This window comes from Ostrea edulis, chromosome 4, assembly GCF_947568905.1.
Source record: "Ostrea edulis chromosome 4, xbOstEdul1.1, whole genome shotgun sequence".
NCBI lineage: Eukaryota > Metazoa > Mollusca > Bivalvia > Ostreida > Ostreidae > Ostrea > Ostrea edulis.
Window position 1 is genome coordinate 6,343,525 of NC_079167.1, and position 244,794 is coordinate 6,588,318.

Sequence of the window (244,794 nt, forward strand, 5' to 3'; positions counted from 1 at the left end):
ACTACTGGCACACCAGATGCCATCACTTACATTTTCTTTAACATTACTCACACCACTTCCTATATAGGTCCTAAGTTTTGCATTTCTTATCATGATAATATTAATGAAAGAGATTGATCTACCGTTTTTAGTTTGCATGTGTCACCATACTATTACTGGCATTTCCATTAACACCACATACCATCAGCCATACACCACATACCACCACCTATACACCACATACCACCACTCAAACACCACATACCACCACATGTACACCACTACTGGCATACCAGATGTCAGCACTTGCATTTTCTTTAACATTACTCACACCACTTCCTATATAGGTCCTAAGTTTTGCATTTCTTAGCATGATAATATTAATGAAAGAGATTGATCTACCGTTTTTAGTTTGCATGTGTCACCACCATACTACCACCCACATTTTATTAACACAACATATCACCACTTATACACCCCATACCGCCACTTGTACACCACACACTACCACCTATACGCTACATAACACCTACTCACCACTATTGATAAACCAGTTTCCATGACTTAGGGTTTCTTTAACATAACTCACTCTATTAACTATATAGGTCCTTAATATTGCATTTCTTTCCTTAATATTAATGAAAGAGATTGATCTAGCGTTATTAGTTTGCATGTTTCACCATACTACCAACCACATTTTATTAACACCACTTACACACCACATATCACCACCTTACACCCCCATACCACCACTTGTACACCACACACACTACCACCTATGTTGTCTATCTTCCAGATGAAATGTACAAGGAACCACTCTTGATAACTTCAGGGTATTGGATCCTACCACCTGAGGATTCGTTACATTTCTTATTTGAGTTTGCTTCGTAATACCCATGTCATAAAAAATAACACATTTTTGTAGGTTTACAACTTTTATTTATTGCATATTTCAGATGAAAAATGTCATTTGATGTAGCTTTTTCCTTCAAGTAGATGCAGGTCAAATTTTGAATGAATTCAGTTTTTAAAGACAGTGTTTCTCGTTATACAGAGGTGTGATTATGTCGCATCGGTTAGTCTTCCTCCTCCTCTTCGTCTTCCTCCTCCTCGTCTTCATCATTGTCAGACTTATCTAGGTAAGATTCAAGTAAATATTTGTGTTTGCGAAGAGCCATTTTAATGGATTTCTTTAATCCATGATTGTCGGACACAAATTCATCGATGGCGTCCGTCACCTGTTCATGCGTTGTGTCTCCTTTCAACTGATACTGATCGTAAAGGAACCGCTCATACAGTTTTCTAAACTGTTGGTAAGTTTCTCCTTTGGTCTTTTCGTCTGCTTTCTTACTAGCTTTCTTTTCTGGCATATTTTGGTTCAAGTATTTCTCGTATCTCTTCTGACACTCTCCGGCAATATGTTTTCGCGCTTTATGTGCCATTTGGCGAAAGACGATATTGTCTTCCTCTGCGTCACTGTCAGTATCACTCTGTGTTGGAGAGACATCACTCATGTCAATATCCTCTTCCTTATCGCTTTCCCCGTGTTTTAGTCTTTTATGACGCATCATGGCATCTTTGCGGGAAAATAAAGCATGACACTCTGAGCACTCAATCATGTTATCTGCGCGAATGCATAAAAGTGAATGAATAATTTCTGGCTCTAGGTTCTTTATATACTTCCACCACCACCACCACCACCACTCTACCCATGATGATAGGTTACAATGAAATGAAATGGTTACTCACGAGGAGTCATTATTTATACTCTCGGAGCCATGTACACGGCTAACGTGGTAAAGAGTTGACTTCTTAATTTCAATTCCTCGGGGGTCTGAGGACTTAAATCGACCAGTAAATACCCGTGAGGAATACGGGTGGCTTCATCATAGGCCGATAGTAAATGAGGCATTTGTAATTGCCGACTTAACACCCCGATCTGAGATTTATCTCTAGGATTTTTAAACAATACGAGATAATGGGCATTCAGACTGATGGTCCGATGTTGCACAGCTCGATCGAAGAGATTTTGCGTGATGTAAATGACACTGGTATTGCGATGATGCGCTTTGCGCGTAAACCAATCCACAATGGATTCTATGCCCCCCCCCCCCCCCCCCCCCCCCCCCCCCCCCCCCCCCCCCCCCCCCCCCATCATATCATCAAAAATCAGTAAATGACGAGTGTCGAAATCGGCGACTAATTGCTCGTCGTCTGAGGGAATATTGTGAATGAATGTCACCGACTCTTGTAATGATTCGTAAGCCGGCTGCCATTCTCGGTAACACCAGACTATTTTTTCAGGTGGGGGTGAAATCCATTACGTATTTTGTACCAATTGTTTCACAAATTCCGTTTTACCCGATTTGGAAGGACCTGCTACTACCATAGTAAATTCGTGTTTCAATTGAAACGACCCTAGTGTCTCGTAGGTATACATCTTGATTAATGACACGAGTTCTAGAGTATCATACATATTTATTTACAAGTAAAAAATTTATTTACAAAATCAAAAATACAGTTTATTCAACAAGTAAAAAATTTATTTACAAAATCAAAAATACAGTTTATTCAACAAGTAAAAATGCGTGCAGTCTCGTCCACGGAATGTCTACAAACAGGACAGTTTTTTGGTTGTTGTTTTTTAATACCCGTAAGGGAGAGTGTTGTAATGGTGAACCCGCTGTCGCTTGTCGTACACTACGCGGTATTTCTTTACCAAGGGGCTGGTGCGAACATCGTGCTGTCGTGTTCTTTGAATAAAGTGGGGGTAACGCATATGGACTTCTTCTTCCTCCCCTTTCAACATTTTTTCTAAGGTGGTGAGGGAAACGATCCTGGAAGCTCGATAATTGAGCGTCAGTCCTTTGACTTTACACATTGATTTTCCGCCCTGGGTCTCGTACGCGTAATTTTTAGGGCCTCCCGACATGTATTTGACGATGCGGTCACCACTCAATTCATCGGTCCAGCCTCCTAAACTGTTGATGATGGTGGGGTTGAACCGACTCTCATCGTGTTGGTAAATGATGCTGTCGGTATCGAAGTAGAGGACGCGATCCCCCAAAGGCTCTAGAGTCTCGTAGAGATGTAAACGAGCGTGTGCGGTGGTAAAACACGCTAACACCACATTGCCAAAAGGACAGTCTTCTAAAAATTCTTCTTTTTCCTGATAATTGATCAGCATCATGTCGGCTTCGGGGTGATCTCGATTTTCCAGCAGCTCGACTCCTTTGATTTCTAGAGTGGCATCTTGTAATTTTTTCTGTAATTCTTCTTCCTCGGTTAAATACTGTGTTTGTGGTAGCTGTAATCGTTGTGCAAATTTCCCCCAGAGACAATTTAAAAAGAGTTTGGCAATGGTTCTACGGACGGGGTTTTTCTCAATGTCTATTAGGTTCATGAAGATGCCTTCCCGGCGCCGGATCTCACTGATATATTTTTGTTTCTGTTCGGGCGTCTGACATTCATCGGGAAATCCGGAAGCTTCTTGTTTGATCTTCAGGAAAGTGTCGATGTAAGATCGAAACAAATCCTGGCTGGTCTTTTCGAAATGCCAGACTTCGTGGATGCGCTCGAGCCGATAGCCGAGATCTAGAGCTTTGTGTACTTCTACGGTCACCCAGGTTCCGGTCAGACTGCGTTCTGAATCGGTGTGACTGCATCGATCGTCGGGTCCTAAATTGCGATGTTCGGCGCAGGTTCGGCATAAGGGGAAGAGTAATTTTCCGCCTGTCTTGTAAGGTAGTACGGGATGATACAGACCTCGGGGTGGGAGGACGCGGCAACGAATGAGTCCAAAGTACTCTCTCACATCGGCGAAATCGCTGGTGATGACTTGAGGATGGTCGATGGGAAACGCTCTGTATTTCAACACGTAAGGATACAGGGAACACACATCGACGTATCGCATGTCACCCTCCTCGCAATACAGGCGCGTGGCATTGGTACGACCTCCGTATAAGGCATCGCGGGGATTTAAGGGGTCCTGAATATCGAGGTCTCGTAGGAATGTTTGTAACTCCGGATTGTTTTTGACTTGACGATCAAACACGTGTTCCCAGATGCTCACTACCGTATATCCTTGTTGCTCTAAGGCGGCGGCTCGTTTCAAGGTCTGCTCGTACAGGGATTGATACGTCTGTTGGACTCGATGGGGGTGGGTTTCCGTCAACAGATTCGGATAACAGGTGGGGCACCCGTGCCAGTAGCAGCCGTAAAATTCGTACACGGTGCGGGATTCCTCGTCGTAGCCGTCCACCGTATAGGGTCCTATGGTAATTTCGCCCCCGTTCTTAGCATGACGTATGTTGCGGTCTAGGGAGGTGAGCCAGCGACAGGCCTTGGCCGAATAGCGGCGCGACGGTTGGTAACCCATATTGGGGATGATGGCTATGGTGTCCTGTGTCATGAAGCCTCGTCGATAAGCTAAATTAGCCGTGCTGGCAAAAGTTATTGATTCCTGAAACGGGTCGACGCGGACGAGTCCGTAGAGTGTCGCCTTAAATTGCGCACAACAACGGCGTAAAATATCCACATCCGAGATACAGTAAGCCAAGAATTCCTTCTGGAAATCGAACACTTTCTCGGCATGTTGATTGTACCAGGTATAGAAGGCTGCACGATTGGCGATCGACATGTCGTCAGGATTGTAGTAGTGGGCATCTGGATAAGGCCCCACGTAATTCTGGTTCTGTTCCTTGTTGAAAAAGTGAGGGAAATAACCTTTTTTCAGTTCTGTTAATCCAAACGCAGAGGGCATCTTGGCGAGGGCAAAGGGGAGGAAATTGTACGAATCGATGAATCTCAAGCCGAACACTCCCATGCACAAGATTTTACTGCCGTTGAGAATGACTGCAGGTTTGATACAGGCCGTGTGCACCAGATAGTTCAAGATGAACTGCCCATCGTATCCCTTGAAATTGTGCGCAATGGCGGTCGTTTCATCGTGTTTGAAGCTCACATTACCCTTCTCGTCCGTCTCGGATTGTAACAGCCAGTCCATAAACTGTTTTAAGGTGTCGGGGCCTTGAAATACGAAGCGGCGTTGCGATCCAAACGCATGACAGTAATCACAGCGCGTGTCAATGTCTAAACTGTCGCAATGTTGACACACGCGTTCGGCCACACAGAGATTAGGGGTGTGAATTCCGTTTTCCTGTGTACATTCAAAATCGAAATAAATGTACATTTTCAATTCCTTGTTGCGTTTGGGCTTGGGTTTCTTTTGAACGAAGCAGAAATGTGGGGTGGTGACGAGTTTCTTGCAGATGCGGCATTGTGTTTTTCCCCCGCACGAGTGTCCCTTTAATAATTGCTTCGACATCCATTTCTGGCACTGGTCACAACGTCCCATTAAATTACACACGGTTGTCGCGGTATTGCTACTGTAAGGTTTCAAGTGGGTCTGGTAACACGCAGCATTTCTAAAAAATCCCTTACAATGAGAGCATTCCGTGCGGGTGCCGTCCGGGGAACAGGGGGTGTCGGCCAAACAAAACGAACAGCGGTGAGGACAGACTGTACGGTGCTCTTCGATGTGGCTATATCCAATATCACAGTAATCACAATAATATGGATTTTCCGTCACTCCCGGCATCGATGTTATGGTATCGTAATGTTCGTTATCCAGCAGGATGTTCAAACACTTTCCGCTCCCTTGGCCTCTGTAGATGGGGTTTAATCGTAATCGCTGTGTGTTTGTCTTAAATTGAAATATTTTCAAGCGATACTCGGGAGCTAAGACCTGATGTAATTTCTCCCATTCCTGAGGCCCACACGGTTGGTCGTTTGCACACCCGGCGAGTTCCATGAGAGCTAAGGCCTGTCGTTTCTGGTCAAGCGATTGTGTATCCCCTTTTCTCATCCTTAACCACATCTTCTCCCATTCGGGGTCGGAATGCTCGGGTTTTTGACTGTGAAGTCGCGCCACAACGATAGCTCGAGGGAGACACAATGAATCGTCGGGGTTGTTAATACGAACGATGGCTCTCTTGGAGGTCTTGGATTTCTCCTTATCCACGTGCAGATGTTTTCTCTTCACGCCGCCGCCACTCCCCTGGGGGTATTTCACGTGGAAAAAATCCAGCTGTATAGATCCGTCTGTGATGACAAATTCCTTCTTAGATTGCTGCACGGCTTCTATTTTGTTTAAAATTTTCTCCTCGTTGAGGTTTTTGGACTGGGTAAATTCGACCCAGATGTCTGAATCCAAAGCGGGGTGTCGAATGTTGAGCCGTACATAATCGTTCGGGTTACACTGCATCCGTAATTTCACTTTTTGAAGTAAATCCCGAAATAAACGCCGAATAATTGAAGAATCTGGAATGGGCCTAAAAGTTACGTTGTAGACATTTTGTTTCACTTTGAATTTCCGGGAATGACGATCTCTATCCAGCTGAATATGGTAGTATTCCGACACTAACCTTCTAGGTTGTTGCTGATTTCGTAATCCGCGACCTTGTTGTAAAATTCCCAGTTGCTCTCTATTCCGTCTGCGGAGTTGTAATTCACGCGCTCGTTGTAAGTGAAGATGTTGTTCTAAATATCTTAATCGCTGCTCCCTTCTATCTCTCTCTCTATCCTGGATTCGCTCAGACATGCTGATGAAAGTGACAACGCGAATTGTGTATTGCGTTTATATACTTATTGTGACGTCATCGAAAAGCAGGTTTTTCCACAACGTCATATAGAATGTTCCAGGCCTAGCTCGGCCACAGCGTCATATAGAATGTTCCACAATTAATTAGATTATAACATTTAATAAATAGAGTCATTTAATCATGCGTTTTTTATTAATAACACTGTGGGTTTTAAAGGATTCAAACACTGAGGAATAAAACAAAGTTTAAACCATGCGGGTTTTTTTTTTTTATTAATAACACTGTGAATTTAAAGGAATTAAACACTGAGGATTAAAACACGGTTTAAATCATGCGGTTTTTTTTGTTTTTTTTATTTATTAATAACACTGTGAATTTAAAGGAATCAAACACTGAGGATTAAAACACCGATAAAACACGGCTCAGACCTCGTCATAGCGATCTCGACTTTAGTTAGTGTTATCGATTTTTTCTCCCCTTTGTTGTGTCATAGCTCCGCACGCCCTCCAAAACATATTAATTTCTTAATTTGAAAAGTGATGAGAGCAAGTTTATCGTGACTTGTAACATGTCTAATTTTTGCATTGAATATGTAAGATGCGGCAATTTTTGCATATACGAAGTTGAATCTAGCCTGAAAAATATGTTTTCTGTTGAAGCCACAACTTACTCCCCTAACTTTCATTTTGCACTGAAGTTCACATGTTACATAAATCAAACATCTTTCACTCAAAAACCTCGGAGTGTTGTACCAATGATGAAATTTGTATGTACGGAATTTCACAAATGAGTTCATTGTGAAAGTCTCTATACGTGTAGATTAGGGGCAATATCAAGATCACAATATAATATGGCTATTACTTTAGCATGTTTGTTATATAAAGAAGAAATTGAAAATATTTCAATATCAAAGAGAATTAATATAACCCATTTGACATAAACTTTTACACGAATGCGGTTTATCGTTTGGCAGCGGTGGTAAATAACGAAAAAATATTTTGACATTTCTAATCGTAAAGGAATGTAGAGATGTACGTCATGACCTTCATCATGATGTATTTTTCATTGTGACGTCATGTAATGCGGCAGTGGGGTAAAGTACATTTTTTTTTTCTCACAGCTGTTCTGCATTGTTTTACAATGTTAATCGAATTCTGTTTTATAAAACTACCAAATAGCCGAGTTCATTGTTTACGAAATAGCCGCGTTTCCGAGAATTGAAACCTAACCCTATATATTTTCTGTCAGCTGTTAGACGAGGTCAGTAAATTGTTATTCATATTGTTGATTTAATAAATGTGTAAACTATTTACATTGTTAATCGAATTCCGTTTTATAAAACTACCAAATAGCCGAGTTCATTGTTTACGAAATAGCCGCGTTTCCGAGAAATGAAACCTAACCCTATATATTTTCTGTCAGCTGTTAGACGAGGTCAGTAAATTGTGTGCAAATTGTTCATTTAATAAATGTGTAAACTTTAAATCATGCGTTTTTTATTAATAACACAGTGAATTTAAAAGGAATCAAACACTGAGGATTAAAACACCGATAAAACACGGCTCGGGCCTCGTCATAGCGATCTCGACATAAGTGTTATCGATTTTTTTTCTTCCCATTATTGCGTCATAGCTCCGCACGCGCTCCTATCTCATAGCGCTCTCCCAAGTTCATACCGTCCTAGCCCGGCACACACAGTCCTAGCACGCGCTACCTCGGCACGCGCAGTCCTAGCACGCGCTACCTCGGCACGCGAAACCCTAGCTCGGCGAACCCTACGCCCGCTCTCGAATGCACTCTAAAACTTGACCTTTTGACCTCAAAAGTGCACTCAGTTGAACCACCCATCTAGTCGGGTTATACTACTAAGGTAGGTTTTGTAAGGAAGTCTACTAAAGCCTTAAATACTAACCGAAAACTGACTGTAAGAAGATTTCTATAATTGTTAATTTTGCAATATAAAACAAAGTACAATTTTTGTTGTCCTGTCAAAAGGTATCAAAATTATTTTTATCAAAGTTGCAAATGATAGCTCTATTTTGAATAGTCGATTTGTTGGCGACTCTGTAGGTAATTTTACTTAATTGTAAAGCATTAAAAGTCCGAAACTCTAAGTATAACAAGAGATGTTTGTAAAACACATATGCCCCCCATGGTGCAAAATTGAAAAGGGTTATACACACACATTATTTAATTGATAGTAGTATCATCAATTCAAAATATTGAGCAGACAATTTCTTCCTATGTCAAGAGTGAATTGACCATGTGACCTAAATATCAATAGGGGTCATCTACTCCTTATGCTGTACCAGTGTACCAAGTTTGGTGTCAATCAAGTAAATAATTCATAAAATATAGGAGACAATATATTACTATGTCCAGTTCAACAATTGACTTTTGACCTCAAAATCAATATGGGTCATCTTCTCCTGAAGATGTACCAATGTACTAAGTTTGATGTCCGTTAAGCAAAAGGGTTATCAAGATATTGAGTGGACAGTATATTACTATGTTCAGTTTGACCTTTGACCATGTGACCTCAAAATCAATAGGAGTCATCTTCTCCTGAAGATATACCAGTGTACTAAGTTTGATGTCCGTCAAGCAAAAGGGTTATCAAGATATTGAGTGGACAGTATATTACTATGTTCAGTTTGACCTTTGACCATGTGACCTCAAAATCAATAGGAGTCATCTTCTCCTGAAGATATACCAGTGTACTAAGTTTGATGTCTGTCAAGCAAGGGGTTCTCAAGATATTGAGCGGACAGTATATTCTAATATCCTGTTTGACCCTTGACCTTTGACCACGTGACCTCAAAATCAATAGGGGTCATCTTCTCCTGAAGATGTACTGGTGTACCAAGTTTGATGTCTGTCAAGCAAAGGGTTCTCTAGAAATTGAATGGTCAGTATATTCCTATGCCCAGTTTGACCCTTGACCATATGACCTCAAAATCAATAGGAGTCATCTACTCCTTAGGATGTACCAGTGTGCTAAGTTTGATGTTTTTCAAGCAAAGGGTTCTCAAGATATTGAGCGGACATTATATTCCTATGTCCAGAGTAGATTGACCCTTGACCTTTTGACCTGAAAAACAATAGGGGTCCTCTTCTACTCATAACCAACCCACATATGAAATATCATTATCATCAAGTGAAAGGTTCTCAAGATATTGAGTAGACAACATGTGGTCTACAGACCGACCGACCTACCGACAGACCGACCGACAGTTGCAAAACAATATGCCCCCTCTTTTTCAAAAGGGGGCATAAAAATTCATTCGATACACATGTACGTAGCATCGTTCTTTTAAGGTAGGGAAGGGGATAGCCTGGATTCACTTGACAATTGGATTAAGATTCTCGACATGTAAGAAAAAATGGATTTGGGGTACTTCTGTCCAAACATCAAAATCCTAAATCGTATGAAGGGAGGGTGCATTTAAGGTTGATTCACTGCACATATTTTAAATTCTGCACTTCATAAATCAACTACTTTTCACTACTACTTTAAAAATGGGGGTCAGGGGTAGCCAATCAATCGAACTTTGCATGAAGGGAATTATGGAATTTATATGTTAATATGACAGAAAACGTAAATGTAAAAAAGGAACAGACCAGCCCCTCTGCCAACCCCGTTTCTACACGTGTCTGATATAACATTTACATAGTTAATATATTTAGATAGTTTAAGAAAGTAGAATATAAATATATGAACATCAAAATTTCAATAATATTATTTTCTATACGCGAAAACCTTGTTTTATATTCAATAATGAAGATTTACTGAATAAAAATAAAGATTTATTGAATATACATCAAGATTTATCGAATATAACTAGATTATCGCATATAAATCAATGCACTGTATTTCCGAATAAAAACCAATATTTATAGGATAAGATAAGATAAGTTAAGTTTATTCTAATTTTGGGCCCAGAGGGCATAACAGTAAGACATTTTATAAAGAAGGAAATTCAAAAAAGAAAGAAAGTTTACAACATTAACTACAGGTTACAGAGACTGCAAACTGCATGTGGATGCAGCATGTTGGGGAAACAAGTACATACATATATGAATTGCTAATCATGTATACAAGTAAATGGACAGTATCAGTATTATACCAATATATGAATAATAAACTATAATGATTTTTGCAGTTTTAAAGCATCACTTCTTTTTCTAAAAGTTTGCACTAAATATTCACTCAATTTGACAATTACTGGTTTGTCTTCATTAATCATCAACCAAGTAAATTTGTCCTTATTTGTTAGATAGATAAATTTTTTGTTGAGCTTGTATATACCATTAAAAAACACATTTCTCTCTTCAACATAGAATGGACAATCAGTAAGGAAATGAAATTCATCTTCAACACAATTAAGGTTACATGATTCACATATTCTTTTGTTTCTTTCTAAAGAAATCTTCCGGCCAGAATTGGTTTTTGTAAATTCATATCTTCCTCTTTCAATTCGAAGGTCATGTGCACTAATTCGAAATCTACATAGAGTTTTTTCTTAATTCTAGGGATTCTAAAAATATATAACTTTCCATAGTAAAGTTTTCTTTATACGAAAAATATGTTGTGAGTTTTCCTGATTTCTGACCCTCTTCACGTCGTTTTGACCAGTAAAGTAAAAATTGTTTCTGTACCCGATTCTTCATTTGTTTTTTGAAAAATGAGAATTTGAGATTTTTACAATTGGGTACCAAAATGCCCATTTTTCCCTTAAAATAATTAATGTTTTTGTACCAACAATTTATATTATATGAATTCAGATTGATATTCTCTGTATAAGCACTGTATAACAGGGATGATTCTGGGCAATTCTCAAGTCTATGCCAATATAGTAAAATACTTTGGATTATAGAGCAGGACATAGGATATCTACCCAATTCAGAGATTATTGCAATATTAGTACTTCTTTTACCGGCACCCAGTAGATGTCTACAAAACCTCTACTATCTAAAGTCTTATATCTACTGTGTCTTTCCCCAACTGCTACATCCACATCATAGGCATCGTCATTAACTGGAATGTGTGAGGCAGAGTCCCCTTCTATATAGTCTAACTCCACCCCTGTTCTTGCATTAAGATCACCTGTTAATATTATATCACCTAAGTTTCCATATTTGTTTATTATGTCTTGTTCTATCTGCTCAAGTATATCAGTGTTTTGTTTTTTATTGAAACTTGAAGTTTTGTGGGATATATATGCTAAACATAAATAAATATCCTTATTAAAATGAAAAAAACCTCCTTTTTTAGTTTTAACCATTGATATTCTGTGCTCGTATTTGGTAATATTGCAATGCCTTTTCTAACACCTCTCTTCACTAAGATTCCTAATCCACCAAAAAATCTATGGTTTAATGATTTTCCCCTACAAATTGGGTAATACAAAAAATCTGTGATTTCAATACGAGTATCATATCCGATATGGGTTTCAGTTAGTAAGACTACGTCGTGATTGTTCACTTGATCAATGAATAGTTTCTCTGTTGATTTATTTATATAGTCTGAGATCATGCCTCCCACATTCCAGGTACAAATGTTCAAGCACGTTTCTATTCTACTCATTATAGAGTTTTGTGCAATTGTTGTTCAAAACGTTAGGATATAAGAAAAAATGAAAAACGATATGAAAAAATATTGATAACAATAATCAGACGTAAGTTTAAATGGAAATTTAAATCTTATTGACTAGATAAAGTTGTGTATTTGCTCTGCTAACGCCAAGTTCCACCGTGGCCAGTTCTTTGGTAGGCACCTCTCCTTTCATGAGAACTTCCTGCGTATCCTTTCACATAGCGACTCCTGTAACCTTCATCCGAGTTCTTGTAATATCCTTCGTGGCGCGTGGCGATTTCTATAATCATCCTGGAAGCGATTCCTATAATCTTTGTGTCTTGGTCTGCGACTTGTTTTGTTTTGAACATATTTTATTGATGAAATCAAAAGGATTGGGAACAAGTTCTGACAACTTACAAGTCCCTCTCCTAAAATATTACAATATGTCATGCAAGGTAATAATTAACAGGTATAATGTACAATGATTAAACAAATCTACAAGTTTCTTCTATAAATTTATGAACAACTGAAAAAAATAGTTATATTAGTTTGCAGAGGTAAATTGACATCACCGCATAATAACAATTTTGTTTCAATATTAACCAAGTCAAGCATGAAAAGGCGATTAAAAAGATCATTTCTAGCTGCGACTAGACGTTTGTTTCCGTCTTCTGTGAGAAACGTTACAAATATTGTCTACTAGTCTCGTCATATTCGCTGCCAGGACAGCTGCTCCTTCTGCTGATAGATGAATGCCATCTGGTTCCATTAGTCTTGGTATGGGCCTACCCTGATCTGCTAAATTGCTGTTGTCACATGGATGTTTTTTACTTTTCTATTTTACAAGTTATACTACACTACTATTTTCTCACAAACCCAAGGTTTCAGAATGGTAACGTATCGAGGTTTGTGGGGAGAGTAGCGAAGCCTATAAACGTAGGCTTGTCCACACTGAGAGGTGACCTAAACCCTCTATCCCCCCCCCTTTTTTTTGGTGGAAAAAAATCATTAGCTGGATTCTTGAGAGAGCTTTAGTGGCTTCGTCCCCCATCAGTTATAGCGCTCTTTGATTGATTGATTAATGTTTAACGTCCCTCTCGAGAATATTTCACTCATATGGAGACCACTGCCAGCGCTCTTTGAAAAGTGATACCGAATATGTCACTCTTTCACCTATTCTATACCCTCGTTTGGCCGTGAATGGAATTAAAGAAACGGCTTCAACAACCCTTACAATTATCAGAGGCGGATCTAGGACTTGTTGCAATTGGGGTGAGGGACCAAACTAGGAGGTACTTTACATCGTCATAAGGCCAAGTAAAATTAAGTAGTAGATTATCATTCAAACTTCACAAAAAAAAGGGGCGGGTGGGAGGATTTTATTTTTTATTTTTCGCCATGGTATTCTTGACCTCAAAAATGCCTTCTCTCATTGAGAAAAGGCTTTATAAATTCTAAAAGGCAAAGTGAAACAAAGTACGTTTACGATACCGAACCGGACATAAAAATATCCGGAAATCGTAATTTTGAAAAATAAAAAAAAATCGGGGCGGGGCGATTTTCGAGGGGCGGGCGGGAATGATAATCTACTAATTAATTTTACTTGGCCAAATGGCAGACAAATATTTTTATTAAAAGCAACCAGGCCATGATCATGCAGTCATCAATAATCATTAGGAAATGCAGATTCGAATTTGCTCAGTTTCAATTTTGGTAGAATGATAACTCATATTTATTTTAATCACGTAAATGTTTGTTTGTTAAATGTCCATGAGTAAAACAGATTTTCAAAGATGAAATGTATTTTCAATGAATGACCAACATAACCACTCTGGGGCTAGATCTCAAATATGGTAAAGGGTCAAGTACTTATCTATGTATTCATGTAAACAGTTTGCCTGCCTGATTTCCACAAGTATTATAGAGAAATTTTCAAAGGTGTAATGTATATTCAATGACGGGCTTCGCCCTGTCCTTGAGCCTGATCCATGTACCCAGGAGCCATCATTTTCAAAATATTGGTAGAGGGCCAGGTGTTCATTATAGTGGTAATCATGGAAACAATTTGCTTGCCATGAGTAGAGATTTTAAATATTGTAATGTATTTTCAATACATTACCAACTAATCCCCACCTGGCCTGAACTCTGAACTCATGGAGTCACAGATTCACAACACTAGGTCCTTATGCTCTTCCTCACCATGCATTCAGTTTTATTTTCCAAGATTAAGTACATTTTCACTATTCGGCCATTTTGACTCCACATTTGAGGTAGAACACCTGCCCTTGGGGTCATGAAAAACACAATTTTTGTAGAGGGCCCCATGCTCATTCTAACCATGCATTCAGTTTATCTTCAAGATGTGCAGGAGATTTTCAAAGATCATGTTTCACTTTATGTCTATTTTGGCCCACCCTTGAGGTAGAACCCCTGCCCTGGGGGTCATCAAAAAAATAAGTTTGGTAGAGGGCTTCTTGCTCTTCCTGACCATGCATCCATTGTATCTTCAAGATTTGCAGGAGTAGAGAAGAAAAGTTTCTAAGATTAAGTACATTTTCACTCTTCAACCATTTAGGCCCCACTCTTGAATTAAGTAGAACCCCCTCCCCTGCCGGGGAGGGGGGAATGAAAAACATGAAGGCCCTACGCTATTCTTAACCATACATTTGTTTATCTCCAAGAGTAAAGAAGATTTTTGACAATTTTGTTATTTCTAGCAGTTTTTGCCCAGCCCCTGGTATCCAGTGATTAGAAAATCAGTTTCTGTTCATCTCATTCCCGTCATGCTTCATATCAAATTTGATGACAACTGGCCTTGTAGGATTCAAGAAGTGTAAAATATTGTCAACGGACAACGCATAAAGATCAATGGCAATAGGTCACCCAAATCACCCACAACCTAAAAATAAATCTCATGCTTGAAAATACATGAGGAACTCTTAACTGTGAACACAACTGTTCCAAGAATATACCAATGACTACCCCATCTAGTGATTTTCTCTGTGCTTTATATTATGTTAAGACTCTGTAGGTGTACTATGTTAGAGGTACTGCTTCCACATTTAAAGTCAAAGCGAGTAGTGCTACAAAATAAAACTTTACAGCAATGTTTTCATAATCTGTGGGTTAACATCACAAAGCCCTCAGATGTGGCAGTGTTAGAATTTGATAATGTAGTATCATGCGGATTACACCTACTTAATATCAAAGCCCCCCAATGTAAAGTTTTCAATGTGAAGATGGAGGGGCAAACACTACATGCCCCCCCCCCCCCCCCCCCCCCCCCCCCCCCCCCCCCCCCCGAATCCAACGAGTGAATAGAGAGTAATACACACATGATAACAGATTATACTGCAGTTGTTTCCAGATTAATACTTTTCTCTCTGTAACAAGAAGCTGGAACAGTAATCTAGTGCTACTACAGATTATAATGAAGTCTATGAAACACTTGTTTCCAGATTAATACTTTTCTCTCTGTAACAAGAAGCTGGAACAGTAACCTAACGCTACTACAGATTATAATGAAGTCTATGAAACACTTGTTTCCAGATTAATACTTTTCTCTCTGTAACAAGAAGCTGGAACAGTAACCTAACGCTACTACAGATTATAATGAAGTCTATGAAACACTATTCATGTCAAGTAATCAACACAGCCATTTTTAAAACTGATTTTATTCCTATTAAAATTGCATAGAATCATGAATAAAAAAAAACCATTATACATGTATAAATAAAAAAAGGAATTGCATTAATATCCTGAAAAATGCTTATAAATTGAAAGCAATGTATATCCTGGTATGGCCTTTATAGTGTTAAGATTTTAAAATGTGGAGTTGGCCCCCTGCTCAAAGCATTTATTACACTAAACACTTGGGAAATTGCATAAAAATGAGTGACACAATAAAATATCAGTAAAATGTAATACAGCATCTAACCTATAAATAAATATGGCAGGATTTCTGGCAAAAGATCAATATTTTGGCACTCATAGCAGGCTGCTTCAAGCATATGAGCTCTCTGTGAATCAACCTAGATAGCTTCTAAATTGAAGTGGCACTTGTTGAATTGGAAATACAATGTATTGCTAATCCACTAGTTATTTGCTGTGCGGCATGATGGCTTCGCTCACAAACTCTGTCATGGCATTGCCGATGGTGGAGGCTGCCTGTAGCATCTCATCCTGTTCCATGTTACACTTTGATAAGGAGTACACTGTGTCATTGAATAAAAGGAACAAACATGTACATTAGCCAGAAACAAGCTACATATATATATGGTCTTTCTAAATAATATAAATATAAATAACATTCTATAAGTAAACAGCATGACTGGTATGCTCTTTTACTGTTCAGTTGTTTACATTCTATACGTTGTTTACATTCTAAACGTTGTTTACATTCTATACGTTGTTTACATTCTATACGTTGTTTACATTCTATACGTTGTTTACATTCTATACGTTGTTTACATTCTATACGTTGTTTACATTCTTTATGTTGTTTACATTCTATATGTTGTTTACATTCTATACGTTGTTTACATTCTATATGTTGTTTACATTCTTTATGTTGTTTACATTCTATACGTTGTTTACATTCTATACGTTGTTTACATTCTTTACGTTGTTTACATTCTATACGTTGTTTACATTCTTTTTGTTGTTTACATTCTATACATTGTTTACATTCTATACATTGTTTACATTCTATACATTGTTTACATTCTATACATTGTTTACATTCTATACGTTGTTTACATTCTATATGTTGTTTACATTCTATATGTTGTTTACATTCTTTTTGTTGTTTACATTCTATATGTTGTTTACATTCTTTATGTTGTTTACATTCTATATGTTGTTTACATTCTATATGTTGTTTACATTCTTTACATTGTTTACATTCTATATGTTGTTTACATTCTATACATTGTTTACATTCTTTATGTTGTTTACATTCTTTTTGTTGTTTACATTCTTTATGTTGTTTACATTCTATATGTTGTTTACATTCTATATGTTGTTTACATTCTTTTTGTTGTTTACATTCTATATATTGTTTACATTCTATATGTTGTTTACATTCTATATGTTGTTTACATTCTAATACGTTGTTTACATTCTATACGTTGTTTACATTCTATACGTTGTTTACATTCTTTATGTTGTTTACATTCTTTTTGTTGTTTACATTCTATACATTGTTTACATTCTATACATTGTTTACATTCTATATGTTGTTTACATTCTTTTTGTTGTTTACATTCTTTATGTTGTTTACATTCTATACGTTGTTTACATTCTTTACATTGTTTACATTCTATATGTTGTTTACATTCTATATGTTGTTTACATTCTATATGTTGTTTACATTCTATACGTTGTTTACATTCTATACATTGTTTACATTCTTTATGTTGTTTACATTCTTTTTGTTGTTTACATTCTATATGTTGTTTACATTCTTTATGTTGTTTACATTCTATATGTTGTTTACATTCTATATGTTGTTTACATTCTTTACATTGTTTACATTCTATATGTTGTTTACATTCTATACATTGTTTACATTCTTTTTGTTGTTTACATTCTTTATGTTGTTTACATTCTATATGTTGTTTACATTCTATATGTTGTTTACATTCTTTTTGTTGTTTACATTCTATATATTGTTTACATTCTATACGTTGTTTACATTCTATATGTTGTTTACATTCTTTTTGTTGTTTACATTTTATATATTGTTTACATTCTATATGTTGTTTACATTCTATATGTTGTTTACACAAAATTTGTCTGCATAATGCATCTGTTGAGCATATGCTAAACGAAAGAAAAAGTGGGGAAGCTCACATACCCCATGCCCCCACAAACAAGAAGCCCATGGGCCACATCGCTCACTAGAGTCACCTTGGCAAATATTTAAAGATTTTCTTTATATATTCGCATGTAAAACTTTGATCCCTATTGTGGCCCAAACCTACCCTCAGGGGCCATGATTTTTACAAACTTGAATCTGCACTATGTCAGAAGGCTTTCATGTAAATGTAAACTTCTATGACCCAATGGTTCTTGTGAAGAAGATTTTTAAAGATTTTCTCCATATACTTGTATGTAAAACTTTGACCCCTATTGTGGCCCCATCCTATGCCCCAGGGGGCCATGATTTAAACAAACTAGAACCTGCACTATGTCAGAAAGCTTTCATGTAAATTTGCACTTACCTAGCCCAGTGGTTCTTGAGAAGAAGATTTTTAAAGATTTTCCCTATATATCTGTATGTAAAACTTTGAGAAGATTTTTAAATGACCCCACCCTATTTTTATCTCCCCTTTGAAGGGGACATTCATTTGAACAAACTTGAAAGCCCTTCACCCAAGGATGCTTTGTGCCAAGTTTGGTTGAAATTGGCTCAGTGGTTCTGGAGAAGAAGTCAAAAATGTGAAAAGTTTATAGACGGACGGACAGACGACGGACAACAATCGATCAGAAAAGTTCACTTGAGCTTTCAGCCCAGGTGAGCTAAAAATGGGAAGGCTACACATATGACAATGGCCATGCTACACATACTGAATGGCAATACAAATTCCTCTCTGTATAATACCATGTTATCTGACAAGAACAAGACTGTTTCTTGTGAATATGCACATCTACAAGCCAGTCCTTATTAAGTACATATGTGGTGTTTCTCAATAAAATGAATAATATATAATTTTTCATGACATTTCATATATAATTCACCTGCATTCTATCTCGTTTTTACAACAACAAAAAACACTCTAGATCTCAGACTGGTATACTTTATTTGAGATATTTTATATGAATAAATGAGATCATTAGTATGTTTTACATACAAATTATTTATAACAAATGAAACATAACAAACCAAGTAATCACTTTCAATCAGTTTTACTGCGCTTGCTGAAAATAGTCGATACGTAAAAACCAATATGGTGGGTGATAAACAGTAAACAATCTGAATGCACAATGCATAACCTTTCGCCCTATACTACACATCTACCCTATTTCCGAAAATTATGGTAAATAAAAATGTAATGTGTGTAATGATAAAACTTGGTAAGTTTGAAAACACATGCAAGTACTAACAAAATTTCAGACATACGACACCTGGCCTTTTACCTGAATATGACATGTTGCTGGGGAAGACAAGTTTCATTTTGTTGACAAGGTCATCCATAGCTTCCTCTTCATCCAGACACCCCCTGCTGTTGATTAGAGTGGGGAGAGTAAAATGTGAAGGGCTGACCTCCAGAAAATCCAGACTGTCATAGTGGGGACCTCTGCTGTTGGGGGAGTCAGGACTTTGTACAGGGACTATTGGGCTCAGAGGCTGACTAGAGTTCTCAGAGTTTGACATGTGTATCTAGAATGAAAGATAACATTAATGTCACAGCAATGTTAAATAGTGCAACAAAGATGGATTTCCTATCATGTTTAAATGTATTTTATTTCAATCTTTACAAACTTGATAGCCTCCCTTGCTCTTTAGAACATCTTACCTTATAATGAGAAGTATCTTCTGGTGACACACATGTCAAAAGCCTGGATCCACCACTCATGTTGCTCTCGGTGTCAGAAGATTCCTTCATTGTCTGTATCTTCTCCTGCAGTCTCCTAAATATTATTTACATGTAGTTCGTGATTTTATTACAATAGCAAACAACTTTAAATATAAATCTATTGCTTGAAACTTATTTTCATTTAAATCAACATTTCACTGTCTGTTAAAACACTTTTATGAAGTTAATATGAGAAAAATCAATATATGCACCCAGGGGTGCATAAGCCGAGTTGCATGGGATACATTGTAAAGTCAGGAATGATGTGGCATATCTATAATTGTGAAGAACTAATTTCCGTTTTGAACTTTTCAAGTTACTGTCCAGAAACCATATTTGTCTGAAGTTTTCAATCTATTTTTGGTCACTGTGACCTTGACCTTTGACCTTTTTTCTCCAAAATCAATAGGGGCCTTGCTTTGCTGGTATCCAACAATATAACAAAGTTTCATTTGATTCAAATTAAAAAAATTCAAGTTATTCTCCGGAAACTAAATTTTTTTTTTGGAATTTGAAATCTATTTTCGGTCACTGTGACCTTGACCCATTTTCTCCAAAATCAATAGGGGTCTTCCTTACTTGGTACATAACAATATCTTTAAGTATCATTTGATTCGGATTTAAACTTTCTGAGTTATCATCCGGAAACCAAATTTTTCTGAAATTTTCATTTTATTTTTGTCACTGTGACCTTGACCTTTGACAAATTTTCTCCAAAATCTATAGGGGTCTTCCTTACCTAGTACCCAACAATATATCAAAGTTTCATTTGATTAGATTGTAAACTTTTCGAGTTATCATCCGGAAACCAATCGTTGACGCCCAACCGCCCGCCCGCCAACACGCCCGCCCACCTGCATCACCAAACCAATAGCCGAGTTCAACTTCGTTGCAACTCAGCTAACAAAGAATCTTTCTTTGAAGTTACATGTCATTTTCAGACTTATGACAAGTGCATCAAATCTCACAGATCAAATTGTGCAATCTCATACTATCATCCTACCTATTTTCCTCCCTAAGTTGTTCAATGATTTTTTCTAAATTCCTCTGTCGACTAAGTGCATCCGAGTGTTCTTCTGTCTTCGACAATTGTTCGATTTTTTGAGTCAGTGTGTTATGAATATCTGGAGCAGGGGGCTCTCTCCTCATACCCCTACAATAAATTCACTTCTCTGAATACTAAGCTGGAAAGTGGACTTCTAAAATGAGGCCATCTTATCCAGCTGATTCAGAATTATCTAAATTTTCAAAAAAATACTCAAATTCCACTGCTAATCTCTAAATGTTACAAACTGAAAATCATTTTACATTTGTGAAAACTTAATTTTTGTGTAAATTTGCAAGGTTATCATGACACAAAGTAATGGACTTTGTGACTATAACAAACTGAAAATTTGCAAATTTTATGTTTTGTTGATAAATTCAATAAAACAAGTTCAAACAAATAAAGTCTCACAAAATCTAAGTGATCTACAGTAAAAAAGGAAATGCATGTTGAATTTAACTGGTTCATGTAACTGTATAGGACACTCATTAGAGTCAGTCCAATACATAATGCAAAGCAGGCTGTGATGAGCGACATACATTTAATTAGGAATACGTACATAGAACAAAAATGCCTCACCATGGAAGACACAGTTGTCCCACAACAGAGAACAAACATACTAGTATACTGTTACATATGTAAATGAATTAATTTTTAAAAATTGGAAAATTAGTTGAAAAGGGAACAGAAATCTTTCAATCTCAGTTAGTTTTAAATCAAGTAGAAATAACATTTAAAAAGAATAACAACAACTATCAAAATTATCATGAATGAAAACTATAAAACATATTACACTGTATATAATGTTGTGGTACATATATGTATTGGAAATTGAAATTATGCCTAATGTAGCAAAACTTTTTTGAAATTATTTAGTGTAACATCATTCAGTCTCACAAACTACAAATTGTCAGCATAATGACTTCATCCACTGAGCTTACAAGGCAGTTGAACGAATTAAAAAATATAAAAAGAACATATTTCTGATTTCATTTTTGTGTTTATGGCATACTTTGGTTTGACAAATTTGAGATGATGTGTCATTAAGAAATATAGAGATCTGTGTCTATTTTGTGTATTATGGTAAATGAAAACAGAAGCAAATAACTGATTATGCAGAAATTAACCCATGTTACCATTGTTTTCCATAATACAAACTAGTTACACAATCATTCCTTTAATTCATATATTGTAATTCATTTCTTTTTTTAATATAGATTTTGATGAGTTGAAAGTTCTCTTGCATGTCACAGTGTATATCAAAAATAATAAACAAAGAAATTTTATCACTGACAAAAACTGGCAAATACTGTATATATATTGTAGCATACACACAACTCATCATCACCATGTAGCTTTCCATCTTGGACTTTAAAATACCAAAATTCCTATCAAAAGTCAATCAGTTAGAAAATAGAGACCACACTCTGAATCCACAAAATGCTTAGAATTTGACAGAATAAGATGCAACACTGATGTAAGTTCTGTCTATATCAAGCAGAAAATGTTGGTCACACTAAACATCTGGGGCATGTATAGATTTTGTTATCCCAAGATGCATTGTAGTAGCACTTCTACTTTATCTACAACTGATTACAAACATCATCACATCAATCAAGAGGAAAGTAACATACAAAGGGATTAGACAAAGTTTAACAACCACTGAGTGACATGCAGTGCCTCTCCCTATGATGTTTAATGAATATACCAATCGTACCTTTGAAAATGAGCTAAATGCAACACAAACCAAACCAATGGAAGACAACCACTTCCAACATTAAATTCTATGGATATATATACTGTAAAAATCATTATTTCTAAGGAGGTTTAATTTCAATTCAACTTCATAATTGATTTGCATTATGAATATACCAATGAATTTAAACCTTACATGATCAAGAGAAACTTGACTCAATGAAGAATGATACATTCCAAAACCATGAAATTTTGTCCCTTTGAAGATGATTATTTTTATCACACCTAGAAAATTTGACCCCACAAAAATAAGTGATTGTACAGTATACAGTGAAACAATTGTATTATCTACAAAATGCAATGACAGAATCGACATACGTTGAGTGAGAGAACAAGTGACTCTCAGCTACAATAGGAAGGTACTTTCTTCTGGACTTCTGTCTGTGTTTCTTGCTAATATTATTGCGTAGAATCTTCAGAAATGCTTTGGTGTCCACTTTTGCTGTTGACTATAATAATCACTGAACTTTATGCATTGTTAACCAGATCACTGCTATGAAAAACAAGATGAGTTTGTGAAATACTGATGCCCCGGATTACAACATTTTAGTGAATAATTTTCAAAGTAAGTCAGAGGTCAATTTCAAGGTCACAAGGTCAACAAATTTAGTACCAATGGAAAGGTCTTCTTACAAGAAATGCATATGCTAAATATGAAAGCAGTGCCTAAAAGGGGCATGGACATGATTTGAGCTGAAAATTTTAAAATTTTAATTTTCCATTTTTATTGTTTACTAAAGTATTTCTAATGGTCAACCAAAATCCAAATATTAGTTGTTGAGTTACAAGTGATATACAGCACTTACAATTCTTTGTTATGGAAACAAGGCTTGTGCCATGTTTTTGTTTACATTAGACTGTTTAATAGAAAATAGCATGTTTAAAACAAAATAAGATATGCCAAACGCTAGAAAACATTTGTGTTAAAAATTCACTTACAAATTGAAAAAATCTGCTTTAAACGAAACTTTTAGTAGTTTATTTAACTTATGCAAACAAAAACATGGCACGGGCCTTGCTTACATAACAAGGACTTGTGACCTCTGTATCTCCCATGTACCTTGAATACTGACATTCAAATTTTTGCTGTTCATTAAGCATTCTAAGCATTAAAAATCAAAAAGTAAAATTGGAAAATTTTCAGCTCAAATCGTGTCCATGTCCCTTTAAGGTTCAAGGATGTATGCTACACCAGAGAAATTTGATGTAGATGAAAAGTGGAGGATATGTACAACAATATTTTGAAGTTGAAATTTTCCAAATTTACTTTATTTTGTCAAAAAATACAGTTTTAGTAGAAGGTAATCTGAAAAACATTTAAAACCCCTGCTGGACTTGAACTTGCGACCTACAGTACAGCAGTCGATATGGTAACCTACTGAGCTACTCGGCTAGGTATTTAAATTGAAAAGGAAAAGTCAAATATTGCTGATATTGATTTTTTCCTCCATGTTTTTAAAGGAAGTCAGCCATTATGACGATGTAGAATAACTCCTTAAAGATACGGCTTACATTAGAATTTCCTAAACGTAGGTCAATGTAAAAGGATTTTGGTACCAATAGAAAGGTTTTGCCACAAAAAAATACACATGCCAAATATGAAAGTTGTACCTCTTATGTTGTAAAAGAAAAGACCATGGTTCAAGTTTTAAATTTTTTTTTCCAAAAACTAGACCAATGTCAAGGTCAACAAATCTGGTATCATTTGAAAGGTCTTCTCACAAAAAATGCACATGCTTAATATAAAAACAGTATCTCTTACAATTTGAAAGATATGGCTTATATTCGAATATTCTAAAAGTAGGTTAAAACTCAATGTTAAGGTCACGAGGTAAAAAATTTCGATGTCAATGGAAAAGTCTTGCCACAAGGAATACACATACCAAATATGAAAGATCTACCTCTTATGGTGTAAAAGATATGACAAAGGTTAAAATTTTCTGCCACAGACAGACAGACAGGCCAAAAACTACATGCCCCCAAATCTTCGATTCAAGGGGCTTAACTAGACATCACAAGGGCAATCTCATTTACACAAACAGCATATCAATTGGATCAATTGTACAGATCCCATATCATAAACAGTAGACACTTACAGATAGACAGTATTCCTGTATTGGATGTTTCAACTTGTGCTTCTTTCTGGTGCATCCCATGTAAAAACACTGCTGACACATGTCAAAGTTAAAGCACTGCAGACAGCGGTACCTAAATAGTATCATTACATACTTAATATTAAACCAGAATGAAATAAAGTTCCTACCTTAAGAGTCTGTCATTCAATCTCACCTGAATCCTATTATAGGGTAGGTCTTGCAAATGTTGCATTTTGTCTCGTGTTTAACTGTAAAGAAATGAACACTGAAATCACAATGACACTATATCTCTAAGAAATATCTTTAATAATTGTTCGCTTGATAAGGTAACAACCATTAGAAGGAAAACTTCAAACAGATAGCCTGTTCAGTATTTTCCATTCAAATTTTTGGTTTATATTTTGATTAACCAAAAAAGCTATAGTCATTTTCAAAACCATTATATACAAATGTTGTGCTGTCAAAATGATGTTATGAACCAGTGTGACACCAAAGTACATTTTGTGGTTCATCTAGGTATCAATAAAAGTTTCTATCCGACCAAAATTACTATAATAATAATGATTGGTTTTATATAGCACTTTTTCCAGTGTATGCTGCTCAAAGCGCTTTACAATACGTTATTACCCCGGCAGACCTTATATCAATCTAGAACTTTCTCAACTTCCTGGGAAGCATACAGTGCAAGCTGCCGTTACAGGCGCTAGAGCACTAACAATATCTTTCAGCCAGGTACCCCTTTTACACTTGGGTGGAGTGAGGAAATTCATGTAAAGTGCCTTTCCCAAGGACACAACGTCGGCCCTGCCATGGCCAGGACTTGAACCCACAACCTTTCGGTCAAAAGTCTGACTGCCTAACCACTAGGCCACCGACACCAATGTTGATCTAATAAATATCAAATGATACACCTATTTATCTATTCCCAGGACAAGTAAGATATTTCCTTTTTTTCATAATTATACATGTACTCCGTCTCAAAACATAAACCATACCTACCTCTATCAATGTACTAGGTAGTTGCTTACCTGTTTCAGATGCTGCCAGCCTGTGAAAGGTAGGCAGCCAAACCAGAGTCTGTGGTTCTCTCAGCAGCCAGGAGTAAAACTGGTCTTCAGAAATCCCCACACTTCTGTCTGCCTGTCAACAAATCAAGAGTTCACACACACATTACCTTATCATGTACAGTGAAACTTGTCTAATCTGGAAAGCATATATCATAGTACAGAATTTTTTTTGTTTGATGAAACAACATTTTGAGTTACGCAACATCCATATTACACAAGTTATACTGTATATATATATCTTAAGTAATTTTAGCAGTCATGCATGTGCTAATTCATGATCAACACTAAAATACATATCCTACAGTATTAATACATTATTCAATTACCTAGAAAATGCTAAAAATAAAAGAATAAATATGTTATTCCCTTTCAAAGTCTCAAAGTTTTTCTAAAGGTATTTCCTTTTGCCACAATTAACCAAATGAATGGGTAGTCAATTGGTTTAATAGTTTCTTCCACTATCTGTAACTTACCATGTTGATACAACTATTGACTGCTGTTGTGACATCACCACTGAATACTGCTCCTTCCTGTAGCAGATCTGGCAACTGATGAAAAAACGTATAAACTTAATATTTACAATCCACTCAATTTTCATCATTAACCACCCCATTTAAAAAAAAACCCAGAAGACAATGCACATATAACTGGAAAACAGATTTTCTTCCTTTTTGAGATTGGTATGAAGCAGACAGAGCCAGCTGTATCTGTTCGGCCATTATCACATATATGTGTATGGTGTGTGGTAAATTTCACACAAAAAGTAAATGATTATTCCTTAACATCTATTGTGCAAATAACATGAAACAGTGTGCAAAGAAAAATTACCATTATGCATATTATTTAATTTATCAGTTTATCCACAGGGCTTGCTCCCATTTAAGAAAACATGAGGGTCACAGGCCTTATCAGTCATCTGATTATCAGTTAACAGTATCACTAGTCCCAAGGGCTATGAAATCTAGAAAAAAATTCCTGTTCTGAATATCTAAGCTAAATTCTAACATATAGCAACAGTATAAAACAAGATGTACTCTTAAAACTTAAATGCCCTTGAAAGTGCATACACTGATGAAAGGTTTTACATAATAGGTGTAATAACATTAAAACATCAAAAGATATGACTAATTTGGATTCATCCTAAAGTCAAAACCCTGAAAATGCCTATACTGATGAAAGAATTTACATCATACAAGAGGTCCACAGGCCTTATCATCACCTGAGTATTAGTTAAAGTATCACTAGTCCTAAAGTCTAAAAAATCTAGAAAAAATTCTTGTTCTGAATTCTAATATTCAGCTAAAGTATCAAACAAGATGTGTTCTTTAAATGTAAATGCCCTTAAAAGTGCCTACACTGATGAATGGATTTACATGATACATTATAATGTAACATTGACACAATATGACTAATTTGGACCCATCCTAAAGTCAAACCCTTGGCCCCACCCTGGAGTCAGAACCTCTACCCTGGAGATCATGAAATTTACAATTTTGGTAGAGGCTTCCCTGCTCTACATCACTATGCATTTAGTTTTTCTTAAACATGTGCAGTTATAGAGAAGATTTTTTGAAAATTGCCTTGCCCCTAAAGCCCCAGGGGTGCAAGAGTCCTGAAATTTACAATTTAGGTCACCCTTGTTTTAAACATGCTTCATACCAAATTTGAAAAGAATTGGAATGATAGTTATCAAGAAGTTAACAAGAGGCCCACAGACCTTATCTGTCACCTGAGTATTGGTTAAAAGTATCACTACTCCAAACAGTTACAAAATCTAAACAAAAAAATTTCATGTTCTGAATATCTAAGCAAAATTCTAATATTCAGCAAAAGTACACATATAAAACAAGACATGTTTTTAAAACTTAAATGCCCTCATAAGTGCCTATACTGATGAAAGGCTTTACATAATATATGTAATATTAACATGATATAACTAATTTTGACCTATCATAGAGTCAAAACCCTAGGATGCGAAATGCACAATTTTGGTACATCCTTTTCTGCTTTTCCTTAGCATGCATTTAGTTCTTATTCCAACTTCAAGAAGTTTTTCAAATGATAAAGACAATAATCACCGTAATAATTTTGGCACCACCCTGGAACCAAATCCATACTCCTTAGGATCATGAAATTTACAATTTTGGTAAAGGACTCTCCTTTTAAATCTCTATTTAGTTTCAATTTAGTATCATAGTATTAAAGAACATATTATTTACATGCATATGTTTTACAAATATACACTATATATACCAACTTTGGCCCTGCCCTGAATAAAGAACCTCTACTCTCTGGGGATCATGAAATTTAAGAATTCCGTAGAGTTTTTCCAGCTCTACATCACTATGTATTTAGTTTTTCTTACACATGTGCAGTTGTAGAAAACATTTTGAAAAATTGGTAACTTTTTGGCAGTTTCTGTCCCACCCCTAAGGCCCCTGGGGTGCAGGAGTAATAAAATTTACAATTTATGTCCCCCTTGTCCCAAAGATGCTTCATACCAAATCTGAAAAAAAAATGAAATTAAAGTTATCAAGAAGAAGTTAAAAGTGTTCAATTGTTAACACTTTAAATCACTGACCGCTATGCCCCACCCTTACACCAAAATTCCTACCCCTGGGATCATCAAACTTATGATTTCGGTAAAGAGTTACCTTCTCATTCTAAATATCCATTTAGTGTTAATTTAGTATTAATAGCACTAAAGAAGATGTTATTTAAATGTTTTACACATAAATACTATATATACCAAGTTTGTCCCCGCCCTGGAGTCAGAAACTCTACCACGGGGATCATGAAATGTACAATTTTTGTAGAGTTCTTATATTTCTTCACTTAGGGTAGTCATGTTTATTTAAGAGTTCATTGCAATCTTTCGATGTGTATCTTGTATGATCCTCTTAAATTTACGTAAAATGACTGCATACCATTTCCATTCTCAATGACAGTTAGCAAGTGACAGCGTGGCGAGTATTCCATTGTCAACGAAAGCAAGTTTTTGACTTGCCTAGATGGTTGAGCAGTCTAGCTGGTCGCATGCTGCAAGGAGATTTAGCTCCACAGGTCGTGAATTCAACTCCGGGCAGGGGCGGAAATGGTTATCCATATAATAGTGAATTTCTTTCTGCTTTATATATACAATGTATATGCCAATGCATGTGTTACATTGATAAACAATGTACTTTCGTTTCATGGCACAGCAGTTGTCCTTTCTGTGGGTCATGGTAAATAAAGCGTGCGGGGAGCAACTTTGTGAGGTACATTGGGGATAATTTTACATGACTCAGTAGAATAGGGACTGTTCCAAAGATCTGAGGAGGTGATTGGGTGAAATACGGGAAATTACACAGAAAACGAGTTCAACACGAGGGAGGTATCTGACATCATGTCCACCCTTGTTAAAATGTAGTAGTTTCTGCAATTTCATTTTAAATGGGAGCAATCCCCTGTGGATCACAGACTCATTTAAAGACGTGCCACAAATAATCATTCAATGCTTAAGCAGATGTGCACTTGTTACCTGACTGATGTCCTGTAGAAATGTGGTTAGAATTTTGTTACCTGACTGATGTCCTGTAGAAATGTGGTTAGAATTTTAGAGCTGATGTAAGTGCTGGGGTCTGCTAATTCCTGGTACAGAGCTAAAATAAGGGGAAAACATATCAAGACAACACCAAGAGGCATGAAATCTTAAAAATTGCATTTCAATTTTCAGAGAATGTCATTTTTCTCATATTACACATTTCAGTTTAATAATATTTATATATTAGCCTCTACAACTGTACCTCTGTACTTGTCAGCCAGACGAGCTGATGTTAACACAATAAGGACCTGCTTCACTGAACAAATTCTCACACAACCTGTTCTGTCTCTGTAATGTTAAGGAAGAGGCCGACAGGCCTTATCAGTCACCTGAGTATTAGTCCCAAGGGCAGCGAAATCTATAACTTTCCTGTTCTGCATATCTAAGCTAAATTATAATCTTCAGCAGAAGTATAAAACAAGATGTCTTATGTATAAAACACAAATGCCTACCAAAGTGCCCATATTGATGAAAGACTTTAAATAATGTAATACATGTATATGTAAAACTTATACGGTACCAATTTTGATGCACCAGATGCACATTTCGACAAATAATGTCTCTTCAGTGATGCTCGACCGAAATGTTTGAAATCCGAAATAACAATGAAGTTTTAGAGCTATTATAGCCAAAAACAGCGTGCCAAAAAAATGGAGTCAAATTCATCTAAGGATAAGAGCTGTGCATGAGGGAGATAATCCTTAATTTTGATATCATTTTCACACTATATGACTATTTTGACCTGCCTTAAACTCAGAACCCTGGGGTTGCGAAATTCACAAATTTGGTTCATCCCTTTTTGCTTTTAGTTTTTATAAACAGGTGACTCTCGATGGCTTGAACTTTTTTATCTCTCAAAGTTCTTGCTCTGTTGAAGTGAAATCATGGTCCTGATTTTTCTCTATATATAACTAAGCAAAGAACAAGGTACGATTGTGTACATAAAAAGGCCCCAAAAAATTATTCGATTTAAATGTGTCTTGAATCAAGCTTGATCTGTGTTTTGAATAAGTTAAATACATGCCAAGTATACTATCTCAGCATAAAACAAAGTTATTTCTTATTTGATAGCATTATTACGTCATGAATAAGAGTTCTTCCTGCCTTTTTTCAAAAAGAGCTTGATAACTGTTAAATTTCATCCAGATTATTGCTTAGGAAAAGGTGTGCCCATCCGTCGAGCAAAATGAAATTAATATATATTGTGTATTAAGAGAAGGTGAAAAAGGTGAAAAATGTGTTTGAATATAAATTTGCTCGACGCATGGGCTGTATGTTTTCTGAAAGGAAAATCCCCTGAATTTATGAAAATTTTCATTGATTTTTGCATTTTTTGGCAATTCTATGCTAACTTCACGCCCCTGTCATACAACACAAAGCAATTTTGGATCAAAGTAAATGTAGTTTGGATTTGCTAATATATTCCTTATTTGAATGCCAGATTTTGGGACTCCAACTGAAATCATCTATTTTCTGGGCCAGATGACTATAGAAAATGTCTCTACTTCTTTTACGATCTCTCAAGAAGTGAAATTTGGATTTCATAAAACGTATTTCATTGTTTTTTACTTTCGATCTCTTGAAGTGGTGGAAGCATATGAACACAGCTTCACTCAAGCATTTGATTATTTCTGCTTGGACCTTACCTGGATAAGGGTGAATGCCTAGGGCTAACTAAGTTGTGTTAATTAGATGTTCATTTAGGCAACACATCACCTGTGCTCCTTGTGGGGTGGATAGTTAATTGTTTAATTGGTCAATTTAACCCTTTCTCCTGTGCTTTGTTTTCCTTTTATAATTTGATTATTGTAAAATTTACAACTTGTTTGGACAGTAATTTTGAGAATATAATTTAAAGACGTGGCAAGGAAACATTGCTATTTATTAGAATGTGTGCTTTGCGTAAAGTGATTGAAAACTGTGGCGATTGTGCTCTGTGTAGTTAATGACTGCGAAACTTCATTTATATGTAAGAGAAATCTGCTAGCTGTCTTGCAGGAGAAAAGAACAAATAAATACCTAAACTTAAAAAAATCTTTTTATCCATGTAAGATAAGTTCCATGTTGTTGAAATCGAGTCAATATTATCTAAAAATATGAAGAACAAAAAATTAAATATTCACTCCAGTTGATATTAAATCAGATTGACTAAACCTTCCATCTCTTGAAGATTGGAACACTCGAAGTTTTATCAAGGTCCTTTGAAGTTTCAAGTTATTGAGAGGCACCTGTAGTGTCATCAAAATTAAAGAAGTCTTTCAAATGAAATATTTCATCACTATGACCATTTTGACCTTGGAACCAAAACCCCTACCCCTGGGATCATGAAATTTACAATTTTAGTGAATGGCTACCTGCTTCTTCTAAATATCCATGCAGATTGAATCTAGCATCAATAGCATTAAAGAAGATATTATTGAAATGTTTCGCACATAAACGCTATAAATTCTTACAAATGTGCAGTTGTAGAGAAGATTTTTGAAAATTGATCCATTTTTTACCCTACTCCTAAAGCTCCGGGGTGCAGGAATCCCAAAATTTTGAATTTATGTCCCCCTTGTCCCAAAGATATTTCATACCAAACTGGAAAGATCTAGAAGGGCAGTTATCAAGAAGTTGAATATGTTCCAATTGTTAAGACACGATGGAAGACAATGGACACAGACCAATAGCAATAGGTCACTCGAGTAACTCCAGTGACCTAAAAATCACAAAATCTAAAACCAAGAGCTCCAATTCACATTCATACATGTATTTCATACTAAGATATTGTATTACTAACATGTCAAATAAATTGAGGACTAGATTTTGAAGCAGCTGAGCAAACACTTCAGCCTGTTGTATGGTTATGTTGGCCGACTGGTCAGCTATCTGATACACACTGGTCAGTAATTCCTGTAACTCCTCACAACCAATCACCATGTCACAACTCTCAGGGTAACCATGGCAATCAAACATTTCCTTCATTGCTGTTAGTTTCACATGGTGCACTGGAAAGTCCACAGAGAAAATGTCAATCACATGAATATAGAGTAAATGTACTTTTTGTTACGCAAGCATTTATTTCCATTAACTCCGCGGTCACATAAATCAACATAATTTCATACCAGCAGGCTTAAAGTATGCATGCTATTTACATGTAAGCTGTATGCAACTCAGCGGAATTCCATACCCGTGGACCAAACCAAAACTGATAATGCGCGAAATCATGATTCAGTAGAATAAAATACATCTACAGTATTAAAAGCATAATGTTATATATAGGTATTCAGAAAGTCTACTAACATAACAAAGCAACCACTCCACACTAGCACCTGTATCAATCTAATTTACACATACAATACTTATATCACAAATTACATACCGTGTATATCATAATAAATTTTGTACTCGGACTTACGTCTTAAATGTTTCTGCATGCGTCGTATCTTGAAAGCAGTTCTGTATGCTGCATATTTGATGTCTCTGTATTCATCTATAACATATCAAGTTAAGGGACTATATTCTCCTATAACATATCAAGTTAAGATACTATATTCTCTATTTTCATCTATAACATATCAAGTTAAGATAATATATTCTCCTATAACATATCAAGTTAGGGGACTATATTCTCCTATAACATATCAAGTTAGGGGACTATATTCTCTATTTTCATCTATAACATATCAAGTTAAGGGACTATATTCTCCTATAACATATCAAGTTAAGGGACTATATTCTCCTATAACATATCAAGTTAAGGGACTATATTCTCCTATAACATATCAAGTTAAGATACTATATTCTCTATTTTCATCTATAACATATCAAGTTAAGATACTATATTCTCCTATAACATATCAAGTTAGGGGACTATATTCTCCTATAACATATCAAGTTAGGGGACTATATTCTCTATTTTCATCTATAACATATCAAGTTAAGGGACTATATTCTCCTATAACATATCAAGTTAGGGGACTATATTCTCCTATAACATATCAAGTTAGGGGACTATATTCTCTATTTTCATCTATAACATATCAAGTTAAGGGACTATATTCTCCTATAACATATCAAGTTAAGGGACTATATTCTCCTATAACATATCAAGTTAAGGGACTATATTCTCCTATAACATATCAAGTTAAGGGACTATATTCTCCTATAACATATCAAGTTAGGGGAATATATTCTCCTATAACATATCAAGTTAAGAGACTATATTCTCTATTTTCATCTATAACATATCAAGTTAAGGGATTACATTTTCTGAATTCATCTATAATATATCACATATCAAGTTAAGGGACTACATTCTCTGTATTCATCTATAACATATCACATATCAAGTTAAGGGACTACATTCTCTGTATTCATCTATAACATATCACATATCAAGTTAAGGGACTACATTTTCTGAATTCATCTATAACATATCACATATCAAGTTAAGGGGCTACACTTTCTGTATTCTTTCTTTTTCTTTGAAACAAAGAAAATGCTTTTACCACTCCAATCACTTATATTTTGAGAGATTTTATTTCTGTGATTTTGCCTTCTCAATATTTTAGTGACACATAATATTTGTGAATGTTCTATTTTTTCTTCACTACATACCTGCTACATAACGTACAAATAAAATATACATAGACATGTACGTACCTAACTCCTCCATTATTTTCTCGTAGTATGGGTGATTCCATGACGTGCTCTCAGTTTTGTGACTGATAATAGAGAGGATATCATTAGTTTTTGATAAGATCACAAGTTAAAACTAGTGGTGTAAGAGCAACATAAATGCTTACAGTCAAGGGCCATAATTCTGCCAAAAATCATTCAACTAGAAAAGAAATACGAACTTAACCTGCATATTCTCCTATTAATATATCTACATTCCAAATTTCAATTCAAAATGTTCTTTAAAGACTGAGATAATGAGTGGAAATTGTGAATTGTTGGAAGTTTTCTACATCCAAGGGGCATAACTCTGCAAAATATTCTTTGACCTGCCCCCCAAACAAACTTGACCTGTGTATTCTTGTGACATATCTACATCCTCAATTTTTCAATTCAAATGTCAATGTATGGCAGATAATGAGTAGAAACTACGAAGTGTGGAAACCAAGAATTGTTTGAAATTTTCTAAGTCAAAGGGGCACAACTCTGTCAAAAATACAATTACAATTATTCGACCAGAACCAATGAACAACTTGACCTGGATATTTTCATGATGTATCTATATAACAAACTTCAGTTGAATATGTGCATCCATAGCAGAGATAATGAATAAAAACTGAATTATGACAGAATGACAGAAAAGAGTAACACTATATGCCCCTGTCATTTTCATGGCAGGAGCATAAAAATTACATTCTAATGTTTATTTTGTTGTTACAAACATTAATGATGCCAAATCATATAAATGATGTATAAAATCAGCTTATGATTACCACAAAAAACTTCAAACTAAAGAATCATGTTAACCAGTACAACTAGCTCAAGAGACACAAACATTTCCACACACTGGATTGTTATAATCTGATGATCTCAAAGACATTATTTATGCAATTCTTTTTCCAGAATCAATTTGATTGTTTCTGTATTTACCATGTGTAGTATGGGACTCCTTTGTCTATTTATTTCTGTATTTACCATGTGTAGTATGGGACTCCTTTGTCTATTTGTCTCTGCATTTACCATGTGTAGTATGGGACTCATTCATCCATTCATTTTTCTACTTACCATATGTAGTATGGGACTCCTTTGTCTATTTGTCTCTGTATTTATCACATGTAGTATGGGACTCATTCATTTTTCTACTTACCATATGTAGTATGGGACTCCTTTGTCTGTCTCTGTTCTTTCCCAGCCCTCCACTATCTTATCTGCAACAAGAAATGATATACACTGTATCCCGGTTATTATCCTACCACTACTGGATCTACATGGATTCTAGGAGATGGAAACGGTTAATGTATACAGTCTTATTTTCAATGCAGTTTAATTTTTATTAGAAACCAAAACCCGTGCCATAACATTACCGTATTTTGCCGAATATAATACGCAGTGGTGTTTAATACGCACCCCCCACTTTGAGCCTAAAAGTTGGTGAAAAAACGCACTTCGGGTGTATAATACGCAGCAAAAATTTCGACCAAGCGGTAATCTTTATTTTATACTTGGTGTTAATTTTCACTTCATATTTTTGCAGAAATAATGAATTCTAAACAACGCACAATAATTTGCAAACTTTTTGAGATGAGGTCTACATCGCGGTAATCTTCAATGAGAATCTTCAAGGAAATATCAACCCGTACAAGCCTGTTCATTTCAGCAAAGCACGAGATTTTGTAGCATTAAACTCTTAACTGACTCGATATTTCCTTCCTTGAAACTTAAAATCAATCAAATAGCCGATGTTATAAAAATAAAATTAAACAATTAAACTATCGCTTATTTTACTGTAATCAACACACCATGGTAGGTACAAAGATGCAAATTATCAACTCCTCGTTAACTACGATGACTATTAAAATGTGTGAAAAAAATTTTTGTTAGGTATTTCTTTACCCGGAGGGGGTATCTAACAAAAGCAGTGTACACAACAATGGCTTCGTAAAACACACGCTTTTACGCAAGAATAGTTATTTCAAAGATTCAAATAAGTATTTCATTAAAAATTAGGCCTATTCATAAAACTTACAGTAAACAAACTTTTAGCAAGTGACAAAATTATTTTCCAACAATTTTAGCACGTGTCAAGGCATTATTGTGTACACATGCTTTCAATAATGGCGGCATGCGATGTAATGAATAGTCAGATCCAATGCAATTTGATTGGCTGTTTGTTTCATGATAATTGAATTATTTAGATATTGTAAGTATATATATCACATTTTCTGCAATTTTACGTTTCTGTAGTAATTTTCTTGAGGTCGAATTTTCTACTTAATAAATAGGTGAACGTGAAAAGGCGTAGTATCCGAAGCCTTGGTCTTTGAGTGAAATATTACACTACTTAATCGCCGAGTTTCATCTGGCAAAAAAGGTCAAAAACCTATTGTGGTATATAATACGCACCCCTTTCTGGCACAAAAATATTCTCTAAAAAAAGTGCGTATTATATTCGGCAAAATACGGTAATAGAAAATTGATATAATCAAAGTACTGATCTTACACCACCATGATTTGTAGAACTTGCCTTCAAGTAGCATTAGGGTGACATACTTTCTTTGCATCGAAAAAACAAGACAAATGATGTACTCTCTATGTAATATTTTCACTTGGCATAAGATGTATGTGTATCAAGTGTAATGGTCTTTGTCCCAACGAATCGGTCTGCATCCTGCTACTACGACCTTGACCTTAAGAATCAATATGCATCCTCCACTTAGCATAAAGTGTATGTGTACAAAGTTTGACGGTTCTAGTCCCAACAGTTCGGTTCGGTTTATATCCTGCCTACAAGGTTTTCCAACTAAGTGATACTGCGACCTTGACCTTTGACCTATAACTTTGAAAAACAATAGGCATCTTCCTCTCATCATGGTGATTGAATGTACCAAGTTGCAATATCCTGGACTTATGGTTCGGTTGGTATCCTGCCTACAAGGTTTCCAACTAAGTGATACTGCGACCTTGACCTTTGACCTATAACCTTGAAAAACAATAGGTATCTTCCTCTCATCATGGTGATCAAATGTACCTAGTTGCAATATTCTGGAGCTTACGGTTCGGTTTGTATCCTGCCTACAAGGTTTTCCTAGAAAGTAATTTAACAAGAACTACCAATTGTTTCAAATCTTTATTTTAACACTGTTAAATAAACATTTGAGGGAGTGGATTGGTGATATTTTTATAACAATAACATGCACACTGGTCATCTCTGGTCCCAGAGTATGCCAATTAACACAGGACTGCTGACTCTGCTTCCTGTATTCAGATAATGTCCAGCTACCTGTTATTCTTAATCTGTTAAGGATGTATGCTACACCAGAGAAATTTGATGTAGATGAAAAGTGGAAGATATGTACAACAATATTTTGAAGTTGAAAATTTTCAAATTTATTTTACTTTGTCAAAAAATACAGTTTAAGTAGAAGGTAATCTAAAAAAAATTTAAAACCCCTGCTGGACTCGAACATGCGACCTACAGTTCATCAGTCGGTATGCTAACCTACTGAGCTACTCGGTTAGGTATTTAAATGGAAAAGGAAAAGTCAAATATTGCTGATATCGATTTTTTCATCCATGTTTTTAAAGGAAGTCAGCCATTATGACGATGTAGAGTACTACCTTATGGTACATGTATAAACAGGTCTGTCTCCAATTGTCATGCTACGCTATCTGTGACCCTCTAGTATAGTAATGAAGATATTTCAGTCACACTTTCAGCAAACCAAATGTATTAAACTTATGAAATTACATTTAATTATCTAATGAAAAATATTAATCAACAATTGATCCATACAATGAAAAGACTTAATTTATCTTTATCTCTGAAAGAAATGTACAAAAATCAATATATGCACCCAGGGGTGCATAAGCCGAGTTGCATGGGATACATTGTAAAGTCAGGAATGATGTGGCATATCTATAATTGTGAAGAACTAATTTCAGTTTTAAACTTTTCAATTTACTGTCCAGAAACCATATTTGTCTGAAGTTTTCAATCTATTTTTGGTCACTGTGACCTTGACCTTTGACCTTTTTTCTCCAAAATCAATAGGGGCCTTGCTTTTCTGGTATCCAACAATATAACCAAGTTTCATTTGATTCAAATTAAAAAATTTCAAGTTATTCTCCGGAAACTAATTTTTTTTAAAATTTTTAATCTATTTTCGGTCACTGTGACCTTGACCGTTGTCCTTTTCTCTCCAAAATCAATAGGGGTCTTCCTTACCTGGTACCCAACAATATGTCAAAGTTTCATTTGATTCGGATTTAAACTTTCTGAGTTATCATCTGGAAACCAAATTTTTCTGAAATTTTCATTCTATATTCGGTCACTGTGACCTTGACCTTTGACCTTTTTTCTCCAAAATCAATAGGGGTCTTTCTTACCTAGTACCCAACAATATATCAAAGTTTCATTTGATTCAGATTTAAACTTTCTGAGTTATCATCCAGAAACCAAATTTTTCTGAAATTTTCATTTTATTTTAAGTCACTGTGACCTTGACCTTTGACAATTTTTCTCCAAAATCAATAGGGGTCTTCCTTACCTGGTACCCAACAATATATCAAAGTTTCATTTGATTAGATTGTAAACTTTTCGAGTTATCATCCGGAAACCAATTGTTGACGTCCAACTGCCCGCCCGCCAACACGCCCGCCCTCATCACCAAACCAATAGCCGAGTTCAACTTCGTTGCAACTCGGCTAAAAATAGGAAAACAAAGTTTAAATCACAATTGACCAGTAATGACCACTTGGGGAGTATTAACTGGGATGGTTAAAACCACTGGTTAAAATCGGGGGCGGTTTTAACCGCCCAACCCTGATTATAGCCGGCTCAATATGTACACCAATTTAGAGGGATAAGTTAACTCATATCATAAACTACCTATGATAAAAAAGAATATGTGATTGTACTTTGTCAAGTGTTACAATAATTGCGTTGATACCATTGCGTATCCATATATCAAATATAAAATGAGTAAAATTGGAAAGCCGGCTCAATATGTACACCAATTTAGATGGATAAGTTAACTCATATCATAAATTATCTATGATAAAAAAGAATATGTGATTGTACTTTGTCAAGTGTTACAATAATTGCGTTGATACCATTGCGTATCCATATATCAAATATAAAATGAGTAAAATTGGAAAGCCGGCTCAATATGTACACCAATTTAGATGGATAAGTTAACTCATATCATAAATTATCTATGATAAAAAAGAATATGTGATTGTACTTTGTCAAGTATTACAATAATTGCATTGATACCATTGCGTATCCATATATCAAATATAAAATGAGTAAAATTGGAAAGCCGGCTCAATATGTACACCAATTTAGATGGATAAGTTAACTCATATCATAAATTATCTATGATAAAAAAGAATATGTGATTGTACTTTGTCAAGTGTTACAATAATTGCGTTGATACCATTGCGTATCCATATATCAAATATAAAATGAGTAAAATTGGAAAGCCGGCTCAATATGTACACCAATTTAGATGGATAAGTTAACTCATATCATAAATTATCTATGATAAAAAAGAATATGTGATTGTACTTTGTCAAGTATTACAATAATTGCATTGATACCATTGCGTATCCATATATCAAATATAAAATGAGTAAAATTGGAAAGCCGGCTCAATATGTACACCAATTTAGATGGATAAGTTAACTCATATCATAAACTATCTATGATAAAAAAGAATATGTGATTGTACTTTGTCAAGTGTTACAATAATTCCGTTGATACCATTGCGTATCCATATATCAAATATAAAATGAGTAAAATTGGAAAGCCGGCTCAATATGTACACCAATTTAGATGGATAAGTTAACTCATATCATAAATTATCTATGATAAAAAAGAATATGTGATTGTACTTTGTCAAGTGTTACAATAATTGCATTGATACCATTGCGTATCCATATATCAAATATAAAATGAGTAAAATTGGAATTGGAAATAACCAAGTTGAAGATTCCAGATCTCTGTGTACGCAATATCAACCAGTGATGGTTAACACTTCGATCGAAGCTGAAAGTAAATTTCCAGACATGAATTATGAAGGACTGCTCCAAGATTCGGTGAAGGCGTCAGTCAAATTTTCAGCCAAGCTGAATCTCAGCTGAGATTACCGTAGGAGTTGCTTATCTTTGTTATATATATATTTATTTTATTTATTTATATTTATTCACCAATCAAGGACCCTCAGGGGGCATATGTAGAAACCCTTAACGTGTATATGGTATATACGTGTAAATTGTATCATGTAGTTATAATGTTTAATTGTTAATTTGTATATGCCCCCCTGAGGGCCCTTGATTGGTGAATAAATAAATAAATATAATATACAAATTAACAATTAAACATTATAACTACATGATACAATTTACACATGTGTACCATAAACACATGATAAGGGTTTCTACATTGACATAGGTATTGAATTCTCATCACAATACTGATTGGAAATGTACTGTACAACTAGAGCAAAGCTCGTTGCAAAGCAACAAGAGGTCTTCCATCGGAGCTGTGTGACATAAAAACCTTGAACTTGACCATATGTCCTTGGGTCAGGTCCTAATGCAGCCTCAGTTAACATGAAAATCTGTTGTAAGTATGAAATCTAAATGTTTCTTCATTACTTGATATGGTTAGGACAGGGTTTGTATTTTCTAAAAAGTGAACTTGACAATGTGACCATGATTCAGTTAAAGTAGTGTGAAATCACAGATTGCTAGTCCAGCAGCGATGAATCTCCGATATTAAACACACATTCAATTAGACATGATTGAGAAACGAACTGTATATTAAATTGCAGATTTTAAAATTGATGCCTGACTCAATGCTCTAGAGTTTTGAATTTAAAACAAATCAAACGTAAGACCAGGGACGTATAAACAAGTATATACATCCCCGGAAAGACTGAAGTATTCGAAAAATCCAATATGATCAAAAATATAACATTCTGTGTTATATTTAGGATGACAATGTTTACTTTGTGTACATGCCCTGGTTCACACGCGATGGTTCCTCGAGGCGGTTACGTAATTGTAAACAAAAACAAACCCTGCGGTGTATGTAAGATGCGTGTTACACAGGGTTTGACACTAAGGCACGTCCGACCGACCGAGTCTACTAAATGATAGGTCCGGTCGGGTAAAATGTTGATTTACTAGTCCGACTGGTCGTGTTAAAAAAATAAACAAAAAACTTTACTTTAAACCGTAAGTTATTTTATTCTTAACTAAAAGAAAATAACTGTAAAGAGTTTGCAAGCAATCTTGAACCGTGTGATGGAATAATCTCTATTTTAGTTCTAATAAATAAGTCGTGGTCGGAAGTGATGTTTTACGACATCTACTCGATGTTAATTTTAAACGGTTTATTTGAATTGACTATAATAAAGTGTTTATCAAGTCAATAAATTACGTCGTAAACAGCTATTTATCGGTTTTGACATATGTGCGTGAATGTCTCTATATCTAAATACGACTTCTCGTCCTCAAGGAAAGACGTCCCAGGAGAAAAAAGAAAAGGTTAGGAAGAAACAAAGCAGGGAGTATGAAATATAAATTAAATAAAAAGCCGGTTGAGGTCATTTTATACTAAATAGACTAAAGAATATCCGAGCCGGGTAGAATTTAAAGAAACAGAAAACGTGTTTGAAAATCAAATGGAATGACAAACGTAATTAAATGTCTCAAAGATATCTTAAAGGACTTGTCCCGTAATTTTGAAGTATTTAAATATGGAGAACTATCAGCTTTTTTTTCTGGAAAGTTGGTCAGGGCTAGTGGATATAAAGTTAGGTCTAGTAAAAATCATTTGAAGTAGCCCGACTGGTCTAGTGCTCAAAAAAGTAAATGTCAAACCCTGGTGTAGTTAATGACTAAGTTATTCTATGCTTGAAGGTTTGTTTCTTCAATTAAATATATCGTTGTTTTAATAACAAACGTAGAAGAGATAACCTTTTCCTCTTTTTTTCTTTGGAACGATTGTTTATATTAAAGCTACTAAATAATAAAAACAGAAAGTTGTCAATAGATGATTTTTAAAGGAACCATAGATCACGTTAAAACCTTATTTTAAAAGAATATTAGCATTTCATGAAGTCAGATTTATCAATTAAAGCAAGTTTATCTAAGTTATACGCATATTTTTCCCCCTTCACCTACCTAATGATACGGTTACCTGTTTGCGGGTCAAGCTTTTTACTCATATATAACACAATACTCGAGCAAAATATTATGTTTATGAGATCAATAAGATGTTAAAGAACAACTTTTCCAGCGAAAGCCATATCGAAATATTTACCGTTTTTGAGTTATAAAGCGAAAACTTTGAAGATCCCCAGATCCCTAATTTAAGGGGCCAGCCCCTTTTTAGGGATATCAAAAGAACGCTCTTAACATTTTGCACAACTTTTGTTCTACACGTCTTAACAAAATATTTTTAGTTTAAAAGATACAAAGGAAAATATGTGTAATTTTTTTGCTCCTTTAGGCGTCCTAATTTGTTAACCCTGTCAACCACCATTTCGAACGCTGTAATCAAAAAATAAAAAACGATGTGCACAACTACAATGCTCCTACTTTTCATTTTCAATGCATTTTCTGCTCAAGCTTATACAGTCTCGGAGCCTTTGTCTAGAAACCAAAGCCCCTAAAATTTCATTCAAAGGGGAATAACTCGTGAACAGAAGGGAATTTCTGAAATGTAGTACATGATTTTAAAATTGTTTTGTAAAGTTTATAAACCCTGAAAATTTGAGCAAAATCATGCAGAAATGAGCGAGATATGAAGCTTCAAAGTTAGCGTCTAGGAAAAAGAAAGAAAAAAGAATAATAAGAATAATCTTAACCAGCACAATCAGTAGAAGGTCTTCCGTTGTTACGGAAGACCTTAAGTGTGCTATATGGGAAGTAAAGTAAAACAATATTATAAAATGTTGTCACAAACACAGAGGGTACCAAGGGACGGTGCCTGAGCCAAGTCGATCAGACTGGCAGCCTTGTACCCTAAGTGTTTGAGACAGCTTATTTATAGTATTCACAAAAATACATGATACCACAATATGTACACATGCATACCATATACAAATGTTATATATTCAAGACAGCTTACTTGAGTATTGTATACAATTAAATAGAACTACACAATACGATATACAGATGTATACCATATATACATGTTAAGGGTTTCTACATTGATGTTGGTCTTGAGTTGGCCTTTCTAGTATAGTAATTCCAGTCATATTTGAGTTTAAACTTCAATCGAAGTGTAAACCATCCCTGGTTCTGGCATTTACACATTTGTTTAAAATCAGAACTTGAAGGTTTGTCAAGAGAAATGGATGTAGACTATGCCTGTCCGCTTCTCTATGGAGATTATGGTGGAATCCACTTCCCCAGGGGAAAATTTCTGGATCCGCTCATATACATGAAGTATTCCCTTTAGACAGGTGGACAGGCATAGTCTGGGTGTAGCTGTAGGTTATGCCTGTCCACTTCACTAAAGAGAATAATAAATGTAGCTGCATGCACTCTTTCTAACACCGACAATATTAGGCTAGTCTAACTCTAAGCCAACGTTATCTGATGCTGACATGTTGCAAAGAGTTGGAAAACGAGCCAAATTGACTATATATAAACTACAAATGCAGCGTACTGCAACACGTGGTCGAATAATTGACTGATACAAATGTAGTCATGCCTTACCATAATACGTATCATTGTCTTCGAATTCCATCTCACAAGTTCCAATATAAACTGGTACTTCGTTTTGCTAACAAAAATACCAGCTAAATTGAAGACACTCGGCTGTTTCCGTAAACTCCAACGCCAATCCGAACATCGCTCGCCCTTTTCCGTTTAGTCGAGAAACCTTGAGAATCAAAGTACTAAAAGTACTGAGACTAGTTGACGCCACGGGTATCTGAATTTTGATCAATAGATAGATACAAAAAGAAAAGAGAAAAAAATAATACCCTATTTATATACATAATGTATTATTTTTCCTCTTTTCTTTTTGTATGTAAAACTTATACGGTACCAATTTTGATGCACCAGATGCGCATTTCGACAAATAATGTCTCTTCAGTGATGCTCAAGCCGAAATTTTGGAAATTCGAAATAACAATAAACTTGTAGGAGCTAAAAGGAAAACTAGAGTGCCAAAACCTGGAGCCAAATTCGTCCAAGGATCAGAGCTATGCATGAGGGAGATATAATCCTTAATTTTGAAATGAATTTCAAAATTTTACGACAGGAATTAAATATACATCCGTATTTTCAAGCTAGTAACGAAGTACTTAGCTACTGGGCTGTAGAGACCCTCGGCGACTAACAGTCCACCAGCAGAGGCCTCGACCCAGAGGTCATAATGTAAAACTTATACGGTACCAATTTTGATGCACCAGATGCGCAAATAATGTCTCTTCAGTGATGCTGAAGCCGAAATTTTGGAAATTCGAAATAACAATAAACTTGTAGGAGCTAAAAGGAAATCTAGAGTGCCAAAAAAAAAAACTGGAGCCAAATTCGTCCAAGGATCAGAGCTATGCATGAGGGAGATATAATCCTTAATTTTGAAATGTATCTATTTATTGATCAAAATTCAGGTACTTGTAGTGACGCAAATGAAGTGTGGATAGGGTGTATATATCGTTCGCCCTAAAACGCGTTCACCCATAGTCCGTTCGCCCTCAAACTTGTTCGCCCAAGGTCCGTTTGCACTATTTTTATGTTGAATATATACAACATTCATTTTTTTCAAAAAAAATTCAGTGCATTGCATTTGTATACAGTATAGAATAGAAATAGGTTCATACTAAAGACCTGTTCTGCTAAAGACCTGACTGACCTGACCGACATAAAGATCAAAAGTCACATTTTAAACTTTTTATATTATATTTTAAAAAATAAACTCTTGATTATAATAAAAATACTTTAGAATAGAGGCTTATAGAAACCATTTCCCGAATTAATAATCATTTATACATCAATGAGTGTTATAAATACACGAAACTAAAGCTTATTTTATTGCATTTTATTCTGACCTCAGCCATGGTGTATAGTACTTTGATACAGTTTTATGTTTCATCTCCTTATATATCATTGTTGAGATTAAAGGATTGGTTTGTAGTTGAGTATAAAATATTCTTCTAAGATAAAACCGGTGTTCGTCCCCTGCTCATCTCCGTAATGGGCCTATCAACGTCTCAGTTTCTTTAACTGTTTTCAAAACATAGTGCGAATCGTTAAAAAAAAACAAAAAAACAAAGAAGGTATTACCTAATATTGACAGTATTAAAATCAGTAAAATTTAATCAATTACGTGGGCATGGACACGATTTGAGCTGGAAATTTTCAAATTCGATTTTCCATTTTTATTGTTTACAATGCTTAACTAAAGTATTTTTAATGGTCAACCAAACTTTGAATATCAGTCGTTGAGTTACAAGTGAGATACAACACTCACAATTCTTTGTTATGTAAACAAGGCTCGTGCCATGTTTTTGTTTACATATAGATTGCTTAATAAAAAATGACATGTCTAAAACAAAATGAGATGTACCAAACACTATAAACTATTCAATTATGTTCAGAATTAACTTGTAAATTGAAAAAATCTGCTTTAAACGAAACTTTTACTAGTATATTTAACCTATGTAATTGCCTACTTTCAAACCTACAATATCATCGTCGTTTTTCTCATCATTTTCTGCTTCAAACTCGTTCTTTTCACAAATCAATCTTTGAGACCGCTTTAGTCTTATCCTGTCCACATGTATGACCTAAACCGCAATTAGCCATATATGTAACATCAGACAATTTGATGATTTTGAAAGGGCCACGCCAATAGCTTGTAAATGTTGGCGACTGCCCGGACTTTATTCTTGGAAAATACACATACACTTCACACATACACTTCATCATTGCCTCGAAACTGACCCCAGTTTAACTTTTTATCACGATAGTGTTTCTGGCGGACCATGGATTGATTTTGACAAATTTTCTGTAGTAACTACAGACACCAAGAAATGACCTTACTTCCGTTTATGTTATCAGGTACACCCCAAAACTCTACTGCCTTTGTCTTATCTGGGTTTGTTGAAATACCTTCGGATGACACAATCTGACCTAATAATTCAACTTGTCGAGCAAAAAGAACACATTTCTTGGGTTTCAATTTCAAGCCAGCTGTCTTAAGACGATCAAAAACTTTGGAACGATTGTCAAGCATTTCCTCAAAGGTTTTTCCAAACACAATGATGTCATCAAGAAAAATTATACATGTTTCCAATTTCAATCCTCTGAGTACCGTTTCAATTTTGCGTTGAATAATATTTGTCCTTTCTGAATTTCTGTCTGATTTTGAAAAGGGTGCATGATAACGCAAAAGTAACATCCCAACAGCCCTCTTTTGTTCAGGGGGGAAATGTGCAATGTTTCTCTCAAATAAATCTTGCAAATGGTCTTGAAATTCTGCAATGCTAACTCTCTGGTTACCATTACGCGTATTATCTTCGCTTATTCTTTCTTTAATAGTAATTTTCCTCAATCACTGATTGGATTGGATTATTGTTAGCCCTACCTTGGGTGAAATCAAACAATGAATGGGCAAAATATAAAGAGCTTCACTAATAAATAAACAGTATTAGGGACAGGTTGCCTCCATCCCCAGTACCATCTATTTTCCCTGACAATGTCAGTTCTGTAGTCTCTGGTTAAGGGACACATCTCATATGTTTTCAAAGCAAACAAATCCCGTGGGGATCCGGGTTACACAGGCAAATGTGCCTCACGTGAATTTCACGTGAAATTCACATGAATTTCACGTTCAAAATTTCACGTGAATTTCACATAAAAAGAGCATCAAATGTGAATTCACATGAAAAATTTCATGTGAAATTCACGTGAATTTCACATGAATTTCACATGAAAATATTTCACATGAATTTCATGTGAAAATTGATTCACGTGAAATTCATGTGAAAATTTTCATGTGAATTTCACGTAAAAAGTGATTCACGTGAATTTCATGTGAGCATATTAACGTGAATTTCACGTGAATCACTTTTCACTTGAAATTCACGTGAAATTTACATGAATTTCACGTGAACGGTTCACTTGAATTTCACGTGAAGAGCAATTCACGTGAAATTCACGTGAGGCACATTTGCCTGTGTAGAATAGGTCCTCAGTACCCCTTGCTTGTCGTAAGAAGCGACTAAATGTGGCGGTCCTTCAGATGAGACCGCAAAAACCGAAGTCCCGTGTCACAGCAGGTGTGACACGACAAAGATCTCTCCCTGCTCAATGGCCATAAGCGCCGAGCATAGGCCTAAATATTGCAGCCCTTCACTGGCAATGGTGACGTCTCAATATGAGTGAAAGATTCTCGAGAGGAACGTTAAACAATATACAATCCATCAATCATATCTTCATCCACATGATTTGCCTAATCATTTCTTCTTTCGATCAAGATCAATTAAAACATATATCAATATCGAATATTTACACGGGTTTGATGGGTTTGAAGGCAAGTCCTTTCCTTTCTCTTGCTTCTACCCAAAATCAATGTTTTCTGGTCACATTCAGATCGCAGCACTTATTTTGCAAAAATAAAGATTAAGCTGTTGTATTGACATTTTAAAACAGGTATACTTGTTTTCCTCACAACTGTGCATATATTTACCATGTCTATTTTAGACATAAATTCTTATGAAGTTTTCATTTTGGCTTCAAAAATTTTAAGCTGGATTGAATTTGTATTTCAGACTAGAGATTGGCAGTTTGTGGGTGTGATTACCGTGTGATTATCTTTTGTTGTTGTTTAGACCGGATGTTGACTCACATATTGCACGGTCATGCTTGCCTAGTTCTAAATAAGAGGGATTGTAAAGGAAACATATAATCAAATCACTGTCAAATGTGAAGAAGAAGAAAATACGTACTCACTTATATAAATCCAGATTTTAGTTTTAATCATAACCTTAAAAAAAAAAGAGAAACCTGGTTAACTTTATGAAAATTATCGACGCTTCATTAGGACTGTTCTGTCCAATCACTGTTTTAGTGTTCTGAAGGATTAGCTTTTTCTCGAATAATGTCTAATTGAGCAAACATCTCCATGGTAAGTTGTGTAATTCCCATTGTCTCTTACCAATAATGAAAATTGTCGAATTGATCAACCATCACTCTAAAATCACTTGCAATCTGGACTCTATGTGTAAACATTACAATGTCAGAAGATACAATAGAAGATAGGTCTCCAAACATCATAATGGACAGTGTTTCTTAATAATCCTTCAATGCACATGTCCTCCATTTCACAGCTACCCCCCCCCCCCCCCCCCACAACCCTTCTCACAATTGAAAGGTACCAAGAGGAAAATCATAAGTACCAGTATATCATATACATGTATACCAGTATTAGTGTATATTATCTAAAAACGACATATCTTAAGAAATTAAAACAATGATGGATTCATGTCGTAGTTCCTAGGGTGATGTTTTGTCAAATTCTAAACACATCCCTTAAGTGCCTCACCGATGAAGCGGAGTGGTTGAAAAATGTGGGAAAACTTAGTCATTCATTTGATTTTGATTTTGATATAACCCTCCCCCCCCCACCCCACCCCCCACCCCCGTCCCTCTTCAAAACATTGTCTGCTACACTAGCGCACGTGTAAAGACAAATATCAGGCTGCTGCTTCTTCTGATAACGCTGCTAAGCCCTGTCCCTCTTGACATACAAGCTTAATTGCTGTAGGTCAATCCCGTATTTGATCCTAAATCATTTGACAGCAAAGATAAATGCTAATCTAAGCAATGACAGTATGTGTATTTCCAAACTTAAGACTTAGATCTGCTTCCTCTCCCCCTTCCTTTTTTTTTTTACTTCTTTCCTAGCAGCATGGGTTGATTGATGGATTGTTTGAGATTAAACGCCGTATTGGCAATGTTTTTGCCATTTTACGGCGGTTAACTGAATAAAATATGATAGGTTTTGAAGAAGATTGGAACAGCATAGGAATTAAATAGATCGAATAAATGTACAGTATATATAGTATTGGCATATAGCATATGTCCGGAGGTCCATGTTTGCCCAACTATCTATTTTGTATTGCTTATAAGAGTTATGAGCTCCACCTTTCATTAATATCTTTATGACGTTTTGCATCGTTCGTCACCTCTTTTCTGTACTTTCAGTACTTCGATTATTTAAGTTTCGGTCTTGTTATTTGAAGTGTTTATACCGGGTAGGTATTATAGTTTTTCAAAGAAGGGGGGGGGGGGGTCGAAAGAGAAATAAAATAACATATAGCGGTTTTACACGATCCACTAAATCCTATTCGGAAGGGGTGGTGGTGTTGCACTATGATTGATTTACTCTGCTAGGTTATCCCCCCCCCCCAACTTCTTTGTCTTAAACCGTAGGATAATGGGGGTTCTGCTATGACTGACTAACAAAAATGTTTTCAATAATATCTTTCAAACTCACATTCCTAGAACTCATTTGCCCACTACTAAATAAGTAGGGGGAGGAGGCAGTCACCCCAGTGTCATCAGTGTCCACTCCACTCCCTTAGCTAACAAAGATGCCCCAGTGTATCTTTTTGTGTATTACCAAACAAATACGCTGATGATTGAAGTGCCATTGTATGTAAATGAAAACAAGAGGCCCATAGGCCACATCGCTCACCTGAGTCACCTTGGCCCTTATCTGAAGACTTTCCATATATATTTGCATGTAAAACCTTAGTCCCTATTGTGGCCCCAACCTACCCCTGGAGGCCATGATTTTTACAATCTTGAATCTGCACTATGTCAGAAAGCTTTCATGTAAATGTCAACTTCTTTGGCCCAATGGTTTTTGAGAAAAAGATCATTAAAGATTTTCTCTATAATATTTCTATTTAAAACTTTGATCCCCTATTGTGGCCTCAACCTATTCCCGGAGGCTATGATTTGAATAAACTTGAATATGCACTATGTCAGGAAGGTTTTATATAAATCTCAGCTCTTCTGGCTCAGTGGTCCTTGAGAAGAAGATTTATAACGATTTTCTCTATATATTTCTAAGGATGCGTTTGGCTAAGTTTGATTGAAATTGACCCTGTGGTTCTGGAGAAGAAGATGAAAATGTGAAAAGTCTACAATTACGACGCCGACGACGACGACGACACCGACAAACAACGGCCTTTGGCTCATGTGAGCTAAAAATAGCAAACAATCTAATCAAAATCAGATCAGATATTATTTCTACGGTGGCTGGTTTAGGACAGGTAGAAGAGTTGGGTTTTTTTTTTTTAATTCGTCCTCACGAAATAAATTTCGTTTCCATGAAATAAAAATTCTTTCCTACGAAATAAATTTCGTTCCACGAAATTAAATTCGTTCCCACGAATTTAAAAAAAAAATTAAGATTACGTACGTTAACTTTCATTACCTATGAATAAATCGATACATTACACCAAAGACTTTATATTTCCATATTCTCCTCATGTCGAGAAACACGTGTACGTAGAAATGCGGGTATCATTTATAAAGAGTTTTATAAAACACCCAGTCACGTATTAAGAACGCGTTTGAGAGATAAACTTGTTTTGCGGACAGAGTGAACAGCGGCGGATAATCAGACTTGTCGTGTTTCTTTTATGGTTTCGCGCCTTACAATTCTTAATTATTATTTTTTCACTTATATTTCCCCGATTTTTTAAATCTATTGTATATTCATGTTTTCAGCCAATTTAGTCAAAATATGTATAACAATGAAAGATATCAAATAGGATTGTTAAAAGAGTAACCACCATCATCAATTGAATACGTTGCTAAATTTTTAAACAGAAAAATGCACAAATATGTGTTCTTAGAATTTTAATTGTATTTAATTTCAATTCTTTAAATCAAATACATGTACTGGTACTAGAAGTCGGAGAATGAGTAAATGTGAAATAAAGATATCAAAACCAACAGTCCAAACATTTATATGCATTTTAAAAACGGCTTTTAAAAAACAATTAATGTTCATACATTTTTTTCGGTGATAGAAAGTCATTTTGATGGAAATATATGGTGTATATGAGGACCGTATTTTCCTTAGTAACGTCGTCCGCAATCCGCCATCCTCTTTGCACATCCTTCATATTCGAACGTTTCCGCATGATTTTACTTTTCGCATCCACACTTTTCATTTTCACCAAAATTGGTTGGGGTTGGTTCTTTTGACCAGGTATTCTATGTATGGCAACTACTTCGGTGGGGTCAATTAGTACATCCGTTTTCTGACGCAAGGCTTTGTTAACAGTTTCCATAACGTTCTCTCCTTGTTTCTCAGGTAGACCGTAGAACTTGATGTTGAACTTTCGAAAATATTGTTCATTGCGATTTCCCATTGCCACTTCTTTTTCAATTTTCCAAATTTTCAGGACTTAAACCAAACATCACAAAAACAAAAGCTTCATGGATTGGTTCCAAAATTAACTCAACAGACACATTATGTAGTGATACAGGACTTCAGTGGAGAGGAACCATTTACAGTACTTGGTTCTTATTTCTATCAAAAATCAGAGATGATAATTCATGTTCTCTGTGTCGAATTGAAGCTGAAACAATTCTGCATGTTTTCTTTTATTGCCCAAATGTTTGTCCATTATGGTCCCTTTTAGAAAAATGGATATTTGAAAAATGTAGAAAAAGACTAAAATTTGATGCAATTACAGTAATACAAGGTCTTCTTAGAGAAGATGAAGCCATCAATCTAATAATATTGCTTGTCAAAAGGTATATATATTCCAAAAGAAAAATGAAAAATTACTATTTCAGAATGTAGTCAAGTACTTCAAAACATATTATAGATTTGAAGAAAAATATATATAAAACAAAGAACGAAGTTGAGGTGTTCAAAACTAGATGGTTGAACTGGAAATGTTTATTTGAAGACGCATGTATGATGTAATAAAATATCAATAGTTTGTTGCCATATCTTCCAGCCATGATGTACATGTGTGTATGTAAGTGATTGTTTGTTTGTCTGCAATTGCAATAAAAAATATATACATATAGCATAGAATATAGGTTACTCTCTGTTGATAAGAGCAGAGTACATGATCATACTGCATACTAATGATTATTTTACTGATATAGAGGTGATATGTCCTATATGATGCTTCAAAGGTTGATTAATATAGGCCTATAATAAAGCAAAATAAAACTTCATTTTTAAGCGCTGCTAAGCGTAGCTTAAGCGCTTATTGCCGCCAGTTGGATTTTGCTTTCGTCATCATGTTTCCGGTTTATCGCCACCTATAGGCGAATTTATGCATCGCTGTAGTCAAGTAGTGTTTAAAGTAGTCGTAATTTTGCAACTGGTCTAGCACGGGGATAACATTCATATCTGCAGTTGCATTTTTTCCCCCGGAAATACAGTTCGTTGAACAGTGAATAAATTATGTATAAAAAGGGTGATATTTTTGTCCTCATTCTTGGGGAAAGTGAGACACAGATGCATGTCATTCTTCAGTTAAAATTCCCATTTGAACCTGCGTCTGTAATAATTAAAGTGATTCAAAATCTAAAATTGAATAAGAATATGTATATGAAACCGTTTTAGCTAGGGTGCCTTTGCATTGTTACCTTCGCATGGCGCTTAGAGGCCAGGAAAATCAATTTGCATGGTGCAATCTATAATTAGAAGCCACGTCATTAAGCTATACACGAATCAGGAGGGTTTTCCACGTGCGTTTTGGCTGCTGTTCCGACTCAGTAAAAATTTTTGTCCGACGCAGTAAAAATGTGTGCAACACAGTAAAAAATTAACTGATCCGCGTCCATTGTGAACGAGAAAGAATTTGTGCACGATTATGCTTTGACAGTGAAGGACAGAGATCGGTGTCTCAGAAGGATGATATTGCGTAACTGCTTACACCTTCCCCGATCATATAATTATGTAAGTCGGTCATGCAGAAATTTAGAGAATGCAACGGTGTAACTTAAGCTTACTTTATTATTTCTAAACGACCAAGATATTCTTCAGAATCATCGTCAACACAATCAAATTTGATTTCGTGATTTAGTTTCAAAAATGAGACTAAAAATAATAGTCTTGGGGCAAGGAAAAGATAAAAGGTACAACATTATATTATATTATGGAAGACAATACCCCGGTTTCAAGTATTTAAAACACCGCGTGGAATTTTACGAGGGCTGTATACTGAAATACATATGTTTAGAACAAGTGTTAGATAAACATTGCCATTGTGTCAAGCATGAATGTGAAATGGTTTGCGGTCCACAGCACGCTACATACAACGAAAAGTAATCGTGTTTTCAATTTCTTTGTACTTCAAACAAACAATTGACAATGACATGCATATGCTACATGTATTTCCGAACGTACAAATGATGAAGAAGGGGAAGGGGCATGGATGTACTGTCGTTGTTCCCTGTCCCCACATTTTGTTTTCGCTGAACGATCTTTTCATATAAAAAAGATGCATTTAGTTTTTTGGTGATATGCCTCTTCATTATTTCTAACAGCGGTTTGAACATTACCGTTTGAAAATTACTTTTTTAACTTTTCAGTGCCTAGTTTGGGATTCTTATTTAGCTACATTTGCATATTTATTGCGAGTCACTTCTGTTACGTGTTTTTTTTTTCATATTAGAACTCCTACACAAGCTTCGAATCTTATGGTTTTTTGCTAAGGTTATTAGCATTTTCATATAAAGAACTGTTTTATAAAATTAAAACAATAGCAATGTGTATTATGTCTCATTCAGACAAACGGATGAGTCTCCTTTGCAATATGAATATGAGCTTTTACACAAGAAGTGTAATATACACAAGTTGATGAGTACAGCGTTTAATGTACCTGTGTACAAACTCGGTTTTTTGTTTTTTTTTTAGATTTACAACAGGGGATGCTTACTCTTCCTAGGCACCTGATCCCACCTCTGGTGTGTCCAGGGGTCCGTGTTTGCCCAACTATCTATTTTGTATTGCTTATAGGAGTTATGAGATTGATCACTGTTCGTTATCTTCACCTTGCATTTACGTATAACAAACAATCACTACAATTGCTAAATGCAAATCCATGCTTATATGTTAGTCTAATTCATCATCATATTTGAATTAGTATATCCTCTTGCACTAACTTTCATGTTAAAAATGAGCTATCTCCACTCTTGTTGATGACACAGTATTCAGTTTCAAAGTAATATTGCACATGTATGATGAACATCTTTTCTAAATAACTTCCTAAATTTTGTTTTCAGTTATACATGTATTTATCGGACTTATTTGGATTCAGATTCTCTCCAACCTGATTTTGAATTGAAAATAACTTCATTATTGATTACAAAAAATAATTCCACTTTCATGGTTTGATTGCTATTTACAGATAATTATGCACTGGATTCTGTAGTACAAGTCATACAGATGCATGTTTATGTGTGTATTTAAATGATTTCTGGTAAGGTAATGAAATGGATGTAAAGCGTTTCATAATCCTGCATTATTGGTGTGTTTTGACATGTGGCATTTGTTAGTGTATGTGGTTATGTGTAATTTTCTTTTTTGTCCAGTTTGTTTGTTCCTTTCTATTATAAGTGACTTACATATATGTATCAAACTATTGATTTGTTTCATTTCAGTTGTATTCTAAAAATATTTCATACACTATTTAACTGGAACACAACAGTAAGTTAGTTGCGTAATAACAATTGAACACTTTATACCGAAAACTACCATTACAACTGTTTTCACATTTTCTACCAAAAATGTTCTTCTCTATAACATCACATCTGTAAGAGAAAAAAATGCATAGTCATGTAGAGCATTTAATGATCCAGGGACCGGAGCAGAGCGGATCAGAAACCCTTGCCTTGGGAAGATGGGTGGGAGCTAAACAGGGTATAAAGTGTTCATTTGTCAAATATTTGAATAACATGGCCTTAAATGCTATTGATTGATTGTATCTTGTTTAACGTTCTTCTCAATGATTTTAATTCATATGGAGACGTCACCAAGACCGGTGAAGGGCTTACGGCCATTGAGCAGTGAGGGTTCTTTAGCGTGCCACACCTACTGTGACACGGGACATCTGTTTTAAAGGCCATCTCCGAGGACCCGTGACATTCACACCTGATGCCGAGAGTTTGGTGATGGAACTGCCACTACCTGTTGAACGAACTAGGTCTGTCGCGGCCGGGATTCGAACCCCGACCGCCCGCATACAGAGCGAACACTTTACCTCTGGACCACCGCAGCGGTGGTAATGCTATTGATACTAAATTCTGATTATAGATATTTAATAAGAACAGGTGTCCTTTACCAAAATTGTAAATTTCATGATCCAAGGACAGGGTTTTAGTTTAGTGTGGGATCAAAATTATCATAGTGACCATTGTTTTAACAATATTATATAAAATTTATATTTCAACGTGTTGAAAAGTTTCAGGACATTGTTTCCAATCCACATTTGTTATTTTCTTACAGAAAATGTACTACTTAGTTATGCGAAAATAAAGAATAATGCATAAACCCTTTTTTAATGTTGTTCCTGCTTATTAACATTACATACAGAATTCATGAAGTCAGCTTAGCGCTTTTCAGTACTTTCAGTACTTTGATTTACTTTTTCTTTCCACTAGTGATTATATGTTATGGACTTATCCTCAAGCTTAGTAGTCCTTTGACAAGTGAATATTGAGAATACATGTATCTTATTTCATGGGAACGAAATTAATTTCGTACGAATTTTTATTTCGTGGAAACGAATTTCATCTCGTGGGAACGAAATAATTTTCGTGGGAACGAATTGTATTTCGTGGGAACGAATTTTATTTCGTGGGAAAGAACTTAATTTCGTGGGAACGAATTTAATTTCGTGGGAACGAAAAAAAACCTCTCTTCCATCGTATATTTCAATTAGATTGACAGCAAATGTGAATATGATTAGATATTCTTTTTAAAGTTTCAATGAACTGCAAAACCGAAAACATGCTTCGGAAATGTGTGGATAATGTGCTATATAAACGAAACAACGAGAAAACAAACAGGGTGTGTATTGTCTTAATCTCGTCTGAGATTCGGCTTGGCTGAATATTTGGACTGACGCCTTCACCGGTGAAGGCATCAGTCCAAATATACAGCCAAACCGATTCTCAACCGAGATTACCCGGATCTGTGTCACGATGCCGATCTTTATAAATTCATTAAATTCAATTAATACCCGAAAATTCATAACGAGTTGCGTTTATACCTCATACACTGTCATGAATAAAATGAAACATATCAATAAAAGCAATAAAGACTTATATTAAATACTTTTCAAAATCATTGATACAGAACTTTTTTTTATACATGTCATAAATAAGGATAAGTTTGTTATTCAATAGAAACAATATTAAAAAATAAATTATTGCTCATTTTCTAACTCAACCACAAATACAATGCAGACAGCCACTCTTGCAAGCTCACACTTGATCTGAAAGTCTCGTTAAACTGAAGATAGATAACAGTTATTTTTCATCACTCATATCAATTATTCACAAAACAGGTACCGAGCTAATATAGGTGCCGAGTTCACCAGGTGCCACTACAGGGGCGGATCCAGGAATTGTGGTTAGGGGGCGCAATTTTATGAGGTAGGGGGTTTGGGCGAAGCCCTGGTGGGGGGCCCAGGGGGCGAAGCCCCCGGAAGCTCCTGGATTTTACAGATTTTATAGGGCTTCAAATATGTCTCCTAAGTAGTAATTTTAACAATTTTCTGTCATTTTTGATAGAGGGAAATCAATAAAATGACGCAAATTTTAAGGGTTTTTTGAAAAATTCAATAAATCAAAAGATTTTGTCATTTATTGCTCTGAGAGTGGAAGAAATTCTTGCTTCTTTTATCGTTTACATTTCTCTAAACAAGAGACCACGATTTACCTTAAATTTGAAAATTTTACAGGGGGGGGGGGGTTGAAAATTTTACAGGGGGATGTAAATGAATTTTTGTTCATCATTGAGTTTGGTAAAATTTTTAACTGTTTTTTCTATAGCACCACAAAAAGATTTTCTTTCATCAGCAAACCGAAATATCTACCAACTTCAATCATTAATTTATGAGCTGATATCCGTAACTTACAAATAGATCGTCTAATATCAAAATTTTATTTTTAACAAAAATTTTATTTAACAACTGGTGACGTCTTGGTAAAAGTGAAGGGACTTAAAACAAACAACAAAAGCTTTAGTCATATATACGAAAAATATTACGAACGAGTTCATTGATTATGTGTACTTCCGGTTAAAAATTTGGGATGAAATCTTCGAAAATAACAAAATCATGTAAGTTAACTTTCTTCAACATCTGGCATAAGTTTAACCATAATGACATAAACCAACTTGAGTAACATCGAAGTTTAGTGTATTTTCACTTTCATAGAGAGTTCTCTGTGTTGTACAATCTCTATATTTACTGTAAAATAATATATCTATGACATTTGGACTGCAGACCGGTGAAGGGGAAGACGTCAGTCCAAATATTCAACCGAGCCGAATCTCAGCCGAGATTATGATACAGTTTTGTGAAATAGCTTGATAAGCTAGTTTAGACTGAGTGGTATGTCAATGAATAATAATTGGCATAATAATTTTTAAACAGGTAAACTGTTTATACTTTGAACTAATCATGACACTATTCTTATTGGACTTCGTAACAATGCTACATCGTTTTAAGATTTTTCATGAAAAGATGATTTCTTTTGTGTTGTTAACTGTCCACTACCTAATCTCGGCTGAGATTCAACTCGGTCTGATATTTGATTTGACGCCTTCGCCAAATCTTGGAACAGTCCTTCATAATTCATGTATGAAAATTTGCATTCAGCTTCAGTCGGTTCTAGTAATTTTAAAATGTGCACTTAGGTGACAATGCTGTTCACTTCAAATAAGTGATTTGACTGTTAATCTAACTCTGTCACTATTAAATTTAAAATATTGCTGCATTACCTACTTTATAGGTATATGCCAGTTCCATAATAAAAACTAATATTAAATTTTCCATTTAAATTATGACTTCCATGTTACAATATTTTATCTCTTGAAATTGAAGAGTTCCTATAGTCTGATTTTTTTAAATTATTGATATATAGTATCTCCACATACCTACTTGTATATCGCTAATTTATAAAACAGGCTTTTCAATTTCGGGAGATAAAATATTACACCATGGAAGTAATCATTTACTATATTTTTATTATGGAATTTACATACCTAGACGTTAAGTAATGCTGCAGCATTAATAGTGATGCAGAGTTGGATTAATAGTCAAATAACTTACATGAAGTGAGTGGAAATGTCACCTAGTTACACATTTATTGCTAGAACCAACCGAAGCTGAATATAAATTTCCAAACACGAGATATGAAGGACTGTTCCGAGATTCGGTCCAAATATCCAGCCGAGCTGAATCTCAGCTGAGATTATCCACTGCCTTGTTTGTGTTGAAGTATAGATATTAAAGTAAGTCAGATGGCTTTACATTGTGGAATCTGATTGTCTATCCATTATTCTGTTGATCCTCTGACACTGACTTTTATTCTTTGCTGCAAATAGGATATAAACTGGTGCTTAACAACTTACTAATCTTACAAAATCAAAAATCAAAATTCTTCCAAAGGAACATAGTTCAAGAAGCATTTTTTGTTTGTTTACAATGTGTTGTATAAAGCACATGAATGAAAAAAATTTTACTCAATGAAATTCGATTTTTACGCCTATAGTAATTAATTTGATAACAGATTTGAAACAGCTAAATCAAGCTATTTTATATATATAAATATAGAGACTATACTGTAAGTATCTTGTTTATCAGATATTTTTTACTTTTGTTTATCTGATAGACCAATATGTCAACAGTTGAATTTTCAGAACTTAAAGGTTTAGAAAGTGTTGAAGTGGCTGGAAATAAAACTGTAGGACAGCCTATAGTGCAGTGGAAATGGAGGCAAACCTTTTAGTAACTAAGTCTCCTGGAAGTGTCTATCTGTATGACTGTCGTACCGATAATTTTCACCATGCACACGACGGTCATGCTAAGTAGAACTCTTATCCACATGAATTCAGTTGTTTCCCAGTCCAGGGAGAGACATTAACTTTTCTTCTTACTTGCCCGAATTTTCTTACTTGCCCTTCGGGCAAGTAAACTGGAAGTTTTACTTGTCCGAATGAAAAACTTAGTTGTCTGAAATATTTAAGACTCTAATAAGTCTGTCAACCAGTAACTCTAATTATCTCTCTTTGTCAATTGGTGATATAGTACGGTCTACTAGAATGGGCCTTTGCTATAATCTGACAATTTGGTAAAGAAAACAGCAATATAGGGAGTTGGACATTACGTTCTAATATTTTATATTCATCAAGCTTAACACAATTATTATAATAATCACATTTTCTACTGAAATAATCACTTGCCCCATTGGGCAAGTGTGTATTGAGTTTCACTTGTCCGAACTGGGTTTTCACTTGCCTCGGGCAATCGGGCAACCGTTAATGTTGATCCCTGCAGTCACAATTTTTCCCCACTTGTCCATGAGTTCAATATATATATTCAATTTGTATGATTATAAATCATATTATTACTTTTGAATTTATTTTTTTTTAAATCAAATGAGATGTTTAGTATACCTTTATTTAATAAAAATCTCTTTGCTTTCAATTTCAACAAATGATCAGGAGTTCAAAGTTCAGAGTTCTAGCATATGCACATGTAAGCTAGACTCTAGGCTCTTTTTAGCAAATGATATTTTAAAAAACAATAATCGTAAATCGGCCAATTTAGGTCCCCCCCCCCCCCTCAAACTATGCCACTGTTTATCACTCAGTAGTCAATGGTCCATTTTCAGCAATTAAAAAAAGCCCGGCATTGCTCTAGAATTATTGCTGACATTCGTAATCAGAGATCTTATCCACATACATTGGTGAAACCGAAACTGTCAGTCAGTCTGCATTACTTGGGTTTCCACTCTTGTTATAATGTCTCTCCTTCCCTGAAGGGGGACATATTGTTTTAATGTGAATTCTTCTTCTTTTTGCACTTCTTCTTCTTCCGCTTCTCATATAAAGTTTGTCCGGGCCATAAGTTTTTTGGCTTTTGACCATGACCGTTTACGTAAAGGTCAATTAATAGAAATCTTTTGGCATTTTTTTGTTTGTTCGGACCATAACATTTTTGTCTTTTGACATAAGCCTTTGATATTTGATTTGTGGGTATACCATGATAAGACAGTGTGTCGCATACCATTTTTGATGACCTTTCACCTTTATAGTGTTTATGTGTAAAACATTTAAATGACATCTTTAGTGCTATTGATATTAGATTGAACCAGAGTGGGGCAAAAATGGTCATAGTGATTAAATGTCTTTATCATGATTTGAACATGTTGAAAGACTTCTTTAATTTTGCTGATACTATTATAAAGACTAAATGCATAGTAAGGAGAAGCAGAAAGGGATTCAGATGTACCAAAATTTTTAATTTTTAAAGCAATATGAATTATTTTAAAAAATGTTTCGTCCAATTGCCCTAATAGGATATTATTTCCAAAATGGGATATTATCGACCAATGGGGATATATGAAAATACCTAATTAGAATGCTCAAATTTTTAAAGCATTTTTATGCTATAATTTTTCTATTCCATTGTGTAAGACGAATTAATTACGTTTTTGCACTTTATCAAGGTGTTATGATTTATTATTGAAAATCATTCTCAAAATCTAATTAATTGTAGTAAGGGATTGCCAGAAGTGGAATTTTATGGTATGGTGCAGTGTGTTTTTCCATCGGTCAGCACCTTGTGGATTACATAAAAACAATATTCATAACACTAGGATCATCAAACTTGGTATGCATAATCCCCAAAATTAGAGAAAAAAGCCCATATTTTTTCAAGGTCAGGGTCAGACTTTATGACGGGTAATTTTATAGGCACAAAACAAGAAAAAATATATGTACTAATAAGGGTGGTATGATAAATTTAGCTATCATAGATGGGATATATAATCGTATGGTGCAGTGTTTCTGTGAGTCTGTTTATTCATCCATCAGCACCTTGTGGGAAGGATAAAAGAGTACTCCAGAGTTTTTGAAGTCCACCTGTCCCACCGGCAACACTGGTAAATATTTTTAACGGGGGAGGGGCTGAGAAACTATTGGTTAATTTTTTTGGCCTAAATTAAAGTGCTTTTATGATTTGGGATTGAGTACCAAGTTCAAAACAAATGAATAGACATTGACATTGCATTGCAAATGCAAAATTAGATGATATCCCTTTATATTTTTCTGGATCATATTTAGCAGATATGGAAGGAAGCCGCTAATGATACAACTTTTGTTACGTGAATTTGACAAAATATTATGTGGACAGATACATCAATGAGAGTAAGGCCCAATGGAAATCAGCATGCAAGTGAAGTCATTCCAGGTTGGGGCTCTATGGCTATTCGTATAATGCATGTGCACCTTTGCAGCAAATGCAGCCCTTGGAGAACAAGTCTTATTCAATAAAAGACACTTGAAGCCATATAGATTGCTTTCATATGGTCCGAATTTACTCTTACCCCAATCACGAGGCAGGGAATATTGTACGCATTACAGTAAATATCAATTTGTTTGTTTGTTTCTTCTTCATTCAAGTAACTAAAATACTGACCAGTAAATATTTGTTCAGACCAGTAAATTTCATTACCCGGTAATTCACTGGTCTACTTAACTGGTGAAATTTTGTTTATTTCAAAAACTCTGGTACTTATTAAATAAGGGTAGGATAATAAAACTTGGTATACATGTTCCCCATGGTGAAAGGAAGATGCTTGATATTCTCAGAGTCAAGGTCATAGTTTTTATATGTAATCAAGTTGATGAAGGAAAAACAATTCTAATAAAGAGAGGATTATCAAATTAGGTGTCCATGTTTCCCACGGTGTTGGTATCAAGTAGACAGTCAGACAGACATTCTTTATTTCTTCTGCAGCAGAGATTAAGCAATGCATCAATACAAGCATAAACTGTGCAAATATTTAAACGTACAAAAATTTCTAAAAATACATGTTTTGGACGGGCGTATTTTGCAATGTGAGCGTAACACTTGTTTTAGTTATTTACACTATCGAATTTTCAATTTTGGTGCCATGTTGGATAGCAGAAGAGCTTTAAAACTTAGTATTCTATAAATTATCATGTACGGTAACAATGTGAACAAGTCTATTTGATTAATAGTCACAAAATGTACTGCTTTACTTGAGGCAGTAGAATATATTTTGTGCAAACTAACATAAATGCTTTATTGAAGTACATGTATTCTGCTATAAATTATTTTGCTGGTCAGATGTTTCTGTGGTGAAGCATTGTTACGTTATAAACGTCTTACATCTCTAATTTCATTTCAATCAATTCCACATACAGCCAAGATAGAGAAGGGCAGCATGATCATTACTCCCGGTATGCATTCCTATAAAAAAAAAACCCACTATATAGGGATTCAGCTGATAAAGTTATAAAACATAACACAATAAATTTTATACAAACACAAAAGTTCATTTTTCTATACTCTACAGCCTTGTGTATTGCTGTGTAAAATTATTTTACATATTGGTAAATACTTTCAGTACCAATAACAAAAGCCATTTTCATACTTTTTTAATGACACTTGCTAAAAACAAACTTTTTTATCAAAAATGATGAAAATGAAAACTAAATTTATGTTTTTATAAGTATTAAATGAATACCATAGGGAATGTAATTTTCAATTCAGTCCTAAACAGTGGGGGAAATTTGTCTAAAGTTATATATTGAGAGGTAATATATTTCAACATTTGAACATCATAAAAAATTTACTAGTCCCTTATCTTTTAAGGAATTTTATATTTGTACTTACTACAACCAAACTAAGCCAAAAACTTTGTAAGTTTAGTGTATCTGTTATTAACCACTGGCAACAAACATTTAAGGTATTAAGTATAGAATGTCTTTTAGAATTACTGAAAAGGGAGTTTTTAAAAGTCTGAATTTAAATGTCATTTCTATTTTTTAAAGTTATTATATTAATGAGTAAATTTGATAATTGAAATTCAATGAATTTTATTTTTTTCTTATCTAAGAAAATTGTCTTTTTTTTTTTCTTTTTTTTTTTGCCCTCTAAAAATGTCCTAGTCGGAGTTTATTTAAAACTAGGGAATACTTAGAGGCGTTTTTTAATCTAAACATTGTATCCTGTCAAAGCAGTATTTGCAAGTGAATAGTGCATATAGGTAATAAATTTTATATGGAGGACTATTGCATAGATTTCGGTAAGTTGAATTGAGTACAGAGAAATATGTATTTGTGCCCATAGTAAATTCCTGGAAATCAGTATTAATTTAATTAAAAGGATAGAATATTATGAATTGAAATTATATTTACTAGTAGATGGTTTTTCATTTGTATCGATTGTTAAAAGATTTTCTTTGCTTAATTTCTGAATGGAGTCTGTTGTCAATAATTGTACTTGATGAACATGGCTATGACAAGTCATGTAAATGTTTTATTTCAGAGGGAATTCTGTTAATTAGATAAGATAATGTGCTAAACAACAAAAGGCTTGGGATCGCCAATGACTAGGCAGTTTTTCATTCTTCCCTTACATACATGAATGCATTTTGATGAATTCAAATGAGTTATGTAAAGAAGAAAGCGATTAGTATATAGTGCTAAGGTGTCCATGTTACTGATTTCTTGAACAAAATGTCAGCGGTCTCTTACCCTTACACGATATCATTAAAAGCACACTTGTAGTATAATCACTGCCTGGATTTAGAAATTTCCAGGAAGAAATACAGAAAATATAAATTTACGCAAACCAGTGTGTTTTCCATATTTTCAAATGCATAGAGATGTGCGATCAAGGGCTGCATCTTTTTAGTTTTTTATGAAACATGTTTAAACATTTTACATCATAATTGTTAAGGTTTAGGAGCTTTACTTTCTTTGAGAAAAGTGATTTAGTCAAGCTCCATAACTGAGAAAATTAAATTTTTTTTACTTTTCCTTTACTTGTTAAAATCATATGAATACTTTATTGATGTTTTGATCATATTTAGATCTAATCCCATCATGAATTTTATTGACCAAAGTATATCTATTTCACGGATTAAATCAATTTAGAAAATTTGGCATGTATTTCTCCTTACTCGACAGTCATGGAGCAGCTGGTAACATCTCTATCTTAAACATGCGTGTAAAACAACATACAAACAAAAACGGAGCCTGAAAATCAAGTTTTTAAATTAATTAAACTTTGACTAGAATTTATTGTACCAGTACTTGATTTTCTGCAAAGTCCAATCATTTGCACTGAATGGCATTTTTTTTAAAGGAACAAAACAATCCATGAGAGATAATGCATGTATGCAGCCAGGTCAGCATGTGTTAAATAGTAATGACAGTCAGTTTTCAGAGCAAAAACTAAATCATATACGTATATGTCTATAGAGAAAGGGTCATTCTGTTTTCAATCATTGCAAAAGGCAGATGTACTACTAGCAGAATCGATCCGCAGGTAAACTGCTTAGTCATGTTTCCATTAACACGTTAAATACCTATGTCACTTCTCAATAGATCCAGAGCTAAACACAGTGGTTTTCATTTTAAATATATATACTCAACTGTTTGTGTGCTGTTATTGTGGTAAGTGATTACTTTTTGTTTGTTTGTTTGTTTGTAAATTGATGCTGATACTGACAGCTTCATTAGGGCAGGTTGGATTAGAATAAAACTTCACTGTCTTTCCTGAGCACAAAACTGAAAAAAGTAAGGTCTTTTTAAAAACATTTTTTAAAAATGGCTTAATAATGTAGAACAAATGTTTAAACCTGGTAAAAGGTAAATAACTAAATATACAATTGTTTGAAACTTTTAAATATTATAACATTTTTAGTATCATATTTATCATTTATATCTTCAATTAGATTTAGATTTCCACTTTTATGACAAGTTTTTAATGTCAAGATTTCAAGTTCTATGAGGTTTTGTGTATTTTTGTTCATATGATTTTTAAAAGAAGTGGAATATGAAAACCATATTTGATATATTCATTTCTCTCTATAGGTTGTATAGATAGTAATTATAATAAAATTCTTGTCATTGTTATCGTCTTTCAGTAGGTGATCTATTTTGCTGAAAATAAGTAAAAACTAGAAAATGGTGGGTGTAAAAGATATATAATCTGTAGGTTTATGACATATGCCCTTATCTATTTCCAATATCCTGACAGATAAAATTCTGCTGAGTCACTGTCAGCTAATCATCTGCATACAATAAACCTGTGGATATGGTTTAAATGAAATCATCTGCCTTGTTATTACCTCTACACGGGTGTAATGGTTGTTTCATGAATTCTAGAAGGATATTTCCTCTATGAAGAATTTTAAGAGCTGATCAGACTGGCTTAGGAGATGGTAAATCAATTTCTCATTAATTTTTTAAGGAATTGTTAAAGTCTTTAGGTAAAATTTTATTTTTTAGTACTTTGAATGAATGTTTTACTCTTTATGAACACTTTTTTACTATTTTATACCACAATGTGATTTTTATTATGGGGTAATTTAAAAAAACCCAACAAATTTCCATTGTAAAGCAAGTTCTCTTTCTGCCTAAAATGGCCCTGTTTATTTTTTGTTCAAGCAAAATGCTTGCTTATCCCAAATTTAAAGCATAAATACATGCATAAGGTAGAAATTTCATGCTTTTATTTATTTATAAAGCATTTTCAAAAGGAATTCAATTGTGGAAGAACAGGGCATGCAAATTTGTAACATTCTTGATTTTTATGGGGAAATGCAGTATTTAGACATACATGTTTATTACAATGTATTTAAATTGAATAAGAGAAGTGGGAAGGGAGTCATCAGAAAACCCCAAAAGAGGGCTAAAATGATGTACTTTTTTACTATTTGTATAAAATATATTAGGAAAAATAAAACCATATGAATCATTATGCTCTCTCTTAAAATTTTATGTGCTGAAAAGTGAAAATTCACAGAGGCAAAATCCCTCTGTGAACCTTTTTCCTTCCCAGAGATTTTCTATTATCTATTTGAAATGAAATTAGAAATGTTTAAATTCAAATAGTGAAAATTTAATAAATGATAAATGCACAATATCAGTTTATAATTTTATGAATACATGTAGTTTCTTTTTTTCTTCTATTTTGATTCGCCAAGAAATAGTATGTTTACAATGAATTATGATATTAAATGTTTCATACCTGCAGATATTAGTTTATGCTTCACATTCTATGCATTATATATTGAATGTATTAGGTCAAAAAGAAGAAAAAAGTATCATATGAGATACTAAGAATAAAGTGTTATGAATAGTCTCAAAACTTTTGGCTTATGATAATCCTAGTTTAGTTCTTTTTGTAAATTGGTAGCAATATTTTTGTGGTATGACAAAAGAAAAACAATAAATCTAGAAGAATTATATTTCAAATCTAAAAATCCATTTCTAAGGCTGAGAAAATTGCAGTGGATGAAAACTATTGAAAACATTTTTGGAAGTGGAAACTTTTGAAATTTACCTCATTTATTTTGTAAAATTGTTGAGGAAAAAATGAAACCCTGCAGTACTGAAACTTGTTATCTATAGAGTGGCGTTCTCTTACTTAGTAGTATTTTAATCCATTGAGCTCTACCAGATAGGATTTTGTATTTTTGGGTTTTTGTGTGTGATTTTATTATTCTTAATATAATATTAAAGATTTTTTTTAATGCAAGGAATATATTGTTTTTACATACACAACAATTTTTTTTCATTATTCACGATGTTTATGTTTTATACCAGAGGAAATAAATTTTGAGTCATGTACACAATGGAATATGTTCAAATCAAGTTAATTATGCATGTATATATATCTAAGAACTTTCTGAGATTCTGGTTTTTCATAGTTTAATCAATAGTTATTTCCAATTCTTTTGTTGTTTTCAAATCCTAACCCTCTAGACCTACCATAGGATTTACACAGAAATCTGTTGCAGACACAGGGGCTAAGCCCGTTTTGGGCCCGAACTCTGTGATACCATAAATAAAGTATATATATTTATGGTATCACAGAGTTCAGGCCCAAAACGGGCTTAGCCCCTGTGGTTGCAGACAAGGATGCAGTTAGTTGATTCTTGAGTATTTTTGAAACTAGATCTGGTTGTAGAAATATTTTGGTGCTGTTGGGTTATTTTTTTTATTTCTTAATTCATAAAATGATTTAGTTTTCTACAACCATAATTTAATGCATTTTTTCCCCTCAAAATTCTAAAGGTAGTTGCAGAAATAATCTGTGGGTTTTTTCTCTCATCTTCTTCTACTGTGAAATAGTCCAGTTCTGCACTATCAAAATTATTAAAAGTGTTTCTAGTAATTCTCAAAATTCTGATGTCTTGGTACCACACACATTGTGCTGTAATTGCCACATTCCCCTGGGCTTATACCATTTCAGAACTCGGATAATGAAATTAGGTTGACTCTATATGGGAAAATGATGAATTTATCCATTTTATGCAAAATAAGTAATTTACTAAAGGTAATGTAACATTGGCATTATAAAGTTTAATTAATTTGTCGGTCTAATCCGGATCTAAAAAGTTAATGTATGTGTTTATAAGCAAATGTATTAAAATGAATTCAATGTTTCTTGTGCACAGTCCTGCAGATATGTGCTAACCATCAGTGAAAGCTACATGTATTTTATGCTGGTTTTTTGATTTTAAACAGTCTAAACATTTTGTGACAGGAAATGTGAAGCCTGGATATTCTTGTTAATGTGTATCACACCTGGTTAGACTGCGAGATTCTTGTGTTTTAAACATGGTTTATCAATCTATAAAAAGGACCGGTTGGTATTTGGACTCAACAAATTGTTAAAGGATACTGATGTGGAGATCTGATCATGATTTCAATTCACAAATTTGAAATGCATCAGATGAAATATGCTTCATTTAATTCTGTGAGTGACAAATTTCAACAGAAAACAAAGTTTTGCAGTGGTGTAACTTGACTTTAGAGGGCTATGACCCCTATCAGCTGATTTGGAACTGGTAAGGTAGAAATACTTATTCATAGTTTAGTGTGTTAAATACTGTCGAAGCATTTGTCTTCACCATGGACTGTGTAAATAATTACACAAAAGGTTATTGTTGAAAAAAAAAATTAAGGAAGGAACTTATTTTTCTTTCATGTAAGCATTTCTTAACTGGAAAATTAGTTTGAACAATTCTTATTCAACAAATATTTTTGAAGGAGGAAAACTAAGCTTTGTTGAAGAAGTTTGTGGATAATTAGGATTAATGGCATTTAGGATGTCCTTTCTGGAGAGACTGTTTATATGATGGAATACAACATGTCTAATATAGGCATGATAAAAAGACTGAAACTTCTGTTTTAGTATTCATAGAAATCCTGTATGTGATCGTCAATAATTTTTAATGTAATGTTAGCTTTGAAGCCAATGATGCTTGGAAAAAATTATTGAGATGAATTAAATGATGCAAAGTAAATGGGCATTTGGTGCATCTAATCTCTGTATTTGGGAAAGTCTTTGAGAAAACTATGCAAAGTGCAATGTTCCATTGGTTGACAATCTTGCAAAATGCTGCTGAGTCACACTCTCCATAAGAAGTCTATATATTCTTGTTGTCATAGAGGAAGCTTGGTTATAAATATGCATTTGCTTTTGTCAATAGATATTTTCCTTCATCGTATTGATGCTGAGTAATTGAAGATGGTTTCAGAGTCCTAAGAGTTAAATGCTTTCATTGTATTGTTAAACACCCTGTGTTATCTTCTCATCAAATTCTATATTGTAATCCACTCACGTTCACAAGAATGAGGTAGCAAAATCAAGTAAAAGTCCCAAGTCATGCGAACGTGAATGTACAAGGCTTTGGAATTCTATTTTTCCATGCAAGAATGATTAAGAAATAAAACACTCGTATCTACACAGCTGTACGTAATAATTATTGAGGAGAAATAGGTGTATAGGGCAATGATTTCCTAGTAGTATTAAGAATAATGTAAGTAATCACTCAAGCAAAGAACATTCCCAAGGGCGCCTTATTATTAAAATGACCGAATAACTCAGGTAAAATACTTTCCATTGATCAAAAACTTTGGTTGATCTTTGCGTTCACTCTAGCAGAACACTGCCTTCACGTTTCAGTCCAACTGGGCATGCGCTAGAGTAATTGACACAGTTTTCTATTTCCCACCTATTGTCCTTCATAAGTCTTATGTCATTATTCCATATATGGAAATCACGTCTGCATGTGTTTATATAGCAATATTTAATAGCAATGAAACATCACTTTTTTAAACCGTTTCACGTTCACGTAGGCAAAATTGGTTTGTAGCATTGACCATAAAGGCTGCTATTATATGAAGTGGATTTGATTTCTTTGCATTTGCAATGACTAAAGTACCATGAAATATCACACTTTGGTTCACGGTCCTTTTCATGACGAGCATAGTTAACATTGCGCGATATAAGTAAAGTTGCATGTAATTGGTTGTCAATGAAACAGTTAGGCCCAGAAAAATTATTGCTGTGGAATTATGATAGAGTTGTCATGAAATGTCAATCCTTTAAATAGGTATTGGTACTGGTATTTGGAAGTAATGAAAATCCTGATTAAGGGATAAGTTTCATAGAAAATTGATGACCAATGAGTTCCATGCAAGAATACTCCTAAGGTATTCAAGAAACAAAGACTCCAGATGGATTCATGTAAAAGATTAATTTATAGGCTTAGCAATGACAATGGCCATTATGCAAATGGCTTTAATATTGCTTTTTTGTCTGCATTCTGTTCTGACATTAGAGGCAAGAAAGGACAAGATTGCACAACTAATAGGCAGTTATTTTTGTTTAAGGGGTTGATAATTAGACACCTTTAACATTCGTGAGCGATGTGAAAGCGCAAATGAAATGTTTTACCTTGCCATGACTTGCACATTTCATATATTTGATATCATATCTGTCTGTAGGATATTCATTGATTTACCATAAAGCAAAATAGAAATAGTTGTGTAATATCCTAGAGATCTGAAGTGCTGAGTCATTGAACAGAACGTGAAGTTTGTGTGTTGGCACAGCCTGGGTTCAGGTGTGACCTCTCCAAACAAGGTCAGCACTAATGATTACACACTCACAGATTTGTGTAATTAGGTTTAAACTTGTGTACTTATGTATTGGACCATGGATCTTTACTTATCTGCCGGTCAGTTACTTTGCTTTGTCATAGGTTAAAAATCTTTTTGTTAGCATTTTGTTTTGGTCAGTTAAAGGTAGTTTATCTTTAATTGGAAAAAAATATAATTTTCCATGAGGCACTGATTTAGAAATTGTAAGTAATTAAAACAAAATGCCTGAATGAATATATGTCATTTTTTAAAATTCCATCTTTTGTTTTTTTTAATATGAAAGAATGAAATTGGGAATTAGAAGGACAGGTAAATGTTTGTGATGGTTGAAACTGTGTTAATCCGTACCACTTCGTCCCTTGTCCTTCATCTGGCTTCTCCCAGGCTCCTTTGTAATCAACCCACAATGCTGTCACGTTCACATCGTACTCCAGAAAAAGTAAAAATGAAACATGATTTGAAAGGAACAAACTATTTTATCGATGAATAGACAGCTCATTTGCATTGAAAATAAAGACAGCCAAAAAGTGCTGGCTCATTCAGCCTTACCTTTTTTTAAGGTCACATGACGTGAGATTAGTGTAGCGTTGCATTCAGAAGCTCACACTTCATAATTGAGTTTAATCATTGACATGCTTATCATTATTGGTTTAACTTGGAGTTTGATTTCTGAGTCAGACACTTTGACTCTGTCATTGAGTTCTGACCAGGGACAGTGGACATGGATACCAGCTCAGGCAAGAATTCATTTTATTTCTACAGATCTTTTGATTTGACAATTCCATTCATCGTGGTACCGGTGTTGATCTGTTTACCCGTGCTGTCATTTTTATTGACTTATTCTAAAAACGCATATTGGTGAACTCTTGTGTTTTAGTAACCAATCAAATTTTACAAATTGGGTAAAAAGTAGAAAATTCAGGCATTAGATTTTACTTCATTTGGTGATTCCTATCACTATTTTTAAATATCGGTGAGATTATGTCATTGGAATCAACATTTAATGAATAAGGAAGGTATAAATATAGAAGTGTTTATATCATTAGATTTTGATAAGAGATTGTATATGAAAACCCTAGGTATTTTTGAATAAGTATTAAAATGACAAATTTAAGCCTTCTTTTCATAGACAGTCTTTGTAGGTAGATTTCTCTCGATACAGACGAGACAAATCTCACCCTTGTAAGTGTGTATACACATCAAATGACCTTACATGTATAATCTCCATGCTTACTGATATGATAGTAGTACATCATTTGATGATAAATAAAATGTATTTATTCTTGTATTTTCAGGAATTTACACAGTTTTAATTCAATTCAACACCAATCCAAAATGTATACCTAAATTGTTGAAGACGAATCAAATTCAAAATGTCTGCACAGGAAGTGTATGAGTCGAAGTTGCAGACGGACTCTACTTCTTGTTACCGCCCAAAGGCAGTAACCACCGAAAAGCCTGCAGATGGGAGCATGCATTTCACCATCATGAAACATCCAAAGGAAGCTTTAGAAGTGATGAGTACTCTCCGGAGGCTTACAAAACTTTGTGATGTCACTCTTTTGGTGGGGGAGGAAAAATTCCTGGCTCACAAGATTGTGTTAGCTGCAGCCAGTCCATATTTCCGTGCCATGTTCACAGGAGGGATGAGGGAAGAAGAAATGACGACCATTCCTTTGCATGGGATCACGCCATGCACGTTAGCAACGCTCATAGAGTTTGCATACACGGCAGAAGTTCGTGTTAGTGAAATGAACGTTTGTTATCTTCTACCAGCAGCCACAATGTTTCAGATGAATCATGTTGTGGAAGCATGTAGTGTCTTTCTTGAACAACAACTAGACCCTAGTAATTGTATTGGTATAGCAGATTTTGCTAGTGAACATGGTTGTATAGAATTACAGACAAAAGCAAGAGAATTTATTTTCAAAAATTTTTCTGAAGTGATAAAATGTGATGAATTTCTAACGCTTTCACCATGTCAACTTATAAACTTAATCAAACATGATGAACTTAATATTCGATGTGAATCTGAGGTGTTCGATGCTGTGATACGATATGTTCAACATGATCCTGATAAAAGGATCTGCAAGTTAGAGGGATTACTCTATGCTGTTCGATGCCATTTTCTGTCTCCCATGTTTTTGGAGAAACAGTTGAATCATTGTAATATTCTCAAGAAAATGCCCCAGTGTCAAGAATATTTATCCAAAATTTTCCAAGGATTAAAACTTCATCAGACGTGTCCAGAAAAACCTAGGAAACCATGTTCACCTCTAGTCATATTTACCGCCGGTGGTTACTTGCGACAATCCCTCAGTAATTTTGAATACTATAATCCCTCCTCAAATCAGTGGACAAGACTTCCCGAGTTACCCACTCCAAGGAGTGGTCTGTGTTGTTGTATTGTGAAAGGTTCATTCTTCTGTGTTGGAGGCAGGAACAACTCTCCTGATGGAAATATGGACTCCAATGCCCTTGATGTGTTTGATCCCATCAGAAATATCTGGCTCTCCAGATGTCCAATGACAGTCCCCAGAAATCGTGTAGGAATTGGTGTGATTGACAATATGATATATGCTGTTGGAGGGTCACAAGGTCAACAGCATCATTCTTCTTTGGAAAGGTAAAGATCAATGAAACTCTAGTCCTGTTTGATGTATTGAGAAATGTAATGTAAAAAGACAATCACCTATCACCTTGTCAAAGCCAAATTCAAAGGATTAGCTTTGGCATGACATGTCAACAAACTTTTTAAATTTATTGATAATTACTCTGTTTACAAAGTCTCTTAATTCAAAATACAGACAACGATCTATGTCTGCAGCCATTGCAAAGAATAACAGTGACATTCTTTTGTTACTTTAAATTGATCAAATTTAAAAGAATCCCATGAGGACTGACAGCATGTGAGAGGGGAGGGGGTAGTGTTTTGTGCAAATGCTTCAGCATGTACGGTATATTAACAGTTTTAAAATCAATTAAAATTACTGTTGTCGATGTATTCATTTCTGCTAGCTACCAAAAACTTCTTTTGATTGTAAAGGCATGGCAAATAATGGCCATATGATAATTATTAATTAAAAAATACTAAAACTCAAGACATGAGTCAACATAGATTTGCAGATTTGCTCTCAACAGAATAAGTAGACCAAAAGTCTGATGACCACCTATCATGACAAATAATGTGATATTGCTTGTCTTCAGAAAATAAAAAAAAAATATCTTGGTTTGGAAAACATCCAGGATGGCATTATCTGCAGATTCCATTAAAATTCAGATTCATGAATAATAAAGCTATACAATCCTGACTAGTTTCCAACTAGTGAGGCAGATTGTGAAACCCTAGCCTGATTTGATGAGTGGTTGGTGTACCCAGGTCTTTGTGTTGCCTTGTCTTTGGAGTTGGAGTCATTGTTAATAGTGGCAATAATAAGTAGAGTTACTCAGCACTTTATAGGACTGTGTGCAATCAATGGCTGCAGTATCTGTGTATCAATGTATTGTCACCGTGAAGGCTTTATCTCATCTACCAATTCCTAAATTGGCAAGCTCCTTTCATGACTTGCAAATATATACAGTGCTTTGTTTAAAATTAATAGACAATACAGTACTTCGTTTAAAATTAATAGACAATATGCCCCCTATTAAAGTGGCAGGAATGTTTAATGATCTACTTATTAAATTTGTCAACAAAGAAATACTTGATGTACAGTACAATCTTAACATGCACTGGCTTCTGGCTCCATACTATATGCAGATACCAATAAAAGATCCATAAAAGATTGTCATGAAAAGTACTTGTAATGTACAATCATTATTTACATCTATTTTTAGGTATGACCCTGACTTAGACCGATGGACAATGCTGGCTTCAATGGCCACCAAGCGAATAGGAGTGGGAGTTGCCGTGGTGAATAGGTTGTTGTTTGCTCTTGGTGGTTTTGATGGAAGCAACAGGTTGCGAAGCATGGAATGTTATGACCCAGAGAAGGATGAGTGGCACTTCGTGGCTCCCATGAATACGACTCGTAGTGGTGCTGGTAAGTTTGAAGATGTACTTTGTTTGAGATGTTTCATTTGAAGAATTACAAGCATCTGATAGTACTGACTATTCATGTTTTACATTATCAACAAGGTAAATATTTCAGTAATTAGACATTTTATCATTCATGGTTTTCTATATAACTCACCTTTTTGATCATCACAGGAGTAATTGGCATGGATTGTTACGTGTATGCAGTTGGAGGGTATGACAGTAGCTGTCAACTGAGCTCTGTGGAGCGGTATTGCACAGTCACCAATCAGTGGGAGTTTGTAGCCCCCATGAGGAGCCCCAGGAGTGCTCTAAGTGTAGCTGTAGTCAACAGTAAACTTTATGCTTTAGGTCAGTATTAGAATGAAGAAAACACACGGTAAAACAGAGTTATAGCGAACACACTTATGGTATATGATCGAGTATAATGAATAACGAATTTTTTACTTATTAACAAATAGGGCATCCCTTGCACTTCTCTATAACCATGATTTAATTTACTCTAAAAGATACTGGAGGATGACATTTGCATATCTAGAAATATTCCAATAAGACTTCTCTATAACCATGATTTAATTTACTCTAAAAGATACTGGAGGATGACATTTGCATATCTAGAAATATTCCAATAAGCTTCATACTTCCTGAATTTCTGTAGAATTTCACATTACAACATTTTGATAAAGATTTTTGCATACTTTTACAGGTGGTTATGATGGACAAGAGTTTCTATCAACAGTAGAGTGTTATGATCCGGACAAAAATGAGTGGACAGAAGTGACAAACATGACTTGTGGCAGAAGTGGACATGGGGTGGCAGTGGGCGCTGAACCCTGCCACTCCTGACATACGTAACTGTGTCTAAAATTATTGTCCAATCTGCCATCCTGATGCTTGTGATAGGAACTGTTCAAATTTGGCATAATACACCACAGGCTCTAAGCAAGAAACTTATGTACACAGGCCAGTTAAACAGCCAATCCAGAAAGACAGAGACATGCTTAAAAACACCAAACCTGTTACAAATACCACAGTATTAGTTTGTATTTCCCTGTTATTGCTGCTATTATGTTTCCTTCCTGTGGAAAACAAGATGTCAGCGACCTGTCAATGGTACATGTAATAAATCAAACAACTTCGAACATGGATTTCTAACATTTGATACCAAGAACTTAGAGTGCTAAAAATCTTATAACATGGAGAAAAGGTGAAAAATTAAAGAAGGATGTTAAGTATTTGAAAATTATTTTTGCATTGTAACAGAGATTTCATTATTATTTTCTCATGGAATATTTAAGTTGCTCCACAAAGAATAGCATGTTACATGTATTACCAAGAACAATGTAGCCACTAATCTGATGCTAGCATAGGAGCACTCTGGGTCGGTAGTTTGACCTTTCTTTGGGTCAGTAGTTTGACCTTTTATTATGGTGACCTCCCTATTTATTTTATCATTTTATTTTTATGAATGTTTGTGATATTGATCAGCAATTGACAAATACAAGATAAATCATTGGTGCTATTGTTGTCGGCAGGCAAGTCAGTCTGCGTAGTTATTAAAGGGTGTAGTCACATCCTGTTGTTATGTTTTATTCTGCTGCATACCAGATTAATATTGTCATTATGGAGAATTCCCTCTGTAGAAATTCAAAGCATCTTTTTGTAATAATTACAAAATAGGTTATTTCCTATCTTTTGTTAGACATTATAATGTATAATACTGGAGATTAATTCAACTTAGACAACATACCACATTTCATATTTTTCTCTTTTTTCCTTCATTTTCTGATCATTTTCGGAAGGATTGATGCTGCGTAGTGAAGTGTTTTACCAAATATAAGCCACCATAATTTATTTTTAAAAACCTCACTGAATGTTGTGATGCAAACCTTACCATTACAATGAATTTTATCTGGTTCAAACCATTTCATTTCTGGGATTTTTTTCCTTTGTTTTTTTGTTTGTGTATGCAGTCCTCTACTTGAGGTCCTGATGATCGTTTAAATGCAGTGTTATCATGTTACGTTAATTTTTGAAAAATAAGAAATGATGCATAAAAAATGTGAAAAAATAAAAATGATATACATTCAATATGGCTTTCTATCTACTTTTGTTTTCTTGAGAATGCTGAACATCTGGCAGCTGTGGCAGTATCAGATGAAATGTTGATGGATATACATATCTGTTTATTTTAGATAGATGGCTTGCCTACTCTTCAGTTATACATTAATGGATCTTGCACTCAATGCTATTGTGGTAGGAAAGCATATTCTGATTGAGCATTATGAATTACACGTATGAACCCGAAGAAAATGAAAATACATGTACATGTATGATTACATAAAACATGTACATGTCTGAGATGTTTGGCATGACGCGTAACGAAGAATTACCAGGTGCTGACTATTCATAGGTGGATCCAAGAATTTTTGAAAGGGGAAGGGGCATGATGCAAAGGATATTGGGTTACTCAGAACCCCCAGAGTAAAGAAGCTGTAGGGACCCAGGGGTAAAGATGTCCTAACTACTGCGTGCTGCGTTTTTACACTCCAGAAAATGCAAAGTAAATAGTTTAAAACTTTCTTTGTTTTAGTGTGGTGTGGTTAGGTCAATGCACAAGATGTGAATTTGAAGATAAGTCTGATCATTCGATATCTGAAAAATTTGCTAAAGACAAGCAGTATAATGATGTTATCGTGAGTCTCCCTGCCATACATCAGGAAAACGTTTACACTTTCGAAATGGAACAGTTTTAAAACCCTGGACTCTGTTTTACAAAAGACTACTACAAACCTCGTCAACTTAATAATTATGTGAGATTATTCTTATATATATGTTTACATAACTAAATTCGTCTTATTCACATCAAAATCACAATTTAATAAACGTAAAGAATAAAATAGATTGCTAATAAAGATTTTGGTTTCAGTTGTAAGTTCGTTTGTAAAACGTGGCCCAGTAAAACAACTCACACAAAACTACAAAACAGACACACATATCGGTTTTGAGTGTTTTTGATGTCACTCTCTCAGATTCTGCTCAGGTCTTAACTTCTGCCATTGACCAACAAATAAGACAGAACACTAAAGCATTTTTCCACCGACTGCGGCGAAAGGAACATATTTCCCGCAAGAAACTCAAAATGCAATTCATGTCTTAGAGCAGTATACCCACAGTACAGACCAAACAGTAATCCATGTCTTAGAGCAGTACCCACAGTACAGACCAAAAAGCAATCCATGCCTTAGAGCAGTACCCACAGTACAGACCAAACAGTAATCCATGTCTTAAAGCAGTACCCACAGTACAGACCGAAAAGCACTTGTGAATAACCTCCTAAAATATACGGGGCTTTGAAGCCTTGGATTGATGCAGCTGAAGAAGAAATCGACAAAAAAAATTCTTTCAGAGCCAGATTTGACCCGAGACAACCCTGACAAAGCAAAAAGATGCATTATAAACATTGAAAACTCTGGGTGATGTCATCAAAAAGGTGCATTATAAACATTGAAAACTCTGGGTGATATTGTCATCATAAAGATGCATTATAAACATTGAAAACTCTGGGTGATATTGTCATCAAAAAGGTGCTACTATTGTTAGACAAAGACAAGTATTTATAGAGGCTCATCGACAGCTCTCAGACGAACACTTTAACAAAAAGTTACGGCCTGACCACGCCAAGAAGTTCTGTCAAGATTACTGAAACCCTCCAGAAATTGTACAAGGGTAGAATCTGTGACGATTTTTCATTTACTGCCCAAATTCACAAAGAAGGCATGTCAGGCCGTCCAGTTTTCGGTGCCACAGGAATCACACGGCATCTCCGTCAGCATGTAACGGATGTACTGTCATACCCGACGAGCATAACTGATTACCTAAATAAAACCTTTCATTTGGGCCTGCCAGACCATGCCCTTCATTGTGACGATAGATGTTACTTCACTTTACACTAACATTCCTTATGATGCCCTTCAACTGAATCACTCATTCAGCTTCTTGAACATGTTCTCAACGCTGAATACTAATAGTAAATCATCGGCAATGGGAACTAAAATGGCACCGTGCATCTTGTGCCAACATCTTTATGGGGAGATTCGAACGTATTTTCCTATATTATTCATCAGGTAAACCTCATATACGTATTCCTCTGCGTTCCATAGATGACATTGAGATGAAGTGAGTCGGGAAAAGTCTCAACGATTTTATCACGATTGCGAAAGATTTCAAAATTTCCATCAGGTTCACTGTGGAGATTTCCATTTTCATGAATACTTTTTTAATATACTACAGCCACATCTATAAACGAGCAAATTTAGTTCAATCTCCACACAAAGTCCAATAACCTCATTTATACCCTTTGCCATACAGCTCTTATTAATCGCTCACCTGAATCCGCCACATCTGCTCTTCAACCACTTCTTTCCAAGATCAAGGACAAATTCTTAAAACTCATTTGACAAACAGGGGATATGATAATTGCAAGGTATGTGTTCCACAATCCCTTCTCCAGTACAAAAGAAAACCTTGAAATAACAGAGTTCCATTAGTCCCTACTTAATCATCTCGGCCCCGAGAACCTCAACGGTATTCTAGGAAAAGAAGTCCATTCTGCATGCCTTTAAACGAATGACTGGTGTTATCGAAGACACCCCCTTGGCATCCTTCAGACGCCCCAGAAACCCGAAGGACGTGGTAGTAGAAACTTTAGTCTGGATAACCCTTTACCTATGGAGGGTTCAAAACATGCTATAGCTCAGACACTGAGAACTTTGGCAGTCAAGTCATGGGTCGCAGTTACAAAATATTGGGAAATATTTCCTGCAAATCCAATAGGTGCATTTATCCCATCAGTTGAGATGTCTACCAGAAGCAGTATGTAGAAGAAACAACAGACTCCACAAACAGGCAAACAACCACCGGTCCTCTGTCAAAACCACTCCACAAACAGGTCAACAACCACCGGTCCTCTGTCAATATCATGAAAGATTTGCCAGTATCTCCACATTTCAATGACAGCTAGTAATCACCGATGGGAGGACATGACAATTGTGGGTATTGTCCATGATCCAAGTTGGTCAGATACCTAGAGAAAGCAAAAGGAAAGATTCTGAATGCACAGACTGAAATCATTCGACCCTCAAAGTATCAACAACCCCACTGACTTCACCAGAATGAATATAGGCTAATTCTTTACCAGGTTATGAACTCCAGCTCTCCTTTGATCATGTCTTCAACGCTACAGTCGTATTTTCCATGTTATTTCTAGCTTAAAACCATGGTAACTAGTGTTACCTGTTAGTTTACTAGATTACGTACTGGTTTACTGTTTAGATTTCCAACGTTTTGCATGGCAGAAATCTTTGCCATTATCAGGCAAAACCTCAAAACCTTTTCATTAATTTCAGTTTGTTGTGATTCTATGATAGTTTATGTGGTCCTTCTGCCGAATGCCCAAGGCATGATCACTACGGGTATATGGTGACTATTTGACTGTCTGGGCTGCTAGTCCTGTTTCATGCGTTGGTCCACATTGTTTTTCTGTCTTTTTGACAAATTGCCGGTTTTTAAATTTATTCACAGTGCATACTAAGGAATCTCTCCGGGTTTGGCATAATTTTTGCACTGATTATCATTTTTTATTCACTCGTCCTTCTTGGGATTATTAAGATAATTAAGTCAACTATCATTACATCGCGCATTGTGGATCCGCGCATAGGACTAATAGGGCGTGTTCTAGTTCGTTCTCCAGAAAACACAATGAATAGCAAGACAAAAACAATAAAAATGTAAATGGTACCGGTAGTGTAAATACACTTGTTTATTGTTTAATGCTAGCCTTTTTTGTACATCTTTTACTATCTTTATCTATAAATAGCCAATGTATGGAGCGCATAATTAACATAAACTCAAATAATTAAATGTATATAATTAATTATTGGAAGCTATCATTAATTCAATTAGTGCGCGCGATAATTCTATTGATGAGCGCATCAATTCAATTATTTTTCTCATCAATTAAATTGTTGCGCAAATCAATTGAATTGATGAGAGCAGCGGAATTATTGCTCCCAGAAATTAGTTTCACTCATCATTTGAATTAGATATGATATTAATTTAAGTGAAGAGAACAATAATTCAATTGTTAAATGAAATTGATGCGTGTATTAATTAGATTATTGCTCCCCAATTGAATTTTAGGGTGCATTAATTCAATTATTGATAATGTTAATAGATTTGATGTACAACATGTATGTAATTGTACATATATTTTCGAGATTGATGTACAATAGGACATTATACTAACGGTTTTAGGAGGGTGAATTATGAGTCAGTCACGTTTTTGCACATATCTCAGCAAGACCGTGTTTCATTTTTTTTATGTGTGACTATAAAAATGAAATCAATTTTCCCCAAATACGTAATAAATCCTTATTACAGCATGGAACGTGGAAACGAGGGTTGTGAATAATCTCACAAATCCGATATGATATTGCTCTATGAAGTAGGAGCAAGATCAAAAGATCAATATCAGATGAGAGAGAGAGAGAGAGAGAGAGAGAGAGAGAGAGAGAGGTTATTAATACTTGACTTGATAACCAATTTGGATCAACATTTATCATATTTTAATTTCAAGGGAAGGGATTTTGATGAAAACCATGTGAATCAAGTTTTTGTCAAACCTTGAGCTTTTGATCATCCCCCTAATCCGTATAGGATTAAATAAATTCTTAACGAGGAGCGATACACCTGCCTCGACACCAATAAATAAATGGGGAAATATATATGAAGAAAACTATGAAATAGAATTATCAAAAATGTTTACATCTATCCTGTATAGAAAATAACACTTTTCAGTGTTGAAGGAAATCTACTGCATATTCTAAACAGATCTATGGCAACGAAATCCGAACGTGACGAAAATGCGTGTCCATTTTCGATAAAAGAAAATGATAGAAGGTATCGAGAAGATATCACCAATTGACTTAATGCGCGCAACTATTCAATTGTACAGACCTCTTCACACAACTAGATAAGTAATGATATATTTAATTCTGAATTATTGCGCGCATTAATTGAATTGTTTATAGCATTAAGTTTTCTGCTGAGAGCAACAATTCAATTAAATGGTGGAATCAATGGTGGAATTATTGCCCACAAAATTGCATTCGGAGCTCGGTATAAATGGTTTGATGTTCTCTTTAATTCAATTGAAAATAAATTAATTATTTACAACACATTTATATAAGGAATTAATGCACGCATCAATTTTATAGAGAGTGCAACGATTCAATTAAAGAGATCATTAATTCAATTGTAGATATGTTGAATGGAGGATAGCTCTAATTATATAGTTGCTCTTTCTAAAAGAATTATTGCGCGCATCAATTGAAATAATAATTAATTAATAATTCAATTGAAGAGAGCAATAATTCAGTTATTGCGCGCATTAATTGAATTATTACTCTCTTTAATTGAATTATAACGCAATCAATTGTTGATATCGTCAATACATTTATAGCACTCATCAATTCAGAAGAATGCGTGCAATGATTCAGAATTGAAAATATCATTAATTATTTGAGGAGATCTTTAATTGAAATGTTGAGCGCATCAAATGAACTGTTAATATTTTCAATTATCTGAGTTTATGTTAATTTGGCGCTTCATAGAGAGCAACCGGAAAAGGAAATACATCATGCAAATTAATGGAAATGGTAAATAAAAAAAACAACAACTATCAAACATAACACGGTATACATTGGCTGCGCTCGCCCCAACGGTAGAACCGTAAATATATCATTTTGTAACGAAAACGAAATCGCAGGTAGAAAGTATCTTGGAGAAAACTGAATTCTAAACTTCCAAAATTTTATTTTTGAGAACTATCTACTTAGTCCATTTCGGATATTTTATTACAGCAATAAACTTGAAATTGAGAACATGAAATTTATCCATGATGTTGATACACAATTCTGATGAAGGCAAGAAAAGTTACATAAGACCTGCACAAGTTGATGTGGAATTCTGTTTGCTGCATTGTGTCCCATCGTACACGTACCATCACCGCGATGGTACGATAGCAACGGTACGATCCTACAATCGCCCTCATAGGTAGGTCGATCTTCATGTGATGTCATAGGTTTTTGCAAAAATCTTTATTACATTACTTTTTGTATGACTGAATATATACCTCTCAGAGGAATTTTATTCACTGAATAAGATCAAAAAAAATCTGGTAAACTATTCATTGTGAACAAATTTATATACATTTTTTATGGATATTCAATTATTTATGATAAAGAAAATGTTGTCAAGGGCAATAACTCCTATGCTGGTATTCCCTCTACTGTATATCTATTATACAATGATTTCCCTAATATCCACAATTAATTTATACACATTTCTAAATTAGCAGTTTCTCTAAATTGTTGTCATTTTAACAAGTTTTTATCTTTATTCATTATTCTGTTTTAGAAAATGTGTGATTTTCTGATGCTGACCTATACTAATGTTGTAAGGTGGTGATATACACATATTCTTTGGTTATTGATTAAATTATACTATATTAAGTGGATAATAGGGTGTTTTTTTTCACTTTCAACAAATGGAGCAATATTATAGCCTACATGTACGTATGTAACTAAAATTGAAATTTCTCCTGATAATGTGAATCATTTTCCAAATATATATAGATTTCTGATGGAATGCACACCACTTCAGCAAATGTATGTACTTTACTTGACGCATAATTATATGCACGGTGTTAAATTTGACAGAAGGTACAGGTGTCATATTAACGTTTTTCCGAGAATGCTGATATTCTTTTGAAGGTATATCTAAAAAAAAAATGAAATTGGACTCGTATAGGATTGATAACAATAATGACCATACTTAACATCAAGATACAAGTGATTGCATGTATATATAGGTAGACTCTAATATAGAATATATATTTATTCACCAATCAAGGGCCCTCAGGGGGCATATACATATTAACAATTAAACATTATAACTACATGATACAATTTACACATGTGTACCATATACACATGTTAAGGGTTTCTACATTGACATAGGTATTGAATTCTCATCACAATACTGATTGTACTGTACAATAAGTGGGCTATGTGGGAAGTAAAGTAAAACAATATTATAAAATGTTGTCACAAACACAGAGGGTACCAAGGGACGGTACCTGAGCCAAGTCGATCAGACTGGCAGTTTTGTACCCTAAGTGTTTGAGACAGCTTATTTATAGTATACACAAAAATAAATACATGATACCACAATATGTACACATGCATACCATATACAGATGTTATTACAACTTAATATATATATATATATATTAATTAGATGTGTCGGCACAACACGAATGCCCTCGCCTGCAGTAAAGTCAAATGTAGGAAATCCATCGAAGTATAGCATTGAAGGTGGTATTCAGATTGTATGTTACAAACATTTAGTACAATGAAGAACTCAACAACAATCCTTTATAAACATGTTTTGACAGCCAAAATTTTCTACGTTAAAGGGGCAAACTCTGTCAAAATCAAAGAATCTGAACAAAGCTCGATCTGTAACTCATCAATATAAATCTGCATACAAAAATCAGTTCAATATCTCAAAGCGTTTTTTTAAAAAGAAGTCCGGCAAACTGGTCGCTACAGTAATTTTCCTAAGTTAAAGGGGCATAACTCCATCAAAAATCAACGAACAGGAACAAAACTCAAACTCGATCTGTAACTCATCAATATACACCTGAACACAAATATCCAGGCGTTTAGAAAAAAGTCTGGAAAACTGTTCCAAACATTAATTTTTCTCAGTTAAAGGGTACAACTCCATCAAAAATCAACTAACCGGAACAAAATTCCAACTCGATCTTATATACACCTGCATACGAAAAATTAATTCAATATCTCTAGGTGTTCAGAAAAACAAAATGTCCGGAAAACTGGGTGTCGCGGAAGAACAAAATTTGTAAGGACGGACAAGGGTAAAACTATATGCCCCGACAATATTGTGGCGGGGGCATAAAAATAATAGATACCTAGACATACAAAATCCACGCTACTTTTTCGACAGTTAAAGTAACTTATGTATTCATTTATCGCAGATTAGTTACGCGCGTTCTCTTTTTATCATGCAGTAAATATCTATCCTGTATTTATTTTCCATAAGAGCAAAAATATTATATAACATTTCTAAAGCTTGGTAACAACTAACAATTTTCTGGATGGCAATGCGCATAAGAAATAAAGTCACATAACATCAAAATTCAGATGAGTAATACTTCACATACCAAATTGGAGATTTAATATCATGCATGACTTTCTGATATCAATTTGTAAAAATACCCCTCTCTGGAGTAATTAAGTATTTAATTGGAAAATATTGACTAAATCACACCACACACTTCCACATCAGTTGTCAATATGACCTTGACCTTCTAATCTCTAATTTCAGATTTCAGTGCTCGTCACTATCACACTTTCGTAGCTCAAACTTTGGTCTTTGATGTACTCGTCTGGTGGAATGGGGGAGTCCGGCTTCCTTTCGTTGTTTTCCCTACAATGAAATATATGTTGAGCTCGAGGGCTTTCTTCCATAGGTACATGTAAATCCGAGAAGTGCAGTGGCCAAGATTGATATATCGAAATGTTATTACATCCGTCTGCGTTTGCGTAAAACTAGACTTGCCTCATTTCTTCCAAACGTTTCTTGTTATACATCCGTCTGTCCTCGTCGATGGGGTAGGCCCACAGGAAGAGAAGTGCAATGAGGACAAAAACGACAGGCCCGGGCACAACCAACAGACGGAGGGCAAGATCAACATCCTTAGACTGTTCACAGGCCCCGCTCTTATAACCACCCAACCTGAAATGTCCTATTCATTAAACACGGTGCCTTGCTTAGAAGTGGGCAAATCTAGAAAAACAAATGCACCAAAAGGAATATCAAATTAAAATTCTTTAATTTTCAGTTTCGATAGTAAAGCATGATACACATGAGATTTTAAAACAGCTGAGCGTACAAAATGTACCTTTAACAGTAAGTGTTGGTATGTAATGATATTACGGTGTTATATTTAATGTATTATTAAGCTATTTAATTCACGACATTAACTTATAGATCTATAAAATAGCGTGCATATTTAAGAGATCCAAAATTTATCAAACACTCATATAACAAGTACTAAAACAGCCTGTGAAAATCGTGGTTTTTCAACCGAGACAGACATAGCCTTAGTATATATATGGAGCGTCAAATTAACATAAACTCAAATAATTGAAATATCTTTAAGTATATTTGAAGTATCATCAATTCATTTGATGCGCGCAACAATTCAATTAAAGATCTCTTCATGTAATTAATCATATCTTCAAATCTAAATTATTGCGCGCATTAATTGAATTGTTGCTCTCTTCAAATGAATTGATATCAACAATTGAACTGATGCACGCTATATAATTCAATTGATGCGCCTACTAATTTTTTTCTAGAGAGAGAGAGAGCAATTGTCTAATAAGATCAATTCAACATATCCACAATTGAATTAGGGCCTCTTTCATTGAATTGTTGTTCTCTTTAAAATAATTGATGCGTGCATTAACATTCTTCATGCAAAATCGTTGTAAATCGTCATTATCTTCAATTTAATTAAAGAGATCATGACATCGTTTATACCAAGCACCAAATTAGATTTTGCAAACAACAGTTCCACACCATTGATGGGCGCATCAATATGATGAATGATAGCAATAATCGAATTGATACACGCGTCAATTCAATTGATGAAAGTCATAATTAATTTGATGTGCGTATCTATTAGATTATTGCCCGCAATAATTCAATTGATGCACACATGAAATCAATTATTGCCTGCAATAGTTCAATTTCAATTGATGTGCGCGAAATTTTAGTTGATTAGAGCAATAATTGATTTCATGTGCGAATCAACTGATTTATTGCCCGCAATGATTGAATTGATGATATTTTCAAATAAATAATATCTTCAATTATTTGCGTTTATGTTAATTTGCGCTCCTGATATTTTTTTTCCACAGAGACTAACTGCAGTGCCACCTGCGACAGCCCCAACCCTAGACCTGCCGCCAGCTTGTTGAAGAATACGTAGAAAGAATAGAAGATGGCGTCTTTTCTTTCTCCTGTAACAAGCATAAATTCGTCTAACACGTCAGGAAGCATGGACCTGAAAATGCAATAATACTGCACGTGTTTGTGATTATTTTAGCGAACCAAAGATTTCGCGACATCCTTTAATTACCTTCAATACACACAAACCCTAACATTATCCATGAATTTGATGAAAGAAGTGAGCAAGTTTGAAATATACATCTATGTTAAAGAAATTAGATTCCATCAAATTTTACATTTATGTCGATGTTTGCAAACATAATGAAGAGTGTGGACGAGTTTCTTACCATGGCAACAAAAGGGCAACAGCAATACTAAAGCCCCCCAACACCAGTATTGGTATGTACAGGTATATATTGTCATCTATATACAGCTGGGATATAAGTATCGGTATGAACAACTGAAAAAATATCAAAACACCGTTAATAGTTAATTATTTTCTAAGATATTTTTCAAGATCAGATCAACTTGTTTTCATTGAGAACTTACTATCATCCCTGCTGCAAATGTGGATTTTTTGCCGAATTTCTTCAGCAACATTTGCCAGATTGGCATGGAAACTATTGAGGACACCTAATGCAAAGCAAAAGCAATATTAATTAACCACCACAATTTTTAACGCTGTAATTTATGTGCATCTGTTTTAAGTTAATAGATGCAAAATATTCCGAGGTTGACCAGATTTAAGATCTGAGAGGAACTCTGGTATTTAAGCAATGTCATTCGTGAAAGTTCATGCCTAATGGTCGCATAAGGTGTGCATATTTGCCTGTGTTTCATTTATTAATTTTTTGCTGCATCTCTAAAATCGATCTGAAACTCACCAGTAAAATTATAATGAATGTGGAGAAATAATCCCCCAGATCTAAACTGTGGGTACAAAACAACGCCAAATTCCCTTGGACAATCTGCAAAAGATTACAGTTGCAAGCAAGTTAGTTAAATTAACTGAAATTTGTCTTTCACATTTATATAGTATTAATTGTCATTTATATGTGCCACTGGGCCCAGGTGATAGAAAAGCTAGTCAGTATGTGGGTGAATACAAAAATGTGCCGTGAATCTGAGCAAATCATAAGGTAAATGCACCCCGCCTTTATATCAAGTTGTACCTTCCCAAAGTCATTCACACGGCATCATAAAATTCAATCTACATGTATAAATATTTGCGCAACCCAGTTTACAAACCTGCCTAAGCTAGATGTGATTTACTTATCTATGTTTCTAAAGAAAAAATGGTGATGTAGTGATTTCAGCTTCGGTAAAACCTACGGCTATGGCTAACGACTGGAACAGGAAGCAGGTGTAGAGTCGGATGTAGGGTTTGAAGGTCAGAACCGCCCGAAGCCCAGTCAAAAAACCGCCCTGCCTTCCATCGATAACGTCTGCAATACAAAACTGTCGATAGGATTCGTATATGTGATAATATCGGGTATGATTACCTGCAATCTTTAACTGAATAGAATATGAATAATGTGTGGATTTTTTAAATGCGTGTATATAAGCCTTCTCCCTCGAGCGAGTTGTGGCGATAGAAATTTAGCGTTTGAAATTTGATTCATGTTCTGATGGGAATACCGTCGCATTCTTTCGTTCCTAATACACAGACGACAGCACACACGCTGTACACACAAATGACGACAATGGTCCCTTCTATGTAAGACCACTTCTGCAAAATGTCAAGGAAAAAGTTAAACATTTATAGACCATGTTCGTCACCTAGATATATCATTACATCCGAACAGAATTATTAATCTCCCCCTTGGTGTTAACATGTAAATTTACATATGTACATCAATATCTTACTCATTATTCATTCCCTTGGCATTTAGGAAAGCCATTTTAATCATTTGTACAATTGTAAATAACCCTAGTTTATCCAATGTTTATGATAAACGTGTTATCTTCCACTAGTCTGTAACTACTGGAATGCATCGTCTTGTAAGAACTAGAACACAAAAATGGTTCTTTTTTAGAGACAAGTGTTTGTTGGGATTATAAAAAATTCTTATAACGGAAGTGTCTGTGTACAAGATGCAGAAGGGTGTTATTTTGATTGTACATGTATATAAGTGCTATTGGACTACATGATTCTGGTCATTCCTTTGCTTTTATAAAATATGAATCAAATTGTCAATCTTATAGTGTGGTGTTTGTCAGTATAAGGTTCAATCTAATTAAAATTAGATCTTCTCTGACCGTTACAGTGGAGATTACCTTCTCCAGTGTAACGGTTAGAGAAGATCTGATTTTAATTATATTGTATAAGGTTTAAACATATATGTAACAATGTTCGGAATCAAATTACTTCATCATTTAATTGTTCAGGGGTCGCTGTTACAGTTTCGTCCCCATCTTTTTCACAATTACCAGCGACCCTGGTAGAATTCACAAAGACTCCTTGCACTGTAGCAGCCATTAACACACCTAGTGCTTCAAATACCATTCCTACGAGAAAGAAAAAATATCCGAGGTTAAAAATCAGTTGATGCAAAGGCGTGATTACATGAGGAATCCTGCAAGGATGGCCATTATTACCACCACTCAATATGTGTCTACAATATAGTTATAAACCAATCTTTCATTTGAAATTTTATCATGCATCGTATTCATGTACTGAAAAAATGAAGAAAAATCTGCTGGAATCGCTGTATATTCGGTTAAAAGGCGCATATACGTTGCACGAACGACACTCACGATAGGCTGTTGCAGAGTCTCGCTCGCGTTGGTTCTTGCTGATATACATCGTCAGAGAGGTGTACGGCACGTGTATTCCCTATTTATATAAACAACACGTTTTCAATCTGCTTGATAAAAAATTCAAAATTCTTATATTGCCAGAATGGATCTTGACCAAATTTCTTTAAACCTCACCGATAAGAAGCCTTGAAATAGACAGTAGAAGATGAAGTACCAAGCAAGCTTTGCCTCCTCATTGAAATCGGGAACGTACCATAGAAAAAAATACGCGGTGCAGGCCAGAGGTGTGGATAGGAGTATCCTATATAATGAACATGTTCAATATAACGAGTGTTCGTTAAAACATACGATAGAATTTCATACAAAAAACTTTTTTCCTACCATGGTTTAAACTGTCCAAATCTGCTTCGTGTGTTGTTGACGAAATAACCACAGAGGGGATCTGTGATGGCATCCCATACTTTGCCTCCAAATACGATGATTGCCACGTAGGAAGGGCGTATCTGGTGCAACAAAATACCCATATATATATATATTTATATATTCTGCCTGACATGTGAATTAGTATGTGCTTAATTTGGTTAAAGTACTTAATGTGAATAAAATAATCTATACATGTATATGGTAGAAAATGGTTCACAGTTGCAACATTTTAGCAAGACCACAGACATCGCAAGAAAACTAGTGTCATTCCATTACAATGGGCATTGTGTGGAATTGGTACACACTCTGTTCATAGCAGGACTCGATCGATGAAAACCTAACCTTAAAGATAGTAAAGAATATACAATGTAGTTCTAAAAGATCAATCATCTCTACAGGTTTCTCTCTAATTGGGAATTTCCACAGGTACCAAGTTATTTTGGGAATCTCTACAGGTAGCAGGATATTTGGGAATCTCTACAGGTGTCAAGCTATTTGAGAATCTCTACAGGTATCAGCCTATTTGAGAATATATATGGGTATCAGCCTATTTTTTAAATCTCTACAGGTATCAACTTATTTGGGAATCTCTACAGGTGTCAGCCTATTTGAAAATCTCTACAGGTATCAGGCTATTTGGAATCTCTACAGGTGTCAGCCTATTTGAAAATATCTATGGGTATCAGCCTATTTTTTAAATCTCTACAGGTATCAACTTATTTGGGAATCTCTACAGGTATCAGCCTATTTAGGAATCTCTACAGGTATCAGCCTATTTAGGAATCTCTACAGGTATCAGCCTATTTAGGAATATATACAGGTATCAGCCTATTTGGGAATCTCTACAGGTATTAGCTTATTTAGAATCTCTACAGGTATCAGACTATTGGGAATCTCTACAGGTGTCAGCCTATTTGGGAATCTCTACAGGTATCAGACTATTGGGATTCTCTACAGGTGTCAGCCTATTTGGGAATCTCTACAGGTATCAGGCTATTTAGGAATCTCTACAGGTAGCAGGCTACTGATCCCTCCCAATGTAGGTGTGAAGAGTAAGGAAATGAACTGAACATGTAGTTTGGGTGCATTACAGGGGATATATATTAAGACACTTAATTGAAGATACCGCTAACCATTCCTTCTTTGTATTTCTATTTTGTAATGTAATGCAACTTGTTTCTTTTTTTATTAAACAAGTTTTTGTGTTAACTCGAAGATCATTTGCATATTTATTGCAGACAAACTATAAAACATTAGTAATTATAGATGTTCATATACCGGTATATTCGCATTCGCTAATGTTTGTAGGTAATAAATATTGGCGGATGCAGAGGGATATACGATGATTTCATCCCGCCTAATATCTCTCGAGAAGAACACAGATAATTCAACTGTTTTTTGACATAAAAAAACTGCATATCAGAACTTAGAAATACAAAAATTTGAAAATACCTGGCAGGTATGGAAAACACTTTTTGACAACATAATTCCCCCCCCCCCCCCTCCCCCCCCCTCCCCCCCCCCCCCCCCCGTATTTTCGCTATTTTAAGCAATATTTTCCCCTACTTTTGTTTATTCATTCAGTATTGTTATCATTTTTTTCTTCTCCTACAATTATAATAAAAATATAAGCACTTACCAACAAAAGTATGAGCGTGAGTATGAAAGTGTGTGAAAGTGGTTAGAAAAAATTACATCTGTTCTTCTGTCTTAGGTCAATATTTGTGAAGAAAAAATAAGGAATTAATATAAAATAACAATCTAAGTCGTTTGAAATACTGGTATGAAAGACCAAAAAAAAAAGAAGAATAAAAACCCCCCAAAACAGAAACAATGGTGGTATTTTCTGCATAATCGGCATGTCATTGGTAGCTTTCTGTTTTATGGCCCAATAATACAGATGACGTTGATATCCATTAACTATATTGTATTGGTATTAAAGTGGTTGTCACGAATACTAGTTTTACATTATTCAAGACCTTGAACCCTAGCTAGTATGAATGTACTAGAACTCATCTTGGAAATGTCAAAAATAAAATATACGACAGACGTATTTTTAACTTGAATTTATACTGAGAGAATATTTGTACCTCTGCTACTTCTAGTAAAAATATGCTCAGAAAAAAATTAATGACTGTGTTTGTGATTTGATAAGGTGGTCCACCGACTGCGTAGCACAACTTCCTCCAGACAGGCAGACGAGAAGGTGCGACACCCGATTCACTGAGAAGGGCTTGTTGTTCACCCTGTTAAAGATACAAGTCACAGAGTGTAGCAGTGGAAGATGTATGTGTATGAAATTAACTGTAACATTTCCGCGTGTTTTACATGTGAAAGATGTGGCACTGTACCTGCCTATCGGCCATCCTGGATCATCCTTAGGGAAGACTTAATGGAAACAAATTGACTATCACATCAACTGAGCAACACACGGGTGTACATACTGCTGATAACAGTTATCGACGTATCAATAAAAGATAGAGATTCGATTATCAGGTTGTGGAGTACTTTAGTATGACGTTTAAATGGCTCGATCACATGAGTCTATTTATAGATAGGACCTGGGAGCTACACGGTCCCGTAGCCTGTAAGAAGCCCGCACAAAATCATCTTAATTGTTGTAGTTACATGCATAAGGGCAGTCTACCCGGGTTCCCTGTTGTATTTCCCATTTTGGGCCAAAGGGGTCGTAAGAACCGTCACGCTTTAATACTCTACGGTACTGTAAAGTCGCAAGGGTCTCGGCTAATTTTTCACTATATCTACAATTTTTAGGTCACCTGAGTCACTTGGTTGACCTATTGGCATTGGTTTTCGTCCGTCGTTGTGCGTTGTCAGTTAATAATTAAATATGTTTAACTTCTTAAATTCTACTCGGTCAGTAGTTGTCAGATATGATGTAAAGCATGATAGGGATAAGATCATGCAATGGCGGCTTTAAGGGGGGGGGGGGGGGGCGGGCGCCGCATTTTCAAATTTAAGGTAAATCATGGTCTCTTGTTTAGAAAAATGTCAACGATAAAAGGAGCAATAATTTCTTCCACTCTCAGAGCAATAAAAGACAAAATCTTTTGATTTATTGAATTACCTTTATTGGGAGAACTTACATTTTTTTCCCAAAAACCCTTAAAATTTGCGAAATTTCATTGATTTCCCTCTATCAAAAATGACAGAAAATAGTAAAAATTACTACATAGGAGACATATTTGAAGCCCTATAAAATCTGTAAATTCCAGGAGCTTCAGATCCCCTGCCTCATAAAGTTGTGCGCCCCCCCCCCCCCCAACTGCAATTCCTGGATCCGCCCCTGAGATGAACATGATTTTCATAATCATTGTATCCCTTGGATTCCAGGCTCTGGGACCATAAAACTCATATTTGATCTAAGTCTCACTAAGATTTAAAAAAAAACCGAGCACGTGGAAGTTTTATGGTCCCAGAGTATGGGACAAGGGTAAAACTCCTAAAAATAGCCAAAGTTTCAAAAATCTTCTCTACCCTACATATCTTGAAGGAAAACTGAGTGTATGGTGAGGAACAGCATTAAGCCCTCTACAAAATGTGTTTTTCATGACCCCCAAGGCAGAGCCAACATGATCATGTAGTGAAAATGTACATAACCTTAGAAATTATACTCCTGCACAGATTGGAAGGAAAACCAACCCCATAGTTAGGATAAGGATGATACTCTCTACCAAAATAGTATTTTTCATGACCCTCGGGGCAGGGGTTCTTCCTCCAGGATAGGCCAAAATGGTTATATTGTGCAAAGGTACATATTAAATTTTAGAAAATATTTTTCACTTGTCCAGCACAACTGAATTCATGGTTACATATCTGTAAGAAAAACTAGATGCATAGCCATGTAGAGTGGGTTAGCCTCTACCCAAATTGTACATTTCATGATCCCTGGGGTAGAGGTTCTGACTTCAGGGTGGGGGTCAAACTTGGCACACAGTGTTTATGTGTAAAACATTTAATAACATCTTGCTAGATTTAATCTGAATTTAATGGATATTTAGAAGGAGCAGATAGCCCTTTACCAAAGGGAAGGATTTTGGTACCAGTTAGGGTGGTGCCAATGTGGTCACGATGATTAAATGTCTTTATCATTTGAAAGACTTTGAATTTCTCTGATACTGTATAAAAGTAGGAAAAGCAGAAAGGGATGTACCAAAATTGTGAAATTTGCAACCCTGACGGTAGAGGTTCCAAGTCACTTGGAAAATAAATAGTAAAATGTATTAGAGAAGACCAAGCTTTTAAATTTTCTGACCACATGACAGGGGTTCTGACTTCGGGGCAAGCCCAGTTACATGTAATGTTTGAATATTTTCTTCTTTACTTGTGCTGATGTTGAATAAGAGTTCAATGCTTATTTAACGAGAGCATGAAGGCATCGATCGATCTGCAAAGAATTGTATATTTCAGGATCACTGGGGTAAGAGGTTCTGACTCTAGGGTGAGTCCAAAATAGTCACATAGTGTTAATAAAACATATTGATATTATATTCTGTAAAGTCTTTCTATATGGACACTTTAAGGGGTATTTGTGTTTTTTAAAAGAACTTATTTTGTTTTATACTGTTGCCTGCCAGTTGAATAGCAAAATTTAGATTAGACATACAGAACAGGATAATTATTCTAGATTTCACACCCCTTGGGACTAGTGATACCTCTAACTAATACTCAGGAGACCGATAAGGTGTGTTAGCTTCTTCTTTGTTAAGTAGGTTAGATTTTTAAAGTTTCAAATTTCAAAATACAGGTGTGCATATGCATATTTTATACTTCCATCCAGTAATTTTCTTTGGTGCATTATACTTACTAAACTTGTAAGGCGTTCGGTAAGTAAGGTACCCTTAAGGGGTTTGTTGAGACACTCTACAACTACAAATTTGTATGAAGATTGTATTTCAAAGTATTGCATGCTTAATCTATAATGTATGGTGCCCTTACAAATTAACACAAGAGGCCCAAGGGCCATATCGCTCACCTGAGTCACCTTGGCTCATATTTAAAGATTTTCCCTATATATTTGTATGCAAAACTTTGATCCCCCCCCCCTTGTGACCCCATCCTACTCCTGGGGGCCATGATTTTAACAAACTGAAATATGTCAGAAAGCTTTCATGTAAATCTCAGCTTTTCTGGCTCAGTGGTTCTTGAAAATTGTGGGAGGAGTTAGACAGACAAATCATGTACTCTCTATGTAATATTTCCTCAAAACAGAATAAGGTCAACAACCTGTAATTTTCTCAAAAATTGAAGAAAATCAAAAGCTTTGCCACATGCACATCTTCAATACATATACAAACACTGTAAAATAAGGTCCTCACTTGAAAATTGTGGGAAGAGTTTGCCAGACAAATTATGTACTCTCCATATAACATTAATTTCAAATAAAGGGGCAAAACTCCAGCAAGAGAGGTTGAAATGGATTAAAATTGCAACTTCACAATGAGTGACCAACAAAGAAGCTACATAGCAAGTTTCAGCTTGATATGTAATAGAGAAATGAAAATAGAAACAGAAAATCCCTAACAGATAGACCTGACGAATGGACATGTAGACATCGCTGCATTATAATACATCCTGTTTAAAAAGACGGACACATAATTATGATAAAAAACCCATACAGTATGGTGGCATGTTTCTGCCACTACTTGTCAGATATCAGATGATTATGTCGACTTGTCAAAAAAATTCTCATTTATATACTTTCATTATGCTTTAATTTTACTTTGCTAATGTAAATTGCTGACCTCTACTTTCTATCATAATATCTGACCAGTCGACATAACTATCTGACAAGGGTTATCTCTTTAAGCTAGAAAGATATCTCTAACTTTTTGATTCCCTTCATTTTTGGGGGGGAGGGAACTGGTAGGAAATCGAACTTACATTTAGCTATATTTATATTGTTACCCCAAATATCCCTTGACTAAAATGAAAATAAGCATATATTTAAAATTAATCTATTGTTCTTTAATACATTAATTCTACATGTAATAATATTGCAGGGACTTCAAATGAGCCTGTATATGCACCAATATTCTATATCTTTTTAACTTAAAAAGATATCCCTCTTTGTGAAAGTGATATCTCTACAAGTGAAAGAGAGATCTCTATAAGCTGATAGATATCTCTTGACGTAAAGAGTTTTCTTTTTCCAAAGAGATATCTCTTTAAATTAAAGATATATTATTTTTCATTTAAATGGCATATAATGAAGAAACAGTAGGTCTGTCTAATAATGTGGAGATACCTTCATATATAAGGAGAAACATACTCTGAGAGAATTGAAAATATCCTTAATCATTTGAAGATATCATTAATTCAATTATTGTGTCAAATAATTCAGTTGATGTGCACATCAAAACAATTATTGTTCTCATCCATTGAATTGTGCATATCAAATCAATTATTGCTCTCGTCAAAAATAAATTTACAGCTTGTTATAAATAATTTGATGATCTCTGAAATTCAGTTGAAGTTATCTTTTAATTATTCATATAAATTCTCTATTTGGAATCTATAATGCACACATCAATTCTTTTAAAGAGAGCAACAATTCATGAGATTATGAATTCAATTGTGGTTATGTTGAATTGAATATAACTTGAATAAATAATTGCTCTCACTAAAATAATTATTGCACATTGATTGAATTAATGATATCATTAATTCAATTGAAGAGAGCCATAATTCAGTTATTGCATATATATTCACTGAATTCATGTGCACAATAATTCAATTGAAGAGAGCAATAATTGAATTATTGTTCTCTTCAATTCAATTGCTGATACTATTCATTCATTTGAAGAGAACAATTCAATTATTGCATGCATCAATTCAGAATTGAAGATATTATTTGAAGAGATCTTTAATTGAATTGTTATGCACATTAAATGAATTTCACAGCTAATAGATAACTGTGCTTCAAGACTTACAAAAAGTTTAGTCATTAAAAATGGGGCATTTTATTATAGTCAGATTGAAGAATATAGGGGAGTGCTGAAAATGAAATTATTTTCCCAAACAAATTTTGTCATTAAGTTATTTACTATTCTTATGAATTCTTTTGAAGGGATACAACATTTGTAAAAAAAAATGTTTGGCCATTTCAGAGATATATATATTTTTTTGGTTTACAGAACATCACACACATTTCTGATTTAGTAATGTGGTTGGGTAAATTATAATAGGAATTTTTATATAAGAAGGCCTGTACCCTTTGATAAAAATAATATGGGCAACTCAATTATACCTAACTTTAAAAGACACATTATTCTGGTTGTCTAAAGTTTTCTATAATTAGGGTATAAAGAGTCTCTGAACTGAAAAATTACGCTAACTTTGTTCTTTGAAAGATTTTTTTGTTTCCTACATCTTAAACTCACTATTGTTCCCTGCCACCATGGCCTTGGGGATCAAAGTGTAAACAAACATGATCATACATTACAAAGATACTTCATAACAACACAGTTTACCCTGGTAGGATTTGCTATCATAATTCTTACTGATTTTTCATATACAAATGTATACTTAGATTTCTATTTTAAGCCTTGAACCCCTTTTGTGATCCTGGCCCCATGGATCACAATTTGAAGAAACTTGAATCCATTTACATGAGGATGGTTGTATATTAATTTGTCATGTTGTAATTTTGTGGTTCTTGAAAAGAAAGTTTTTAAAAAGAATTTTCTTATATATGTACTCCAACCAGCTAGAGTTTCAGCAGTGATACATATATGTTTGTGTTTTTTTCTTTTGGTCATATTTTCTTTTAATTTTATTTCATACAAGGAGCATATGAACATTAATTGAGGCTCTTACTTGTAGGAGTTAACTATGTAAAAGCTTATGGCTCAGGTGAGCTAAATATATATTAAAAAAATATTGTATATAACCAAATAAAACATCATTCAAAATAATTTAATATAGTGATATCAAACAAACAATTCTGTATTTCACAGAATAGGTATAAAACTATGTGATAAAATAGACACACAAGAACTTGATTCATCAGTGTGGATGGGTAGCAGATCAATGTAGTAATACTGTCAAATCACAGATTATAATATACAACTGCTACAACTTGAAGCTTCCGCTTTGATGATAAAGCACGGCAGGTGACTGTGAGCATTGGAAATTTGTAACCATAGAAATTATAATCCAAAATGACTAGGGTGAATCTCTACAGTTCTGTACCATTCTCCTGAACCTGTCTGCAGAGGAGGGTCGGACAGGCTTCCCTGAACTAGGAGGAGCCACAACGTGTGGAGAAGAACTCACGACACTAGAAGTTTTTAAAGTGGGTGGATTCACTTTTACCATACCCACCAATCCCTGTTTATTCATGTCTCCATGTGGACCACTCAGTTTGTCTGTTATCTTGCCAGATAAATCACGTGACACTTTAAGTGGTCTACTTTTAGGGTTAACCTTTTCACAAGCATTGTCTGTCCGTGTTCCAGTTGGGCTATTTGCTCTTCCTGGGGGACTAGATCCTGACTTAGGATTTGTGTTCTTTATCTTGAAGGAAGACACTTGTGGAGAAGAGAATTTTCTGAAATCCATGAAGTATATTTGAGTTAATGTATTTATTATCATCACAGAAATAATAACATAATTCTAAATGTACATTCATTAGTCCCCTACCGGTTTTACAAGGGGACTATAGGTTTCTTCTCTGTCTGTCCGTCCTTCTGTCTGTCAGTTAGTCTGTCCCATTGGTTTTCCAGATTTTTTTCCATTATGTTTGTGAGGATTCATTTGAAACTTAAAGTGCAGTTACAAAGTGGTAAACTATAGATCAAGTTCAAATTTCATAACGGTTGATGGACAAGTGTGAAAGAAATTAATTTTCATATGGTTACATTTTTAAGTTCATTGGGATCGTGTTCCGATGGAAAGGATGTAAAAGTGGGACATCTGAATAGAGTCAGATGACAAAACTTGGTTACTGATTGTGTTAATAATCACTTCATTAATTTAACATTTCAATCTTATGAATCGCAAAAGGAACATATCAATGAAAATATATATCAAATATGTTAATCACGCGAGTTTTTTTCTGTAGTCATGAGCAAAGTCTGATCAGTTGGCAGTACTCAATTTAGCGCATTCTAGCAATCCGACTTAAATCTTGGGTATTCAAAATCAGCCTTCGAACAGTTGATAGCAAGCAATATTACGAACACGGTTCAGAAGTCCTTCATAAGGAATTAAAATGCAGATATGAATGTTATATCAGTGTGTTCTTTTGTGTTCCATTTGCATGATTATTTACCCCATGTATTTTTTGCAAAGACAATGACCCAGATTTGATGCTTTTGGAACTGTATAGAAATTAGGCAAATGTGCATGGTACATTGCATGATGACGGAGTACCAAATTTTCTTGGTTGTTTTTTTAATCATAGCTATCAAACACAAATTCATTATGTGACATTTAGGATATATGCTACATGTTTATAAATTGAATTTTGAAAATATAGAGTTGTGAATAAGGCTAGTTTCATCCCTGATAAAAACTACATGCCTCAACTGTATGAACGAAACATCAAACCCATTCAATACTGGTAAACATAGTGACTTGGTACTAGTGTTTTAGGTCACAGTTCAAGGTCAAACACATTAAATGTACATTCCCTCGAATATTACATCTGTCAATCAATGGGGGTGCTGGTAGAGGAGGCATGTTGTTTATGCAATACTCTCTGAATGCTTGTTTTAACTCACTTTAGAGAGTTGAATGGAGAAGGCCTCATGACAGGAGGTTGTGGTAAAATATTGTTTGACAGCATCTCCTTTTCCATTTTAGATCTCTCTGTCTGTAACTCTGCAAATTGATTGAGAAATTAAAGTCCTCATGTATTCTTTAAAATCAATTAAAGAGAGACAACTCTAGTTTATATACCTGCTATAGTTGGCTCCCTTGAAAATGTCCCATGTATTTCAGCTCTGTATGTTGCCTCCTCATCCAGGCATTCATACAGGAATTGAATATCCTTCAAAAGAGTGCTGATTTCATCCTCTAAATAACTCCTAGAAAAAGTTATGAATATAATACATAGTCTGTATTGATTTACTAAACACATACACTTTCATCACAATCGATAGTCATGACTATGTTGACTTTTTAAATAACAATACAACTGTAATTAATCTATGCATTTCTAAAAAGTTTTACATCTAAGAATAAACTTTATTTCATTGTTGACATTACTCTACTTACTAATTCACATTAAATTTATACCACAAAATTTCATGATTTTGCATTTAAGCATGTGACACATACTTCAGATGATGAACAACTTCATCAAACTTAAGGTAATTCAGCTTGTCTGTCATGGATTCAATTTCTTCACTTAGTGTTGAAGCAAATGATGCCCTGTCAGAGAAAGTGATGTATTACATTTCAGTAAAAGATTCAACAACATAATATCACGAAATCCTGCTCTCTTTAATTTGTCTTATGATGATCTAGCACTTTTACAATTTCCTGCTTCACAAGTATCTGAGACAATTGAGAAAATTACTTATCACTTCCTGTCGGGGTACAGATCATGGGTGTGTCCCGACCCTCTCTAGACATGGCAGTAGAAGGCCTGGAGCCTCGTGCTGAGTTTGGCCCTAAAACATATAGATTTATAACACATCTGGATGATCCGACAAATATAATTTAATTTGTGACAAATGCAAAATAAAGTCCTGAAAATCTCCACAACATACAAAGGAAGATGTATGGTATGGGCCTATGTATTTGGCCCCCTGAATGACTTCATATTTTTCAAAGAAAAGTGAACTCTTTTCTGATGAAAAGTGTATGCACAGCTACCTCATGTATATTATCTATAGAAAAATTGTTGGAATTCCTAAGATATGACATCATAAATGTTCGACTTTCTCCCACATTTTTCAACTTCTGTTCAAAAAATACATACCAATTTCCCTTCTGTAAATAATGAGAACACAGACGAACATGGTTTATATTTGTATTCTACAGCGCTCCCTCAATATATTGCCAACTTCTGTTCAAGACCAATTTGGGCACAAAAGCTGGGGTGGCGATATAACAAATCCACCATTTCTGACAATTCACTGAACAGTCAAAAGAAATTCAATTCCATAAATTTATTTTGGCTTCATTCTGTAAGAACATTTAAACAATCTTGAGTTTAATTCAGCAAATTTATTTATAATTAACCTGACCACCTGAATACCTTTTCCAGTCTGTCACACTTCACTGCACTGCTCTCAAAGTGCAGATGTGATTACCGATGGGTGTTAGGGAATTGGCATTCATATCAAGGGTAAACCCAATAAAAGTTGACTATTTGTGTGGGAAAATCAGTGGCATTATGCGGGGTTGGTATTATAATGGGGGTGTTATGGGGAGAAATCTGTTCTTTATAATTTTCAGGCAATAAAAAGTAGGGGTAGCATTATAATGGGGACAATATATCTTGGGAACACTGTATGTGCATCTCTCTCAGACCAATGGTAGAAAAATAATCATGTCTTCAAATGTGCTCAATGTTTTTCATATAAAAAACATAAAACCCACCAAAAGTGACACTGACAAGAGGCTCATGGACCACATCACTCACCTTTGCCGATATTTAATGATTTTTCCCTACATATATTTGCTTGTAAAACTTTGATCCCTATTATGGCCCCAACCTACCCCCCGGGGACCATGATTTTTACAAACTTGAATATGCACTATGTCAGGAAGCTTTCATGTAAATGTAAACTTTTCTGGTCCAGTGATTCTTGAGAAGAAGAATTTTAAAGATTTTTCCTATATATTCGCATGTAAAACTTTGATCCCCTATTGTGACCCCAACCTACCTCCAGGGTTTATGGTTTTAACAAACTTGAATCTGAACTATGTCAGGAAGCTTTCATGTATATTTCAGCTCTTCTGGCCGAGTTGTTCTTGAGACGGAGATTTTTAAATTACCCCCACTTTTTTTTGCATTTTTGTGATTATCTCCCCTTTGAAGGGGGCATGGCCCTTCATTTGACCAAACTTGAAAGCCCTTCATCCAAGGATGCTTTTTGCCAAGTTTGGTTGAAATTGGCCTGTTGGTTCTGGAGAAGTTGAAAATGTGAAAAGTTTACAGACAAACATACAGACGACGGACAACGGGTGATCAGAAAACCTCACTTGAGCTTTCAGCTCAGGGGAGCTAAAAACAATAACACATGATAAAATGCTTCATTAATGATGTCAATTACAAGAAATGGTGCAAAACTGGTTGTAAATTGTCACTCAAGAATTGTTCAAGAAAAATATATTTTGACTCTCCGAGATTGAACATGAATTCTAACAAATTTTAGGAGGCAAATTAGATTTTGGAAAGAGCCTACATAGGCTTTGCCTGTTGATCGATCCTATTGAGTTTCTCAATAAAATATGTTTAAATTAAATTAGACCCTCAGGATATATTCATATATTATTGACAGAATATTGGTAAAATATGTGCCTGCCCAAGGTTGTTGTACAGTAAAGCTTGCTGGGTCCACTTCCATGCAATGACCGAGGGCTAGCCTATTTCCAGATCTTCAGTGAATAATTTACTATAAATCATTCAAATTTTATGTACTTCTAATTCTAGAAGAGCACATTCATTTACATTTTCAATAGCATATGAAGTGTATACTTTCAATATTATCTGTAAATAGATATGATGTCACAATCATTGAGTTATGTAGGCAGATATGACGTCACAATCGAGTTAAAGAAGTTCCCAGGCATTTACAGTGCTGCCTTTTATGCCTCAGTAATATAAAATTGTATGTGGCTCAAAATATGTATAAATGAAAGCTCTTTATAATACATTTGGACCTTAATATAAACTTGTGGCCCATGTAAAATAATTGTGACATGCAGTTTTGTTCACATTTATTATAACAAAGTATTTTTTATTTCATTAAGAACATATAACCTACTGTTGACTTCCATTGCATAATCTATCACAGCTGCATTGTGTCCTGTGGTTAAGATGCGTTCAGGGTCCCTGCAAAAGACAGTGGAAATGATGACTGATGTTTTCATGCATTTGTCACAGACAGATTTTCCCTGTTGTATTATATTACATAAAAGAAACTTAATATGCAAATTTAAGTTTAAACATCTCTTTGTTCAACATGACTGCAAAAAACCTATTGACTGCAAAAACATTTTTTATTTAAAATCTTGGACAGCAAGGTGCTACTCTTACATACTAAAAACTTTGATCTACTCCAAATTTTAGTAAAAAATGGAAGCATTTTAAAAATACTCTAGTATGTATACAACAAAAGTATTTTGTTGAAAAAATCTTACATTCCCTGTAACTTGGATTTCTCTTTGACATTTTCTATGAAGAACTGAATCTCCTGCACAAGCCTATCCCTCAGACCAGGTGGTTCTGGAAGTTTCTCCTTACTATTCTCATTGGTTTCATCACGATAGTCTCTCCAGATATCCAGGAGGGTGTCAATCTACAAGTTTATAGTTTATCCTCAAATATAAGCAGATCATCTTCCCTAGCCAATGGTCTGATGCGCTTACTCTCATGAGATGAAAGTAAGCGAATCAGATGCTTGACTAGCGAAAATGTAAGTAGATATGCATGCCCACATGTCTTGACAAGTGCAAATGAAAATATCCGTTAAGCAATATCTTTAGTGAAATTATAGGCTTCAAAACCTTTGAAACCTAAAAGTATATCAGCTTTTTATAACTTTGATGAAGAAAAAATACATTAGCATTTTCTTTGTTTATAATGTGACAACTTTAACTACCCTTGAAGTACAATATTCACCTTGATCTCTCAGCTCAGTGAATACTACACTTCTCAGGTAGCCAAAGTGTATTAACCTCAATAATGTTGATAATTGTATAATGTATACTATCATATGTACTTTTTCATAACATGCTGAGGAAGTTTTCATTTCAAAATATGTGTACCAGTTCTTGAAATATTCATTTATGCTATGAACCACGGTGTGCAACATAACAAGCATACCTGTAAAAATATCCATTTCAATACAATCTACAGTAAATAAAGCCATTGAAGACGGTTTTTGCACAAACCTCTATGGATTCTAAAATATCCCTAATCTCTCATCTTATAGACAATTTATCTAGGATTCCCTTGAATACCTCAATCCTAAGTTCTTGGCTTTGGTCCACTAGGGATTCCCCTAGCATTCCCTTTATCTCTTCATGTTCATGGACTGGGATGTACTGTTCCACAATACTCCATAGGGATATTGGGGGCTCATATGCATGTAAATCAAAATTAGGCTCCATATGGGCGATCCAGTAATTTTCTTTCCAACACCTACATCACATCTTCCACCAAAGTTTCTGATAAACCATCTAGTTAGTAAAAAAAATAAAGTATGTAAGCTCAAACATTCTATAGCTCTATGGTAAAATGATTTCGAATAAGGCTAAGATAATTCTATGGTGCATTTCCAGTACCTGTCTACCTGAAATTTCCTACCCAATCCTGAATAATTCACTCACTACCTCAATTTCTGGAATTGTTTATTCTATTTATTCCAGGTTTGACTTGAAATTTTGATCAATCTCATGCTTCATAGAAGTTTTCAAAGGCTGTGTTCAGTGTTAAATATACATGTTTCATTTAACTCAAATGAATAGCCAAAAGATACTTGTAATAATTGATGATAAAATTAATTATCATATTCAGTTAAATATTTTCTCTGAGTGATTCTACATATCTAATCAATCAATGAACGTGCTGTTCTCCTTCTGAAAACCTATGTTTGGCCTGTGGCAATAGTTCATCCTGTATGGTCCCATAAATTGTTACTATAAAGTTTAACCCCAGTCACACTAAACAATAACATATGTTTTCTCTACCTACCCACCCACTTCATTTTCTATAAGCTGAAATAGAAAGTATTTTTAAATTTATCTTCCTAATATATTTGTACCCAATGAAATAAGTTTCCAGTGCATTATTTCTTTTCGTTGACACTATATTACTTGTTACAATGTGTGGGTGGGTCAGGGACAACCCTTTTCAGATTTCAAGCAAGTGTATAAATTCATTCATATTGTTGAACTTTGATAATAATGGTAACAATCAACCAAGAATATATAAAAAAGATTTTTGTTGAAATTGATTTACATAGAGAATAATACATGGCAAAATCTGTATCGCACTTCATATCAACCCGAGACTCCAATATCAGCCTGAGGGTCGTAGGCCTGAGGGCTGATATTGGTCAAGGGTCAATATGGAGTGTGATACAGATTTGGCCATGTATTGTTGTTTTATCATATATTTGAAAATAGTGAATTTTAAGGTCTCATTAACGGATAATAATTAAAAACGATTACTGTTTTTGAATGATTTAAGATATTTAATGAATACATGTACTGGTATATGACATAAGATAGCAATTCAAATAAATTCTTTGAATTCTTTATACTTTAATATTAATAACTACAGTATTTGCCAAAAATTATTGTCACATTTTGGCCAACTCTATCAATTCCTCAAATTCTCCAATTCTCCTCACTAACAATCCCAACGTTCTCTCTCCCATTTCTATCTTTCTCCATTTGTTTACAAAATTATATCGTTTGCTTCCAAGCGGAAAAATTCTGAGGTACTCCGAATGAAAACTACAGAGGTGTTCCAGAAACGTACGATTAGGAGTGAAATAAAGGGTAAAATAAAGGGTGCTGATATAAGGTGTGTGATAAAGGGCATGTGCCAGTGTTTACATCAGGGATGCAGAAATCCTGTAATATATAACAAATATGTAAGAAAATATCATGTAGGGAATTTCTCTAAATTAAAAGCTTTCTACAATTGAAAATTCATTTTTTGTCAAAATTAAGTGAAAGGTGCCCTCCATTGGTAAGTAAAAAGAACTTTGATAAATCCCTGGCTTCAGTTTAAGACTGGTCCATCACGCTGTTAACAAAGGAATGAATTAATATGAGAATTAATTTAATAGGAATCTTTTACATTTCAAATTCTGATGCTAGTGATTTGACCAATTTAACTAACTCTATTAGATTCATAGGATGACCAGACCACATGTGATAATAATTTCATGTTGCAAAGGGGGAAATCAGGCAGTACATTCCCTGACATCTGTCAATTTAATCGAGGCTCGTTTACTTTTGAGATTGTGCTCATTTACCTTATTCTATTTCTTTACGCTCACTTAATTTACTTTCTTTTGAGTCATTATTGCTCTTTAATTATGTATGGTTTATTAAATTAAAAAAAAATGTTATAAAGCAATATGCCAATATACTGCTATCTGTTTAAACTTAGAAGTTAATTGGGCCTGAACAAAAATTCATTACTAGACAACATAACTGTTAGATCTGCTATAAAGGCATATCTAATTTATACATATTTGTAATTATTTGTTTGTATATTCTTTTATATTTACTTGTGTTTATGTGACATCACACGTCGAATACGTGCATGTCTATTGTGACGTAATATAAAAAAATCAGAAAAACAACAATTTGATTTACTAGTGAACAGTTGTAGTCGGCAGTTTAATAAGTTAGAGACACTATATTTTGGTAAGGCATACTTTTGTTATTTGATAATTTACAGTTCAATTAATACAAATAATCATTAAGCGTATACATAACGCACTTACCATTATTTCAGTAATTTAGCAGTTCATATTTCATTTGGATATCTATGATTGTTCATATTCTTATATAATATTGTACTTGGTTTAAAAAGTTTTATTCTAATGATTTGTAATCATATTGTATTGATATTTTATTGTTTGTTTATTCTCTCTTACAGAGAATCATTTCATTACTACAGGAAATAAAGACATGTAAATATGGAACGCATATTTTTTTCATTCTAACATCGGAAGAGTCGACGGCAACAAATTAACAACATAGAATCTAATACATACCGGTATTACATACTACTGATGCTCCTGTCTTGAATTACATATTCCAAATTACCATTCATGAACAAATGATATATGTTAGGGTTGCGATCAAAACAAGTCAATGTATGCAAACAGAAGATCTGAAAACGACTAGACATGTAAGTTAACATTGTAAGCAGTGAGGGGATTTTTATGACCCATGGAAAAAACAATGAGTAATGTTGTACACTTTTGACCGCCATTTGTTTACAGGTCGTTCGGGACGACCACTTGCTAGCAGTCAATTTGTCTCACTCTTTGTACAACCATCAAGATATAATACTATTCCCATTGGAATTAATACTTACTTTGCTAACTATATGTCATTCTTTAGTGAAATTCCTAAGATTCTTCTGAGGTATAATTTTTGCTAGGCTAGTTTAGTTTACACTTTTTCTGCCATCTTAATTGTAAAAGCTAAAACTACACGTGCATCAATAATTCCGGATCTTTACCTGGAAGATTCTACCAGTCACCGAGTCAGTACCAGTGACTAGAATTTTCACACACCCCATTCATGCCATTTGGCTTGTAGAAAAAATAAGTCGTTTCTACGATTTAGTAAATAGTAGTAACAGTTTGATCAGTCGTTTCTACTTTGATGTTGATTTGAACCAAAATCATGGTATTCCTGTTTTCGATCATGGTATCAGTTATTTTTACACCTGACCATCAAACTTACTGAAAACTGGGAAAATCGAAGGTCCGTCAAGTGATATTTTGATCGATCAAACTTGAGAAACTTAGCAGAAAGTGTAACAGAAATTGAGTTGTGTTTTAATTTGGAGAAAACTCGATCTTAATTCCCCCCCCCCCCCCCCCCCCCCCCGCGTTATCACGCGTTATAACGAAACTTTCGCGAATACACAGGTATTGTTTGCGTTATCACGCGAAATGTAGTATGTAAATAGTTATAAATTAAACAGGAACCCGTGATTCGTACAGTGAACGAAGGCTGACCTTTATTCATTTATAAGTAACCGCAAAGTGAAGAACTACACATGTATACACAAGCTAACATGTATGGAGCGCCAAATTAACATAAACTCAAATAATTGAAGATATCTTCAATTATTTGAAGATATCATCAATTCATTTGATGCGCGCAACAATTTAATTAAAGATCTCTTCAAATAATTAATGATATCTTCAATTCTGAATTATTGCGCGCATTAAATGAATTGATGATAGCATTAATTCTTCTGCTGAATTTATGCGTGCTTTAATTGAATTAATGATCTCTTCAAATGAATTAATGATATCAACAATTGAATTGATGCGCGCTACAATTCAATTGAAGAGAGCAATAATTGATATAATGCGCGCATTAAATCAATTGATGAGAGCAATAATTGAATTGATGCGCGCATTAATTCATTTGATGAGAGCAATAATGGATTTAATGCGCGCATTAATTCAATTATTGCTCTCTTCAATTGAATTAATGATATCTTTAATTCATTTGAAGAGAGCAATAATTCTTTTAGAGAGAGCAACTAAATAATTAAAGATATCTTCAATTCAACATATCCACAATTGAATTAATGATCTCTCTAATTGAATTGTTGCTCTCTTTAAAAGAATTGATGCGCGCATTAATTCCTTATACAAAAGCATTGTAAATAATTAAAGATATCTTCAATTGAATTAAAGAGATCATCAAATTATTTATACCGAGCTCTAAATCAATTATTGCGAGCAATATTTCTACGAAATTAATGCTCTCATCAATTGAATTGAAGAGAGCAATAATTGAATTAATGCGCGCATCAAATCTATTATTGCTCTCATTAATTCAATTGATGCTCTCATCAATTGAATTGAAGAGAGCAATAATTGGATTAATGCGCGCATTAAATCAATTATTGCTCTCATTAATTCAATTGATGCGCGCATTAATTCAATTGATGAGAGCAATAATTGAATTGAAGCGCGCATTAATTCATTTGATGAGAGCAATAATTGATTTAATGCGCGCATTAATTCAATGAAAGAGAGCATTAATTGAATTGATGATATCTTCAAATAATTGAAGATATCTTCAATGATTTGAGTTTATGTTAATTTGGCGCTCCATAAACATGTCTACATTTTACACACGCATATTTCAGAATGTTTAAAGTGTTATTATACGAAAGCCTACTAGGATCAAACTATGGGTGAAAAAAATAAATAGAAAGGCGTTATAACGCGAAAAAAGGCGTAATAACGCAAAGTGAAAAGGCGTTATACGCGAAAAGCGGCATTATTACGCCTTTTCAAAAGACGTTATTCGCCTTTTTAAAAGGCGTTATTACGCCTTTCCAAAAGGCGTTATACGCCTTTTTATAAGGCGTTGTTACGCCTTTCCAAAAGGCGTTATTATGCCTTTTCAAAAGGCGTTACTCCAACAGGCGTCATTACGCTTTTTCAAAAGGCGTTATTTCGCGCTTTGAAAGTCATGCTTATATATATGAATACCCGGTAGACGAATCGTTCCATAGACATTTTCTCTCTTTCGTTGAACATGGGGGGAGAAAGCTTCAACTCTTTACTAAGGAAGATAAATGATTCAGCTGCCCAGAAGATGGATGAAGAAAAGATTTACTACGTAGCTGAAATCAGTGCATGCATGTAACATGGTATACTCACATGAAAATTTTTTTTTCAAGAGGAATAGAGAAAAACTTGCCGTCTGCGTAATTATTTATGTTAATTATAAACTTGACAAACCTATGAATATTTAAATTCTTATAATTAGTTTTAATAGTAGCAATTTCAGTCTAAATGTATTGTATATATATTTTCCAGATAAATAATGAAAGATCCAATCCTTAACTGATAAAAAAAAAATCTTCTCGACAGATATACATGTATATGGAAATCTTATCTCGGAATGGATATCCGATGCATCTTTTGATAAAATATGACGTAGATAAGATTTTAAAAAGGAAATTATATTTCTACCTTTGAATTTTCTATGTTCACACTACTGTACATGTAGGGAACAAGCCTTAGATTAAACCACGTTTTTAACTTCCCTCCAACATGCAATGGAAATGGAAAATATGCATTTATATGGCAAAGTTGAACTATAAAAAATATGCATTTATAAGGCAAGGATTTCAGTTTGAATTCTTTAAACAAAGTGACTAAAAAATTATACCGAGGTGTATACATGTATATAATGTAGGCATAATATCGCCTTTTAGAAAGGCGTGATAGGGCCTTTTGGAAAGGCGTAATAACCCCTCCCCCTTTGGAAAAGGTGTTATGGCGTTGTAACGCCTTTTTAAAAGGCGTAATATCGCCTTTTGGAAAGGCGTAATTATGCCTTTTAAAAAGCGTGATAACGCCTTTTTAAAAGGCGTAATAACGCCTTTTGGACAGGCGTAATAACGCCCTTTTTCGAGTTATTACGCCTTTTTCGCGTAATAACGCCTTTTCACTTGGCATTATTACGCCTTTTTCGCCTTTCTATTTATTTTTCCCCATATTTTGATCCTAATAGGCTTTCGTACTATTATAAATGCAAAGTGTAATCAAGCAACAGAATTTTAAAGAACTATCGGATTATCAATCACCAAATCTCTGAATTTATGTTACGTTACTGCATGGGCACACAATGCTTAATCTACATTTTCTTTTGATTCATTTGGTGACCTGAAAACCCCTTCAGAATGTTTCAAGAAAGCACTTAGTGACCTAAGTCATTTTCTTCCGATAACAGATGAATCCACACTGTCCCTTGGCTGCCATCTTTGGGAAAAACTCATAGAATTCTCACAGCAACCTTTGTAATTTATCGTATTATAACTTTGTCATTATACCCGCACTTTCTAAAGAAAGTTCGGGTATATTGTTGTTACCCTGGTCCGTCCGTCCGTCACACTTTCTTCTTCCTCAAACTGCTCTTTTATTACAAGTGGTAACCAATTGATCTTTTGGAATATGATAGGTGGTGTACTGTAGATATATGATAAGGTTTTAGAATATTCAATTTTACCCTGGGGGCAAAACGGGGGTCAAAAAATGACGTTTTTTCAACAAAAACCTGGTTCCCAGAACTCCTCCTACATTTCATGCAGTATCCCAATCATCTTTTGGAAGATGATTGGTTGGGTCCTGTAGATGTGCAATAAGGTTTAGGAATTTTCATTTTCACCCTAGGGGCCAAATGGGGGTCGAAAATGATGCTTGTTAACACAACCCTGGTTCCCAGAACTCCTCTTACAATTTACACAGTAGCCTAATGATCTTTTGGAAAATGATTGCTGGTGTCCTGTAGATGTGCAATAAGGTTTTGGAATTTTCATTTTCACCCTAGGGATCAAATAGGGGTCGGAAAATGACGATTTTTTTGCACAAAGGAACCCTGGTTCCCAGAACTCCTCTTACATTTTTTATTAATTTAAAAGCAGTATCCTAATAATCTGTAGGGAGATGGTTGCTGATGTCCTGTAGATACACAACAGGGTTTCGGAATTTTTATTTTTGCCCTGGGGGCCAAGTGGGGGTCGAAAAATGACGATTTTTTACCAAAAAAAACCAACCCCTTGTTCCCAGAACTCCTCTTACATTTTAAGCAGTATCATAATAATCTTTTGGATGATGATTGCTGGTGTCCTGTAGATGTGCAATAAGGTTTTGAAATTTTTATTTTCACCCCTGGGGTCAAATGAGGGTTGAAAATGACATTTTTGCACAAAAGAACACTCGGGTCCCCAGAACTCTTTTTACGTTTTAAGCAGTATCCTAATAATCTTTAGGAAATTGGTTGCTGGTGTCTTGTAGATGCGCAATAAGGTTTTGGAATTTTTATTTATGCCCTGGGGGCCAAATGGGGGTCGAAAATGATGCTTTTTGTACAAAAAACCTTGGTTCCCAGAACTCCTCTTACAATTTATGCATTAATTAATTATAAAATAACGATTGTGACTTCTTTGCCAGTAACACCAATATGACGAAGAGTATATTTAAAGGCAAACGCTTGTGTGCGGGTATTACTGTCTTATGACAACATCTAGTTTGATATGCTTATGATTTTAGTTTTAACACATTTTATTGTCTAGAAAGACCTAATTAATAACGTAAAATGTGTTTTAAAAATACAACGGAATCAAGGTCTAATAAGATGATCTTATATAAACCAGTATCGCTATTTGTCTTCATTGTAAATATTGTTCATGCTACATTTGAAATAGTTCTTCGGCACAGGTGAGCTTTTCTGATAAAAATGTGTCCGTTGTCTGTCTTTGGCGTCGCCATTGTAAACCTTTCACATTTTGATATTCTTCTCCAGAACCACATGGCCAATTTCAATCAAACTTGGCACAAATCATCCCTAGGTGAAGTTTGTTCAAAGGCATGCCCCTTCAAAGAGATGATCACAAAAATAGGGCGGGTCCTTTAAAAAATCTTTCTTAAGAACCTCTGGATCAGAAAAGTTGAAATTTACATGTAAGTTTCCCGATAAATTCAAGTTTGTTAAAATCATGGTCTCCGGGGGTAGGGTAGGGCCACGATATGGGATCAAAGTTTTACATGCAAATATACTGCATATATAGAGAAAATCTTTAAAGTCTTCTCCTCAAGAACCATTGTGCCAAAAGAGTGGAGATTTACATAAATGCTTTATGACATAGGGCAGGTTAAAGTTTGTTCAGACCATGGCCACCGGGGGCATGGTGAGGCCACCATAGGGGATCAGAATTTTACATGCTGATATAGGAAAATCTTCTTCGGAACCACTGGGCTAATTTCAATCAAACTTGATACACAACATCCTTGGGTAAATGGAATTAAGGTTTATTTAAATGAAGGACCATACCCCCTTCAAAGGGGTGAGAATTACGAAAATGCAAAAAATAGGATTAGGTCATTTTTAAAAAAGTCTTTATTTCAAGAACCATTGGACCAGTAAAGTTGAAATTTACATGAAACCGTTCTGGCATAGTGCAGATTCAAATTCATCAAAATCATGTCCCCTAGGGGTACGGTGGGGTCACCATAGGGGATCAGAGTTTTATATGCCGATATATAGAAAATTTTTCTCCAGAACCACTGGGCTAATCTATCAAACTTTGTACACAACATCTTTGGGTGATGGAGATTCAAGTGTATCAAACGAAGGACCACTCTCCCTTCAAAGGGAGATAACAACGAAAGGCTAAAAATATGGTTGGGTAATTTAAAAATCTTTTCAACAACCACTGGGCCAGAAAAGCTGAAATTTACATGAAAGCTTCCCAGTACAGTGCAGATTCATGATTGTTAAAATCATGGTCCCAGGGGGTATAGGGTGGGGTCACAATGGGGGATCAATTTTTTTTTTTACATGCAAATATATAGAGAAAATCTTATTCTCAAAAAACAGCTTTTAAAAACCTTCTTCTCCAGAACTACTGGGCCAATTTCAACCAAACTTGACACAAAACATCCTTAACTGATTTTTTTTTCAAATGAGAGGCCATAACCCTCCTCAAGGGGAGATAATAATCAAATAATGAGTTTATTGGTTACCTTTGAAAAAAAAATCTGAACCAAGGTGCTGGTATAATCATAGCTTTTCTCAAGGTTGTTCATTGCTAGGAACTGCTGCGCAGGTGAGCAATATAGCCCACGGGCCTCTTGTTTAATATTGGGCGCACTTAATCGATGAATAGGGGTTTATGGCTACGAAAGTCCATTGAGCTCATTTTCGTACCTGAAATTTTTCTTTCGCGTAATAACGTGAAACTTTTGCGAATAAACGCGTAACTTCTGCGTTATAACGCGTAACATTCGCGTTACAACGCATAACTTTCGCCTTATATACCATGTAACTTTCGCGTCATAACTCAAAAATTACGCGTTATAACGCGAAACGTTTTCGTTATAAAGCGTAGATTTTGCTTATAAACACGAAACATTGGCATAAATCCCAATTTATGGATCAAATGCGCTCTGTATTGAAAAAAATAGCATGATTTTGTTCATTACGATGAAGAAAAATAACGATAGACTTGTTAGCTGTAATTTCTAATTTTGCATATGTTCAAACCAAACCAAAGGCTTATCAATTGACAAAGTTATAAAACAGTAAGTCAAGTTACAAATTTCTATGGATTTTTCCAAAAGAATGACAGTCAATGTGCATAGTTACCAAAAAAAAATGACTTAGCTCACCAAGTGCTTTCTGTATACAGATATTCTGAGGGATTCTCAAGATATCAAATGAATCAAAAGAAGATGTAGATTAAGCATTGTTTACTCAATAACATAACATAAATTCAGAGATGTAATGGTTGATAATCCAATAGTTCTTTGAAATTCTGAGATTTTTCTTAAAAGGCTTGATCTCATTCAATGGAGTTTACCCCCCCCCCCCCCCCCCCCCCTTATTAAAAGCTATTGTTCACTAAGCAATTTTTTACTTTGCATTCAATAAAACTTTAATAGCATATTTGCCAAACAGTCTGAAATATTCTTGTGTAAAATGTAGGCGTGTTTAAGGAGTGCCAAATTAACAGAAATTCAAATAATTGAAGATATCTTTGATCATTTGAAGATATCATAAATTCATTTGATGCACCAACAATTCAATTAATCATCTCTTCAAATAATTAATGATATCTTCATTTCTGAATCATTACATGCATTAATTGATATTAGCATTAGTTGTTCTGCTGTATCTGATGCACGCTACAATTCAATTAAAGAGAACAATACGGCAATTCATGCACGCATAAATTAAATTACTGCACTCAATAATTGAATTATTGCTCTTTCCAATTGAATTAATGATATCATTAATTGAACTGATGCATGCAGTAATTGAATTATTACTCCCTTCAATTGAATTTATGATATCTTTATTTCATTTGAAGAGAGTAATGATTCTTTTAGGGAGAGCAACTGTATAATCAGAGATATCTTCAATTCAACATATCCACAATTGAATTAATGATCTCTTTAATTGAATTGTTGCTCTCTTTAAAAGAATTAAGAATTGATGCACATTACTTTCTTATACAAAAGCATTGTAAACTAAAGATATCTTCAATTGATTTGAAAGGTTCATCAAATCATTAATACCGAGCTCCAAATTAAAATTTTGCAAGCAATAATTCCACCACACTGATGCGCGCATCAAATCAACGCAGTATTAAGTCTTCCCCGGAAGACGTGTCGCCTGCTAGTTCATTCTATATGTAAAATATCACGTATAATGTTGAAAAAGTAAATTATTCAAATGGTTTTTGTCAGTTTAATACTCCTTTTAAAGGTTTTGAGAATTACTAAACATTCTTTAACGATAACTTAATTGAAATTGAAAGATGAGACATTATTATGCAATGGAATTTGTGGGAGAATCTGTTTGAAATTAAGACATTTATTAAATGTAGACTGAATGAAAACATATGTTTGAAAATATGTATCAACCTGTTACTGTGCTCTTCAAGACAATGGTAATAACCATAAGTAATTATCTGTTGGGTTTACTGCTTAGTCTTGTTGTCTTTTTATATATCCAATTTACTGTTTCTCAAGAAAAATCATAATTAGTGCTGTTCTGAAATCACATATACTGTCCTTCAGTATGGGAATTACAAATACTGTCCTTTTGTACATAAAAATACTGTCCTTCAGTTAATCATAAAATAAAATCTTCAGCAAAAAATTTTTTTGCTGTAAAAAATTCTAAGTCCCGGCAAACAGGAAGTTGATAAGCAACAGATTCGAAAATGTCTTACACAATACAGTTGGCCACACTGATGCTCTGTGCCAAATATCAGGGAGTTGCCCCATGTGGTTCTTGAGAAAACTGTGACAGAAATTTTTTGTGACGACGACGCCAGATAGTGATCCCTATATGTCGCCACTGCGTGTAACGCAGGCGACACAATTATTCCTCTTATCAATTGAATTAAAGCATGCATCAAATCAATTATTGCTCTTATCAAATGAATTAATGCACACATCAAATGAATTATTGCTCTCATCAATTGAACTGATGTGCGCATTATGTTGATGAAAGCAATCATTCATTTGAAGTGCGCATCAATTTAGTTATTGCACGCAATAAATTAAAATGATGATATCTTAACCCACGATGATATTCATATTCCATAATTATCATTATACCAAAGAAAACTAGAAAAAAACCCCACTAAATTATAAACTATAAAAAAAAAAGAGAAAAGAAAAAAGATAAGTAAGATTCAAGAACAAAAGCTAAGAGAAGTGATTTATTCAGAAAATAGCACTTAAGAAAACATAAAACTGTCCGAAACACACTACAGTAAAACATAGAATGTTGACATAATCACCACGACAACACAACAAGAGAAGCCGACCTACTCCTTAACCACATGTTAAAGCTATATTAAATCACTGACTCAAAAAAATCATAATCATAAATTTGTTTGCAATAAAAATAGTACAAATTATTACGGTAACCATTCTAAATTTGGAAATATCTAGTAAAAAAGCATTTGATTTTACATTAAAATGAACAATAAAAGAAAAATAGATGCAAGCATTATACTTTTTTCTGTAACTGATGCTTTCTACAAAGTTGACGATAATTTGAATATTTTTATCAAAACATTATTTCATAGGTACAAAATTTCGTGATATGTTACCAGTACATCCATCTAAAGCTGGTTGAATTTCATATTTGACATGGAACTTTGTCTATGATGAACAACATAGAACAGATTTGTAACATACAATAATGAAGATTCTTTGGAATGTAACATTCTTCTTATCAAAGTAAATGCTTTAGATAATGGTTTTCTTCACAGAAGTCTCAGATTTATTTTTTTCTTAATTGAATTCGTTGCTATTCTTTCTTATGAATGCTAAAAATCAATACATTCATCTCTATAAATAAACAATAAATAACAAGATAATGAGTAACAAACAAATATTTGATGATATCAAAATGACTAGTATCCATATTGCTAAAATAATTAGATATCTTCATTACATCATTATATATGGCATACCATATTACTCAGCTCTGTATACACTGATATATAAATATGACAATTTCTTTGGTAACTCTTTTGTTGTTGATTTCGTTTACTGAAAAGTCTGCAAACAGACAATAAGATTTCGCAATCCAACAAGTCACATGGAACATTCCATATAGAGATGCATAATCTACAGAGATGCATATTTATGTTATTTTGAAAAGTTCAGTATTTTAAAATTGAAGCTGGTCTAAAGTTTTTTCTCTCTCACTTTCTGTTAAACAATACGATTCATGTAAATAGAGTTCTATAAAAGGGAGAGTGAATATGGAGAACTAATGTACATAATTTGCCTCAACAAATTCCAAAGCCATTTTTAAAAAAAGTCTGAGCTACAGTTATGAGCAGAATTAGAAAACTGAGTTACTGTCAACATCAGCGATATGTACACCGATCACAACCCCGATATCACAATCATATCAAAATACAGTCTCCAAAAATATCTACACAAACCAAAATTATAAAGGCACTTTACAGCCACTGTTTCATGATTTTGATGTAGCTATCAAAAATAATAGGATGTACATGCTTGTCTAAAATCTTTATCAATACTGGTTTCATTTTAATGTGCACATTTCTAAAAAAAATGTTATATCATAAGAGGTAGAAATTGATATCGTTATTGGAATATATTTTCAAGTCTTTTCTTAAAATTCTAAAGCATTAAGCTATTGTAATGCAAACAGATGAAGAAAGCAAATAACAGGACCACTATTCTGCATGGCAATTGTCTACTCTGATAAATGGTACACAGACACAAAGATCATTTCTAAAATTCAGTGACAAAATTTTATATTGTATATTGACACATGAAAGAAATACATGCAATCATAAAGAAAATTATTAAAAATGTAATACTTCCTTCTTCTATATATTAAAAAGAATCTAGTGAGCAAAAAGCAATGCCACTAATGAGCAAAGGTTGTTTTTCTTAGTGTAGAGATTCATTATGCACAGTCACATGACAACAATGTAAAAATACATGGGAAATAATTTCACTCCAGTAGGTGGTCAAGCTTTGACAATGGAAATCTTTCTACTCCTGCACTGTAAAAATGTGCTAGGCCTCATTGAATTACTAGTATCTACTGACGTAGGCCTCATTAAATTATTAGTATTTACTGATGTAGGCCTCATTAAATTACTAGTATTTACTGACGTGAAAAGATCGTATTATGCTATATCTTTATTGCAGATTTGTACGAACTTGTATCATGATCAAACAACTGCAGTGATCAATCACATTTAGCACCATGTCATCTTAATTCATAAATAGTCTTGCCTATTAATATACATGTATTACATATATTTAAAAGGCTGAAGTTATCAAGTATAGCCAGCTGGATTTCCAGCAATGGACAAAAGCAATGTTTAAAGATATACAGTAATGTGTCGTTGATACAAAATACAATGTTTCTCTGTCTAAACCACAGTATGTATATTGTAGCATATTTGTAATTTAGTCTCTGACATAAACAGACAGACATCAGAAAGCTTTTGTAGAAAGAGGATTTTGCTTTGGTAATACATTTTGTATATGGATAGAAAAGCTAACTATGGACTGTATAAGGAATGCAAGCTATAAAATAAGTAAAAGCTGACACAATAGGTACCGGTAATTATCTAAAGAAATAATATCATGATTATTGAGACATTTGGCATCTACAGTAAATCTATGTGACACCCCATCCTTGGAGAGCTAACAGATGCTGACTAAAGCAGGACAGAAAATGACATTTACACTATATACATATCAAAGTAAAAAGAAAAGCACTTTCTTCACAAACCATAGATTAAGTTTGAAACAGTCCAAAGAACAAAGGTGGGGAAATGCAGCACCCTGTTGGCACTTCATACCACAATATATCAAAATAAGCTGTCCTTCAGTGCACGAAGAGAACACGAGAATGGTGTTGGAAAAAATGTTTTGTGATGCATAAAAAGTTAAAGATATTGGCACTGTATAATACTAGAGAGAATAATACTGCAAAGATAAACAATGAAAACAAACACCTCTGTATGCTAGTTTGATAACACCTGTAAAGTGATCTCAAATGCTGCATGCTATCTCAAATGCCAAAATGGTATTTGTTAATGGGTTCAGCGGTGTATCAGTAAATGTCTTTTGATTTTCAAAGTTTTCAATCAAATGAATGAATATCAAAGTGAAAAGTAATGCTGTGAAAAATTCCTGTGACTATATATCTATGGCAAGATTGGGCTATTGTGTGTGACATTGATGTTTATCTTTATATAAGTACAGTAACAATAAATGTGGTATCATATTCATATCCAGGTCATTGATAAGTTTAACATTCCCCCTCCCAAATCTATTTGTTGTTTCACATAAAGCTTCAAATACACCAGACTAATCTCCATTGTATACAATACTAAAAATTCAAGAGAGACTGAACTTGAGTCAGTAACAGAGTTGGGAGGAATGTGAAGATATTTTTCCATCATTTTCATGCTTGGTACTAATATCTAATTTCTTTCTTATGTTCACCTTGCATTATCAACTTTTTGGACTGATATCTTAGTCACCTAGACAAATTCAATTGCATGGACAGGGAGCTCAGACAGTCGGTATTGTTTTTGCATCTCAGCATTTACTGCTTGTGCTGGTCATGTACTGAGTGAAGAGGGGGTGGACTAGAAGTTCCTTCGCTGTAGGTCTTTCTGTCTTTTTCTGTTCCAGACATCGGAGAAGGATGTCTCTAACTGGTGGAGACAGATTCTCAGGAATTGGAGGAGGCTGCATAGATGTGGCAATCTGCAATGAAACAAAGAATAAACACTGTATCAAGTTTGCCAAATTTGTTTTGCACATACATATGTAACTGTATGTAATAGACTTAAAAACTAGATGGGTCGGCACGGCACGTATGCCCCCGCTTGCAATAAAGTCAAATGTAGGAAATCCATCGAAGTATAGCATTGAATGGGGTATTCAGATTGTATGTTACACACATTTAGTACAATGAAAAACTCAACAACAATCTTTTATATGTTTTAACAGCCATAAAATAAATACAGTAATTTTTCTACATTAAGGGGCACAACACCATCAAAATTCAATGAACTGAAACAAAACTCATAGTCAATCTGTAACTCATCAATATACATTTGCATACAACACCCCCCCCCCCCCCCCAACACCCCCCCCAAAAAACAACCAAAAAACCAACAACAACAGTTTAATATCTCGATGTTTTTGGGGAAAAATTCCAGAAAACTGGCTCTTGAGAAGAGGATTTTTAAATGACTCCACCCTATTTTTATGATTATTTCCCCTTTGAAGGGGCCATGGCCCTTCATTTGAACAAACTTGAACCCCCTTCACCTAAGAATGATTTGTATCAAGTTTGATTGAAATTGGCCCTGTGGTTCTGGAGAAGATTTTCCTATATATCTGCATGTAAAACTTTGATCCCCTATTGTGGCCCCATCTTACCCCCAGAGGTCATGATCTGAATCTACTCTATATCAGGAAGCTTTCAGGTAAATCTCAACTCTTCTGGCCAAGTGGCTCTTGAGAAGACTTTTATAGATTTTGAATCTCCACTGTCAAAAGAGCTTTCATGTAAATTTCAGCTTTTCAGGCAAAGTGGTTCTTGAAAAGATTTTTAAATGACCCCACCCTATTTTTGCAATTTTGTGATTATCTCCCCTTTGATGAGGGCATGGCCCTTCATTTGAACAAACTTGAATCCCCTTCACCCATGGATGCTTTGTGCCAAGTTTGGTTGAAATTGGCCCAGTGGTTCTGGAGAAGAAGATGAAAATGTGAAAAGTTTACAATAACAACGCCAATGACAACAACGACGCCAATGATGGGCAATGGAAAGTTTTGATCAGAAAAGTCCAGCAAACTGGTCCTAACATTAATTTTTTTTATGTTAAAGGGGCACAACTCAATCAAAAATGAACAAACCAGAACAAAATTCATACTCGATCTATAACTCATCAATATACATCTGCATACAAAAAATCAGTTCAATATCTCAAGGTGTTTAGAAAAAAAGTCCGGAAAACTGGTAGTAACAGTAATTTTTCTGTGTTAAAGGGACACAACTCCAGCAAAAATCAACAAACTGGAGCAAAACTCAAATTCAATCTGTAACTCATCAGTATACACCTGCATACAAAAATCAATTCAATGTCTCAATGCGTTTAGAAAAAAATTAGGAAAACTGGGTGTTGCGGAAGGACGGACAAGGGTAAAACTATATGCCCATTAATTTTTCTACGTTAAAGGGGCACAACTCCGTAAAAAATCAATGAACAGGAACAAACTCAAACTCAATCAGGGGCATTAAAATCTTTGGGAAGTCTGATTAGTTAACAAATTACATCTTGGCTCAGAGACAAGGAATATGGTTCATATACAACTGGCTTACCTTGAAAATGAGAGCCAAATGATTAGAAATGTCCTTGGCATTCCATGGAGGTTTAGCAGTAGACATCTCAATAATAACACAGCCCACACTCCAAACATCACAGGCTCTTCCATAATTCTCTCCACGCAGAACCTACAACAAAACTTGGGATTATATTTGCTCACTATATGTATAATCCCACTCTTCAAGGGGAGACATATTGTTTTTGAATTTTCTGTCCGTCTGTCCAACACAAAATCTTGCTTATCGAATAGACTTGAAAGTTTGTACAATGCATCATTGCCATTTGTAGATGTGAATATTTTCAGGACAGTAGGATCCAATTATTTTTCTAAATTTTATAGTGGATTCAAGAGGGATGGAGGATGTACAATAACTTGTGAACACTTCTCCTCCTATATGGCTTATCTGATAGACTTGAAACTTTATATAGTGCTTCATTGCCATTTGTAGATGTGCATATTGTCGGGACAGGAGGATCTAATTATTTTCCTTAAAGTTATAATGGATCTAAAAGTGTTGGAGGATATAAAATAGCTTGTGACAACTTATCCTCCTATATAGCTAATCAGATAGACTTGAAACTTTGTAGAATGATTCACTGCATTTGTAGATGTGCATATTGTCGGGACAGGAGGATCCAATTATTTTCCTAAAAGATAGAGTGAATCTAAAATTGGTGGAGGATATAAAATAGCTGGTGACAATTTCCAATCCAATCATTTTACTACAAGTTATAATGGATCTACAAGGGGTGGAGTCTGTAAAATAGTTTGTGAACACTTCTTCTCCTATATGGCTTATCAGATAGCCTTGAAATTTTGTACAATACTTCATTATCATTTAATATTCACATTGTTCTGAGCAGGGAACTAATATTTTCCTACAATTTACAGGGGATTAAAGACAAGTGTTTTATACCGTTTTTCATGTACAAGGGTATGTTCACTTTCCTATTTGTACTTCTATGTAACAGTCATTATAAGCCATTATTTTTGTATCAAATACAACAATGACATTGGTCACATCTATGTTGAATCTTTTCAGATCTCCATCTTTTTCCTCAAAGTAAAAAGTGCAGTTAATAATGTCTAAATTCCATTTCATGCTTTCTCCTCCATACCAGGTAGTACATTAAGGGGAGTGGGTTGTAATTTGGAGTACTTTCAATTTGGGGAGCTGGGGAGACATTCGTTCTTCACAGAAACAAATTATATTTCGAGAAAAGAAATTATTTGATGAAATTCAGTATTGATTTCAAGATATGTACATGCATATAAACCATAAATTAAAGTGATGATGTCACCAACAATTATAACCTCTGTCTTGAGGCTAGGTTGAATACCTCTGGAGCCATGAAGGCTATGGTTCCCAAAAGCTGACCCTGGAACTCCCCTGCCCCTGTGGTCTGAGAAGCCAATCGAGCAGCAGCTCCAAAGTCTCCAATTCTTAACCTTTGACCCGTGCTGTCCACCAATAGATTAGCACCTACATAATGATGATAATATGTTTTACTGCTAAACCTCACATGCAATATAAGATGACTGACTGCACATGTTTCTTGGTTTTCCAAATCATTATTCCTGTGCAACAAAGTTGAAAATGCAGTGAATTGGCCTGTTTGTTCATGTGTTCTTTTATTTTGATGGTGTACAACATCTAAGTCACATTTCATACCCAAAGTTTATCAAGCTTACCAGCATGATGCCATGTATAACAAGAATACCACAAATGGTACAAGATATGCCTGTCAGACAGTGAAATTCAATCTGTAGGCACATTATGAATAGAAAAGCCGTAGAGTAGGTCATGGTGCACCAATCTATCTGACATGTGAACTGATTATACATTTCTCTGAGAGGGAGAGAAGGAGTTTGCAATATCTGTATCCATAATGAAAAAAGTCTAGGAAACTTTTTGACCTACTTTTAATCCTAAAGTAGGTCGTAGTGTACCAATCACGTTGAAATGAGAACTGATTATGCATTTCTCTGAGAGGGAGCTTGTGACAAAATTTCAGGGCAATATCTGTATAGTCTGGAAAACAGTTTGACCTATTTTTAGCTCTAAAGTAGGTCACCATGCACCAATCAAGCTGAAATGCAAACTCACTCTTATGCTTCTTGAGGAAGAAATTGTGAGTAAATTTCAATGCTGTACATGCATCCGTTACAGAAAAAGTCTGGAAAACATGACCTTGGACTGACACATGGACAGACCTATCCAGCTGAAATGCAATCTGAACTTGTATTCCTCCGACAGGAAGCTTGTGATTAAATTTCAGGGCAATATCTGTATCCATAATGAAAAAAGTCCAGAAATCTGTTTTACCTACATTTAGCTCTAAAGTAGGTCATCAACGGATGGACCAATCCAGCAGCAATGCAAACCTGTATTCCTCTGAGAGGAAGCTTGTGACTAAATTTCTGGGCAATATCTGTATTTGCAACGATAAAAAATCTGGAAAACTGTTTGACCTACTATTAGCCATAAAGTAGGTCACAGTGCACCAATCCAGCTGAAAAGCAATTTCACTCTTATGCTTCTTAAGGGAGATGTTGTGACCAAATTTAAAAGCTGTACATGCATCCGTTTCAGAAAAAAGTCCAGAATACAAGACCTTGGGCAGACGAATGAACGGACAACACCATAACATAATACGTCTTGTCTCATGACAGGTGTATAGAAACATTGATTCATTGTTTTTCAAGTGATGAAAAGTCACTGTAACTTTTGAGGAAATTCTGAAAATTCTTGTGCACTAGATTTCAGTTACATTGTTTATCCTTGTAGGAGTACAGACTACCATGAATAGTACCTTGAATTAAGACTTTAGTTCCTATTGGTTTTCAATGTTACAGGTAACAGGTCCAATTCATTGGAATGAGAATTCATGAAATTTCTTCTGTGTGAGATTTAAACTACATTTTTCATTCCAATTTTGTCAGACTACCTAGTATAAATAAGTTAGTTCCTTCTGGGTTTGAGTTTTATTTGGGAAAGGTCAATGTCATTGAAGGAAATTCCAAGAGATTCTTGAGACAAAATTAAGCTACATTTCTAGTTCACTTTGTTAAACTTTCTGAAATAATTCTTTGCAGACAAATTTCTATACATCTTTTAGGAATGCACCCTTCTGGGTTCAAGAAGATAAAAGGTCAAGGTCGTCATAAAGGATACTTTTTAATGTCCTTGTGAACTAGTTTTTGTTGTATTTTGTAGTCAAATTCAAAAGCGTTTGTAAGGATGATGTCTTACAGCAAGATCTTGTTTGTGATAATGTATTACTATTTTTTTCTGGAAAACCTTAAATAATTACTTGTTATACTTTGATGTATGTTACAACTTCCTTATACAAAAGGCAGACTTTCAATTTCAAATTATCAATTATTACTTCTATATTGTATGGCATGGTATGGTGTTATATTGGGAAAAGGCTATCTAAGTTTTTGAACTTGTGCCTAATCCTTTTGATGTTTGAATGTCAATAAAATATGTTCAATTCAATTCAATACTCTTATCAACATGTTACATCAGTACCTTTAAGATCCCTATGGAGAACATGGTTGTCATGTAAATAGGCCAGTCCTCTAAGAATTTGAAGGGTGTAGCTGGTGATGACTGTCTCAGAAAAACAACCATACATTCCAAGGAGGTAGGATATAGAACCACCTATGTAACACAATAAACGTCACAGTGAAAAAAATTATCAAACAAAAGGCCCACAGGCCTAATAGGTCACTTGAGTACTTGTTAAAAGTATACTAGTCCAAAGGGCTATGAAATCTAGAAAAAATTTCCTGTTCTAAACATCTAAGCTGAATTCCAATATTCAGCAACAGTATAAAACAAGAAGTGTTCTTAAAACTCCAATGCCCTCAAAAGTGCATATACTGATGAAAGGCTTTATATATTAATATAATACATGTTTTAACATTAAACGATATCACGCCCTGGGATCATGAAATTTACAATTTTGGTAAAGGGATACCTGCTCATTCTAAATATCCATTCAGTTTCAATTTAGTATCAATAGCATTAAAGAAAATGTTTTTTAAATGTTTTACACATAAATACTTCATAACAAGTTTGGCCCCGCCCTGGAGTCAGAACCTCAACCCTGGGTATCATGAAATTTACAATCTCCATAGAGGCCTTCCTGCTCTACATCACTATGCATTTAGTTTTTCTTACACATGTGTGGTTGTAGAAAAGAAATTAAAAAAAAAAATTTGGCAGTTTTTGCCCCACCCTTAAGCCCCAGGGGTGCAGGAGTCTTGAAATTTACAATTTATGTCTCCCTTGTCCCAAAGATACTTCAAACCAAATTTAAAAAGAATTGGAATGGTAGTTGTCAAAAAGTTAAAAATGTTCAATTGTTAATGCATGACGCACATCGCATGACGCACATAAGACACAGACCAATTGCAACAGGTCACCTGAGTTTACTCAAAAATTAATTCAATGCAACTAATTCATCATTAAAATAAGAAATTTCATTCTAATAACTTTAATAGAACACTTCAAAATGTGGATCTGCTGATTGATAATGCAAATGTACATTGTATGTTGTTTTTCATGAAGTATGCAAAATTATCCTAACACAGTGTACGGTAGTCTGATGCGGACCTTCAAAAATAATTCCATTTGATGTGTCCTGCTTGCATATTGACGCATTTTACATGCCACTTCTACACTGAATACACAGCAACAGAGACTTAACAAGAAAATATTTGGAATATTTACATAAGTATGGTTATGTCACAGAATAATACGTTAGATGTTTCAGTCCCAATTGTTTTTAGTTGTTCCAAATACTTGTATACCATGTATTTATCTTTGAATACAGTGAATGAAAGTACGGTTTTAAATGAAATGTAAACCATGAAGTTTGTAGTGTATTTGTAGGTTAGACAGTTATTTCAATATTCATTTTTGATAGTCTAATTCAGCAAATATTCTGGTGTCTAAGGCTTCCTTGTACTTCCTATACATTTCAGTAACTTGCACTAATCATTATACGATCCTTGTGTATAAATCCTAAGAACTCCAGGTAAATAAAATCTGTGATGATTAGACCATGCCCTCTCCTTAGATAACCGTATGGTAAAAAAATTTGGGTCTTTTAAGCTTTCATTAAAACCCACTTTGTCTACAGACAGTTGGACAGATATGGTGATGACAAACATAACACAAACAACGTCTACTCTCTGTATTTATATTTTGTATCATTAGGCTTCCTGTTAGTTTTTTCCTATAGATTCGATACCCTACTATTTTCGCATCACACACAAATGAATGTACACTACCACTATTTCTTTTGTGTAACTTTACTTTTTTGTCTTCTTTTCATATATAACTCTCTTTGTTCAGAAATATATGTGTTCATTCACAGGTTTGAACCCAGGACAGCTTGCTTGCTTGCTAAGTGAACACGCTATCCATTATGCCACCTCAGCTCTACTCTAATAGAAGATAAATTATATACAATGTATATTAACAAAAGTTTACCACTGCATATATTTAAACTAATATAGCTCTTAATAAAAAAAAACGTGTCCAGACATTTGATTAACACAAAAATGATGCGCTATCATCCATTTTTCAAAATTATGCTCTAATAGAATTCCATTTAACGTAGTTCCACACTCCTGTGACGTCATAGGATTTTGCAAAGTCAATGATTTAATGATAGGAACATAAATTTTGTTGGAATCTTTTTCAATAGTTATTGTAAAAAATCTTGTTAGCCATAAAATATTTCAAAATTCTTAGTTATGTTTGAATAGTCAATGATATGTTTCAAAATATTGAATCCAAGGACAATAACTCTGTTTTCATTCAATTATTTATCAAGTCCATAATGCGATAGATTTCCTTTATTTTTGACAAACATTTTACCAAGGTGATAAGGAATCATTATTTGTGTCTTTTCACGAAATTACATAAAATTTCAATCCCGAGTGATTTTAAATAGCTCAGCTGTATGGTGCCAGACTTCAGTTTTTGATGGGGGTATACATAATCTGGAAGCTATAGATTTGAAATTATTAAGGAAAGGTATGGATTTTTTCCCATGAATAACTATAACAGATGTAACTCTACTAATATAAACAGAAAAAATGATATGTAAACCATGCTATAAGGAAAATGCGTCCACATTTGTTTGTTTTTTAACATTTTGGGGAATAACGATAATTCAATAATTTTGCACATATTATTCTAAAACTTGATGAACATATTGAAAATGACATGTGTTTTAGTTATTGACATGTTTCCCGATAAATAAATGCAATTCAAAAAATATTTTGTTGTTTTTATATTAAAATAACAACAAATAACTGTTTCCAATGAATTTCATAAAAATCTACATCGGGGTATATGACTTTAGTGGTGTATGTAATAAAAATTAATATGGAAACCCTTAACTGTTTTGCCTTTTTTCATTACTCTGAATGTTAATTTATTGATTCCAAACAAAAAAATGCTACCTAAACTCCAAAAATCCAGGACTAAGGACCCACCTCAAGATATCTGCATCAATCATTACTGTAAGTGCATTCGGAGTGATCGCCCTTTGCTACATTGATCCATTTAAACAAAAATATGATCAGTCAGCAGAATAATGATACTAATGTTACAATTTTCGTACACTATGCCAAATAGTAGTCAGGGTTTTGACAAATAATGCACCTCTCTTTGAATTGTGCACTGTTTATCAAAACCCTGACTACTATTTTGGCACAATATACAAAAATTGCAACATTATCATATAAATATAACTTATTTTATTTTACATATAGATCGGCTGTAATGGCTAGTTGAAAGGCCCATGCTTTTATCAAGAAATGAAATACATTGAAACAGCATAGATTTATAACTAACAAATACCAAATTCAGGTTACAAAGATTTCCTGTCATTTTTTACAGTCAATTCGTTTTGACTACATTGAGTAAATTTGAATATAAGATTTTATTGGTGGGTATTCGTGAAAAAATTATCTCGCAAACATTATAATTTCATACCTATCTATGCTGACCAATGCTGAAATTTTTTTTGATATATATACACTCTTAAATGGGTCAACAAAATCTAGCAAAGAGCAAGAGAATCTTTCCTGACTGTTAAATATTACCTGGCATCCATTCCACAAACATATTAAAGTGGCAGCCATGTCTGGTGGCTCCCATAATCCTGACAACATTGGGGTGGTTCAATTTTGTCATCATTATAATTTCCTCCGTTATTGTTTCTACTACGCTCTCCTGCTCCGACCGAGAATTTCGGCAAAATGACACCTGTATGTAAAGAAGAAGGTATACTTTCATTCTTCTTCGACTGAGAATTCTGACAAAATGACACCTGTATGTAAAGAAGAAGATAGAATTCCGACAAATGACACCTGTATGTAAAGAAGAAGGTAGAATTTCGACAAAATGACACCTGTATGTAAAGAAGAAGGTAGAATTCCGACAAAATGACACCTGTATGTAAAGAAGAAGGTAGAATTCCGACAAAATGACACCTGTATGTAAAGAAGAAGGTAGAATTCCAACAAAATGACACCTGTATGTAAAGAAGAAGATAGAATTCCGACAAAATGACACCTGTATGTAAAGAAGAAGGTAGAATTCCGACAAAATGACACCTGTATGTAAAGAAGAAGGTAGAATTCCGACAAAATGACACCTGTACGTAAAGAAGAAGGTAGAATTCCGACAAAATGACACCTGTATGTAAAGAAGAAGATAGAATTCCGACAAAATGACACCTGTATGTAAAGAAGAAGGTAGAATTCCGACAAAATGACATCAGTATGTAAAGAAGGTATACTTTCATTCTTAATTGGTTGTTTCCCACTTTATTTCAATAAGTTCATAGAAAGGAAAGAATGGTACACTGTACTAGTTTACAGCACAGTACCAGAGAAGCAGGAAACTGCACAGTATTACCTAACTTTGTGGGAATAGGCTTTCATGGATTGCCTGTGTTCTGATGTATTTTCATGGTTATGGCTTCTGTACATAAAACTATTACAGATCCCCCCTCTCTCACAGTATATTAAAGATTCTGCATCTTCTTATCATTAACCACTAATGTCATAATTTGATAGGACCTGTTTGACAGCCATAATGACACCTGTCTTGACATCTCTGGCCTGGTAACATGTGCTGTAAGCTCCTGTTCCCAACAGAGGCCCTTTTATCCAGTGAATTCCCTCCAGGTAAAGTGACGGACCATTGCCCTTTGAGTCTAGGTGACGCTCTCCATTCTAACAATATAAAGTGAAAGCCATTCTCAAGATTCATTTAAATCCAGTTTCAACAGAAAAAATAAGGAAAAGACAAAACAGTTGCTTCATAAGCAAGGTCTTTATCAGAGACAAAACAAGAGGCCCATGAGCCACATGCTCAGCAGTCACCTTGCTCATACATAGATAAAAGTCTTAAGTTTGGGAAACTAATATTTTCAGACTTTTAGCAGGTTGTAGAACAATACTAACAGTGAATATAATTCCCAATAATATTTCTATCATTTGCAAAGTTGAATTAAATAAAGATTTAGCAAAAACCTATGATATCACATGAGGGTTGAGCTACCTTAAACCTGGCCCTGGATGTCATTGTTAGAAAAAACCTGAACCTTTGCTATACATCGGTGATTGAATAGATATTTACTACATACTCCTATGCATATATTCAATCTCCAATTGTGGTCCCATCCTAACTTTGTGGTTAGAAAAATTTGAATGCACACAACAAGAGAAGCTTTGTAAGGGCCCCCCCCCCCCCAATATACTCCCTCTGTGACTCCATTCCGGCCCCAAAATGTTATGGTGTCATTGTTTGAACAAATTTGAATCGTCATTATAAAAAAAAAACTTTAAAGAAATTTACAGCCTTTCTGGTCAAGTGGCTCTTGAAAAAAGTTAACAGAGTGCATCATCCTAGACACTTTTTCACAGCAGAACACCTCATCACATTTCCCAGTTATCTCCCTTTGTGTGGTCTCAGTGGACCTGGAGAGAACTCCTAAATATGAAATTTTTAGCAATAACAATGTGGATGACAACAGACCATAGACAAATTTTTATCATGAAAGTTAACTTTAACTTATGTCTACAGTGAACTCAAAAAGTGGTTCCTGCACAAATTGATTCAGAAGTAGAAAAGACTGCTGTAAATACCTCTGGCTGTATCCTGATGGTGATGACTTCCTCCCTGTCTGTGGGGGTCAGGCCGGGGATGATTGGTTTGGGAGGATCCAGGGCAGAAACTTCCATAGCTTTTGCCAAGGCCAGGGCTTCTTCCTTCTCCACTTCCTCTTTACAAGGGCACTCATCATCCTGTTCTGAAGGCCAAAGAGACTTCCATTTTCATATGTACTTTGTTCTTTTATTTGTAAATGACTGATGAAATCACAACTTCTCTTTTTCTCTTTTCATGGTTCAAATGAATTAAACATGCATTTGAAAACATACATGTATATATTTAATACTGTGTACTGGGTAAATTTTCATCCTGAGAAATATTTGCCCCGACATATTCAAAAGATGACTTGGTTCCATTTGAAATTTCCAAAATCTGTTTACTTGAAATCACTTAGAATTTGGAGTATGGAAGTAAATTATTCTCTGCCAAGTTCTAAATCTGCCCATCTAAGAGAGGGGCAAAGTGATTTAAAAAATAAAACAGGGGTAATTATTTCCCTACATTCAGAATATACAAGTAATCAATAACTTTCGTCTCTTTTTAGACTACAGATTTCTCTTACTTTGTTTCAGGAAATTCATAACTGGCTCCTTTGGAGATGCTACTTCAGTTTTGAAGGAAACTGAATGTTCAAGACGAGTACGACCTCTGGGCCTGACATCCAGAATTTCATCACTTGAGGTGGCTCCCTGTTCGGCTGTTGGAAAGCGCCCAGGGTGGCGCACTTTACGTCTACAAACTCTATCTAGCGAGTCATCAGATGATAGTGTGCGTTCATCAGAAGAAAAACTGGTGCTGCCAAGGGCCTCAAGGTCATGAGAGTCAAGAGGCGGTGGTGAAAAGAGTTCTTTCTTTGGTAAGTCTTGTGGTGGGGGTAATTTCTTTGGTAAATCTAAAGTTTGGGAAGAAGGTGAGGGTCTGTGCTTGCAGTCATCTTTATTCTCACAATCACACAGCATAAAGGGTTTCTCTTCTGTTGTGTAAGGCAATGGCAGTGACAATTTGTTTCTCTCTGCTGACTCACTGGCACACTTCACCACGTCAGGGGGAGGTGGCAGATTGGGCACAAGTGGAGGAAGGGTGGGTGGGGACAAGATTGGCCCTACCTGTAAAATCTCGTAACTACCTTTCCTAGAGAGAGGTCTAGGAGGGATAGGTGGTGGTGTTTTGGGAGGTGGACTTTGATTCTTTGGAGATGGACTTTTCCTTGCATTTTCCTGATGTTCTAATCCTCTCACAGGTATATATAGTTTGGCAGGTTTGCAGCTTTCAAGAAACTTTTGTGTTCCAGTAAGAGTTTCCTCCATTTCTCCATTGACACTCTCATCAGCTTTTGAATCATATTTGCACTCCTTTCGAGCCCTGATGGGGGTATTAGGAGGGACTAGAGGTACAGACTTTCCTTTGTTGGAGCTACTCGATTCATTCAAACAGTCTGGAGATGCTGATACAGGAGAGTTACACCTTGGAGTAGACTCAGGTGAGGAGAGAGGAGAATTCTCTGGTGTTTCATCCTGTTGGATATTCTTTTTTGTTATACCATGATGCAATTCATGCACAAGTTTCTCTGAAAGATTAAAGTCATCAGCAATTCTTGACATTCGTTTTTTAAGTGATTTGACTGATGTCTCATCCAGCACAGACAACATATCATGCAAATCTTCCATCATGGACTCCAAGTGGATAGCAAATTTAACCACCAACAAGAAAATCCTCCTTGCCATGCGACTAACTTTAAGGTGAGAATTTTTGACTAGTTTGACAGCAAAGTTGGCAATTTTGAGTAACCTCTCTGGTGAAGACATGAGGCCCTCTTCTGAGGATTTGGCCCCTAGTAATGATTCCTCATCAGCTGATTTGCCCTCTGGAGGATTCCTTGGTGATAATTCATTTTGGAATTCCTCAAAGAATCTTTCCAGCAGATATAGCCTTCCTAGCAGCCACTGCCACGGAACTGTCTCAAGGTCAAATTCCTCCGTAGCACACCGAATTACATAATCCAAGCTGTCAAAACTTTGTGCACCTGTAAAACAATTGTGAGACTAGATAAACTTCAACATATATATATCTACATGAATCATGAGCAAAATATTTACAATTTCTGTTCCTTTCATTAAAGTTTGTTAATACTTCTTCAGAAATTTTTAAATACCTGAGATTTGACTTCCAACACTCAGTTCACCATTGCATCCCTTTGCTAGCTCCACAAGTGTAGACAGAGACAACTGACTAGTTCTTCTGTGAAATTCAAACAGAAGAGTTTTCTGTAAGTTTAATGTGTCCTTGGACTTAAATGGACATGTTCACAGATTTTTAATACAAAAATTGCATTTTTTACCTATTGCCATCAGTACATTTAATGATTATGGCATCCACAATAGGCTTGATGACTCCTTCCAAGCGAGATTTCTGTTTGTCCTCCCGGCATGGAATATAGGACAAAACGGTCCTCAAGGTTTTCTGAGAAGAGAAAATGTACACTTAAAGCACAATGCACTGACAGCAAGGGTTGATATTTCCTTTGCTGTACATCAAGAAACTGTTGCAGAATTTGACTGCAATATTCTACATACTTCTGATAGCTGATTGGAATTGAAAATTGGCAGGTGTCAAGTTTATATTTCTATATCTTAACATGTAGTGTGCTAAACATACCAAACAAGCTACATAGACTCTGTACACAGGGTCCCCACACATAAAGGCGAGGATCTGGCAGCAGATTTCCACAGACCTGTGAATGTGACAAGTTTTTTCTGGGGACAACATCACCCCACTCTTTCCTTCTCCCATGCCTTTCATCAGCACGCCAACCACATCCTTACTCAGGTGTCGAATACCGGACTCTCGTATTGACCAGTTTCGAGTGAAAAAACAAGACACTAAATCTTCTCCATACATCTGTACAAAAAACACATAATTATTCAATACACATTATACATGTACTGTGTGTAGAACAACGTAATACAATGTAATCCAGTGGCACTCAGTACACGGGTGACTTCACTTGCCTCTATCCATGGCTCTGCACGAGTTTTGTGTTCTGAGGGAATGGGTTCAGCATAAGGAAGCCTGTCTCTCTCCGGGGGAACAGTCTCGGCATAGGGCAGTGCCCTGTCTGGTGAGGGCGCTCTTGTATTTGGGGGTACTGTTGGTACATGGTTATCACCCCCTTCATCCCTAGTGGTTATGAACAAGTTCGATAAGATGTCAAACTATGTGTTGCCATGATTCAATCTGATAACTTATTAACATTTTTCATAAACTTTAAGAAAGCCTTTCCCATCTAGATTCCTCTTTTCAGACAAAATTCAATAATTTTCAAATTCCAGTTTACAATTAGTATGGTTGATAAAGGAGAAAATATTGCTTGCAGGTCATTGTTATATGTTGTTTTAATATCAGTGAGAACATGTGCTTGAAGGAAATTTTGATTTTCCACTCACCCTTTGATGTTAATGTCACTGCTTTTCCACTTAGCCCTACACAGAGGACATATAAGTGCATCACTTTGTCTTCTGCAAAGTTCAAACCCTGAAAGCAGCATCAGAAACCATAATGATACATGTACTAAAAATGCTTGTACTGGCACATCAAATACCTAAAAAGAAATTCCATATTTCATATTTACAATAGGGGACAAAGTATTGAGAAACAATCCCAAACTCAATAGGATTCTTCCTCTCTTGATAACAAAGCTATATGTGAAGTATAAATGAATCCAGCAACAAATGTGGCCTATATAGTCTCTACAAGATTTTTCTATGAATTCCTGTTGTGACCTTGAACTTTGACCCTGAAATCAATAGAGTTCTTTCTCTCTTGATAAAAAAGCTACCTGTGACATATCAAATCAATCAAGTAAAAAATGTGACCTGTAGAGTGTCTACAAGCTTTTTCTATAAAGTCCCATAGTAACCTTGACCTTTGTATCACAAAATCAATAGGGTTCTACCTTTCTTGATTGCAAAGACACCTGTGAAGTATCAAATCAAATCAATCAGCAAAACAATTGTCTACAAGCTCAGTGTTACAAATACACTCACTCCTAAAACATGTCACACCACAGTTGATATATACTGACCTATTTATATACACTCACTCCTAAAACATGTCATACCACAGTTGATATATACTGACCTATTTATATACACTCACTCCTAAAACATGTCACACCACAGTTGATATATACTGACCTATTTATATACACTCACTCCTAAAACATGTCACACCACAGTTGATATATACTGACCTATTTATATACACTCACTCCTAAAACATGTCACACCACAGTTGATATATACTGACCTATTTATATTTTATGGAGATTTTCATAACTTGAACCCCAAATGGAAATACATGACAAGTTATGATGGTGCCACATATTTCTCAACACCTTTGTCCCCCCCCCCCCCCCCCCCTCGGTATTTGTAGGTGCATTGTACACTGAGAATTGCAAGTTGTTCAAATGGTAAGATTTGACTAAGTACGTACAAACTGAAATGCAATGATGATGAAGACGATTCTGGCAGCCATTTTCACACTTCAACAAGCTCTCGCCTTCTAACATTTCCAGCAGACAGATGGGGCAGGTGTCATCCTCCTCCTTAACACTTCTATCAAAATAGGAAGAAAAGGATTGATTTGCCCATGGGCTAGAATGCTCACATGAGTCAAGACATGCTATTGTGGAACTGTATACAACATGTCTCAGAATGCTAGAATTTTGTTCTGATGAAATGCAATTACCATAATTTGTTGCTGTTTAGAAATATTCTAAAAGAGTCCCACAGCTACTGTTAACCCACTATGGTTTCAGGGCTTGAATCTAGTGTATACATACTACCTATAAATGCTTGAATACTATTTTGCCAAACAAATTTTTGAAGATTTTCCTCTATATGTACCTATGTAACCCGTTACTGTACCCTATTTGTGGCCAGATATTTTGCCATCAGAGCTGGGGTTTGAATGAATTTGAATCTACACTTTGTGAGAATGCATACATTTTACTTATCAAATTAAACCTTGTTGTCTTCAGATTTTTCCTCCAGCATATTCCAGTATGCTCAATATGAAACTTTAAGCCTCTCTTGTGGTCTCACTCTAAAGACCAAGGTTTGAACAAAATTGATAAATTGTAGAAACGTCAAGATATTTCCTCTAAATCATTCTGTCAAACTTATTGACCCCATTTTAGAGCTATAATTTGAACAAAATGTATCTACATTAAATAAGCAACCCATCACAAAAGTTTTGTCATTTCTAATTAAGTGATTCTTGAAAAGATTTTAAGACAAGACAATGATCTTCCCTTTCAGAGGGATACTCACCCTTCTTTTAAGAAACTCAAATACCCTTTACCCAAGAAAACTACTTTAGTTAGAATGTTAACAATGTCCCTGATAACCATTAACAAATTCTAATCTGTAAAGCTCAGAGCAGGTGAATCAAATTGCAATTTTTAGATGACTAAAGAATGCAATACATGTACAATGATGGTAATTTTAAATCAAAATCTGACCAAGCCAATCAAAAAATATAGCTCCAATTATCAATATCACATCAGCATTTACTGACATCTATAAACTGAAAATCCCAGACCAAATGTAATAAATAATGATACATTTCATATTAAATACATTTAATTTGTATATGAAAGACCATCTGACTTACTCTCCATCCACTTCTGACTGTCCCGGGGCCATGTCTGGGGACAGCAAGTCAGAACTACTCTCCCTCTTGGTCATTTTCAATTCCTTCTTCATTGAGATTCTTGATGACATTTTGTCATGGTACTCTTTAAACAGAGCTTCCACCTATAGTATATATCAAAAGTTTGTGTCAATCTTACATTCCACATGTACCAAGACTCTTGATTGTAAATGTAGCTATTAAAACTTTAGACATTTCAAGTACCTCATAGTTTTTTAGCACTTTACTCAGCAAGCGAGGATCACTCTCTCTGATCTGGAAAACTCTTAGCATAACAAACAAAACATGGACACAATGAGGACCTTTCCCACAGGTACATGTCTGAAAATACAATACACTTCAAATCAGATATCATCTCAAGCCACAGACCAGAGTCCACATATAACTCTCTCTCTCTCTCAAGAATGGGAGAGGATCATACATTTTGGCATGCTTTGCATTGTTGCAAATCAGAAGGCCATAAACATTGAATTGAGGAGTGTGCAGTCTTCCTTTTTGTATGTAATACACAGGGAAAAACTACAGTCTTTACTGACCTGTGGTCCTATAATGACCCTGAATTTGTGGTCAGGTGAATCTCCACCAATCAGAAATGAGTTTGGACCATACTGCTGAAGCAGATACAATCGAGCCCTCTGTACTTTAGCGATCCTGTTTCTGGTCAGGGCCTGTGACTGCTTAAACTGTTAAACAACCAAAAATTCACTCTTTTAAACATCTTACAAATAAAAAGTCTTTTTTTTTTTTAAAATTACAAAATGAAATGCACTTAGAAAATAGGTTACCAGCAGGGTACTCCTAACAGACTAATAAGTTAACAAAACATATAAATAGATTGATACATGTGTACAAGTATGCATGTAGATTTGGAAATTTTTTGCATGATCAGTATTTATTTGCACTAAGAAAATTTCACATAGCAATTACTACTGTACTTGTAACAGGAGGAGAGAAAATGCAATAAACCTGGCTGAGATTCGAACCTGGGCCCCCTGAATCTCTAGTCAGGTACTCTACCAACTAAGCTATCTGGCCACCAATGATTGAGTCAGGCTGACCACCATATTTTTCCCTCCTTAAATTTCTTTGCCATACAGACACAACCTGGGATCTTTGTCCCTAGGCAGACATCATCTGTCAGTTCCAAGGGCTAATCTACAGCAATGGTGATCAAACCTGGCTGATTACCATATACGTGTACTAAAAACATATTAAAGCTAAAGAAAACACTGCAGAAACTGAAATCTCAGGAGTTTACTTACTGAGTTGGAGGGTGAAACTTTCTTTCTAGCTTGAGCAGAGTTAACAACTTGCTGTTGAAAGGCTGACTCTAAATTCTTATTGAAAGATTTTTTCCTGTATATGTTAGTGCCACACTAAAAAATAATTCAAAAGTACAATTAAAAAGAAAAACAAATTTAATATCAAGTAAATGCATTCAATTTTACACTTTCAGTGCTATTCTATAATTTACTGCTATTGAAAATATTGACAAAATTCGATGAGAGTTACAGCACCTGTCCTGCTCCACTTCCATGTCTCTGAAAATACAAAAACAATTGTTTACATGTATGTTGTTATAGTAAACTAACAGAATACAATTTCCATGATGCGAACCTAGACAATTTAAACTAGAACTGTCCTAATGGGACTAATACCCCCCGCGGGGCATATATGATGATGGGAAATATTTAATGCAAGCACATTGGATATTTTCACATTATCTACAGGGCAATCAATGTGAATGCAGAAGTGTATATTCTACAGTACAGCAGTACATGAAATATTAAAAATATGCTTAATATAAACAATGAATACTATTTGGCACATTTTAGGCTGTATGATTGCAAATCCCTGGTCAACTCTTCTAGTCTTTAGTTTATATTCACTTTGTTAAAGATCATTATGTTATGCCAACTTTACTTTGTCATTGATTTTGTCAGTAAATAAATGACATTAGCTCAAGTATTGGTATTATTGTAATCTTTTCCACTGGTATAACAACTCTAAGTAGCTGCAATAAAGGCAGTTTACTATGAATCCCATTGCCAGGGATAGTTGAGATTATAAATACTATCTGACAAATAAGTATTCAACACACATGAGCCACTTTATGTTTTACCGAGAAGTCGCAAGATTGCAGATACAGTATGTGGATGCCAAACCCGAAAATGTCCGTAACTTCCATTTCTGTTAAAATATTTCAATGAAAATAGAAGATGCACAACTACATTATATATATAAGATGAGAATAAAGTTTGAATCAAATCTGTTCAACGGTATTAGAATTAAACTCTGGACAAAGTGCGCAACCCCCAAAATGAAAAGAAAATGTGCGTAACTTCTATAACTGTTAAAATATTTCAATGAAAATAGGAGATGCACAACTACATAATATATAGAAGATGTGCATAAAGTTTGAATGAAATATGTCCAGCGGTATTAGAAATAAACTTCGGACAAATTGCGTCTCCGGATAAACGGATGGACAGACGGACGGACAGTCGTTTGTGGGGGTACAATAAACAATTTGGCATTTGCTACAGTTCATTCATATAAAACCAAGCCTCAATTGTTATTCAATTATTTTTGCACATTTAATACTGTGGAATAATTTAAATTCCTGGGGCTCAATTTTCATGGATTGTTGAGATTTTAGCTTCGTTAGGATGTGATTTTGTGGATTGTTGAGATTTTAGTTTCGTTAGGATGTGATTTTGTGGATATGGTTTCTGTATATTAAAACATTAAATAGATTATGTATTTTGTTATGGTCTAAATTTCATGGGATAGGGGTGCCCTAAAAAACTGAGCCCCATGAAATCTACTGATTCCACAGTACGATGTGAGAGATTTAAAGAAATAAAATTCAAAAATTTATATCATCTGTTGATTACTGATCATTTCTAATCATGGAACTATTGTTGTAATAAAACTTTACGACCGTTTGGATAACCTATCACTTGTTGACGTTATTCACAGGGCACTTTTTACATTGGCAGATAGATTAGACTCTGGTGCATCTGTGTTTATTCACAAATGAAAGTGTATAGTCATGTAGTCTATATATGTCACTTAAAATATACATTAAAAAGGTTATTTTGTTCCCAAATATATTGTGAAATAGATGTTAGACAACTGAAGCTTGTGGTAATTTTTTTACTTCACCCCCCCCCCCCCCATTACTTCAATTCAGATTTTTACATGATATCAATCTCTTGATCTCACCTTGAATGGACATGTAAAGAGAGAAGATATTGAATGGACATGTAAAGAGAGAAGATATTGAAAATCCATAGCTTACCTTGACTGTGATCTTTTTCTTTTCAATCAAATGTCTTTTCCATGATGGAATTCTTCGAGGTTTGTCAGATTCCCTGAGTTCTTCTAATGTCCGTCTAGTGCTACCACTCCTATAATATAGACTGTACCATTATACCATACCACTCCTATAATATAGACTGTATCATTATATCATACCACTCCTATAATATAGACTAATATTATATCATACCACTCCTATAATATACACTGTATCATTATATTATACCACTCCTATAATATAAACTGTATCATGATATCATACCACTCCTATAATATAGACTGTAATATTATATCATACCACTCCTATAATATAGACTGTATCATTATATCATACCACTCCTATAATATAGACTGTAATATTATATCATACCACTCCTATAATATACACTGTAATATTATATCATACCACTCCTATAATATACACTGTATCATTATATCATACCACTCCTATAATATAGACTGTATCATTATATCATACCACTCCTATAATATACACTATCATTATATCATACCACTCCCATAATATAGACTGTATCATTATATCATACCACTCCTATAATATAGACTGTAATATTATATCATACCACTCCTATAATATAGACTGTATCATTATATCATACCACTCCTATAATATAGACTGTATCATTATATCATACCACTCCTATAATATAGACTGTAATATTATATCATACCACTCCTATAATATAGACTGTATCATTATATCATACCACTCCTATAATATAGACTGTAATATTATATCATACCACTCCTATAATATACACTGTATCATTATATCATATATATATAAATATAATCATTGACAAACTCATTTATTCCTACCCTATACATTGGACAATTGAGTGTAATTACATTGTTTAACTTGTAAATCATATCTCTAATAACATTTTCCCTATTTCCATGATTACAGTGAAGACTTGCTTAATCATGATCTTGGTACCAACAAAAATGGATGGATTAGACAATAACTAAAATACAAATTTCGTCACAATATATTAATTTTTCTATAACAAGTAGCTGCATTTAAAATTATTGGTCTCCATCACATCCCCATCACTGTTACATATATATTGTCATTTGTGTTGTTTAACATATTGCTCTTCAAAGCTGTGAAGGTGAACTCATGCGGATAATATCAGACATTCAAAATTGTGCTGACAAAACCAGGATACTGTGCAATAAATATGAAAAATTACTAATTTTGTGATGTCATATTTCAAACTCAGCAGAAGTGAACAGGTAACACTACATCGACCTAGATACTAATCAACTACACCTGAAGCAAAGTAGAAAGTAACTTTTAACTTTTGAAAAGCTTTTGATTTTCAAGGGTGAAGAATGACAACTAGCAAACTTATTTTTCCTGAACATTCACTGGAACTCTTATATAGTGTAAACTTTACAAGATGTCGTCAACCATCTGTTAAACAAATAAGAACATTACATATGATAGTCCAAAAAATTTTGCTCTAGAATTCGGTAAAACTATTTGTAGATGATTTAATATTGCTAATAACCCATATTGATCACAAAATTTTCCGAAGAAACCACCTTTATTTTGGCATTATTCACAAATCTTTATTTGAAAATTCAATGGAAAAACATTACCACAAAACTGAAATTCTTCAAAACTATCTTTTTATTGGTGCATTTCTAACTACCTGTTTGTTGTTTGATCCAATAATGAAAATCCCACATAAATATGATATTTTCAAAGTTTGTTTTAAGATCATAAGATACTCAAGACTTAGATCGCAATGACATTAAGTATAAAGACATCTTCAAGTAATACTAAACCTGGAAACAGAGACAGACTGAGGAGGCTTGGAGTTGTCAACTGTGAATTGAAACTGGACTGGTTTCAGTATTCTCCTCCAGTCGTGGGGCCCTTGGAAGTCCTCATCTGGATCCCTGCTTTCCTCATTATCAGAAAAAGGTTCCTTATTTTCTTCACTTGCCATAGCGAGAGGCAACAAGTTCTTGATAAAACAAAGAAACCATCTCACACTCCTTGTATACTCTGCACACCATGCACCATCGACATGAAAATCATAAAAAATAGTTATCTTTCATTTCCTGGGGCATATTCAATCACGGGATCAATGTCACTGAAGTTATCTGTGAACGGAAACGATATTGCAAGAAAAAACACAATTATTAGCTGTCAGTTTGATATGATCATCTTTTCAAGAACTATTTACAAACATCTGTTTGACTAAGATTTGTTTATTGTGGACGAATGATTAAGCGCTCTCCAACAATATCATAAGTAATTGATTTTTGAAACTCGATATGAATTTTGGAATATCTCTTTTGACGAAAAGGTTTGTCTCAGGTCGATGTATCAACATATCGGAACATAAAGTTAGTAACTTGTGAAGATACCCGAATCAAATTACGTGCAAATTAGCTATTGCAGGTGCTCGAGAAATAAGAATTTTACTTACAAAGCGAAATTATTTTTCTGAAATTTTATGCCATGTATTCCCAAATTTCTCCCAAAGTGAACCATATTAGTAAATTTGTATTTTATTTGAGATAAGTTTGAATTTTTTATTTTCGGATTTCTCATCATATTGATCGCTTCGCTTTATTCGTTTTGTCTGGATAATCTTGTTTTTAGATTGTTGTTGACAACGAGCGTGTGGCCCACTGGATGGTGTGGAATCGTGATGTTAAATCTGGTAAGACAATGATCTCTGTCCTTTACATTTGTCTTTGTCAGACTTTAAAGTCTCTAATAACACTTTAACTAGGTATTTTTAAAGTTTGGATTGCGCTGATCTGAATTTTATTGTCCAGAACAACAAAAATAAGTTGAGGTTAAAGGTACTGCTATAAAACGAAAAAATAAATAAATAATAATAATAATGCGCTGCTTGCACCAATTCCGATAAAAATATATTCGAATAGTATGAAAATAGCATTGTCAATCTGCATTGGTCAGAGGTGCGTTCGAGTGTAAGGTCACTCTGCTTGCAAGCATAAACAAGGGACAAATTAACAGCATGGGTAATCACTTGATGCTGGATGCAACATCTCTTGAGAACTATACTTTATAAGATATCTCACAATTTAGTGGCAATTAACCCCAGTACATGCACATACTTCATCCATCACCCTTACACTTATACACACAGCAGTGAGCTCAGCAGTACCAAACTACTACAGCTTCTTCCCCTGTACAGTTGTTTTTATTTAACTCCAGGTACCAGATACAGCCATTGATGCAACCTCTTTGGAACAGTTAAAAACTCTTGTCCATAACTACAATTTTTGACATCAGATGAGGCGAATGTAAATAGCAGTTTTATCCACAGGCACCTGAAGAGTGGTTAGCTTGTATAGATCTTATGTGCATACCCCCCCCCCCACACACACACACACATCATACACCTTTCTAGAATGAAATCATTTATATACAGAACCAACAATTTATCCAAAATATGTTAATTTCCCACTGATTAATAAATGACAGAATATGACAAATAAAACGGATGGCATGGGATTTAGATGAAAGACAGAACTACATTAGTCTGACGAGATATTTGCAAAAATTCCTTCGATAAAGTTGGCTTATGCCCCGTGAATCAGTCTCGAAGCAGGTAGCCCCCTGTTTGTTTACATGATTTGTTGCACACCTTTACATATATATCTCACAAGTGGTCATCTCAAAAACTTACAGAAAGTAGAAACTGACTATTCAGAACGACTTGTGAGGGTAATTGGTGGGGAAATACCATTTTGGATAAATTATTGGTTCTGTATAAAACTAATTTCATTTTAGAAAGGGGGGGGGGGTATGTACATAAGATTTATACCAGCTATCCACGCTTCAGGTGCCTGTGATTTTATCCTATAAGTTGAACATTCCTTATTTTTCCTCATTTTTGTACACTGTAAATAATTAGCGATCTGTTCACGCGGTTGAGTAGTCATCAATATATGGTTCAACATACAATTAACAAATGTAGATGTCAACAAGCACAATTAAAACTGTATGGTTCAATGTTCATCTTTTATTATTTTTTTCAAAGTGTACAGAATTACTTTAATGTAGCTGAACTAGTTTTTAAAGTTATTATCTTTCCCTTAATTATATGCTTGAAACATTTGCATTTTAAAAAAAAACAGTGAGAAGATTATTTAAAAAGTAAATATGCATGGAAGCCGTAAATACATTTGCCACTCGTTTGGTCTGTTAGGCGGCTATGAATAGCCCCACACGCATGAGGGGAATACCAACATCATGTATATAACTCAGGCACAACTGTCTAAATTTAGGTGTGAAAGAGTGTAAAACAACGAATTACTAAGAGGTATTTGATATTTTTATTTCTCTTAAACTTATGTCACGGCATTGTTGTAACAAAATATACAGTTTTTCACAGATAAGACCATTGATGATCTTAATACATGTGGAAGTCTGAACTGGACACATGTCTGTCACTTGATTTATGCATTAGAAATGGCTGAGTGACAGTTGGTTATAAACACCGATTTAAAACCAAATAATTCTGGTTAAAACAGGTTCAATAATGTTTGACATGTCATACAGCCTCACAAATTGCGTACATGCAATAATTCAACACTACGGTGTTTTGGTTTATTTTTTACAAGATGGACAAAATTTGTCGAAATTCAGACCATACAACTTTTTAAGCTGGTCATACAAGCATACTGTTTAAGTGGAGTTTTTAGTGAGACACAAGTATAGTGATTTTCCCATAAAAATGGATATATATGTAGGACTCCAACGTGCGATGGGACTCCAAAGTGCGATGGTCTGCGCCAAACCCGATGGTGTGACACGCCAAAGAGCCATGGTCCACACTCATGTGCCAAAGTGCGATGGTCTGAAACGCTAAAGTGTGATGGTGTGAGACAAATGTGCCAGAGTGCGATGGTGTTGACAGGACAGAGTCCAATGGAACATACTAATGCGCCGAAGTGCGATGGAGTGACACGTCGAAGTCCGTTAGTTTGTAACGACAGTGTTTTGGTACAGACTGTACCAACCATGTGTTGTTTCACCAAAATATCAGTGCAAAATCCATGCACAAAAATTAAGAATAAGAACTTATTTCAATACCATTTAGTTGTTGTATTATTAAACACAATATTTTCCAACACGAACTCGTATAGAATGTTTTGCATTATAGCGTATCCCCAGAAAATTATTACATGTACATCACAAGTAATAAATGATCATGAACTAAAGAATATTTGGACAAAGTAGATAATTCAACAACAAATGTACTATGCCGTTCTCACAATTCTCAAGAGTGTAAACTTTGCCGTTGCTGTCGTCCATGACAATCTTAATCACTCATGCGTTTCTCCAATACATCCCGAAGACGTTGGTGTCAGCACTGCAGCAGAAAGAACCTTCGTTGGGGCAAACTGAGGTTGCATTTCGTCGGTTTCATTTTGAAAGACGTTAAGAATGACATCACAATGACTTGACGTCACAAACGTTACTGAATTCTGCACCATCGCACTTTGGAGTGACCAATCACACTTTGGCATCCATAACATTAACAAACCATCGCACTTTGGCGCAGACCATCGCACATTGGCATGACCATCGCACTTTGGAGTGACCATTGCACTTTAGAGTCTTACATATATATTTTGCAAAAGCTAATTTAAGTGACTGTATAATTCTAAGAAAGAGAACTATTTCCTACAATATGGAATAAATTGTTAGGAGATATTCAATTTCAGTGAACTCAATACCCTAGTTAATACTGACAAAATGAAATCCTCACTAAAAATTCTGCTTATACGTTATTCGAAAAAATAACTCCAATTCTTTTCACATATTAAACTTTAAAGTACTTTGCAAGTATAGATGTAAGTGCTGGTAATTGTTAATTAGATTCATGCATACACTTGCACTCACAAACAAGCACTAAGAACATTCCTGAGAATTTTGAATAACGGTGACTGCTTGATTGCATTCTCTGTACTTATGGGTCTATATTATCATCAAAATGATGAGAAATCAACAGTTTTTGTCATGGTTATCCAAAAGTATTCGTAAGATGTTATTGTAAAACCAAGTTTGGTAGATATCCACTGTTACTTTATATTGACAAATAATAATCCATTGGACATGTGTCATGTAGATGTAGGTTCAATTACGGAATTAGTTGGTGGATATTGTATAGTTTTGACAACATTTCAAAGACTTTACTGATATTGTCCTATAATATCTTAACAATTAAATACCTCGGGTTCCAAACCAGAAGTAATGTAAAAACGTAATTTTCTATCAAATTAAAACAATCTTTGTCATTTCTCATAGATGCATCTTAGTGTCATGTTGAAAATACAATTGCTCCAACATCAGTCAACCGTAACAGTTATGATTAGTTGTCATCATGGCTGTAGTCTTGTAATGTATTTTTGGTCTGTCCGTCTGTCTGTAACATCTTGGTTTCCTGAATATCTCTATTACCATTTGAGCTTTAGCAACTTAAAATGAAGAATTTCTATGACCCCTTTTTTTATAGGTCAAACAGTCAAGGTCACCAGAGCACATATTATGTTCTTGGCGATATATGAAAATAGCTTTTGAATTTTAGCAATGAAACTTCAGTTCAAAAAATATGTGACTTAAGGATGACTTGGTTTTAGGTTATACAGTGAAGGTCATCAGCTCATGAAAGATGGCTTTTGGATGATATATCCAATTTGTTTTTATTATTCAGCATTGAAACTTGTCAAAAAAAAAGGAGTTTAATTTTCAAAATTACTAGAGTTAATATAGCTTTCAGTGGGTTTTCACTACTTCTAGGAATTCACACATTCTTTAAAAAAGTGTGTGTTACCTTAAACATTATTTCACATATAATTTTATTTTGTTTTGAACATCTACAATCTGTTTAAAATTAGACTTGTAAGTTGTTATACCTGTATATTCTGCTCTACTACAATCCACTTCAGCTGAGAGGAGTGGAATATATTGAGACTTCTTCTTCAGTTGAGTGTGATATCACACACATTTTGCTTTACAGTGCATAAAATAAAGACTTGCATACAGTGAAATGTAATGGGCATTATCAACTGGTTTTTTATCCTCTTGCAACAGACTATAAATTGTGATTAAAGTTTAGTATTTTGTCATTTATCCACATGTAATTTGATTTATATCCTATGTCCATGATGCAAAGAGGTGTCTGCTTTGCAAAGCACCTTTTCTACATGTGCTAGCTTTATTTATCAGAGGATGAATCCATGGTGGTTAGGATGGAAAATGGTGTTCCCAGTTTGGATGAAGTTATTCATGCCAATGTGGAATCCTGATAAGGGCTGTGGAGAATGGCCTAATTTTATAGACGACAATGCTTGTCCACAAAAGTCTTGAGTTTTACACAAACGCTTAAAGAAGGAAACTATTGTCAAGCCCTCATAATGTTAAAGAGTAGTATTTACAATGTTGTTTCTGCTTGTCTTGTGTTTCTCCAGAAAGGTAGGGAACTTCAGACGACACTGCATGCAAGAGGGGTGTCAATGGGAATAATAGGCAACATAGGCAGGCATTGCATGGCTGAAAACCTAAACCTGCATGTTCATAGAGAGAATCATACAAATTATTGACACCTATGCTTCTGAAATGAGCTTGTCAGTTTCAACATTTTGGCTTTCCTCCCATACACACCAAAACATTTTGTTACTAGAGATGCACATAAATCATTTGTTATGACATGATAAGATTGTAATGAATGAAACCAATGTTTTCAAATTTCTATAGCAAATCTTCTCTGAAACATTTTCTATCAGTTCACCTTATTTCCTGTGGGGATCCAGATTAGAATAGGTCCTTGGTACCCTTTACTTGTTGTAAGAGATAACTAAATGTTCGATCTTTCTGATGAGACTGCAAAAGCCGAGGATCCGTGTCACAGCAGGTGTGGCACAATAAAGATCTCTCTCTCTCTCTCTGCTCAAAGGCCGTAAGCGTTGAGCATAGGCCTAAATTTTGCAGTCCTTCACTGGCAATGTAGATGTATCCATATGAGTGAAAGATGCTTATGTGACGTTATAGACAATATACAACTATACATCACCTTATTTTAATGAAACACATATGATTTCTTGATCCCTATTTGTCCCATGCCAAGTAGGACAATTTCCCTCTTTACAAAGATACTTTACCAGTATCCAAACCCTAGCTGTTTACAATTGCTTTGCATTGATTTTAATTTGGAGACTTCCTGGGCTGAATATGACATAGAGCAATCCATTCAATGTTCAAATGGAACAATGTTTCTGTTATTTTGTCTGTACTTATGTTTTGGATATCTGTAATTCTTTTTTTATAACCCATATTATTCAATTGCTAATCTGTATTTGATCATTCATTTTGAATATTCTTTGTTGAAGGATATAATAGATTATATATATTATGCAATGATAAAAGGGAACACCTCAATGACATCAGGTGATTGAAATGAATTTTAAAAAAACCCTGTATTGCATAAACATGCAATATTACAAAATTACATTTGCAAGTTTATAAGCAAAACTAATTCTTGGCAATCTGACAGAATAAATATTTCATGTGTAACATACTTTTAGAGTAACCGTCTGATACAAACTAAGTGCTAGTTGTTTTTTAACACATTTACTATTTTGTGTTTCCCTTCACTATCAAAGACCCCAGTCACTAGTACAGTCATTATTTCTTTACAAAATAGAGTGATTAAAATAAAGATTTCAATATAAAGCATTCTATACCCAAGGATATATCAATTCTTGCATTTTTTGTAACCTTTAAAAACTTTTAGATTTTCTTCTCAAAAGATATACCAAAGCAAATCATTTGGATAAACATTGTGTGACACTGTTTATCAAGAGGCAATCTTGATTGTAAGAATACAAAACTAGCTGGATACTAGTTGATTGTAAAATAGAATAGAAATTTAAAGAAATAAAACATTTAAAGAATATTTTTGGAGTAGTAGATCACAAATCTCAGAGACATATTTATGGTTAAGAGGATCTATTTGGTCAACCTTTGGCAGAGACCCTGGGTGTACCAGAATGAATGGTCTCTGTAAGACCTTTATATATCACCATATCTAGGTAATATTAAACTTTTTTATCTTTAAAGTTCCAAAGAATCAATTGGAGTTTTATAGAACCTTTGATATTGGGTGCTTTGAAAAATCGACCTAAGTTGAAGGGGGAGATTAAAGCTATTAAAACTGCACTTGAAATGAATGCAGAATTAGTCAGAATGGAAATGGCCATGAAATTCTCTTAATGCTATTAATTTTGAAAAGTAAATTGTCATTGTGTTATTGGATTAAAACTAATTACCAGGTACTTTGTACTAAAAGATTTTTAGTAAATTAAACAAACATCTGGTGGGAATATTTTATTTAATCAGAGCGTCTCATAGTGGGGAAAACTAACTGAATACACTGGTGAGTAGAACTGTGATAGTGCATATACCAATAGCCGCATGCAACCATTTTGAAACAACAAAAAGATTTTAAATTTGAATGAATCATTCCATGGAGTTACTGGTAGCACATGTACATCAAATGTATGGCAACTTCCTTTGTGTTGTACAATATTGATTGGGATTCTTAAACATACATTACCTATAAATGACTCAGAGTGGGGGGGGGGATTTATGAGAGATATGAGAGATAAGATGGCATTTAATTGACAAGAGTTTTCATTTATAAATCTGTGAAGACCTGGATAACTGTAGACATGTTTTCTGTGGAGAAACATGACAATTTGACAAGGAGGTACACACCAGGACAAGATTGGAGTGTTTGATCACTCGCAAAAATAAATACTGGAGATCTCTCCAGTGACAGCAATAGATTACAAGACTGTAGAATTAACAAATCATAGAAAATTTACCTTCAATTGCATTCCAGTATTCACAGTGTGTACCATAGATACATTCCCTCCTCCATGCATACAGAAGAAAGTAAGGTTTTAGACTGGGTCATTGGTAAGAGACAGCATAAGGTGAAAAGAACATTGTAAAACAGACTTCTTGGAATCACACTAAGCCAGACTGCTAATGGATTGTGAATTCTGTCATTTTCTTGCTTTCCGGAAGCATTTACTTAACATTAATACGTACTTTTACTGAAAAATTGTGATGATGAACGTGTGGATAACAAGGTTAGTTCCCAAACTGTTAATAGTGAATGCTGCATTTTTAGTTAAAATGATCGAATTAGTGTGTTTGTTTGATGAAGATCCATTTTGAAGCAAATATTTTGTACAACAAGGATTTATAAGTTACATGAAATGTGCCAGTGTTGAATATTATTAATGTTATGTTTGTAAGTTTTACACAGCAACTAGCTCACTCTGACATTACATGAACACATTGTATATAGTTATTTAAAGTCATGTGTGACATTTCATATTGTAGTAATATCACTATACTTATAGTAGTAATATCACTATATACTTATAGTAGTAATATCACTATATACTTATAGTAGTAATATCACTATACTTATAGTAGTAATATCACTATACTTATAGTAGTAATATCACTATACTTATAGTAGTAATATCACTATACTTATAGTAGTAACATCACTATACTTATAGTACACTGGCTTGGTTAGATCACTGAACTACTTCAAGGGTCCCATGTTCAATCCCTGATTGATCCAAAGATTTTTCTCCTCTTCTTTGCTACAATAACTTAGTAATGTCCATATATACAACCTCCTGTAATGTATATGAGTTGACTGTACATTTTTACTTGCCACAACCAGGAACTATCAAATATGCTAACTCTAAAACAGACTTACAAGGTAATATTGCCCCAAGTTTTTTTGGTTTTTTTTTTGTAGAAATAAGATGGATATGCAAGTGAATTACCAGGTATACCCAAAGTGTCTCAAAAAATTATACATTATTGAGAAACATCTCATATGACCTTGAATGAATATACATGCAGTGTGCCCAAATGTTGTAAAGCACTGGAGATGTATTACTTATTCAAATACATGCATAAATATGACAATTTGTTGTAAATATAAAACAGAGTATGACATACTTCTTATATGACATATTTTTTTAATCTTTGCAGTGAATTGTTGTATTATTGACATGTAAGCCTGGACTGCAGTGTTGTCACTGTTAACGACCAGTAGTCTGTACAAACATTAATTGGTTAGTGTGTGAATGTGTTACAAGCTATATAATTAGTTTGTGTGTAAACCAGTAAATGGATTTTAAATGGAAATATTCTGTATATTTGCTATGATAAGTTTACTTTACATCATAGTCCTAATGGACTTGAAAGTTTACTAATATAAAAGGTTTGGAATTTTGAATAATGAATTATAAGTTGAGTTTTAAAAAAGGATGTTATCATTAGTAGCAGGATATGGTCAGCATAAATAGATATACCTGTGTATCTTACAATTGTGGGGTACTGATTCAGTAAGTTTGAGAAGTTGTTGACTTTTTGTAGGTGAGTTTTTGTGAGCTTCGGTGACAGGATTTTATACAGTGACGTCACACCAGACGGCACGATGGCACAGAGATATCTGGCCGCCTTGGACTACGCCGATTACAATGCCAGACTAATTCTCCGCAAACATGCCAAGGTGAGCTTATAGCATCAAAAGATTTTTTAAAATTTTAGGTTGGTTTTTTTTTGTTGGTGTGTGTGTGTGGAATCTACAGGTAAACTGTGTAAATTTTAATGGTCCAGAAAAAATTGGACAAAGTGTACAAAAGAGACTGAAGATCTTTCCATTCATTTATCTCGTTAAAAGGATCAATTGAGGTTAACAAAAGAAAAGACCTATAGGGGAGAACAATTTTCCAAAAAGTCACTTTGTTATGTCAATTTCTTTAGTTATTTTCTGACGTATATATATGCATGTATATGAATTTTTCATATTTTCATTTCATACCTTTACTTTATTATATACAATGTTGAAATTAGCCTTCGAAGTTGGCCTAATTTTAAGTTTAACCAGTAGTTCAGCAGTTTAATTTTGGCTTTGAAGTCCTTCAAAGGCAGGCCTGCCCCTAAAATTTTGTTGTTGATATTTTGATAGATTACAATCTTAAGAATAATCTACATTTTCATATTTTTTTTAGGGGCACTCCTGCCTTGGGGGTTGAAATTCACGAAAAACCGAACAAAAAATCATGGGAACTGTTTTCGAAAACCTAATTACACGGGTATTACATCACAGTGCTAAGAGTAGCTCAGTCAGCTGCACCGCTGGTAAAATACACTGTGGTTATTTTTTGCCATGGTTCAAATCTGCCTCACGCCACACTTTTATTTCTTATTTCACATTTTCGACATTTTTTTTTATATCTTATATAATTATGTGTATATTATATTTTCTTTTCGTAATCAAGTTTAAATACATATCCATTCTTTATATAAAAGGCATTAAAATTGTAAATTCTCTGCCAAAACGCAGTAAAGTAAAACTGTCCTTGCTGTGGTCAGTTTTATTCCAAGGACAATATAATCATTCATTCTGCGTTACCTGACAGAATTACATGTGCGACGAAAGAAGAAAAAAAGCATGACATACAAGAAAGAGTTCTGTTGTTGGTAAAGTACTGAAGAATCGGTGTATTTCATTGCTGGGGAAAGATGGACATTTTATTTTTGTTTTATTGTTGCCAAAAATAAATGTCTTGTAAAATAAATGTATATTAAGTAGGGAGTTAGCTTGAAAGTAATTAAGATGGGATACTATTAATACTTTATTATAAAATTATTGATATTCACTTTAATTATGTCTCCCCTCTTCCAGGGGGAGACATATTGTTTTTGTACTTACTGTCCAACTGTCAGTCGGCTGTCTATCTGTCACAAAATCTTGTGAACGCCTCTCCTCCTGTATGGCTTATTGGATAGACTTGAAATTTTGTACAATGCTTCATTGCCATTTGTAGATGTGCGTATAATCAGGACATGAGGATCTAATTGTTATCCCTAAAGTTATAGTGGATCTAAGAGTGGTGGAGGGTGTAAAATAGTGTAGTAGAGGAGAGAAAATATTTGGTTTGACCGGGAATTGAACCTGTAAAAACTTCTCCTTCTATATGTCTTATCAGATAGCCTTGAAATGTACAATACTTCATTATCATTTAATGATATTCACATTGTTCTGACCTAGGGATCTAATATTTTCCTACAATTTACAGTGGATCAAAGAGGAGTGTTTCTTTTTAGCTTTTTTTCATGTACCATGGTATGTTCACTTTCCTACTGGTACTTCAACATAACAGTCATACAGTTTTGTGTCATTGGTCACATAGATTTTGAATCTTTTCTCCATCATTTTCCTCAATTAAATAAGGTGTGGTTCATAATGTCTATGTTCCTGCTCATGCTTTCTCCTCCATACCATGCAGTACATTAAGGGGAGGGAGGTGTAATTTGGAGTACTTTCAATTTGGGGAGCTGGAGGCCAGACATTTAAACAAATCATATTTTACAAGAAGCCTCTCATTTAATCAAAGTGTTATTTTTTTCCTTTATCACTAATTATATAGAGATTCATGATTTTATGTTCTCATGAATTTAATTATATATCTGCAACATTAATTTTTCCAAATGAAGTACTCACATTATGTAAGAAATATACAGTATGAATGCCCATTTTATCACTTGCAATTTAAAAAATGACAAAAGCTAAACCAAAAGTTTAGATTGCTATTAAGTGTTGAGGTTCAGCCTATCAAAATCTTCTTATGGAACATCATTATGTCAAGTAACTGTGTGGAGTTTATAAGCGTGGCAGTATCTCGTCAGTTCTAAGGTGTTTCAGATACCAATTTAAAACTGACAGAGAAAAGAGTAACAAAATTTTTCCTCTGACAGGTAAGGGACTTTAACTTCTGAGACAATTGCTGTCTGGTATGTAATTTGAATTCACTCCAGATAATAAATTCGTTGATACTAATGTATAGAGAGGAACCTTGAATGCATTTCTTTTTGTATATTGTACCCTGAGGCTGTTGTCTAATTTGATTTTATTTGACAATACTCTGTTCCCACCTGTGTTTTGAGTATTAGATTATATCTCGATCTATACAGAGAATAAAACAAATCATGCTGACTATGTAATACACTATCAGATACCCAAACAAAAACTGTCAGGCTTGGCTCATAATCGAAAAACAGATCAGTATACAGTGGCACTGCCCAACACTCAGCACATTTAGAGAATTCTATGTTGAAAATTTTATATTGCGATTGAGACTGAGACATATACCTTAAAACTGGTATGATTTTACAGATTTCTATGAAGTTTTCAACTCTATATATTTTCCTTTTGCTGTTTCTCTTCTGGAACAATGTAGTATAGCAACATGTTTCCAGTTATCAGTTAAGTGCTGGACAGCGGTGAGGATAATTGCAGTGCATATATATGTGTGTGGTATTCATCTTTGAAAGTGTTCATCATTTGTCAAGTTCTTTAATACTTAATGGCATGTACTTTTGGGACTATTTGGGTAAGTTTACTCACTTTGTGTTTGGTTTGTCATTATCATTGTTTATAATGGGCCCACTGATATTTACCAAAGAGGGGTCGGAGACAATTCAGAATTAAAGATTAAATGGATTTTGGTGGGATTATTTGCATTTTGTATTTGTTTAGTGATAGACCATAACGCTATAAGTGTGGAGATAGTGGGGCTAATTTACACTTTGATCAAACTAACGGTACAGCAGTTGTCCTTGTTTATACACTAGTTATGGTGAAGACAATAAAGTATTTAATGTTTTATTGTGAATACTATCTGTCCAAAAACAAAAAAACAAAAAAAAGAAGGAAGGAAAAACTACATGTATATGCTTTTATATATGATTTTCCAATATGTTACATTTCAAATGAATTACGTAAACCTAGATTTTTCAATATTCATGTACGAGGGAAATTTATCCCTTGATCTCTCAAATTTATTGAAGTTTTAAAGAGACTTTCTGTATTTCATGCATTGATAAAATAGGGATAAAGATTACAGTGTAGAATTTGGAATTATATGAGTTAACTTTAAGAAATTGCAAGATAAAGAATGGAATAAAATGAGACAGTAAATCTTTCATTATGATTTCACCTGCAGCGAAGGTCTGTTCAGTTTGCGGGTCCGGGTTCTAGTCATGTCGTGCAAGACTTCCAAATTTTGACGTAATGTACGTTTGCCTGCTTTGGTCTGATTTCCGATTTGTAATGAATGGAAACAGAAAGTCACAATGAATAAGTTTTGAAATTGATAAATACAAATTTCATAACTGCAGGAAGCAATTAATGAGACTTAAATTCTAATTTTTTTGTCTGACTTATAATCATTATGAAAGACTACAGTCACTATTGATCAGTAGGAATTTTGAGTGTCAGAGTTTTAATATGAAGAAAAATTAATATTGATCAAGTCTCACAAATGCTTAATTTGTCATGAAGGAAAGTAGTTAGCCCATTGAATTTCTTCTTTTTAAACGGCTTGCATTTAATGACAGGGAAAATATAATTGGTTTAAATCAAATCCAAATTGAAAAGGCATCTTCATTTGTGTAAGCTATGACTTACAAAGACATTGTGTTTTATCCAAATATTACATGTAAATAATGGAGAAGATCACTAAAGGAATCTGTAATTTAGCAGAGTGAGCTGAATCCATTAGAAATGTAAAAACTTACTTTTTGAATTGGAGATTTACCTCTGCTTTAAACACTTGAGTGAAGGAGTTTAAGATTTGCAATGCATTATGTCAATATTGTTGGGTGTAATGTAGAGGGCCATTGATAAGGCCAGCGTGTACAATAGTTCCCAAAACTTTTGATTTGCCCTCCTGAGATTGTCTCTAATCATACTCTCATGTTGTGTTCTGTGTTAAGTACATGTTCAGTAGAATTAATTTTATGTCTGTATGCAGCAACAGGTGCACATGTACAAGATAGACAGATATATTTTTTGGAGTGAATTACAGAGTGTTAGTGTGACCCAACCAGTTGTTTGCCTGGATGTTCTAACTAAAGGTATATATGATTGAAATCTTACAGTTCGTTCTTAACTGTAGTGATTTCATGAAGTATTTACTGCTCGCACCCTGCGGATTGGAATACTTTTGCTCTGTCATTGTGCTGCATTATATCTTTTCTGTGGACTTCAGAACTGGTAAGTAGGAGAAGCATTCCTGATCTTCAGGTATCTAATAAGCTTTATCTACTTCGAATGTTTTTGTCTCTGTATGTCAGCATGCAGGAAATGGATGTAGAGGTTTTTTCTATTGATCATCAATTTATTTCATATTCTGAATTGAATGCAATGGTCCATAACTTTGTTGTAATTAGAAATGTTGGATTTAATTGCACTCCAATTTAACAAGTTGGAATGAATGCATGATCAACCTTTCATTATTAGAAAACTAGATTTTTACCTGGTGTGGACTTAATTGGTACTGTTAGATATTAAAGATTGTTGTCATATCTAGATAATAAGTTTTATAATTCAAAGGAACCTCCAACATTAAAAATTTAATGAAATTCCAGATAAATGATTTATACTCTTGTAAAAGTGTGAAAAACTCTGATTAATCCATTGAATATAGACACTTTCATAGGTTTGGTTTCTCATTTACTAGTTGTTAGGTCTCCTTTTGTGAATAGATCAAGCAACACTGGGATACCTCTTTCTTTCTTTTGAAGATTACTTAAAGGACATATGCCCATCCCCCCCCCCTTTTTTTCAAAGTTGATCGTAGTGGACAAGGGGTCACTGCCTTCCTAAATCCTTTTTACCTTCAGGGCCTACTTTTACATATATCGTTATGATTTAAATCAACCATAACATGCTGACTCTGAAAATGCTAAATAATAACTTGAAGCTCGTGGCTTTACCAGGCTAATGAAGGTCACAATATCAACAAAATATTGTAAACCTCTTTTATTAGCTCTTCTGAGCCGAAGGCTAAAAGAGCTAATCATATGGCCATATGTCTGGCGTGCGGTGTGTGTCAACTTTTTGGAAAAAGGGCTATATCTCAAGAACCCCATGACCAATTTTTGTCAAATTTGTCACAGGGTATCCTTGGCCCAGGGGCTTTCTTTTGTACTAAAACTAGGGTTGTGACCCTTTAACAAGGGGAGATAATTAGGAAAATGCAAACAAAAGTAGTGGTTGCTAAAAAATCTTCTCAAGAACCACTGGGCAAATTATCACCAAACTTATGCATAAGGATGAGGATAGGTTGTAGATAAAAAATTGTTCAAGGCATCATACTGGGGCAAAGGGTGTGGTCTCAAGGTAACTTCAAACTTTGATATTTTGCTTAGTATAAGGACTAGGATAATCAAATTTTGTCAGTTGATGCATCTTAGGACCTAATATCATGTTGTCTCAAAAGTAGGTCATGGTGACCTACTTTTTGAATTTCGCAGGTAATTATTATTAAATGGATTTTGATGCATATCTTAGACACTTTTGAGCCTATGATCATCAAAAAGTTGTCAGTTGATGGATCATGGGACCTTGAAGTGCGTCATATGAAAAGTATGTCACCATGACCTACTTTCTGAATTTTATGGCTAATCATTTATGAATACATTTTAGGTTGTTATTTCAGATACCGAGAGGTTTAGAATCATCAAACCTTGTAAGTTGATGCATCTAGAGGCCATCAAACATATTTATAAAAAAAAGTAGGTCACAGTGACCTACTTTTTGAATTTTGCAGACATTCAAATTTCACATTTTCAATTTTAGATGCATATTTTGGACAATATGAAAGCTAGGATCATCAAACTTTGTCAGTTGATGCATCTTGAGTCTTCATAGTTTGTTGACCAAAACATAGGTCACCGTGACCTACTTTTGGAATTTGACGGCTATATTTTAATATTTCAGATACTTTTTGACTTACAGTTATCAAACTTTGTCAGTTGATGCATGTTGAGTCTTCAAGGATAGACAGGAAAATGGATACTGGTTTTCAATGATTCTTATATATTTATATCAGATTTATAATTGAATCTTCTTGATCTTATAATGTGAATTTGTACATAATGAAATGGCCCAGTATCAGTGGTGGATTTAGAGGATGTGTGTGTTGCAGCCCCCCCCCCCCCCCCCCCCCATTCGTTCAATAAATTGATGGGATTATGCAGCAGGCTTAACCAATATGGGCCTCAATCTCTCGTATGTTTGAACAGAATACGTACAAAACATAACATTTGTTATTGATTTGAAATTTACATGTATAAATAATTTAACATCTGAATAATATTTGCACATGGTATAATATAGTGTACTATAAAAATATGAATATAGTAAATTTTTGTCATTTTGGGGTCTTCAACTTCCCCCTTTTTTGGGGATGGGGGTGGAAAAGGTACAAACTTGGGTCACATCCTTTTTGAAAATTTTCTTTAAAAATTTTCTGGATTTGTCACTGTGTATTAGCATCATAACTTTTTGATGAGGTCACACCAGCAAAATATAAAATTTCTGTCTTTTTAAGTCTACACAATTGTCAACCTTTTATCAGTTTGAAAATGAGTGATGTGGAGAGGACTGATTATGTCAAAATAACCAGAAACAAAGATAAGAGGGGAAGGGAGAGTACAGGGGTGTCGATCTTTGGCATCATCTGTAAATCCCATTTTCTTATAGAATTGGCTCTTTTCGAGGGATGACTTATGACATTATTACTATTATTTTGCACAATTGATAATTAGTAACTTCATTAATATACTTTGAATGAAACACCTTTGATATTTGATTTCAAATTGTAGTCCTTTGATCCATTGATTATAGTTTGGGTGCGGTTTTATCATGTTTATTTGCAAGAGAACCAATTCCACAAATTGTTATTTTGGATAAATTGTGAAAGGTAAAATAGAAGATTTTAATTTCAGTTTATTTGTGTCTTCCAATGATTGAAATATCCAATCTCATGCATGCTTATTTTCAATGATTGAAATATCCAATCTCATGCATGCTTATTTTCAATGATTGAAATATCCAATCTCATGCATGCTTATTTTCAATGATTGAAATATCCAGTCTCATGCATGCTTATTTTCAATGATTGAAATATCCAGTCTCATGCATGCTTATTTTCAATGATTGAAATATCCAATCTCATGCATGCTTATTTCCAATGATTGAAATATCCAGTCTCATGCATGCTTATTTCCAATGATTGAAATATCCAATCTCATGCATGCTTATTTTCAATGGTTACATGTGTTAGATGTCAGTCAAAGGTCTTGAATATATTTGCCAATACTGCATGGTTAATGCAAGGATTAAAATATTTTCTGTGTTGTCTTTGTTTGCACTTGGCATGAATGACGGGAGCCTTTCCTTTCACATATCCACAATGACCTTCTCTAAATTTCACTTCTCCTTCATTATTTAAATGTGTTCATTTTGGCAATGTTTTATAAAAGAATTGACTTTTATCTGCATTAAATGTTTGTGGTCGTTTTTTCTTTCTCTTCGATAGTAATTTTAGGTTTTATCCATATAATTATCCTTCCATCTGTGTGTCCCACTTGTTTTCCATACTTTTATATGCTCTTCATAGAAGGGTTGTGTTGTGGTCACATAATGGTGCAGTAAGTACGTCCATCTGACTGCATGTCTGCCCATAATTTGTATTACCGTATTGATATTTATATTTTCATTCAAGTTTCAAAAGGAAGTCAGTCATTATGATGATGTAGTCTTTGGCACATATATCTTTAAGGACATAATTGTGACGTTTTTCAACAATATATGTTTTTTTTGTGACATTTCATGTATAATTCATTTGCATTCTATCTCGTTTCTACAAAAATAATCTTGAGGTATATTACCTTGTCTGTTTTAGGGTTGGCATATTTTCATAGTTTCTGGTTGTTGCAAGTAAAAATGTAGAGTCAGCTCTTATGTATTACAGTAAGTTGTATAAATGCATGGACATTACTATAGCAAAGAAGGCGAAAAAAATCTTAGGAGCAATCAGGTATCAAAGCCGGGACCCTTGCATTACTAGGTAGGTGACCTAACCATAGAGCTACCATACAGGCCAATATACTAAGTACAGTGATATCACTACAATGTAACATTTTAAAACCTATTTCAGAATTATTACAAGAACTCTTTATATCGATCAAAGAGATGAAAAATAATTTTATAGAAAATGTCAGAAATGTTGCAAATGTCCTTAAATATTATCTTCTCTAATGCTATTGATACTGAATTGAAATTAAATGGATATTTAGAAGGAGCAGGTAACTCTTACCAAAATTGTAAATTTCATAAACCCAGGGGTAGAGGTTTTGGTACCAGGGTGGGGCCAAAATGGTCATAGTGATTAAATGTCTTTATAATTTGTAAGACATACTTCTTTAATTTTGCTGATACTATATAAAAAATAAATGCATGTTTAGGAAAAGCAAAAAGGAATGTACCAAAATTGTGAATTTTGCAACCCCAGGGGTAGAGGGTCCAAGTCAAGGTCAATATAGCAAAGAATTATTATAGATTTTGTAGCTCTTGGGGCTAGTGATAGCTTTAACTAATACTCTGGTGACTGATAAGGACTGTGAGCCTTTTGTCTTTCATTACTATACTGCATTTCCAAATATATTGGATGTATGTTGAATTGTGAGTGGTGCTCTTGTTTTATTGTGCTTTGAGGTATTTATTGATATCAAACTTGATGTGTATAGCTATCTAATGAACAACTATATATTTGACTGAAGTTGTAGTCCTGTGCATGGTTATGCTTTGCAGTATTGATATGAATTTCTGTTTAGCTTACTAGTGACCAATTATAGACCACAAAGTTCATTATTTGTCATGGTTGATTCACTTTTACAGCAGTTATGGCACTTTGCATGAAATGCATTTTTCAGCAATCAAGGACCAGCAGGGGAGAATTGCATTAGCAACAGTCCCAGAATTTCTGTTTCATCAAATTGATTGATGACACTTTCCTTCCTTTCTTTTGTTATACCCTGTAAATCATTAACATCACTAGAAGACAAAGCCATCTAAGGTTTCATTGTAAGCTTTTCTTGTACTGACCGTTATCCACTTGCGTATGGAATTAGAAGTATGTTTAGTAAGAAAAAAAATCATAGAAAACTGATGACACAATCTCAAAGTCATCTTGTTATGATTGTAACCTTGTAATCTCAAAATATATCATAGTATGGATGCATGTCTCCTCCAAACATCATTTCCTTACTGACTATAGCAAAAAGATGGCAATAGGCAGACAGATGAACAGATAAACACTGTGATAATCATAGAACTCCCATATGTCTGCTATGGAGCTCTGATAGTATAAAGTTGGTTTCTTATATCATAATAAATCATTTGAGTTTTGATACCAACACGTTGGACTCTATTTGTGTGTTTTGATTTTGTTCAATTCTTTTACAGAAACGCCCCCTGGGAGAGATTGAACTTCGGCATAGGTACACTCCAGCTCAGCCAGTTCTATCCTGTCGGACTGTCGACATTGATGTTAGTGGAACACGGACTTATCGACCTAAATCATCCACAGACATCATTCAGGAACAACACAGGCTCATCCATGCACTTTATACCAAACGGTGGGTAATCCAATAGATACTATTAGACACAGAAGTAAATTAACCCAAGAATGCTGTTGCAGGTTGAAATATATCATGGATATGATATTATGTATTAAAGCACACCTACATTCTAGAATTTTTGAAGCAAAATTTGTGCACTTTATTTAGATTTGAGAAACTTATTGAAATATCTTGATTTTTTTTGTCTTCATTATTGTACAAAAGAAACAGACAATTATCTGATATAAATTGAGCAGATACAATTTCTTAATTGTCATCAATGATTTGACATCAAAGAAAACAAATTAGTTGCAAGTCATATGTAGATTTGCAGAAATTAGCCCTTTTTAAATGTACATATAGTCCTTTAATTGATATTCCTGGATAAATTGTCTCATGTGATAGTGATTTCTAATTGATATTCCTGGATAAATTGTCTCATGTGATAGTGATTTCTAATTGATATTCCTGGATAAATTATCTCATGTGATAGTGATTTCTAATTGATAATCCTGGATAAATTGTCTCATGTGATAGTGATTTCTAATTGATATTCCTGGATAAATTGTCTCATGTGATAGTGATTTCTTATTTCACTCACTGAACATCAGGAATGCTTAGTGATTTTTTTTTTGGTTGATCTGAAATGTATGATTATGTATTTACATGGAATATTTTCTACTTAAGATCTGTTGCATCAGCACCACCTAGAAGAAATGTTCCAGCTCAACATAACAACAGAAAGCTCCAAAGAATAAATAGTAAGTGTGACTTGTCATATATAGAAAAAGATACTGCATTTACAGAACAATATTAAAGTGTGACTAAGATCTGGTACTTGCATTTACATAATTGATTTCTTCCTCAGTCCAAGTAACTGGTCAACCATTGTCAACTCAGTCCCAGATTCAGGTTCCAATTAGGAAGAAGACAAACACAAGAAAGCCCAAACTCTCTGGTAAGATTACACTTAGTGTGTAACACTACACTCAATGTGTAACACTATACTCAATATTAACACTATACACTCAATATCAACACTACACTCATTATTAACACGACACTCAATGTGTAACACTACACTTAATGTGTAACATGTACTACACTCAATATCAACACTATACACTCAATATCAACTCTACACTCAATGTGTAACACTACACTCAATGTGTAATACTACACTCAATGTGTAACATGTACTACACTCAATATCAACACTACACTCAATGTGTAACACTACACTCATTATTAACACTACACTCAATGTGTAACACTACACTCAATGTGTAACGGTTACATATTTTTCTTACATGTTAACTTTGATATATTATAAGATATGAACAGTTGACCTAAAATGATGTTTAATCCAAGGTGGAGTTATTGTTGTAAACCTACATTTGTTTTATAACTCTTAAATAGGAGTATTCATGTGTAAGTGTAATTACATTTTTGAAAAGAAATATCTTATTTCCTCTTTAATTTCAGGCAGAGCCAAGAGTGCTCCATCTGGTAAAGTTGTGAGGTGGAGTGACGATGAGGACTTACTAATGACAAGTAGATCTACAAAAGTCCTAACCTCTAAAATCCACCAACAATGGCAGCCGGAGAACCATGATCTAAACTCGGGTGTCTTTGTTCGTGGTCAGAGCAAAGCTGATACCCCATCAAGCCTCGACTCATGGCTAACCTTTGGGGGATCTGCTGTTGCAGGGGACAATCCAGGGGGCATAATTGATGCCTTTGCACGTAAGTTTTGAACTGAAATTATTTTACTACCTGCATACTATTCCATATATGCTGCATAGATTTATAGACAAAACACAAAGGAAGAGTTTGCTGTTTTGCAGAACCACAAGTCCAATGTGATTTTTTAATCAATTTTGTGCATTTCATATTTTTTCTGTTTATTAGTATGGTAATCCCTCTTTTTTTCTCTAACAATGTTATCTATCAGACAATAATTTCACCTGGCTAAGATATTAAAACATACTATTGCCTTCTCAATAGATTTATCATGTGTTGCATTGACAGAATTTAAGGATTGTGGAGAGTTTTACAGTATTGAGGGGGGTGTGGGAAGTAAAATTGCACAACAGTTACAGAAAGGAGATCGTGTCAGGATAGGAATTAATGGACGACCTCAGCCACATCATCTGAGAATCAAACAGAGAAGTCTGAGCGAGGAAGTGTAAGTTTACATTAAATAGCTTTTGAATAGGACAAAAAAGAAAGAAAAATAATGACATGTTTTTTTTTAAGACAACAAAAATCAGGGTTTTTTTCAATATAATTTCAGAATTGAAGAAGAACCGCAGACCCAAATGGAGAGAAAGCCAGTTGTCCCTCTGTGTTGGGATGACCAAGTAAATAACCCAACAGCAAAAGTTATCTCCCCTAGATCAAACAACAATGATCAGCCCCGACCTGTAAGTAGCCACATCCATTGTATGAATAAGAGTGAGATCCTTTTTGTGATACCAGAACAACTGTTGTGATAGATATATATATATATGGATATAATATTTCCATACGAATAGGAACTCATTGTATATCTGACAAGTTAAAACAGAACCCCCCAAAATGAAGCTTTTCCACTGTATGCAAGCAGTTAGTAAACTAGTTCACTTAAGATGTCCTTGTGATGTTCTCTAGGGGAGAATTTTATTGGTTAAACATTGCTTATAAGTAAGTAATTATTAATAACAATAAAACAAATCTCAAAATATTTACATGTGTATTTTATACCCATAATTTCATTTGTTTTGCCATCATACTTACTATATATAGTATATCACGTTTCCTGAACCATGGGAGGAGGTTGCATTCTTCTTGTAAATTCCCTGTCTACAGTTTTACCCTCTTTGAGAATGATATAACAGTAATTGTTATTGTAAAGGCTCATCAGAAAATAGCTAACAAACTGAAACATGTATCATTGAAATAATGCCTATAATTGCATCAAATTTATTGTTTGAAGTATATTCTATCACATGATGGATATGGTTAAGATAATTGTCAGTGATTAACAATCAAGAACACATCCCCACAAGCATGTATTGATTCATATTCTATTCAGCAATTAAACATGATTTTTGTATTCTAAGAAAAAATAAATCACATAATTTGAACTCTTTGATACGATTACTATTTTAAAAGTACATCTGTAGTTGCATTTCTCTCTTCTCGTTTTTCAGAGTCTTTGTGAAACTCATCCAGTTGTATTCAGTCATCCAGAAGAAAATAAAATGCGCCCTAAACTCGCCTCTCCTTCACACGATGGGTATAAAGTCCGCCAACGACCCAAGTCTGGACCAGGCCTGGATGGCCATGATCAACAAAACAAAATTGTAGTTCTCTCCATTGACCCAAGTGTCGATGAGGATCGACTCCAGTCTTTGACGGTGGATGACGTGCTCAAGCATTCCATCAGTGCCAAAAACTCTCATAAACAGGAAGTTACGAAAAAGGAACCCTCTACAGAAAATAGTGCTTCTCCCCCAGTGGATTCAGTGTCAGATCCTGATGACAATGATCGGAGCCTAGGTAAATCTAGTGTGGCTGAATCTCCTGTCAGCAGCAGTAGTGAACTATCAAAAACTCCAAAATTCAAGACTGTCACTCCATCATTTTCTGTGCAGTCATGTGCAGTTGCTGACCTAACAGTTGGGCCTCCTTCTGGCTCTTTTGTAAGATCTCAGAGTGAGTTAAGTACAAGATCTGCTGCTTCTAGTCGACCAGGAAGTGACAGGTCTCTGAGTAGGAACAGTGACAGAACTAGTACAAAACATATGTACAAACCTGGTCCTAGTAAGCCCATCCGAGTCAGCAGTCCGGCTTCCTTTGCTGTTTATGGAACAAAAGGAGATACAGAATTCATTCAAATTTCCACACAGATCAGGAACCCTAATCCTAGAGAAAATTCTGTAAACAAGAACTCTGATAACTTTATTACCCAGACAGTGAGTGAGGAGGCCATCCGTCAAGTTACCAAGCAGAACAAGGCAGAGGAGAGGGCAATTCCCAGGGTAACACCTGCCCCTGCATCCTCCCCAGAGCCCCCAGAACTGCAATTGTCCACAGCTACTCCAGTAGCAATCAATATTCCTACTGCAGAAGACTTTTCTGATCGAGACTCCATGATGACATCACCCTGGCCAACCAATCGTCATGACAATAAAGAAGTGGAAAGAATAACAACTCTGATGGAAGATACTGTGGTGGAACATGAAACAGCTCAAAAGTCTGTCAAGTTCAAAGTTGAAAAGTGAACCCCCATTTAAATTGCAAAATAGCTGAGAAAATCCTTGTCTTTCCTCTGCACTCCATCTGGGATGTGTCAGATATAATATCACACTTGAGAAACTTTGATTACATGTAAATTATGTATAATATGAATGTCCTGTTGCTCACAAAGTTTATCTCTTCCATTGAAGATTAAAATGCACTTTTTTATACATATATTTTTGATGTACATGTATGTATGTTATTCAAAGATTACTTTACATGGATTTTTTTTTTTGAATACCGGTATATCTTCTTCAAAATGTGATTCTTCAGTTTTTATTCAGAATATCTATGCAGAAAGATAACTCTTTGTATATGGAATTAAATCTGTGATTTATGTTGTGACAGAGTAATCAGGGCTACATGTTGGGGAAAATCTACTGTGTTGTTTAATTGTTAGTAGTAGACAGTTTATTTGGTAGTCACTAGCAAGTAGCAGCTGATATCAATTTAACTTTGTAGGAGATATATTTTCTCTCTTTGTGAGTGATCACCCCCTCCTCCCCCAGATCAAAGATTGGGGGCATTTTGTTTTGTCTCTTTCTATACAAGACTTAAAAAATTCCTGCTTGTTTTTATTTAAATACTGTACTGTGCAAAAACTTTTACTCTCAATCAGACCCAAACAATTTGATTAAAATTAGATCCTTTGATCTGCTCACGTAGATTGCTACACACCTTATGTAGCGATCTATGTGAGCTGATCAAAGAATCTGATTTTAATCAGATTGCAGACACAAAACATTGTAAAGCTGGAAATTTTTGCAGAAATTTGTACATGTGTATATATGCGGAATTGGGACTAATATGCTATATTAGTCTGATGCTTTTAGGTATCTTCCCTTTTGTTGTTTTGCAAAATTTATTTCAAATTTATTAGACCCACAAAATTGCAATAAAAAATTATTCACGGCAAATAAACAGCTTTATGTAAGTGCGCCTGCATTTAAAAAAAACCCAATAATGAATCATTAGTCTTGTGACATCAATCTGTATTTGATGAAGGGTCCATTGTATATTCGTTAATTGCAGCAATGTGCGTGCTTTTTGTATTTTATCAGTATATATGTAAATCCGAACCCCTTGATGTGATATTTTAAACATTAATGTTTATCTGTGTTTACATTTCTGTACTATATTTCTAATACATAATGCAGTGCTATTAAATTCATTAAAATTTAATGAAGTATTGTGTGCATAACTGTATTGACAACGCTGTTTTTGTCCAGTAGTGTCTTATCATTTGTTACTACATATACCAATAATTTCCATCGATGTTTTCATGTGGTTTCTGTTAATTCTAGCTATCATTTTCTGTGTCACCTTGCAGTGTGTACTTTGAAAATTAACTTACATGCAAGGAAATGTTATATGAATTTTTACATTTTTCATAGAATAAAGAGAGTACAACTTGAAGTAATTTAGTTCTGTTTGTTGTTTCTGATGATTATAGTATTTCAAAATTATAAGTTTTATTAAAATTATTGAAGTTTTTAAATATCATGCATTTACTGATCCATGAATATTTAAATCGTTGATCAATACTTTAAAATAAATTAATAGCTCTGAGGATATGACTTTTCAAAACAATAAAATCATCTCTGATATGCCACTTTTTTCACACTTGGTCAAGGGTCAACATACAGATTCTCCAGCAAAGTTAAAAAATATTATTCTGTATAGAGTTTGATGATTATAAGGCAAAGTAATCGCAATTTTCCATTAATTATTAGCTCCTGCATTGTTGGCACAAATTATTATTCTACTTGGCTTGATTTCATCATTTTGCTTACATGAATTAAGGTATATAATGACCATACATGTATATTTCATATCTAGTCAATGGATGGTGGGATTATTGTGATCATTTAAATTGGTATCATTTTGAAGGGTTCATCAAATAAAAATAATCCACCTTATGAATTTTCAAAAATTTTGATTAATGCTTACATTATTTCACTTAGAATTTTACATTGTTTAAAGTCAATGGGAAATTGTTCAAAGTCAATGGGAATCTGAGCATGCATGTAACTTATACATTTCAATCATTAAATATTTTTAAAAGAAATTGTATATTTTCATACAAATCTCACGGTAAAAAGTTATATACACTTTATCTTTATAAAAATATGAAATAAAATTAATCATTTAATTACACCGCACACATATTTAGAAAATTAGATTTTTGCAAAGAGCAGATAACTTTTCAAAACATATTTATGCAGTCTTACTTGCAAAAAGGTCAGTTTATCAGTCCTGTGAATTTGATTTACTTCATTTTCATCAACATCTAACATTAAACATTTATTTTGATTTAAATCATATGAAAATGTTTATTATCCAATTTCGTTATCCATTGAAAACCTTAATTGGAGACTTTCACAAAATGGTGTGACAATATTACTGTCACTGTGAATTATGAAATTTTCAATTTCTTTATTTTTGTATTTTATTTAAATCTGCTAATGGTCAAATCAATATGTCACCATTGATATATCTATGGAATATGCTGTTCCCAATTTTTTAATTGCAAATTACCAGTTTGCAAATTAAATTACAAATCATTCATGCAGTTAATTTGTTAAGCCAAAAATTCTTAAATGATTTGTAATTACAAAGTCGTGATTTGTTATTTCAAACTAAAATCAATAGATTGTAATTTTAAACTGATTATTTGAAGAAGGGAAACTCACGCCAATTAACATTTTGTTAAATTTTGTGATGAGAAGTAAAGATAATATGTATTGATTATATCTTAATCTGCCTGTGTATAATGCAATAGCTCTCTATAAACTCTCATTTGACTTCAACAACTCCAACACTTGACGGGCAATATGTATATATATCATATTAAATTTTTCGACACAGACTCTGCAAAATTTTGCATATCGAAATATTTAAACCACGACTTAATTAACAAAATAAGCAATTGGATTTTTCTTCCAATTCAATGTAAAATCTAGAGGATAAATCAAAACAGACAAGATGGCGTCGCGAGTCGTTGGAACGGTGCGAGCAGTTGCCAAAAAACGACTAATCCCAACCAAGGCTCCTCTAGTAATGGTAAGAAATGTAATATATAAATATTTATTTGATATCCAGAATAAACAAACATTACAACTGAGATACCCTAGTCATTACCAACACGATTTCAAAATAGAGGTCATGAGCTCGGCTGTGCTGTCACATTGTCTTACGTAATGTTTTCATAATGTATGATACGCAATTTTTTAGCTTTTTTTCCGTACTAAATATTTATTTAGTCACTATTCATGGAATCTCAAAGGCAATTAGAGACAGTAGGTATTTCATTAAAATGGCCAGTGTGACAGTGTCGCACACATAATCTGATATTGTGTAACGTGATTGTTTATGCCAACTATTCTCTTTAGAGAAGTCAAAAGGCATCGACTTCTCATCGCAAGCATTCATGTTTTGATTCTGGAAAACGTGTAAATGCCGGGGTCGGTGAAATTTATGCTTCGACCGACGTTTTGACTCGGATGTGCCTGGATTTACGCAATAGACAATTGTTTTCAAACATTTATAACAGCAATGCACAAAACTGTCACAAGGAATTCAAAACTTACTTGCTTTTAATCCATTTTCAACATGCCTCCGTCCCTGGTTTAAATCACAACTCTGATTACGTCAGCCTGCTTTTCTCTTAACTGGTCCCTTATTATGACAGCTCCCAAGACCAGTTAACATAAACCCGGGACAGGGAACATGTTGAAAATTTATATGCCCATATAAAAATGCAGGCGTATTATGCCATACTGCTGTCATCTGTCTGTCTGTCCTTCTGTGGAAGTTTGACTAAGACGCACCAAGTAGTATGAAAGTTAGAGACCAGACTATGACGTGTAAAACATTGCACTATTATACTATAATCTTGTTATTCATATTCGAAAACTTGTAATTTATATTCTAAAGCATATCATTCATATTCGAAAAGTTGTTATTCATATTCGATAATTTTATCATTCATATTCAAAACATGTTATTCTTATTCAATAAATTGTTATTCATATTCTAAACTTTTCATTCATATTCAAAAACATGTGATTCATATTCGATAATCTTATCATTCATATTCAAAAACATGTGATTCATATTCGATAATGGTGTTACCATATCTGGTGGTAAGTGTACATTCTTTATGTTAGTTAGTGTAATACGATGAACATTTACCAAAAGTTTATCAATCAATAGACATTCATTACCTATGAATGTGCTGCGTACACGTGGTCCAGATATGGTAACACCATAATCTACTTTTGTTTTCACATACATGTACCCAATGAGCAGAGACTTTACAAACAGATAATATTACCCACAATGCAAATTATATTGAATAAGAATTAAAAAATCATCGAATAAGAATGACATGACTATCGAATAAGAATGACATGATTATCGAATAAGAATGACATGATTATCGAATATGAATTACATGCTTTTGAATGTGAATAGCAAAATTATCGAATATGAATGACATGATTGTCGAATATAAATAACATAATTATCGAATATAAATAACATAATTATCGAATTTAAATGACATTATTATTGAATATGAATGATAAGATTATCGAATATGAATCACATGTTTTTGAATATGAATGATAAGATTATCGAATATGAATCACATGTTTTTGAATATGAATGATAAGATTATCGAATATGAATCGCATGTTTTTGAATATGAATGAAAAGTTTAGAATATGAATAACAACTTATTGAATAAGAATGACATGTTTTTGAATATGAATAACACGTTTTAGAATAAGAATAACATGTTTTTGAATATGAATGATAAAATTATCGAATATGAATAACAACTTTTCGAATATGAATGATATGCTTTAGAATATAAATTACAAGTTTTCGAATATGAATAACAAGACTAATATAATAGTGCAACGTTTTACACGCCATACCAGACAAGCTCAAATCTATGGCAAAGTGACCTTGACCTTTGACCTCAAAATAAATAGGAACCTTCCTCTTTTGGATGTGATCATGTTTGTAAGTCTCACAAAGATGCACCAAAAAGTATGAAAGTTAGAGACCGGACAAGCTAATTGTGGATGCTGTCCACCCACTGCCTGACTGGACGCCCATCCTTCGCCAATTTAAAAGCCAAGATTTGCTACGCAAATCGGCTAAAAAGTCTCTTTTTACATATTTGACTATGATTTTCTATTATTATCAGAATCCAATCATACAGATATTGGTGATCAGTTAATTATACATTGTCTCCTGTCATCCCCCATGGGAGCTCATGCGTGCATCCTTAAAAATTCCCCTTAGATATGAAAGGGGTAGTGAATATGTACAAGTGGCACAAATTGCTGTGAGTTGTCTCTGCAATAGCTGAAGTAGATGCATATTTTATCAACTACACTGGTACAGAGAATTAAACAAGAAAAGAATAGGGCACCTGGAGAAATGTAGTTTATACAACACATGTTAGGCCAAGTAAAATTAATTAGTAGATTATCATTCAAACTTCACAAAAGAATGGGGCGGGTGGGAGGATTTTATTTTTTATTTTTCGCCATGGTATTCTTGACCTCGAAAATGCCTTCTCTCATTGAGAAAAGGCTTTATAAATCATAATTACATGTGCATTTGGGTTTCTAAAAGGCAAAGTACGTTTACGATACCGGACCGGACATAAAAATATCCGGAAATCGTAATTTTGAAAAATAAAAATAATCGGGGTGGAGCGATTTTCGAGGGGAGGGCGGGAATGATAATCTACTTATTAATTTTACTTGGCCTTAGTATAGAATCTGCATTATCGTTTTTAGCGGATCTAGTACATTAAATATCTTTTTTTTTGCAACTTGTAGACCCAAGCTGCAGTAATGCAAGTGAAGAAATTACTCACAGAAAACCCTGACATGGTAAGCTTCATTACAGAAAATACATGTACTAGTTTTTATGGAGAGAAAAAATACACTATGATTTAAATACCAGTATACATAGCACTGAAGCAGAGTTAAAAAGCACTGAAGCAGAAGTTAAACGCCAGACATCTTTGAATGATGTGCATAAGAATTATGAGTGTTTTATTACGGTAGCGGTGCATGTATTAGGTTTTTTAACAACTTTTGAAAAAGGCAAAAATTCATTACTGTGTATGAAGAAACTTCAACCATTTGTGTAATGATATTAGTTTGATTAAAGCTGTGTTTGATTGGTGTTTTGTTTTATTCAGTTTTATTTTTGTATTTTGCAGATTGGTTTAAAGATCGGTGTGAAAACAAGGGGATGTAATGGCTTAACATACACAATGGAGTATGCAAAACAAAAAGGAAAGTTTGATGAAGAAGTTTCACAAGATGGTGAGTTTTTTATTGCCGTTGGTCTTCATCCGTCAACAATTTTACATTTTTAACTTCTTGAAAACTACAAGGCCGACTGTTACTATTTTTGTTGTGAAGCATCTTTTGGATAAGAGGAATGTAAATTGTGAAATCAGAGATTCTTCTACATTTTGTACAAGGGTCCTGTGGCTTTCAAATTGGGAAAAATTGTCGACATTTCAGTCAAATTGGGAAAAATCAATTCTATCATAAATAAGTTTTAAAATCATATCAAACATTATATTATCTTTATTTTACACATCTAATTTTCTTTAACCTTCTAAAATTTTCAACTATTCCATCCAAATCATCATTCCCATAACTCTTTTGTTAAGTCTTAATATGTATATATAATTCATATTGAATGTTTATTTTTTTTCAAATATGTTTTCCTTTCATAATTTTATTATTGGGAAAAATGCAAGTTAAATTGGGAAAAAATTAGCAATTTTTAGGAGGGGAAAGGGCTGAAATTTGGACCCTAAATGGGCCTTAAAAAATCACTGGAAATGACCTTACCACCCCTTGGGCATCATATGCTTGAAAAAGGCCATATTTTCAAAAATCTTTTAATTCCCATTTCCTACACATGTGGGAGAAAAACTAAATGTATGGTTATGATGTCCAGGAAATCCTATATCAAAATTGTGAAATTCATGGCCCCTGGTTCAGAGGTTCATACCCTAGGGCAGGCCAATATGGTGAAAATATAGTGGAAATGTATTAAAAATCTAAGAAAATCTTTTTCTCTACTCCCATACATATTTGAGAAAAAGTAAATGCACGATTATGATGTCCATGAAGCTCTCTACTATCCAAGTTGTAAAATTCATGGCTCCTGGGTCAAGGGTTCAGGCCCAAGGGCAGGGTTAATATGGCCATGTAATGAAAATGGATTAAATCTTAGAAATCTTTTCTACTCCCATATATATTTGAAAGATACTAAATGCATAATTATGATGTCATGAAGCTCTCTACGTAAATTGTGAAATTTATGGATCAGGGATTCAGGCCCTTGGGCAGTACCAATATGGCCATGTACATAATGAACATGTATTAAAAAAAGTTGGGGAATGTTAAAATGATTTATATGCTTCAAACTTCCAGTTTCCCTTCTTCTGTATAATTTAATAGGAATTATATGTATTTTGAAAGATCATAAACATGTACAGAGTTGTGGAAAACAATTTTAGATAGCCAGTCATTCGGACTGACAAGAAGGTAACATAAGCCAGTCTGAAATAATTTAAGCCAGTCCGAAATCTAAAGTCACAAAATTAAACAAAAACAAAAAGTACACAACATTTATTTCCTTTATTAAACATCGATATACTTCATAATTACATTTACTCAGTCTCCATTTCTATGCTTGTGAAATCTCCACAGCTCCTCGGTTAAGAACAGAATTTTCATGATCTCTTATAGAAGAGTACCTGTATTTCAATGAGGCCGCAGGCGACGATAAAATTTTGTAAGCGGTTATTTGGTACGCAGCCGGCAGTCTGTCAATGCAAATATTGCATGCCATTTTAACACCATCGAATTTTAACCATTCCCGCCCCTCTGTCCAATTGTGTTTGAATTCTCTTTGTCGAGATCTTTCGTATTTAACCTTCATCTGTTAGTTTACATTTTTTACCTGGTTTCGCTCCAGCTGTAAATTGGGCCACACGGCAATGCTTGTTTCGCTTTCACCAGCCTCGATCTTGTTTAAGGAAAAAAGTATTACGCAATCGCATTTTCGTTTTACAAGATAATTGCGCTGAAAAATGCGCCGATGCTTGCAGGAAACAAAACAAAAACAAAAAACCAGGCCGGTCATTTGGACTGACATCAATGGTGTTTATACCGGTCGCAAGCATTTTTAATCAGTTTTGCCGGCATGACCGGCAGTTTTCCACAACTCTGCATGTACACAAAAAGACTCCATTTGAAGCTTATATGCAAATATGGGACTCCCTGTATGGGCAATGATGCTCAGGTGACCGTTAAGGCCCATGGGCCTCTTGTTAATTTAGGAATTCTACATATACTTTGTCTTGTGTGTGGTGTGGACAGGGGTTGTTGTTCCACCATTCCCTCTTCTCTCACCTCGATCCCTTTTAACCTGATCATGCTCCCCTATTAATGCATGCATGACCCAACCTGGTTGGACAGCTGATGCATGCATTTTCCAACAGTTAAATATAATTATATGCAGATTTAAAATTTCATTTTGAGCTGCACCGTTATTCCGATTTTAACAATGTTTTGAATATAGGATTGTTACTTCAGATGATCCATAATTCAATGATATGATAATTATGGAGGACATTTTGTTTTTGTAGGTGTAAGAATTCTCATCGATGCAAAAGCTCAATTAACATTACTTGGAACAGAAATGGACTACCAAACAGACAAATTGTCTGCTGAGTTTATATTTAATAATCCAAACATCAAAGGGACATGTGGCTGTGGAGAAAGTTTCAGTGTATGAAATTTTAGGGAGAATCTGTGATATGTGCTTTTGTAAAAGATGAGTATGAATGGAGTGGCATATCTAGAGGTTAGGGGGTTGAAGGGATTGCAATCCCCCCCCCCCCCTTTTGGTTGGAATTTTTACCCAATAAAAGGTTATTTTCTGCCACTTTGGGGGTTGCAAACACCTCTTTGGGGTGGAAAAAATAAGATGGACACTCGTCTCCCCTAGAAAGATTTCTGGATCTGCTCTTTGAATGGATTTCTCTTTTATGTGCGTATATTTACATGTAGGTATATTTTGTGCCAATGAAGAAAATACAAACAAAAATCCTGTACACATATGCACAAGTGCTAAGATACTGTTGAGAATAGATGTGCATCATATATGTTGATGAAAATATTTGTACATGGTGAGACTATTTTGCTTTGTTAGTGTTTGTATGAGAAAAGGAAGTGGATTCCTCTCTTGTGTAACAGTTATCCTAATGATGAGGACTGGATATTGCTAGAAATTTTTATATTTGAATATCTTGAATTAAATCATAATATTTTACATGAAGAAGAATGAATTAATAATAAACTTTACAAATGTTTCAAGTCTTTTCCATTTATTGCTTGATAAGAGAAGACCATGCATTTCTGATTTCATAATTTTCAATAGTCTAATGGTCCCGGAGGAGAAATTGTCAAAAGATAAATTTCTTGCTATGAATTGATATTTCAAAAATTTACTAATTATATTGCAATACTCTTAAATTTCAATATTATTGCCCAGATAGTAATGATTTATATGTAAAATGATTCAGTGCTTATGAAAATGTTTTTCAATGTGATTGTGTGTATGGCTTAGACTATGTATTTTTGAGATATACATAATGAAAATCAGGATGTTTGTTTTTTTAATTTATTGATGTATCTGAATAAAAAAAATTCTGATATTTGTTTCAGTTGTTGTTTATAACACTGCTTTGTATGTTATGAAGGTAATGGCATTCCAACAACTTTCGTGATAAATTGCATTTCGGTGAGATGGAGCACATTTGAGTGAGGATGTCACTTGTGTACAGTAGAACATGTATATTAGCTAGAACAATCTGAAAATACATACTCAGCTAGTGTATACATAGGATAAGATAAAACCTGGGGGCACAATAAAAATACAAAAATATGTGTACACATTCTGTTGCCATTCGGTATCTCTTAACACATGTATACTGAATACCATGAATATCTCAAAGCAACTATTTGGTCCTAATGAAATTTAATTTTTTTTTAAAAATCAAGAGATGTTTGTAAAACACATATATGCCCCCCATAGTGCAAAATTGAAAAGGGTTATACACACACATCATTTAGTTGATAGTACATGTAGTATCATCAATTCAAAATATTGAGCAGACAATATCTTCCTATGTCAAGAGTGAATTGACCATGTGACCTAAAAATGAATAGGGGTCATCTACTCCTTATGCTGTTACTGTGTACCAAGTTTGGTGTCAATCAAGCAAATAATTCTTAAAATATAGGAGACAATATATTACTATGTCCAGTTCAACTATTGACTTTTGACCTCAAAATCAATATGGATCATCTTCTCCTGAAAATGTACCAGTGTACTAAGTTTGGTGTCTGTCAAGCAAAAGGGTTATCAAGATATTGAGTGGACAATATATTACTATGTCCAGTTTGACCTTTGACCATGTGACCTCAAAATCAATAGGAGTCATCTTCTCCTGAAGACGTACCAGTGTACCAAGTTTGATGTCTGTCAAGCAAAGGGTTCTCAAGATATTGAGCAGACAGTATATTCCCATGTCTAGTTTGTTTAACCCTTGACCATGTGACCTCAAAATCAATAGGAGTCATCTTCTCCTGAAGATATACCAGTGTACTAAGTTTGATGTCTGTCAAGCGAAGGGTTCTCAAGATATTGATCAGACATTATATTCCTATGTCCAGTTTGACCCTTGACCTTTCACCATGTGACCTCAAAATCAATAGGGGTCATCTTCTTCTGAAGATGTACTGGCGTACCAAGTTTGATGTCTGTCAAGCAAAGGGTTCTCTAGACATTGAATGGTCAGTATATTCCTATGCTCAGTTTGACCCTTGACCTTATGACCTCAAAATCAATAATCTACTCCTTAGGATGTACCAGTGTGCCAAGTTTGATGTCTGTCAAGAAAAGGGTTCTCAAGATATTGAGGGAATATTCCTATGTCCAGAGTAGATTGACCTTTGACCTGAAAAACAATAGGGGTCCTCTTCTACTCATAACCAACCCACATATGAAATAGATCATTATCATCAAGTGAATGGTTCTCAAGATATTGAGCGGACAACATGTGGTCTACTGACCGACAGACATACCAACTGGTGCAAACCAATATGCCCCTCTTCTTTGAAGGGGGGCATAAAAATACTATCAACCATATGTACATGTAATCAAATAAAGTACACTGTGGAATCTCGAACACTGTAATCTCAAATACCCTAGTAAAATTTTGACCCCCTGCTTTATCTCAAAGTTGGGATAATTTGCAGCTCTAATAAGCAGGACAGTTACCCTTAAGGTTAAAGTCTAGGTCATCGCTCTGATGACCACATCTACATTGTCCATCACACATGGGTTCCATTGCAGGTGTTTCAATGAGCAATCGCAAAATTAAGCCCATCTGGTCAAAAACCGATACAGGCAATTTTATTAACAAAATAATGCCACATGACTTTGTTGGCTACATATTAAAATGTCGCAAACCTTACCTTAATTATGTAAGCCGAATTTAGCATGTATAAAATCAATGCAGACAAGAGGATGACATAGTAATTGTTTTGTAGCTTGGGTATATTTGAGTTCATAACTACCTGCTAGATTAAGCATATCAAAATGAAAACCATAAATATAAAAGTGAAGTATAAATCTACTGCGATTAAAAATGATAAGGTTTATTAAATCCTAGTCTGACATTTGCTATGTCAAACCTGGGCCAGATATCTCTTATTTAAAAGTTTAATCGCAGTCTCCTCAAATTGGAAATACTAGGGTCAACTATATATGATAACCATATTAGATTAAAAGTATCACTGCAGAAACTTTAGCTGGCTGGAGTAAGGAAATATAGATTTGTCAACTAAACAATTAACCCGGCCTGTATACAAAGTGCATCAAAATGACAAATTTCAAGTTTTAGTGTATGTAATCCCAAAAATAAATTTTGTCCACAAACCCCTATGGTGTCTTGCACATAATACACTTGGAACTATCATTCCAGTCCATTTTAAACTAGAATATTTTAAACTGTTTTCATAGACATCCCCTGCATGATTATCATGAATATTCTTTGAATTTAATATAACCAAGTAAAAGTTGTGAAGTGCAGAGTAGATATATATCCACAACACTTAAAATTGGTAAAGACCATCTCAAGTTTTACTGCTGCAGCAATTTAATTTAATCTAGCACATCACTCCAATTGATGAAAGCTATAATAGATTCAATTGAACTATTGCATGCAATAAATGAATTAATATCTTCAATTATTTGAGCTCTTTATGTTAATTTGGCACTCCATACTTTCACAAGAAATTAGATAACACATGATTTAGGGGTGGGGGACTATCATGCATGCACCCAAAGCTAGATCATACGACGGGCAACACCCACAATCACAGAACCAAACCCACACTCAAACTTCCCAAAAATGGACCTTAATTCCCCAACTTCCTCCAATAACCCATTTAAAACCCTCAAAGGAACAGAGCAAAGCCTTACAAAAACAATGTAGACTAAAGTGCCTGCAGATGCAAGGCAAAAGCACACCAAATGTCACAACCCTGCACACCTGGCCTTCTTATTATATCCACAACATCGTCACGCCAAAATGATCCGAATCCTACTTGTGAGTTAGTGATGGAGATGGTCAACTTCTCTGTGGACATTTCAGTTCTTGGATCATTCCTTCTTGTCCATGGGGGTTAAGTGCCTCTTTCATGGGTATACTGGATGCTGCTTTTTCATGTGGGAAGGTCCACTAGGGAACAGACATTAGCTGCACTTAAATTTACAAAGAAATCAACACTGTCGTAAAAAATTACTTGACCTAGCTATTATTCAAATTCAACTGTTGGCAACTGTATATTTTGAAAGAGCATTTTTGTTTTAAAAGATAAGTTTTGAAATATTTGAAAGTCCAAGGATGTGAAAATTTTAACATATTATAGGGGGCAAATAAAACAAAAAAACATATATTACATGTATACTGCTTTTGTTTTCTTGAATGAAAGAAAAAGTGACCAAGCTCACATAGCCCACACTCCAACATTGCTTGACCATGCTTCATATAATGAATGGTAATGCTCTGTATTACTGCAAGAACAGAACAGAGAGACTCGAAATTCTAAGTTGAAAAGGGGCATAACTCCTAGAAAAATTAATGAATCTGAATTTCCTAGGAATATGCACATCTGGCCGTATACAATGTATCCTTACTAACTACAAAGTTCCACAAAATTCTGTTGCGCGGTCTCAGAGAAGTTACACTGACAAGAAAGAGACTGATGGACTAACTGACTCGCAGACGGGTCAAAAAGATTATACCCTTTGCAACTTCAGTGCATGGGGATATAATAACGTGTGAAGATTTCTTTCCAAGGGCATGGAAGTGCAAGGTGGATGTTAATTACTAACTCTTTAGATGTAGAAAGATTTATTAAAACTTTACATAGAATATTGTATTTCTTTAACATACAAAAACCAAGTTGTCAATAAAACGATACAATGTTAATGCTTACACTGTCCCAAAGATTGTCTATCATAGTTTCTTCTATAAATTGGATACATCGTTTCCAACTTTCAGTCAACTGTTAACAGAGACCTTGGATTTGTCCAAATGATCTTAGGTCAGGTTTATAATAAATTATCAGGTCATATAAACAATCTTTGCTAAGATATGACCCAGACAAAAAGGTATAGATTCTTCTCACAGTTACCCAAATCTTGTTAAGCACCCATGCATTGAGTTCTTCCACATGCTCTAACAGGGCATAACCAATTTTTTAAAAAATGAGCTCATCATCAACAAACACAGCAAAAAGAATTCTGGAAAACTAACTGACCGAATGACAGAAGGGAAGGGGTAACAGTATATGCCCCCAGTCATTTCATAGCGGAAACATAAAAATCGAAAGATAAAAGTATACAATGAAAGTTTCATTCCTTCACTTCTTCTAAGAAAATTTAGAATTGAAAGGAAAAGAAACAAAATTTATTTAGAACATTCTTTAATCAAATTTATGTTGAATTGTCACTGTTTCAGTGATCACATGTTTCATAATCTTGAAGTTAAAAAAATAAATATGTTTCTGAAAAAACATGGCAATCATTAATATTCATTATATATATGATTGCACATCACTGGGATTTTGAATTATGAAGTTCCAGAAACTTTTTAAGGTAACATTCCAGCTGTAATTGAGACTTTAAATTGTCTGACAATTTGAAATGTTTTGGTCAAACGAAATAAAAACAAGAGGCCCATGGGCCACATCGCTCAACTGGGCTCATATTTCAAGATTTTTCCTATATATTCGCATGTAAAACTTTGATCCATATTGTGGCTCCAACCTATTCCCAGGGGTCATGATTTTTACAAACTTGAATCTGCACTATGTCAGGAAGCTTTCATATTTATGTAAACTTTTCTGGCCCAGTGATTTTTCAGAAGATTTTTCCTATATCTTCGTATGTAAAATTTTAATCCCTTACTGTGGGCCCATCTTATCTCCGTGAACCATGATTTTTACAAACTTGAATCTGCACTTTGTCATGAAGCTTTTGTGCAAATATAAACTTCTTTGGCCCAATGGTTCTTAAGGAGAAAATTTTTAAAGATTTTTTTCTCTATTTATTAGTTATGTAAAACTTTGATCCCCTATTGTGGCCCCATCCTACCCCCAGGGGTCATGAGTTTAACAAACTTGAAAGGAAGTTTTCATGTAAATCTCAGGCTTTTCTGGCTCAGTGGTTCTTCAGAAGAATTTTTTAAAAAGATTTTTCCTATATATTTGTATGTAAAACTTTGATCCCCTATTGTCCCATACTACCCCCGGGGGCCATGATTTTACTTTTATTTTAATCTGCAATATGTCAGGAAGCTTTCAGGTAAATTTCAGCTCTTCTGGCCTAGTGGTCCTTGAGAAGAAGATTTTTAAATGACTCCACCTTATTTTTGCATTTTTGTGATTATCTCCCCTTTGAAGGGGGCATGGACCTTCATTTGAACAAACTTGAAAGCCCTTTACCAAAGGATGCTTATGGCCAAGTTTGGTTATAATTGGCCCAGTGTTTCTGGAGAAGAAGTCGAAAATGTAAAAAGTTTACAGACGGACAGACGATGGACAACAGGCAATCAGAAAAGCTCACTTGAGCTTTCAGCTCAGGTGAGCTAAAAACATGCTATTCAATAACATAATTTCTTCCAATTAATTTTCAGAAAATGACTAGCTGCCAGAGATTCAAACATTGTAAAGCAACACTAAAATCCAGCAAGCGAATCTGTCAATTTTCCACACATGTCCCGTATTTGTTCATTGGTCATATATTGTGATGTTGTGATAGCATTAGCCACAACTATCGTCTCCATCACAGTATGACACTTAATCCAAATGCGTCCATTCATTCCAACTGCAACTTCATACTTTAAACTCTTTCCAAGTGACTTAAATAGAACACAGTCTGGGCTTAATATTCTGAAAAATACAATATCATTTAAACAGTTAAAGTTCTTGTAAGCTTCTGAAGTCTACCTAACAATTTGCTTACACTGAATGTTGCTTTTATCGTAAAACTTACTTCCGAATTAAATCAATTGGAACCTGTACCACCATCCCTCCATCTCGTCCTATGATGCCAAGACTTGCACTTTTTCCATGGCCATCTATACATACCAGCTCGGGTTCCATATCTTTATTCGCAACTAGAAACTTAGAGTATACTATATCACCTACCTGCAAAATATAAAAGTTTTTAGAATAAAGTATACAAATATAAAATTTCTTCATTGAGAGGTAACTTAATAAATAATATTCAGCTAGGCTATGGCATTCTTAGTAGTCAAGATCTAAATGTCACTGTAAAGATAAATCTCACTGAATCAGAAGGGTATAACAAGAAAAGTAAATACTTTAACATCTGGCCTGTTTCTTTTTGTTGCTCCTTCAAAAGCCAAATAGGAAAGTGTTGCCAGTTCGTTAGCACCAACATCTACACGGAAGACATCACCAGCTTTGGCAGTTATGATACCTATTACTGAGTCTCCTCTTTGTGGAACATACTATAATAGCATAATAAGATGTTACAATAATTTGAATAAGATACCATGGGAATTTCATTAAAAGACTATAATACAAGAGGCCCATGGGCCATTTGCACACACATATACAAATAAATTATACTCGCTGTCTAGTCAATGTGAGTAATATTTGCTGTGGCCAATTAGATATCGAAAACCTTGTTGCCCATATGGTGAATAATACTTCCCCGGATCATTGTCACGTTTGCGTTGTAATTCATAGTCCTGAATCTTGCATCTGTTATTAATAAAACACTATACTAACCAAGATTTGTTTACATAGTGTCAAACATGTAAGTGAATCTCAGAGTAGTATGTAGTGTTTTTTTAATGGGTCTCAAAGTTCCAAGCCTAGAAAAGAAGTGCTTATTAAAGATATCACGAGAGCAAGAGATCAACATCATTCACACAGATATGGTGTTACAATCACCCATGGCTATCAGATGCTTCAACTGGAATGGCTTGTTTATGGTGTCAAACGGAATACACAATCAACAAACATATCAATATGTTTTACAGTATAACCGTTGAGACAAGCATAGACCCTTAACATCTTGAAACATGACTTTCAACATTTGATCTGCCTATTCATTTAATGTGGGAAATTTAATGCAGACAACATAAACAATGCATTGTGATGCCATATTTAGCTTTAATGTTGTTTTTTTTCAAATCAAGCAATTATAAACTACAACAAAACAAACATATGAAGAAACAAGATGTGTTTGTGAAACACAAATGCCCCCAATAATGGCTCAATTCCAAAGATGGCCAAGGTCACAACGACAAATATCTTGGTACCAGCAGAAAGATCTTGTCACAAGAAATGCTAATCTGCAATATGAAAGCTCTAATATTTACCATTTAGAAGTTGTGACCAATGTCAATTTTTTTTAAAAAGTAGGTCAAATGTCAAGGTCAAAAGGTTTAGTACCCATGGAAAGGTCTTATCACATAGCAAGGTTAAAGTTTTCAAAAAGTAGGTCAAACTCCAAGGTCAAGGTCACAGGGTAAAAAATGTTGGACCCACGGAAAGGTCTTGTCACAAGGAATACTCAATGAAATATCAAAGCTCTAGCACTTACTGTTCAAAAGTTATTAGCAAGGTTAAAGTTTCAGACAGAATGACAGGCAGGACAAAAACAATATGACCCCTGATCTTCGACCTCAGCAGTGCTCCCACTGGACCAAAATTCCCTTTCGCCACTTTTTCGTGGTGCGGCGCAGCGCAAATAATCTCATGCTTTACAATTATTTCCATCATATTATTTTATTCATTACATTACACTGATTTTGAATCAGTTACATTACTTAATCATATCCAGCTACCATACCTAAACACTTCTTTCTGAAATAATAAGAAGTTGATTTGTTTGATAAATTCTATTATGGAAATCAAAAATCAGATAATAAATCATAATGATATAAATATAAACTTCATGATGCTACATCCCTCAGTGAAAACATTGTGTACATTGCCCGAAATGGAGATGTCCCAAAACATCAAGCCCAATTTAGAGTCTCAACCATTCCCTAATGAACTTCCGTTTTTGTATGGAAGATTTTGCAATTAGGACAGAATCGGATGTTTAAGCAGGTGGGGTTGACAGTAAAGCCAAACAGATATTTTTTGAATTTTAGACTGACTATAGGGTCAGAAGCTACAAGTTTAGTGTCAAAATAGTATGGGGTGCATAGTCTTATGAGATTACTGAGTCCCGATGTTTCCAACCCATGTTTTCTAATCACTCCCTTGCATGTATAACAGAGTTGCAGACGAACACAAACATCATTACTTCACATAATTCACCTTCAACGTTTTAAATACATCATCGGTGAAAGGATAACTCATGTATGTGCAAAGAGAGATAACCCGCAATGTACGATACTCGATAAACACGTTTGAAAAATGACGCGATCGTGCAAATACTTTTGTCCACAGTCTGTAGCATTTTTATACCGTTGCGCACCGAACTTCAGAACTTCAAAAAAAATTATATATTAAAATTGCTATGTCCATATCAATGGTGACCGACCGCATTGTTATGAAATCAAACACATCACAATCAAAACATTGTAATCAACGAGCTTGGCCGCAAAAACAAACAATTGATGTATATACATTATAAACAATAATACGGCCAATTTAATTACCGGTCGGTCCTGTGGTTAAGAATTGACATTAATGTGGAGATAACACGATAATGAATAAGAATTTAAATGTTAAACAATTGACCACAGCAGGGTACACAGCTGTCCGATGTACTTTTTTGCATAATCACCGACTTTTTTGCAGCCATACATTACCTGCAGCTATTATCTGGCCTTCGTGACCAGCTCTGTGTGCACTGGAGCGACGCGAGATTTCCGGTCGCACGCATTGACTGAATAAACAGATTTTGACTGCATAAACAAGCAGGTGATAAATGTGTCACTGACAAAGGAAATTTTAAAATACAATTTATTGCAAAAAGGGATTTTCGCCACTTTAAATTTTTTTTCGCCATTTTTGAAAAAAATTCGCCATTGGCGAAAATGGCGAAGCCCAGCTCGAGCACTGGATCTCAGAGGCATAAAAACTTGTCTGTTTATCAAAAATGGTACTTTTCAAACAATTTATTTCATTTTTGGGTTTTCGATGAAGTACCTTAGTGACAGGTACATTTTCCCGCAAACATTATGGGCAATCCCCATCACTTTTTCAGCTGATGAAGAGCAAATCACATGACTTATATGTGTAATCATTGGATAGAGCTTCTTCATTCACCGTTACTTTTTAAAAATCTTAATTGATATGTAGTGTGGGCCCATGAATCACAATGTGGGCCAGTAAAGCTGAAAAGTTCAGGGACCCACGTGGCATATAAGGTTTCAATATTGTTAACCACAACCTTGTTTTTTATCACACTCACTGAATGAAATTCCTCCCAAAGATATATTTCTATCTTGCACAAAGTTTAATCAAATACAGATTTGGCAAAAATTATGACATCACATGTCAGAGAGTGCAGAAACCTTAGTATTTTTTGAGTCAGAAAGGGGGTGTCTATTCCCTTTTATTTTTCTTCTTAAATTAAGTTATATCATATAAATATTGCATGTAGCTGAGGGTAACATTGAAAATTTTCACCCCAAGAAAACCATTGTCAACTGAGGTGTAGCCAAGGGTTGACAATGGTTTCTCGAGGGGTGAAAAGTTTCCTTATGAATTATACTTTCATGTAAAATACTCGAATCTGATTGGTCGAGAAGCATTTGAAAATACATATTGTGTCAACTGACTCCAGTAACAGTGTCATGAACAGGTCTAACAAAGTAAATTGCCTCCCTATTCAGATCTTGGTGTCTTAAAGATGGAATCTCAAAAATCCAGATAACAGATCATCTTAAAAGTTGAAATTATCACTTCAAAATAGCCTCAATGTCACAGATCTATGAATCCCACTCAAATCCCTCCTTCCAACTAACAGCAAAAAATAGTCTATGAGAATTGCAAGTTTATATCTATTACATGTGCAATGAAATTGATGCCCAAAATAGTCCTTACTTAAAAAAATGTCTCAAACCTACTCCCATCTCTCAGCAAAAGGGTGCAACCAATTACCCTCTTTCCACTCTCAATGAAAATAGTTTTATAGTGAACGCAGCAAGCCTGCTCGTACTGCAAGCTCTAATGATTAAAAACATGTGAAAAAGTAAGTACATGTAATAGACCTGTACCTTTTTCAAGAAAATTTGTCACCAATCTCAGATGATGGCAGAGATCTGGCAGTTACAATTTGGTCTAAGATTGTGAACTTAATATGGATTATCATCCTAGTCTTGTGGTCCCCTAGCTCCATAATACAGTGCATCATTAGGCCTAATGTTTAGCGACATGCACTGTTGATGAAAGGCAGGGTAAGACAATAAGTAACATCATGTCTATGTATTGACGTCATAATACAACTGTGGCAGAGGCGGCATTCTCTCACAAGAGGGCGTGCTATGCAAGCTTCGCTTATGAGTAGTGCACGAATCTCTGGGTAGAGAATGCAGAGGTGGATCTAAATTAGGAGTTATATTGAACAGAAAATACAAGCCTCTGTTTTTACAGATATAACAACTGCTCAAATCTGTTTACCAGTTTCAATTCCAAGATATGTCCAGTAATGCAAACCATGGTGACAGTCCCCCCCCCCCCCCCCCATTTTTACTCGCAATTTTTCGAATGTACTTGCATTTTGCAAGTATTTCTCACTTATTTCGAGCCCTGAAAAACCAGAACAAAGTTTTGTTAGTATGATAAACTATGAAAAATAATATGATTTGACAATTTTGACAAATTATATATGGGTATTAAAGGAGTACTGGTTTACTGGATGTAAGGAGGGAAAGATGATTTACTAGCGCATAATTACGAAGAAGTGATGTTTATGGTGGTTGTGCGCGAGGAAAATATTAGAAACATCATGGAAGTTACAGTATTATAATAATACATTTCAGGTTAAACATAACATTTAACTCCCCTTCAATTGCTCAGGGTGGTTCTCTCTACCCTGTTGAATTCAGTCTGACTGTCTGTATCGCTAAATGTGTTCCATCAATTGCCCGTATGCCGTACATGCTTTCTTGTTGCCTTGTAGTTGTTTACATTCAAAATTCTGTGTGCAACGTCACATGATTATGTATATTTCAAAATGGGGCATTCATTATCCAACACGGAGAATACATAACTAAATAGGAAATTAGCTTGATTACTTTTAATCCAAGTGAGTTAAATTGCATAAAGCTTGATATAAAATACATGTAATATCCAAAGAATACGGCATATATAGCTTTAAGCAAGTCATGTAGTGAAGGCAGCAGAAATAATATTATAAATTGAAAATTAGATAGGTGCGCATTGTTGGGAGGGGGGGGAGGGAATCCACACATATAATATTATATGTACAATAGTGTTGAATTTATCGATTTATTTAAAATTATCATTATATTGAAATGCGTTTTATGTTCAAAGGCAGTGCTGTTCACACAGTTTTACAAACTTAAAAGATTTGCAACAAGACTTGGGCATTTTTATCACACAGTTAGTAACTTGGAAAGATTGAGAGTAGAATTAAGGAAAATAGAAACATTTGAGAGCTAATTTCTGGGGGTGGTTAACCAGAGGATTTGTTGACTGTTGTTGATACCATGATGTGTGTTTTGTACAATGTACTTATTTTATCGTATGCACGCAGTTTTATAAGTTAGATACCGATTAAAACATCCTTTAAAAAAGAATTAAAAATGACAAACGTATTCACAATGTTCATTGATAAATGTTCAATGTCTGACAAAAAACTTAAATCACTTAGTCTTCATCAACACCCCCTCCCCCTTAATTAAAACAAAATTTGATGATGTTGAAAATGATAATCAGTGTAAATGAATATCGATATCAGATTGCAAAAACCTGCAGGAGTTTTGAACCCTTCCCCCATAAATATCTAAAACTAATTTTGATCCGGCATTGATCATTTGACATTTTCCCTAAAAGAGTTCAATTGATTCTTTTCGGATGCATGTGAATGAATCTCTTTGTTAGATAATTAATGTCCAGTTTGATATTGGGGGTAATCCTTCATTAATGCCACTCCAGAAAGTCTCTCCTTGCCCATTGTTGAACGTAAGTACATCTTTTCAAGTACGTGTTGAAATGAAAAGGACCTTTCTGCTTTGCAGTTGGTAAGGGTAAGGTGCAGCCGATGAAAAATTATAATTTCTGCAGGTTGGAAAATATCTTTACTGTTTGAATTCCGACAAGCATTACACTTGGCATCAAGTGAATCTACGATTGACCACTTCTGTTTCCAAGCGCTGACCTCATGTTGGAGAGACGTGGGCGATTAAAAGTCATTTTCCCACACATATAAACTCTCTCTCTCCCACTCCAAAATCAAAAGGGGGGTTGCAACCCCCTCCCACGAGAAGATCCGCCAATGAATGTTAAGTAGACTGAAATTAATCACCTTTACTGATTTGCAGTTTAACAGTCTGTATAAACAGATAAAGTTCTTCTGTCACAGGTTTGTTGTTCTGTCATAGATTTGTTGTTTTTTCAATTCATGGTATGAAATTCCCTATAAGAAGAGACCCCCCAGTGATTGGGAAGGCCAAAATGGCTTATGGGACTATGGCCCCATGGTTCAAGTTTTCAATGGGCCATTTTCAGATTTAATGGGCCATCAACATATTTTGAATGGCCATTTTCAATAAATAGCAAATGAGCAGTGGAACATTATTGTTTTAATTGAAACTGAACCATGACCATGATCTTTTCCACCGCTCTAGAAAATGTTTCTTCTTTGTTTCAATGTCCCCTTCTCAACGGTATAATTGCCTTTATCGGTATTGGTATTTGAAGATGGTCTCTCGTTGTTTTTTTCATTATTTTTTTTTCACTTTCTGTTGTTTCTATATATGTCCTTGGACTTCTGAAGCTTAAACGCTAAAGAATAAGCATATAAGAAGACGTGATGAGATGTGGTGTAAGAGGATATAGTTTATTGGTTATCTAATTTGATTTGTACATATTGCTTCAACCAATGAGATTCAGTGTATCAAAATACATAGGAATAATTAAAAATGAAAGTACAAAAAATAAGTAAGTCATACCCAATTCACTTCTAGAGAAAAAAATGTAAGTAATAATTGATAATGAATGCACACTTTGGCGCATTAATTAAATAATTTAATGTGCCAATTTTCACCTGAATGGGATTATGGCATAGGGCGCATGGACTTCCCAATCACTGCTCCCCCCCCCCCCCCCCCCCCCCCCCCCCGAAAAAGGAAGGTATAATGAATATAGATATGATAATAAAAAAGTATGAAAATAAAATTGAATGAATATTAAAGGGGGGAAAATAGACACACGAGATGCGGCTCCTTTATTGATATTTAATCTATTTCAGGAATTAAAAAGTGCGCACTTAATTTGAATGGTCTTCTAATATTTTTTTTATTCCCAATGGCATTTTTACTTATTCTGTGTCCAGTAATTCATTATTTTCATATTCAGAAGAATAAGTCCATTCACAGAAATGAAATGCGTGTGATGAGAAAATAAACTGAAAAAGTTCGATTCTTGTGCGATTTACTAATAGTAAGTCATTTCACCCCTTTAGGACCTCTAGGTGTTTTACAAAATGAGGTGACGCATGTGCTGAAGTCATTGTTTATCATGGAGGCGAATTTGATAGCGAAAGAATGTAGTGTCTGAAATGACGACAATTATCGTTGCTTTAGTGTGGAATTAAATGGTTTCAATTGTATTCCCTTGCGGAAAAATCATTCATGAATTGATTTATGTAAGTTTTCGAACGATTCACATCAAATATAAGCTGAAATAAATTCAAACCGAAGCACAACTGATTTCCCACATACTGTATGAAGGCTTGGACAGAAACGACGGGGATAGGAAAGATCGTATATACATAACCCTCTCGTTTCCACAGAAATTAGTTGAGAGCATACAGTTCAGAACATTTTGCAAGTCACAGAGAGGGCAAAAGAAATGAAATGTATAGACTATAAAAATATTTCAATCACATTCATGTATAATATGTTTTATTGATTTAATAATATGTTGACGGTGCTACCGTTTGAGCGAGCGCAGCTTCATGTATGTACATATTTTTGTATAATTTTTGATCAGGTTCAATTTAAACAATATCTATTTGCCAAATATTCATTACATGAATTTTCTCACAGGGTTTTATATTAAAAACCATTAAAACATGTGTACATGGATGTGATTAAAATATTTTTATGTTATATACACATTTTATTTCTGCCGCCTTCACTGTGACCTTGCTTAACCTTTGGAACTGTATGCTCTCAGCCTCTATTTTCCTTTTTTTCTACTCTCCTGCAATCTTTTCAAGTTACTAATTGTATGATAAAAATGCCCAAACCTTTCAAGTTTGTAAAATTGTTTAAACAGCACTGCCTTTGAACACAAAATGCATTTCAATATAATGAAAATTAAAAAATAAATCGATAAATTCAACTATTGGGCATGTATATCCACCCCCCCCCCCCCCCCTATGAACCTATCTAATTTTAAAAAAAATTAAAATTCATATGATAATCCCCTTGTAGCAATGGTATATTCCAACTGCAAAAATCATTATAGTTTATTATTCATATATTGGTATAATACTGATACTGTCCATCTACTTGTATATATACATGATTAGCAATTCATATATGTATGTACTTGTTTCCCCATGTTGCATCCACACGCAGTTTGCAGTCTCTGTAACCTGTAGTTAATGTTGTAAACTTTCTTTCTTTTTTGAATTTCCTTCTTTATAAAATGTCTTACTGTTATGCCCTCTGGGCCCAAAATTGGAATAAACTTATCTTATCTTATCTTATCTATTCCAAAAGAGAAAATTATGTTGTACATAATCCTAGTTGTAACACAATGATGAAATATTTCAGCATTCACATATAATCATTGAATAAAATTGCAACATAATTGATTTCAGCCCCTCTCCATGTGCTGTTGTTGCGAGGATACATTGATTAAGATTAATTTACAAAACTAGAATCAATTTATGATTTTTCAGTCATTAATAGCAAGTGGCATGGTTGGTTATCATAGGGGAGGGGGGGGGGGTGTAATCATGGTTTGCATTACTGTACATGTTAGAAGGAAATGGATTCAAGCACTTATTATTTTTAGTTGCGGGAAATAAAACAAAGATTTTTTAAAAATGTTTTCAATCCGACCGATTTCCATCGATTTTTTTGTAATTTTTTGAATAGCACTAATTCAGTACGATCCCTCACATATTCTAACAATTTTTAAAGTTAGTCTCCCTTTTTTCTTGTTAGAATAATAAATTTCTATTGAGTATTTTAATCAGGTTTATGGTTTGCAGTCGATTATAGACAATTTGTATTCGATGCCATATTATGTATGCCTAATGTTTATGTATATTCAATATTATCCCGGTAGTATGACTTTTGCAAATGGAAATAACAAGTACGTATCTAGATTCGCCACTGTCATTCTTATTATGACATACGTCAAAACGTAGACATGACATCACACGTCATCTTAGCCTGCCTTTCATTAACATTGCACTACGTTAAACATTTCACCTAATGGTGCACTGAATTTTGGAGCTAGGAGGCCACAAGATTAGGATGATAATCCACGTAAGTTCACAATCATATTCCAAGGTGTGACTTTGCGAGATCTCAGCCATTTTTGACAAGGGCCTTCTGGGATTGGCGTCATTTTTTTTTCCTTGTTAGAGGTTTAGAGTTAGCTCGGATTATTTCCCGCGCTCTAGTCATTAGAGCTCGCAGTACAAGCCAGCGCTTTGCGCTGGCTCGCTATGAAACTCTGGGGAAAAACTAAATTGGGTTGTTTCTGCTGCCTAATTTCATTCAAGTACTGAGTATTTGGCAAATAGTTCGAAATTGTTTAAATTGATCAACATTACAAAATATGTACTTACATGCATGTAGCTGCGCTCGCTAAAACGGTAGCACCGTTAACATATTAGTATATGGTATATATAGTATATATACCAGTTTGCTTTGATTGTGTCAAAACCGTGTGGTTCTTACCCTTTTATGAAAACAATCAACCCAATAAATATTTGGTTCTTTGAACTTCAAAACACCTGGTTTTGATACAACAACTAAATCTGTCTCTTGTCGTATTCCCGGGCCCAAAATTACTTTTGATGTTAAATCTGACTTCTGCAAACCAGTCAAAATCTCGCCTGGTACCACAACTTTTCCAATATTTTCCACCATGCTGCTATGATTACATCAAGATCACGGAAGTGCTTGAAACTTAGTACCTTCGGATGATTCAAGAAAAGTATAGTATTGATATAGATTTATCAACTGTCACTCGGATTACCTCGGTACTGAAATCTGCCGAAGTTTACCGAATGGGTAAACTGTAAATCTGTAGACGGACAAGTTTGAAAATAAAGATAGGGTATTTTCATAATTTATTACATTTAGTCCTCTTATTATAATAAAATCACATATGATTTTGTTTTTGATAACTATGGAATGTAGAATTAGAATTACCCTTGCATACCATCAGCAATAAAATTAACATTTCAAATATTATCCGCACACCAATTTCGTTTCGGTCCTGAACCATATAGACTATTCCAAAACGAATTCTGTATGACCATACATGTTGTTAATGGAAAAATTCAACTAGTTATGGTTTAATCGATATCATTCTATATATCTTGAAAACACAAATACAGAAATTCTGTTTAAAATAGATATATTATTGTAATTTTTGTTCATGCCTATTACCAAATTTTGAAACACAGTATACACTGTAATGGAGAAAATGGCGTCAACATTTGACAACGTGCAAGTCGCCGTTCTCACAGAGAAGTACAATTTCAAGTTTCTAACAGATGATCCGCTCATTCTTGATATATCACACCAAGGAGACTGTGTTATGCTTCAGTTTCACAAAGGTATACCAATTTCTAGACCCTGTAACAACACTAAAACCACTTTCTTCATGTTGGCGGAACAAAGGCATAATGAAATGTGATCTGGTCTCAAAATATGATATCAGTATCAGTAAATGAAATCGATCGTGTCTCATTGCATGGGAATAACAAAAATTCTGTATGCTTAGAATGGAAAGTTTTCAATGAAATTTCCATATGATGGTTTTGTCGCTTCGTACAGAAACCATGATCATTGATTAACAGCATTAATTACACCATTGAGTGGAGGTAAATAGGAGGCTCAGACTTGCATATATGATTCATCTTCAGTGAATCCTTTTATAAAGTAAAAGATATAATTTCATTCTGATTCAGATGAATCTCAAAATTTATTCAGATGAACAATAGTTGTACCCAACCATTGAGCACTGTTGTATTCATAACTCTTGTTTGACCCATCTTTGATGAAGATAAAGTAATTAGCTTCGCTCGCTATAAATCCAGTGAAACAGAATAATTTTCACCAGTGTACTATCTTATTAAGAAAATATGTTTTGTAGTTCACATATGGGCATCTCATTAACAAAATTACGATATTTGTGTATTAAGATAGACAATAACCAAGTGTAATATCAGGGATTTATCTAGGTTGTTTTTACTACTGGTAAAAGGTACCTTTCCCCTTTGGCAACAAATGGATATTTCCCCCTTCCACAGATAAAAAATCCCCTTTATTTGTAGAAACCTCACAAAATTGTAAAAGAATTTTCAACAAAAATCATTGTCAGACTTCAGGGTTCGAAATTACCTCATGTCCGTAAGTCCGAGACTAGTAACATGTCGGACTAGTAAACTCTCTATAGCACCAGTCCGTACGGACTAGTGAAAATTCGGAAATCAATCTTGAATTGGTTAAGATTTTAGCGAATTTTTCCAAGTTTCTTAGATGTTTGAAGTTATGGTCGATTACCTGCATGGTAAAGTGTTTGCATGACAATGCTATGCTGATCTTCCAAACACATGGAGTGCGTTCGAGACCGTCGTTCTTCAAAAGAGTACAAATTCCTGTCGATTCCGAACGCTGAGTACGCATCATGAGAACGGGTTCGAGGTGCAAGAACTTGCACCACCTCTGTAAGTAGTGTGGTCGAAGAACACATTCGTGCGCACAAATTCTAGTCATTAGCGACTCTAACACAGGAGTTCATAAAATATAACACTATAGCTCATGACTTGGTCAATCGAGTGAATTCTATTGACTTTATTGATAAAACTTTGAACACCTGTGACTCTAAGAACTGAGTACGAGAACAATGGGAACGTCGATCTCGAACGCACTTACATGTATGGGCGTTTATAAAAGAGGTTACGTGATTAACTCGGAGGTTACTGTATGTGTCTGAAGGTCTTGAATGCAAAATAAAGTATGGTGGTCTGAATTGTTTGCAAATGTGATGTGTTTGGTTTGATTAAAATAAATAATTTCATATGATATACTGGACGGACTAGTGAAATGCTTTGCGGACTAGTGAACATCAATAATCACTAGTCCGTACGGACTAGTGCTTGAAAAAGTTAATTTCGAACCCTGGACTTACAATATAGATAAAATGAGTAATCAATTAATTCACATGGCTGTAATAATATGTGGATATTATATTCCATGGATGCATGTCCCCCCAGCCCCATCCCCTGGAAGCTCATGACTGCATTCTCAAAAATTCCCCTTAAATATAAAATGGGTAGTAACATGTAAATGCTGGATAAAATCCTGAATAGAAATTTTATATCTTCATGTCACAATTAGAACATCTGGTATTGATCAATCAGATTAATTTTGTAAAAGAAATAGATTTCATTTTTGAAAATACATTAGGGTATGGACTATGATGCTTCACTCCAGAATACTTCATGAAAGGCGTTAATGCTTCATGAAAAGTATGTCGGCGTGAAGTGTAGCTGCAGATCTGTAGCTCTGGGAAATTGCAGCTTCATGAAATGTTGCAGTTCTTTTATTTCTTATATTCATGTCTTGCTTTTATTTCTGCTGGAATTCCCATATTAATCTGTATTCTTATCCGCATTGTTTACAACTGCATGTGGCTATCATTACAATTTGTTTAGATATTAAAGGCAATAAACTTTGAAATGTAAATATTTAAGAATTTTGCCTGTATTGCAGATAAAGTTCCTGTGCACACATTGTCAGTAAACAACGACACAGAACATGCCAGACTGGGATCACAGAGTATCATCTTTACACGAGACAAAGACACAACACTCGTTCATTTTCCTAGTGTTCACAGTACGTCTTATCCACAGGCAATTATATCGCTTGGGTTCGAATTTACAATTAAATAGTAAAGGTATAGAACTCTAAATATAGGGTACTCAAGTTCGTTGATGTAAAAATAATAAATCAAATTGTATGAAATTCTACTGTATTTTAATATATTCATACACAATCAATCCACATTACTACCAATTGAAAGTTTATCCTGAATTTCCGTATACTTCAAGATATGCAGAAATGAATTCGGAAAAGTGCCCATTATTTTTTAATAGAATTTTAACTGTGCCTAAGCACTATACAGCTAAAACAGAGTGTTTGAGCATTGCAACAAGCTATTACATGGAATATACTGTATTAGATATCATTTCTAAGTTGAATTTCTTGCCCCATTTCATAAACTGAAGTATAATAGCTCCAAGTGACTGAAAATTGTAAAGTCATCAGCAATTTCACTTATCACAGTCATACTGACCATGCCACTAACGACCCAAATTAACATCATTATCATAAATCATCAATTGGATAAAAATTTGTATCTTTATAAAGACTTATTATTTAGCATAATTTATGTACTATAACGAATTGATATTGATAAAAATTAGTATTTGAGTCTCTAAATCATTATGGATCCTTTAAGGGTAATTAGTTGTTTGGTGAGTAATGTGGTCCATGGGCCTCTTGTTACAAGTATTGTGATCATATATTTTCTTGCTAGAGTAGATCATGATGTTTTCAATACCATCTTCAGAGATGATTATGGCCTTTAACATAGAAATTGGTGACAATGGACATAAAAGGTTGCTAAACACACCCATGAAATATTTAGAAGAAAATGCATTCTTTTAACAAATAATAGAAATTCCAAGATTTTTCTGAAAAAGATGCGTCATATAAATGTGTTGCATTAAAAGCAAGCAAAATTCAAACTTGCAATCTACTGATCTGTGGTTACATTCCTGACTGATAAGCTATGTTAACTAATACCTTTTTTAAAATCAAGTTGTTCACTTTATATTGCATAGCCTTATAGGTCTAGATGATTCTGGTTAGTTGTTTCAATTAATAAACAAGTATCAGCAGTGTGATGATTATTTTGTTCATTTTCACAAAACTTAGTCAATTTTTATGAAATTTCAGGTATATAATTACAAAAATGGAAAGAAATTGGGATGGGACTTTTTAACACAAACTAGAACTTTTGATTTTACAGAATATTTGTATTTATACCTTGTGTATTTAAAAGCAGAAATGATTCCAAAGTGTGTATCCTAGATCATCTAGATGCCTATTTGTCTCACATATCATATAACATATATGTATTTTATCAATTTGTATTGATGCTTGATGATCTGGATAAATCAACTCATTTAGTACATATTTATATGTAAATGAGTAAAATCTTGCCACAATGCAACACAATTTTTCACTATTTTAGATATGAAACAGTTTCAGTTTCGATTGAATGAACTGAAAGACGGATTGAAATCTGTCTTTAGTGACAGAACAGATGCAGCTTCAGCAGTTCAGTATTTCCAAGTAAGATCTATTTGTTGTGAATGATGCAACTGTCATGGATTTGAGTCATGTTCAATTTCATTGATGGTGTTATCTTTACCAGCCAAAGCAAATTCTTATCTGTTCTGTAGTTTTATGGATACCTCTCACAACAACAGAATATGATGCAAGACTATATCAGAACATCCACATACCAGAGGGCAATGCTGGCAAACTTAATAGATTTCCATGACAAGGTCAGCAATATTCTACCCAAGTTTTTGTCTGTTTATATACATGCACCTTTGCAACAGAGTTATGGTGAGCAAATAGTGTTTTGTTGATTCATTAAAAATATGGGCTCATTATTAATTAAGTTCAAATGTGAAGGATCAAGTTCACTGTAGGGAATTTATGCTTAAAGTCCTGTGTTGGTAGGAATTGAAGAGTGCCCTTTTGTAGTTATATTTGGTTTCAGATAATGCGCTATTATCTATAAAGATGATCTTATCATTTCCGTAATTTGTTGTGTAGGTTGTGTTAGATGTTGGTGCTGGATCAGGAATTCTGTCATTTTTTGCCGTCCAGGCTGGAGCAAGAAAAGTATATGCCATAGAGGCCAGCAGTATGGCTACACACTGTCAGGTATAGAATGGAGGACAGTACATTAACAACTTGTCAAAATATTTGCTTTTAGAAAGGATTTGAATTTTAAAAGTCTACATGTAGATGTAATATAATTTGATCTGTGAATTATGATCTATCACAGCTGGTAATTGACATATTTGTACATGATTTGTTATTTATAGTTACAAATGTTTTCTTTTAAAGACACTGGTTCAACAGAATAAATTGTCGGACAAAATTGTTGTGATTCCTGGTAAGGTGGAGGATGTGGAGATCCCAGAGCCTGTGGACACCATTATATCAGAACCCATGGGATACATGCTGTTTAACGAGAGAATGCTGGAAAGCTACCTTCATGCTAAGAAATGGCTGAAGCCCAGAGGTAGACATGAGAAGAATGTATTACTATATTTTTTTTAGGTTTTCACTATGCACCAGTGTCCTTTTCTTGGTGCTTTACTATTGCAGTAAGAGCACTAGTCATTAGTAAGGTCTGTTAACTTCAGTAAGATATGAAGTGTCAATACTGCCAATGAAATGATTTAAAACTTCTGAATTGTTTTTAGGAAAGATGTTTCCTTCTCAGGGAGACCTACATATAGCCCCGTTCACAGATGAAGCCCTTTATCTGGAGCAGTTCTCTAAGGCTAATTTCTGGTAGGATTTAGCAATTGAAATTCTCTCAATACAGTTTGCACATGTGCAAATACAATGCACCATTCTGTATTGTGAAACAAATTACATCACTTGTTAGCTAATGTATTTTCTAAATCTTTGTTTCAGGTATCAGCAATCATTCCATGGAATTGATTTGTCAAGCTTACGCAGTGCAGCTGTCAAAGAATACTTCACACAGCCCATAGTGGTAAGTCGTCTGCCACAATCAGTCTACAGATTAGAGTTATTATACACATATAATATAATTTATCAAACTTGAAATCCACAATTCCTATGGGTATGTGTAACTTATGCAAGTTGTATAATTTTAAGTCATTGTCATTAATAGAATCCTTCATTTGTACGAGTGTGGGATTGGGGAATTCCATCAAGAGGACAGGATTCGCAGTCTAGGAAAGCCTCATCCTAGACATTGAATCTTGTCTTCCCCTACCACCCTCCGGTGGAATTCCCTATCCCACATGAGTAAATAATGGATTATTTTTCTCACATTTTATCTAGTCTACAGTTTAGTGCATTAATTCATGAGCTATGAGATGATGAAAGAAAATCCTCGTTTGAATTTCAATGCAAAAACTAATTATACAGTCAGACAGGGCATACCTGAAAATGGTTTTCATTTATGTGTAAACTAAAAAACCCAAGTCTGTACCTCAGAAAGCGATATACAATCGAAATTTTAAGAAAACAGTGCAAAATATTTTGCTTCTACATGTAACGTAAATCGCAGAAATACATGAGGTCGTAATGAATGACGCCATAGCAGTGTAAGGCAAAAAAATCTAATGTGGCTGTCTCACATGGGTAATGTTGGTCTGACACTGGTGATACTAGAAGAAAACATCGGTAATATACTGCTCGTTTAATACATTATGTTATTACATGTATCAGATTTAAAACAATAACTAATCCTTAATTCATTATGCTGTAGGATACTTTCGATGTGAGGATATGTCTGGCAAAATCTGTCAAGCACACAGTAGACTTCCAGACAGCAGAGGAGACTGACCTACACAACATTGAGATCCCCCTCACCTTCAGCATGCATGAGTCGGGTCTTGTTCATGGTCTTGCCTTCTGGTTTGATGTGGCCTTTTTGGGATCAGTGTAATTACTATATTATGTTTAATATTTTTTAGATATATAAAGTGCTGTAATGTAAGCGATTTATGAACAAAATATTTATGTCAGAAAAAATATGAATTTGTGATGTACAAAGATGTTTATGCTTTTAAGAAATTTGATATTTTTTGCAAAAGTTAAGATACTACACACTACTTTTTTGCTCTGTGTCATTTTTGTCCCCCGCCACAATGCAGAAGGGGACATAGAAATACTGGTGTCCATCCATCACACTTGACTTTGTAGACACAAGTCCTTGGAAACCGCTCAACAGATTTTGTTAAAAGTTTGTGGGATTTTTAGTCACCATATGTAGTTGATCATGTTGCGCTGCCATTTTGATTCAACAAATTTTACTGGAATTATGGGACGTTGTTGAATTTGTATGTGCTACACTATAAGAACACTTTGTGGGCCCAACTCGACGGACACCGTTGTGTGGATTTTGTTCGAATTTTGCAGGATTGTTTTTCACAATATGTAGTTGATCATATTACGCCGCAATTTTGATTCTACAAATTTTACAGGAGTTGTATGTCCCATATAGCAGTGGTGGGGGACATATGGCTATGCGTAGCAATCTTGTTACCCTAGGAGTGAAAATTCATGCAATAAATTTCTCATTTGGTTTGTAGAGAGCCTGTTTGGTTATCAACAGCCCCGACAGAGACTCTCACACACTGGTATCAGGTTAGGTGTCTAGTGGAAACACCTGTACTGGTCAAGCAGGGACAGACTCTCAATGGAAAATGTGTGCTGAGGTGCAACAAAAGGTAACAACCAATGCTTTTATTTATGTGTTTGGTAATTATAAAATCATGCGAAATGTAAACTAAATATTTAATGTAAGTTTTAGTACAAGGAAAGGAATCCTGTGTTGATTCTTAATTAAATTTGATACAAAGATTTATATAGTTTATTACAACTTTTAATTTGTGTATGATTCTGTCCTATATAGAAAGACATGTAAATTCATTTGGTTGTCAAAGTAAATTAAACACAAGAGAATGACATGTTGTAGAACTCTTTTGTATTGAAAGACACAAATTTTTTTGCCTAAACAAACTTGAACATGCCCACATTTTTAGGTCATCTGAGTAAACTCTGGTGACCTATTGCAATTGGTTGATGTCCGTTGTGCGTTAACAATTGAACATTTTAAACTTCTACTTGATAACTACTATTCCAATTCTTTTGAGATTTGGTAAGAAGCATCTTTTGAACAAGGGGGACATAAATTATAAATTTCAGGACTCCTGCACCCCTGGGGCCCATGGGGCGGGGCAAAAACTATCAAAAATTTACCATTTTTCTAAAATGTATATTTCATGATTGTAGGGGTTTCAGGGTGGTGCCAAAATTATTATAATGATTTTAAGGACTTCTTTAAGTTTGCTGATGCGGTATAAAATCTAAATGCATATTTAGGAATAGTAGAAAAGGATGTACAAAATAATGGTGAATTTCGCAACATCATGGTTTTGCCTCTAGGATGAGTCCAAATTAATCATATCGTTTATTGTTAATACATATAATATGTAAAGCCTTTCATCAGTGTTTGCACTTTTTAGGCCATTGACGTTTTAAAAACACATCTTATTTTATACTGTTGCTGGATATTAGAATTTAGCTTAGATATTCAGAACAGGAAATTTTTTTCTAGATTTCATAGCCCTTGGGAGTAGTGATACTTTTAACTAGTGCTCAGGTGATTGATAAGGCCTGTGGGCCTCATGTTTTAAAGTATGATTAGTGATAGATAAATTTTGTTTTTTACAGACAGAGTTATGATGTTGATATTGAACTGAACATCCCAGGAACAACCTCGAAGTCCACAAACACACTGGATCTTAAAAATCCATTTTTTCGTTACACGGGTCAGGCACCAGCTGCTCCTCCTGGGGTCAACAACACCTCCCCCACGGAAACCTACTGGAATAATTTGGCTACGGGTAGGTTCTTGATGGTTACTTGTAAACATCACCCCCCTTGGAATGGCAACAGTTAGATAGTTACTGGATAATTGTAAACATCATTACCCACAGAATCCTGGAATAATCGGCTACATTTAGGTAGTCACTGGTTACTGGTTCATGAGAAGCATCACTCACGAATTAAAATTACTCCCTGTTATTAGCTCACCTGAAGTGAGCTTTTCTGATTAAAATTTGTCCGTTGTCTGACGGTGTCGTAAAGTTTTCACAATTTCATCTTCTTCTCCAATACCACTGGGTCAATTTCAACGAAACTTGGCACAAAGCATCCTTGGTTAAAGGCCTTTCAAGTTTATCAAATGAAGGGCCATGCCCCCTTCAAAGGGGAGATAATCACAAAAATGCAAAAATAGGGTGGGGTCATATAAAAATCTTCTTCTCAAGAACCACTGGGCCAGAGGAGCTGAAATTTACCTGAAAGTTTCCTGATATAATGCAGATTCAAGTTTCTTCAAATCATGGGCCACGGGGGTAGGTTGGGGCCACAATAGGGGATCAAAGTTTTACATCAGAATAAATAGGGAAAATCTTTAAGAATCTTCTTCTCAAGAACCACTGGGCCAGAAGAACAGATTCACATGAAAGCTTCCTGACATAGTGGAGATTCAAGTGTGTTAAAATCATGACCTCCGGAGGAAGGGTGGGGCCACAATAGGGGATCAAAGTTTTATATACAAATATATAGAGAAAATCTTTAAAAATCTTCTTCTCAAGAACCACTGGGCCAGAGGAGCTGAAATTCACTTGAAAACTCCCTGACATAATGCAGATTCAAGTTTGTGAAAATCATGACTCCCGGGGATAGGATGGGACCACAATAGGGGATCAAATTTTTACATACAAATATATAAGAAAATTCTTTAAAAATCCTCTTCTCAAGAACCACTGGGCCAGGAAAGCACATATTTACATGAAAGCTTCCTGACTTAGTGCAGATTTAATTTTGTTAAAATCATGACCCCTGGGGGTAGGATGGGGCCACAGTAGGGGATCAAAGTTTCACATACAAATATATAGAGAAAATCTTTTAAAATCTTCTTCTAAGAACCACTAGGCTAAGTTCAAGTTTACTTGACAGCTTCCTGACATAGTGCAGATTCAAGTTTGTTAAAATCATGCCCCCCGGGGGTAGGGGGGCACAATAGGGGATCAAAGTTTTACATGCAAACATATAGAGAAAATCTTTAAAAATCTTCTCGAGAACCATTGGGCCATAGAAGTTTACATTTACATGAAAGCTTTCTGACGTAGTGCAGATTCAAGTTTGTAAAAATCATGGCCACCCGTAGGTAGGTTGGGGCCACAATAGAGATTAAAGTTTTACATGCAAACATGTAGGGAAAATCTTTAACTATGGGCCAAGGGGGCTGAGTGATGTGGCCCATGGGCCTCTTGTTTTTATTGCTAGAATTATAAGTTAAAACTCTTGATCAATAGAGCACTCGCGAATTTCTGTTCTCGTGATTTAATGTGTCCGAATCATTCTGCGATATTAAGTGCTCGCGTGAAATAAGGAATCTACAGTAATTGTAAACATCACCTCCCCCACAGAAACCAATGGAATAATCTTGCTATGGGTAGGTAGTCACTGAATGATTGTAAACACCACTCTCTCCCAAGGAATCTTATTGGAATAATCTGGTAATGGGAAGGTAGTCAATGGTAAACACACACACCCCCCCCCTTTCCTCAGTAATCTACTGGATTAATCTGGCAACATTTTTCGGGAAGTACTGGTCATGAATGGTTGACTGGACAGGTTCATTAAAGAAAGGGAAGCATGCATTTCTTACAATTCAATTTCAGTTTATTTATTGACATTGCCATGTTGGCATACAGTCAAAATAACAAAACAATGACATAACAAAAAGAAAACAAGAGAAAAACAATTATGATACAGTGCATTCAGAGTGACTTCATTTTCATATGTACTCATATTCCATGTAAATGCTTTCTTTATTATTATTCAGCAAATGTTGAAAATTGTGGATGGTTCAGGCTGAGCATGTTTCAAAGCCTGTAATATCCAATTCAATTTTTATTTACAGGTCAGACTGTGTACATGAATGGACTGGTTAACGGGGATAACAATACTGCACAGCTTCTAACTCACCAGGGAGTTATTCAACAAAATCTCATCCCAGTCTGTAGGTCCATTACAGTTTTATCTGATCCATCGCAAAGACTATATTAAATAGCTGTAAAGTTCTTCTTTACAGAACAACATATTTTTATCTTTTTATTAATGACTTGTACAATGTATACATGTATGAAAACTTTCTATCAAATAAAATATATACATAAAATTTATGAGTATTACAAAATTTATTTAAAAATTCTTCAGCTGCTCCCATCAACCCAGGGGGTATACCAAGTGTTTTAAATTTGACATCAAATGCCCATAGGACATCAGTCGGGGCTGGAATAAGTCCAGTCAACTTCACACAATCACAGGTCAGTAGAAGTTTCAAGTAATAAAAAAAAAAGTATTGGTACCAAACTAGGTAGCAGACTTTGGGACTTACTTAAGGTTGATAAAATAAAATCGTTTTGGATTCGGTGTGATTTGTAGACAATATACAAATTCGTGATGGGATATTTTGTGTACTTTGCAGAGTTCCATGCCAGCAAATTTTCCAGTCAGTAATCAGTTTATGATTGGGGATTATGTGATGCCAGGAAATGTCCTCTATCCGTCACAGTCACGGAAATCAGAAGCAGTGTGAAGGAGACAATGGTCACAGGACCATACAAACAGTTGCACAGTATCTGTGTGTTTTACTGTATAACGTCATTATCATTGGATCTCTTCCTCTGTGCTCAAGGATGTCTGTATGATGTGTTGTGTCCAGGTTCTGATGGAAATTGTACCAAAGCCTTACAGAATGTAGTTCTGTATTGTTTATGGAATTAGAATAGTCGATACTAAAAACTGCATTTACTTTTCTGTTGAGTGTTCAAACTATGTTGGAAATTTTTACCTTTCTGCTGAGGTAACAGAGATGATGATGTGAGAGACACAACATATACAATACACAATGTGTAGCCAAGTATAGAACATTGTGATATGCATGATCAAATGGAAACAATATACTGGATATTAAAATGAATAAATCCGATTGGCATTTATTTATCTTGTGAAAAGAAAATTTCACTTGTACAGAGTTCCTGGCCTTTTCAAGAGCACATTACGCCATGATTTTACATGATTTAAATATCGTATATACGTGTACATACACCGTGTTTTAAAGTTTTAGGCTGCTATTGCCTCTGTTTAGTTGATCTGGTCTGTGCTCTAGAGTTACTGCAAATGTTCACTGATGCAGTTCATATAATCTCTTATATTGCACTACCAGTATTTGTATCTTCTTTAGATATTAAAATTGTTAAATCCAACTGGCATTTGAACATTGCTTTGTGAAAATGGAGAATTCACTTGTGTGGAATTACAGGTCTCTCAAAAGCACATCTTGCTATGTTGAATTATGCATTGCTTATGCACATTATTTTAAGGCTTCAAAATGTGTGGGATGGCTGTCAGATGTGTAGTTCATTTTTCCATTGTCCTGTGTGTCAGGTCACAAATACAGATATTGCAGTTTTATCCCATGACCAGTTTCCTAATTTATTGAAAGTGTTATTTTTAAAATTAAATAAAATGTTTGGTTGTCATTGTTAAATCTACCTGTGCATTGATTCAGAGGTATCTAGCCAACACCCCCCTCCCAGTCAGGACAATTCGCCCTCCACTCGAGACAACTTGCAGCTGAGGATCGAAGTCACCCTCGTAGTAAATCTAGACTCTAAAGTGATATCTTAAATAAATTTAAATTAAGTACTGGTTGCGATAGCGTACTGTTTAGTGCTCTTGCTTTGCAACTAGAAGGTCCATATTTTGATTCTTGAACTAAAATGTTTAAACATAGGTAGTAACTGTTCCTTTGCCAATTGTCCTGCATAAGAAGCAAAAGTCACGTTTTTTTTATGTGACCTTTAAAATAGAGGTGTTTCAAGATGGGCATTGAGACAGTAAAGAACCCTCACTGCTACAGCCTCGAGGGCCATGCACGAAATTTGTAGTAGTTTACCTATAGCTGGTGATGTCTATATATGAAAGTGAAAAATTTTGAAATGGGAAGCAAAACAATGTAGAAATAAAACATTTCACTAATGAGATGTGTATATATGTACATATTGTATAAAATAGTCGTTAGGGCTATACGGATCATGGATAACTTGGTGGTAGAGCACTTGACAAAATTCAGGGGACCAGGTTTGGAATCCCAGTCTTTCTTCCTTTTTACATTTGGTGCTGTAGACCAGCTCCATGAACTGACAGGTGAAAATGTCTGCTAGAGGATAAAGATCTTGGGTTGATGTCTTCAAGTGTGAAGACATTTAAGGAGGGAGGAATGTAGCAGTGACCTGGGTTTGATTGCCGGTGGCCAGATGGCTCATTTGGTAAACAAGATATAATCAATCACTGCTACCAAATCTTTATTCAGTGTACTGCCACCTTGTCCAGTCTAACAATTTTTGTGCTATTTATGAGGTTTTGATTTTCTCTTCATAACAAAGTCATGGCCTTGGCAAAAAAAAATGGTCCGATAGAATATGACGTTTCCTATATTAGCAGGGTTTGACACCCAATGCTTGTCCGGTAGCCCGCTGCTAGTAAATTTTGCCCCGGCCTATCAGAATATCAGTTATGAGTAGTGTGATGGACTACTGAAAAATTAAAAACCTAATGGAATGGACTGAAGTCTAATCTTGAACACTACTGCTTCAATTCTGCCCTTACAAAAATATTGCTCGTAACACTCCATTTCAAGCATACAATCTACACCCAAAATGTCGTGGTTTAATTGATAATAAATCGGTAAAATCAGAGGCTAAAATGAGTATATTAGGTCATTTTGCAAAAAAAAAAAGAAACGCAGGATTTTGCCTCTAGATTTTGAAAATAGCCCCATCCCGCACTGCTCCCAACCCTGTTGCTTTGCAACTCGGCTAACAACCTCTGGCAGCCAGACTAGTTACTAACCTAGCAGGACGAAGTTATTACAGAATCTACTAGTCCTTTGGACGACTATGGTGAAAACGTTAAGTGTTGAACACTGATGAGTATGCAATTTATAGTCATATATTACAATGACTTTCTTTACAGAGGCTATCACTATGCACCTAGCATGTTTGCTAGATCTTCAGGCAAGAATTATAATTAGCCTCACCATAGGGCTTAATCTTTCACCCTGGGGGGCCATGAATTTCAATTTTGTCAAAGCCTTTAAGCTTATAATGGGTATGCAGCCAGTGTATGTGCCTAGTATTCCGGAGTAAACATTTTTTAAACACCTCGTCCTATTTAGAATCGTCTCCCCTCTCGAAAGAGGCATGGACTTTCATTTGAACAAACATATCAGAAAAGCTCACTTGAGCCTTTGGTTCTGATAGGTGAACTAAAAACATTTGAAAAAGTTGTCTAAGCAATGAATTTAGTAATTGCATGAAACACTGGAAAAATGAACATTATGGATTTCTGGACAAATCCAGCTCTGCAGGTTTAAAGATGCAATCACTGCACCACTCATATGCAACACTTCTAATTAGTCTTTTGTTGTGTGAGACTGTGTAGCTGCAGAACTGTAGCTCTCCGAGAAAATATTGGGACAGGTTAGAGACAAAAATCAAAGGTTTTTATAAGGGGTGGATCTGTAGCTCTCTGATCCATCCCAATATTTTCTCAAAGAGCTACAGTTTTGCAACTAGAGACTACGGTGACTGTTAAGGTCCATGGCCCTCTTGTTTCAAGAAGTTGGATAACAAGTCTCCTAATGATATAAGAATGAACACTTGCTACCCAGAAGTCCAAATCAATATTCTAACAAACATTCAATAGGATCCATCTAATAGTTTAGGAGGAGTTTTGGAATGGACGTGCAGAATGTGTCAATCCATAAGGCCAATATGTAGAGCTGGGGGGGGGGGGGGGGGGGGGGGGGGGGGGGGGGGGGGGGGGAAATAGTATCTAAGTAAAAAAAACAATGCCATCATTTATTTTCAACACTTTATATCTGTTTTTACATACACATACTTTTTGTACAAATATTTTCTACATTGACATTGTATTACCATTTGTATGTTAAGTACAATTTGTACAAGTATTTTCTACATTATATAGCAGTTTGTACAAATGTTCTAGTATACATAGCAATACATCCATCTACATTTGTATGCCTTGTTCACGGACATGTATATGTGCTATAGTCGGTTTTCTGTATGAATCTACAATGCTGTAACTACCAATCACCTCGGTGATGGACTGCTGTCTAATGACAAATCCACAGATGGCAAGGAAACAGTTATTCCATAGGGAGGTGCTGTATTTACTCTGGCATTCTAAAAAGATCAAGGGTACATTAATTTTTCTTTAAAAGAGTAAAATACTTGTAATTCTAAAATTTCAAGTATTTGTAAGATGCTGCCCGGAAGACCCACCTGATTCATGCCTTGGATTGCAGTGAAGTTGTCTGACCTCTGGGATATAGGAGATAGAGGGGGAGACACTGGATAGGCAGGCAAACCTCTCTAATAATAAAAAAAAATAGCTCAAATTACCAAGTCTTACATCCAAGTACACCAGTTTTGTGCATAGGCAAATGAAGGAATTAGGTAAAAACTGGTGCTTTGGAATAGTGATAATTAATGAATGAATGTCTAGTTTGTATTATGAAGGTTGAACAATAATGGAAGTGTGGGGCAAAGCCGATTATGTAGAAATTGCATTATGCTTTTATTTTGTTTTTATCCCAAATAATATAAACACACTAGATATTTATTACCATCTATCTATATTTTGTGATAAAACTTTTACATGAGGAAGGTTTTTAAGACAAGTTGAAACATCACAGTATCTTTATCAAGAATGAAAAAAGTGAAACAGACAAAATATTGGTGAATGTATTAAATATATTATCTTGCATAGACCAAAGAATTACCAATTACCAAGTACACTTGAACCAGACACAGCATTTCAAAAAACAAGATTAATTCAGCATGATTAACAACTTGCCTGCTCAGAAGATTGTTGTGTATTTCCAATTTCTGGTTGAACATGTGGTATTTGCTGTTGCTGTATAAATCTGTTGGGAGCCTGCTGTGTCTTGGACACACCAACAGTTAGACCTGAGGTATGACTAATTTGTGGAGGTTGTGATGAGGCTGATACAGCTAATTTATATGGCCCAAGTTGTGGTGCAATTTCTCGCTGATTTTGTTGTGTTTGTTGCTGTTGTAGTAGAGCTTGTAAACGTTTCTGTGCTTCATCATGCTGCTTGTTTAGTTGTGCTATTTGTGAAGTGAGGTCTGCCTGTCCATTCCGCTGTGGCTGGACTGTGTTCTGCACCAAAGGGGTGGGTCTGGGTACATTGACATGTGCAGCATGGCTCATGACCTGTGTGACTGATGCTGACCGACTCTCCTGTGAGGTGGCACTTTGTGTTACGGAACCCCTCGGATTCTGTTGAAAATTTACGTTGGACTGCACAGGGTGTTTGAAGTCCTCTCTCCCTGACGACACTCTGACTTCTTGAATGGTTTTACTGACCAGTGCAGGTCCAAGATGGCCTTCAGGCTGCTCCAAGTCAGAAATCTCCAGCTGTCCCTGTTGCTGTAAGTTACCACTGTGTAAGGGCTGTGTTGGTTGAGCAGGCTCCTGCAGGTGTTGTCCTAAATCAAACACTGGGAGTGGACCTATAAACCAGTAATTTACAACTTAACATTTATACATAGTTTCCATGACATCCCGATATAGAGACCATGATATACATGTACAGTGTACATGCCATTAACAACATCCTTGTACATAATGCCTCACTCTACCTTCTTCCTGTGGGGGCTGTTGTACCCGAGTTTTCCTGACTGGAGGAGACAACAGAACAGCTAATGGGTTGGCTATGCGTATTGGGTCTAAGTGCTGAGGTAGAGCTGCTATGGTTGGTTGACTACTCTGTGGTATGTTTGGCACTGACACACCTTCATAGAAAAGAATACTCTTAAACACTGTCAATGTGCTTCTGTCATGACTCCACAGATATGTAATGTGGCAAAAATAACTGTTATTAATTGTTTCACCATATCTCAACTTCAATTTACAAGATTCAGCATGTGTTGTATGTTTTAAACATGGGAGGTACAATTGTATGATGACATTTTTATGTATATGGACAAATTTAAACTTGAATGAACTGTGTTTAATGTTGACTGCAATTAATGTGTATTTAACGTGAAATTTAAGTCTGCTGGTATTGAAGTTCAGATATTTATAACCAAGGTGAACAAAGACGCCACAAGGATTTTTAAGACTACTCGACAGTAAAGGGCAAGAGTAGAGATTTTGAAGAAATATTGACTGTGGGAAATTGGACAAAATGTTTAGAACCCTGACTTTTATAATAAACACTGAATTATGAAACGTAGCTTAATGATAGATCGTGTTAAAAATTAATTTGCTGGAGTCATCTCTTTTCAACAGAAAATTTGATATCATGAAAGAGTATTAGTGTACTGGCAGTAACACATCATCACATGTTTACAGTTTCAAGGCTGTTTTCATCTGCAGAATGAGGAAGGGGGTTCAAGGCTGTTTTTATCTGCAGAATGAGGAAGGGGGTTCAAGGTTGTTTTCATCTGCAGAATGAGGGGGGGGGGGGGGGGGGGGGGGGCACCACTGTTTTAAAACTGTTTGTAGACACAAAATACTGGGACGGGGGTTGTTGTTAACAGAATTAAACACATGTAATGTTAAATTCAATATTCTTGATTTATTATTCATTGTTAACAATCATCTTTACATTCAATATCAAGATTATCAGTCCTTGTGCACATGTTGACTTCTTATCACATAATGGTCCCCGAGAAAACAAATCACTTATCAGGTTTGTAACTGACTGTCCATGGATAAATATTGGATTGATCAATCTCATAGATGGCTCGGCGAACATTGATCAACACAATATATATCCGTAGACAGTCAGTTACAAACTTAATAATGATAGACATCTTCTTAACACCATCTTCAACATTCCTTATGGGATCCTTGTGCATTTTGATTGAAATGAATGTATATTAAAACTGACAGCCAATATACCTGCTGCTATTGTGCTTTGTGTAGACAGACCATTTCTGGGAGGTGTTGAATTAAGATGTTGTTTCTCTGGTTCTATATACAGTCCTGAATTCACCAGGGACATCTGCAATCAAACATTCAAACCAGAATTTCACATTTGCTACTATTTTACATAATAAAGAATATTTAGTGTGTACAATTTCTAACCATCATTGCACTTTTATAGGCCTATCAGTATTTATTATATTTTTTGTTACTTTTACATGTTTGACAAAATGATTGAAAGTCTACACATGTTTTGCAATTTTAAAATTTCAAAATATCAACATACATGCATGCCTTCATATATTATTGTGGGCTTTTATCTTATTTTATTGATATTTTAGTTTAGTGCCTATTTTTGTTTTTAAAAAACACAAAAGATGAGGTGCTAAGCGTACCTTCAGTGCCCCGATTTCTCGCTCCGTCTCCTGTCTGTATTTCCTGTACTCTGTTCTCAGTGTGTTGTATTCCTCTTGAGTCTGGATAATATCCTGAGAAAAAAATAATAAAATGTCACATTAGACGTTGATACATCTGTAGCACATGTAATAGAATCAATTTGTCTATGTGATTCGGATATCTGCAATACTAAATACCAAATGCTTATATGAATAATGAACATGACGTACAGAGGTGAGGGCATCTATAAGGCAAGTCAGCTGTTTCACATCCTGGGTCAGCTGTTCTCTTAGCAGAGTCTCGGTTTTCAACCTCATTTCACACTAATAACACAAGAAAGAGAATTATTAAAGATCATCCAACGACTGACATGAACATTGTGAATATAACAAGTGATTATAAGTATTAATTACCATTTCCTACACATTTCATAAGAAATACTGCTATATTACACATATACTTAGTTATTCAGTTCTCACATATCCAAGCAATCTCTGTGGTAACAGAAAATAATGGCAAACTTACTTCCTTCAAATATCTGCTGAGTTTAGTGACTGAGTCCACCAGAGACACTGTGTAGCCTGAGAATGTCTCTTGTCGAGGCTGCTCGGCACGAGGACGACGACCAGACTGAGTTTCAAGATCTCCTATCTCATTTTCGAGTTGCACCAGGACCTCAAAAACAAGTACACACCAATGAAAGTTTGTGTCATATCTTCATAAAACCATGTACCAGTAGAGTATGAGAGAATATTGGATACCCTTAGATAGTGAAAATGTCTATCCCTTAAAGTTTGATCAGAGCAATCCATAGTTTTTATCAGACTGACTCCTACAAGGATAATCTATGATGGTCAGTCTGCCTCTAAATTTGGTTACACTGTCCCAAAGATTGTCTATCATAGTTTCTTCTATAAATTGGATACATCGTTTCCAACTTTCAGTCAACTGTTAACAGAGACCTTGGATTTGTCCAAATGATCTTAGGTCAGGTTTATAATAAATTATCAGGTTATATAAACAATCTTTGCTAAGATATGACCCAGACAAAAAGGTATAGATTCTTCTCACAGTTACCCAAATCTTGTTAAGCACCCATGCATTGAGTTCTTCCACATGCTCTAACAGGGCATAACCAATTTTTGAAAAATCGCTAAAACGCATCAAAGATGTGTATGGCCAAGTTGCAGTTTTGAAAATTATGCACGCTTGCATTCAAGAAGTAAAAACATGCATGTATTTATCGATAATATAGTTTATAAGTATGAAGCTTTGAATGGCAGCAATAGGTATTTAGTATGATAATGACCTTGACCTTTGGATTTCAAAAGCAACATGAATCTTGGATGTCATCAGGATTTGAAGTCTGATAAACATGCACCAGCAAGTACATGTATAAAAGTTAGAGGCAAGCTCAAATCTACAGTATAGTGAAAAAGAGACTTTGGCCTCAAAATAAATAGGAACCTTCCTCTTTTGGATGTGATCAAAATATGCAAGTCTGACAAAGACCCACCAAGTAGTATGAAAGTTAGAGACCGGACAAGCTCAAATCTATGGCATTTATTGACAAAGTGACCTTGACCTTTGACATCAAAATAAATAGGAACCTTCCTCTTTTGGATGTGATCATGTTATGTAAGTTTCACAAAGATGCCCCTAGTAGTATGAAAGTTAGAGACCGGATAAGCTAATTGTGGACGCTGCCTGCCCACCCGCCCAACTGGACACCCATCCTTCGCCAATTTAAAAGCCGAGATTTGCTACGCAACTCGGCTAATAAAGTGTGAAGATTACAATTTCTAATTCAAAAGTCATGGCCAAGACAAGACTTCAAACCTTTTCTCTCAATGATCATGACCACATGACCTTGGTGCAGGTTCATGACATATCCTTGCATTATGAACAATCTCTTTGTTTTACAAGTAACAGCCTGAACATGTATTACACAGACAGACTGGTAATTTGAAAGACAGGTTCCTATATCCCTCCCAAATACTTCACTTACAGGGGATAAAAGAAAAATCATCCACAACTGAAATGTTATACCTTTTTAAGTTCACTTAAGTTGAATGTAGAGTTATGCTGAGCAGTCTCAGGTTCAACTCTTCGTTTAGTTTTCTTTATCTTTTGTGTGTCATTCATGGCAGATTTAGGACTCCTCAGCATTTCTATGGACTCATTGTGCTTTTTAGGGGGAGTGTAGCACTGATCATCTAAACACAAAAGAAATAAATTACAATATAATAATCAATCTGATTTCACCATCCAAGAACAACCTCAAAGCAGGATATTATCTGCAGGCTAATGAAAACATATAAATGGGTTTAACATGGGTCTTGTACAAAATAATTCTAATCTACATGTATATGCGACAACTTCGCTGAATTTTGTACTTGAAAATAACACCCGTGTACACTTCCCATCGACAGAAGCAAACAATCTACTGTTGGAAAGTCTGTACTGACCTTGTGTAGTCTGAAGACTCTGAGTGTCCTGTATGGAAAGTCTGTACTGACCTTGTGTAGTCTGAAGACTCTGTGTCCTGTATGGAAAGTCTGTACTGACCTTGTGTCGTCTGAAGACTCTGAGTGTACTGTTGGAAAGTCTGTACTGACCTTGTGTAGTCTGAAGACTCTGAGTGTACTGTTGGAAAGTCTGTACTGACCTTGTGTCGTCTGAAGACTCTGAGTGTACTGTTGGAAAGTCTGTACTGACCTTGTGTCGTCTGAAGACTCTGAGTGTACTGTTGGAAAGTCTGTACTGACCTTGTGTAGTCTGAAGACTCTGAGTGTACTGTTGGAAAGTCTGTACTGACCTTGTGTCGTCTGAAGACTCTGAGTGTACTGTTGGAAAGTCTGTACTGACCTTGTGTAGTCTGAAGACTCTGAGTGTACTGTTGGAAAGTCTGTACTGACCTTGTGTAGTCTGAAGACTCTGAGTGTACTGTTGGAAAGTCTGTACTGACCTTGTGTCGTCTGAAGACTCTGAGTGTACTGTTGGAAAGTCTGTACTGACCTTGTGTCGTCTGAAGACTCTGAGTGTCCTGTATCCGTGTACTCTGAATGGGTCCCTGGTCCATGTGGCTAAGGTGGGCCTGCCCACTAATTGTACTCAGAGTGTTATTCCTTTCCTCAGCCTCCAGAAATCTCTGGAACCTGTTAAGGTCAATTTTAGGTTGGTACATAATGGGTTCCATTTCTTCTTCCTCCTCATCTGATACAAAGAAAAATCTGGCTTTTTCTCACAAAGTTCTTTAGAAGATTTCAAAAATGGAAAAGGGGGGGGGGGGGGGTCATTATATACTGATGTCTGACAAACTGTATTTGCAAATGTACCTACAAAAAGTACTTGCAACTTTTCTCAGAAAGACAAGTGATGACTCGTGACTATATTGATATAAAACAATTATCTTACCACTGTCAGTTTCTGGAAGATCATTCAGGGCAGACTGGTCCATCATAGATTCACTTAAGGTTTCCATGCGTGTCTTTACATCAGGTAGGTTAGCAACAATTGTCCTTGACCTTAAAATACCAAATTATTTTTTAGAATCATTGCAAAACATGATACACAAAAATACCACTGCAGCCACTAACATGTACAACAATAGCGAGCGCTGTGAGCTGCACAAATGGCCATGTAGTGAGCTCTATAGACTAGACAGAGAGAATTTAAGCTACATATATGTCCAAAAAATTTTTGATCTGTAGGAAAAACTCCCATAATCCTAACAGCCATCCTTTTTTATCTCACAAAGTCACAGTTCATTGACCTGAGATTATGAACTTTCATGGTTTACTTCAATTTCATCCTAGTCTTATAATGTGACATCAACAATAACCATGACAAGATGATAATATCACTCGACATGGTCTTTGTTTGACGTCATAAATTAAAGTGAATTGGTGGATCTAATTGAAATGACTGTTTTGTGTAACGGAAAATACAAATCTCTGGAATTTCTGCACCTGAAAATAGCAACTGCTCATACCGAGTTTCCTGTTTCAACTCCTTAGAATGCCTGGTGAAACTAAGCATGGTGTCCCCCTCCCTACCCTTCAATGCGTTAGGGTTAGCTCAGTATGCATGTACAGGATGAAAATAAACCATGCCACTTTACTTACTGTGACAGAGAAATTGTCTGTGTTATTGTTCATGATCAGCTTGATTAATTGTAGACTTTTGAGAGTATATATCAATGTATCATTACCAAAAGAAAGAAAAAACCTAGACATGTTTGTAAAACATATATCCCCCCCTTTCAAATTGAAAGGGGTTATACACATGTATCATTTCATTGATAGTAGTGCCAAAACAATTCAAGATATTGAGTAGACAATATCTTCCTATGTCCAGAGTAGATTGACCCTTGGTCTTTGACCATGTGACCTAAAAATCAATAGGAGTAATTTACTCCTTAGGATGTACCAGTGTACAAATTTTGGTGTCAATCAAGCAAATGATTCTAAACAAGAGATGTTTGTAAAACACATGGTGCAAAATTGAAAAGGGTTATACACACACATCATTTAATTGAGAGTAATATCATCAATTCAAAATATTGAGCACACAAAATCTTCCTATGTCAAGAGTGAATTGACCATGTGACCTAAAAATCAATAGGGGTAATCAACTCCTGAAGATGTACCAGTGTACCAAGTTTGATGTCTGCCAAACAAAGGGTTCTCAAGATATTGAACGGACAGTATATTCCTATGTCCAGTTTGACCCTTGACCTTTGACCATGTGACCTCAAAATCAATAGGAGTCGTCTTCTCCTGAAGATGTACCAGTGTACCAAGTTTGATGTCTGCCAAGCAAAGGGTTCTCAAAATATTGAGCAGACAGTATATTCCTATGTCCAGTTTGACCCTTGACCTTTGACCAGGTGACCTCAAAATCAATAAGGGTCATCTACTCCTTAAGATGTACCAGTGTACCAAGTTTGATGTCTGTCAAGCAAAGGGTTCTAAAGATATCGAGCGGACAGTATATTCCTATGTCCAGAGTAGATTGACCCTTGACCTTTTACCCTGAAAAACAAAAGGAGTCCTCTACTTTTCATAACCAACCCACATATGAAATATCATTACGATCAAGTGAATGGTTCTCAAGATATTGAGTGGACAACATGTGGTCTACAAACCGACCGACAGGTGCAAACCAATATGCCCCTCTATGAAGGGGGCATAAAAATATCAGAGACAATATATTACTATGTCCAGAGTGGATTGACCCTTGACCACGTGACCTCAAAATCAATAGGGGTCATCTACTCCTTAGGATGTACCAGTGTACCAAGTTTAATGTCTGTCAAGCAAAGGGTTCTCAAGATATTGAGTGGAGAGTATATTTCTATGCCCAGTTTGACCCTTGATCTTTGACCATTTAACCTCAAAATCAATAGGGGTCCTCTACTCCTTAGGATGTACCAGTGTATCAAGTTTGATATCTGTCAAGCAAAGGGTTCTCAAGATATTTAGCAGACAGTATCTTCATATGTCCAGAGTGGATTGATCCTTGACCTTTGACTATGACCTCAAAATTAATAGGGGCCATCTACTTCTTAAGATGTAAGTTTGGCGTCTGTCAAGGGTTCTCAAGATATTGAGCGGACAGTATATTCTTATGTTCAGACCTTGACCTTTGGACCTGAAAATCAATAGGGGTCCTCCTCTATTCATAATCAACCTACATATGAAATATCATTATGATCAAGATATTGAGCGAACAACATGTGGTCTACTGACAGGTGCAAAGCATTATGCCCCTCTTTTTTGAAGGGGGCATAAAAATAAAGGAAGGGGGGGGGGGGTGTCCAACATGTAGCAAACTTGAATCTACACTTTAATTATGAGAATAGTGATGTATTTTCAAAATTATTGTGTTATAGAATATGAGAAAAAGAGAGAGAGAGAGAGAGAGAGAGAGAGAGAGAGAGAGAGAGAGAGAAAAAGAGAGAGAGAGAGAGAAAGAAAGTTTTGAAGATTTTTTTTATCCCATTGTATGATCTTTTACACACTAAAAAGTTTTTTTTCCCCATAATTGTATTCAATCAAATATCTTAATTCCATTGGTAGAGGTTATACCAGGCACTCATATGGAAGAGAGAGAGAGAGAGGGGGTCTGAACACCCCCCCCCCCCCCCCCACCCCACCCACCCTCCCCAGAGGAAAATTACTGGATCTGCTCATACATGTAGCTGTGCTCATCCTAACATTATCATTAACAGTATAAATTTTAGTCTTCTGTGTTCCCCGAAAATTGTAAATCTTTAATTACCTGCTGCTGTTTTCAGCATTAGGAGCAGAAGTAACATTTGGAAATCCAGTGAATCTCTAGAAAAAAAAATTGTGTGATATGTTTGAATTTCCTTATAATTCTATATCGATTCAACTGAAATGAGTAGAAGAGAATATACTATTCTTCACATTTTCAAATTTGGCTCCAATCCAACTGACTAAAATTTTACCCTTGGGTCATCACCAAAAAGGTCTTTCACAACAGTCATCATCTTGTCTGATTTACTTAAGACATCATGAAGCTGTAAAATAAAGATGCAACTTTTTTAGATGCTTCATTCTACACTTGTTCATATAAACCAGAGTTCCCTATATATTAGAAACCAGAGTTCCCTATATATTAGAAACCAGAGTTCCCTATATATTACAAACCAGAATACCTCTTGTTGATCATATAAGACCTCTTTCATTACAGCAAGTTGCCGTGCCTCTGCATTAGAAATACTTAAGTCTTTTTTCTTGGCTGAAATTTAATTTTAAAAATTACATTTGATTTTATGAAAACATGTAGTGTTCAGTTCCATAAAATTGCTAAATACCACTGCAATGTATTAAGTTACCTTTTGCTTTCGTGTGCCTTTCAAGTCTAGATACCAGTGCATTTTTTGACTGATGGGCAGCTTTTCTTTGTTCCTTAGTAGTGGGATTAAAATAATGTCTATTTACTAAAACCATGACTAGAACAGTTTGATTAAAACAATCAATTTTTAAAAAAAATGGAAACATCACAATTACAGAACTATATTTGTAATGCACACAGAGTTCCATTAGTAAAGAACATACAATTTCCTCAGGGGTGGCCTTCAGAGTAGTTAAATCTTGAATGGTATCCTGTGAAATGTAAATTAACTTCCAATCATCTCTCAAATCAAAAGATAATGATTAAATATGAAATAGTTGTCTGATTATGGAAATAATTAACATGTTTTCTCTTAACTATCAGAAAAACTTTCTTTGCTGACTTACATCCCATGCAGGTTTCTTTTTGTGTATCTTTTGTTTCCTTGGTAACGCTGAAGAGTGAGACTTTCTAAGTCTAACAAAAGACATGTCTTCAACTGATTTCTGAAATTTATAAGAATAACGATGTTAATTTCAAACTACATGTACATATACTAGAATAAAAATATACTGATTTTTAATCTCTAGCCCATAACATTTGATATAAGAAAAAAAAAGTAAAAAGAAAATAGCCATAATTTAAATTCATAAACTGTAATGTAAAATGAAAATACAGGTACAAATTTATCCCACAAGATAGTGCTGATAAAATGGGTAATGAAAAGTCAGACTGATATCACTGAAAAATCTTGGATTTTGCATTTTCTTTGTCGGTACCTTATTGTTTGATTTGAAGAGACTGTTATACATGATACTGCTCTATTTGCCCATCAAAATCCACAGTAGTGATTTTGTTTCATAATCATTTATGGTACTTTGCGTTAAAGATCATAGCGGCTAGCCTAGATATCTAGGTCTATTGAATGCACTCTGTGAATTAACGATTCTTATCCCTATGTAGGACTAGCCTACATGTTCATTCAATTTCATAGCACTATCTAGCCACTATGTAGCTGCTACGATCTTGAACCATTATTTCATCTCCGATTCCGTCCTGGTTTTAATATTTAGTATGTCCAATGAGATCCCGTTTTCTGCATTAACTTGGGCAACTTTTCACCGAACAAGCACATGTTACTTACTTACCATCAGATATATTGAGTTCAGGCATATTTTACCGTCGTTTTTGAAAGTTGAGGGGTGGGGAACAAACGGAGAAAAAAAGGTGCCGTTATATTCATATGAAAAATCTTAATTAGCAAGAAAAGCAGTTCTACCCAAAACCCCTAAAAATAAACGGGGAAGGGGGGGGGGGGGGTTGGGGTTGGTTATCCTTCACTACATGTATGACTTCAGCTCGTCGATCCAACCTTGCAATTCCACTACCATTCACCGCTACTATATCAAGTTACCAGCTAATAAACCGATTTTCGCATGTACATGTTTTAACAACAAATACTGTATATGATAATTTACCGCGATGTCAAGAAAATGGGGGGGGGGGGGGGCAAGAAGTGCGTGTGTGAGGGAGGGGGGCTACATGATTGATGTACGTGTCTTGAGATTGATCTATAAATTTTGATTAATTATATCATTTCATAGTGGTCAGTTGTTTTAATGACTCGAGAAAATCTCATAAAGTAAATCTCCACATAGAGTCTATGTGCATACGATTTAAGAAATATACTTTTTCTTTTATCTCCGCTACCAAACATCAGAAATTTAATCAATAAGTCATGTTTTGGTACTAGGGCATTCACTTGCAACATTATAAAAAATAATCTTTAAAACCAGGCAGATATTTTGTATCAGAAATGAGTCGTCTTTACATCAGTAGTTTGCATGTACAAGAGTTGCCCAAACGAGACAGCTGGCCTTGTTAGCTACACTTCTCCTTCCATTATTCCTATTTTGGAATTACGTTTTGTTCGTCTACTTTGCTCATTTTTACTTACTAAATTATTACATTACCTTTGGGTTGGGAGAATTTCTTGATAGTTTATAGGTTAAGTTCTAGGCTTTAGGAGTGTGTATTTGTCTATTCATACTGGTAATAAATTCGTAAAGTGTTGTTAATCTTATTTTCATTTCTATTGAGTTTATTTTCAAAGTTTCTAATCATAATGTAGTTGGGTCGTTCCGAAGTCGCCACTATAAAATAAAATAAACAGAAAGCGAAGTACAGACTATATGAACGCCAGACCTGCTACACTGGTTAAGAAAGAACATTGGGTTGGGTGACAATAAAGGCAGAATTTTAGAGCTATTTTGAATCAAAATTTTGAGTAAAAATTCGTTTTTATTCCTTGTCGGTTTTTTTTTATTGGGGAGGTGGTATAGTACAGACCCATACTATTAGTATATTACAGAAAAGATTGTAACTGGATCCTGTGATGCAAGGATTAACTTACCGATTCAATTTCTGGTATCTCAGATTTTTCTCTCACAATTTCCTTCTCTCAAAATAGCTAGATTAAACTATTTGAATTATTTTGATTAAACTATTTGAATTATTTTGACAAAGCTATATAGTTTTTAAAAGGCTATACAGATACTGTATGATTAGTCAGGTAAATTGCATACGTCCAGTATTCTTGTATTGACTTTCGAAAATTTTGTCTACTTGAAATCTGGAACTAATTTAAGAGAAAAAAACATTTGGCTTAAAGGAGATATCTATAAATAAGTGTGTTATTACACACCTGTCATAAGCAAGTCACAACAAGTTTTATACAGAAAATATTTGGAAAGATGCCCTTAAACACTCTTAACAATATCGATGAGAACAAATACACAATATATTATAACCAATATCTGAACTGACACTGATTAAGGCACGTCAATACGAGGAAGATTTCTAATAAATGAAATACTCCATACTTTTTAAATTGAACAAGTTGAACAACCCGCTTCTATGGACGCCATAATTTATAAGGGAAGTAACTGTGAAATAAAGACGGTCCTAATCACCGTAAAATGTATATGAAGATATAACTGGGGTTTTTTTTCTCCACATTTGGATCTACATTTCATATACGCAGCATTTATGTATTTGAACTAGGCCCTAATGTATTAGCACTTCAATTTCACTAAGATTTAAAAAAAAAAATGTAACTTTAACAAAATGTGCAAAAGTAAAACTGAGAATTCTAAAAGCGTTTAAGAATATGGAGTTTTTTGCAAGTTTTTGTTGAATAATATATAAAAAATCTCCCAAATTATTGAAGAAATATAAGCAAATTGAGACCAAGTGTGATAAGATATGCATATGTCGATGGATATGCAGGTTTTCCATTAGGATATTTTTCCGTAAGTTAGTTGCCCCCTTTATTGAGTCTGCGCTTTGTTGTGCGCATACGCTTTGTGCCGACGAAGTGATAAAAAAAATCCCAATATTTGGTGTATTTATCTTTCATAAGTGGTAAGTTTGACTAGATTGAAATTTTTATTGTATTCGGTTTGTATTTACAGTAGGCGAGCTCAAAAGTAATTTGTTTTAGAAACCAAAGTCACTCGTCTGCCAAATCATGGCATTGTTTCTGCGTTTTTTCCGGTCCAGGGTTTCGTTTCATTTAAATGTTACTCAGCTTACATTAATCTCAGCGAGATTCGTCGAGGCTGGATATTTGGACTGACGCCTCTTCGGAAGAGGCGTCAGTCCAAATATCCAGCCTCGACGAATCTCGCTGAGATTAAGCTTACATATCTTCACTATTTGTAATTTTCAGTTCATTTTCATGAACATGCTTCCCACGATTTAGCTTGCAAAGTATATGAAATAAAATAACTAAATTTAGGGGTGTATGCATCATAGGTGTCATGTTAGTACTCCGAGTTTATGCGAGTCCACTTCCACCAACAACACGATCGGATTGTACCTTTCTGGTGCTTTTTAATTTTTTTAAACCAGTATTGTTTGTTTTTAACTTTAGCTTATGAATTGGATGTACTGGGGAAAAGTGCTTGTATATTGTACAGAAACTTGTATGTTGTTACCATGAGATTTTATCTAAAGGTACAGGTATTCCAAATCACTTTTTACATTTTGACTGCAAACATTGAAACAAACAAGTTTTTATTCGTTGTTCGGTATTAACATAAAGTTGGTGAATATTAAACAGATCTATGATATGAATTCAGTTGGGTGCGTATTCTTACCATGTATAGAACCCTATGTAGAAACCCATAAATACCCCCATAGAATCCCATAAATCCCCCCCTAGAATGCCAACTGAAAAAAACTAACCCCACTTTATATAAAACTGAGAATTAAAAATTAAAAAAAATAATAACTAGTGTATTAATAGTACATGTATTATTTCGATGTCAAATTTTAAAGCATACAAATGACGGACCAATCTCTTTGAATCGTAACAATAGGGTATATGAATGTTGTCTATGTATACTTGTATAAATACATTTCTGTAGCACAACCGGGAACACCCCCTCCCCTTTTTCTTCAACAGAAAATTTAAACCATCTGTTCAGTCATATGCCAAGTGTAAAGTAAACACTTGTAACATTTCTTTGATTAGAATACATGCACAGTGCTTGAATCAAAATTGTTTGCGCTTTAAAGATATATTCTTTAAGATATTCTTTAGACATTAATAAGAGACCCCCCCCCCCCCCCCCCCCCCCCCTTGCAAAATGAGAAAAATATATAAACTTGTCTTCCATAAAACTTTGAAAAACTAATCAATGTAAACCCCCCCCCCCCCCCCACGATTTGGTAATGGTTTAAAGGGGGAGGGGGTTTGAATATAAAAGATGTGTGAACAAACTAAAACTGCACACTGCAGGCTTTTAGGTGCATAGTGGTAGTTAGGATATTGGCTTGAATTATGAGCCTTGTGGTGAGAACAGGATTGTTAATTTGTCTGTGTAAAGTTCTGATATTTTACAAGATTCCAATTTAGTACACATCCCAATATTTATGATGCTAATATTGTGTTACTATAGTGTCTTCTTTAACAATAAAAGTTGTATTTACTGAATAGCAGTGTAAGTCTTTTATTTCAGACAATAAATCAATGTCCAATAACATAAGTACAAAGAATAAGGTGTTTTATAAAGGTATATTTTCCATTTATAGGGCTTCATAACACTTTGGAAACATTGTAGATAATAGATGTGTCTGGTCTTTGTTTTCTACATTTAAAATGCTAGCATATGCATTTGAGAATTATCACCACTTGTTTTTCAAAGTACTAAAATATTTTACAGCTGCTGGCATCACGAAATACAGAACATATCAAGTGACATGGCCTCAGGGGATGATGGGGGGATGATGCGGGCCACTCCCCCGGGTCCAGCATATCCTCCCCAGCAACAGCAGGATAATGTGCAAAAAATTCACAAGGTAACATTGGTTATAGTTTTGAATATTAAATTCAGATTACTTCTTGTCTTTAATAGTAGTATCATTTAGACTTAACAACTTTGTCTTTTTCAAGGCCATGAATCAAATGGAGGAAAAGGGAATGCAAGATGATCCAAGATATGCACAATTAGCAGCTATGGCTGACATGGCTAGAAACCAAGGAATGTCTGGCCAGCATCCTGGTATGGGCCATCAAAGAATGGGAGACTACCAGGGCAACATGATGCAAGGAGGTCCACCTCATATGATGAGTGGTGGATCTCAAAGTATGGCTGGAGGATCACAAAACATGGGTAGTGGCCAGCAGAACATGATGCCAGGAATGGGTGGTCCCCAGCACAGAATGGGAGGTATGCAACCAATGCCTCATCAGGGGCAGAGTATGAACCAAGGAATGACACCACAAGGTCAAACAATGGGACCACAAGGTCAAAGTATAGGTCAAGGAATGCCACCACAGAGTCAAGGCATGACCCAGGGAATGCCACCACAAGGACAAAACATGGGGCAGGGAATGCCACCTCAAGGGCAGAATATGGGTCAAGGAATGGCACCCCAGAGTCAAGGCATGGGTCAAGGATTGCCAAATAGCAACCCAGCAATGAATAACTCGACAATGTCTGGCTCTAACACTGGAGGAAGTTATAGTCCTATGGGTGGACAAGGGATGCATGGAAATCCCAACATGGCTGGCCAGGGAAATATGACAGGTTCTCAGTCAATGAATACTGGAATGGGATCAAATTCACCACATCCCATGCCACAAGGCAGCTCCATGCAACACAAAATGGGAAGCAACATGCAGCCAATGGGAGGTTCTAACAGGCCAGACCAACAAGGTAATTGGTATTTTAAAAATGGTTGTATTTGCTGTAATCACAATTTTGATATGTACATTCAATACTCTTATCATGTTTTAAAATGATATATGATGCCCATAGGACAACAAGGTATGCCAAATCAAATGGTAGGACCAGGAGGATCTCAAGGTTCAGCAAGGCCAATAGCTTTTAATTCTCAGCAACTGTCACAGCTTAGGGCTCAAATTATGGCCTATAAACTCCTGTCAAGAAACCAGGCTATTCCAGATAATATTCGAATGGCTGTAGAAGGCAAACGATATCCACAAATGCAGCGACCGCAAGGTATGTTTTTGAATTTAAAAGGTTTTTGATTTTATGGAATAATGGTTTGCATACAAAAACTAGATATTCTGAATCATGTTGTGTGAAGTGGACTTATTTCCAAGAATTTTCAATGTTTTTAAAATACATAACAAATATCAGTTGTACATGTATTGAATTTTATTTGTTACCTTAACAGATTCGAGTGGTAGAATGGGACAACAGCCAGGGCAGGTTCCCAACTCTCAAGTCTCACACAGTCAGTCCTTTAGCTCTGGATATTCAGGAGGTCAAATGACGCAAGTTCCACCAAACACTGGTGCTAGTCAGCTCCCCCAGAGACCTCCAGGACAGCAGCCAGGTGCTCATACCCAGACAGGACCTCAAGGGGCCGCTCATCCACCATCTACACAGTCCATAATGCAACAGAAACATAGCAAGATTGCGCCTGTTTCCAAGCCACAGGGACTTAATCCAATTGACCTACTGAATGAAAGAGAAAATAGGTACAAAGAAAGGTCTGCTGTATAAGTTGGGTATGCTTTATGAAGACTGAAGATTGTTTGTTCAAATATACATTGTCTCTCAAATATTTCCAGAATTGCAGCTAGAATTTCATGCAGAATCAAAGAATTGCAAGATCTACCTGCGACAATGCCAGAAGATATGAGAACCAAAGCCATGATTGAACTGAGAGCTTTGAGGCTCCTCAACTTTCAGAGACAGGTTACTTCTATAGTCATTAAAACCAAAGTCATAGCAAATGTTGATCTTTTTCTTAATTTTTTATTTACTCACATTTCTATATTAAGAAACCTAAGTCTATTTTATTGATTTTTATGCCCCCGTGATCGAAGATCGGGGGGCATATTGTTTTTGTCCTGTCTGTAATTCTGTCATTCTGTCTGATACTTTAACCTTGCTAATAACTTTTGAACAGTAAGTGATAGAGCTTTGATATTTCACATGAGTATTCCTTGTGACAAGACCTTTCCGTGGGTACCAACATTTTTGACCCCGTGACCTTGACGTTTGACCTACTTTTTAAAAACTTTAACCTTGCTAATAACTTTTGAACAGTAAGTGATAGAGCTTTGATATTTCACATGAGTATTCTTTGTGACAAGACCTTTCCATTGGTATTGAACCTTTTGACCTACTATTAATTTTTTTTTTTACATTGGTCATAACTTCTAAATGGTAAATATTAGAGCTTTCATATTGTACATGAGCATTTCTTTTGACAAGATCTTTCTACTGGTACCAAGATATTTGCCCTTGTGACCTTGGCCATCTTCAGAATTGGCCATTATCGGGGGCATTTGTGTTTCACAAACACATCTTGTTTTTTTTTACAGCTAAGGAGTGAAGTGGTTTCCTGCATGAGGAAAGATACAACATTGGAGACTGCTTTGAATACAAAGGCATACAAAAGGAACAAGAGACACTCTCTGCGTGAAGCCAGAGTCACAGAGAAGTTGGAGAAACAACAGAAAATTGAACAGGAGAGAAAGAGAAGAGCCAAACACCAAGTAAGATCTATTGGAATGATAATTTGGAATATTAGAGGTTGTAAATTTAATTTAGTACCAATTTTATTTAAGGAAAAAACAAATGCACGAAAGTAATAACATAGAAAATTCTTTCAAATAAAATGCAAGGCATCTAAAATTTTATGCTAGATTGTACTACATGATTGTTTTATTTTGTAGGAATATCTTAATGCTGTTCTGCAACACGCTAAAGACTTCAAAGAGTTCCATCGCAATGTCACGAGCAAGATAGGAAAACTTAACAAAGCCATGATGGTTCATCATGCTAACACAGAACGTGAACAGAAGAAAGAACAAGAGAGACTGGAGAAAGAACGTATGAGAAGACTTATGGTAAGTATTTGACTGTAAAAATAATTCCCAAGGCTTTTAGATTACAAGTATTTACATCACAATTTGAACACATATTTTGAGTAGACACACCTGTCACTTGGTTCAGTCATACTGCAAAAGTGGTTATTTACGTGTGGGGGAAGAACAAGGTATGATTGTGTACATTAACAGTTACTGTGTATTTTCCCCCCACACGTAATGTTGGACATGGAAAACACGAGTCTAACCTCCCAGCGTAAATAACCATATTTACAATATTATTAATATAGAAGTCTAACTTATTTACACAGAGTCTGGTGTTCACTAATGATTGAACTTTTTCCCTTCAGGCCGAAGATGAAGAAGGTTATAGGAAGTTGATTGACCAGAAGAAAGACAAGCGTCTTGCCTATCTGCTGGCTCAGACAGACGAGTACATTTCTAATCTGATGACACTGGTGGCTCAGCACAAAGAGGATCTGAAGAAGAAGAAACAGAAAAGGCGTCGAAAGAAGAGGGATGACAAGACAGAGGTATGCATACACATTATTTGATGATGCATTCTGTTTCTGAATTAGAAAAAAATTATGATACAGGATCTTTGGAGTTATATGTACTTTATTTTACATATGTATACTAATTTGCACTATATCTCTACAATGAATTTTTTCTACAATTTATAATGAATTTCGCATTGGAGAAGCAGATTACAAAGGATAGTATTATATCCTTCCAAATATTTATCGTAGTGTATGGTTTAAAATTTATCATTTCCATAAAATGCAGTACAGAAAATATGCAGGTACTTAACTCTTGTTTTATCATTGATACAAGTTTCATGTTTTATTATTGATACAAGTTTCATTTTGAAATCAGCTGACTAAATGATAAGGTCCAGATCAAATTCAACTTAACATAAACAAACAATTTCATGAAGACTTGGTGTATTTTACATGTCAGAGTAAGTGATAACTTATGTTTTAAACATTAAATTAATTTTTGATTAAAGTAAACATTGGAGTGGAGGACATTTGAGTGAATTGATTTAAGAATGAAAAAAGGAGACATTTGGAAAATAAATTAACCTATTTGATCAAAATTAAACAAACCTTGTAAAAAGAGAATACAAATTTGAATGAAAATTTTTGAAACATTGTATACATGACATGCACAATATCTCTTCTTTTTACCTTTTTCTTACAGATTTGTTTCGTGTTTGATTTTTTTGATAAGAATTTTAGCTGAAATGTTATATAAAGTTGGATTTCTTGTCATCATTTAGATGAATGAGGTGATATGCATCATATGTGCATGTATTTTCTTAGTTAAAAAATGATCTAAATCATTAATATACTCTTTGTCTTTGAAATGCATCACCTCTCTGGTTAGCTGTTTGTATTAAGGCATTAAGCTGGCAATCTTCTGTGTCCACAGGATTTTTTTGATTTTTTTTCTTGTGATTTTACACAAAATTGCAATTTTTTGCTACACAAGGCAAAATTTAACATTTCCAATACCACAACTTTACTATACATGTCATATTTATCGTGACAATTTTGATTGCTGAAAAAATCATATTCATGTCGGTATTGATTAAGAGATGTGAAATTTTGTCGGCATTTCCAGGATGGGGATTCTAATATGAGTGAGTTGAGAGTGTCTGTTATTGACACCACCACAGGAAAAGTGCTCACTGGTGATGATGCCCCATTGTCAAGTCAGCTGGAAGCCTGGTTGGAACTTAATCCAGGGTAAACGATACAAACTTTATTCTATACATTTCAACATGAGGATATAATTCAGGTGATTGGCATATTTACTGTACAAAATGTTTATGGCTATTCTACAGGTATGAGGTTGCACCACGTGATGATGGAGAGGAATCTGGATCAGGAGATGAGGAGGAGGAAGAGGTGAGTTATAAATTTAAAGAACAGATACATAAAAACAATAATGCATTTTCAAATGAGCTTTTTGAAAGGTCGTGGGTTCGAGACCTGGCCGTGGCAGGGCTGACGTTGTGTCCTTGGGAAAGGCACTTTACATGAATTTCCTCACTCCACCCAAGTGTAAAAGGGGTACCTGGCTATAGACAGTGAAAGATATTGTTAGAATTAGTGCTCTAGCGCTTGTAATGGCAGCTTGCACTGTATGCTTCCTAGGAGGCTGAGAGAGTTCTAGATTGATATAAGGTCTGCCTGGGTAATAATATGCATTGATTATTGTAAAGCGCTTTGAGCAGCATACACTGGAAAAGGCGCTATATAAAACTAATCATTATTATTATACCCCCCGAACGAAGTTCTGGGGGGTATATAGGAATCACTCTGTCTGTCTGTCCGTCTGTCTGTCTGTGCAGATTCGTGTCCGGGCCATAACTTCTTTGTTCTTTGACTTAGGCATACCATATTTGGCACACAGGTAGATCACCATGAGACGATGTGTCATGTACCTTCATGACCTCTATATGACCTTGACCCTTGACCTCAAGGTCAAAATTAAAGGTTTTTTACAATGGATTCGTGTCCGGGCCATAACTTCTTTGTTCTTTGACATAGGCATACCATATTTGACACATGAGTGTATCACCATGAGATGATGTGTCATGTACCTTCATGACCTCCATATGACCTTGACCCTTGACCTCAAGGTCAAAATTAAAGGTTTTTTACAATGGATTCGTGTCCGGGCCATAACTTCTTTGTTCTTTGACATAGGCATACCATATTTGACACATGAGTGTATCACCAGGAGACGATGTGTCATGTACCTTCATGACCTCCATATGACCTTGACCTCAAGGTCAAAATTAAAGGTTTTTACAATGAATTCATGTCCGGGCCATGACTTCTTTGTTCTTTGACATAGGCATATCATATTTGACAAATGAGTGTATCACCATGAGACGATGTGTCGAGTACCTTCATGACCTGTATATGACCTTGAACTTTGACCTCAAGGTCAAAATTGATTATAGAGTTTTGACATAGTCATACCATAAGACATGGGTGTATCACCATGAGACTATGTGTCATGTACATTCATGACCTCTTTATGACCTTGACCTTTGATCTCAAGGTCAAAATTATAGGTTTATGCCATGGATTTGTGTTTGGACTATATCTTCCATTTTCTTCTACAAATGCATACTATATTTTTACACTCAGGAAAGAGGTAATTTATACCTATTAACAACACCCTTTGGGAGATTGGGGTAAGCGGGGGGTATTCTTAGTGAGCATTGCTCACAGTACATCTTGTTATTATTACGGACAAGAAAACACTGTCTACATTTCAAAATAAGGGTAATGGTAATGCTAATGTCAAATTTTCTAAGTAATTATAATGTAGTGCATTACATTGCTATGTAATTGACCCCAGGCCTGATTGATACTAAATTGAAACTAAATGGATATTAAAAATGAACAGAACCAAAATGGTACCAGGGGTAGGGATTTGGGTTCCAGGGTTGGGCTAAAATCATAGGCACTCACATCATGGCTAATGTAAATAAAGACAACATAAACTTTACTATACACTGTTTGTTAATACTGTTTATGTGAAACTTAGGACTGCAATGATAAGCATGACCCCCAAATCCTGGTGTAAGGGGAGTAACTGCAAAATATATACAAGTATCCTCATGTAGCTTAGATTTAAGTTTGCACACACCATTACCCCTGGAGTTTGGACAATGTTGCAAGAGGTTGAAGGGAGTTTAATTTTTTCTTTAAAATCTTCTTAAGAACCAATAGGGTACAGTATGTGAATAAATACTAGAGTCTACAAAGTATATTTTCATTTAATGTAGAGTTACTTTAACTCTTGAGGCCAGGATACATCATAACTGGGATTTGATATTTTTTTGTGAGAAAATTTAGTTGTCTATGTAAGTGATGTGGTCCTTGGGCCTTTTAATTTTTCATGTACCTACCCATGGTTTATAAATTGTCTGTTTATTTTAGCTGGAACAAGACGGTTCATCTTTACTTCCAACACCTGACAAATCTTTGCCAAAGGTATACTACATATATTCATATGTATTTTATTGTAAAAGTTTTCTACAAATGAGATACGATTTATTTCATATCATAAAAAAAACTTGTCAGATTCTAATGTGAGTAATACCAAAATGTGTTATATACATACATGATAGAGACTTCTCATATTTCAGTTGTCATTTTGATATGTATATTGCATTTAATATATGTTTTGTTCTTTTCTGTTTTCTATGCTTGTATGTATGTTGAGGCGAATATATTCATAGCAATAGGGCTGTTTGCAATCCTCATTCCATAAATAAAGCATTAGATTTACTATTCATATGGAAAAAGTATTTTATCCTCGTTCCTAAATGTATTTTTTACAAATAGTACATTGTAACAAAATAATGATATAATGAAAACTTCAATAGTGCATTAACTACACAGGGTAAGGATCTTGTGCCCCAAATAAAGACACATATGACTGACTGCAAGTAAAAACAAATGTGACCAAGACTTAACATCTAGAGATCAAAGGTTTTAAGACATTAGGAGTTTGAGAAATATCAGGAGTGAATTTGCTTAGTTTGATAAGAAACGAATTGAGACCTGGACCTGACTTTAAGAGATGAGTGAAGGTTTCAAGAGATCAAAGTTTGTCTTAGATGTCAGAGTATTGAAGTAGGAAATGAGAGATCTAACATACATGTACATGTCTTTCATAACAGCTCACCAGCCCTGATGATATTGATGAAAATCTAGCCCAAGTAGTCATACAGTAAGAGCTTGCATTAAATTATTATTTGTATAAAGAAACCATATCAGTTTATGTATTCCATACTTATATAGAAGGTTCTTATGATCAAAAGTTTTGTATAAAGTTTACTTGTTGAGTAAATCTGTTATGTAATGTACTTTGATTATTTACAGCCACGCCTCTCGTGAAGTGGATGACGAGTACCACCGCAGTGCAAAGGCAGAGGAAAAGAGCTACTATGGAGTGGCTCACACTGTCCATGAACCAGTCTCAGAACAAGCAACCATCATGGTCAATGGCAAACTGAAAGAATATCAGGTATATCCAATGAAATCTACATGCATGTTAACAGTACAAAATATATTTTCAGAAAATGCAGTTATTAGTAGGATTAAAATACAAAATGGTAACTTTCGTTTTGCAGATTAAAGGACTGGAATGGTTGGTTTCTTTGTATAACAACCATTTGAATGGAATATTGGCTGATGAAATGGGTCTTGGAAAGACCATTCAGACAATTGGTCTGATTACCTATCTTATGGAAAGGAAAAAAGTCAATGGACCTTTCCTGATCATTGTGCCGTTATCGTGAGTTGAATTGTGAAAAGCATACAAATTATATGAATATTTAAATGTTTACCAAGTTAGTGTATTTTAGCTGTATTTTGAAATTTGTCGTAGAACATTATCAAATTGGGTGTTGGAATTTGAGAAATGGGCTCCTTCAGTGATTAAGATTGCTTACAAAGGATCTCCTACAACCAGACGCTTATTGTCACCACAACTGAAAGCTGCAAAGTTTAATGTGCTTTTGACAACATATGAATATATAATCAAAGACAAGGCTGCTTTGTCTAAGGTAACTTTGAATCATATTTCTTTTTTACATAAGTTACATAATAGTATTTTAAAAAGTATTCAACAGTCTGTAGTCTAGTTAATGCTTTGCTGTACGTACTATGGTAACTTTTACAGTTGAGATGGAGATACATGATCATTGATGAGGGACATCGTATGAAGAATCATCACTGCAAGCTGACTCAGGTGTTAAACACCCATTACTGTGCTCCCCACCGTCTCCTCCTGACCGGGACACCTCTTCAGGTATACATGCATCTTGCTAACATATCCATGTGTGTTATATGTAAACAGAAATCTGGTTGATATAAATGTTTGTTTTATCATCACAAATTAGAACACCTCATTTTGTATTTTTTAAACAGAACAAACTTCCAGAATTGTGGGCCTTGTTGAATTTTCTGCTGCCAAGCATTTTCAAGTCCTGTTCCACATTTGAGCAATGGTTTAATGCACCATTTGCCATGACTGGTGAAAAGGTAGAATTATTTACTTATAACAGCTTTAAAGTGAAGAAATTTTAGATGGGAAAGCATACTGATACAGTGAAACCTATTAAGTAAGAAAACTTCAGCTTCAAGTCAAAATGGTCCTTGATGACAGGTTGGCCAGTGACAGCTTTGGGTTTGATATGAGTGACCACTTCAATTTGCCAGACTTTGTTATCCCTACTCACTGGAGGGTGGCAGAAATATGGATAGTGTGTAGTTAAGTATGTAGGGCTCATGTCCACTGCATAACGAGTCTGGATTTGAGCTTTCCCTCATATTAATTCTTTTTATTTCTCTGGCTCTTTCTCCATTCTCAGAACAATCTATATAAACTTTCATTTCTGTGACTTAGAGATTGTTCTCTCATACGAGTTGATATTTTTTATATGGAATCAGCTTATCATGGTTTATAGTGTTGATATTTTTTATATGGAATCAGCTTATCATGGTTTATAGTGTTGATAGTGGAATAATCTGACAGGACAAGAGAATTACAGATTTGTGTTGTATTGTTATCTGTATTTTAAAAGATATCACATAATGATTCAGATTTAATCCCAAAAACAACATGCTCACTCAGAATTACATATATGTAGAACAAATGTTAGTTTCGAACTAGGCTGATGTGGCTGTCATTTGGATTCAAGATGAAGATCAAAGGTAGCCTTCTCCTAATTATGATTAGCAAAATGTGAAAATTGGTATCTTTACATCAATTATAAATAATGGCTTTCTTTTAATTTGACATGTATATTACTTTGAAATGGAAACCTGATATACCTTGTATTAAAGGGTATTTCAAACAAATGCACTTTAAGATAGACTCAATATTCTTATGGTTTGCAAACTTCTGTAAATATTTGTCCTTCACTTTGTGTGTAATATGTACTGGAAAATGTATCAGACCTTCAGAGTACTACCCCATATAAAGCAATTTTTTGTTTTAATTCTGTTTTACTAGTCTTGAAAAAATCTGGTTACCGTGGAAAGTGAACATATGGTTTTTCATGAAGACTGATGTAAATTCTGTGTAGTCCAATGGACTAGGCAAAAATTACAGAGTATAAGAGTTCAAAGTTTAAATTTCCCTTTGAATATGAATAGACTGTTGATCAAGCTGTATAATTCCATAAGGAATTTTGGCATCTTTTAAATTCTCAAATACACTATTCATCTGATAGCATAAAAATCCAAGCCTTGCATTGTACTTTTAAAGCAATGAAGTGTAGAGACAGGTTAATGTCACCTGAGCTGAAAGCTTGACTTACCTATTCAAATAAAAATTTATTGTCTGTCTCTGTCACCTTTTTTTTTTTTTAGTTCACCTGAGCTGAAAGCGAAAGGCCTATGTGTGTTTCTTTAAATTAATTTGTATTTTATTCATATCTTTGGTTGTGTTTATTTTTGGTAGCATCAAACAAATACATTTCATTTACAATGCTTGTGTGGAAATTCACGTTCTATAAATAGCGCTAAAATTAGAACGGGGAAGACACATTCCAGAGAAAAGTAGTCCCGCGTGCTAATAGTGCAGATGAACTCTGGACAAAAAAAATTTTGACTAAGAAATCAAACGAATTTTTCATACAGTCAGCATTATTGTTAAGTCATCACTTTAAAAGTTATTAAATGATTTAAAAATTTCATGAATCACTGGGTCAGAAAACAGGAAATTTATATGAAAGCTTTCTGACATAGAGTAGATTCAAGTTTGTTCAAATCATGGTCCTTGGTGGCAGCTGTAGGGTGGGGCCACAATAGTGCATCCAAGTTTTATATGCTGATATATATAGGAAAAATCTTTAAAAATATCTGTTGAAATATTTAAGCTAGGGCTGTATACCATTGATCCCCATAGTCAGGGCTGGGCCTTAATGGGGGTTTAAAGTTTTAGATTTGTATATACATACATGTATACTTTTTCAGAACCAATAGAGTATAGATTGTCAGATATATGTAAATATGCAAGTTAGCTGTATCCCTGTATAGTGTAGATTCAAGTTCACACCATGGTCACACCTTAGGCCAGGTTGGGCCTTAACAGGGATTTAAAGATCCAGGATGGGGCCGTAGTATGTTATTTACTCCATGCTCTAAGTGGCCAGGTAGGATCATAATAAGGATTTAATGTTCTACATAGGAAAACGCAACTGCTCAGATGAGGAATATGGCCCTTGTTCCTCTAGTTTTAGGGGTTATTGCTATGAAAATATGGTCGCTGGTTACGTTTGACAGGTGGTTGCTGATGACCGTGTTGTGATATAGTAAAAATGGTTGATGAAATCAGAGAGTGGTCTTTAATAGACAGGTGGTATCTGATGACAGTGCCTGCTCAAGAGATTACACTGTATATTCATGTTATTCATATTCTTGGTACTTGTAAATTTCCCAGGTAGAGCTGAATCAGGAAGAAACCCTGCTGATTATTAGGCGTTTACACAAGGTTCTGAGACCTTTCTTGCTCCGTCGTCTGAAGAAAGAGGTTGAGTCACAGCTTCCTGACAAGGTAAATTAAATCAGTTTGATTAAAATAATTAGCAAGTAGGATCTGAACGATTAAAAAACTAGCAAATAGTATCTCTCTGATTAAAAGATCTAGCAAGATCTAGCAAATAGTATCGGTCTGATTAAAAGAACTAGCAAATAGCATCGGTCTGAATAAAAGAACTACCAAATAGTATCTGTCTGATTGAAAGAACTAGCAAATAACATCTGTCATTTGAGTTTTGTCGAAAAAAATTCTTCCATTGCTTACTATTCCACTGCTGTTTAATTGCAGATTGAGTATGTCATCAAATGTGAGATGTCTTGTCTCCAGCGATGTGTTTACAGACACATGCAGGCAAAGGGAATTCTTCTAACTGATGGATCAGAAAAAGATAAGAAGGTACCAAACCTATTCAAAAAGTATACGTATTTCAGTTTATAATTAATATACACTGTACTGTACCTATATTTATATGAGGGTATGAATGAGTACAAGTACATAGTTAAGAGTCACTGATTGTTCATTACAGTATAAGTTTTGATATGTTTTATTGTAGGGTCGTGGTGGATCTAAAGCTATGATGAACACTATCATGCAGTTGAGGAAGATTTGTAATCATCCGTTCATTTTCCCACATTTGGAAGAAGCCATTGCAGAACATCAGGGAGGCACAGGTGCCTCTATTAGTGGGTGAGTGTGATTTATTGCTTGTTCATGTTTTGCACACAATGCTTCATAAAATCATTGTAAATTCTGTTTTGCATCAGTCTCAGCTGTGTGAATAATCTGAACAATTACTTTTATAGACCAGATTTGTATCGAACTTCTGGAAAGTTTGAGTTCTTGGACCGAGTTCTGCCAAAACTGAAGTCTCTAAACCACCGAGTCCTGCTCTTCTGTCAGATGACATCACTGATGAGTATTTTGGAGGATTACTTCCTGTACAGAGGTAAGTGAATTATGAGGTGAAATCTTATTCTAAATCAAAAGGGAATTACAATTCAGTATACATATTGAATAAATTTTCACTGCAATCCTTAATAACATTATTATATTGTATAGGATATAGATACCTGCGTTTGGATGGAACCACGAAGTCTGAGGATCGTGGACAGCTGTTGGAACTGTTTAATCAGAAAGACTCCCCCTACTTTTTGTTTTTACTGAGTACCAGGGCTGGAGGCTTAGGTTTGAATCTCCAAGCTGCAGACACTGTCATAATTTATGACTCTGACTGGAATCCCCATCAGGTAAATTCCAGGGAAACTTCTTATACATGTACATTGTTGAATACCTGCATGTTTGATTTTTCTAAATTCAGTAGAGAATTTGATGTAAAGCAATGTAGCTATGGCTCAGAAATGGTTTTATAGTTCCATATTGAAATTTTTTTTTAATTGAAATGGTACTGAAAATGGTAAGTAATATTGGATTTTAAGTGAATTTAAAGCATTTTATTTATCTTTTGCGATAGGATCTACAAGCTCAGGACAGAGCTCACAGAATTGGACAGAAAAATGAAGTCCGGGTGCTGCGTCTAATGACTGTGAACTCAGTGGAGGAAAAGATCCTGGCTGCGGCTCGCTTTAAACTAAATGTGGATGAAAAGGTCATCCAGGCTGGTATGTTTGATCAAAAGTCCAGGGGCTATGAACGACAACAGCTCCTACAGTCCATTCTAGAACAGGAAAATGAAGAAGTGGAGGTCAGTTTTGGATTGGATATGTTTCCAATACAGCTAAATATTTTGTGAAGACTGTTATTTACATATATGTAAAATAAGCTTCAATGGGTTCATTTTCTGTGATGTTTTAGGAAGAAGATGAGGTTCCTGATGATGAAACGATCAATCAGATGTTAGCTAGAACTGAGGATGAGTTTGATATCTATCAGGTAATGTTAGCTTCACTACACTAGATATATACATGTACATAGCGTCTTCTACATTTGGAGGTAACGGAATGCATGAATTTTCATTTCCACATAGAAAATGGACATTGAGAGAAGAAGAGAGGAGGCCAGAAATCCAAATCGGAAGCCCCGTCTGATGGAGGAAGATGAGCTCCCAACTTGGATTTTGAAGGATGAGAAAGAGGTTAGAACTTTAAACTACCGGATAAGATACACTGAATGCATTTCTTATCATGTGCATGCCTATGTCAACTGTAAAAACTAACAATTTTTTTTATCTTTATTTTAGGTTGAAAGATTGACTTATGAAGAGGAGGAGGATAAATTATTTGGAAGGGGATCTAGACAGAGAAAGGAGGTGGATTATTCAGATTCTCTCACTGAAAAACAGTGGATAAAGGTAAAGTTAATGTACAACTTTTGAATTGATGATGAGCGGAAAAAAAATTTGATTTGCAAACTTGCATGGTGTATAAATCTGAACTTTACAGAATACCATTCTGTTATTTACCACTATCTTAAAATACATAAATTGGTATCTGTACTTTGCAGGCCATTGAAGAAGGTAATTTGGACGAGGTAGAACAAGTGAAACAGAAAACTAAGAAACCTAGAAAGAGGAAGGCTGAAAAGGAAGAGGAAACAAAACCAAAGAAGAGGCGAGGTCGTCCTCCAGTGGAGAAATTACCTCCCAACCCACGCAAACTGACTTCTGTAATGAAAAAAGTACTGGATGTTGTATTGAACTACAAAGATAGGTGGGTTTTAGTCTTTATAGAAATATCATTTTTGGAACATATCCAACAGTATGTTTATTGTTTAGTTTAAAATAAATAAATGTAAAGTAGATTTCTGAAAATGTGAAATTCTAGTTGCATTTTGCAAAGTAAACTTCATGTATGAAATGTGTATTGAAACTGACTTCATGAATCACTTATTTCCGTTTTCAGAGATGACCGAGTTTTAAGTGAAGCGTTTTTCCAGTTGCCATCAAAGAAAGACTTGCCAGAGTACTATGAGATCATTGCAAAGCCTGTGGATTTCAAGAAAATTAAGGTTAATAGTTGATCTTTCATGCTGTCTGTCAGTTTCATTTAATTGTACTAGAGATATTAAAGGTTCCTCTTCCCACTAACTGACTGACAGCAATTATGTCTCTCCCTAAAGAGATAGAGACATTGACCTCAGCACAAATGTCCATCTGTCTATCTCAAGATCATGTTCCCCTCAAATGGAATGGCTTCAAACTTCAGTAAAGCAGAACCTCAGGAAGTCAAAGTCGATTGGACTTTTAAAAACTTTCGAGATCTGGTGTTTCAAATTACTTGAAGTTGAATTCCAGTATCACTTATCATTTTGATTAATGTTTTTAACATGAAGTGCATGCAATTACAATATGCAGTTATGATATTACTGCTGCAAATGAAGTTTGACTGCATAGACTGTACAGGCTAATCATTGAATATACCCAATCTGTCACTTTTATGTCATCAATGTTCAGATTTGTGTGGTGCTAATTAACAAAGCAGCATGTTGTTTATTCAATACTTGCATGGAACCATCAGCAGACAATGGTGTATGTCTGAAAAGGTGTTAATTTCACCTAGTTGAAAATACACTGTGTAAATCTGACATAGAAAGCGACAACGTGGTGAACAGTTATGTTTAGAGGACCAGAAATCGACCTGACTTTGACATAAACCAAGTATAAAATAGTTGAGATAACTGGAGTATTTAAAATAATGGGGTTTGAGATATCAGAGAATTTTCAAATAATCTATTTAAGTAAATATGACTGGAACTGCTTAATCACTTCAACATTTCTGGATTGCATGACACATCTGTTTTCAATCTACTGAAAGTTACATGTATGTTACTCTGACGTAATAGGTTGGCATGATGCTAAATCATGGTCATATCACCAAGGTAACAGGGCAGTCAGTGAGATATTAAAATCAAGTATAGGCTATAACTTTGTTCCCCAATAGTGATTTAGTATAATAATGGCCATGACTCATCAACTTCAATGTCACAAGGAAATGAGATTTTGAAAATGTGTTTCTCTATAACTTTACTTCCCTTGTATGGGATGACATCAACTCTATGTTGTTGCCCATGATTTGAAGGCAATCTTCACAATAATTATTTCTAAGCACTACCCCATATTTAAAGCAATTTCACAAGGTCAACAAAAAATCTGGTAACCAAAGTTATTGGGCTAGTGGTTTTTTGTGAAGGCTGTATATGTGTCATGTAATCAAGGTCACAGGACATTCGTGTAAAGGTATGTACTGATCTTAAAGGGACATGGACACGATTTGAGCCGAAAATATTCAAATTTTATTTTTCCATTTTTAATGTTTAGAATGCTTAACTAAGGTATTTCTAATGGTTAGCAAAAATTTGAATATCAGTTGTCAAGGTACATTAGAGATACAGATCTCATAATTCCTTGTAATGTAAACAAGGCTTGTGCCATGTTTTTGTTTATATAGGTTAAATGTACATGTAAAAGTTCGTTTAAAGCAGATTTTTTCAATTCACAGGTTAATTCTGAATACAATCAAATAGTTTCTAGTGTTTGGCACATCTCATTTTCTTTTAAACATACTATTTTCTATGAAGCCATATATATGTAAACAAAAGCATGGCATGAGCCTTGTTTACATAGAGTTGCGAGTGCTGTATTTTGTTTATAACTCAACAACTGATATTCAAATTTTGGTTGACCATTAGAAATACTTTAGATAAGCATTGTAGACAATAAAAATGGAAAAGTAAAATTTGAAATTTTTCAGCTCAAATTGTGTCCATGCCCCTCTAAGGTCAATCATTTCATCAAGGTTAAGGTGGCTCACTACACCCTAAAATAGTTTCTCAAATCAGTACGAATTCATTTATTCATAAAAGATATGATGATATATAATAAGTATAAATGCCAAAAAGACAGAAAATATTCAAATTTGAATAAGAATTTGATTTTCAAAAAAATTATTTCAACACATATGAACAAAAGACTCTGGCGGATTTGAACTCGAGATCTGAGGTTCACCAGCCCACAATGCTTTAACCACTGAGCTATGATGATAGACAAACAAATCGATCGATACAAATAATATCACAAAACATTTAAATTGCCATCTTGTGACGTAGTGTCTTAAAGAGTATAAACTTTAGTGTAGTGTCATAATGGCTGTAAATGCGTGGTGTTGTGGTCTGTTAAAGTGCGCCAGTTATGGCCCAATCACCTCCGACTTCAGCACTTAGGGTTTCTGTTAGGGTTACCTCTCCCTTAGCCTTTCTCATAAATGGGTATCCACAAGGCAGCAGAGCTATTTGACCCATAGCTGGGTCAAGGCTGATGAGTGCTAGGGCATATCCACATGCTGGTGGGCCTACACACATCATCTCTGGGGCCCTTGCTGCTCCGAGATCCCCTTTCGATTTAGCCTGAGATACTAGATTCCAGTTGACATGCATTGTCACGGAGAGGCATTGAAAGGAGTCTTGGTAGTGTAGAGGCTTTGTACTGGCAAGGCAAGATTTACACACTCGACTCACCATTTCACCTACAAGTAGGCTATAGCCAGCGGCAGCAGTAGATCTACAATTTTGATCCCCACCACACTAGACACATTTCACTACCCTGTGGTGAGACACCAACACACAGCTTTAGTGTAGTGAGCTACCTTAATTGACTGGAGTTTTTTTAGTGACCAGTTATAATGAAGTACATAAACATATATACAATTAATCAGTGTAAAAAATATCAAACCAAAGGTATATGATGAACTTCAGTCAGTTTCTTGTCAAAAAGGTCAGGATTATTGGGTAGATTAAGTGGGAGGTATAACTTTGTATCTCTTATAACATATACTAAACATTGACATAACACAAGTGCACATTTTTGCATTGATTTCTTTAGGCCAAAAATAAAAATTGATTTGTTTGATGTACTCCGACCGACCCTTCAAATTTGCTCCTATCCGATCATTTTTTTCAGCAATTTTAAATTTCTTTAATTTCATGACATTAAAAAACAAACGAACAAAAACACCTACCTACCAACCCACCTTGAAAAATGTGGGTCGGAGTACATCAAACAAAAATATTTTTAATGATGGCCTTATTTTAAAAACTGTTTCTGTTGTTGTTTTTTCTGAAATCAATGTATTTTTATTTTTAAAAAGTTTTTTTTTTGGTTACAGCAAAGAATAAGAGATCATAGGTACCGTAGTTTAGATGATCTGGAGACTGATGTTATGCTTCTTTGTGAGAATGCACAATCCTACAACATTGAGGGTTCTCTGGTTAGTAAATTTTACATTCTTTTTTGAAATCAAGTCCTATTGGGACCTTTATATACATTACATATATTAATAAGATATTTGTGATAAACAATGGATAGATTTTCAAATGAAAATACTTTTGCAATATGCATGGTTTGTCTTTCAACCTGCAACATCTTAATACCCATTCTTGATTTTTAGCTCGCGAACTGAAAACCCAAGTGAGCTTTTCTGATCACTTTTTGTATGTCTGTTCGTAAACATTTAACATTTTCTACTTCTCGAGAACCACAGGGCAAATTTCAGGCAAACTTGCCACATGCTTGGGTAAAGAAGGTTTAAGTTTGTTAAAAAAAAAACACGCTCATAATCAAGAATTAGTAAAATTTTGTGGCATCTTTGAAAAATATTCTTCTCAAGAACCACTGAGCCAATTTCATTCAAACTTGGCACAAATCATCCTTGGGTGAAGGGGATTCAGGTTTGTTAAAATGAAGGGCCAGTCAAGGATTTTTTTATGGTCAGTAGAGGGCTGAAATTTGGCCCCGTTTCCAATGCTAAAGAGCAGGTGTTTTTCCCAAAAATGATGCCTTAAAATTCCCAAATGATGGATGCTTTGATGAGAATATGCCATGAGGCGCCATCCAACTTGGTGCCACTCTGTTGCAAAACATTTTTGACAGTTTTTTCTCTGCCAAAGACCGGAAATTAAAGCTTGTTTAAGCCACATTGATAATGTAATATCAAATGGTTAACTTTTTGCTTGTTTTTCTTATTTATTTGTATGAAACAACTTTCCAATTTCAATCAAATATTGTTGTTTTTCCCAAACTTGACAGCCCTGGCCCCTGGATTCAAGGGGTAAAAATATCCCTGCCAATTCTCCCTCCAAAGGGGAGATAATTTAGAAAAAGGCAGAAATGGGGTGGGGTCATTTAAAAATCTTCATTAGAACCCCTAGGCCAGAAAAGTTGATATATATGCTTTCTGAGATAGTGTAGATTTAAGTTTATTCAAATCATGGTTCCCGGGGGTAGGGTGGGGCCACAATAGGGGATCAAAGTTTTCCATGGTGATATATATAGGATAAATATTTAAAAAATCTTGTCAGGAACAACAGGGCCATGAGTAAACATATTCAATTTGCAAGCATTCCCAGGTAGTGCAGATTCGGGTAAAATTATTACCATTTCTAGCAAAAACTGATTTGGGATTTGAGGATAATGCAGAATTTAGCATCTGAACCAAACATAATGAATTGATGATGAAAAAGAATCTTTGAAACCTATGAATTTGATTATCTTTTGCAGATTTATGAAGACTCCATAGTTTTGAAGTCAGTGTTTACAAGTGCAAGAGAAAGATTAGAAAAAGAGGGAGTGTCCTACTCAGATGAGAACAGCAGTAGTAACGAGGAGGATGAAGGCGAGGAGGATGAAGGGAAGGGAGAAGAGGAGGATGAGGAAGATGATGAGGAGGAAGGTAAGGGAATTGTTATTTTTGTGAACTGCAGCATGGATTTGTTTTCACACTACTGGTTTTAGTTTTCTCGAAAGAAACAACACATGTATTTAATCTGGGTTACATTTAAAGTCATCATTATCATTAAATGATTTTTTAAAAGACTGGTTGCAAACATTTTCATAGCGGTATACATTGGTATGTCGAATAATTTTCGATTGACATACTTTATTTGTGTATAATGTATAGACTGGGAAAATTGTTTTGCAGGACATTCTTCAAGCAAGAAGCACAAAAGAGATAAATCTAAAAAGGTACCATGTCTTCAAAAATATTTCTGTTTAATATCTGTTATTTAGGAATAAATGCCTAGACATTTATTCCTTATATTTATATTTTTCAGTACATGTATATAGGTGTCTATGTCAAATTAAAAAGTTTGTTCTTTTTTTTAAAAAATAAAATAAATTCCATGGAAACAGCGTAGGTTTATTACTGACTACACATAGGTAAATATCATCATATTTAATTTTATTGATTTTAATGGCAGAAAAAAGAAAAATCAGATTCCAAAAAGAGAAAGTCTCGTTCCAAAGCGAAGCCAGTTATCAGTGATGAAGACGAGGAAACAGATGAGGTGAGATGCTGTCCAATTCAAAAGATTTACTAATAATGCGTTTACATTGTGTATATCATTTGAAAGATTCTTGAGGAAATACATAACGTATATGTATGACAGATGAGAGATGAAATCTGCAGAACAGTCTAATGGTTCATGTAATCTTTTTATGCCCCCTTTTGAAAAAGAGGGGGCATATTGTTTTGCACCTGTCGGTCGGTCTGTAGACCATGTGTTGTCCGCTCAATATCTTGAGAACCATTCACTTGATGATAATTATATTTCATATGTGGGTTAGTTATGAGTAGAAGAGGATCCTTATTGTTTTTCAGGTCAAAAGGTCAAGGGTCAATCTACTCTGGACATAGGAATATAATGTCAGCTCAATATCTTGAGAACCCTTTGCTTGAAAGACATCGAACTTGGCACACTGGTACATCCTAAGGAGTAGATGACCCCTATTGATTTTGAGGTCATATGGTCAAGGGTCAAACTGGGCATAGGAATATACTGACCATTCAATGTCTAGAGAACCCTTTGCTTGACAGACATCAAACTTGGTACGCCAGTACATCTTCAGAAGAAGATGACCCCCATTGATTTTGAGGTCACATGGTCAAAGGTCAAGGGTCAAACTGGACATGGGAATATACTGTCCGTTCAATATCTCGAGAACCCTTTGCTTGACAGACATCAAACTTGATACACTCGTACATCTTCAAGAGAAGATGACCCCTATTGATTTTGAGGTCACATGGTCAAAGATCAAGGGTCAAACTTGACATGGGAATATAATGTCTGCTCAATATCTTGAGAACCCTTTTCTTGACAGACATCAAACTTGGTACACTGAAACGTCTTCAGGAGAAGACGACCACTATTGATTTTGAGGTCACATGGTCAAAGGTCAAGGGTCACACTAGACAGGAATATACTGTCCGTTCAATATCTTGAGAACCCTTCGCTTGACAGACATTAAACTTGGTACACTGGTACATCTTCAGGAAAAAATTACCCCTATTTATTTTGAGGTCACATGTTTAAAGGTCAAGGGTCAAACTGGACATAGGAATATACTGTCCGTTCATTATCTTGAGAACCCTTTGCTTGACAGACATCAAACTTGATACACTGGTACATCTTCAAGAGAAGATGACCCCTATTGATTTTGAGGTCACATGGTCAAGGGTCAAACTGGACATTGGAATATACTGTCTGCTCCATATCTTGAGAACCCTTTGCTTGACAGACATCAAACTTGGTACACTGGTACAGCTTCAGGAGAAGATGACACCTATTGATTTTGAGGTCGCGTGGTCAAAGGTGAAGGGTTAAACTGTACATAGGAATATACTGTCCGCTCAACATCTTGAGAACCCTTTGCTTGACAGACATCAAACTTGGTACACTGGTACATCTTCAGGAGAAGATGACTACTAATTATTTTAAGGTCACATGGTCAAAAGTCAAGGGTCAAATTGGACATAGGAATATACTGTCCGTTCAATATCTTGAGAACCATTTGCTTGACAGACATCAAACTTGGTACACTGGTACATTTTCAGGAGTTGATGACCCCTATTGATTTTTAGGTCACATGGTCAATCCACTCTTGACATAGGAAGATATTGTCTGCTCAATATTTTGAATTGATGATGCTACTCTCAATTAAATGATGTGTGTGTATATAACCCTTTTCAATTTTGCACCATGGGGGGCATATGTGTTTTACAAACATCTCTTGTTTTCATTATAGGACTACGAGTAATTAGCTAGAGAATGGCTATCAACATGAAGATAAAGAACGGCCAGGTGCTTTGTGATACTGAATTGATTGGACTACAAACATTTCTTCATAAAAAATTATATTTCATGTAAAGTGTGTTTAGTTATATCAAATGTCATGTGTGTAGAGACAGATTTTGTTGAAACAGTGCAATGATTTTGTAAATAAAGTGTAGTAGTAATTGTTGCTTATCTTCTACTTGTTTTAATTCTATTGGGGAGATTACCTGACCTACAGGTTATTTAGGTAGTATGATTAGGTCTGATGCAAAAGATCAGGCAATGCCATGAATGCATCCATCTTGTGTAATTTTTTCAGAATTGATGGGGACATATATAACTTTTTAAAATAAAATGTATTCTATATCAAGATGTGTTTGTGAAATTTTGTGTCTCCTTTCTAACACGGCTAACTACAATTGTTTTGTTTTTACCTGACCGTTCAATTCACCAAATACATGTGCTTAAAGTCTCAAACTTGTGTAGTTTAAAAGTCATAACCAAGATCAAAGTTGCAGGTGTACTCTGCAGTAGATGAACTAAATATATGGTCTCTGATCCATAATCTTGGAACACAAAATGTCCATGCTGAAGTGCTTGGACAACATAATGCAACTCATGCTAACAAAGCAGTACTCGATGGAAGTATTCCACCACATATTCTACCAATCCTTGAAACATGGAGTTGCAGATAACAACTAATTAGAACCGATACGTAAACTTTTAAAACAAACTATAGGCAAAGTTTTGTCAAATCAAAAGAGGATCTCGGAATAAATGATAACATCACCCACAAAGTAAAAAGCAAGCACCCAGATGAATACCTCTTGCAGAAAGCACTGAAGCTGAAGTATAACATTCACTTTTGTATTGATTACCAGAAATTGAATAGTGTAACTATCAAAGACTCTTATCCACTCCCAAGGATTGATGAATCTTTAGATGTACTCCAAGGATCAAAATGGTTTTCAGTATTGGACCTTCAAAGTGGATTTTGGCAAGTTGATATGCACCCCATCAGATAGTGAAAAAACAGCTTTGTATCAACTAGTACTCTTTATGAGTGAGTTCTGGTCCGGGTCTTTACGAGTTCTGCACTATGCCATTTGGTCTTTGCAACAGTCCTGCAACCTTTGAAAGATTAATGGAGTGCACCCTCAGAGGACTCCAATGGCAGGCTAAAAATTGTCTTGATATACATAGATGATATCATATTTTTAAAAGAGTTTGATACTCATCTTGAACAACTTATAAGAAGTCTTACAAAGAATAGGAGATGCCAGTTTGAAAATCTCCAAAGAAATGTAAAATATTTCAAAAACAATTTAACTCAAATATTAACTGAAAGAGCTTCGTAGTTTTCTTCGAGCCGTCTCTTATTTTAAAAGATGTTTTATTGAAGGATTTTCTACAATTGCCAAACCACTTATCAAATTAATAGAAAAAGATTGCTCAAAAGAAAAAGATGTGCACTCTTC

The 244,794-nt window shown here is 34.8% G+C and overlaps 11 protein-coding genes and 2 long non-coding RNA genes across 23 annotated transcripts; 5 read left to right on the top strand and 8 right to left on the bottom strand.

Moving 5' to 3' along the window:
- Nucleotides 1-2,623: 2,623 nt before the first annotated feature.
- LOC125658508 (uncharacterized) lies at nucleotides 2,624-6,580 on the bottom strand. The gene has a single exon (XM_048889785.2). The coding sequence runs from the start codon at nucleotides 6,578-6,580 to the stop codon at nucleotides 2,624-2,626; it is 3,957 nt and encodes a 1,318-aa protein (XP_048745742.2).
- A 9,237-nt stretch (nucleotides 6,581-15,817) lies between these two features.
- LOC125670637 (dystrophin-like) lies at nucleotides 15,818-43,796 on the bottom strand. Of its 4 annotated transcripts, none has more exons than XM_048905927.2 (16): nucleotides 43,683-43,796; nucleotides 35,095-35,155; nucleotides 33,933-33,994; nucleotides 32,686-32,760; nucleotides 32,068-32,275; nucleotides 29,488-29,573; nucleotides 29,264-29,343; nucleotides 26,176-26,250; nucleotides 25,664-25,775; nucleotides 24,829-24,883; nucleotides 24,636-24,747; nucleotides 22,858-22,988; nucleotides 20,743-20,892; nucleotides 19,680-19,794; nucleotides 19,300-19,543; nucleotides 15,818-16,373 (listed from the first exon to the last, which is right to left on the bottom strand). In XM_048905927.2, the coding sequence occupies exons 1-16, from the start codon at nucleotides 43,711-43,713 to the stop codon at nucleotides 16,258-16,260; spliced, it is 1,713 nt and encodes a 570-aa protein (XP_048761884.1). In that variant the 5' UTR covers nucleotides 43,714-43,796; the 3' UTR covers nucleotides 15,818-16,257. The 4 variants fall into 4 exon arrangements, with proteins under 4 accessions (XP_048761884.1, XP_056017739.1, XP_048761887.1 ...); XM_056161764.1 differs by lacking the exon at nucleotides 43,683-43,796 and adding an exon at nucleotides 35,747-36,408; XM_048905930.2 differs by lacking the exons at nucleotides 35,095-35,155; nucleotides 43,683-43,796 and adding an exon at nucleotides 32,423-32,475 and having other exon boundaries at nucleotides 33,933-33,995.
- A 13,453-nt stretch (nucleotides 43,797-57,249) lies between these two features.
- Nucleotides 57,250-76,318, top strand: LOC125670768 (kelch-like ECH-associated protein 1). 5 transcript variants are annotated; one of them, XM_056161765.1, is made up of 6 exons: nucleotides 57,250-57,309; nucleotides 60,755-60,868; nucleotides 71,487-72,817; nucleotides 74,029-74,234; nucleotides 74,402-74,578; nucleotides 74,934-76,318. In XM_056161765.1, exons 3-6 carry the CDS (start codon nucleotides 71,565-71,567, stop codon nucleotides 75,071-75,073), a joined length of 1,776 nt encoding a protein of 591 aa, XP_056017740.1. In that variant the 5' UTR covers nucleotides 57,250-57,309; nucleotides 60,755-60,868; nucleotides 71,487-71,564; the 3' UTR covers nucleotides 75,074-76,318. The 5 variants fall into 5 exon arrangements, with proteins under 5 accessions (XP_056017740.1, XP_048762087.1, XP_048762088.1 ...); XM_048906130.2 differs by lacking the exon at nucleotides 60,755-60,868; XM_048906131.2 differs by lacking the exons at nucleotides 57,250-57,309; nucleotides 60,755-60,868 and adding an exon at nucleotides 64,159-64,686.
- On the bottom strand, nucleotides 61,967-70,623 carry LOC130053955 (uncharacterized). The gene is made up of 2 exons (XR_008802184.1): nucleotides 70,540-70,623; nucleotides 61,967-62,473 (listed from the first exon to the last, which is right to left on the bottom strand). It is a non-coding gene; the product is annotated as an uncharacterized LOC130053955 (long non-coding RNA).
- Nucleotides 73,835-74,494, bottom strand: LOC130053954 (uncharacterized). Its single transcript, XR_008802183.1, has 2 exons — nucleotides 74,385-74,494; nucleotides 73,835-74,231 (listed from the first exon to the last, which is right to left on the bottom strand). It is a non-coding gene; the product is annotated as an uncharacterized LOC130053954 (long non-coding RNA).
- An 8,378-nt stretch (nucleotides 76,319-84,696) lies between the features above and the next one.
- On the bottom strand, nucleotides 84,697-106,904 carry LOC125670642 (sodium-dependent lysophosphatidylcholine symporter 1-like). Its single transcript, XM_048905937.2, has 22 exons — nucleotides 106,782-106,904; nucleotides 103,679-103,897; nucleotides 102,857-103,014; nucleotides 102,481-102,548; nucleotides 100,062-100,155; nucleotides 99,821-99,913; nucleotides 99,440-99,567; nucleotides 99,262-99,361; nucleotides 97,730-98,087; nucleotides 91,606-91,761; nucleotides 89,474-89,595; nucleotides 89,267-89,393; nucleotides 89,090-89,168; nucleotides 88,701-88,840; nucleotides 87,971-88,061; nucleotides 87,665-87,777; nucleotides 87,217-87,300; nucleotides 86,882-86,965; nucleotides 86,680-86,792; nucleotides 86,310-86,447; nucleotides 84,935-85,111; nucleotides 84,697-84,802 (listed from the first exon to the last, which is right to left on the bottom strand). Exons 2-22 carry the CDS (start codon nucleotides 103,826-103,828, stop codon nucleotides 84,697-84,699), a joined length of 2,679 nt encoding a protein of 892 aa, XP_048761894.2. The 5' UTR covers nucleotides 103,829-103,897; nucleotides 106,782-106,904.
- Nucleotides 106,905-115,668: 8,764 nt separating this feature from the next.
- LOC125670632 (mitogen-activated protein kinase kinase kinase 1-like) lies at nucleotides 115,669-141,369 on the bottom strand. The gene is made up of 21 exons (XM_056161766.1): nucleotides 140,936-141,369; nucleotides 139,101-139,209; nucleotides 137,314-137,337; nucleotides 137,059-137,172; nucleotides 136,333-136,479; nucleotides 136,001-136,117; nucleotides 135,758-135,900; nucleotides 134,576-134,697; nucleotides 133,528-133,615; nucleotides 133,093-133,261; nucleotides 132,740-132,982; nucleotides 132,423-132,544; nucleotides 132,237-132,322; nucleotides 130,647-132,107; nucleotides 130,060-130,223; nucleotides 128,989-129,144; nucleotides 128,008-128,170; nucleotides 124,412-124,543; nucleotides 122,217-122,359; nucleotides 120,872-121,003; nucleotides 115,669-119,244 (listed from the first exon to the last, which is right to left on the bottom strand). The coding sequence occupies exons 1-21, from the start codon at nucleotides 141,097-141,099 to the stop codon at nucleotides 119,074-119,076; spliced, it is 4,170 nt and encodes a 1,389-aa protein (XP_056017741.1). The 5' UTR covers nucleotides 141,100-141,369; the 3' UTR covers nucleotides 115,669-119,073.
- Nucleotides 141,370-141,746: 377 nt separating this feature from the next.
- On the top strand, nucleotides 141,747-166,412 carry LOC125671133 (uncharacterized). Of its 2 annotated transcripts, none has more exons than XM_048906615.2 (9): nucleotides 141,747-141,822; nucleotides 150,612-150,747; nucleotides 160,558-160,730; nucleotides 161,400-161,473; nucleotides 161,581-161,670; nucleotides 162,198-162,458; nucleotides 162,744-162,900; nucleotides 163,009-163,138; nucleotides 163,907-166,412. In XM_048906615.2, the coding sequence occupies exons 2-9, from the start codon at nucleotides 150,673-150,675 to the stop codon at nucleotides 164,978-164,980; spliced, it is 2,034 nt and encodes a 677-aa protein (XP_048762572.2). In that variant the 5' UTR covers nucleotides 141,747-141,822; nucleotides 150,612-150,672; the 3' UTR covers nucleotides 164,981-166,412. The 2 variants fall into 2 exon arrangements, with proteins under 2 accessions (XP_048762572.2, XP_048762573.2); XM_048906616.2 differs by lacking the exon at nucleotides 141,747-141,822 and adding an exon at nucleotides 149,115-149,296.
- A 1,536-nt stretch (nucleotides 166,413-167,948) lies between these two features.
- On the top strand, nucleotides 167,949-174,771 carry LOC125671468 (iron-sulfur cluster assembly 1 homolog, mitochondrial-like). The gene is made up of 4 exons (XM_048907220.2): nucleotides 167,949-168,059; nucleotides 170,858-170,911; nucleotides 171,247-171,352; nucleotides 173,701-174,771. The coding sequence occupies exons 1-4, from the start codon at nucleotides 167,982-167,984 to the stop codon at nucleotides 173,847-173,849; spliced, it is 387 nt and encodes a 128-aa protein (XP_048763177.1). The 5' UTR covers nucleotides 167,949-167,981; the 3' UTR covers nucleotides 173,850-174,771.
- Nucleotides 174,772-179,096: 4,325 nt separating this feature from the next.
- Nucleotides 179,097-191,066, bottom strand: LOC125671116 (exosome complex component RRP40-like). 2 transcript variants are annotated; one of them, XM_056161776.1, is made up of 4 exons: nucleotides 190,795-191,066; nucleotides 181,015-181,164; nucleotides 180,684-180,838; nucleotides 179,097-180,580 (listed from the first exon to the last, which is right to left on the bottom strand). In XM_056161776.1, the coding sequence occupies exons 1-4, from the start codon at nucleotides 190,984-190,986 to the stop codon at nucleotides 180,367-180,369; spliced, it is 711 nt and encodes a 236-aa protein (XP_056017751.1). In that variant the 5' UTR covers nucleotides 190,987-191,066; the 3' UTR covers nucleotides 179,097-180,366. The 2 variants fall into 2 exon arrangements, with proteins under 2 accessions (XP_056017751.1, XP_048762538.2); XM_048906581.2 differs by having other exon boundaries at nucleotides 190,909-191,010.
- Nucleotides 191,067-191,323: 257 nt separating this feature from the next.
- On the top strand, nucleotides 191,324-203,264 carry LOC125671199 (histone-arginine methyltransferase CARMER-like). The gene is made up of 14 exons (XM_048906725.2): nucleotides 191,324-191,681; nucleotides 193,843-193,965; nucleotides 195,389-195,489; nucleotides 195,600-195,704; nucleotides 195,982-196,092; nucleotides 196,279-196,456; nucleotides 196,641-196,731; nucleotides 196,858-196,939; nucleotides 197,684-197,859; nucleotides 198,510-198,647; nucleotides 199,654-199,826; nucleotides 201,917-202,015; nucleotides 202,213-202,322; nucleotides 202,484-203,264. The coding sequence occupies exons 1-14, from the start codon at nucleotides 191,540-191,542 to the stop codon at nucleotides 202,592-202,594; spliced, it is 1,740 nt and encodes a 579-aa protein (XP_048762682.1). The 5' UTR covers nucleotides 191,324-191,539; the 3' UTR covers nucleotides 202,595-203,264.
- Nucleotides 203,265-205,921: 2,657 nt separating this feature from the next.
- LOC125671419 (spindle and centriole-associated protein 1-like) lies at nucleotides 205,922-219,261 on the bottom strand. 2 transcript variants are annotated; one of them, XM_048907152.2, is made up of 18 exons: nucleotides 219,183-219,261; nucleotides 216,708-216,806; nucleotides 216,525-216,572; nucleotides 216,302-216,374; nucleotides 216,122-216,204; nucleotides 215,912-215,983; nucleotides 215,722-215,777; nucleotides 212,854-212,963; nucleotides 212,455-212,652; nucleotides 211,486-211,652; nucleotides 209,962-210,111; nucleotides 209,667-209,759; nucleotides 209,436-209,528; nucleotides 209,017-209,119; nucleotides 207,750-207,902; nucleotides 206,941-207,620; nucleotides 206,367-206,456; nucleotides 205,922-206,267 (listed from the first exon to the last, which is right to left on the bottom strand). In XM_048907152.2, the coding sequence occupies exons 2-18, from the start codon at nucleotides 216,789-216,791 to the stop codon at nucleotides 206,175-206,177; spliced, it is 2,346 nt and encodes a 781-aa protein (XP_048763109.2). In that variant the 5' UTR covers nucleotides 216,792-216,806; nucleotides 219,183-219,261; the 3' UTR covers nucleotides 205,922-206,174. The 2 variants fall into 2 exon arrangements, with proteins under 2 accessions (XP_048763109.2, XP_048763110.2); XM_048907153.2 differs by lacking the exons at nucleotides 216,122-216,204; nucleotides 219,183-219,261 and having other exon boundaries at nucleotides 216,708-216,797.
- Nucleotides 219,262-219,610: 349 nt separating this feature from the next.
- On the top strand, nucleotides 219,611-243,503 carry LOC125669608 (probable global transcription activator SNF2L2). Its single transcript, XM_056161768.1, has 34 exons — nucleotides 219,611-219,723; nucleotides 221,529-221,664; nucleotides 221,759-222,524; nucleotides 222,627-222,830; nucleotides 223,009-223,315; nucleotides 223,409-223,535; nucleotides 224,168-224,341; nucleotides 224,522-224,695; nucleotides 225,025-225,207; nucleotides 226,301-226,425; nucleotides 226,524-226,587; nucleotides 228,640-228,693; nucleotides 229,386-229,435; nucleotides 229,588-229,732; nucleotides 229,839-230,002; nucleotides 230,096-230,273; nucleotides 230,390-230,518; nucleotides 230,638-230,751; nucleotides 233,156-233,269; nucleotides 233,543-233,650; nucleotides 233,808-233,941; nucleotides 234,058-234,200; nucleotides 234,314-234,501; nucleotides 234,726-234,956; nucleotides 235,067-235,144; nucleotides 235,239-235,346; nucleotides 235,452-235,562; nucleotides 235,715-235,920; nucleotides 236,113-236,218; nucleotides 239,371-239,472; nucleotides 240,762-240,933; nucleotides 241,183-241,226; nucleotides 241,463-241,549; nucleotides 243,288-243,503. Exons 2-34 carry the CDS (start codon nucleotides 221,566-221,568, stop codon nucleotides 243,297-243,299), a joined length of 5,001 nt encoding a protein of 1,666 aa, XP_056017743.1. The 5' UTR covers nucleotides 219,611-219,723; nucleotides 221,529-221,565; the 3' UTR covers nucleotides 243,300-243,503.
- Nucleotides 243,504-244,794: the final 1,291 nt, after the last annotated feature.

Bases quoted from the DNA above. Each gene is read 5' to 3' on its own strand.
- LOC125671116 (XM_056161776.1), bottom strand. From the start codon at position 190,986: ATGGTGGAAAATATTGGAAAAGTTGTGGTACCAGGCGAGATTTTGACT. The intron at 181,165-190,794 runs GTAAGAACCACA...ATGCTATTATAG, and splicing joins TTGATTGTTTTCATAAAAGG to TATGTTCCACAAAGAGGAGA. The intron at 180,839-181,014 runs GTATTTACTTTT...TATATTTTGCAG, and splicing joins GAAACAGGCCAGATGTTAAA to GTAGGTGATATAGTATACTC.
- LOC125670642 (XM_048905937.2), bottom strand. From the start codon at position 103,828: ATGGAGCCTAATTTTGATTTACATGCATATGAGCCCCCAATATCCCTA. The intron at 100,156-102,480 runs GTAGGTTATATG...TATATGTTTTAG, and splicing joins TTATGCAATGGAAGTCAACA to GGCCAAACTCAGCACGAGGC. The intron at 89,596-91,605 runs GTACAAATATTC...TTGTTGCACCAG, and splicing joins TTTTACTAGAAGTAGCAGAG to ATACGCCCTTCCTACGTGGC.
- LOC125670637 (XM_048905927.2), bottom strand. From the start codon at position 43,713: ATGGAATTCGAAGACAATGATACGTATTATG. The intron at 33,995-35,094 runs GTAAGTAGAAAA...CTCTATTATCAG, and splicing joins GGAGTCCCATACTACATATG to TCACAAAACTGAGAGCACGT. The intron at 16,374-19,299 runs GTAAAAGGCCAG...TCAATGACACAG, and splicing joins CAGCAACATGTCATATTCAG to TGTACTCCTTATCAAAGTGT.
- LOC125658508 (XM_048889785.2), bottom strand. From the start codon at position 6,580: ATGTCTGAGCGAATCCAGGATAGAGAGAGAGATAGAAGGGAGCAGCGA.
- LOC125671199 (XM_048906725.2), top strand. From the start codon at position 191,540: ATGGAGAAAATGGCGTCAACATTTGACAACGTGCAAGTCGCCGTTCTC. The intron at 195,705-195,981 runs GTCAGCAATATT...TTTGTTGTGTAG, and splicing joins TAATAGATTTCCATGACAAG to GTTGTGTTAGATGTTGGTGC. The intron at 198,648-199,653 runs GTAACAACCAAT...TGTTTTTTACAG, and splicing joins GTGCTGAGGTGCAACAAAAG to ACAGAGTTATGATGTTGATA.
- LOC125669608 (XM_056161768.1), top strand. From the start codon at position 221,566: ATGGCCTCAGGGGATGATGGGGGGATGATGCGGGCCACTCCCCCGGGT. The intron at 223,536-224,167 runs GTTACTTCTATA...TTTTTTTTACAG, and splicing joins TCCTCAACTTTCAGAGACAG to CTAAGGAGTGAAGTGGTTTC. The intron at 233,942-234,057 runs GTGAGTGTGATT...TTACTTTTATAG, and splicing joins ACAGGTGCCTCTATTAGTGG to ACCAGATTTGTATCGAACTT.
- LOC125670632 (XM_056161766.1), bottom strand. From the start codon at position 141,099: ATGGCAAGTGAAGAAAATAAGGAACCTTTTTCTGATAATGAGGAAAGC. The intron at 132,545-132,739 runs GTATGTTTAGCA...TTCTCTTCTCAG, and splicing joins GAGTCTATGTAGCTTGTTTG to AAAACCTTGAGGACCGTTTT. The intron at 122,360-124,411 runs GTACTGATGTAA...ATCATTATGTAG, and splicing joins TCTCCATAGGGATCTTAAAG to GTGCTAATCTATTGGTGGAC.
- LOC125671468 (XM_048907220.2), top strand. From the start codon at position 167,982: ATGGCGTCGCGAGTCGTTGGAACGGTGCGAGCAGTTGCCAAAAAACGA. The intron at 170,912-171,246 runs GTAAGCTTCATT...TGTATTTTGCAG, and splicing joins TCACAGAAAACCCTGACATG to ATTGGTTTAAAGATCGGTGT. The intron at 171,353-173,700 runs GTGAGTTTTTTA...TTGTTTTTGTAG, and splicing joins TGAAGAAGTTTCACAAGATG to GTGTAAGAATTCTCATCGAT.
- LOC125670768 (XM_056161765.1), top strand. From the start codon at position 71,565: ATGTCTGCACAGGAAGTGTATGAGTCGAAGTTGCAGACGGACTCTACT. The intron at 72,818-74,028 runs GTAAAGATCAAT...ATCTATTTTTAG, and splicing joins CATCATTCTTCTTTGGAAAG to GTATGACCCTGACTTAGACC. The intron at 74,235-74,401 runs GTAAGTTTGAAG...TGATCATCACAG, and splicing joins TACGACTCGTAGTGGTGCTG to GAGTAATTGGCATGGATTGT.
- LOC125671133 (XM_048906615.2), top strand. From the start codon at position 150,673: ATGGCACAGAGATATCTGGCCGCCTTGGACTACGCCGATTACAATGCC. The intron at 161,671-162,197 runs GTAAGATTACAC...CTTTAATTTCAG, and splicing joins AAGAAAGCCCAAACTCTCTG to GCAGAGCCAAGAGTGCTCCA. The intron at 162,459-162,743 runs GTAAGTTTTGAA...TTGCATTGACAG, and splicing joins CATAATTGATGCCTTTGCAC to AATTTAAGGATTGTGGAGAG.
- LOC125671419 (XM_048907152.2), bottom strand. From the start codon at position 216,791: ATGTCTTTTGTTAGACTTAGAAAGTCTCACTCTTCAGCGTTACCAAGG. The intron at 215,778-215,911 runs GTAAAATTTTAG...TTTTTTTTCTAG, and splicing joins TTTTTGGTGATGACCCAAGG to AGATTCACTGGATTTCCAAA. The intron at 206,268-206,366 runs GTGGGTCTTCCG...TGATCTTTTTAG, and splicing joins CAATCCAAGGCATGAATCAG to AATGCCAGAGTAAATACAGC.